At 43.5% G+C, this 288,358-nt stretch overlaps 4 protein-coding genes across 26 annotated transcripts; 3 read left to right on the top strand and 1 right to left on the bottom strand.

Moving 5' to 3' along the window:
* The first annotated feature begins 39,662 nt into the window (after positions 1–39,662).
* On the top strand, positions 39,663–102,894 carry HNF1B (HNF1 homeobox B). 6 transcript variants are annotated; one of them, XM_043902982.1, is made up of 10 exons: positions 39,685–40,200; positions 44,827–45,026; positions 49,796–49,982; positions 52,012–52,247; positions 77,871–78,031; positions 80,259–80,420; positions 83,776–83,911; positions 89,248–89,442; positions 92,873–92,991; positions 101,961–102,894. In XM_043902982.1, the coding sequence occupies exons 1-10, from the start codon at positions 39,857–39,859 to the stop codon at positions 101,979–101,981; spliced, it is 1,761 nt and encodes a 586-aa protein (XP_043758917.1). In that variant the 5' UTR covers positions 39,685–39,856; the 3' UTR covers positions 101,982–102,894. The 6 variants fall into 6 exon arrangements, with proteins under 6 accessions (XP_043758919.1, XP_043758921.1, XP_043758917.1 ...); XM_043902981.1 differs by having other exon boundaries at positions 49,718–49,982; XM_043902984.1 differs by lacking the exon at positions 80,259–80,420 and having other exon boundaries at positions 39,663–40,200; positions 49,718–49,982; positions 83,779–83,911.
* A 42,146-nt stretch (positions 102,895–145,040) lies between these two features.
* DDX52 (DExD-box helicase 52) lies at positions 145,041–166,959 on the top strand. Of its 2 annotated transcripts, XM_043902978.1 has the most exons (16): positions 145,041–145,147; positions 146,220–146,418; positions 149,793–149,923; positions 150,904–151,089; positions 153,351–153,494; positions 154,362–154,473; positions 155,455–155,527; positions 156,031–156,234; positions 159,184–159,274; positions 160,881–161,003; positions 161,124–161,274; positions 161,460–161,535; positions 162,867–162,938; positions 163,494–163,586; positions 165,523–165,744; positions 166,398–166,959. In XM_043902978.1, exons 1-16 carry the CDS (start codon positions 145,061–145,063, stop codon positions 166,453–166,455), a joined length of 2,022 nt encoding a protein of 673 aa, XP_043758913.1. In that variant the 5' UTR covers positions 145,041–145,060; the 3' UTR covers positions 166,456–166,959. The 2 variants fall into 2 exon arrangements, with proteins under 2 accessions (XP_043758913.1, XP_043758914.1); XM_043902979.1 differs by lacking the exon at positions 165,523–165,744.
* A 4,002-nt stretch (positions 166,960–170,961) lies between these two features.
* Positions 170,962–260,025, top strand: SYNRG (synergin gamma). Of its 15 annotated transcripts, XM_043902963.1 has the most exons (24): positions 171,067–171,138; positions 177,306–177,346; positions 178,617–178,719; positions 180,684–180,805; positions 196,278–196,408; positions 197,074–197,179; positions 197,918–198,029; positions 200,961–201,263; positions 205,175–205,408; positions 206,353–206,430; positions 207,990–208,186; positions 208,795–209,043; positions 210,250–210,383; positions 216,067–216,185; positions 216,321–216,383; positions 220,442–221,389; positions 230,236–230,829; positions 231,868–232,031; positions 233,030–233,083; positions 233,580–233,676; positions 238,924–239,072; positions 255,979–256,089; positions 256,450–256,485; positions 257,558–260,025. In XM_043902963.1, exons 4-24 carry the CDS (start codon positions 180,692–180,694, stop codon positions 257,687–257,689), a joined length of 4,125 nt encoding a protein of 1,374 aa, XP_043758898.1. In that variant the 5' UTR covers positions 171,067–171,138; positions 177,306–177,346; positions 178,617–178,719; positions 180,684–180,691; the 3' UTR covers positions 257,690–260,025. The 15 variants fall into 15 exon arrangements, with proteins under 15 accessions (XP_043758894.1, XP_043758902.1, XP_043758901.1 ...); XM_043902959.1 differs by lacking the exon at positions 178,617–178,719 and having other exon boundaries at positions 170,962–171,138; positions 180,687–180,805; XM_043902967.1 differs by lacking the exon at positions 178,617–178,719 and having other exon boundaries at positions 170,962–171,138; positions 230,374–230,829.
* Positions 260,026–261,660: 1,635 nt separating this feature from the next.
* Positions 261,661–287,719, bottom strand: DUSP14 (dual specificity phosphatase 14). Of its 3 annotated transcripts, none has more exons than XM_043902974.1 (3): positions 287,578–287,719; positions 264,002–264,086; positions 261,661–262,990 (listed from the first exon to the last, which is right to left on the bottom strand). In XM_043902974.1, the coding sequence occupies exon 3, from the start codon at positions 262,896–262,898 to the stop codon at positions 262,302–262,304; it is 597 nt and encodes a 198-aa protein (XP_043758909.1). In that variant the 5' UTR covers positions 262,899–262,990; positions 264,002–264,086; positions 287,578–287,719; the 3' UTR covers positions 261,661–262,301. The 3 variants fall into 3 exon arrangements, with proteins under 3 accessions (XP_043758909.1, XP_043758911.1, XP_043758912.1); XM_043902976.1 differs by lacking the exon at positions 287,578–287,719 and adding an exon at positions 286,350–287,003; XM_043902977.1 differs by lacking the exon at positions 287,578–287,719 and adding an exon at positions 285,867–286,313.
* Between the last annotated feature and the right edge of the window lie 639 nt (positions 287,720–288,358).

Genomic DNA, 288,358 nt, shown 5'->3' with positions numbered 1-288,358 from the left:
AAATCGAGTTAACAAGATGATAAGTAAACTCCAACAAAATGGAGAGGAACAGCAAAAACACTTATTCCTGAACCTGGAGTATAGACCCGTTCTGGGACAAAAGACCCGATTCTAAACTTGGTTCCTGGAACTTCCCTGGTGGTCCAGTGGATAAGACTCCATGCTCCCAATGCAGGGGGTCAAGGTTCAATCCCTGGTCAGGGAATTAACATCCCACATGCTGCAGCTAAGCCCTTGCACTGCAGCTATGGAGCCCATGCCTTCTAGAGCCCATGTGCCACAACTAGAGAAGGCCACCTGCCAACAGTTGTAGAAGCCTGTGCACCGAAACGAAGATCCAGTGCAGCCGAAAATTTAAAAAATAAATAAATAAACTTGAGTCCCTTCTCATCTCAAGAGCCATCTTTCTCTTAGCTCCCTGGAGACCCAGACTGCTCCCCAGGTCCTGTGCATTCCAGCTCCAGCCCTGTGAACTTGGAGCTAATGATTAAGCTGGGCATCGGTGCCACGGTTTCCTTGGGGTGAGCTGGACTGCTCAGCTCTGGAAACTGCCAAGTTCCTGGCTCTGCTCCAGCCCAGGATAAGCCAGAGACACAGCCAGCCCCCACACCCAGAGGCAGCTCTTTTTGCAAGTCGGCTGGAATCTCAACGACATGCAGTCGTCGAACCTCCTGCTGCACACCTAAGGCACTGTGGTACAGTAGAAAGGGGGTGTTCGAGGAGGTGGGAATCTTGGGTGCAAATCCTGGTTCTGTTCCTAATCAGATGGGTGACCTTGGGACAGTCTCCTTACCTGTTCTGAAGTTCAGGTTCCTCATCCATAACAAAAGAAGGTTGGACCAGAGCATTCCTTCTTCTCTCACACTTTCATGACTTGCACATGCTGTAACCTTTGCCTGGCACACCCTTCCTATCCCTTCTGCCTTCTTACTCATCCTCCGGGATGCAGCTGAAGGGACGCCATCTTCAGGAAGTCTTCCCCAGCCTTCTCCCTGCAGACTGAGCCAGGTGGCCCTCCTTTTACCCGATAGCATTCTGTATTCCCCTTTAGCCCATTGTTATCACTGTTTTATTTGCCCCTTTACCCCCACCCACTAGTCTGCAACAGAACAGTGCCTAGCGTCTAGTGTATGTGTGGTCAGAAATTTTAAGTTTCATCCAGTTAGAGTCGTCATGATTACTGATATTGATGAAATTATTTCCACCATTTTATTTTGTGTTTTCTTTTGATTGCTTCTTTTTATGCATTCTACCAAATTGACTGTATCTTCTTTTGTTTGGTTTGGAAGTTTCCTACTTTATTTCCATTCTTCTTGTAGGAATCCTTAAAATTTTAACATAAATACCTGTTTTAATGACTATAAAGTTAACCAGTATCTCTAACTTCTTATCCCCAAATAGAAAGACTAGAACATTTTAACTGTTCTTCCTAAATTCCTATTGTGTCTTAGTATTTTAGTTTTATTTTATTTTTAAACCTCTAAAATTACTTCAAAAAATTTTGTAGCTGATGCTTATTTAGATATAGCAATGGGCTTACATATATATTTTATTTTTGCTCATATTACTTCTTGCAAGGCACCTCCTTCTATCTGGGCTCAATTCACTTCTTGAAGCACATCCTTCAGTAGTCCCTTCAGTAAGAGTTTATGATGATAAACTCTGTCTTCGCTTGAAAATGTCATTATTTTGCCATCTCTCTTGAATAATAGTTCAGCTGGGTATAAATTTATACACCAATGACTTTTCTTCCTTTGCACTTTGAAGATTATTTCCACTGTGTTCTGACACATTTGGTGACTAATGAGTGATCTCGTTTCAGTCTGACATTGCTGTATAGGAAACATGTTTGTATTCACCTCTTTTCACACTTTTAGCATTTAACAAACATAGCTTTTAACATTTTTGTGTTTTGTTTTGTTCTATATTACTTCTGCAGCTTCATTATGCTGATGTGTCTACGTGTATAGTTGTTTTTATTTATCTTGCATGTGACTCAATACACTCCTTTAATCCAAGAACTCACTTATCTTTTTTCCAAATTTTGAACCCAGGATCCCTTTAAATATTGCCATTTCTAAATCTTCTCTAGACTCTCTTTTAGAATCTCTATTAAAAGTATGTTGGACCTTCTCATTCTATATTTCATGTCTTTTAACCTCCTTCCATAACACATTTCTCTTTACTTAACTATGTTTCATTTTGGGCGATTTCCTTAGTTCCACATTTCATATCACTAATTTTCTCTTCATTTGTAGCTTTTCTATCATCTAACCAGTTTATTAAGTTTTTGGTTCCAATGACTTATATTTTTCATTTTTAAAAAGTCCACATTTTCCAGACATCTTTATTCTAAATACTAAAAACTGTGTCCCTTTCTTAGCCTTTTACCTCTTTAAGTATTTTAAACACACACATTTTATAGTCGTTTACAGAATGTTCTATTATCAGTAGCTTTGTATTATAGATACATATGCTCCCATTTATTATCTCTGTTAACTCTCCCTCATGGTGCTTTGGTTCCTAATGTAGTTCGTAAGTTTTCATCATGGTCTCATCTTCAGCAGTGATTATCTTTGGTGTAGTTTCACATATGACTCTTCTAGGACCCTAGTGATTTTGCTGGTTCAGAGTGGTTCTTACACTGCCCCACCTGGATATTATAAATTCAAACTCCACCCTGACATATGACACTGGCTTGGGTTTACAATTTCTCATGAGCATCTATTCTTCCATCCAGAGTCCCAGGTGGGTATTAAGACTCCTGGTAAATTCCCTAAGTTGGTGAGCAGCTTTCTAGGTCCCATTCATATACAGAGGAACCCTCAGAACTCTCCCCATTTCCTCAGCTCTCCTTATCCTCAGTTTCTCTTCTGTGCCTTCACTTAGTACTGAAACAGCCTCCCTAGCCTGTCTCTGAATCGGAGACCCTGTCAGCCTTCATGATCTCAGTGCCCACTTACTATGCTAACTTTGAACCCTTCTCTTTAGTTCTTTCTTACAAGCGCAACAATGTATTTGGGGGGAAATTTTTGTTCTACTTAATCCAGATTTTCTATGAATTTGTAGAGGAACAAGCCCACGTCAGTCAATCTCATTAACCAGACATTTCCAGAAATTTCTTTCTGATGAATGATATGCAAGATTCCTCTAGCTCTAAAGTCTATGCTTTTTTAAAAATGTTTTTTATTGGGGGATAATTGCTTTACAATATTATGCTGGCTTCTGCCATACATCGACACTTATCAGCCATGGGTATACACACGTCCCCTCCCTCTAGAACCTCCCTCCCATCTCCCACCCCATCCCACCCCCTAGGTTGTCACAGAGCCCTGGGTTGAGCTTCCTGTGTCACACACCACGTTCCCACTGGCTACCTCTTTCACGTGTGGTAATGTATATGTTTCCATGCAATTCTCTCAATTCGTCCCACCCTCTTCTTCCCCTACTGGGCCCACAAGTCTGTTCCCTATGTGTGCATGTCCATTGTTTCCCTGCAAATAGCTTCATCAGTACCATCTTTCTAGATTCCATATGCATGAGTTATTTACACGTACTCGAAGGAGAAGCTTGACATCAGAAATAGAAATCCAAGAACCTTGTCCATTTCCTAGACATATGGAAATAAGACATAGTGTTCAATGACTCTAGCGGACGCGTCTTGGCACATGAACCAAGAAGGTTCTCTCGCAGTTACATTTGGTGACAATAGACAGAAAATATACTTTTTTGTGTTATTTAAATGGAAGTAATTCTATTGACCCAACTTATGGAATATTAGAAGACCTAAAGAATTGTTCTAAAGAGCTTTCTGTGTATTGTGATTTATTCCCAACAATGCTAGCAGTCCAATGTCAAGGCACATTACTGATGAGCTCTTCTTCATGGGTTTAGAAATGTGCAAGGCTTAGATGAGAGGGGAGTTTGGGGGAGAACAGATACATGTATAGGTGTGGCTGAGTCCCTTTGCTGTCTACCTGAAACTATCACAACATTGTTAATCAGCTATACTCCAATATAAAATACAAGGTTTTAAAAAATGCATATGTATTAAGCAGGATATAATATAGCCTTAATTTTAAAAAAAAGTGCAAGGCTGATAGGAGGAAGACTGGTCCTCTGAAAATTCCCATGCAAGCCTGAGCAACTGAAGGAAATAGTTTCTACAGTCTGTCTTTCTAGAATGAAGACATGATAATAATTTGTTATATTACAGAATTTTTACTTATACTGCCCTGAGAAGGCTATGTTTGTTTTGCCCATGAAAATCATTGCAGTTTGACTCAGCCCTGAAAAGTAAAGTGTGTTAGTTTTCTGTCTGACTCTTTGAGACCCAATGGACTGCATGTAGCCCACCAGGCTCCTCTGTCCATGGGATTCTCTAGGCAAGAAAACTGGCATGGGTTGCCATTCTCTTCTCCAGGGGATCTTCCCGATCCAGGGATTGAACCCGGGTCTCCTGCACTGCACGTGGATTCTTTACCATCTGAGCCACCAGGGGACACAGAGATGGATAGGATGAGGGCTCTCCAAACCCTCACAGTCTGGATGATACAAAACATGGATAAAAACGGAAACTTTTCTGTGATTTTTTTTTCATTTTATTTTCATTTATTTGCCTACTTAGAATCTTTGGCATTCCTCCTAAACAATTCCCCTTCTGGAACTTCCCTGGTGGTCCAGTGGGTAAGACTCTGCACTTTGACTGCAGGGGGCACAAGTTTGATCCCTGGTCAGGGAACTAAGATCCCACATGCCACATGGTGGCCAAAACAAACAAACAAAGAAACAAAAACGCTGATTCATACCAATGAGTCAGTCTATAGAATTACATCTAAAATAATAAACAATATTGTTCAAAATTCCCCTTTCTCCTGAACAGTGGGAGCAGCATTTTTGGACCTCACTTCATGGTAGCTTGTAAAGTATAAGGAATCTCAACAAGCCCTACCACATGAAATTCATTTTCCCCTTGAAGCCACAGAAGGGCAGAACTTAGAACAAGCCAGCAGGAGCCTCCTCTTTCTCTGAAGCCCAGAGTCCCTGCTCTGCACACCTCTTGGGATAGCTGCCACTTTTCACTCTGTATCATCACTGCTTGCATATTTTTCTCATCTTCATCACTGGAATCAAAACCCCTTGAAGTCAGGGCTCATGCCTGGTTCATCTTATAGTTCAGTAAGTGAAAGTGAAAGCCGCTCAGTCGTGTCCAACTCTTTGTGACCCCATGGACTTAACCTGCCAGGCTCCTCTATGTGTGGAATTCTCCAGGCAAGAATACCAGAGTGGGTAGTCATTCCCTTCTCCAGGGGCTCTTCCCAGCACAGGGGTCGAACCCAAGTTTCCCAGATTGAAGGCAGATTCTTTACTGTCTGAGCCAACAGAGAAGCCCATAGTTCTGTAAAGTACTGCTTAAAATTGCTTTTGTCCTATTTGATCTAGTCCAAAGGCAGTTGAGGCCCAAGATTGTTCAATTGCTTACTAAAAATTGCACACCAGTGAGGGAATTCCCTGGCAGGCCAGTAGTTAAGATTCCACCCTCCCAATGCAGGGGGGAGCTGGTTTGATCCCTGATCTGATCAGGGAGCTAGGATCCTGCATGCTGTGTGGCCATAAAAAAATTTTTTTTAATTAAAAAAAAATTGCACATCAAGACAGTGGCAAACAGTGTCAGCAACACTAGGACCATCATATACACTCAGCAAACACCTGTTCTCTACATCAGTACCTCTCAGACATTAACCAACCACAGATCACGCAGGGTGATTTTTTAAATGCAGATTCTGATTAAGAAGGTCTGGGATACGCCTGAGGTTCTGCATTTTTAACAAGCTCCCAGGGATTCCAGTGCCCCTGGTCCACAGACCACACTCCGACTAGCAAAGATCTAACACAAGACAGACCCTGAGCTGTGGACACACACCATGTGGGTTGGCATTGAGAGATCAGAAAAGAGCAACGATGTATAAGAGAAAAAGACCCAAACTCTCAAAGCTGAGAGTTCAAAGGCCACAGGAAAATGCAGACCGGAAACGTGTGCGGTTAGGGTGAAAGTCTGTTCCTAGTATCCTAGGTGACAGGAGAAGGAAGAACCAACTATTTCCCTGGGTTAACCACAGGAAACTTCAATGTATTTCCTTGCAGGGCAGTCATTTCCCTCTCTAGTGACTAACGCTAACACTTTTTTTTTTTTTTCTGAGTCTTCAAGCAGAAGTGTACCAAGGCAGCCTCCTTCAGGCCTGTGTACTCACAGGCCCAAGAACCCCATCGTCTCCCACACCCCGTGCCTCTGCAGTACTGGGGCCATTACTAGACTGATCGTCTAATCAGAAGATATTGACCCAGACTTCAGCCCCTCTGGTTCCTCTGAGTCCACCTGTTTTTTGAGACACCGTCCCAGACAGGGCGTGAATGCCTGACTTCTTAGTATGGTGCTGGGCGGAGGGGGAAGTTGTGATGAAAAGGGGTGGCCATCTGCCTATCAGTTATCATATAGCTGGGGTGCTTCTAGAGTGAGACCTCCTTAACTCTGCTACTCTGACTCTGGGATTTTTTTTCTTACAGAATGAAAAACACAAAAACAACAACAGCAATAAAAAAAAAAAACCCTTGTTTCAGTAATAATCTCATTTACATTTAATTACATCGCCCTGGGCATTTTTCTTTCACTGGCAATGATTGCGGCCTATAAACAGTTCTAGGGCCCTCAGGTCACAGTCACTTCCTGCAAGAGAAACTGAGGTGGGGTCCCCTGAGCCTGCCCGGAGCTGCTGGGTATCCGGAGTCTGCCCCGTTCCCCCTGGAGACTGGCATGCCAACTCTGACAGCAAGTTCTCCAAAGGGCTCTTTGAAATAGGCTGGGAAAGGGAACAAAGATGAGGAAGTAAGTTCCTTGAAGGGGCCACCCCAGTGTTGCTGCCAAGAAAGATACAAAACCCCAGCTCTCCAATTCTGTATATCTTATCCTTTCTTTCTTAAAAAAGATTCCTGGGAGAAGAAAATGGAAACACACTCCAATATTCTTGCCTGGAGAATCCCATGAACAGAGGAGCCTGGAGGGGTCGCAAAGAGTCAAACACGACTGAGTGGCTAATACTAGTTTCTTAAAGATTAACAGGGGGAAAGCAGCTAAGTTGAGAAGAGTGCCTCAAAGTCAACAGACCCCAAGTGCATGGTCAGAGGCAGAGCACAAGAGTGGTAGCATGGGAGTGGGAATGGAGGTATCTCTTCTGGGAACACTGGAATTTTGGAGAGAGAGGAGCCTGAGAGGTTGCCTAAATCAGTTTACAAATGGGAAACCAAGGCCCAGCCAGGGGAAGAGTTGACTCAAGTCTCTATGCAAATATTTCTAGTAGATTTTAAATGCATTTATGAAAATATAGGGATGAGGGGACTTCCCCCGCTGGCTCAGTGCTTAAGAATCTGCCTTCCAATGCAGCGGACAGGGGTTCGATCCCTGCTGGGGGAGCTAATATCCTACACGCTGCAAGGCAACAAGAGAAGCCCCCCGCCCCTGCTATGGATCATAACTAGAGAAAGCCAGCACACCTCAACGATGAGCCCTTGAGCCTCAATGAAGACCCAGTGTAGCCAAAATAAATCAATAAATAATAAAATAGAATATGGGCATATGTCCTTTCATTAAAATCCCCTTGGACTATTATCAAGGAGAACTTCAGAACTGATCTGTGAAGGCTCAAAAGCTGTAAAGCAAGCTCAATCATCCTTAACCTTCTCTTTGATACTATCAGGACTCCCTGGATTCACTTGGGACAAAAATATATCATCACATTCATGAAAGATGTATGTGAACACGTTAAGTCAGGGGCAGGAAAACTACAGCCCTCTGGTTTAGACACCTATGAGCTGAGAATGGTTTGTACATTTTTGGATGGTTGAAAAGAAAACAAACAAAAAATAATGTTTCATGATAAGAAAATTAGGTAAAATTAAAATTTCAATGTCTGTAAGTAAAGTCATGTTAGTACACAGCCACGTGAGTTTGTTTATAGATTAATGACGGCCACTTTTATACTACAATGGCCATCAGTTGGCCAGACTATCGCATGTTCAAAGCCAAAAATATTCACCATCTTGCCCTTTACAGAAAGAGCTTGCAGGCCCTTCATGTCGAGAATAAAGGTTTGGAGTAGGATGTTGGAAGTGATCCCAGGCTTTGCCATCTAAAGCTAGAAACTTCCAAGGTGGGGTAGGGGTGGGATACATCACTCAGGAAGAAAATCCTCTACAAGCTTACAGAGGACCGTGTATGGGGAGGGCAAGGATTAATCCCCTGTGCGGAGAGAGGGTCGTGTCCTTGTGAGCTGCCTCTCTCACTTCTGGGCCTTCCCTGCATTTGACAACCTACATTAGCCCTGAATGCCCCTCCATCAGAGCCTCCGGTGGTCCCTCCGCATGTTCCTTAGAGATCACAGCCTTTCCCGTGAAGGTATCACTGGTACACCTTCAATCTGAGTCCTTGTGTCTGCTATTGGTGTAGTCAGAGATTAGAAATAAAGGCATCCAAATCAGAAATATGTGCTCTGACCTTGTATTAACAGAGAGATTACCCTGGTCATCCAGTGGTTAAGAATCCTCCTTCCAATGCAGAGGATGAGAGTTCAGTCCCTGATTGGGGATCTAAGATCCTGCAGGCCACAGGGCAACTAAACCAGTGAGTCACAATGAGAAGAACCCTAGCACTGCAGCAAAGAGCCTGTGCAGCCAAAAAGGAAAACAATGTGTCGGAAAACAGAGTGAATGAAAAAGCCTCTAGAATTTCCTTCTCTGAGACACTGCCCCTCCTCCCTTGGGCAGACTTAGAGACACTTACCTTTGAGACCCTTTGAGCCTTAAACAGCATTCAGCATCATACTGCAATTAACACATTGCCTTGTAAATGATTATTTGTGTGTCTGTCTCCAGAAAGACAAGGACCTAATCTTTTCATCTCTGGACCACCACCCCCCTACCCCCCGCCCACCCCAGGATCTAGGACCACATGTGGCACACAGTGATGTATAAGTTTGCTAGAGTTTCTATAATAAAATATCACTGACTGAGTGTCTTAAGCAACAGAAATATTTTCTCACAGTTCTGGAGGCTGGGAATCCAAAGATCAAGATGTCAGCAGGTTTGATTTCTCTCAAGGCCTCTCTCCTTGATTTGTAGACAGCGTCCTCCTTCCTATGTCACCACAAGGCCTTTTCTCTCTGTGTTTATCCCTGGTTTCTCTTCATCTTCTTATAGGACAGCTCAAGCTCAGTCATGTCTGACTCTTTGCAACCCCATGGGACTGTAGCCTGCCAGGCTCCTCTGTCTATGGGATTCTTCAGGCAAAGAATACTAGAGTGGGTTGCCATTTCCTACTCCAGGAGATCTTCCCGACCCAGGGATCAAACCGGCATCTCTCGCGTCTCTTGCCTTGGCAGGTAGATTCTTTACCACTGCGCCACCTGAGAAGCCCTCATCTTCTTATAAGGACTCCAGTTATATTAGATTAGGGCTCTACTCTTCTGACTTCTTTTAATTTTCATTATCTCTTGAAAGTTCCTAAATCTCCAAATGTAGTCATATTGAGGGCTAGAGTTTCAACATGTATATTTGAGGGGCATGCAATTTAGGCCACATCACTGATGGCCTAATAAATTTCTTTTGGAAAGAAGGAAGGATGGATCATATGCGCAAAAACATTTACAAATGGCAGAGCAGGTTTACACACCTAAATATTTCACTACAGGCAGTAGAATAAACCCTCCCCCTCTTTAACTTCCCCTCTCCTCCTGAAACTAACTCACGAGCCACCAGACGTGGGTTCTGTTGAGTTTCATGAAGCAAACATGAGAAAGGGGCCTGTGCTATTCTGGTCTCCCCAAGGGCATTGACCTCAAAGCAGAAGACTCTCCAGCCCTCGCAGGCATCTCAGGTCCTCAGGGCAGTAAGATACATGTTTTACATCATAATCTGGTGTGAATACTTCACAAAAAATAACATTACTCTGCCATCCACTGGCATTTTCAAGCATATTCTTTGAAGAATAACTGATATCTGTCTGTGAACCAACAAATTGACTTTATATCTCATTGAATGGACCAGGACCCACGATTTGCAAACCCTTGCTATATTCCTTCAAAGGAAAGTGAAGAAGGGCCCCTTCCCTTTTTTTTCCCCTCCCCGCCCCCCCCCCCCCCCGTTATTAGCCTTCTTTATCAAACTTCACATTGTGCAGAAGAGTTCTACAGACATTATCTCATTTGATTTTACAACAATCCTGAGAGATACATTTTATAAATGAAGAAACTGACAGCTAGAAATATTAGTTAACTATGCTCAAGGTCATTCAGCCAGAATTCTACTGGGGTTTGAACCCATGTTCTCTGACTCAGACTCAAAATACTCTCAATATATCATGCCAAGTAGTTTTGTTTTTGTAAAAAGGGGAAAATTTTGCCCATTTTCCTCATCCACATATTTACTTTAATGTCATCATTGATTATTCTTATCTTACTTTCTAGCATTAGAAAAATTTTAAACTTTGGGGTAATCTGATTCCTGATTAGATTAGTCTCAAAATTTTTATAAAGCCTGAGTAAACTTTTTTCTGATTATTAAAAAATAGAAATAAATTATATAAAATTTGGTAAAATATAAAAAAGTTGAAAAAAAAAATCAACCAAAATCTGAATACCAGGACTTTCCTGAGGGTACAGTGGTTCGACTCCACACTTCCAATGCAAGGGTGTGGGTTTGATCCTTGGTTGGGGAATTATGATCCCACATGCCCCGTGGCCAAGAAAATTTAAAAAGAAATAAAAAGTAAAATCAAAATATGAATAACCAGACCCAGAAAAAAATAATCATTACAGGCATTTTGGATATTTCCTTCCAGCTTTCTTTTCTATACACAGGCATGTTTTTAGTACTTAATTGACGTCATACTTGATTTTATTGTCTGAACATTATCCCAGAAGTCTTTTTCCATGTTCTTTCAAACTCTTATGTTTTTAATGGCCCCCAAAATGTTTTATGATGTGAATGTGCCACAATTTACTTAACCATCCACTAGTGTTGGACACTGGTTTGTTTCTGGTTATCATTTTTGTAAATCAAACTTAAGAAATAATGATCTAACTACTTTTCAATGCCCAGGTGTTTTTCCTGGGTCAGTTCCAACATTCTCTAAATCTTTTTTGGAAATAAGACCTAGATGGAGACCTTCAATATTGTGTAGTTCAGTATCTTCGATTTAAAGGTGTGGATTCCTGCAGAAGTTCCCATGGGGCTGTGGAATAGTATAGGTGAACGATGTACAGGGCAGAGTCAAGAAGCCCATGCCCTTGAACTTGGAGATTCAGGTCATTTTAACAATTTAGATATGAAAAATAATTTTATTTATTTGTTTGTTTTTGGCTGTGCTGCTTGTCATGTGGAATTGTAGCTCCCCGAGCAGGGTTAGAACCCCCACCTCCTGCATTAGAAGAGCAGAATGTTAGCCATTGGACCACCCAGGTAGTCCCAGAAATGAAAAATAATTTAAGGAGACTCTGGTCCAAGGGCCATATTTCCATCAGTCACCTGTAGCACAACCCCTACAGACTTACATGAAGTGAGTCCTCATGGAGGGAAGCATCAGAATTTGGGAAAGGGGAAGTTGCCCCCAAATTACACTGTAAGGTAACTAGAGAATGGGGCCCTAAACCCAGATCAAGCAGTTCTCACCTCAGTGTTCTCTTTATCCCTCTGAACAGATATAGTGTAAGTCATAAAGCATCAGTGAAAATTTCACAGGACTGAATTTTCCATCCCCCAAACAGGCAAATGGTACTTATGCACTGAGGTTCACAGTCTGGCTGGGCAGAAATAAAAACTCAAAAATAAAACTCAAGTAAAAACTCAAAATAAAAACTAGAAAAGCAACAGCTTCAGTGTATTATAAAATCCAAGATTAGATCAATGGAACCACTTCCATGGAGCAGTTTAACTCCCCACAGAGGTTTAAGCAGAAATTTTATTTAGACTTTTTTTCCCCCCAATGCCAGAAATACATTGAGGGAAGAGACTCATTTTCTTTTTATTTTTAAACTGTTTATTTTGTATTGGGGTATAGCTGATTGACCATGTTGCGACAGTTTCAGCTGAACAGTGAAGGGACTCAGCCACACGTATACATTTATCCAGTCTCCCCCCAAACTCCCCTCCCATCCAGCCTACCACATAAGGAACTGAGTTCCTTGTGCTACATAACAGGTCTTTGTTAGTTATCCATTTTAAATATAGCAGTGTGTATATGGAGAAGAGACCCATTCTAATAGCAAGTACTTGAACCCTACTGGGACTGATGCTGAGGCTGAAGGTCCAGTACTTTGGCCACCTGATGTGAAGAGCCGACTCATTGGAAAAGACCCTGATCCTGGGAAAGAGTGAATACAAAAGGAGAAGAGGGTGACAGAGGATGGGATGGTTAGGTAGGATCACCGACCCAATGGACATGAATTTGGGCAAACTCCGGGAGAGAGTGAAGGACAGAGGAGCCTGGTGTGCTGCAGTCCATGGGGTCGCAAAGAGTCATACATGATTTAGCAACTCAACAGCAACTGGAGTACAGGTTTTAACAAACACCCAGATGGTAAATATCTGCCTTTGGTTGGTCTACAATTATGCCCTGTCTAACTTCCACAGCCTCTACATCGTCTTGCCAGTGGCTAGCTTCCAACATCAAAATTCCGCTAACTGCTGCATCTTGGCTCCTAAAGAACCTGCCTACTGCTGAACTGCATTAGTGACATTACTAGTCCCCGCACCTTCCTTTGCTGCTAACGTTGGATCAAATACAGGTTACACTGTCAACTCTGTGAATCGGTAGCAGCTTTCCAGAAGGCAAATTGACATGGCATATCAAAAGCCACAAAGAGGTCTATGCCCTTGGGCCAAATAATTAAAAGAAAAGTCAAAAGGAAAAGAAAATCTGTAGCAGATGTCCAACTTGGTGTCATGTAAAACTATCCCACAACAAGTTAACCACAGCACAACTCCCTTACTAGCTGTTGTTTCTTGAAGCGGTTCTCTTAAAGGTCTGGACATCCTTCTAAAGCCCACAACACCTCCGTCACAGATGTGGAAACCAAGGCTCCGAGCACTAAGCGGTCACCGAATGCCTAATAAATGGCAGGACCCAGGCTTGAACCAAAGACTTTGTTCCGCTCATCCCCAGGATTACTTGGGACCCAGACACCCGAGCGGTGAGTGCCAGGAGTGAAGCATGAGGCCATTATCTCCACGGTGAGCGTGAAGATGCTTCAGCCAGGTGGAAGAGGCCTTTCTGAAAGAACCTTATGCGACCAGAGAAGGACTCCAAATTAAACTCACAGTTTGATTATAATAGTCATAAAAATATGTGTAAAAACTGAAAACAGAGACTTCCCTGGTGATCCAGTGGCTAAGAATCTGCTTTTCAATGCATGCAACGTGGGTTTCTGGTTGGGGAACTAAGATCCCACATGCCATGGGCAACGGAGCCGGAGGGATACCACTGCTGAGGCCACTTGATCTAGAGCCTTCAGGACACAACGACTGAGCCCGCTGCACCTAGATCCCAGGCTCTGAAGCAAGAGAAGCTTATGCAACACAGCTAGAGAAAACCCAGCACAGCCAAAACAAAATAAATAAAAATGTTTGAAAACTTGAATGCAGTCACAGAGGGAAATAGTTGGCCTAGCATTTAGGGGAGGAAATGAGCGGATGTTTTGTTCTATTTATATGTTCTTAAATGTTGTCATGCCAAGGTCTTAACAGCAAGCCTCAAAAACAAACAAAAAAAAAACCTGCCTTGGTCACTGACTGGGGCTTTATAAATGTACGTAGCTGTTTGTCTCTGTCTCCTACCTTTGAGTAACTTCTCCGCCCCACCAGTTCTCTCTCGGTTTCATGATGCTTGCACCTTGTTGAAACCACAGCTTCCCCTCCGGGGATTGCTGAGTGCTCAGGAGGGAATCACGGGGAGGGCTTTTTCAGCAGAGGTGAGAGGATATTGGAATATGACATCACTATTCAAATGGCGAAGGAGAGAGGGAGAGCACCAAGAGCCAAGGAGAAAACCAGTGGGCTTTTATGGCTCTGTTTATGGGAAGCGCTCCACCGGCTGAAAGGTCAGGAGCTGACGTGTCCAATGGCGCTGGAGCGTCACATGAAAAAAAAGAACCTTATAAAAATTCATAAGCTCACCAAGCACCCACTTGACTCGGGTAAGGGGTATGGTGGCCAGAATGTTGTCAGGCCCCAGGAAAAAGGAAGCCAAGCAGCTAGCTGCATCCTGAGGACCTAGCACAGTGCTGGGTCCTTCTAGTAAAAGAACACTCATAGCACTTCTCGGGTGGTCCAGTGGTTAAGAATCTACCTGCCAAGGCAGGGGACACGGGTTCGATCCCTGGTCCGGGAAGATCCCACATATTGTGGGGCAGCAAGCCCATGCACCTCAAATACTGAGCCCATGAGCTGCAACTATGGAAACCTGCACGCCCTAGCACCCTCTCTTGAGCTCTGCAGCAAATGCGGCCACTGCAATGAGAAGCCCATGCACTGCAACTAGAAAAAGCTCACACGCAGCAACAAAGACTCTGTACAGATGAAAAATAAACAATAAACAAAAAAACTAAAAAAAAATGCTGATAACTAGTAATACACATTCGGTGCTTACCATATACATGCATTGCAGAAGCTCCTCTTGTAGTAACTGATTTAATCCTTCAATAAGTACCATGAGTTTACCTTCTACTTTACAGAGGAGGAAACTGAGGCTTAAAGAGGTTAAAAAAAACTGGCTCAACTGAGATTCAAGCCCAGGTCCACCTGATACCAACTGCTGTTCCCCATAACCTTTCACTATCCACACTGCCCAATGGCCTGGACCTCGTCCCATCAATGACCCTATGTGGTACCAAGCACTGCTTCCATCATATGAAAGACGTTGCCATTCCCTTAGGTCACAGGAAACACTGCCTCAGACCACCCCTCTCCCCTGGGGGATCAGATCTAAGGGAGGAAGTTCCCTGGGCTTCCTGCCTCTTCAGTAAAAGAAAGAGGCAACATGTTCCATGATGGAAAGAGTGTGGGTTTTGGAACAAAATGGATCCAGGTTTGCATGCTGACATCTGCATTCAGTAATTTGAGTAAGTCACTGAATGTCTGGGAGCCTCAATGTTCTCATCTGTGAAGTGGAGGCCCATTTGTGAGTGGTGAGGATTGGAGTCCAATCCAGTGCCTGGCATGAGATGGGAGTCTTTTCTCTTGGTTAGTAATCTGTCCCTTACTGATTCTGAAGGAACCTCTACAGTCCCAGTGACCCTCTTCAATGAACCTGCTATGGGAGAATAGGTTAGTACCCTCAAAGAGGCACTGGTCACCTGGCATGCGTCTCTGGGCTGCTACCTTTGGCCACTTCCTTTCGCTTGACAAGATTTGCCTGATCCATCCACCAATGGAATTTCTCTTTCCTTTGATGGGAGTTCTCTCCCTTTCAGCTCTCCATTCCCCAGTCTCCAAAGACGTTATTTGACCTGGCTTCCCTCATAGCTTGGGCTTCCCTCATAGCTCAGTTGGTAAAGACTCTGCCTGCAATGCAGGAGACCTGAAGAAAATGGCAACCCACTCCAGTATTCTCGCCTGGAGAATCCCATGGACAGAGGAGCCTGGCAGGTTATAGTCCATGGGGTTGCAAAGAGTCAGACACGACTTAGTGACTAAACCACCACCACCACCAATCTACTAGCTGCTCTGTGCCTTCCTGTCCACACTGGCCTTTGCAGACCCTGGAGCCTGCACACAGAAAATTCCACCAGGGCATGGTCTGCCAGGGCAGTGATCTTGTCTGCTTTCCTCACGTACTATCCCCCACGATCTGAGCACTGTGCGTGGCATACAGTAGGTACTCAATAATTGTGTGATAAGTGAGTGAACGAATGAATGATTAAAGCATACTTTGTATGGCCTGAGTGGAGAGTGAGTCATTCTGCAAACGTTTGCAGAGGACCTATTGTTGACTGTGGGCGGAGGGTCAGAGATAGAAGGTCTGCTAGGCTCCCGGGGAATCAGGTAGATTATGGGCAGCTTCTTTCTTACGTATTTTATATACATCCTCGCATTTATTCCTCGAAAGAACTCTATACATGTCAGGGAAACTCCCATTTACAGGGAAGACTCACTCGCCTGTTCCCCACCTAGGTGGGCTGTCTAACCCAGGTCTTCCTGACTCCAATGCTTGTGTTACCTCCTCACCCGGCAGACCACCGATCACAGGGATGCAGTGCGTGGGCTCCAAAAGTCAGACGATTCAGATTCAGACCCTGCCTCTTACCAGCAGTGGAAATTCTGACAACTCATGGGTCTTTTCAAGGCTTAGTTATCTTATCTGTAAAATAAGGATGGGGGTATTTCCTACCTCAAGGATTGTTGTGAGAATGGAATGAGACAATTTAAGTAAAATACCCTGAGTCAAGCACAGAAGTCTTTGGCGGCGGCAGCCAGCCATAACAGGGGCAGTAGTAGTAACTGTAATAGTAATGGAGGTACTAATGGTGGGCTTCCCTCATAGCTCAGTCAGTAAAGAATCTGCCTGCAATGCAGGAGACTTGGGTTTGACCCCTGGGTCAGGAAGAGCCCCTGGAGAAGGGAACGGTATTCTTGCCTGGAGAATCCCATGGACAGAGGAGCCTGGCGGGCTATACTCCATGGGCTTGCAGAGTCAGATACGATTTAGCAACTAAACCACCAACCAATTATTAATGATGGTAGGAATGGTGGTGATGATAGTAGAGGTAGGAGGAGGTCTGGTGGGGCTAGTTTTAATAGTGGTAGTAGCTATAGCTACCAGTAGTGATACCGGTACTAGTGGTAGAATAACAATGGTAGTAGCAGCCGTGGTGGTAGTAATAGTGAAAGTAGTGGTCATAACAGTAGAGGTAGTAGTCGTCGTTGTTGTTCAGTCGCTCAGTCGTGTCTGCCTCTTTGCCATTCCAAGCACTGCGGCACCCCAGGCTTCCTTGTCCTTCACCATCTCCCAGAGCTTGCTCAAACTCATGTCCATTGAGTCAGTGAGGCCACGCAACCATCTCATTCTCTGTCACCCCTTCTTTTCCTGCCTTCAATCTGTCCCAGAATCAGGCTCTTTTCTAATGAGCTGGCTCTTCGCATCAGGTGGCCACGGTATTGGAGCTTCAGCTTCAGTATCAGTCCTTCCAATGAATATTCAGGGTTGATTTCCTTTAGTAGTAGTAGTAGGGTGATTTTAATTTCAGTGTATCCAGAAGCCAGTGCAGTGATTTGAGGAGATCGAAAGGGTTTGTCCTCTCAGTGTCTGCCACATTAACCTGGAGACTGTGTGACCACAGGAGCAGGAGAGGGTGGAACTGAAATCCAGCACTCAGGGACCGCCCTAGTGGTCCGGTGGTGAGGACTCCGAGCTTCCACTGCAGGGGGCAGATACCTGGTCAGGGAACAAAATCCTGCAGGCCACGAAGCAGAGCCAAAAAATAAGAAGAAACAAAGTAATCCAGCACCTAAATGCCAGAGGCCCTGAGAGCAGAACAAGAGAGCTGCAGGTCCCAGGCACAGTCCTAGAGGGGAGAAGTTACTCGGCACCCATAGGACCCGAGCCCACCCCCAGGGAAACACACCTGGGTGAGGAACGGGGTGACAGGCGTACCCTAAGGTAAATCAGGGAGAGTTGGCTTTAGAGACAGTTTTATTCCTGGCATTTCAGGCAGACCTCATGAGAGCAAGTTTGCACAGAGGAAAACAGGAAGGTCAGGGGCACAGAGGGAGCAGAGCAGCAGGGGTGATGCTCCGCCCGACGGTGAGGCGGGACAGTGTCGGCTTGTGCTCCCCACTCTCAGATGGGGCGGAAGCAAAGGAGCCCAGGTTACAGCCAGTTCCCCTTCTTTTCTCACTCGTCTGGACCCTTTTGTGTGAGTTTGAGAGCCACTGGTCTGGAAAGACACGGTGGCCAGTCGATGGGGAGAGAGTTTAAAAGGTCTCAGAGTCATATTTAAAGAAGCACCCCCCCAGACACACACACACACACAGGCCTAGAGTAGGGCAGAAGGCTGAGTGCATGTTGTGGGTGTCAACACCCAGAACGTGGCTTTGGAGCAAGATGGACTTGGGTTCAAATTCTAGCTTCTGTGGCTATGAGACCTCAGACAAGGGGGTAATATTAGCCTGCTAGGGTCGTTAGGCAGATTAAATGAGACAACATCTGTAAAGTAATTAGCATGTGCTACTAAGTAGTGGGTACTTAGTAGTAGCTTCATTGACTGCTCGGAGAAAGGCAGCTATTATGATGATGATGATGATGATGATCTTTATTACTGACTGAAAGTCACTCAGTCGGGTCCAACTCTTTGCAACCCCATGCCTGCCAGGCTGGATTTGTTTTGCCCATGAAAATCATTGCAGTTTGACTCAGCCCTGAAAAGTAAAGTGTGTTAGTTTTCTGTCTGACTCTTTGAGACCCAGTGGACTGTAACCCACCAGGCTCCTCTGTCCATGGAATTCTCCAGGCAAGAATACTGGAGTGGGTAGCTGTTCCCTTCTCCAGGAGATCTTCCCAACTTAGGAATCAAATCCAGGTCTCCCCATTGTGGGCAGATTCTTTTTAACAGCTGAGCTACAAGGGAAACCCATCAGTATTACATCGGGATTCCCCAATGGCTCAAGCAGTAAAGAATTCATGTGCAGTGCAGAGACACAGGAGACTCGGGTTCGATTGCTGGTTTGGGATTGAAGAGGAAATGGCAACCCACTCCATTATTCTTGCCTGGGATATCCCACGGACAGGGGAGCCCAGAGGGCTATAATCCATGGTCACATGACTTAGCATGCATGCAGTGTTACGTCAGCACAACAATGTAGAGACATTGCTGAGACTTCTGTGGTGGTCCAGTGGTTAAGAATCTGCCTGCCAATGCAGGGGACACAGGTTTGATCCCTGGTCTGGGAAGATTCCTCATGCCACAGGGCAAATAAGACTATCTGACACAACTGTTGAAGCCCACACACCCTAGGGCGCATGCTCCACAACAAGAGAAGCCACCTCAATGAAAAGCCCACAAACCATAACTAGAGAGTAGCCCCTGCTCACTGCAACTAGAGAAAGCCTGTGCATAGTAATGAAAACCCAGCTCAGCCAAAAATAAATAATAATTAATTCTTAAAAAAATTGCTTTTATATCCACTCCCGCATTCCTCTCAGTTATATGGTCTTATGTGGGAACTGCCTCATATTTTGCTCAATTTGTGTCACGTGTGATGCAACTGACTTCTGAACAAGGTTTCCAGATGCATGAAGATAAGAATAAAAGCACACATATGTCTCTTGACTATTACACAATTCTGAGTATAATTCTGGACATAGAGTATTTGAGTGATGGGTAAATTCATCCATTGGCCAATGGTGAAATCGATAGCTTGCAAGTTTTCCAGCATGGTGTCTACTGGGGCAATTCAACAATCACCTGTTAAGCACCTGCTGTATGCCAAGAACACTGGGAGAGTCTGCTCTGGGGAGCCTGTCCTAGGTGATGCTCCCTCTGTGGGGGAGCCTGTCCTAGGTAATGCTCCCTCTGTGGCGGAGCATTACCGGGCCAAGATGGTGGTGGTCAGGCTCTCTCACCTCGTTGCCTGTAGACAATGACTTAGCATGATTAAATGATAAATGAGCTCATATAGGATATGGTACAGGTGCACCATTATACAACTCTTTGGAGAGTCACTGCTTCTGTTGGCAGTGCTAAATAAGGCCACTCGGAAAGTCCCTGGCTGCTGCATCGGCCACCCCAAAATAAAGCGTGTCTACAATTCCCACAGCTCCTTGGACCTTCTTCCAGCTCCCCAGCTTGCGCTTCACCTACCCAGAGTTCGTTGATCAGCAGGACATTTTCTTATTGTTAAGTGATGGCCCTGGGAGAGTCCCCTATACTTCTTCCGTCTGCTCTGACCAAACTGACCCCACTCCTGGGCAGAAACACTGGCATGGAACAGAAGGGACAGTATAAGAAACTAGCTTGCTCCAGTGAATTTAGGCATTTGATTTTCAAGTTCAAGATCATTTCCTCAGAGACTAGACAGAATTGATGGATCAGTTACTCTGACACCGAAGGACAGAAAGAACTGCAAGGCCTGCTTAAATAAACTCAAGAGAACCCGAAGGGGTGAAGGTCCATTTTAAATATCCTCCTCGGCCTCACTGCTCTTTCTGCCTTACTGGGCTCTGTTTCCTCATCTGGAAAATGAGGATATGAGGCCAGCTGGTCACCGAGGTCATTTAAGGAGACCCTGGACGTGGCTCCATGTGGCAGCTGACGATGGGAGAATTCTGGCTCTTCTCCAGTCGTGAACTCCCCATGTGACCAAGACCCAAAGTCATTATCCCCTCAGCCCTGCCCCCACGCGCCAGTGACCACTAAGGTTGCTCTCGACATCTCTAGGAACCATTCCAGCTATGTCTCTGATGCCACTTCTAAGGCTCTTCCCAGCCCTGCCTTCTCGGCCCCCAGCCATGACTCAACACTATGGCGGAGTTGGGGGACTTGAATAATGAGTTTCACTTCTTCCTCTCTCTCTCACTAATGGGTAATTTCATGATGACACACTCCTCCAGAGATGGTCAGGGACACTTCACGTAGATGAAGGCAAATACGACTGTCCCTTGATGTCTGTTTCCTCATTCACAAAAGTAAGTGCATGCTTTGTTTTTAATCGACAGCGTCACCCCTAAAGAAATTTTGAATGACAATCCTATCATTCGATATCTCAGGCAGAAACTGGGATCAGTGACTCCTTTTGCACAAATTACAAAATGAATAGCCTTGCCTCTCCTCCTGTGCTTCTGCCCTCTCTCTTCAATCCAGAAATGCAGTGGCTCTTTCGAGGGCATTTACCCCTTTAGAGAGGAGGGGAAATGATGGGTATTCATATGAGGTTTCTTTCTTGTCTGATTCACTCTCTGTCTTTGTGGCTGAACATTTCCCATATGACCAGGCGACATTTGAATAATTATCATTCAACAAGCAAAATGGTTGGCCTTCAGTGGCTGGGTGACTCCTAAAAATGAGAGTGTTGTAGGAGAAGAGAGCATCCAGAAGTCTAGGGCAGTGCCCGAGTCAATGTCCCTTGTTACAATCACAGAATGTGGGTTAGTCCGGAAGTTTCCAGGACTGCCACGCATCACCCAAGCCTCTTGGGAGAGCTTCTCGGGTAGGAGCTGGGTTCAGGTGAAGAGGCAGTGATAAATGAACCAGAAGAATGGCCATGTGACTGAGATAAAAATGATCTGCTCTGCAGATGGTGAAAAGATGAAACCAGGCAGGACTGAAATTCAAACACCAGGGGAGTTTTTCATTCATTCACTCATTCATTCAAAAAACACTTATTGGGGACCACTACATGCCAGGCATTGTTCTAGATTCTGAGGTTATACGGGCTGCCCAGGTGGCACTAGTAGATTCTACCAGCAGAGAATGAGCCAGACCTCGCTGCCCCCCACCCCACCAAAAAAAAAATGAATCCCTGCCTTCCTGGGGCTTAGTGTTGAGAAAGCAGACTATAAACTGAATTAAGTAGTTCAGCACATAATTTGTCAGATAATGATAAATGCTATGGAGAAGAAGAAAAAAAGGCCAGGAAATGGGGCTTGAGAATATCAAATAAGGGGTGGGCTACAGTTTTATTAAGGGTGAGCAGGAAAAGCCTCACAGAGAGATGGCAGATCAGTAGAGACCTGAGGGAGAGATCTTTGGGGAAAATCCCCCAGGGCAGGGAAAGATCAAGTGCAAAGGCCCTGGGGCAGGGACACGTCTGGCAGTTTCCAGGAACAGCAAGGAGACCCTGTGGCTGGAGTCAAGTACCTTCCATCAGGCTTTTGTTCTGAGTGAGACAGGAAGCCACTGTATATTTAGAAGCAGAGAACAGCATGATTTCTTTTTTAATTTTTATTTATTTTTTCATTTTGGCTGCACATAAGATTTCTCTAATTGCTGTGCACAGGCTTCTCTTGGCGGCGGCTTCTTTTGCTGCGGAGCTCAGGCTCTACGTGTGAGGCTTCAGCAATTGCAACGCGTGGGCTTCAGTGATGGTGATGCATGGTTTTACTTGCCCCACAGCATATGGAGTCTTCCAGGGATTGAACCCATGTCCCCCACATTGGCAGGTGAATTCTTAACCACTGGACCACAGGGGAAGTCCGAACATCACCTTCTGATTGAACGAAAACTCCTTGGCTGCTTTGTAGAGAACAAACTACAGGGGGCAAGAGCAGAAGCCGGGGGGACAAGATCAGACAACAGGAAAGATTCCTGGGATGATGGTGGGGGTGTTGATGGAGGTGCCAGGAAGGGACCAGATTCTGGGTTTACTCTGAAGGAAGATCCAACAGGGGTTGCTGAAGGTAAGATCCAGGTGTCAGGGACAGGGATGCCTTCTTGTTTGGAGGCACGAACCAGTAGAAAGATGAACATACCATTTATAGAATTGGGAGATTGCAGGAAAAGTAGGTTTGAGGAAGGAAATAGGAAGCCGTGTATAAACAGTAGGAGGGGGGAGATACATGTGGCATGCCGGCCCCACCTGCAAGTGGGCAGTTCAAAAAACCTTATAGATGGGGCAAGGAGGGGAATTTCTGGTTTTTTGAGTCAGAACACCTGGTTTGAAGTCCCACATTTGCCACTCTCTAGTCGAGGGATTTGGGGCACAACATTTAAGCTCTCTATGCTTTTCTAAAATTATTATTGTTTTATTTTTAATTGGATGGTAATTTCTTTACCATGTTGTATTGGTTTCTTCAACAGAGTGAATCAGCCATAAGTAAATATACGTATATTTCTTCCCTCTTGAACCTCCCTTCCCAAAAACCTCTGCCATCCCACCCCTCTAGGTTGTCACAGTGCACCAAATTGAAGCTCTCTTTGCTTAAATCTGCTTATCTTCAAAATCTGAAAACATATATATATACATACTTTGTAAAATGCAGAACATTACACCCAAAGCAAGAGGTTCAGGGCTAGGAGACCTGAGTCTGGAAACACAGAGAGCCAAACGTGAAGCCTCTTAATATAAATATGAGTTTGGGCTGGTTTCTTTCCCTCTTAAAAGTCTTGTTTTCCTTGTGTGTAAAGTGGAGATAACATGGCCTACCTTACAAGACTGTTGTGAGAATTCTTGAGCTAAAAATTTTAAAGTATCTAACAAAGAGCTTGGTACGTAGTAGGTGCTTAATAAATTATGGCCATTGTTACACATAAATGTAACTGTTATTACAGATTGATTTATTCATACATTGGCCTTCTGAGTGTGTGGTCACCTGTACAAAAATTCAGAGTGGACAGACAATATTATTTCAAGGAAACAGACAGTGTTATTTCAACATGCACTGAAATATATCAATAAATAATTTATTATGTGCCCATGCATACCCTCTGAGATTGTGAGCGTGTAGGGAACTGTTTGGAGCTGAGAAATAATAAAAGAGTTTAAACATTCAATCAAACGTTTTGAAGACAAAGAACCTATTTTTCTTTGTATCGTCCGCTGCTGACCTGGTTCAATGACTACACCCAAGAGGTACTTTATAGAGAGATTGTTGTTGTTTAGTCACTAAGTCTCATCTGACTCTTTGTGACCCCACAGACTGTAGCCTGCCAGGCTCCTCTGTCCAGGGAATTCTCCAGGCAAGAATACTGGAGTGGGTTGCCATTTCTTTCTCCAGGGAATCTTCCCGACCCAGGGACTGAACCCCAGTCTCCTGCATTGCTGGTAGATTCTTTACTGTCTGAGGCAGCAGGGAAGCCCTTATAGATAGGATTAAAGAAAGGGATCTTAGAACTTATTTTGTCCTGTCATCTCCTTTTAATGTTAAGAAAATCAGAGTCCAGAGAAGGCCAGTGACTTGTCAAAGTGGCCCAGCAAGTAAGTGGCCCAGCAGATGAAGGGCTGGTGCTCAGCTTGCGTGACTGTGAGGTCAACGGCTTTCCACCGTATCTCTCACAGATGAGGAATGATCGAATCCAGCAGTGGCTAAATCAGGAGACTCTCATGACGTGAACCCAAATAGGTCTCTTTAATGGGCTCGTTCTGTCTGACAGAGATTCAGAGGGTGTCCTTGTAGGGACAATACGACAGAGCATGGGTTCTGGAATGGTCCTCTGAGCCTCCTGGATTTCTCTGGGGCCGGCAGTGTTTGCACTGGCCTAGACATTTTCCACCAAACCTCCTGGCAAATATTTGAAGGCCTTGATACAATGCCACACAAATAACCGTATCTAAAGCTCTCCCGTGTAAACAGCCTGGAGTCCTTAGTCAGTCAGCAGTGATCAGAGGAAAAAAACAAAACCAAAACTTAGCTCCTTGAAATAGTTTTTGAAAGGTAAACCTCAAAGACCACCTAAAAGGTGGCACATTTTTGTTGTGGTTAAAGTCACAAATGTTGTTTACACTATTCATTGCAAACTGGGAGAGGTGTGTGTTTTCCATGACATAGAAGAAATTTCCTGTGATAGCAAAAGTGGTTTTAAAAAGTAACTTTCTTCCAAATATTTTAACCATTAAAAAAATTTTTTTTAACTTTTCATTTTATTTTTATTTTTTTAACTTTTTGTTTTATTTTATTTTAACTTTTTATTTTATTTTGGAGTATAGCTTACTCACAATGCTGTGATCATTTCAGGCAGACAGCAAAGGGACTCAGCCATATATCCATTCTCCCCTAAACTTGAAAAGTAACTTTAAAACTTCAAAAAACTGTCTCTCATTCTCTCCCAAGTTTTGCATGTACCATGCATTAACAACTCCTATCTGATAGGGACAGGGGAAAGACTGTAGAATTAGATTAAATGGAAGAAATTTTTTCTGCTCTGAATTATGAGATGGTTCCTATAATGTTTCCCATCTTTGGCAGAGGGGTAAAAAGTTCTATTTCTTCACATATTAGTAAGTCCGGCAGTAGCACTAAAGCAGCTTTGGACCGGAAGATAGGGAGAAAGTCACGTGAAATCTCAGTATAGTGGTTAAAGTTTAGACCAAAGAAGCCACAGTGGTAACCACCAGTTAGATGTCCCAGGACCATCACCCAGCCTGACTACCTGTCCGTTACCACCCACCACTCCTGACTTTTGAAGAGTCTTCATACAATCATCTCTTCCTCTGTTCTACCTTCAAATCTTGTAAATTGAGAATTCTACTACTTTACTTCAGGTGATCACAGATTAGTCGGATAAACTACCTAACTGTCGTCAGAAGTAGGGAACAAAATAACCTTAATATATTATTATTGACAATAGTAGCAACTAGCATTTATGAAGGCTCAGTTCGTGACAACACTGTGCATTCTCTAATCTAATCTGCACCAAAAACTATGAATTTACACCATGTTATATCCATTTTTACTCATGTTGAACTTAGGTCCTTACTAGTCCATTATTATAATTTAAATACATGAAACTTCTTTATAAATAATTGACAGAATTTCCAGATTATACAAACCTTAAAAGATCATATCATCTGATTTTTTAATGATTTTGTTTGCTTATTTACTTTACTTTTGGCTGTGCTGGGTCTTCACTGCTATATGGGCTTTTCTCTAGTTGCGGCAAGCAGGGGCTACTCTCCAGTTGTGGTGGGCAGGCTTCTCACTGCGGCGGCTTCTCTTGTAGAGCACCGGCTGAAACTTGCAGGCATCAGTAGTTGTGTTACATGAGCTTTGTTATTGCTCTGAGATGTGTGGGATCTTCCCAGACCAGGGATTGAACCCATGTCTCCTGCAGGCAGATTCCTATCCACTGTGCCACCGGGGAAGTCTCACATGATGTTAATTAGTAACTTGTATGTTTCCTTCTCATCACTAATACTTGATTGGGAATAATTCATAAGCTATTACTAGGGTCATACTATAAAAATGTTTGAAACTTTTTTCTCATTTAATCTATTGAAATCTCTCTAAATAAATAAGGACTTTAAAGTGTCAACAGCAGCTATGATTATTGAAACTTGTACTTTTTCCTTTTGCTTTAATTTTTTTACAATGATGATGTATTACCAAGAACACACAAAAAATATGAAAATTATGTTCATTCTTGAAAAATAAAAGAAAGATTCTGCTATTGCATGGCCTGTGGCAAAATATTGACATAAGTCCATTATCACAATAAGTCAGTAATAATTATTTATACTTGCTTGAGAGCTGTATGGTTTGCAAAGCACTTTTGCATACTATGGCAGTTTAATCCTCACAGTAATCCTATATAATACGAAATATGATGCCCTCTTTCTGGGCAAGGAAACTGAGGCTGGCAGCATTACAGTTTGTATGACTCAAGGTTATTCGTTTCTATGAGGTGGACCTTGAACTTGGGCATCTTGACTCCAAGTGCTTCACATAATCCACTACCCCAGTATCTTCCTAGTATTACCGATCCAAGTGCCTCGGGTCCCAGATATTTTCTGGATACTGCTCTGTCACCTCTTCTTAAAGTTTGCAATATGAGTTTTCCCTCCAAGGATCTACTGTTTTGGAAAGGATATCTCTATTGTAACAGCTGCTCTTGATTGCTGGAAAGATAAAGATATCTTGTTCTTAGCTAGACCGTCTGCGGAAAGATGAAACACATGTTGTAAATAGGCGTTTACCACCTCCAGTAAGGTCCTCCCCCACCTTCCTTTGTTGCAGACTTCCCTGAGCCCTGATTGCTCTCAGAGTCCAGGCCAAGGGAGAAACTTCCAGAGAACAAGGAATAATAGTGAACCCATTTTCAGATGCAGAAACCGAGCCCCAGAGAGGTTAAGTCCCTTGTCCCTTCTCACAGGATGGAATGGGAATTCAGACCCGGCAATCTGTCCCCGCGGCCCGTGGGCTTGAAGTCTCTCTGGACAGCCCAGGAGACTGGGAAGCTGGTAGTGAGCAGATACTTTTTACTTTATCCAGTTTTGATTGTTTTCTGTTTTGCAATGCCTGTTAGGTTCTTAAAAATTGTGGTAAAACAAACAAAACGTATCATCTTAATCATTCTTAAATGTACATTTCAGTGGTATCACCTGCGTCCATAGTGTTGTGTAACCACCACCATCTTTCTCTAGAACGTTTTTCATCTGGCCAGACTGAAACTCTGCACCCATTAAACAATAACTGCCCCTTCCCCACTTCCACCATCCCCACCCTGCCTTGAAACCGTCGCTATAGTTTCTCTCTCTATAAATTTGATTGTTCTGCATGTTTCCTCTGAGTGGAATCATACAGTATTTGTCCTCTTGGGACTGACTTCTTTCACTTAGCATAATGTTCTCAAGGTTCATCCATGTTGTATCATTTGCCAGAATCCCCTTCCTTTTTCAAAGCTGGAAAATATTCCACTATATGTGGACACCACATTTTGCTTATCCATCCATCTGCTCTGGCCACTTGGGTTACTTCCACACTTTAGCTGTTTTTGTTTTTGTTTTTTTTGCCATCCTGCATGGTTTGTGGGATCTTAGTTTCCCGACCAGCCAGTGAACCTGGGCCCTCAGCAGTGAAAGCGCTGAGTCCTAACCACTGGACTGCCAGGGAACTGCCCACACTGCAGCTGCTGTGAACTTTCGTGTGCGAATACCCCTGCTTTCAGTTCTTTGGGGTATATCCCCCCAAAAGTGGAATTGCTGGATCATTGAGTGACGTTTATTAGTTTCGTAGCTTAGAAAACAAAAGTTTTTTTTTTTCCTTAAGTGAATACTCACATAGATTAGAAAACATGTTTACTAATGAGCCATGGAGACCACAGTGAAAATGAAGAGCTTCAGGACCAGGGAGTGGGGCTGTTTGGACGCCAGGAGCAGCGGGTCGGGCCGTGCCATTCCTGAGAGCAGGGCTGGCTTGGCAGCCCCCTACTGCATTGCAACCCAGGCCCAACACCACACCTGTCTTCTTGTAGGTGCTCAGTACAGACCGTTGTCCTCACAGGATGACTTCATCAGAGCATCTTGGCAAGTGGTAGATCTCGGAGGAGACGAAAAGACAGTTTGGAAAAAGGTGACTGTGGAGGATGGGGCCTTGCCACCTGCTTCTGCACCGTGTGACCAGGCACTTCACTTCCTGAGACACCGTCCTCCTTGACTCATCACAGGACTGTCGTGAAAATACACCGTTCACTTATTCCTTCACCCAACAAGTATCTCATGCCTCCCCATGCCAGGGCTAGATCAAATTTGAAACAGAGACATTTCTTTCAATAGATAGTGCTTCTGGCTTCCTCTGGTGTAATTTTGTAAAGCAATTTTGTACTCTTTTTTTCTTTTTTTTGTTTTCTTTGATTCCAAAGAATATTCTTTTATTCCACATTGAAGTGTTCTCATCTCATTCCTCATTTTTTTTCCCTAAGTTTTCACTGGGGTAAAATATACATAACTTAAGAAAATACATAACTTTAGTTAATATACATAACTTAAAATATACATAAATTTATAGTATTAATCATTTTTTAAAGATTTTTTTTAATGTGGACCATTTTTAAAACTTTTATTGAATTTGTTACAGGACTGCTTCTGTTTTATGTTTTGGTTTTTTGGCTGCAAAGCATGTGGGATCTTAGCCCCCCGACGGGGGATCAAACCCACACCCCCTGCTTTGGAAAGCAAAGTCTTAACCACTGGACCACCAGGGAAGTCCCCTAATCATTTTAGTTATGACAAAATATATGCTAGATTCCCTATGTTGCACAGTATATATCCTTAGAGTTTAATTTATGTCTGATAGTTTCTGCCTCTTAATTCCCTGCCCCTTTATTGCTCCTTCGCTCTTCCATCTCTCCACTTGTAACCATTAGCTTGTTCTCTGTATCAGTGAATCTGACTCTTTTTTGTTACATTCACTAGTTTGTTTTTGTAAGTTTGAAATCTATTCCTCTGTTTTTAAAAGCAAATCTTTTATTTAAAAAAAAAAAGTGATTCTCTAAGAGCTGCGGACATGACTTTGTTCCGATGGCTCTATAACCCAGAAGGTCACCTCCCATGTCTTACGGGAGAGAACAGGTGGGTCAGGAACTTCTGGGAAACCGCGGGTCCCTCTGCTCTCTGAAGGGCCCGCCGGCTTTTCTAATCCGTAATGGTCACCTCCAGCTGCAAGGAGGAGTTAATGAGGTGTGTGGGACAGTGATGGGAAACGGTCAACCTCTATATCACTCCTGACACTGAGCGAGGCCCATGGAGGGGAACTAGCCATCGGGTGAGAGAGATGGACCAGAAAACAACATCCACTTCATTAGCCGGTGATTCTGAATGTGTGGAAAGAGGCCAAGGTCCAGCCCACAGACTGTGACGGAACATTCTTACCAGGCTGAGGTCTGGGCAAAGGCCGGGCGGGGAGAACGCACGCTGCCTTGGACCAGCAGGACCTTGGGGACATTCCCCCTCACTCTCTGTCTCCCTCTATCTGTCCCTCTCCCTCCCTGTTTATTTTTTATTTGCTATTTAATGCCTCATCCCCTGGGGGGATAGGGAAGATAACAGGTTACTGTCTGGGAACCCCGGCCTGTGACTCAGTTCACACCTGGGCACACAGCCCTCCAGCTGCCAGTTCCCCCTTGCCCAGCCACTGGACCAATGCATGCTGCCCCCTCTGAGGCCGTGGAAGTCAAGGCAAGCATCGCTTCCTCCTGGGGCCTCAGCTCCAACCCATGGCAGACAGACACCATCAGCCTGGGTCAGGGATGGCCATTATCATGTCCCTGCCATGCCATGGAGCTCCAGCATGCTCTCCCCACCTCTCTGTGCCCACACCAGGCTCCCTAAGGGTGTCGAGGATGGCGGTGTTTGCCGGGTGGGAGTTGGGAAGAAAGAAGATGGGTGGGGCCTGCAGCTAGAGCCCCAAACCCACCCCGGAAAGGATCTTCCCTGGGTCGGGAAGATCCCCTGAAATGGCAACCCACTCCAGTATGCTTGTCTGGAAAATTCCGCAGACAGAGGAGCCTGGCAGGCTACAGTCTGTACAGGCTATGGGCTCATGAAGAGTTGGACACGACTGAGCATGCACGCACACACGCACATTGCCTAAGGAGAGAGGTTCAGACCCCCGGTCATGGCATCCACTGTTTGCTCATATCAGCCCTCCCTAACTTCCCAGCATCATCATTAGCAAGATCCCTCCATGGTCCAGACAACTCAGCTTGCCCTCTGCCCTCATCACCTCCTCACCTACTTTCTTTCATGCCTGCAAGCCTTTGCTTAATGATTCTTTCTGCCTGAAATGTTCTCTGAGTTCTTGTCAAAATTCTACTTACCCTTCAAATGCTCTGAGTCCCCACAGAACTTGGCTGATTCCCCTAGTATTATTAGCATTTGCTTCTATTTACTCATTGTGCCAAGTGGTTTACATATTTATCTTTCCTGCCAAATTCTACACTGTTTTCCTTTTGACCGATGAAGAAACTGAGGCTCAGAGTGGCAGCTTGCGCAGGGTCACATCTGGGAAGCAGCAGAGACAGGTTGCAAACCCAGATCAGCCCGATTCCAAGCCTTACCCTGAGTCTCCTATCATTGCTGCCTCTCGGCAAGTACAGAAAATGTGTACTTGTGTTGCTAGGCAACACAAGATCTCAATGTAAATCTTGAGCTTTCTGAGCATAAATGGAGAAAACTAAAAGTAGAAGGAATAGTACTATCTCACAGGGCCGTCATGAAGAATAAATGCTTCGCTTTATGTGAAGCTATCAGCTCCATGCTTATTGTAAAGCCTGTTCCACCCTGTCTAGCAACAGGAGTGAGTTTATGGGACTTCCCTGGTGGTCTAGTGGCTAAGACTTTGCTTCCACTGCAGAGGACTCGGGTTAGATCACTGATCGGAAAACTAGGATCCCACATGTCACACGGTGTGACCAAAAACAACATCAAATAATTCAACAAAACATTTTTTAATCCAAAAAAGAGAAGTGAGTGTATATATGTCTATCTCTCCCATTATAAAAACAGCTCTTTCAGAGCAGCAATGGAATCACATTCATCTCAGCACTGCTAGACAGCTTCTGGAGTGCCCAGCATCCAGCAGGTGCTCAATAAATGTTTGCTGCATTGACTCAGCAGCCCTGTGCGCTCCTCACCCCCAGGCCTGGGAGCAGGGTCTGTGTCTAGTCACCTAGCATTAAATAAGACCTTGGTCATCCCTCAGCTGAGGCCCAGTGGCCACTCATGCCTGAGATCACGTCACCTACCTCCTGACCAGACACCATCCGGCAGAGCAGGGGTGTGCCCACCCCATATGGAAGGAGAGGAGACGCAGATGGGGAAGCACAGGGTGACACGCCAAGTGGGTAGTGGCTCCTGTCTCGTGGACTGGACCCAATATCTTTCCTGACACCGTTCCAGCATTCCCATCACTTGAGCATGACCTCAGGACTAGTCAGTCGGTTCAGTTCAGTCGCTCAGTAGTGTCTGACTCTTTGCGACTCCATGAACCACAGCACGCCAGGCCTCCCTGTCCATCACCAACTCCCGGAGTCCACCCAAACCCATGTCCATAGAGTCGGTGATGCCATCCAGCCATCTCATCCTCTGTCGTCCCCTTCTCCTCCTGCCCCCAATCCCTCCCAGCATCAGGGGCTTTTCCAATGAGTCAACTCTTCACATCAGGTGGCCAAAGTATTGGAGTTTCAGCTTCAGCATCAGTCCTTCCAATGAACACCCAGGACTAATCTCCTTTAGGATGGACTGTTTGGATCTCCTTGCAGTCCAAGGGACTCTCAAGACTCTTCTCCAACACCATAGTTCAAAAGCATCAGTTTTTCGGCACTCAGCCTTCTTCACAGTCCAACTCTCACATCCATACATGACCACTGGAAAAACCATAGCCTTGACTAGACAGACCTTTGTTGGCAAAGTAATGAATCTGCTTTTTAATATGCTGTCTAGGTTGGTCATAACTTTCCTTCCAAGGAGTAAGCATCTTTTAATTTCATGGCTACAATCACCATCTGCAGTGATTTTGGAGCCCCCAAAAATATAGTCTGACACTGTTTCCACTGTTTCCTCATCTATTTGCCATGAAGTGATGGGACCAGATGCCATGATCTTAGTTTCCTGAATGTTGAGCTTTAAGCCAACTTTTGAATGGGGGGTAACTCTTTTTACCTTATCGTTAAATCTTGTATCTGTTCTGGGCTGTGCCTTCTGCTAATCTCATCATTGCACAAACACAATATTGTGGAGAGGACTGTAGAGTCCAGTTTCAGAAGACTTGGGTCAATAGAGGGTGGTATTGGAATCTTCAGTGCATCTTTTTTCCTCTCTGAACCTAGGTTTCCTCGTCTGTGAATTGTGAACACTAATGACTGCCTTGTCTTCTTTGCGAGACTGTTTTGAGGACCAAATGAAAGGAGGAAGCTCCTTGCACATCATAAAACACTATACAAATGTTAGAGTTCTTTATGTGGCTGGAATCGCCTTAGACAGGAAAGACTTTGACCTCTCTCTCTCTAACACATCACAAGATTTCTCTGCCCTGAAACTGTTTAGGGTGCTTCTCTTTGCCCTGTCTCTCCCATCCCGTTTGGGTTTGGAAGATGCAAAGGAACCAGAAGGAAGGTACTTAATGGAGCACTAGGGAGTCCTCAGTTCAAGGCCAAGGTTCCACTCCTTAACCGTTTGTGGGTCCTTGGGCCAGTATTTATCCTTTTAGAGCCTCTATTTCTTTATCATTAAAGCAGGACTGATGCTGCCTAGCTCACAGATTTGTGGGAAGAATACAGAGGAGAGTACCACGAAGATCCCTCACTAACAATTCTTTGACTATTAATCTGAAAACAGATTCCAGGAAATCTTAGTAAAGAGAATTGCCTTTGTTTCTTTTCTGAACACTAGCCTGGCCCATATAGTTGATTCAATAAACACTTATACAGCCCCTGCTATGCGCTGGGCCCCCTGCCAACCTCACTTTTCATGGGTGTAGTAGAAGGGCTAGATTATTGCTCTGGAGTGAAGGCTGTCTATGCCAGGTGTAGTATTTATTAGTTTAATATCATACTAGGTCGCTCGTTTTTAATCTTTTACAAGTTCCTGGGAACACCCTATTTCTAAAAATGACCCGGCAAGACGGAGGTGGGTTGTTGAATCAAATGAGAGAAATCTCCTCTACCCTTAGGAGTTTTCCTGGCAAAGATCATCTGATAGCAGCTTGTTTGGGGAAATAAAAGTGCAGAGCTGGAAGGGATTTCTAGAAAGGAAGCTGAGGGCTGCGGTGGTAGGACCTGACATCCTTCTGGAGCCATTTGTCCCAAGCTTGCAGCTGTCCCCAGAGGACTTCACAGGTAGTAGACACTTGGTCGTGTTTGTCAATGAACTTACCCTAGAAGTTGTGCTCTAGGAAGAGGGAAGGAAGGGAGACAGGAAGGAGCCCTTGAGCTGTGTGCTATGATTGAGAAAGCACTTCATTGGAAACCAAATCCAAGCCCTGTACAAGGTGTTTCTCTGTGTTATCTAATTTAATCATTCCAATAACCCTGGGAGATAGAAATTCCACTATTATCACCATTGACATACGGTGCTAATATAAAGACTCAAATTAAGTAACTTTCCCAAAGCCACACCCACAAACAGCTGCTCTTATTCGACTCCAAATCCAGGATCTCCCAGGTGATCTGTGCTAATATCTCTTGGGAAAGTCATTTCTCCTCCCTGAATCTGTTTCCTCACCCCAAAGACAAAGGAATGAAGTGAGATGCCTCTCAGTTCTCTTTCAGATATAGTTTTATATATATAGTTTTATCCAAGGTTCGGCAAAACTGTAGCCCACAGGCTGAATCCAGCCAGCCAATTGTTTTTTGGTTTTGTTTTGCTGTGTCCTGCATTGCCAGGTGATTTTTAACCACTGGATCACCAGTGAAGTCCATCCTATTGCTTTTGTAAGTAGTTTTATTGGCACAGAGCCACACAATTCATTTGTGTATTGTCTATGACAGCAGAACTGAGCAGTTGTGTCAGAGACTATAAGCCTCAAAAGCCTAAAATACTTACTAACACACTGATGTGCTCAGTCGTGTCTGACTCTTTGTGAATCCACGGATGGTAGCCCACCTGGCTTCTCTGTCCATGGAATTTTCCAAGAAGGAATACTGGAGTGGGTCGCCATTTCCTACTCCAGGGGATCTTCCCAACCCAGGGATCGAACCCGAGTCTCCTGCATCTCCTGCACTGGCCAGGCGGATTCTTTACCAACTGAGCTACTAGGGAAGCCACTGGGGAAGCCCAAATGATAACTTAGTAAAAAGTATATAATTGCAAAGTGTAAAATGTAAACAGTGGCAGCCACCTCCTTACTGCCCCCCGTTTACAGTTGCTGCATGGCCCTATACATTCTTTCCCATTTGTCATATATAGTTTATCACCATTGAAACTTACAGAAACTTAGCATTAAAACTTAGCATATTTCAGGGGTGGGCAAACTTTTTCCATAAAGGGCTGGATTGTAACACACTGGTAAAGAATCCACCTGCCAGTGCAGGAGATGCAGGAGATTCGGGTTTGATCTCTGGGTCGGGAAGATCCCCTGAAGAAGGAAATGGCAACGCACCCCAGTACTCTTGCCTGGACAGAGGAGCCTGGTGGGCTAGAATCCATGGGATCGAGAAGAGTCGGACACGACTGTGTGACTAACTTTCACTTTCTGTGGCTCAGACAGTAAAGAGTCTGCTTGAAATGCAGGAGACCTAGGTTCAATTCTTGGATCAGGAAGATCACCTGGAGAAGGAAATGGCAACCCAATCCAGTATTCTTGCCTGGAAAAATCCCATGGGTGAAGGAGCCTGGTGGGCTACAGTCCATGGGGTTGCAAAGAGTCAGACATGACTGAGTAGCTAACATTAACAAATTTATAATTTATAGCAACATCCACAGATCCTAAGTGTGTAGCCTGGTGATGTATCCACCATCCTGATCAAGATAGAGAACTTTCCCAGCATCCCAGAAATCTTCCACATTACCCATCCCTGTGAATACATCCCCCAAAGTAACCTCAATTTTTTTTTTTAAGAGGACCATTTTAAAAGTTTTTATTGAATTTGTTACACTGTTGCTCTATTCTATGTTTAGGTTTTTTTGACCACCAGTCATGTGGGATCTTAGCTCTCCAACCAGGGATCAAACCTGCACCCCCTGCGTTGGAAGGCGAAGTCTTAACCACTGGACCACCAGGGAAGTCCCAAGTAGCCTCAACTTTAACCTCTATCACCATGGATTAGTTTTTCCTGCTTTTTAACTTTATATAAATGGAGTCACACATTACATACCTATTTGGGTCTGGGTAAGGTATTTAAGCTACAACTTCCTTGCTGACACCTTGAAAAATCAAGTATAAATAAGGACACAAAAATCACTCTTAATGGTATTGTGCAGGAATGATTACTTGTGCATTTATTCAACAAGGGTTTTGTTGAGCTTCTTTTATGAATCAGACACCTCTCCAGACATTGAAGAGTAAGTCATGAGACGGTCTCTGTCTTCCTGGAGTTTACTATCCATGGTGTCCCATGTCTAGTACTACTCAGAGTTCCAGCCTGAGCTCATGTACCATCTGCCCAAAAGTCTGGAAATGGACAACGTGGTCATTCTGGAATTTCAAATCATGGAAACAATAGGGAACTTAAACAAACATTCAGACCAAGTGGCCATCTTTCAAAAGCAGAGTCAGAGAAGGTGCCCAGCCAAGCCTTTTGGGGAGGTGAAGAGTTATCCAGAAAAGAGTGTTGTATCCAGAGATGGAAACTCAGGCTCTAATGCCACAGTCTAGAATGCTCTCTACACTGTAACGCTGCTCTCTTGACAATAAGGCTTCCAACCTCTTTCAGACTAGGATAGGGTGGTATTCATGCTTAACTCTAGAGATGCTTTCATTTTGAGACTTTCTGGAGACTCTCCGGAATCAATGTGGAGAGGGGAGCATCAGAGAAGAGAGAGGACTGGGTTCTCCCAGCTGTAAGCAAATCAGGGGAACTGTGGAAAGTAGGAGGAAGACTATGTGCACCAGTGCAAGAAGGCAGGGCCACTGAGGCTGTGACGTTACGGGGGAGACTGAGTCCACGGGAACCACAAGTGCCATTCTGTGAAATTTCCAAGATGGTGCCCAGAAAGCTTTCACAGACTAATGAGCCAACTGGATTTTAAATTATCTTGGATCAGGGACTACATTTCCCATAGAAAAATCTTGGGATGTGAATGAGGGGGTTCATTGTTTGAGTAGAAGAACCTAATCTGGTCTCCTTAAATTCAGTAACTCAAAAAAGAAAAAAAAAGCTGGGAATAAAAGAGCCCCCAGAAGATCAGCTGCCTTACTTCTTTGCATGTTTTCATGATGGGCTGTCTCTTTCTAAACATGTCAGACACTTGAACCTGCAGTTACTAACTCAATATTTTTTTACCTTCACAAAAACACAGTAGAGTATTAGGATCATTTTCCACCTAAGGAAACTGAGGCTCAGAAGCTTATGTAATGCAAGCTTATTCAAGTCACACAGCTGGTTAAGCAGATTGCAGAATCCACATTTAGGTCTGTTTGATGCCAACATCTGCTCTCTATTCTCTGCTGTGGAATCACAGCAGAATCCCCCCTTTCAACTTCCCATCTCCCAACGCCGTAAAACTGGAGCCCTTTCTCTTTCATCCTAAAGCCCTACTCAAAAATCCTGAGCCCCAGTCTCAACCCTTCTATTAACTTATTACAGTAGCTCCAAGCCACCTCTTTAAAATGCCCTACGCCTTCTTTTCCCAGTTCTTTAAAGTGGGGCTACTGTGTCAGTCCATCACTACTTTATCCTGTGTGAAGCATAAACAAGAGTATTTCAGTTATGTTCTGGCTTCCTCTGTTTGGAGGAAGCCTAACCAAAGTGTTTTATGAGATAATTCATTTGGTGAGTGTTTGTAACCAACATCCTGAAGGACCCTCTGCTGGGATCCTTACACTTTTTCTTTCTAAATTTCCATATGAAGAGATAGATGATGGGTTTGCCTACAGATCTGTAGTTGCAGTTACTTGGTGAGCACCCATATTGCATCAGGTGCTATATACCGATAGAGCAAGAGGGTTATAGGAAGCTGCTGGCTTTGAATAGCCAGATTACCTGGACACGCATAGGAAATTTCCCTGTACTCTGGGCATCGTTCTGTGTGTTTCCATCAGCTGGGGTTGGGGGGAGGAATGGGTTTGCTGACACCTGAATTTTGAGAGATAAGGAAGCTTGAGAGTCAGACTGGGCACACAGCAGTCAGAACTACAAATCAAAGCTTTGTTGTTAAAAGGGAAGTGATGGCTGGTTTTTTAATGGGTTTTCCCAGCTAAACACAGAAACTGATCTTCATTACACTTGACTGCTTCTATCATGATAGCAAGTGAGAGACAGAGAAAAAGCGATTGTTCTCCAGGGACATTTACTCTGAACACTTCATTATCCCTGCTGAGGGGAGCTAGGGAGGCAAAAAATATTCTCCCATTGGGCTGCACTGTGAGGGGCAAGGAGGTGCCATATGTCACAACAAACTCCAAGACAATAAGGTGAAATGAAGAGCCCTCGTTTCTATGAACTTATTACCCCTTTCTCGGGGAAAGACACTGAGTTGCTATAAAGGTCACCCAGAGCTCCATGCACACAACCACCCCTTTCTCGTGGGTGGTCCAGGAGTGCAGAGCAAACTCTGTATTTAAAAACGTCAGCCTAGCTCCTTCGCTGGGCTTGTCTGGTGGCTCAGTGGTAAAGAATCTGCCTGCCAATGCAGCAGACACGGGTTCCATCCCTGAGTCGGGAAAAATCCCCTGGAGAAGGAAATGGCTATCCACTCCAGTATTCTTACCTGGGAAATCCCATGGACAGAGGAGCCTGGCAGGGCTTCAGTCCATGGGGTCGCAAAAGAGTGGGACACAACTTAGGGACTGAACAACAACAAGCTCCTCAGCAGCCTGACTTGGATCAACCACATCTGGGTTTCAGCCCTGGCACCTGAACCAAGCAGACAGATCTGATGACCCTCCCCATGCCCACTCCTACTGCTGCTGAAATTTCCCTCTTCCTCCTAACTGTCTTTAAAAGATGGGAAAGGGGGGAGCTTTGCTTAGAAGCTCCTTTGCAAATCCCCTGCTCATTCTGAATGTTTGTCCCTAAGCTCCCAGTGCCTCCAAGCCCAGCACTGAATCTGCCTGCTTCTGAGAATCCTGAACCTCCCAAGGGGCCAGATTTTACTACTAGGAACCGGCTTCCTGCCTTCTCAGAGAAGTGTGAACACTGTTCCCGGGACACAGGGTTTCACAGGTGGGCTCATTCGATGTACACAATGCCGCATCCTCTGGGCTTTAGGTTTCAGTATTTCTTAGGTGATGAACCTGAGGCTTAGAGAGGGGAAGGAGGTGTCCTCTGCCCCCAGAAACTATGGGACTGTGAGCCATGGGTCCTAAAAAGCCCCTGCTGCCCTGGGTCTTATGCAAGTCCTGGGCAGCCTGGAGGTCGGGGCGCACCTCCTGCCTCCGTCCTTCCCCCTGAGCGCCTTGGGGAGATGCAGGTGAAACTCTGAGAGCGCTGAGAGGTTCCCGGCTTCCTCTCTGGGCCAGGCCGGCGTGAACAATCACTTCTGTCCCTCAGCTAGCTTGGTCGGCCCCTTCCCAACTTGGCGTGGGAGTCGCCAGCCACCGCCGCAGTGATCTCGGGTCCGCAGAGATCAGCCTCTGGCCCCGGGAACCGGTGTGTCCTGGAGCTGCAAAGAAGCCAGAAATCAGTGCGCACAAGACATGTGGCTTCAACTGTCCAGCCAGCTTTCACTGCCAGAAAGGAAGCCCCACAATCCTGGTTTTGCCCCGAAAGCGCGCTTTGATATTCTGGGTTTTAAGCCAGGGGCCCGGGCGCCCAGGTCCCCGCGGCTTGGCCGGGCTGGGTGCCGGTGCGGTCCCGTGGCACCCGGTTAGTCGGCGCCTCCTCTTTCCCAGGGTTCTCCCGGGCCTCCATCCCGCTGGCCTACGCTCTGGGGCCGACAGTTCTGCAAATCCAAGCCGCCAGCCCCGGCGCCCGAAGGCCTGGGGTCGGCAGAGCGGTAACCCAGGTAGAACTCAGTGCCTGCCACCCACCCCGCATTCCACACTCACCCCCGCCCAACACGCCCCTCTTTCCCCGGGTCTCCGCGTCCACTCCCCTGCGATCAGTTTCTTCCTCCGCCCGCCCGGCTCTCCGGGCCCACCGCTTGCAGGTCGGTCAGGACGCGTGCTAGGGCCCCCCTCCTCCGTCTGCTTCTCCCAAGAGCACCCCAGCTTCCTCCAGCCCTCACCTGACCCCCGAGCGCAGTTTCTCCTTCTCTCCGGACTTAAAGCCGAACCCACAGCGGGTGGAAAAGTCCCGGCGCCTCGCACACCAGGCTGCAAGCTACTTGTTTAACGAGTCCAAAGGTCAGCTGAAGTTTGACTGATACGCGGAAGCGGGACAAGAATCTCTTCAGCCCCCCGGCGTGAATACCCTGGACCCTAGCATCCCCGGCTCTCGGCTCGGGTCTCGGGCTCTCGGTCTGCCTCTCACACTCACTCTCTCGGTTCCCCTCCCCAACCCCCCCCCCCCCCCCATCCCCGCCGACTATTTGCATCTTGCCGAAAGCCGGGCCCTCCCCGCTAATTTGCATATCTTATATGGCCTAATGGTGGCGATCATGGCAAGTTAGAAGTTTTCTGACTCCTCTTGGAGGAGACTCCGGGACTCCGGGGAGTAACAGGTGTCTGGAGGCTGAAGGGTGGGGGGGGTTCCTGGACTTGGGGTTCGCTTGTGAAACTCCCCTCCACCCTCCTTTCTCGCACCCACCCTCCCGCCCCCTCACCCCCTTCTTTCTCTGTCCTTGGAAAATGGTGTCCAAGCTCACGTCGCTCCAGCAAGAACTCCTGAGCGCCCTGTTGAGCTCCGGGGTCACCAAGGAGGTGTTGATCCAGGCCTTGGAGGAGTTGCTGCCGTCCCCGAGTTTCGGGGTGAAGCTGGAGACGCTGCCCCTGTCCCCTGGGAGCGGGGCCGAGCCGGACACCAAGCCGGTCTTCCATACTCTCACGAACGGCCACGCCAAGGGCCGCCTGTCCGGAGACGAGGGCTCCGAAGACGGGGACGACTATGACACCCCTCCTATCCTCAAGGAGCTGCAAGCGCTCAACACCGAGGAGGCGGCGGAGCAGCGGGCGGAGGTGGACCGGATGCTCAGGTAGGCGCTGGCCGAGGTGCGGAGGGGTGCGCCCGAACACTCGGAGCCCCGGGCCCCGTGGCTGAGCCACACGGCCCCGACTGCTGTTGCCAAGCCTGGTTCCCACCAAAGAAGTCCCCCGGGGGGCGCTCCGCTTCTCTCCCAACACCTGGACCCCTCCCAGCCCCTCAATCGGACAGCCCGAGCCCCGAAACTTCATGAATTCCTGCCCAGCCCAGCGCCCGGGACCGGCGGGGCCCTCCCGGCTGGGTTAGAGTTCAGCCTGCGAGAACCGAGCTTGCAGAGCCCTTGCCCACGCGGCCGAAGGTGCGAGTGGGCGCAGTGAAACCTCGGCGATTCCCGGGTGCCGAGGCTCCGGGCCCGCAGCAACCCCAGGCCACAAGCACTCTTCCCGGGGTGCCGCCTCTGCGGAGCCGGCCTGGGGCACGGCGTCCTGAGGCTCTCGGCAGAGGGACCAGCGGCTCCGGGGCCGGGAAGTGGGGGGCGCCTTCTCCGATGGGCCTTCTCGTCTGCAGCGCCCGCGCAAGGCCCGGAGGTTATCCGGAATCCCTAAAGCCCCTTGAGATCTGCGAAAGGAAATGCTTGCACGTTGTCGGGTTGGAGTGGACTCGCAAGGGGCAATGAAACCGCGTCTTTAATAAGCGAGGGATCAGTGGGTCCAAGCCTCCAGTTCGCGGTGGATTTGGTGGGAGAAAGGAGGGCGTTCCCGGATCTCGCCGCTGACACCCCGGCGTCCCCGGGGAATCCAGGCAGGCAGACCGCCCGGCGGTCTGTCTCCGGGCCCCGGGTGGTTTGCTAAGACTTTCCGAGCTGCCTAGGACTTTGACAGCTTGTTACTAATTATCCAAGGAGCCGAGCGGTTCCCTTGGACCGCGCGTCGCTCCCAGCCAGGCTGCTCTGGGACCGAGACCCTCGCTTGGCCTCGGACCTTCCAGCGCCGCAGTCCCCAGGCAGGGCCAGGACCGGAGTCGCTCCCGGGACCGGGGCAACCCGGGTCACCCGCCCGCAGTGGCCGTTTGGGATGCGATATGACCTTGCATTTGAATTTGCTACCTGGGGACCCGGCGGCTTACTCTCTAGCAAAACAATCAGGGGAATTTCTAGATTTTTTTTTTTTTTCTAACTTCCCGAAAGTCTGTTGCTACAGTTAGTTCGTAGGGTTTGAGGTTCTTTCTTGCCTGGCGGTTGCCCCCTTGGCGGTGGTTTCTCCCCGGCCTGGGCTAGGGGTGCAGGAAGGTGAAAGGGGTCAGAGAGAGAGAGGCTGGGACGCCGGGGCGGCCCGGAGATTGACCCCGGGTCGGGAGGAATCGCCGATGTCCGGCCGCCCGGCACCGGGGCCCGCGGGGCCTAGGCCCATCCGCCTGGCCGCAGGCACTCGCCTTCCAGCGGGGTTTTGGAAGAAGAATCTGGGGCGTCCCTCGGTACCCAGCCCTGCGCCGGGTTAGACGTGGCAGAGATGTAATATAAACTGAAGCACGTGGAGTTAGGGTGTTATTAATTTATTTCTATAAATCATCAACAGAAAGATACACAAAAAGTCGTGATTAGGTTGAACGGAGAGGCGGGTTATTCATTGGTGAAGTTGTAAACGCGGCTTCGAGGGGGAAGGAAAGCAGAAAGCGGACGCGCGGGGCTGTTCGCGGCTCCCAGCACACACGCACGGGCCTGTCCGGCCTTCCCAGGAGAGCCCCCGCGGCGCCCCGAGCCCCCGCGCCGGACCCGGGCTTCCCCGGAGGTCGCCGACACCAAAGGCCGGGCGGGCAGAGAGCCAGGCTCGGCCCTGGGCCCCGGACCTAAGCGCTCTTCGCGACGCAGAGCTCCGGGCTCCAGGGGGCGGAGAGCCAGGCTAGGGGGCCCAAGACCCCCACTGGGAGCGGGAGTGGGGGACACACAGGACAGGCCCTAATGTTTCTCCTCCTTTCCCCCAGCGGCTGCTAACTTCCCTCCCCCACCTTCAGGAGTGGTCAGACTTGATTAAAGTAATTTTTCAAGAAATCGCTAGCGGTCCCCAGGTCACTGCGCAGTTGGCTGCTACACGCCAGACGCGCGCACTCCCCTTCTGGTCCACACCCTGCTCCGCTAAGGCGGAAAGAAAAGAACAGGACAAGTCGCTTTGGGGAGCGGCTGGCCGCTCTTTCCATCTCCAAGAAGAGCGAGGCCAGAAAAGCAGTTTGGGGCTGCGCGCTGCCGGTTCTGGCCCCGGCTCTAGGCTGGCGCGCGCGGTGAAAAGTTGCAACGTGGGTTGCTCCCCAAGAAGCCCGGGTGCAGGCTTCTTAACGAAGAATCGCGGCGATCGAAGCCGGAGTCCGGGGCCTCTCTGTTCGTGGCATTGTTTGGAAAGGAGCGTGCTGGGCCGATTAGGCGGGCGCCGAGGTCGGTCGCTTGACACCTGCGCCCTGAGGACAATGCCTGGCGCCCTTCTCCCGATCCGTGTGTTTATAGGGGTTGCGAACCCCAGATCACTGGCTGTATTTTTGAATTTCAAAACGTAACCGACTCTTGGGGCCCTTCCCGGTGAATCCATGAGAATTCTGTGGTCAGAGCTATAAAGGTGTGACTACGCCATTTTATCCCCAGCTCTGGTCTTTAATGCGGGCTGAAAGATTTGCTATCGTTTATGTGGTTTCCCCGGCCTTTTGTTTTTCGTTTCAAACCTTTCCAGTCGTTAAGCTAATTCACTTTTTCCGCGGAATTATTTACTCCCAGAACATTACACTATTTCAGTTTCTTAAACACACAAAATAAATACTAGTAAAAAATTTAAACAAAACCAAAAATGTTAAAGAATCTGTCCAAGCAGCATTACCTTTAAAAACCCAAATACTTATTCTAACTTTCGAAGCTGTTGTTGGTATCTGTGGAAGGTGTTTTTTACCCTAAAAATATCTGTGCAAGAATTTAGCAGAAAGAAACTTTTAAAATGAGTGTTTTAAAATGTTTACACGGGAATGTTCAAAATGTTACATTACTTTCCTCTTACTCAAGGTGAATTAGCCATGTTTGAAATGGAGGCAGTTTCTCATTTTTTGTTCCTGTTTTTACTTAAACATTGTTGTATTACTTGGAAGTACCTTTATAAATACTTGAGAAATATATTAAGCTATATGTAATTTTGAGTTTGTATTTATCAAAAACATCTCTATCAAAACTTGTGTTCTCATAAATTTAACATCAAAGACTTGCTAAAATAATCCCAACTTTTCAAATGCTTACAAAAATCTGTTTAATTACTAGGTTAAAAAAATTCATTATACAAATGTGATTTTAGTTGACATAGACATCATCTAGAAATAATCACTTATTTCATCTTCAACTGTAGCTGTTCTTTGGCCCTCTGTTCTGTCCTCTGAAATTGATTATTCCCTTCACTTTTTTTCATATTTTATCAGGCTATTATATACATCAACATACTGTAAGGGGATGCTGGGTTTTTTTAAGTTAATGATGTAGCTGCCTTAAACAAATAATATATATGGATATATTGTTCATGAATTTTTTTGTTCTATACTGTGCACTCTTCTCTTAATTTTTGTTTTCAATTAGATCACTCACTTCTAAGCCAACTATTCAATAAGCAAGAACAGATATTGGCAAAGTTGAAAATATTTGGAATAAATTCAGAGGCACTAATACACTGATCTTAAAGAGGTTTTTTTTTTTTCATTACCTGTGTTTATGAATGATATGAACTTAAATGAAAAGCTTAAATGAAAACACTTAAATGAAAAGTTTAAGTTCTTACCCCAAGCTTGAAATTTATGAGAAAGATTAACTTCCAAACACTCTTACCCTATCCGAGGAGAAATGTAAGAATATAGAAAGAAAGTGTCATTTGGAATCATTCACATCTTTTTCAGAAATTGAAATTATCCATCCGTCTGTGTGGTCTTATTTGGGAGGCGGGGCTGTGAAGAATTTTTGTTTTAACTTTATTTGCCTCACATCAGTGCAGTGATTCCTCAACCCCACCGGGGAGGGACATCATTTCTTAAAAGTTTTCTGAAACTCTGAAAACTTTAACATTTGGCTAAGACGTCCTCCTTGCTTCTCTGGAGGTGGTCACTTATGTTTTACTGCCTTTTGACACGCAAGAAGCGGAGATGCCCATCCCAAAGGGAGGTGATGTGGGAGATGTCCAGGTGAATTTAGAGATGCTACCTCCTATCGTGGGGATCAGCCAGCCTAGTCCCTAGCGAATGACACCTCTGCTCTCTGGTCTGCCTCTTCCTTTAAGATCTCTCACGTTCCAGGGAAGTGAAGGAAAGCAAAACAAACAAACAAAGAAAAATGTAAAACAAAAGCAAAAAGAAACACCCAGGAACTTTTCTTTCTGCTTCCAGAGAGTGCTGGGCTTGCTTTCCTATTACTGAAGCAAGGAAGTCATCTTCCTCTTTATCCTCCCAATCTCAGTTGAAAGGGATGGAGTACACTATATAGGAGCTTTCATCTCCTCTTTTGTCCAGGTCCTATTTCGGCTTCACCTCTCTCCCCAGGACGTAACTTGGGCAGGAGGAAAAATAGGGGAAGGTCAGTGTTTTGCACAGAGTTTAAGTAAAACCTCTAGAAAGAGGATATTTGTCCCCGACCTCTTCCACCAGCATCCTAACCCTCTGCTTGTCTGTCTAGCGAGGACCCGTGGAGGGCTGCCAAAATGATCAAGGGCTACATGCAACAGCACAACATCCCCCAAAGGGAAGTGGTGGATGTCACCGGCCTGAACCAATCACACCTCTCCCAGCATCTCAACAAAGGCACCCCCATGAAGACCCAGAAGCGCGCCGCCTTATACACCTGGTACGTCCGAAAGCAACGGGAGATCCTCAGACGTAAGTGCTTTCAACCTGCCTCTGCCCCACCAAGACTGACCTCTGCCCTCACTCTGACCCCTGTGGGGCGCCTCAGCTTCCTTCTCATCAACAAGGGCTGCGTGGCACTTGGCACATATAAGGAAGCTGTCAGGTGGATTTGGCTGCCCTGCAATGAGCTGGCTTATGTCGTTTTCTTCTCCCGAGATGCCCTAGTCCCCAGCCAGTTGATTTGCCAAGCCCATCGGTGTGTGGCACACCTTGAATATTTTGGTCCCTGCTTCCAACATCTTTCTCTTTTTTGAAACCAAGTAGGTGACAGCAGAATATTGAACCCGAAGTAAGCCAACCATCTTCTCCCCTTGATCCATGACCATGGATCAGACTTTCCAAGGAAGACATTTAGTAGCAATCAATAATATTGATCACTATTATTGTTATTTTCCTTCTCTCTCGAAGAGTATAAAAAATAGAAGGCACTCGTACATATAGATATGTTAGGAACTTGACCCTGTTGTTTGGGAGGATGGTGTGGGGGGTACAGCTGAGTTCTGAAGCAATTTAAGATGCTTATTCACATTTACCAAAATCGGGAGAGCTTTGAGACCCCAGCTGGTGAGCCTGTCAGAGGAAGAATCTGCTTCTGGCTAAGGCAGGACTCAGTAAAAGCATCTGCATTTGCAACTCTGAGTGATGAATTCTTATCCTTCGCATTGTCTTTCCCAAATTTCCTTTCTGTCCCAAGATTTCTTCAACGCAATAACCCTGAGAGATTTTTGTTTGGAAGGCTAGGGAAGTTTGAACTGCCTTTGAATGATAAGAGTATCAGTGATCTAGTGTTTTTATTTTAGGAAAAGTGTACTTTTACATTATATTTTGATTATTTCAATCCAGCCCTCTTTCTAGGAAAATTTTATGTAAGTTTTCACTCTTCCCACATACTCCCCTCTGGGCTGTGGGCTTCTCTGTCTTTGTTAAGACATGAGTTTCCACCACTTTCTGGGCTGCGTTTTTCCCATCTTGCTAGAGGACTATTTCAAAAATCACTCTTGTTTTCTGTCACACACTGCCCTGAAGTGATGGTTTCAGTACTTATTGTCTCAATGTCCATGGGCTGGAAAGGCCTTCAAGATGCAAGGATGTTAGGGGTTCACCTTATATTGCAGTGATTTGCTCTTTTGCTGGTAGCATTAGATAAGTTGGAGCTTCCTGGTGGTTATAAGGTTATAAGAAGTTTATAGGTTATGAGAAGCACAGTGAGAGCTCTTTGCTACTGAGAGGAAGAGGCCCCTTTTAAACTCAGGGATGATCCACCATCCATGGTGACTATGTCTTTAAGAAATTGTGTGTCTGACATGAAGCAACTCCCTGTAATTCCTGTAAAGCCCAAGAAAAAGTTTCAGGAACGGTAGTCTCCAAAGGCCAGAGAACCCTTGGGATGTGCTTTCACTCCAATCCAAGCCTCAGGCATCATCTCCCATTTGAGTCGCCTCTCTGTATTCTGTGGGACTTCCTTCAGAAAGATGGAGGCAGGAGAGGTCAACCCAAAGCTTCTAAAAGATAGAAGTCCCAGAAAGGTTCTCAAGATGCTTGAGAATGGCATTTTGCAAAAATGTATGACCATCTCTGCAAAGGATTTTTCAATTATTGTTATTATTGTTTTAAAGTCCCATAAGACAGAAAGCTTAAGAAGCATCCCTTCATTCTGTAAATATTATATGGGCACCTATGAGGTGCCAAGCACTTGCTGGGCTGTGAGATACACAGGTTCTTTTCTCCAGGGACTTACAACCTAATGAGGAAGATGAGATGTTTGAATAAATAATGACAGCTTTCTAAGAGCTGTTATAAAAGTATACACAAGGGACAGCCAGAGGAATTGCTAAATTGCCTAGAGACGTCATGGAGGGCTTCCTGGAGGAGGTGTCATTTGAACCAGTTTTTGAAGGTTGAATACAAGATATACTAGCACTGGATAAAAAATGGGAAGAGAGATGAATAAGAGAAGGACACAAGTGGACAAGTAACAAGTGGCAAGTAGTAAGAGAGAATCAGGAGAATAAAAAAGACATATGATGACAAATTTTCATAAGCTAAAAGTAATAAATGGTAATATTCATGAGCCTATCTTCACAGAAAGAATCTCCTTGTCCAGGCTGGCTCTTGAGCCTATAAAGAGGTTACTAATGCCATCTTCTCCAAGTTAATTTTTATGGGCAACAAACATTTTCTGTGCACCAACCCCCCCACCACCACCTTACATTAATCTGGAAAGAAGTAGGGGAGATTTGGTGGTGGGTGGAGAATGTGTGAGAGTCTGGTTCTTCAAAAAGGGCAGCCAACAGCCAGAGGTGGCCATTACTCTGTGGGCAGCTGCAAGTGTGTCTCGCACCCACCACAGATAGACCTTCAGGAGTCAGTTCTGTTACCTCCATCCAAGGCCCGTTGGAAGGTTTTGTGGGTGTGTGCTTTGGGTTTGTTTTTAGTGAGAGGTGATGCACATGGGGCATCACCATCAAGGGTTGTAAGTTCAGCGTCTACAGTCTAGGTTCACATCCTGGCTCCTGCCCCTGGCTCTAACTGGTCTGAACCTCAATTTCTTCATCTGTAAAACACAGATAACAATTCTTCCTAAGAGAGATGTGAGAGTTAGTTGAAGGGATACATTTGGCGGACTTTGTATAATAACCTCACTGTAGAAATGGTTCATTACATGTTTACTGTGATGACAGGTTGGTTTTCTCTTCACATCAAATGAGGAACCTTGTATTAGTCCTGGGTCCTCGCGATTATCCATAGTGACTTTGGCTGTTATTCACGACAACTCCACAGGACCACAGGGAGGAGAGGAGATGCTGAGACAGACACCCCCTGAGCAGGGGACGTCTTTCTCCCCCTCTGATTGTCCCAGACTCCCTGCACTTAGATGGCTGCCGTGAAGACCAAATAATACGGGAATTGTAAAAGTACTTTGTACAGTAGAACTTCCCTTGGAATTTGGGTGATCATCATTGTCATCACCATCATCCCGACCAGGGGTGCATGTTCTAAAAGACTCTTTAAGGCCTTCAAGTCTTCACCAGGCCCATTCCACAGGCAGAGAAGCCAAGGGACCAAGAATTACAGAACTTGGCTGGGACCCTACATTATCCCATGGAGTCAGTGACTTCCTGCTAGTAGATGTGGCAAAGACACTCTCAGGTATCTAAAGGAATTATTGGGAACCAGTGAAAACAGAGCCCAAAGTGGCCTGAGAATCTTCCAAAGTGGGTGGGGCTCCAACCAAAGGTTCCAGTGACATGTTCTGTCTGTTTACCAAGGATACAGCTCGTTAACTCATCTGATCAATGACTGGTTAAACAAAGGCCAGCACTACCTGCATCGGGGGTCTAGGCTTGTTAGGGACCCACCACTTCTTGATGGGCCAAAATGGAAATGGATCTTTAGATTGTTGCAAGTTCCCCATTGCTGGAGGTAGGTAGGTGGAAGGCCTCATGGTAGGGTGTCATGCAGAGCATTCAAGCTGTGGCCTGACTTTGGACCTTGAGAGTTTCTGAGACGTGCAGGGATGACTCCAGGAACCAAGAAAGAAAAACATCAAGGTCCAGAACACGGGCACTGGGAGTTAGGAAATGAATCTGTTATGGGTCCTCGCTCAGCAAGGTGCTTGGCCTCTCTGCTTGTTCATCTGTAAAATGGAGTTAATACTATGATGAACTCTGCTTCATGCAGATGTAAGGAAGAAAACAAGGAGGCTGCCTCTTCCTCGAGTAAATATCAAATCTCATGGCAGCCGCAGAGGCTAGGGGATCGCCACTGGGTGATTGTTGTCTTTCATTCATTCAATCAGAATATCTTGAGGGTCATGATATGCCAAGGTCCTGGGAACTGGACTTTTGGGGGCTCCATACTGTCTATATTTACTTGTCTCCAACTCTTAAAACACCATTCTTAGGAAAGTCCTGTGTTTGCTATCTCTTGCACTTCCCATCTTTCAAATGTGTGGGCAGGTGTGTAAGACCTTCCCCTCTTGGGCTGTTTCCCTCATAAACGGACCCCTGAACACACACACACACACACACACACACACACACACACACACACCCCATTGCCTTTGAGATGATTGAGCTCTAAAGAGCTGCTGCTTCTTTTTCCAATACAAAGATCCAGTTATATTTATTTCAAAGCAGTAGTCAAAGGGTTTGGGGCTTGGGGTTTTACAAAGAGCATAACATAATGTTGATCCCTAGGATCTATCGGTGGAGAGAGCTATTTTCAGCCTCTGAACATTTTGTCTAAGTGCAAATTGTACTTTTTAGCATTTTTCCCTCTAGACCTGAGACTTGGTGGAACTCATCTCCTTGACATCAAAACACAAGACTTCAGGAATCAGAGTGTTGCTTCATGTCTGAGATCCAGTGAGCCAATGAAATAATAATAATAATAAATTGTCCTGAGAACAATGGTCAGCCACGTTTGAGCTCCTCCAAAGAAAGGAAAGGGGTTGGCTTTGGTGGAGCCAACAGAAATGGGCAGTGAGGGGCCTGGTGAGCCTGCCCCCACCCCGGCATTCCCACCTATAGTTAACAGCAGACCCCAAAGCTCAGGGGAGAGACATAAAGGTATTTTTGTCCATTGATCTGTCTGTCTGTCTGTCTATCTGCTGAGTGAAGGCTGCAGACTCTATCAAATCTACTCCTTTCTCTTTTCAGAATTCAACCAGACAGTCCAGAGTTCTGGAAATTTGACAGACAAAAGCAGTCAGGATCAGCTGCTGTTTCTCTTTCCAGAGTTCAGTCAACAGAGCCAGGGGCCTGGGCAGTCCGATGACGCCTGCTCTGAGCCCACCAACAAGAAGATGCGTCGCAACCGGTTCAAATGGGGGCCCGCGTCCCAGCAAATCTTGTACCAGGCCTACGACCGGCAAAAGAACCCCAGCAAGGAAGAGAGGGAGGCCTTAGTGGAGGAGTGCAACAGGTAACCCCACCGGAAGCTCCCCCAGGGCAGGCGGGCAGGCACATGGACCTGAGCTCCATCCCCCCAGTCCTGGAGTGTTGAGACACTAGTGCTTAGTCACTCAGCCATGTCTGACTCTTTGCCACCCCATGGATGGTAGCCCGCCAGGCTCCTCTGTCCTTGGGGATTCTCCAGGCATGAATACTGGAGTCAGTTGCCATGCCCTCCTCCAGGGAATCTTCCCAACCCAGGGACTGAACCCAGGTCTCCCACATTGCAGGCAGATTCTTTACCATCTGAGCCACCGGGGAAGCCCACTTATCCAGATAACTGTGGCTAAATCAGTCTTTCCCAAAGTGTGTTCCGCAGAACCCTCATTTCAAGTCATTACTAAGTCAGCCTGAGAAACATCACCTGCATACTTTCTCTTAGGGAGTCACAACGGTACATTCTTAAAGGCTCTGAGAAGTCCTGCAGTCAAGAAACACACTTCATTTTGCTGAACTGGTTGTTAACCAGGGGATGTCTTTCTGTGGCATAGCCCTATGAACTATTATCCCAGGGAATGATGGAGAATGATCGTCTAAAATATGCCAGTGAAGGGAGAATCATGCGTTTGATCCCCCTACAGACCAAAGGAAAGGTATTCCTTAGCCACAGACTGGCTTTGGCCTAAACCAAATGTTGGTTCAAAGGGAAACTAAGCAGGAGAGCAAGAATTGGTCAGAATTCCCTCCACTCTGCCCATGCTGATTAGAGTTGTTTTTGTAGAGTTCATTTGTTTTTAATGACATGGAATTTTTTTTAAGCTTTTATTTTGTATTGGGGTATAGCCGACAGTGAAGGGACTCAGCCATACATATATATACGTGTATCCATTCTCCCCCACACTCCCCTCCCACCCAGGCTGTCACGTTTTAAAGAAAACTATTTGAAAATCCTCCAGATATCCTTTAGCTTCATTCCTGCCCCATCTGCTCTGATTCCAACCTTCACTTTTTAAAAAAATCTGCTCTTTGCTTTGGCTAAGATCTGTGGATTCTCTCTGTCTCTGGGCTAGACCGGCTCTGGCAGGGAGATGATGCAGCTAGGGAGGTCTGGCAGGGGCCTGGGGAGGTGAAACCCTCTGCCCAGACATGTCACAGAGTCCTCAGCTATGCTCTGGCCCCCACTGATGAGAGGGAAGCCCCCCAGTATCCAGTGGTGTCTAAGAATCTCTCTCACACCTGGCACTGGGGTTTCCTCAGCGATGATGACTGGAGACCAGCTATCTCTGCTGCTGTGTCCTCATTTATTCCTCACCCAGTTTGCCCTTTGGAAGTGATTCCTGTTGTGTGAATAAGGAATCTGGCTTCCATGGCATCTTTGCAGGGTGTCTAAACCCTGGAAGACCAGAAGTCGTTTCAGAGTGCTATGGAGGGGCTCAAACTAGGCTAGCAAAGGAAATTGTCTTTTGTAGGACAGGAAAAATAGTCACACACGGTGTCAAGAGGCTTCCGCCTGAGATGCCTGCCCCTCACCTTCCTCTCTTGTTCAGGAGCCACACCAAAGGCTAAGCCCAGGCTTCTGGGGCAGTGAACCTACTCAGGACCTGTGTTCCACCCTGCTCCAGCCATCCAGCCATCTCATCAGATAACCACACAGGCTGGCCATTTCTTAGGCTTCCCAAACTCTATCCTTGGCCGCTTCACACTTCTTGCCACTCTTCACACTCCTTACCAGCACCCTCCCTGCTCCATGATAGTATGAGTGTGTGCTCAATCACTCACTCATGTCCAACTCTTTCTGAGCCCATGGACTGTATGTACCTCGCCAGGCTCCTCTGTCCATGGGATTTCCCAGGTAAGAATACTGGAGTGACTTGTCATTCCCTTCTCCCAGGGATCTTCCTGACCCAGAGATCGAACCTGAGTCCCCTGTCTGATAGGTGGATTCTTTAACCACTGAGCCACCAGGGAAGCCCCCCGCTATCATGTACCTGGGGCCAAATGTCAGTGGGCCTTCCCCCAAACCACCCTCACTCACCATCTCCCCTCTCTCTTGTTCTCAGGGCGGAATGTTTGCAGCGAGGCGTCTCCCCTTCCAAAGCCCACGGCCTGGGCTCCAACCTGGTCACTGAGGTCCGCGTCTACAACTGGTTTGCAAACCGCAGGAAGGAGGAGGCGTTCCGGCAGAAGCTGGCCATGGACGCCTACAGCTCCAGCCAGACGCATGGCCTGAACACCCTGCTCTCCCACGGCTCCCCCCACCACCAGCCCAGTACCTCCCCTCCAAACAAACTGCCAGGTAAGTAGGGCCCAGCCCCACCACTTGGCAACCCGACCTTCCGGCTTCTCCCCTAAGGGTCTCATGATGTCTCAGAAGAGGAAGTGCTTTGGGACGGTCCTAGGGCTGACTTCCTTCTGCTGCTGAAATGTTCTCATGAGAGTAGCGTGCGGTCGTGGTCGGATTTCCTCTGCATCCTTGCTTAGCCTCCAGGGAGCCCTGCTCCCCATTCTTCTCCAGGCTCCTTTCTCCTGTGTGTGTGTGTGTGTGTGTGTGTTGTGTGCGTGTGTGTGTGTGTGTGTGTGTGTGTGTGTGTGTGGCTGCTGACTCAGCGGGTCACGGCCGCCACCAGATAAGACGGAGCAGCCTGTCTGTCTGTGTGCCAGGTCCACACCTCCGGCAGAGGGGTCGCCTCCTCCACCCCGTTCGCGTGCATCCCCAGGGCTCTGTCCATCTGCAGCAGGAGGAGTCCAGGGGCCACTGGGCAAGGACCCCTCTGCTTGGGGACGTTTGTGCGCTGCCAGAGTTAGGGTAGGGTTGGTCACATGAAACCTTGGCAGTAATGAGTTGGTCAAAATCGGCCGAGTACCTACTGTGCGCTGTGTGTGCCAGGCCCCGCCCGGCCTGGATGAGGATGCCCCTGTTCTGGGGCGTGGGCTTGTCGGGAGGAATCCCACACCTTCCTTCCTGGTGGGAGAGCACCCCCACATGCTGAGGGCTGTGTGGGTCCTTCCAGGAAAGCTGGCTTCCCAGCATGATGTGTTTGCTGAGGTTGGTGTGGTGCCCGTGTAGACAGAGCGTGGTACGGTCTACTGCCTGCTCCGGGAGGGGTTTGAAGAAGGAGCCAAGCGCCACTTCCAATGCTGGGGATGGCTCTGAAACCACTCTGTCCCCTCACCGGCTGGTTGCCCTTCTGCTGGGAGAGGCCTGAGACCTGGGAGCTGACCTGAGTGCCGGGGGTGCTGGCTCAGAGCCCCGACCTGGACGAGCTGCAAGCATCCACTCCTCACTGTGCCCCCACCTCCCGCACCATCGGCATGACCTCCTCGGGGGTCTCTGTCCAGCGTGAAGCCTGGGCCAGGGAGGGGCGCTTTTCTGGGTGCTGTTGCCAACTGAAGGGAAGGGCTCAGCCACATAGGAAGAAAGTTGGGGTCACTCCTGAGAGGCAGCGAAGCCTGCAGATGAACACTGGCCCAATGGCTAAGTAAGGCAGCCCCTCTGCGGTAATAATCCAGGGAGCTGGAGCTGAGAGCTGCGGGGGGCGTGGCTGGGGCAAGGGGCGTTATTGAGAAGACAATGGCCATTGTGCTGGGACCTGTGATCTCCACACCAAAGTCAGGGAGCCTGCAAGCCAAACAAAGGCCCAGTGGCTTTCTGACAAGCTGCGGTTGTGGTGAGGTCACCACAGGGTCGACAGCTTAGGCATTCTGTATAGTGACAGGAGACCCAGAGAGGCGGGGCTGGAGGGGCCAGAGCAGGTACCAGGGCCTGGGCGGGGGGCCGGGAAACACAGCCCAAGACACCACCGATCGATCCGTCTCAGAAGGCACGTCCCACTGGAAGTGGATTCTCCGGAGTCCCCGGAAGTTGAGACTGTGTTATGTATCAGGGAATGTTAAAACTGGGAGGTACTTGGAAGAAGGAAATTGAGGCCCAGAAAGAAGTAGTAACTTTGCAGAGTTCCCTAAAGCGATGGTAGCGGAACAAGGACTAGAACCCAGGGCTATAGAATCTCACCCTGTACCTTCCTACAGCACAGACACAGGCTGAGAGTGGACACCAAGCTAGTGATGAGTAAGACACGCATCTCTGCCCCTGGGGGCTTCTGGTCTAGTTGGGAGGCTGGCGTGGAGCCCCCAGAACTGCCAGGGATCAAGTTTATCTTTGAGAGTTTCGTGCCCCTTGGTAGGGAGGAGCTGCTATTTATGGAAGGATCCTTATGGGCCACTGTATATTTTTAGTGTCTACCTTTCTCTCTCCCTGAATTTTAACTCAGTTCATCAAGATGGTCCACACCCACCAGGGACTGATTCTCTGGACTTAGTTTTGAATCCTGGTTCTAACCCCCATAACCTGCAGCGCGGCCAATTCATAGAATTTCTCTGAGTCTGAGTTTCCTGTCTGTAAAATGGAGATAGGGTACCTCCCACCTGGGGTCCACGTGAGAATTCAGTGAGAGACTGTGTAAACATCGTCTTTCCCAGTAAACCATAACCGTTGTTTGTTGTTGTTTAGTCACTGTTGTGTCTGACTCTTTTGCAACCCCATGGACTGTAGCCCGCCAGGCTCCTTTGTTCATGGGATTTCCCAGGCAAAAATACTGGAGTGGGTTGCCATTTCCTTCTCCAAGGCATCTTCCCAACCCAGGGATCGAACACACGTCTCCTGCATTGGCAGGAGGGTTCTTTATCACTGAACCACCAGGAAAGCCCAAACCATGATTACTGTCACCATTATTATTACCACAGAAAGCTAAACAAATGGTCACGGCAACAGTGAGTTCACCTCAGTTCAGTCGCTCAGTCGTGTCCAACTCTTTGTGACCCCATGGACTGCAACACCCCAGGCTTCCCTGTCCATCACCAACTCCTGGAGCTTGCTCAGACTCATGTCCATTGAGTCAGTGATGCCATGCAACCATCTCATCCTCTGTTGTCCCCTTCTCCTCCTGCCTTCAATCTTTCCCAGCATCAGGGTCTTTTCAAATGAGTCAGTTCTTCACATCAGGTGGCCACAGTACTGGAGTTTCAGCTTCTGCGTCAGTCCTTCCAATGAATATTCAGGACTGATTTCCTTTAGGATGGACTGGTTGGACCTCCTTGCAGTCCAAGGGACTCTCAAGAGTCTTCTCCAACTCCACAATTCAAAAGCATCATTTCTTCAGCACTCAGCTTTCTTTATAGTCCAACTCTCACATCCATATATGACTACTGGAAAAACCATAGCTTTGACTAGATGGACTTTTGTCGGCAAAGTAGTGTCTCTGCTTTTTAACATGCTGTCTAGGTTGGTCGTAGCTTTTCTGCCAAGGAGCAAGCCTCTTTGGTGACAGGCAGCAGGAATCTATTTCCTTTTCAATTTCACACATTGGGGCCTTATTGCTAAAAGACAGTGAACTGTTCTGGCCCTGGGGCTGGGGTGCAGGATGCTACACCCCAGGAGGTGTCCCTGTCCTCAGCTCCCAGAGCGGGCAGCACAGGAGCGGTAACGGTCTCCAGGGAAGTGGGCCCAGGCCACCCAGAAGACAGGCTGAAGCCCAGAGCTCGGGGAGGGTCTGGTCTGCACTCCTCATGATATACTTACTTACCATCATGGTCCCTGCAACCAAGCTGTGGTCTCTAACCAAGCCCCAAACTTACCTGGATGCAGAAAAGAGCTCTACGGTGGCCGAGGAGAAAAGAACATCCAGACTCAAGACTCGCAATTTCTAGGGCTGAGCTGGGGAGAAAAAGTCCCCATCCCCAAGCCCCCACCCTGTCCCCTCTTTCCCCTCCAAACTCCAGTCCCCGAGCCAGGAGGGCAGGAGGCGCCTTGAGACGCATCTTCCCTTGACCCTTCTCCCTGGGGAGGAGAGCACCTCTTCTGTACCTAAGCCCCCACCCCTCCCCCGGCCACGCTGACAGTGCTGTGGCCCCACTTGCCCATGGTGACCACAGTGTGACCCTGGCCCTGGAATGTCCGGCACAATAGGAGTGGCAGGAGGAGCCCATTGCCTCTGTCAGCGGCTGATTGGTGACAAGGTGCCCTACAAACACATGGTCAGCAGAATCAGCTGTTTTCGGCGTTGCCCCTCCCGGCTTTACAATCACACGCCAGCATGCAGCCCGGGGTTGTCACGGCTTGTCTCCCTCATGCATGCTTAATTGACAATTAAGTTGGGGCTTTGAACAAGCCTGGCTGCCGCTGATGGGCCTTCATCTTTCCAGGGAGTGTCACAGGGGCACCCTTTGTTTGCTCTGCTTGGGGGCCTGGAGTTACTGTAGCCGGCTGCCAGCAGCCATTTATCTTCAGCCGGGAAGGCCTTTATCTGCAGCCCCCCATCCCAGCTCTCGCCAGCAGGAGCTGTCCCCAGTTATAGGCCCTGTGACAGCCCATTCTGAGGCCATTGAGCAGGCCCCGAGTGATGGCCCCAACCTCCATTCTGGAGCAGAATCAAGGGAAAGGCCCCCCAAAGGTCAGAGAGCAGGGCTGTGGCGAGGAAGCGGACTGGTTGGAGACTGGTGCCTGTATTGATCCGCCCAAGGAGGAGGAGGAAGTTGGCGTGGGATGGAAGCTGGGCCAGCCTTGGCTCAAGCCCTGGGATTGGCTACATCATCTCTGGTGGCCTTGCGTACTGTCCCCTTTGCTCCTGACTGTGGCAAACTCACCCAGCTGCCTCCAGCAAGGTCCCCTGGCCTCCTTGTGATAGCAAGGGAGAGGCAGAGGTCTCCATCAGCCTTCACTCACCCAACACCTGATCTCCTGTATCACCTTTCAAGGAGGTGGAGGCTCACTCTCCTTGAAATAAAGGGAGTCCAGAGGCGAGAAGAAGCCTCACAGGATAACCTTTGGATGCCCTGAGCCCCAAAGCCTCTTTACCCAAGAGGAGGTGTGTCTTTCTTTTTTGTTGTTGTTTTGTTACCATCTTACTTCTTTATTTTTGGCTGTGCTGGGTCTGTGTTGCTGCCTGGGTTTTCTCTGATTAAGGCAAGCAGGAGCTACTCTCTAGTTGTGGTGCGAGGACTTCTCTTGTTCCGGAGCAAGGATGCTCAGGCTTCAGTAGTTGCGACTCCCGGGCTTCAGAGCACAGGCTCAATAGTTCCCTGGTGGCCCAGTAGTAAAGAAGCCGCCTGCCAATGCAAGAGACACAGATTCAATCCCTGATCTGGGAAGATCCCACATGCCGCGCAGCCACTAAGCCTGTGTGCTACTACTAGAGACGTGTATTTCTGTGGCTGCTTGCTCCTCCCTCCCTTCAAATGCCATTTCCTCCCTCTCCTAGCCCAGGGGCTGTTCTTGCCCCGCCCCCGCCGTGGTCAGATCAGAGCTAGAGAACCAGAGAATCCTGCCTCCTGCCTCCCCCTCATCCCCTGTTACTTCTTCTAACTTGCCTGTAGAAATCTAACCCTGGGTCTTAGACTAATCAGACTCTGGGTCAGGACATCCATGTGGTCACTCTGACTTTACCTGACAGTGAAATCTACAGAATCCAAGGAAATCTCAAAAATGCCCAGGGTTGTGAGTAACTTTGAATAATCAGAACAGCTAATGCTGATAGAGCCCTTCCTGGATACCAGGTCCTGGGCTATATTTGCATCATCTTATTTAATCCTCACGACTTCATAGGGTGGACACTATCTATATCCTTACCCCATTTTATAATCAAGAAATGTGAGGTGTTTAGAATGCAAGTACTTTACCCAATTTCCCTGGTGGCTCAGTGGTAAAGAATCTGCCTGCAATTCAAGAGACGTAGGAGACACAGGTTCAATCCCTGGGTGGGGAAAAGTCTCCTGGAAGATGAAATGGCAACCCACTCCAGTATTGTTACCTGGAGAATCCCATGGACAGAGGGGGCCTGACAGGCTACAGTCCATGGGATCAGAGTCGAACACGGCTGAGTGAACGTACAGGCACATGGAGTTCATAAGCGGCAGAGACAGGTTTTGAACGGACTTTCTCTCTTCGCTTTCTGCAGATGCTAAGCGCTTTCAGGCATGGAAAGCAACACTCACAGGATCCTCCTACAGTTCCTTCTTCTCCCACATTCTTACTATTCCTCTTTGAATGACAAAGGGGCTTTAAGGGTGGGGTCTCCCGGGCTGGCTGTTTTGCAGCTTCCCCGCCTCATCCCACCCCCCACCCCCGCAACTGTTGCCCCTGACCAAGGTGGATTCTCTGCCCTGCCTAGGGAAGAAATCAAAGCCCCCTCTTTCACCACCCCATCCCCATCTGGGTGGAGATTTGAACTGCCCTTGCAGTCGGCACTGTCTGGGGCACTAAATGCCTTAACAACTTAATGGGGCTTCGGAGACAGTGCAAGCACCTCGGCTCACCTCTGGAGTCCCGCCCACTCCCTGGGCAGCAGACAAGCTGAGGGGGTTTATGAGGGCAGTTGTAAAAATATTCATCTCCACAGCAGCAAACCTCCCCATAGTAAAGAAGCCCCATTGTCCCTCAGTATAAGGTTCTTTTCGTTCAGAAGAGAAGCAAACCCTGCCTTGTGTCATCTGCTATTTTAGAAAACACGTTTATAGTGATGTGGAGTTCCGGGTGGCCAGGGCTCCACTGTTCTCCTTGTAGGGACTTTATCTGACTGCCATTTTATCTGTTGAATTCAAAGGTCATTTTATCTTGCGGGTACCACCCCATCGGCTGCCACTAGATTCGGGAAGACAATCAGGATATTAATGAGATTAAGAGGCCCAGCCTTCAGAGCATTCTGCTGGCAGCCTCCCCCTGATAGCGGGCCAACCCTGGTCTGCATACAAAGAAGCCTGGCTGCCCAGGTCAGTGGGGCTCCAGCCTGGCCACAAAGGGGCCGAGCAGATACTGGAGTCCTATCGCTGGAGCAGCCCTACCTGCCTGCCTAATCCCCCTGAAGGACCCTTAGGGAATTCAAGGACTCCTTGCTGCCTTCCGTGGGGTCCTGAGGTGGAAGGAAGCTGCCTGCAAGCACATTGCCCCCACCTGCAGGTTGTGGGAGAAGTGTCCTTGGAGTCTGTTTGTTGAAGGTTTGATGGAAACTGACAAGAACTGGGAGAGAATTAAGCGCCAAAGGTGCAGAGAGAGGCAGGGAGCTGTGCTAGGGTCTTTGAAGCTAACTGCTCGATAGGAAGCCACAATATCAAACATGAATGGGGAGGGGGCAAAAAGCGTATATATGTATATATCATAATGTATATATGCATATATACATATATGTATATTTGAAATCTAGCCCCCAAATAAAGTCAAACACATTCAGTCCTGGTTATCATCCTAGCTGTTCATAAGAACTCGGCTACAGAACTTCCCTGGTGGTCCAGTGGTTAAGAATCTGCCTGTCAATGCAGGGGACACAGGTTCGATCCCTGGTCGGGGTAGATCCCACATGCCTCGGAGCAACAAAGCCCATACAGCCCAACTACTGAGCTCACATGCTGCAGCTGCTGAAGCCCGTGTACCTAGAGCCCATGCACCACAATAAGAAAAGCCATTGCGATAAGAAGCCCATGTAACACAACTAGAGAGGAGCCCCACTCGCTGCAACTAGAGAAGGCCCACGTGTAGCAATGAAGACGCAGTGCAGCCCCTCAGAAAAGAACGCTAGTGTTGAGGTTGGCAAACTTTCTATGAAGAGCCAGATGGTGACTGTTTTAGGCTTCTCAGGCCATACTGTCTCAGTCACAGCTGCTCAGCTCTGCCTTTGGAGAGCAAAAGCAGCCATGGACCAGGTGTGAACAAATGGACATGGCTGTGGTGGGATTAAAATTTTAATTTCCTATGATTTTTGTGTATCACAGAATACCCTTTTTTCTTTTTAAAAACCACTTAAGGATAGAAAAAACATTCTGAGCTCATAGGTCGTTCAAAAACAGGCTGCTTTGGCCTGCAGACCACTGTTTACTGACCTTTGTTCTAGGACAATGGTTCCTAAATCTTACCGCACCTTAGAATCAACTGGAGGACTTCTGAAAATCCCAGTGCCTGGCCGTGCCATAGATGCCTGACCATCAACAACACTGACATTTAATATACGCTAAAGATATTCCTTGGAGGGAAAGTTATGACCAACCTGGATAGCATATTAAAAAGCAGAGACATTACTTTGCCAGCAAAGGTCCGTCTGGTCTGGTCAAGGCTATGGTTTTTCCAGTGGTCATGTATGAATGTGAGACTCGGACTGTGAAGAAGGCTGAGCACCGAAGAATTGATGCTTTTGAACTGTGGTGTTGGAGAAGACTCTTGAGAGTCCCTTGCACTGCAAGGAGATCCAACCAGTCCATCCTAAAGGAGATCAGTCCTGGGTGTTCATTGGAAGGACTGATGCTGAAGCTGAAACTCCAATACTTTGGCCACCTCATGCGAAGAGTTGACTCATTGGAAAAGACCCTGATGCTGGGAGGGATTGGGGGCAGGAGGAGAAGGGGATGACAGAGGATGAGATGGTTGGATGGCATCACCGACTCAATGGGCATGAGTTTGAGTAAACTCTGGGAGTTGGTGATGGACAGGGAGGCCTGGCATGCTGCGATTCATGGGGTCGCAAAGAGTCGGACACGACTGAGCAACTGAACTGAAAGATACTCCAAGCTATGGTTTTTCCAGTAGTCATGTACAGATATGAGAGTTGGGCAGTAAAGAAGGCTGAGTGCAGAAGAATTGATGCTTTCAAACTGTGGTGCTGGAGAAGACTCTTGAGAGTCCCTTGGACTGCAAAGAGATCTAACCAGTCCATCCTAAGGGAAATCAATCCTGAATATTCACTGGAAGGACTGATGTCGAAGCTGAAACTCTAATACTTTGGCCACCTGATGCTAAAAATGAACTCATTGGAAAAGACCCTGATGCTGGGAAAGATTGAAGGCAGGAGGAGAAGGGGACAACAGAGGATGGGATGATTGAATAGCATCATTGACTCAATGGACATGAGTTTGAGCAAACTCCAGGAGGTGGTGAAGGACAGGGGAGCCTGATGTGCTACAGTTCATGGGGTCGCAAAGGGTTAAACAGGACTGAGTGACTGAACAATAACAAAAAAGATACTCTAGGGAAATGCTGTTATAAATTCAGTGGGCGTAACAACAGAATCATGAGCTATGGAGGTCAACCTGGATTCCAACCTCAACTTGGCCACTCATCAGCTCTGTGACCCTGGGCAAGTATCTGGGATCTCTGAGTCTCAGTTTCTCAATGTGTAAAATGGGGGCGTCCACTCATGCAGATGCCAAAGGATTAAATGAGATAATATATGTAAAGCACCGAGGATATAGCAGGCTCTCATAAATGGTACCTATTAGCAGTCCTTGCAGAGCTTAGTGGTTTGGCTTATTCCTCTTTCCTTCTGTTCCTCTTATCTTTCGATCTTAACTTTGAGACAATTTGAGTAGTTCTACTAGATACTCATCTTGGTGTTTGCGGCAGACTCAGGCTTTCTTCTTGGAGTAATTGGGTCTGAGGAAGGCTTTCCTGCTTCCAGGAAGGACTGCTCTGTGATAGCCATAGGGCGTTTGCAGCACCATGGGCTTCTCCAATGGCTCAGCAGTAAAGCATCTACCTGCAATGCAGGAGACCCGGGTTCGATCCCTGGGTCAGGAAGATCCCCTGGAGGAGGAAATGACAACCCACTCCAATATTCTTGCCTGGAAAATCCCATGGACAGAGGAGCCTGGTGGGCTACAGTCCATGGGGTCCCAAAGAGTCAGATGTACATGACTGAGTGGCTGAGCACACATCCAGTGCCACAGGTTTCAGTGAATTGATGCTAAACAGTGAGAGAAAGCTGGGAAGAACCATGGATGGCCATGGGTACAGGCGGGGTCATGACCATGTAGCAAATGGTCAGGTACTTAAGATGACCCTGAGTTTCCTCCACCTAATAAGGCATTCCTCTCCTTTAATGAAGGTTGTGAGTACCCTTGCTTGTTGGTAATTAGCCCTGGGAACCTGCCACTTAGAGGGGGTGTGGTGCTTTACTGGTGGAGGCCAAATCTGAGAAGCTTCATGACCTTTGTTCTTAGGAAGGAAGCTCCCCAAACTTCAGGCAAAAGAGCAGTAAGAAGGGGTTGGGTGGACACAATTCCCACAGTGAACACCGAAAACCTCAGATACTCCTGAGGGCTGAATTTCTGGAAGCGACATTCCTCTACCTGAGCCATCTGCTTTAAGATACCTCCCTAGAACCCTCTGGTCTGGCTTCAGCAGCCCTGTCCAAACCACACCTGTGGGAGTTCAGCCACGGAGGAGCTTGACCAGCAAGGCTCAGTCTCTCCAGCCCTCTAGGATACTCAAGAGATTTCTCAGGACCTGTACACGGTGTGTCCCTCCCAAGCTGGAGACACACCGTGCATATAGACGCTCTTTAGTGTCTATTGACTTTCCTAAGGGAAGTCCACATCCCCTAGGCGAGCTGGTCACAGGCAGCCCCTTTTCAGGACCACGCTCAGAGGGGTGTCTCTGGGTAGCAAGGTGTAGCATCCCAAACAAGGTTGGGCTTGAATTGTGATTCTGTCACTCCGTGGCCATATGGCCTCAAATGAGTGACTTAGCCTCTCTGAGCCTTGGTTTCTTCATTTGTTAAACAGGGATCATAACATATATCTCCTTCAGGCTATCATGTGAGGCTTAAACATGATAAAATGCATCCAGCACCCCCACATGGTGCTTGACCCGGAAGGAGTTATTGGGTTGACTCAGGTACCCTCCCGGGCATCAAGAGAGAGGAAGAGCTTTGGTTCTGCCTGAGTTCTGGACAAGGCTGTGGTTTGCAGTTTCACCCTGGAAGAGTTTCCCTTTTCGTGAACCCTGCTAGTCATTTGAGACGTCGGGAAGAATGAAACTCAAGTATTAACAAGATCTGTGGTTCTCAGATCTGCTTCCCAGGCCACATCAAAGGTGTCTGGGGAGCTTATTATTATAAAAAGTACCTATGTCTTTGGGGTTTCCCAGATGGCCCAGTGGTAAAGAATCTGCCTGCCAATGCAGGAGATGCAGGAGACGCGGGTTCGATCCCTGGGTGAGCCCTGGAAGAGGAAAGCCATCTCATCCCACTCCAGCTTTCTTGCCTGGAAAATTCCATGAACAGAGGTATCTGGTGGGCTGCAGCCCATGAGGTCGCAAAGAGTTGGACATAACTAAGCAACTGAAAACATGCACAGACCCCCATCACACCTTTTAGAGTCAGAATATGGAATAAGTACTCAGGCAAGGGAAGTTTCAACGAATCCCTAAGAAATGTGGATGGATAGTCAGGGCTGGACATCACAGGCTAGATGGGGCAAGGCTGGAGTCTAAAGGGGTTGGCGGCAGTCCTGAAGGTCTCCTATCGAAGTAGAAGAGGTGAGAGAGCTGGTCTGAGGGCCCTAGACTAGGATCCAGGAGCCCCGAGGTGCTGAAGAGCAGGGGTGACCTTGGGCCGATCATTTAACATCTCAGGGATTCTGGCTGATGAGACCTTTCAGCTCTGACAGGTTATTTGGAGATTGGGGCTCCAGGGCTCTGCTGTTTGAAGCTGCAGAGGGAGTTTTGCCATTGTGATATTTTTTTGTTAAGCTCATATCTGCCTCTCTCCCTCCTGGTCACCCTCACTCCCTTTCTCCTTCCCCATTTCAGGAACTGTGTGCCTTCCACGTTTATTAGGGACCATTAGAGCTTTACAGCTCCAGCAGATTGGGTGGGGCCAGTCACAATAAACAGATTTATAATGGGTATAAACGAGACACCTATAACTGCTGAAAATTAACACTTTCAGGGCCTTTGAGTGGCAGCGTGCCTGCCCAAGCCTTCTGGCCCTGCCCACTACAGGGGGCATCTTCTCAGTCGGCACCTGTTGGATCGGGCTGGCCATGAGGCCCAGTGAGTCCTTGCTTAGCAAGGATGGAAAATCTCTGGACAGCATCTCCCATTTCTAAAACATCAGTTTACCTGGTGGATACAAAATAGGAGCTTAATTTATCTCAGGATGTCTTAGGGATGGAAACAGAAATGAGCCTTTTCCTCCTTCTTTTTGAGACTCGTATTTCCGGGTGGAGTGTAAGGTTTGCATTTCTACCTGTCAAAGACAGAGAAAGATGCTGAGTCAGTCTTACTTTCACCATGAAGAAGGTCATCCCCGAACACGCTAAAAATCCAGCTCACCCAGGAGGGAGAGAGACAGATGATGAGCTTAACATGTATTCCGAGTGAGAGAAACGTGGGCGGTACTGACATCTAAGCCCAAGTTGGCTTTTTTCACCATTGAGTTTCCAGCCCACAGCCCCGTGCCTGGCACCTGGTACACCTTCCATGTATTAGTGGACTGACAATATCTCTTATGGAGAGCTTCCTATCCAAAAGCTTCATGCGTAAATGCCTTGCTTTATAAGTCTCTTATTCACTTTCAAGCTGAACATGGAATTACTTTCATTCTATACATAACATATGTACATATTATTACGTAAAGCATATTCTCCCCTTTCTAGAAATGATGTCATTCAGCTCCATCTCCATAAATACTGCTTAACTTAAGTATGCTGCTGCTACTGCTAAGTCGCTTCAGTCATGTCCGACTCTGTGCGACCCCATAGATGGCAGCTCACTAGGCTTCTCTGTCCCTGGGATTCTCCAGGCAAGAATATGGGAGTGGGTTGCCATTTCCTTCTCCAATGCATGAAAGTGAAAAGTGAAAGTGAAGTCGCTCAGTCATGCCCGACTCTTAGCGACCCCCTGGACTGCAGCCTACCAGGCTCCTCATTCCATGGGATTTTCCAGGCAAGAGTACTGGAGTGGGGTGCCATTGCTAACTTAAGTATACGGTTCAACCAAAAAATCACTCAATATTAAACACTACCAGGAAGTTTTCAAAGAACTTGTTATTATTCTTTCTCCCTTAAGCTTCTCCTAGTTTGGTGTACTAGATTACTAGTTCAGTTTAGTTTTACTAGATGACTTCCGTTTTAAAAAAACTTGTATTGGAGTGTAGTTGATTTATAACGTTGTGTTAGTTTCACATGTACAGCAAAGTGAATCAGTTATACATACATGAAAAAGTGAAAGTGAAAGTCGCTCAGTCGTGTCGTGTCCAACTCTTTGCGACCCCGTGGACTATACAGTCCATGGAATTCTCCAGGCCAGAGTACTGGAGTGGGTAGCCGTTCCCTTCTCCAGGGGATCTTCCCAACCCAGGGATCGAACCCAGGTCTCCCGCGCTGCAGGCGGATACATATCTATTCATTTTTGTAGATTCTTTTCCCATTTAGCCCATTACAGAGTACTGAGTGGGGTTCCCTGTGCTAAGCAGTAGGTCCTTATTAGTTATCTGTTCTATATGTTCGTGTATCCGTCAGTCCCAATCTCCCAGTTTATCCCTCCCTCCCACCCCTGGTGACCATAAGTTTGTTGTCTACATCTGTAACTCTATTTCTGTTTTGTAGGTAAGTTCATTTGTACTCTTTTTTTTTTTTTTTTAAGATTCCCCATATAAGTGATATCACATGATATGTGTCTTTCTCTGTCCGACGTACTTCACTCTAGATTACTCCCCTTTATCATCTCTTACCAGCATCCCTTGGGGCAAGAAAGAGCAAGAATCATTCTTCCTAAGTTTCCATTGAGTAACTGAGGTCTAGAAAAGGGATTGGACTTACTGCCTAGCTGTCATCTGGAGAGACAGTAAGGAAACTAAGCAGCTATCAGGTCTCAGGGTGCTCCCTAAGCACATTACTGGTGCTCTGGGTCAGTGGAAGCCAGTGACCATCCACGTTCTGTGGTCTCAGGGCCCAACACCTGCTGGTGCCTGGTCCAGCATCCGCGAGCCTGCTGGGTGATCCAGGGCTGCCTGTCGCTGATGATGGTGATGATGGTGATGATGATGATGACAATGATTCTGGAGCTGCCCTCCACGACAGTGAGAAAGAGGCTGGGGTCTGGCCAGGCAAGCTTCCCATAATGAGGCAGTTCTGACACTTGCCAGGCCTCCAAGGATCTTCTTCTCGGGTATCACCTCCCAGTAGGGTCCTGCGTATGAATAGGTCACAGTGGAAAACCTCTCTCTTCTAAGGCAGTTTTATTAGCCCTTCAGTCACAATACAGATGTCTGTTTATGGGCCCTCACTTTTATGTGGACACCCAGTGGCTCAGTCTGCTGATGACTTTATGGCCCTCCCCATTCTCCAGCCCCACTAGGAGCATCATGATTCTCCCCGTCAGCCCAGCCGAGGGGGCCTTTGTTGCAGCCACATTACCCTGCCAGCAAAGGCAGCCTCTCAGAAAGGAAACCCCAGGAGCCAGACTGCGGCAGGCCTCTGTCTGCCCCCACAGCCTTTAAGCCTAACGATGTCCATCGTTAACCCTTCTTAGCTTTACCTTAGACTCCTCTGGAGAAAAAGCCGTTTGAGTTACCCAGGTTGCCATGGTAAATCCCCAGTAATTGATCCTCCTGACCCCCAAATTAACCCAAGGGGCCTAAAACTGGGTTCTAACATGGCAAGACTAAATTTGGGGCTCCTTCCAGCAGCCTAAACCCTTTAGAAATGGTCAGCCTATGTTAACGGAGGTGCCTATTCCCACCCTGTTTAAGGCCCCCTGTATAGGCTTGGGCCTCAAGAGATAGGGAAGGATGGGAAGGATGGGGGAGGGAGGGATAGTTAGGGAGGTCGGAATGAACATGGACACACTGCCATATCTGAAATGGATAACCAGCAAGGACCTACTGTCTAGCACCAGGAATGCTGCTTAATGTTATGTGGCAGCCTGGATGGGAGGGAGTCCAGGAGAGATGGATACACATATATGCATGGCTGATTCCATTCAGTGTCCACCTGAGACTGTCACAACATTGTTCATCAGCCATACTCCAATATAAAATAAAAAGTTTTTTTTAAAAAAAAAAAAAAAGGAAGTGGGGAATGGGTAGCCTCCCCACAGGCATCCCCCTGGCTCTTTCCACTCTGGATAAAGCACCGTCCAGGGTCTCTGGTGGGAAAGGAGAGACTTGCTGTGTCATACTTACTCCTAGGCACCCCCACTTCGCACCTTCCAGCATGAAGTTGTTGAAATGCATCAATGCTCTCTCTCCATTTTGATTATATTTTAATCTCTCTCTCTCTCACTCCCCCTTCTTCCTCCTTAAAAATACATGTGTCCCATCAACCTCAGAAAACCCAAGAGGTTCAGAGGATCAGTTATACCATTGGACTTCTCCACTGCTCGGTCAGGATTCAAGGGCGGGTCATGCATTCATTCATCATGTCCTCTTATTGAGGGCAGAGCATAGTCTGTGCAAGGTTCTGAGGCAAGAGATTGTGGAGAAGACAGACAAGGTCCTGCCTTCATTGGGTTTACGTTCCAATGAGAGATGCAGCCAAGAAACAAGAATTGAAACAAAGTCATTTCAAACTATTTGTGCATCATCATGGGAGGCTCAGCGTGTGTGTGTATCCTAGGTCGCTTCAGTTGTGTCCAACTCTTTGCCACCCCATGGATTGTAGTCCGCCAGGCTTCTCTGTCCATGGGATTCTCCAGGCAAGAATACTGGAGTGGGTTGCCATGCCCTCCTCCAGGGGATCATCCTGCCCCAGGGATCGAACCCGTGTCTCATGTCTCCTGCATTAGCAGGCAGGTTCTTTACCACTAGCGCCACCTGGGGAGCCCCGAGATTCAATCTGGGGTCAATGTGTATCTGGTGTCAATGTGTGGCTTTCAGGGAAGAAGGAGAGCGGGCAGCTTTAGAATAGGTCTTCTTTGCTGGGAGACCCTAGGTAAGAGGTGGTGAAAATGACTTCTTCCTCTTTGAACCTTGGCCTTCCACTCTGTCCAGTGGGCATCTGGAACCCACTGAGAAGCAGACCGTGTAAAACACTTAAGGTGTGAGGACCTCTCAGCTTCTCGAGGGTTAGCCCGGGTGGCTTCCACCTGCAATTACATCTCCAGGCCGCCGGGGTCACTGCAAATCCCCTGGCGTTTGCCGGCAGAAACCCGCTGTCTGCTAAGGGGCAGGCGTGGTGGCCAAGCTGGGCTTTGCTTGGACAGGCGGAGTTCCTGGCGCCCGGTCCACCTCCCCACCTGGGCCATTTCTCAGGTACACATTCGCTTCTTTTCTCAGCCAAGATGCTTTTGATAGAAGCCTTTTTCTTTCCTTGGTTACGTTTGCTTTGATTTTTATAAGAAAACCAGTTTGTGGGCTTCCCTGAAGTATCACTCAACTTTTACTCCTTGAGTTCAAGAATGTTTACCGTCCCCGCAGGTCTATCTGTGTTTCTCCTCTTTTGAATTGGATTCCTAACTAAGCCACCCTGGGGAGAAAGAGATCTGGAATTGAAGCCAGCCCCCTGTTTAAATTGCTTTCATCTTGCCTCGGATTTTTACTCCCAGGCTTTCAGATTTTTAATCTCCTCAACCCTTGGCAAACATCCATCTGTATCCTCGGAGAGAAGAAAATGTTAATAAGAACCGGCGATGGTCCTGTGTGACCAGTGAGGAAACTGAGGCAGTGATGCCAGCCTCTTGGAAAGTTTTCATTTTTTTGAGTTCTCAGTTTCAAGCCGGGGGAATTGTTGACATTCTTTCATCCCCAAGTGAGTGTCTTAGAAGTTCACCAGCCTGAATAATTTGTGTCTCTGCCTCTCTCCTCAAGAAAGGGAACTTCCCGGGACTTCCCTGGTGGTCCAGTGGCTAAGGCTGAGGTCCCAATGCAGGGGACCAGGATTTGATCCCTGGTCAGGGAACCAGATCCCACATGCCACTACTGAGTTCACTTACCTCAACTCAAGATCCCGCAGGCGGCAACTAAAAATAAAAAGTGACTCCTCTTTAGGAAAAGGGGGAGAGAGTTTATAAGGATGCGGTACTGGACCCGTCAAGACTGGCTTAATTCCTTTCTGTCGCAGCCACCACCCCCGCCTACCCAATGTGTTTTGACTTCACAGGGAAGACAGCTCTGTCTACTTATAATTGATGGACGTGGTTGTTTCCTTTTTGGAAGAGCTTTCTCCTCTGCACTCTCGCTCCTGCCTGATTTTTCGATCCCCATTTCCAGAGCCGACAGGGCCGGGCTGCGCTCTGCGTGAGGTTAGGAACACAGGGGAAGAATGTGTGTGACAGGGCCCTGGTCTGTTGAGTAATGTTTACTCTGTTGGTGGCTGGGACGAGCCCTTGAGCTGGCAGAGGTCCACCAGCCAGAGGAACATTCCTGCATTATCAGGGATGGGTGATTGGCTTGGAAATGTCAAGGGTGAAAGCCATCCCACCGGATTCTGGGTGCAGCTCACAGACCCCAGGGAATGGGACCCCCAGGCTTCAGGGTCAAAGGCCACATGGGGTCAAGCTGAGCCTCCCACTGCCCAGGAGACCCCACCTCTTTGCTTCTTTCTATAAAAGAACAATTCTGGTCATACTTTCTAGACTGACACTGCTCTTCTGTCTCCAGCATTTTCTTTTCCAGGAAAACCCAGAGATTCCCTAACTTTATTATTTTGTTTTTCTAACTTCATTTTATTCATTTATCATTCTGGCTTCTGAGGAAGGGAGATCTGTATGCCCAGGTTATAGACAAAAATGTTGAGGCCCAGAAATTGATGGGCCTGGAATCATCAGAAAGTCAGAGCAGAGAGATAGAGTATGAGTTTAAAGTGGCTGGACACTGGTGCCCAGTTGATTTCTAGACTTGTGGGGTTGGGGTCTCAACTGGTCTTTTTTTCACCACTTAAAAAAATTGAAGTGAGCTTCCCAGGTGTCTCGGTGGTAAAGAATCTGCATGCTAGTGCAGAAGCTGCAGGATACACAGATTTGATCTCCGGGTCAGGAAGATCCCCTGGAGGAGGAAATGGCAACCCATTCCAGTATTCTTGGAATACTGGAAAATCCCATGGACAGAGGAGCCTGGCAGGCTACAGTCCACGGTTTCACAAAGAGCTGAACAAGACTGAGTGACTCCGTACACATGTGCACACACACACACACAAACTGAAGTGTGAAGAACAAAGTTTTGACAAATGGGAGATGGTCAGGTTCGATCCTGCTGCTGAGTGGACTACACAAGACAGAAGATGGGGGGCCAAGAGCAGAGAAAGACGGCACTTTGCCCTCGCTCATTCTGAGGAGCATGGAGCACTGGCTGTCTGGAGCCACAAGACTCGGCTTTATGTATCCAGTCTGGACAAGTCCTGCCTACTCTCTTCCTCATAGAGTTGATGGGATGAAAAATGAATTGTGGAAGGACTTCATAAATAAAGGGTACGTGGGACAGACAAAAAAAACTTAAGGATAGTTAATTTACAATTTTGTGTTAGTTTCAGATGTACAGCAAAGTGATTCAGTAATACATATATATATATATTATTTATCAGTTTTTTCCCCTATAGGTTATTACAAAATATTGTGTATGGTTCCCTGCACTATTCAGCAGGTCCTTGTTGCTTATCTCGTTTGTATTTAGTAGTGTGTGTATGTTAATCCCAAACTCCTAAACTGTTTTCTGAAACTCGTCGAGAACTAGATTAGACACGGAGGGCTCTGTGGGGTGGTTCTAAGCTCCTGAAGCACTGGGATGGGAAGTTCCTGTGGTTAATTACACCCGAGGCAGCTCCTCCCCAGGGTCCTCCTGAAGGCCGTTGCATCCATCTTTGAACATAGGGGCACAGTCAGTCCTCTAGAACCCGACATACCCATCATAAAAACCACCATGCTTTGCAAGGTCACACAATAAAATCTGCAGTGCTTATGGGAAAAAAATGGGGTTAAGGGCACAATACTCAAAAACTTCGTCAGTGACACCTTTTAAAAAAGATAAGAGTCTAATAAAAAAAACATTAGCAGTTTTACACCTGTTAAATGCTTCGGAAATACATAAACACTGTACAACAGTAAATATGGCACTTTACCTTGAGAAAGTTCTGAAGTTTGCCTATTGAAGTGGGTGTCGGAAGCGGCGAAGCTGGTGAATTATTGAGGTGGTGGGCAGAGACTTATCTGAAATCGGAAGGAAAGTTGTAACTTCACATGATGTGGACGGATGTGGCTATGGCACATGCAGTGAACTGACGTGTTTGAAGGGTGTGAGAGTGTGTGTGTGTGTGCACGTGCATTTAGTGATTTCCTATGTGAATGGATAGACAAGCCCCTACTGTTTAGCACAGGAAACTCTATTCAATATCCTGGGATAACCCAGAATGGAAAATAATACAGAAAAGAATGTATATATGTATGTAATTAAGTCACTTGGCTGTACAGCAGAAGTTAACAGAACATTGTAAATCAATGACACTTCAATTAAAAAAAAGAAAAAAGCTTTAAAAAAAGACTGTAGGGTTTTTCTATTGTAGCTCCATTCAGCTGGGTGCAGATTTTTGAAACTGATGTTACTTACACTCAAGTTATTCCCTAATATATCAATAGAATTGAAGCCCATCCTTGTGTGTGTGTTAGTTATTCGGTCGTGTCCAACTCTTTATGACCCCATGGACTATAGCCCACCATCAGGTTCCTCTCTCCATGGGATTCTCCAGGCAAGAATACTGGAGTGGGTTGCCATTCCCTTCTCCAGGGGATCTTCCCAACCCAGAGACTGAACCTGGGTCTCCTGCATTGTAGGCAGATTCTTTACCATCTGAGCCGCCAGGGAAGCCCAGAGTCAATCCATGCTTCTGTTTAATTTGGCCTTGCCACAAAGCTTGCGAGATCTTAGTTCCCCAATCAAGGATTGAACCCACGCCCTGGGTAGTGAAAGCACAGCGTCCTAAGCACTGGACTGCCAGGGAATTCCCCCAACCCACACTTTTAGTACCAATACTAGCACTGTATTTTGTCCTGCCAGAAGGGATGCTCCCATGTTCTGGGGCTGGGATGCTCAAAGAACCTGAAAGCTTATTCTGTCATTCAGTGAATATTCACACATCAGCTGCTTTGCTAGGCTCTGAGGATGCACAAGTGAGTAAAAAGGCATCTCTTTCTTTAAGACAGAGAGAGAAGGAAACACATCATCCAAGCATTTCTGTGCAGGTGACCAGCCTCTGCAGTCAGAGTCACTACTGCGTGTAGAATACAAAGGATGAATCAAGGAGAGCTTCACATAAGAGGGGACATTTAGCCTGCTTAAAGGATGGGAGATGGAGAAGAAGGGAAGAGCGTTCCAGGCACCAGGAACAGCATAAGCAAAGGCATGGAGGCAGGAGATGGCAGGGTTCTGACATGACTGCCTGGGAAGTGGTGACAGATGATACAGATAAGGCAGAATGGAGTCGTAATGGCCCAATTCTGCCAGTCTCAGGTGTTGGGGCTTTTCCAGGAGGGAGTGAAGAGCAGTGGTAAGTGTCCAAACAGGGCAGTGAGATGGTGCGGTTTTGTTCTAGAAAGAAATCCCAACATGCAGCAATGTGAAGGGTGCCCTGGAGATGGGTGTGGGTGCAGGAATGCAGGGCATGGAGAGGCTGGCTTCTGGAACCATAAGCTTGCAGCCACACCGGATAGAAACCAAGTGATTTGTCTCTGTCCCACGTGCCATTGGCAATTCAGAAACAGCATCATCTCCCGTGATGCTGAGTGCCGGGAATAAGCAAGAGTAGACAACTCCTCACCAAGGCCTCAGGGATGTCTCTAGATACCAGCTTTTTGCTGCTCGACACACTTGCTGTGGTTCTTAGGGCCAGTGATGGGGATGTGGACAATTAACTAAATTGAAACCAGGAACTGAGTGGAAAATACATGGCCACTTTCTGGCCTTCTCATTGCTCCTGTGGGAGCTCTGTGGCTCTCTGCCTGGCACCTTTAGCCAGTCACTGTTAAACCAGAGCATCATATGTTCATTTTCAGAGAAGGAAAGATGCCATTCCACTTCTTACAGGCTTCCTGCCATGGTGCCTCGCACAGGATAGATGCTCAAAGAAGTTCTGAGTTCTGTAAACTCAATCTTCCTAAAAATATCTTTTAAACAAAGACCATCCCCCCACACGAGGAACAGATGTGTCTCGAGTAACTGTTATATGCCAAACATGATCTGGGTAATTTCATACCCATTTAACACATCCAGTCCTTTCCCCAGTGACTGAAGAGATGGTAATCGTTAACAATAAAGAAACTGAAGATCAGAGAGGTTAGTTAAGTAATTCCCCCAAGGTCACACAGCTATTATGTGGCAGAATCAGGATTTAAACCCGGTCACCTGGCACCAGACCTATTGTACTTCGGTTCTCCTTTTGAGCCCTCTTCTGAGTTTGTGAAATACACAAGGACCTGGCCTCTCCATCCTCTAAGAAGAACACATGGCTGGTGTTGCCGGGGTCAGAGACCTTGTGATATACCCTTCACCTCGGCATCCCCTTTTAAGGCTGCTGGCTCATTACGGCCTCCCTCTCAGGAGCCTGAGTGATTGCCAAATCCCTGGTGAGAGAAGCATCAGCAGGAAAGGTTACAGGTGCCCCTGGAGCAGGTTGTTGCAATATTTGATTATCCATTTGGCTGTTACAGAAAAATCCTTAACTGTAATTGATGTTTGTTGCTGTAATAGTATATTGCCTATATTTCTACCTCTAGTAATGGGCTTTATGTGCTAGATTTTAATATCCTTGAGCCTGGGCAAGTGAACGTGCATGCTAAGATGCTTTAGTCACGACTGATTCTTTGCAACCCTGTGGACTGTAGCCCACCAGGCTCCCCCTCTCTATGGGATTCTCCAGGCAAGAATACTGGTGGGTTGCCATGCCCTCCTCCAGGGGAACTTGCCGACCCAGGGATCAAGCCCTGGTCTCTTATGTTTCCTGCGTTGGCAGGTGGGTTCTTTACCACTGTGCTGTGCTTAGTCACTGAGTCATGTCTGACTCTTTGTGACCCCATAGACTGCAGCCCGCCAGGCTCCTCTGTCCGTGGGATTCTCCAGGCAAGAATACTGGAGTGAGTTGCCATGCCCTCCTCTGGGGTCTACCACTAGCGCCACTAGTGGTAGAGGTATTTCTACTTCTAGCAATGGGCTTTATGTGCTACATTCTAATATCCTTCAGCCTGGGCAAGTGCGCAAGTCTTTTTAAAAGAAACATGGTTTCCTTGCACAAAACTGATCAGTTTTGAGAGATCATAAATGCCCTTAAAGTGGTCTTTGTAGGTGTGAAACAAATGGTGAGTCTTTGAACTGGTCCCTCTTAGCAGTGGGTTTCCTTGTGGCTCAGATGGTAAAGAATCTGCCTGCAATGCAGAAGACCCAGGTTCAATCCTTAGGTCAGCAAGATCCCCTGGAGAAGGAAGTGGCAACCCACTCCAATACTCTTGCCCAGAGAGTCCCATGGACAGAGGAGCCTGGTGGCAGGCTACAGTCCATGGGGTTGCAAAGAGTTGGACACAACTGAGCGACTAACGCTTTCACTCTTAGTATACGGTATTGAAATAAGTCTGCTTAATTTATCAGGTCGTGTTCCTGCTCTGATTTTATATACTTGTGATACTTGAAAAAAAAGACACCTGCTTCCCACCCCACTTTGCAGTGATAAAAGCCCCTCCCCCCCTTACCAAAGCAGGCAGTCCTCTGACTGAGAGCTGAAGCAGAGCTGGAGCTCGCCCAATACACTGATGGCAGAGCTGAGCTCAAGACAGAGATCCCCTAGTCCCCAACCAGACACCGTCTCTTAACCGGAGGTCCTTCAAGGAGGGCGCGGAGGTCTAGGCCCATCTGCCTTTGGAGAGAGCATCTTCCTGTTACATTTCTGCCATAGTGAAGTTCTGCTAGGGGAGAAGACAAGGACGGCAGGGCGCCGCAGCCTTGGGCTCTGCCGCCTGGATTCTAACAAATAGCTCTCGCCTCCCTCCTGCCAGGCTCGCATGTAAAGCAGCCTTTTGTTTCCTGTGGATACCTTGGTTAATTATTTTTAAATAAATAATTATGTAGCCTGGGGGTAGGGGAGAAGTCTCCCCGAGACCCATATTTGATTGTCTGAGGACTGGCCCTCTGTCTTCAGCCAAATTAAATAGGGGGAAGCGAGCGTCTGTTTGACTTGAGACCCAATCGATGATGGGGACAAGCTGGGAGGTGAAAACACGCCTGACTCCCAGCGTTATCACCACACTCTCAGGAGCAGAGCATCTTGGGGAGGTAAATAGCTGGCCAGGGAGTCAGAGGAAGTGGGAGAAAAGCAGGCTGAAGTCCATTTTCTCTGAAAGGAAAGAACAAGAGGGCAGGGGCCAGGTCTCCCTCCCAAGTTGCTTCCAGGACCAAGCATCAGTGATTACAGCAGAGTCAGTTTCTTTGGGAATGATTCTCCGTGGAAAGGCAATTCCATTCAGGACTTAGAATCTACCCTCCATTGTCCAGAATTCTGGAGTCTTAGTACAAATATCTTGGAGTCCTCACCTACACCAGCTCCCTCCCTGCAGGATCCCGAGCTGTGGGTACTATTTATTTGACATTGTACGAGGCGTTTCCTAGAGGTTATTTCTGATCCAGACTAGCCATATTAAGGAAGCGATCTCTTCACTTTACAAGAGGAAACTGAACCACAGAGAGAGAAGTGATTTCCCCAAGATCACACATCTGTTAAGTGCAAAGTCAGGATTGAAACCCGAGTATGTCCTGCTGCAGAGCACATAATCTTCCCATTAGCCCCTCTCGTTAGAAAACCCTTCCTTTTACTGATTTGAAATCTGCCTCCCTGCTTTTCCGGTGGACCCCAAGGCCTTCTGAGCTCACAAAGTTTCAGATCTCTCTTCTCCTAGGTAAGCGTCCTGCTGGGAACCCAGGGGCAGATATGAGCGGAGCCAAAGGACCTAATTTAACCCAGTGGGATGGAGTAGGGGGTAGTGGCAATGAGACCTAGAAACTGCAGATGGATGCAGAGGAAGACAGACAGGACGGGACAGGCGATGTTGGTTTGGAGATGTGGAGGTCTTCCTTTATTCCTTTAAACTTCATGGCTCCTGTTCCCCCTAAAATATAGTGCCCCAGCCCTATAACTACTGAATTCCAGTGTTGTCCTGCTGCCGACACCACCCCATCAGCAGCCCCTTGAATCAAAGGAAACAACGAACAGAAGAAGCCCACACACGGAACACGCATCAAACCACTTTGTAGCCCAACAAGCTGCTCTTGAAGGTTAGACTCCTGCCCCAGCATGTGTTTGCTTTCTCCCCACCCTTCTTAAGCTCTAGGTCATTTCAGCCTTGGGGAACGTCCTTCGAACAATCCAAGGAAAACTGGCTTGGGTCTCCTCTTGGCAAGCTCCGTCTTGGTGAATTACAGGCTACTGGTTATGGCAGCCCTGCCTGGCTCCCAGGGGGACTTTTGTAGCCTCCTCGAGCAGGTGGGGCTCCCCTGGGGCGCAGGAGGCAGGGCAGGGGGTGTGTGGACCAACAGAACTTGGATGCCTGATGCAGTGATGTTTCATCCTGGGGAACTGGGCAGAAGGAGAAATGAAGGAGAAGTTGGCCCTCCACGCCAAATGATTCCTTAGGCATTTGGTCTCTGTCTCTTGCAGGTAGGACCTGGGTCCCCTAAACCTTTCTGTCAAATCCAAGGCAGAAAATAAGAACATGGTCTTTCTCAGCTTTGAGCTTAGGGCAGGATGGCCCAGCTTCCCCCTCGGCTTTGTCTCTGGCTGTTTCACAGGCACATCAAACAGGACTTGAACTCTGCACACTGGACCCAGGTTCTCTTCCTCCCTCAGCTTCCTCCTTTCGCCAGGTCTCTGTCTAGCACTGTCCCTTTCCTGAGCACAGACTCGCATTTTGGTTCCTGAGTGAGAGGGAGAGTCAGAGCAGCAAGGCTGTACATATGCTTGCTTCTCCGCTCCCTTGCAGTCCAAACAGCAGTGGTCTTCTAGGCATTCACTTCCTGCCTATGGGTGCCGCCTGCCCCACCTCCGGGCAGACACGCCTTCCCCTGGGCCCTGGAAGGCAGCCAAAAGGGACCCCATTGAAGGAATGTGAGTTCCGGGACCAGAGTCCTAGCTACAGCCCTGGCTCCATCCTGCTCTGCTGGTGTCCCCTCGGTCACTGGGGCTTGGCCAGAATGGTGGTACACAGAATGATGCATTTTGTTGTGGCTCTTACAAGGGTCCCGGCTTCCCTGATAGCTCGGTTGGTAAAGAATCCGCCTACAATTCAAGGGACTCCAATATTCTTGGGCTTCCCTTGTGGCTCAGCTGGTAAAGAATCTGCCTGCAACGCAGGAGACCTGGGTTCGATCCCTGATTTGGGAAGATCTCCTGGAAAAGGGAAAAGGCTACCCACTCAGGTATTCTAGCCTGGAGAATTCCATGGACTACAGTCCATGGGGTCACAAAGAGTTGGACACGACTGAGCCACTTTCAATTTCAAGGGTCACTGGGCCAGTGCCTCTCTGTAAAACCTGTCAGCTCATACTCTGCAGCCCTACATAGCCAAGCAATGCCAGGGAAACATTTCTAGAAGGCATTTTGAAGAGCAAAAGAAATACTCCAGCTGGGAAGGGAAAGCCCCTAAAACCTAAAAGCACTATGTAGAAGCAACAAGAAGTAGAATCCATTCATTTGTTCGTTCATTCATTTGACATATTTATCAAGTGGCTATCAAGAGGAGGGGCTTCCCAGGTGGCTCAGTGGTAAAGAATCTGCCAGCCAGTGCAGGAGACACAGGTTCAATCCTTGGATTGGGAAGATCCCCTGGAGAAGAAAAGGGCAACCCACTCCAGTATACTTGCTTGGAAAATTCCACAGATAGTGGAGCCCGGCAGGCTATAGTCCGTGGAGTCGCAAAAGAATCAGAAACGACCTAGGAACTAAACAACAACAACCAAGAGAATACAGCAAGGAACAAAACAATACAGGTTAAAAACATGCTGCCCCCATGGAGCTTCCATTCCAGACTTCAAGCAGAGGCCGGGCAACCTCTGCCCTAGAGAACGACAGCTGATGTGTCTCATAGACAGACAGGGGAAAGAAGGCAGTGTTTTCCCTCGTCGTCTACCCTAGAAAACAAGTGACCCCGGGTCAGGTGGCACTAATACTCCGCTGTTGGGTCTGCCTTGTTTTGCAGGAGTGCGCTACAGCCAGCAGGGAAGCAATGAGGTCACTTCCTCGTCAACAATCAGTCACCATGGCAACAGCGCCATGGTGACTAGCCAGTCTGTTTTACAGCAAGTCTCTCCAGCCAGCCTGGACCCGGGCCACAATCTCCTCTCACCTGATGGTAAAATGGTGAGTACACCTGGGCCATTGTAGCTCTGGAGCTGATAAGATAAGAGGCAAAACAAACACAACTTCTCACAAGGCCTGCCTGAAACAATGAACCATTGTAGCCCCACAGGGGAAAATGGGGGCCGTCCAGAGTTGGAACGGAAAGGTAGAGCCAGTGACCCAGCCTCCGGCGGGTGGAAGAGGTGTTCGGTTTGAACCCAGCCAATAAATCTGACAGAGCCCTGCTCTCATTTTATTGATTGAATGCCTCATAAAGGAGCAAGCCGGGTGGGACCCTGTTTGTTTTGGGGCTGCCAGTGACATTTAAGTTGATAAAATGTTCATTCATCCCCAACCAGCCCCCAACCAACCCAGGGCCTCCAAAGCCAGATTTTTTAACCCAGAGAGCACCTCACTTTGAAACAAGCCCCCCCCCCCCCTTCTCTTCAGCACTCCCCTGATGCTGCCCAAAAGGGTGAATGAAGTCAGGATTGAGTGGATGGCGGGAGGTGGCGAAGCTTCTGGCCCTGGGGTTTTGAAGGACCCTGGGCGGCAGTGAAGATCATAGCACAAAACGGTGGGTAGGGTGGGGCAGTGCTTGTTGGGGCGGGGGGGGGGGGGGGGGGGGGGTGGGAAACACCGACTTTGAAGTTTGCAATGACCAGGTTCCAATCCCAGCTCCGGCACTTAATAGCTGTGTAGCCTTGGCCAGGTTCTAAGCTCTTTCTTTCTTGTCTATAAAACGTGGGTAATAACACTAGGGTTGTTGGCGGAACAAATATGATAACATGAGAGGTACTCAGCACTGCGTTTGGGACGGTAAATATTCAGTGAATGACAGCATGCTGGTTCTTAGGTGAATATCAGTATTATTTTTCCCTCAATGACGTGTCCCCTAGCGGTCACCACAGCCCACCCTCAGATGTCAGCTGAACACCCCGGTGAGGAAGAGTCTAGTTGATGCTGAGTTTTCAAGGTTCTAAGCCACAAGGGACAGCAGCGCACCCTGGGGAGGGTGGCTTCCGAGACAACACGAGCGTGACGACACTGGGAAGGGTAGGACGTGGAAAACTTGATTCTTCGGGTCATGCTCTGTGTTCCAGGGGAGGGAGGAGCTGCGGATTCCTGGCTCCCAAGCCCGAGGTGGAGCCCTGTACCCTCAAGGTGTCTGACCCAGAGGCAGGTGGGGGCCGGGGTGGGGGGCGGGGTAGGGAGCCGATGCCATTTTAGACCTTGACGTGTGCACCGTGTAGGCAACACAGGAATGGTGAGTCACAGGTGATTGAGTCCCCAGCTCCCTGGAGGAAAAACAAAGTGTAGTTTCCGAGGGGAGTGCCAACTCTAGTCTGGGGACCTGAACCCATGGCTTCCTGGTCCTGGGCTCTGCAACAGGAGAGACAAAAGATGCTCCCATGGGAGGCATTTTGCAGCCCCCTTGCCCACCCCTCATCCCTTAAGCTTCTTTGGCCGCCTCGTGAGACCCAAGGATTGCCCAGACTTCCCCGGAGGAGAGGTGGGGCCTTGAGGAAGAGATCATGGCTTCGCAGTGGAGGACATCTGGAGGGAGACCTCTCCTGTTGCTTGAAGGCCCTTGGTGTTTCCCTGTGAGCGCTTCTTTCCTTCCTCCTGAGAAGCAAACGGCCTCACCCAGGCTGGGGCGCTCCACAGGCAGCCTCAGGACACGCTCCTTTCTTCCTCTTCTGCTCGACAGCACCCTGATGGGCAGTCTGTTATTGGATTGATGATTGACCAGGACAGCACACCTCACCGTTAGCAAACACCTGGAAGCTTGTTTGCAGCGACCAGCTTTTCACTAGTTTCCAACACCCTGGCTCGTATGTTATGTCACTATCGCTGGATGCCCAAATTCAGGAGTCTGTTTTTGGTTAATATGTAACAAGCCCATCACAGATCTTGGTCCACCAAAGACAGAAGTGGAGAGTATGGTTAAAAATAACCCCGGCATGGGAACCAGTGTGCCCACGTCTTGGGCTGTGTTGTTTATCAGCCGAAGGATGGACGTTGCCTAATTTCAGTTTCCTCATCTGGAAAATGGGGGCTAACCATGCCTGCGTCACCAGGGTGATGCGAGGATCACCTGTAATTTTGCTGTTTGGGGGCTGAGCCCCAGCCAGGGAATGATAGTCCCTGTGTGCTGACTTCAAGTAGAATGTGCATTTGAAATCATCCCCCAGGGATTGGTTTTGGAAACAAGGGTGACCCATTTGAGCTTTCTTTCGCACTCCAGGGACCCCATCCCATTCCGGAGTGGTACACATCCGCAAAGCGCTGGCCAGCTTTCAGGTTGCAGTCTGTGCGTGTCGAAACTTGCGTTTTAGAAAAGCCCACGCTGGATGCTCTCACGGCATCAAAGCAACAGACCCCCATGGTGAAAAGCTCAGCCCGAGAGGTAGATCACCCGCTCTTCATGGCCACTCTGCCACTTGCGCACATTTCTTAATTTCTCCAAACTTCCGTTCCCTTGTCTGCAAAGGAGGGGTAACAGTATCAACCTCGTAGGCAGTAGGCATGTGAAGCACATAGCAAAGGACAGCAGAAGGCAACGCTGATGCCATCCAAACTCTCCAGATCACCCTGTGAGGATGGTGACTGATACTCTTGGCAGCTCTCTGTCTTCCATCAGTCCTGGAGGCAAAGAGGTGATGGTTGCATTTTATTCACTTTTTTAATCTTTTTTTTTGATATGGATCATTTTTAAAGTTTTTATTGAATTTGTTACCTTATCAATTTTTTTTTTTTTTTTTTTGGCCTCGAGGCATGTGGGATCTTAGTTCCCCGACCAGGGATGGAACCTGCAACCCCTGCATTAGAAGGTTTAGTCTTAACCACTGGACCACCAAGGAAGTCCCAATGGTTGCATTTTAGAGTAGGAAGAAACTTGACCAAGGTGACCCAAATAGGAAGGAGATAGAATTTGGGGTTGAGCAAAACTGGGTTTGAATTCTTGCTTCCTTGCTTACTAGTCAGGTGACACAGAGCTACTCTCTCGACTCTTTTGAGGCTCAGTTTACTTAATCTGTGGCAGTGGTTTAGTTGCTCAGTTATGTCCAACTCTTGCCACACCATGGACCGTAGCCTGCCGGGCTCCTCAGTCCATGGGATTCTCCAGGCCAGAATACTGGAGTGGGTTGCCATTCCCTTCTCAGGGGATCTTCCCGACCCAGAGATTGAACCCTGGTCTCCTGCATTGCAGGCAGATTCTTAACAGACTGAGCCACACGGGAAGCCCTTCTTAATCTGTAAAACAGGGCGATAATCATAATGCCTTCCTACATGTGTCCTTATCTGTTGAGGACAACCAGTGAAGCCCTTTAGAAACCTTAAAGCTGGGGGCGGGGCTGAGAGGCCCAAGAAGGAGGCGCTGTGTGAGTACTTCTAGCTGAATCACGCTGCTGTGCAGCAGAAACCAACACACCATAGTAAAGCAATTATCCTCCAATTGAAAATAAAATTCTGCTTTACGTGAATGATTTAAAGAAAAGAAACACTAAAGCCATACACGCTCTAAGTTGTTTTTATTATTGGCACCCACTTTTCTCTTTCACCATTGAAACCAAACATTGAAATGGCAGAGATTACTGTCACTCCATTGACTTTCTGCAAAGGACTGCATTACTCAAGAGAGTCTGAAGGCAGGTCACTGATTTTTTTTTTTTTTTTTTATGACTCTGACATTTTGAAAAACAAGTCCGGCAAACAAGCTGGTTCTCTCTTGTTTGATGTGGTCAGAATTCCTTCTTGGTCACATGACCCCTAACTCACAACGTGATGCTCATTTTAAAAACACAAACAAATCTGTTTGGGTTTTTTTCTTTCTTTCTTTTTCAAATTCACTTGGAAGCTATGGGATTGATCAGAAGGGCAGGCAGGAGATAGTGTCTTCCAGGGGTACTGGTGCGAGAGCTATAATCTGAGGCGCTCTGGGTCACAAGGAAAAGGCAACTCAAAGATCTGATGTATGTATCCCAACCCTAAGCCACCTGTGAGCATTCCTGGTGCCATCAAGAATGTCTGGGTTAGTTCAGAGTGAGGGGGGAACAGTCCTTTCTTAGTAATAATTTTTAAAATTATGTTAAAACCACAAAAAGTAAGCTACTTAATCATGAATAAAAGTATGTTGTGTGTATGTGTGTGTTGTGTGTGTGTAAAACTGAAAGCTCCTTATAATTCATGGGGAAATAGTGGAAGTGTTTCTAATAACATAGAATCAAATTAAGCATGTCTGTTACATCTGTTACTGGTTAATACTATTCAGAAAGTTCTAACCCATGCAATATGACACATAGACGTATTACCACTAGCAAGGAGGAGAGACCTTTTTAGCATTATGTGCTTATAATGCCATTATATATACACTTGGGAAAATGACAGTCATTAAGGAAAAGACAGTATTAGGAATAAATGAAAGGATTCAATCCTTAATAAAAGGAAGCAGAGTGGCCTTGGATAAAATACACAAAACTCAGTAGCTTTCTCTTACTAATCTGTCATTAAAATATAATAATGAAACAGTGTGGGAGTACCTGGGACCAAGCCTTATTTAGTAGCTTTGTCATTACAATAGTGGCTCCTTGAAAGAAAAAAAAGGGGGGGGTTTTGTTTGTTTGTTTTTAATGTATAGTAGAGATTTGGGAAGAGTAGAGAAGCCCAATAATGGATAATGACTGATCTCCCCCAGACAGACCTTAGTAATAATTGCAGGGAAAAAGCCCTCTATAAAAAGTAAGAACTTGAATTTTAGAGTCAGACAGACCTAGGTTTGAATACCAGAGGTATCATTTATTAGGTTGTTGGTTGTTGGTTCTCAGGCAATATGCATCTTTACTCTGAGCCTGTTTTTTCATTCGTGAAATGGGAGTGGCAGAAGCATCTGCCTCATGGGTATAGTGAGGTTTGTGAGTTAATACATGAGTAGTGTTTCCCAGATCCTATACTCAGTGAAAGCTTCCATGCACTCTGGGCCCTAGACCTGGGCCCTAATCTGCTACACTTGGGAATCCCAGGACATTTCTCCAGTTATTATTTGTAGCAATCACATATTTTTAGCACCAATCGTATAGACAGCATAGAGCGGAACAGAGGATGCTTTTTTTTCCCTTTTTTATCCATTTTTAATTTTACTTTTTAAACTTTTTTATTTTACATTGAAGTATAGCCAGTTAACAATGTTGTAACAGTTTCAGGTGGATAGCAAAGGGGCTCAGCCATACATATCCATGTATCCATTCTCCCCCAAACTCCCCTCCCATTCAGACTGACCTGTGACATTGAGCAGAGATCCCTGTGCTACACAGTAGGACTTTGCTGGTTATCCATTTTAAATAGAGCAGTGTGTGCATGTCCATCCCCAACTCCGTAACTGTCCCTTCCCAGCATCCTCCCCTCCTGAAAACCATAAGCTCATTCTCTAAATCTGTGAGTCTGTTTCCAGAACCATTTCCAACATGAACCAGTGACAATCATATCACGTGGGCTGAAGAATCTCTAAGGCAGGCTAGTGACTCAAAGGAAGTCAACAAAAATGCACATGAGGGAAGGGATTATGGTCAATATTACTTACCTCTCTCTCCTCTGTATCTAGAACAGTGCCTGTCCCTCAGTTGGTGCTTAATAATTGTTACTGAATGAATGCATGAATGCACCAGTGAGTTAGCTGTGCCAAGGAATCGCTAAGTGATGTCATTTTGGACGCTGCTCTTCGCAACCTGGGTTCCACTCACGCTGCTCTTGTTTTTTCTCTCCAGCAGATCTCAGTCTCAGGAGGAGGTTTGCCCCCTGTCAGCACCTTGACGAATATCCACAGCCTGTCCCACCACAATCCCCAGCAATCTCAAAACCTCATCATGACCCCCCTCTCTGGAGTCATGGCCATTGCACAAAGTAAGCTCTGTTCTTGGTCAGAAAACTTGGGGGCAGGGAGGAGTGCTTTGGGAAATGAGTCAACCTGATTAAAAAAAACAAAAACAGTAAAGAAGATATTCTTCCAACTCATCCACCACTTATAGATTTGATTCAACTCATTTCGTTCCTTATCTCTCTCTTCAAGATTTGGATTGTTCAGCCTGAAATTAGAAGAAATTAGGGAATGGAGTTGAATCTGGGTCATAGCTCACCAGCTGTGTGTCTTGGGTCAAATCATTGCATCTTTATGAGGGTCAGTCTTCTCATCTGTAAAATGGGTTGTTGGGACAATCCAATGACTGGGTATGTAGACATGCTTGTACGTTGATAAAGTATGAATATGTATAATATTGTAGCTTATATTTCTGTCCAGTGTTCGTTCCTATCCCTGAGTATGTGGTGGGTTTTCCAGGAGGTTGGGTTGTGCTGATTTTTCTTTGTGTTGTTTGAGGTAGGGTAAGACATGAGGTGGAGTAAGACTTGATGAAAGTGAAAGAGGAGAGTGAAAAAGTTGGCTTAAAACTCAACATTCAGAAAACTAAGATCATGGCACCTGGTCCTATCACTTCATGGGAAATAGACGGGGAAACAGTGGAAGCAGTGTCAGACTTTATTTTTTGGGGCTCCAAAATCATTGCAGATGGTGACCGCAGCCATGAAATTAAAAGACGCTTACTCCTTGGAAGGAAAGTTATGACCAACCTAGATAGCATATTAAAAAACAGAGACATTACTTTGCCAACAAAGGTCTGCCTAGTCAAGGCTATGGTTTTTCCAGTGGTCGTGTATGGATGTGAGAGTTGGACGGTGAAGAAAGCTGGGCGCCGAAAAATTGATGCTTTTGAACTGTGGTGTTGGAGAAGACTCTTGAGAGTCCCTTGGACTGCAAGGAGATCCAACCAGTCCATCCTAGAGGAGATCAGTCCTGGGTGTTCATTGGAAGGACTGATGCTGAGGCTGAAACTCCAATACTTTGGCCACCTGATGTGAAGAGTTGACTCATTGGAAAAGACCCTGATGCTGGGAGGGATTGGGGGCAGGATGAGAAGGGGACGACAGAGGATGAGATGGCTGGATGGCATCACCGACTCGATGGACATGAGTTCGATTAAACTCTGGGAGTTGGTGATGGACAGGGAGGCCTGGCGTGCCGCGATTCATGGGGTCGCAAAGAGTCGGACACGACTGAGCGACTGAACTAAACTGAACTGAAGACATGAGGGGCTCCCTTCTTTTTTTTTAAATATAAGATTTAGTAATTGATTGATCTTATTTTGGACATGCCCCCATGACATGGCATGTGGGATCTTAGTTCCCCAACTAGGGATTGAACCTGTACCCCCTGCAGTGGAAGTGCAGAGTCTTAACTATGGGACCACCTGGAAAGTCCATGGGCTTCCTTCTTAATGGGGAATTCTGTATGGTCAAATGAGACCTCTTTGGCAGGTGGTGAAAACATACTGAGAAGGAACTCTGCAGGAAACTGTCTAGCATCTCTGAGCCTTGACAGATTTAAAGAGAAATAGATTGTTTATGCCCAGGCCTGAAGATAGAGCGAGGCATCAGGTCCTTCCCACCCTGGGGGCTCACCTCCCACAGCCAACCTGTCCCTATCCATCACAGATGGGCCCTTTCAGCGCAAGAAGGCTGCCATGGGTGTGCCTGTGGGTGCCACTCTCAGAGTCATGATGTTGATGCGTATTCAGTGTATTTTCTGCCTTGTGTTGACAGCTCAGGCCAAGTCTTCCCTGTGATCCAGGGAGCATCCATGAGAGGTTTTGGGGGAGAGCTATGGGAGGTACATTTCCCATCTTTCTTCTACCCTGGGGATCACCCGCTGTCTTCATGGCCTCCCTGTGTCCAGTGCCCACATGAACCACTTATTAATTTGTTCCTGCCTTTTTCGCTTCTCTATCCACTCTCCCTAAACCTTATCTAGCCTCAGATCACTTCTGAAGGAATGGACTTATGTGCTCCTTGAGGGCAAAACAGAGCCAGGCCCATAGGAGTCACCTGAATTTATTGAATGAGTATATTTGGCCCCCTGTCTGTCCTCAGCTGCTGGGAAACTGATGCCCTCCCCACTTAGCTTTATAAAAGGAACCTTTAGAGGTCTCACAAAATAAAAAAGGTATTTTAAATTTGCTGCCTTTTCATGGGGCCGTCTCCAGGAATATGGTAACCGCACTAAAACCAGGGTTTGAGAATGAGATCAGATTCCTGAAATCAGCTTGCTTGACTTCTAGGAGATTTTATTAAAAGGCCCATGGATAAGATATTGCATCTCTATTTCTACAACCAAAACTATACACAAACTGTCCCACTTACCGTCTTTCTTTGCACCTCCAGCTTTGGCTGACACACACGGTTCTATATTTTCTTAAGCACTATGTGAATTAAAATTTTCCCTGGAGCTGTTACACATTTTTTTTTCATTTTGCTCCTCCTAATTTTTCGCACCTATAATTCTCTACCTTCTCACAATAATCTTATTCTCCTATTGCAGACAGCCAATACCAGAGTGCACTGATCTTAGATGGGTGTGTGTGTGTGTGTGTGTACTTGGAGTGGGGAAAGCACGAAGCATGATGAGAGGGTCACCAGCAAACATTGTTGAGACACACAGTCCTACCCCAGGGAGTGTCAGGATGAAGAATCGGTTATGGAGTCCAAGCTTGTTCTGCTGTCTGCACCACAGGCCAGTAAATCGAGAGACGAGTTGTTGAGTAATAAATAGCCAACTCCTGTCCTGTTGAGTGGGGCTTCCCAGGTGGTGCTAGTGGTAAAAGAGCCTGCCTGCCAATGCAAGAGACATGAGACAAGGGTTCGATCCCTGGGTTGGGAAGATGCCCTGGAGGAGGGCATGGCAACACGCTCCAGTATTCTTGCCTGGAGAATCCCTTGGACAGAGGGGCCGGGCGGTGGGCTGCATTCCATAGGGTCGCAAAGAATCAGACACGACTGAAGTGACTTAGCACGCACATCCTGTTGAGTATGTGGGCCCTGCTTGGTCACTGCAGAGGCCCAAGGAGAACATGATAACAGACTCCCCAGCAGTGCCAATTCATCATTCCCTACTCACCTGTTGGACTGGATAACATGCTTCTTAAGCAGGAACCAGTGCCCAGAAAACAGATGGGGAAGCCAAGAGTCACACTCCGCAGGAGCTCGAATGACATCAGTGGCTTTCAATCCTGGAACTGAGGCGCGTTAGGGGCACAGCCTGTGTTGAAAATAAAATTCCTGGGCCTCACCTCCAAAGGGTCTGACTCATTCTGTCTTGGGTGGGGCCAAGGAATGTGTATTTCTTAAAGGGCTCCTCAGGACAACTCAAAAACAATAGGCTGGTTGCAGAACTAGGTCCTCCAATGTCATCCACTCTAGATGGCATTGTTTGCTTTTCTAGGCAGAGACTTCCTGAAAAGAGCAGTGGCGATGGTCTTGGGGAGAAAACAGCAAATCCATGGGGCTCCCTTGGAGTCTGAGACCTTGTGGGAAAGTTAGGAAACAGGAGATCAAGGTGTCAGGTGAGACAGTGCCTAGAGGGGAAGCTGAGCCCCTGGGGAGTTAGAGATAAGTTGTAGATCAGAGGACCCCTCCTTCCCAGCCCCACCCAGGAGAGCCAGGAGGGGGCTTATTCCCCTTCCCTTCTCTGCTCACCTTTTAGGTTTCTGATAACAGTATCAGCTAAAGCTCTGCACAGGCCATTGTTGAGGCCTCTGTGCTATCCCCACAGAGCATTTCCACCTCCTGTGAACCTGCTTATGGAACCCTCTCCATCTCAGGAAAGGCTCTTAGGTGTCTTTTCCCGCATCTGCCTAGGAAAGAGATCTTTTTTCTGGGTTTCCATCTTCAGCTTGTTCTACCCCTCCCCCCACCATTTCCCAGAAAAAAGTGAAACAAAGTGGAGTCACTCAGTCATGTCTGACTCTTTGCGTCCCCATGGACTGTAGCCCACCAGGCTCTTCTGTCCATGGGATTTTCCAGGCAAGACTACTGGAGTGGGCTGCCATTTCCTTCTCCAGGGGATCTTCCCAACCCAGGGATTGAACCTGGGTCTCCCTCATTGCAGACAGGCGCTTTACCATCTGAGCCACCAGGGAAGCACCCCCCCCCCCAAATGAGGTCAAATCAAAGGAACCTTGGCAATGCCAAGAAAGAAGTTGGGAGTATCTTTCCCCTCATCCTCCCATCCCCAGCCCCACCCCACTTCAGCTACCTGCCCCAGAATCCCACCCATGGAGCCAACAGAGGGTGGGTACCAGGGACCTTATCTTGGCAGCACTGGCTCCAGTTCTAAAGAGACCTCAGGATACAGACACAATACAGAACCACAGAGGTCCCCGTCCTCCAGAACAGAAAGATGGCAACACCTACTGTAACCACCAGCCTTCAACTTATTACTTCCTCCTTCCAGTAACGTGGTCTTTCCATTGCCATCAGCCCTGTGCTGCCAGATGAGACACACTTACTTCACAGACTGGCTGAGTCGCTGTGTTTTATCCCCTGTCTGCTCTGGTTAAGAGAATGAGCATCTGACCTCTCTCAGGTCATTGCACAGCCAGCCGAAGGAGGGTCTTCAAGCTGCACACCTCTAGGACTGTGGAGGAGATTTTGTTTTTTATCAAAACATGGGCCTCTGCACACTCCTGCCCCCTGCTGGACAGACGTATCTGGGCGGTAATCTGTACCTTAGAGTGGACGCCTTTAACTCAGTCCTGAGTGCACCAGGGCAAGCCTCCCTCAGAGCCAGGCATGGATGAAGTGGGCAGATATGCTGCTGTGGTTGTTCAGTCGCTCAGTCGTGTCCGACTCTGCAGCCCCTTGGACTGCAGCATGCCAGGCTTACCTGTCCTTCACTGTCTCCCAGAGTTTGCCCAAGTTCATGTCCACTGAGTCAGTGATGCCATCCAACCATCTCATCTTCTGTCATCCCCTTCTCCTGCCTCCAGTCTTTCCCATCATGAAGGTCTTTTCCAGTGAGTGGGCAGACACAGAACGCTGCAACCCTGAGGGGGCTAAATTTGGGAGTTCAGAGGACAACTCCGGGGAAGCTTCAGACCTCAGTCAGGTCGTTGAAACCCCATTTCCATCTACAGCTGTCTGTGGAATGTGGGCGAGTCACCTTATCTCTCTAAGCCTCAATTTTTCGGTCTATAAAATGGGTCTATAAAAATCACTTCCTGGGCAATCGCTTATGTAATGGTCTCAACCCAGTGCTGGCAAACAGCCGGGGCTTGGTTGCTGACCGTTCAAGTCTGTTCGCCTTTGCTCACCCCTGAAGCCATCTCTGATCCTTCCTCTCGTTCCCACAGGCCTCAACTCCTCCCAAGCTCAGAGCGTCCCCGTCATCAACAGCGTGGCCGGCAGCCTGGCAGCCCTGCAGCCCGTCCAGTTCTCCCAGCAGCTGCACAGCCCCCACCAGCAGCCCCTGATGCAGCAGAGCCCCGGCAGCCACATGGCCCAGCAGCCCTTCATGGCTGCGGTGACGCAGCTGCAGAACTCACACAGTAAGGACCCGGGCACGTCGGGGAGGGAGCGCCAAGGGGCCTCAGCAGCCAGCATCTTCACTCTCTGGGTCTGAATCATCTTGGAAACTTCCTGATTTGGTCACTTTTCCCTACCTGTGACCAATCAAGACACTTTCTTTCTTTCATTTTTTAAAAAATGTGTTTGGCTGCAATGAGTCTTCGTTGCGGTACATGGGCCCTTCAATCTTCGTTACAGTACATGGGATCTTTAGTTGCAGTGTGTGGGGGGATCTAGTTCCCAGACCAGGGATTGAACGTGGGACCCCTGCATTGGGAGCACGGAGTCTTAGCCACTGGGTCACCTGGGAAGTCCCAAGACAATCTCTTTTTTTTTTTTTTTTTTAGTTCTACCACTTTATTGCTACCAACCCATCTCCCTCCACCCTCATGCACACATGCTCAGTCATGTAACCCCACGGACTGCAGCCCGCCAGGCTCCTCTGTCCCTGGACTTTTCCAGGCAAGAATACTGGAGTGGGCCAAAACAATCTCTTAAGCACAACTCTTACGCGATGCTGTGCCTTTTCTGGTCCTCTTCTCTACCCCTGGAATTCCCAGGGGAGATTTTGCAGAGGACAGTTAAGGCCGAAATGGGAAGAGAAGCTAGAGATAGCGATCTGGGGAGGTAAGGTAAATGTGGGACGAACCCATGCCCCCTTTCCCACCCTGGTTCCCATGAAAGAGATCCTCAGGCAAGCATACCCCTTTTCCCAACGAGCCTCAACTTAGCCTTTTCAGTCCAAAATTCCAGGCAGCTGTTATCAGATGATCAGACTTGGCATATAACTTGCCTCCTAACTGTCTTCTCTGAATTTGAAAAATCTTCCGGAGTCCCCACACTCTCTGATTTCCACATCCTAAACATGTCTAATCGAGAACCATCAACATGGGTGGAAAAAACCACCTGCACACAGAACATTAGCGTTTCTGCCCCACACAGAGAGGCTGCTTCCCACCCCCGGTGTTTTCACCTCCCCTAAGACTACCTTTCAACCATTTAGCTTTGGGGGTGCTTTTGCCATACTGAGCAGCATGTGAGATCTTAGTTCCCCAACTAGGGATCGATCCTGTGCCCCCTACCTTGGAAACATAGGATCCTAACCACTGGACCCCCTGGGAAGTCCCCCTTTCAACCATTTACTTCCCACCCACCCCTAGCCCCCATTTCTCCACTCCTGAGCCCCAGAGCCCCAGCCCTCTGGCTATGTCAGGCTATAGGCCCTTGCCTCCGAGTCTGGGGAGCGAGCATGGGGAGGATGGTTTTCTGTCTTCCAGCACAACCCCATGGACACTCTTGGGCTGCCTCTGGAATAGAGCAATAGTCTTGCATCAGACAGGCCTAGGTTTAAATCCTGGCTCTGAGCCTTAGCAGCTATGTAGCCGGTGGTAATTTCCTCAGCCACTCTCAACTTCAGTTTTTTCATCTTAAAATGGAAATAGTGTGCATGTGGAGTCACTATGAAAGTGAAACAAAAGGAGGTATGAACTGTGTTTGGTAAGCATTAAGAGTTATTAAAATGTGGACTTCCCTGGTGGTCCAGTGGTTGAGACTTCATGCTTCCAGTGCAAGGGGCGTGGGTTTGATCCCTGGTTGGGGAACTAAGATCCCACATGCCATGTGGCCAAAAATTTTGAAAAATAAATATTTAAAAAGAGTTATAAAAATGCAAATAGTTATTTATTAATGGTGTCTAATAGGAGGAGGCAGGGGTAGGAAAGAGGATTTCAGTTTCTCTTCTGGCTGCGAGTCTGAGGGGCAGCAGCTAAGTTCAGCCTCCTTTTACGCTCGGGGCTCCATCCCGCCCCAGGCCTGCAGAGCTGGTTTCTGTGTACCATCTCACATTCCAATCACATTTCCGTGGCTTTTAAAAAATCTGCCACAGCCTGCAGCAGAGCCTGGGACCACATGTGTTACACTGTCCTTCCTTCCTGGTCCTGACAGCGTGCTCCCCCCGCCTCACCTGGGCAGGATTCCTCAGCGGCGAGGCTCGGGTAGGACAGTCAGAGAGGGGTCATCAGCGACCTGTGGGCTGCCGAGGCCCCGCTGTCCTGGCTGGCTCTGAAGAGAGAGCTCGTGGGGCCCCAGACCAGGAAATAACCAGCCTCCCACCAAGGGAAGGACAGGCTGAGACAGCAGGCTGTGACCTTCACCCCCATTCCCTACTGGAGGACTCCTTGGTAGAACAAGCTGGTCCCTCCCTTAAGGCCAAACATCCACATGCTTTCTGGGCTGGTCATGTGACCTGGAATTTACATGAATCTTATGGATGAACTCACATGAGTCAAAGGTTCCAGATCTGGTGGACACATACTGGAAAAACAAAAAGTGAAAACCACATGCTTCTGGAGCTTTTATTGGAATCTAGGCTCAGGGAGCTTCCCTAGTGGCTCAGATGGTAAAGAATCCACCTGCAATGTAGGAGATGTGGGTTCAATCCCTGCGTCAGGAAGATCCCCTGGAGAAGGGAATGGCAACCCACTCCAGTATGGAGAATCCAATGGACAGGGGAGCCTACCTAGAGGGCTACAGTCCGTAGGGTCATAAAGAGTCGGACACGACTGAGCAACTAACACTTTTGTCCATCGTACTTCATTTGTGTGATGTCATAAGGCATTTTAGTGCAAACTGGGACAGCCCAAAATCATACAAGTAATGACACCCATGTCTACTTAACAATTATTAATCAATCTACAATTGCTAGCATGAGACCTGGGACTTGAATCAGTACAGGAATAGTAAGCAAACAGGCCAGCTCCTTCATTTTGCCAGCTACTAAGAACTTTTTCATACTTAAATTCTCAGCTGCACCACATATGCCCCAGGATCAGTTGTGTTTTGGGGTTTTGTTTGTTTGTTTGTTTGTTTTTGAATATTTATTTATTTATTTGGCTGTGCCAATCTTAGTTGCAGCATGTGGGACCTAGTTCCCTGACCAGGGATCGAACCCTAGCCCCATGCATTGGGAGCATGGAGTCTTAGTCACTGAACCACCAGGAAAGTCCCAGGATTACTTGCTGTAACCAGGCATCCAATACTTTGAAAGTCAGGGGGAAAGAAGTGCTCCCACCACAGAAGCACTGTCCACCTCTATGTACCAGGCACTGTGGAAACCTATTTATCTATTTGGTAAAGTGCTTTAAACATGATCTCTTTTAATCCTACAACAGGTATCATTCCCATTTTACAGAGGAGGAAACTGAGGCTAACTGAGTTGATTAAGGAGCCAGGATTTAAACACATGGCCATTCTTTTTGATCACATCACACTGCCTTGCCCAAACATAACTACCGCCCACCACCACCCCCTTTTATCTGCCTGGGGAGAAAGGAACAGTAGTGTGGGATGAGGGATGGTCTGTAGCTGTGCCTACAGTCTTGCTCCTTGATCTTGTCTTCACTCTCTCTGCAGTGTACACACATAAGCAGGAGCCTCCCCAGTATTCCCACACCTCCCGGTTTCCATCTGCGATGGTGGTCACAGATACCAGCAGCATCAGTACGCTCACCAGCATGTCTTCCAGTAAACAGGTAATGCCGGCAAGAAGGTAGGGGCGGGGAAGGGATGACTATGACTACTGATGTGCAGAGAGCGTGACGAGTGTGGACTCAGCCTCAGTGTGGTCCTTCTGAGGCTCCCCTGGTACTTTCTAAAAGAATTCCTGAGGTCACAAGGCAAAGAAGATGGGCCACAGGCTGAAGGGGCTTATTGCTCCCCTAGCATCCCTAACAAGAGCACAAGAGTAGCGAGTGCAATCAGCTGCTGGAGACTGGATTATACAGAGCCTGTAGGCACTGAGGTTGAGGATCCCCAGTGGATTGGTCATGATCCACGGACAGGGTGTTTCCAAGGAGGACTCAGAAAGTCAGACCCTCTGGAGTCTCATGCTTTCTTTGCAAGAGGGATCCCTGAGGATTTCCCATCAGTTAACGAATAGAGAAAACGAACAGTGAGTCAGAGGTCCCAAGTCTGATTCACCCAGTTCAGAACTCATCCTGAACCCCCAATGCTGTAAGCTCCAGAAAATGACCCAATTCTGCCAACCCATGGGGACTCCCCAGTAGACAGCCTGGCCTTATCAGGGGCCCGTGTTCACTTGGTGTTTTATAGAGAAGCTCAGAATCAGCTTCCTGGTGCATTGAAAGTGGGGAATCCAGAGGCTTAGTCACCATTTCAGTTGATGACTAATTCCCACCTCCACATACCTAGAGGGAGGGGATGAGGGTTAAGATGACCCGTGGTGAAGCCACAGCTTGGGCAGCTGGACTCAAACGAGACGCTGAGAGTTAGGAAACAGGACAAGACGTCTGAACACAGGTTGAAATTCCAGAGTAACACAATAGGACCTTTTAGTAGCTGGGGTCTGTGCAGTGTGGGAACTGTTTGGCCTTTATTGATTGCTAGATAAGTAGGTGACAACCTTGAACTTCATGTCAGAGGCTCTCGGCAGCATTTGGTCCTGTGGATGGTCTTTTTTTTTTTCCCCATCAAATCACACTTCATCCAATGCCATGTGCTCCTGAGCAAGTTCTTTCATGGGCTCAGCCTTCTCTGTTCTTCCTTTGCCCCATCTCTTCCTGGTCCTGCAGTGTCATGAAATAGGTGGATTCAGTTCCTGGCTTTGCCACTTGCTCGGTGACCTTGACCTCCCTGACCCTTCACTTTCCTCATCTCTAAAACAAGTCGTGGCATCTGCTTGTTCTGCGGATTTGATGATGCTGTGTAGATTAAGTGCCTGGCACATCTTGGGTGCTGAAACACACATGACCTAGTTCTTCGGGCTGTAGAATGAGGTGGGGTAGGGAGGGAGAGGTGTGTGAGACCCACTTTGCTACCCTTCTCTCACCCATTGGAAGATGAAAGGACAGCCCCTGTTGCCCTGCCCTTCGACTCCCATGCGATTTCCCACTCTTTGTAGTGAGCAGGGAAAACATTTATCTGTGCTCACCAATCTCAATCAGGGGGGCAGCCAGGCGCAGCAGCCCTGCTTGGGAATACCTTCCCCTTTGAAAGGTTTATCAATCCATCTGCCACTTGGGCAGCCCTGGATGGGGCTGTGATTAATGATTCCTGTCTTTCCCAAGTTGGCTTTGATGCTTACTTGTTGAAACAAGTCCTCTGCATTCAGGAAATAGCCTCTTAATCAAAACGCTTCGAGATGCTCTCTGAGATGCTGTACCAGCCCCCAAACGGGACCAAGTGGCCAGCCGACCTTGATGCCACATGAACGACCCTCTAGAACTACTGTGAAGTCATCTCGAAACCCCCAGACATTTCAGGAGTCTGACGATAGACTCACAGTTCTATAGGATGATGACAATGACATTCAGTAAGGCTGACACTCTTCATGTAGTGCCGTATGGTTTACGCCTCTCGTGAACATTATATTGTTTTCTTTTTGCCAAAACCTCCTAAGAAGTACAAAGAAATAAACCAAGGCTCAGAGATGCAGGGTAACCTGCCCAAAGTCACAAGAGATAATATGCTTGGACTGAGCTTCCAGACTTTTGTCCTTAGATTCTAAATCCTGGACTTTTCCCACTTAAACAGTACTTGTCTTCCAATACCGATCTTTCTTTATTTTTCACTGCACTGGGTCTTCATTGCTGTGCGCAGGCTTTCTCTAGTTGCAGAGAGCAGGGACTAGTCTTCCTTACAGGACAGAGGCTTCTCGTTGAGGTGGCTTCTCTTGTTGCAGAACATGGGCTCTAGGGCTCATGGGCTCCGTAGTTGAGGCACAGGGACTTAGTTGAGACAAGGCTTGTGGGACCTTATTTCCCAGACCAGGAATCAACCCTGTGGCCCCTGCATTGGCAGGCGGATTCTTAACCACCGGACCGCCGGGGAAGTCCTGGCAATACCCGTCTTTAAAATGCCCATGGTAATCACTGCTCTTGTGGTATGTAACAGTCAGGAACAAGAGTAAAAATTAAACCTACATAACTATATTCCAGTCAGGAAACTTTCTTGCTTCAAACAGCAGGAGAAGAGAGGCTAGGAAAGATGGAATGAAATGAGGAGGGTGAAGATGCTGCCTCCTGGCAGCAGGAGGAACCCAAGGTGATGAAAAGTTGTACAGGCTCTGTTCTGAAGGTAAAGGGTCAGAAGTGAGTTTCAGAAGGGAATTGGTGGCAATTCTGCTTTTTTGTTGTTTGAAAGTGTTCTTTTCCAAAAAGAATTTCAAGACTATTGCTAGGAATCAGGGGCCCATGACGTAAGGAGAGGAAGATTCCTTGGCCAAATGTGTTGGGGGAACAGCTGGGTTTAACAGAAACCCCACAGGACAGGGCTTCTCAGAATCTCTCCTGTGCCAATGTGGGCATTGAACCGGGACCCATCCTGGGCAGGGCTGCTTTAGAGGCATCATAGAATGCTAGGAAAAGCCAACGGGTCTGAGCCAATCCTGGCTCCTTCACACCTGCTCCGTGACCTTGGGCAGTTAATTCAGGGCTGTGAGTCTGTTTCTTCATCTCTGAAGGGGAAGCTCCCCCCTCCCTCATACAGAATATTCAAAGTGCCTGAAGATCATGCCTGGTACTGAGTCATGTGCTCGAAGTGACAGCTTCCTCCCTCTTCCTACCCCTTTCTGTCTGTAATCCCTTAGAAGGCACCTTCCATTAGCTCCTTCAGTATTGAACTCACTGCTTGGTCTGCACGTGGCCAAAGGAGGTTCTGACAATAACATGTCTCAGGGTTAGGACCATCTCTCTGGCACATCCTGCCTCCTGGGCTGGGGCTCCAGATCCCTGCTTCCCACTCTCCTGCTGCACAAGGATGCCCTTTCACCCACCTCCCAGGAAAAAAAGCCAATAGTTCAGGGCCTTTCAAAGCACCCAAGCCCTTCGTGTATGGCCAAATGCCTGGGCTTTAGTAAATGTTCAGTAACTATGAATGAGTGAAAGAATGAGTGAATGAATGAATGAATTCAAATCTAGCGTTTTTTTTTTTTTTTAGTACCTCCCATTTGCCATGTAGCACTCCAGGTGCTTTTCCATCTTACCTTTAATGGCTAACCCTCCTGCAAGGTAGAAATTTTTACGCCTAATTTACAGAGCCAAAAACGGAGGTTCAAAGATGGGGCAGAATCTGGCTAAGCATACAGGATGGTAAATCTGGAGCTAGAGTTCCAGTCTTTGGTTCTTCTCACTCCAAATCCACTCAACAACACTCACCTTCTAAGATCCATTTTTGAAGTGCTCATAAAAATGACTCAAGGTTATGCTGACCTGAGAGTAAAGCCAGGATTTGACCTGGTCTCCCAGTGTTTTCCATCGTCAAGACAGGCATGCCGCAAGACCTTGTGGATCATGTTTCAGAAATCTCAGGCTGGAACTTTCTTGCTGGGAATCCTTGGCAGCTACTGCCCTCTGTCCTTTCCAGAGCCTGTCTCCCGCCCCCACCCCCACCCCCAATGAGTCCTGGCGAGTTACCATCTGAGTGGGTCTCTGCCTGAGCCTCCTGCAAAAACAACAGCCCTCCAGCCTGGAAACCAGACCACAGCAAGCACCAGCCTTAGCTAGAACAAGTGTGGGCAGGCTGTGAGCAGACTCCTGTTTCCACAACTCTACCCACCGCTCCACTTCCTAGTTTATATAGAGGGAGGTCAGGAGAGGACCACCCCCTCACCCCACCCTCTGCCCAGAGCAGTCACCCATCAGGGGTGCTGATGAGAAGGAGGTGGGCAGCTTCATCATAAGTCCCTGAAGCTGCACCCACCCTGCCACCCCCTCCTACCCCTTCCCCACCCACTCCCGACTTTCCCCACTGGTGTGAGGCAGTGTGGGCTTGATGGTGAAGAGTCATTAGACAGACCCCATTCCCAGCTTCTGCCACTTTCTACCCATGTGACCAAAGGCGAAGGTCCAGCCTCTCTGAACTTCAGTTTCCTTACCTGTAATATGAAGATAACGATTCCTCCTTTGTGGGATCATTGAAAGGGCAAAATGCAATAAAACTTGTAAAACACTCAGCTCAGTGCTTGGCTGGGAACACCCAGTCTGTGGCAGCTGGGTCAACCTTGGCTTTCCCTAGGGTAACCTTGGGTGTCTTTCGAGCTTAGGAAGGAGGATTTTAAATGGCAAAGGGCATTTATTTCCCCCTGGTGTCCCACTCAGAAGATAAAAGGCAGTAATCTTACATAGTGGGTTTTCTGTTGAGACATCCTGGGCAAGTCACTTAAAATCTCTCTAAGCCTCAGTTCCCTAATCTAAAACACTGGAAGTATAGTCATTACTTGTAATGAACAGAACTATCATTAATCTAACTTAATAGATTATTAATAATCATCTGTATTCACTGTCTCCACTTCCTCACCCCCAATTCTTCTTATTTTTATTGAGGTATAGTTGCTTTATTCTCAGAGTTTCAACATAGCAATTCACAATTTTTAAAGGTTGTACTTCATTTACAGTTATTATAAAATATTGGCTGTATTCCAGTATCCATGCTGCACATTAGATCCTTGTGGGTTATTTATTTTATTCATAGTAGTTTGTACCTCTTAATCTCCTCTCTTGTCCCACCCCTCTTCCCTCTCCCCACTGGTAACCACTGGTCTCTTCTCCATATCTGTGAGTTTGTCTCTTTTTTATTATATTCACTAGTTTGTTGTATGTTTTAGATTCCACATGTAGTGACACCATACAGTATTTGTCTTTCACTGTCTGACTTATTTCACTAAAACATGATGCCCTCCAAATCCATCTATGTTGCTGCAAATGGTGAAATTTCATTCTTTTTTATGGCTGCATAGTATTCTATTGTATATACCCAGGGTGGGGGGCTGGTGTACAGAGACCTGTACACCCCCACAGTTCTCTCTTGAGAGCATTCCAGGCTGGCTTTTGTCCCCACATTCCTGAAACCCCTCTTGTCCAGCTCATTAATATCTCCACGTTGCCAGATCCAGTGGCTACTTCTCAATCTCTATCTTTGACATAGCCAATCACTTCCTCTTTTTCTCTCTTGAGTCTTAGGACATTACCCATTCCTGGTTCTCCTCCTGTGGCACTGGCCACTCCTCATTTCCTTGGCTGCCAGCTCATCTTTGCAATATTTACTCGTTGAGGGGCCCTGGGACTCATTCTTTGGCCTCTTCTCCTCCATGTTTATTCCTGGGTGATCTCCAGTCCCATGACTTTGGATCAGATGTACACGACCATGGGTCTTATCATTCTATCTCCAGTACTGACCTCTCCCTTCAGGGCGGATTCACAAACCCAGTGCCTCTTTGGCATGTACAGGTGCATGCCTAATATACCTCACCAGCATCTCGGATCGAATCTGCCTAACACAGCAGCTCTTCATTTTGCCCCAGTTTCTCCTGACCCAAATTGCTTTCTGCTTGGACTTGTCCATTTCCAAAAATGCCATCAGTTGTTCAGGTGAGACTCCTGAGAGTACCCACGATCATTTCACAGCCCGCATCCCACATCCCGTCCATCAACAAGTTCTGCTAAGGGTCCTTTGAGATGCATCCTCCATCTGACTGCTTCTCACCCACCCCATTAGTCTTGTGCTCCTGCAGGAACTCCCCATTCCTGCCCCAATGGAGTGGGTATGCTCTGTTCTCCGCTCAGCAGCCAGAGTGGTCTCTGAGAAAGGAAAATCCATCATGTCACCCCCACCTCCCCGCCCCTGTCAAAAGTCTCCATTAGCATCTGTTTGTAACCAGACTGAAGCAGAGACTTCCAAGACCCTATGCGGTCAGACTGAAGCCTCTCCTTCCTCTGTCCCTCGGCTTCAGCCAAGCCAGAGCTGAAGGGCTCCCACCACAGGACTTGTGCCCCTGCGGTACCTTCTGCTGGAATATACGTTAGTGTGCATCTTTGCATATGCTTGTTGCATTCAGCTCAAATCTCAAAGAGTGGGGGAATCACCTCCCGACCCCCCCTACATAATTTCTTCCCTCTTTCCTCTAGTCTTTGTGACCTTTTACCTTGCTTCTTTTTCGAGAGTATTCATCTCCTCCTAAACTTTTATGTTATGCATTTCTTAACTCATTCATTGTTCGAAACTCTCACTAAAATGTCAGCTCAGTGGGGGTGGGGACAGAGTCCTGTTCACAGCTGCATGCCCAGCGCCTGCGAAAGTGCTGAGCATAGGGAAGGCCCACAAAACCGTGTTAAATGAATGAATGACGATTACCTGCCTCAAAGGCATGATGTGAGAATTCTATGGAATGATGCATGTCAAGGCATTCCTTAGCAATGCAGCCTGACACACAGTAGGACCTTGGTAAATGTCAGCTCTTCCCATTATGGATCAGATCTTCTTAGGGTGAGGATATCCTTAAGAATCCGCCAGCCGCCCCACCCTCCAGACGGAGAGCTCTGTAGTCACTCAGGGACCCCCAGGCAGGGTCCCCACGGGGCTGGCTGAGCCGGGCCTCTGTTCTGAGGGAGCCCAGCGTGCCCCTTATCAGATGTTTGTGTTTAGACTCTGAAGGGGGCAAATAACTCTCGTTCCTTTGACAACATTTAGGGCTCTGCCACCATTTTATTATGTGAGCAAACATTTGATAGCTGGGAAGCCCATCCCTAATGACAGGTCATAGAATCTCGCTGGCGTCTGCTTATCTGTTCTTGGTGTTTGCTCTTCCATTGAAACCTGTAAGGTCACAAGCCGTTTTCTCTCTCCTCCACCTGAAATCTGAAAATTGGAAAAAGCTTGATAGGGAGGAATAAAGAGACTGGAGAGAGCAGGGGTGGGTGGAGGGAGGAAGAGGAGGCAAAGGATATCAGAGGACCCTGCCCAGGAGCTCAAGAATGCAGAAGGGCCAGAAACCTGTCTCTGCACATGGACGCAGCACTCAGCCCCATTCTGAGGAGCACTGGGGGGGTCAGGGGGTGGGGTGGGGGACGGGGAGCAGCTCAGACCGGGGCACCCCAGGCAGCTTAACAAGGACCAGGTGTTGTACCAGCACCATGGGGAGGACAGCATTACTAGCAGCCCATCTAATCCCTCAATGACCTTCATTATAAAGGTGGGGAAACCAAGGCCCAGAGAAAGGAGTTTGGACAAAAGCAAAGCTCGTAGGGACTTTTCCCTAGAGGTCCAGTGGCTAAGACTCCACACCCCAAGGCCAAGCGCCCGGGTTTATCCCTGGTCAGGGAACTAGATCCCACATGCTGCAACTAAGAGTTCGCATAATGGAAAAAAAAAAAAGAGTTCACATGCCATAGCTGAGATCTGGTGCAACCAAATAAATAAATATTAAAAAAAAAAAAAAGCTAATAGAAGGCTCTTAACCTTGGTGTAATGTAAAGAACACCAGCTGGGAGGTCTCCCAGAATTGGTTTGAAACTCTGGCCCCACACTCTCCTAATTCCAAAACCTTGGGCAATTCCTGGACTCTCTTTGACCTTGCTTTCCTAATCTGTAAAATGGACATAATAGCAGCCCCATACAAGGCTATGGCTGGGAGAACTGGTTAATGGGATAATAGTGGGATAAAAGGCCTTTAACAGTGTGATAGATATGTGAACGTGTTGTGTGGGTGTGTGTGTCTGTGTGTGGAGGGGGGAGTGACTGAGGGGGGGAGTCTTGAGAAAATGAACCATTAAGTCAAAGGGCAGAACCTTCCTCTGAGGTGACAACAAAGGGGAAAGGGAAGAAAGAGAAGCAAAGAGGGGGGAAAGGGACTCCCCGGAAGGAAAACGCGAGCTCTAATCTTCCATGATAGTTGAGATGAGCAAGGCCCATGGCTCTGGGAGTGGAGGCTGCCCCACATGGGGGTCTGGCTCTTCTCAGGGACTCCTCCATACTGGGTCTCCTGCCCCAACCCACCCAGAAGCCTGGTCTCAAAGGCCTTTAGCCCTTGGATCCCAGTCCTCTGATTTCTTGTCTTGCTAGTAGCAAGCATTATAGAAAGCACTTTGCCATTTCCCACACTCCTTCCGGGTGGAGTGTTAGCACGTGGTGATTCTCTCTTGTGCTCTGTGGCCTTGGGGCTGATCATAGACCGGCGGCATCAGCCCAGCCTGGGAGTTGATTAGAAATGCAGGTTCTTAGGCCCACCCCCTGCCCACTGAGTCAGAATCTACCTTTTAACAGGATCTCTGCTACTCCATTTGGGAAGGGATCTGGGGGACCCCTGCTCTTAGAGGTCTTAGGAAGAAACCCTTACTTCCTTCAAAAGCAAAAGCTCCCCATCCAGCTGTCATTGCCACCAAACTGAGCAATTTATAAAAAGCACTCTCACAGGAAGAGGAGTCCCATTTCAGGATAAAGGTCAGCAAGTTATGACTCTTTCAAGGCCATTGGCAATTCACTTCTCTCTTCTGAGGTGGCCAAGGAATCCGGCTCCCAGATGTTCCTAAAGGGTGTGTGTTTCAGAACCAGCCCTGCAGGACTCTGAGGGCACAGGGTCCCCACACCTCCAGCCTCCAGCTCTCTGCTGGTTGAGTTGGGTCTCAGCTCCCCCAGACAAGCCAGACGCTAGGGGCCTAGGTCCCCGCCAGAGGCACACAGCTGAGCTGTCTCTCCTCTCTCTCTGCAGTGTCCTCTCCAAGCCTGGTGATGCCCACACATCACTTGCTTTGTGCACAGCGACAAAGACCCTTCTTTTCCACACCATCACCCTCCGGGCAGCTGTCACGGAGAAGCGCAGCGACCCAACACGCAGCATCTGCTGGAGGTCCCTGCTCACCTGCTGTCCTGCCGGCGCCTCGGACACTCGCTCTGAGAGGCGCAGCCCCTTCTATGCAGTATTGTCATGATGCCTCTCCCAAGAAGTCGGGTCTGTCCTAGAGGCAGGAGACAGAAGCGGCGGAAGAGGAAGAGAGAAAGCCGTAGCGTCTGCATCACTCTCTTTCATCGAACAAACTGAAGTGAAAACTTGAATCTGTTACTGAAATGAGAAGAGGAGGACACGTGCTATTGAACTGAGCCAAACACTGTAAATATCAGCCACCTCCCCCTGTCCCGCCCCCCCAATCCCGGCTGATCTGGAGATTTCTTTTAAAGAAGTAAATTTGTCCAATGGGTGTAAACTATAAACTACTGTAATTAAGTGCAATTTCCACCCTCTACTTCCTCTCCCCTCTGCCCTGAATATAATACTAAAGCGTCTATCGATTTTCTCTGTAAAGGTCAGAGTTGAATTCTCAAAGTGATTTGCCCCCTCTCTCGTCCCCCACGGAGAAATACCTAAGGCAGAAGTGAAGCCCTTGACCCACTTCCTCGGCCCTGGACACACACAGAGACTGTGTATTTTGGACTGACTGCCAGCTCACTCTGATCTCCTGATACCAAGACACACCTCTGGGTCCCTGGAATGGCTGAACAGAGTGTCAGAGTAGTGTCTTAGCTTCCGGAAGAGTTGGGGGACCAGCCAGGACAGTCCCAGGAAACCCCAAGGCTGGCTGTTTGATAGCACAAAAAAAAGTTGCCCTTTCAGAAAACCTCCCATTAAAACAATTTATTTTATCATGGCCCGGAGTCTCGTATTTCTGCCTCTGATGCTTTCCCTGCCTTGGTTTCTCCAAGAATCCCTGTCCCCTTGTCTTCTTGGAATTTTCCACTTACTCCATGGGGCTTGCTGCTGCATGTCCCATTGTCTTTAGGCCGGCCTTATTGCTGAGGTAAGAAAAGTTTTTTCCCCCAGTCAGACTCCAGTACTTTGTCTTTCTATGACTCATCGGAGTAGACATGGAGCCAGCTCTCGGTGACTGTTGGTCACAGGAACAGAGGAAAAAGTAGGAAGTGTGGAATCACCATGGGTAACATTGTCAGCTTCATTTTAAGCATGAACTCCAACCTTTCTTCCCTCCCATAGGGCTGTTAGTCAGGAGAATGGCTCCTGTGGGTATCACCTCCTGCCTGGGTAATTGCCTCCAGTGAGGATGCTAATGAAGACAAACAGTCCAAAAGGTGAAAAGCCAGAGGACTAAACACTCTCCAGCAGGGGCTTTGCCACAAATAATCCCGCGTTGACTCTAGGAAGAAGGAGGCTGGACCTTTCCTCCTTGCCGTCTCCAGCATAGACCTACCAGTGTGTTGTTTCTGGCTTCTAGACAGAGCAGTTCCCAAGCTGGCTATAAGTGAGGGCATCATGCTAAAGAAGTCCCGAGCAACAGGTTTTTCAAAATCTCAAAGTAGTAGAAGATGCAGTTCTTAGTGAGCCAGGCAAAGGTACTGAGAGCCCAGGGCAGGGAAGGAGACTGTTAGAAATGATGACCTCTTTTGGCTCCTGGCTCCCCTCCAGACAATGTTATTTGGGCTAAAGTGGTCAAGAGAAAATTCATGGATGGGTTGAAAAGGACCGGGGCCAAAGCCGAGCACCTTGTGTCAAGAGAAGCCAGGATTTGCTGACTCTGGTGGAGATGTCTTATTGGTTGGCCCCTGTGAGTTCAGGAAGAGGAAGGGAATATAGGTCTTGAACTCCAGCCTCGTGGATTGGAGCCCTATGTTTGAATTCACATTGTTTCTGGAGCAATAAGTATCTGCATTTGATAGATTTTATATCTTGTGTTATTATAATAATCCTGAAAACCCAGGAGATCTTAATCACTCAAGAAGCCTTCTGGGAGTGTAGAGGACTTAGGGAGGGAAGGAAATCGCTAGGAATTTTTCTTAACTAGACCCTATGTGGACCAATACTCATACGAGGTGACTCTGGTAGCTGAGAGCACCTCCCTCCTAAATCAGATCTCTCTTCTCACTGACTCTAAGAAGGGCAAGGAGGCCCACTGTGCATGGATTCAGGTGGGCATTACCCACTCCAAAGATTCATCTGCAACTAAAGGCCCCCATACCTTCTTCCCTTATGGACCAGTCCCTTGGGAATTCCTACCCCAAGCAACAGGTTTTTCAAAATCCTGGTGTAGTGGGAGTTGAAGTTCTTAGTGATGCAGGAGTCTCAAATGCTGTCTCAACCAGAGACAGCAAATCTTGGCCCCTTTTGACACATGGTACTTGGCCTTGGCCCCAACCCTTTTCAACTCAACCATGCATTATCTCTTGAATGCTTTAGCCTCAATAATATTGTCTGGGGGAGCCAGGAGCCAAAAGATCAGTTCTTTATGGACTAACATTTCCAGAAGATCTCTTTACACCCTGAGCTCAGGCTAATAGACAATTCTGTTTTCACCATGACCTGCTGTGGTTTCTTGGGTGAGCTCTGGGGAAGGCAGATTTAATTTTCACATTGTGGATAAGAAATGAAATCAGTCATGGAAACCTGTCTTAAAATGGATTTGAATTGTCCATGCCAAACAGTGAATTATTCCCCCCAAAGGCAGAGAGAACTGGAGTGTTAACTACTGGATTCAAGTGGATAAGAACACAGTGTAGACAGCCAGGGAATCTGAGCTCTTGGGTTGGGGGAAAGGTCTTTGATGTTCTTTTTGGAGCCAGAATGCCTTGATTAGAATCTCCAACATCACCGCGTAACCCTGTCCTCATTGTCCTCCTACGGAAAATTGGTTGATTGTAGTAGTACCTACTGTATAGGATTGTTGAGTAAATGAGTTCATACTTTGTTAAGTGCTTGGACGTGGGCCTGGTACATGATGAATACTGTGTGTTAACTATTCTCTCATCCCAGAGTGAGTGATAGTTGCTCAGTTCTCTCCAACTCTTTGTGACCCCATGCGATGACAGCCTCCTCTGTCCGTGGAATTCTCCAGGCAAGGATAGTGGAATAGGTTGCCATTTCCTTCTCCAGGGGATCTTTCCGACCAGAGATCAAATACAGGTCTCCTGCATGCAGGCAGATTCTTTACCATCTGAGCCACCAGGGAAGCCTATTATTAAGAGACATTTTTAAGTGTAAAGACAGGTCAACTTAAAAAGTATCATCAGAGACATGCTTGACTTTTTCTTATAATCTATAGACAATACATCAGAATATGTAATGAATCCATACACCTTTTCTAAAGGAATACCTGAGATAGAAGTAGCAAGAAGGTTATAAATGACAATTCCAGAGTGCCTTCTCATATATTCTCTGGACCTGGTTGATCTTTCCAGATACCCTCATCACAAATGTGATGTTTGGTAAAGAAAACTGCCAATAATTGGTGAAATGATTTTGCTCATGTCTATGGAACATGACCAACCAAGCAGTGAACCAAGGATGAGTCAGGTAGAAGAGGTCTGAGGAGAGAGAGGGCAGGCTTGACTGGGGAGTCTGTCTCTTTAGGGGAAGAAGAAGGTAAAAGGTGGGGATGATCAGGAGGAGATGACAGAGAGCCAGGAGGCTAGGACTAAAGCCAGCTACCAGCTCCTAAAGGTTGAGGGTGTTGGTGGTGGTGGGGTGGTCATGGAGGGGAAATACAGGGATCTAGGAGCAGTGGGTCAGGAAGAGGCAGGGGTGAACTTCCTCCCAAGGACAGAGCTGAGGTGTCCCCTTTGAATGAGGAAGTAATTCAAATAAATGCCACTGAAATCTGTTCTGAACAGATTGCCAATAATGGACCACACAGTGGATTTGCTACACAGTGACAAATCCATGTTTTTTAAAATACTTTAAACACTTCCCAGTTGTTTCAAACAGACTGAATATTTACAAGAAGTTGCAATCAGCTAAATAAAATGTCTATAAAGCCCCTCCCTGTCTCCCTCCTTCCCTCCTTCTCTCTGCCTCTCTGTCTCTCTCTTTCATACAGAGGTCATTCCAGCTGGGCAAATACTAGATTGTCAGATAAGATTTATAACATGACAGTATTTTATTAATGAATCTTTGGGGTATGCAGACCTTCACACAGGCCTGGATGACCAGTTTTTTCCCTTTCTTTTCAAAGTCGCTCAGTCGTGTCTGACTCTTTGCAACCCCATGGACTATACTGTCCATGGAATTCTCCAGGCCAGAATACTGGAGCAGGTAGCCTTTCCCTTCTCCAGGGGATCTTCCCAACCCAGGTCTCCCTCATTGCAGGCGGATTCCCACTTTCTAAGGAAGACTGAGCAGAGCAAACATGAGGGGGATGGCATCAAAAGCAAAAATCATCAAAGCAGGTTTTTTGCAGCCTGCATATGTATGTGTATGCCAACAGACCACCCAAAATTTCTTTGCAGTTTCCACACACTTAATTTTCTCACTAGATACACACTGGGATATCCTCCAAAGGCTGGTTTCCTTCCTGTGCTCTATTGTTCAGACATCCTTAATAAATCAGTTATATTAAATGATTTCCAATTAATTATGAAAGGGATAAAAAGATAAAGTTGGTTTTTTAAAAGACAAAAAAAAAAATCACACTCGAAGGAAAGCATGACTGATTTCCTAAGCCATTATAAAGCCTCTGTGTAACCCTTTGCATTTGGAAACATCATCTAATCCAAAATAATATTTCTCATTTATTTATTCAAGAAATACTTACTGGGACTTCCCTGATAGTCCAGTGGTTAATGCTCTGCAGTTGCAATGCAGAGAATGGGGGTTTAGTCCCTGGTTGGGGAATTAAGATCCCACATGCTGCATGGCCAAAAAATTAAAAAATTTAAAAACAGAAAAGAAATACTGACATCTACTGTGTGTGTGCCAGGCACCATTGTTCTAGACACCAAGGATACATCAATGAATCAAATAGAAGTTCATTTCCCCTTGTGAACTTTACATTCTGGTTAAGGAGACAGGCACTAAGTATGTGAATGTGAGTATGGTCATGTCAGGTGATTTTTTAAAATCTATGAAAAATGCAGCAGGGAGACTAGATTAGCTACAGAGCTGAGTGAGAGGGAGCATGGGGGTCAGGGTGTGAGCAGAGTGCTGGGTGGGGGTGATGACCAATGACAAGGTGTTTGTCACCTTTGTAAGGACTGCTATAAGCTACTGGAAGGACTTCTGTTCTGACGGAGCTGGAGGCCAGCTCACTACTACTCCGTCACAACATCAGGAAGTTGTGAGCAGAGCAGGGGCAAGATCTATCTTAGGCTGTTTTGCTTTTTTTTTTTTGACTGTGCTGTATCTTCATTGCCATGTGTGGGCTCTTAGTTGGAACATGCAGAATCTAGTTTTCTGACTAGGGATCAAGCTCCTGGCCCCCTGCATTGGAAGTGCAGCATCTTAACCACTGGGCCACCAGAGAAGTCCCTGGCTTATGCTTTAAAAGGATCCCTCTGGCTGCTGAGTTGTAGAGAAGGCCCAAGAGTGACAGCAAGGGGACCGTCAGGAAGTTGTTGCCTCACTGGAGCCTGGTACCAGGGGCTGGTGATGGAGGTGAGGAGAGCCTGTCTGATTGTGGATATGGTTTTAAAGGGAGAGGATCTGCAGACACTAGGATTTTCTGATAGTTTATATATGGCATCAAAGAGGATTCCAAGGTCAGGGGCCTGAACAAAGCAGGAAATAGAAATTGATGCTACAGAAAACAGTGTTACCTGGACAAAGACTCTGTGCCAGGCGTTTTGTAAACTGGCACTTCAGGAAGCATCTGGGGAGTGTGTCATGCTGCGATGCCAGGGCTCTCCAGGTGACAGTAACCTGACATCTGATATTCACCCAACAAACGTTTACCGAGTGCTTACTACGTGCTCTGCTGGGTATGGAGAGAAAAGCAGTTTAGAAAATGTTACTCTTCCCATGGGGCTTACAGTCTACTAGGAGGGAGCCAACAGTAACAAAATAAGCAAATTATACAATATGCCAGATATTGATTGATAGGGAATGAAAAAAACACAAAGCTGAGAGAAGGAGGTGGAGGTGGGGAAGGAGGTGGAGTCCTTTTGGTGGGGGGAGTCCCCTTGCTTTCCAAGACAGGGATTTCTTGGAGGCATCTTGGCTAGAAACAGAATGTATGTTTTTTTTTAATTGAAATGTAGTTGATTTACAATGTTCTGTTCATGTCTATTGTATAGCCCAGTGATTCAGTTTTTGTATTCTTTTCCATGATAGTCTATCACAGAATATTGACTATAGTTCCCTGTGCTACACAGCAGGGTCTTGTTGTCTATTCCATATATAGTAGCTTCCATCTGCTAGCTCTAACCTTCCACGCCACCACTCCCCCAGCCCCGGCCCCTGGGCAACCACAAGCCTGTTCTCTGTGTCCATGAGTCCGTTTCATTTGCGTCATATTGAAATCACTTATTTATTTATTTTTGACGGCACTGGGTCTTCGTTGCCGTGTGCAGGCTTCCTCCAGTTGCAGAGACTGGGGGCTCCCCTCTATTCGCAGTGTGCAGGCTTCTCACTGTGGTAGCTTCTCTTGTTGTGGACCCCAGGCTCTAGAGTATGCAGGCTTCAGTAGTTGCTGCACACTAGCTCAGCAGTTGTGGCTCCCAGGCTCCAGAACACAGGCTCAACAGTTCTGGCACGTGGCGTTAATTCCTCCACGGCATGTGGCATCTTCCCGGACCAGGGATCAAACCCATGTCTCCTGCATTGACAGGCAGATTGTTTATCACTGAGCCATCAGGGAAGCACTGTGTCGTATTTTAGATTCCACATACAAGTCATGTCATGTAGTATTTGTCTTTCTCTTTCTAACTTACTTCATTTAGCTTGATACCTCTAGTGGCATCCATGTTGCTGCAAATGGCATTATTTCATCCTTCTTTCTGGCTGAGTAGGATTCCATCATACATAGGTACCACATCTTCTTTATCCATTCATCTGTTGATAGACATTTAGGTAGCTTCCCTGTCTTGGCTATTGTGAATAGTGCTTCTATGAGCATAGGGGTTCATGGATCTATTTGGATTAGAGTTTCATCTAGATATATGCCCAGGAGTGGGATTGCTGGATCATATGGTAATTCTATTGGGTTGACCAAATAGTGACTTGAGTTTTTCCATAAGATGTTATGAAAAAGCCAAACGAATTTTTTGGCCAACCTCAAATTTTTAATTTTAAAAGAGAGCGTAATTCTGAATCACCTACACTGGTTGTCAAAAATTTGTTCTCCCTGCTGTCTCCTTCTCTAGAAGAACTGTATTAGTTTCCTGTGGCTGCTCTAACAAATGACCACACGCTCAGACACATATACTCTGACAGTCTGGGGCTAGAAGTGTCAAAATCAGCGTCATTGCACCCAAGCCAGGTGTTGGCAGGGCCATCTCCCTCCAGAGGTTATAGAGGAGAATCTGTCCCTTGCCTCCTGCAGCTCTAGCAGCCTCCTGGTTCCCTGGCTTAATGGCCACGTCACTCCAGTCCCTGCCTCTCCGATCACATTGTCTTCTCTCCTGCGGTCAAATCTCCCTCTTCCTCCTCCCTCGAAGGATGCATGTCATCACGTGTAGGGCCCACCCAGACTATCCAGGATATTCTTCCTTCATCACATCTGCCAAGACTCTTTCATTTTAAGGTGAAGAGTCCTTGACAGTCCTTGACAGCTCCCAAAGATTCAGACCTGATGTTTTGGGGGAGTTGTTATATAGCCTAATGGGCTGCCCAGGTGGCTCATGGCTTAGAGAATCTGCCTGCCAATGCAGGAAATACAGGTTCGATCCCTGGGTCAGGAAGATCCCCTGGAGTAGGAAATGGCAACCCACCCCAATGTTCTTGAATGAAAATTCCATGGACAGAGAAGCCTGGCAGGCTGCGGTCCATGAGGGGCCACAAAGAGTCGGACACAGCTGAGCCACCGGACACATGACATGCACGCACGCGTGCGCGCGCGCACACACACACACACACAGTCTAATACAGACTTTACCACAAACCCAGGAAAAGAAACTGAAGGTGCTAGTTTCTTTGGCACAGCTTTATCAATGATAATTCATGATTATGTTTGTAAAATACCTTGCCTTGCCCAGGAAACATAGGTGGTGAGGAGAAAGATACTTCTTTCTTCATCTTTATGAAATCTGCTTTCTATGGAGTCACACTTTGGAAAAGCTTGACACAATTAGTAAATGAAAAATAAACATGGTGCTCACGTTTGTATCATGGAAGCAAAACAACAGGCTGCCACTGTAGTGATGGTTAACCATTCATCCAACCCTTTGTTCAGCTGGTAAATATTTACTTCTGCCATACAGAGTCGTGATGAGGAGCTCAGACTGGGCGAGTCAGGCAAATTGAATTTCAAATCCTGGCTCTACCACTTACCAGCTGTGTAATCTTGGGAAAGGTGCTTAACTTCTCTGAGCCTGTTGTATTATCTGAAAATGGGGTTGTTGTAGGGATTAAATGAGATACCAGGTGGGTCAAGTCCTTCACCTGACACATGAGAAAGTCTGCAGTAAATGTTAGTTATTTGCATCCAGTTTTTCTGGACCATGTAAGAGAGAACACGATGTCCCCCATCCCCACTGTCAGTGAATGCCTGCCCCTAACAAAGTGTAAGTTCTGTGAGACTGGGGACTTAAAGTTTTATTCACTGTTTTGTCCCCAACATCTAATACCTGATATGCATTAGGTGCTCAGTAAACACTTTTTGAGTAAATGCATGTGTGTATCTATGTCATAGAGTTTACTAGTTGTATGCCTGGAAAATGACCCCAGTGTATACCTACCACCACCTCTGTCTGGGCCTCCCAAGCTTCAAAAGAAGGAGCAAGTTCATTGTTATTACTGTTATAAATGGGGGCCACAAAAAAGGAAAGAGATGGAAACAGAGGTCCTAGGTAATGTCTTATGGCCAGTTCAGTATTAGGGTTAGTTAGACCAGCTTGGAACCCATTCTGGCTTCTGAGCTGACACTCAAAAAGGAAAACCAACAACAAAAACAAACCACTTCTGTCTACGTGTGAGTCTGATCTCTCTACACTCATGTGTGCCAAGTCGCTTCAGTCATGTCCATTTCTGACCCTTTGGACTATACCCTGCCGGGCTCCTCTGTCCATGGGATTCTCCAAGCAAGAATACTGGAGTGGGTTGCCATGCCCTGCTTCTCTTGCATTAGCAGGTGAGTTCTTTACCACTAGCACCACCTGGGAAGCCCTCTGATCTCTATACCTTTGGCAAATATTCCTATCACCCAAAGAAATATAACCAGATTGCAAACTTCTCAAGGACAGAAGATTATGCCTCTCTTTACTAGCTTAACCCAGAGTTTCATACCTTTGACTATATTCTTTATACATGTTCCATATACAAAGCCTCTTAAGTGTGGCAGAGAGATACACAATAGATACCCATTCGCTCATTCATCCAACAAATGTCTTTTGCACATTGACTTAAGCTGGGCACAGTGGTGGGTACTGCAGATTCCAAGATGTCTTGAAGGAGTTGCCTGCCTGGCTGGGGAGACAGAAAAATTAGCAAGTTATCATGACCAATGTCAGTGTCAGCTATGTCAGTGTTAGAAGATAGAGTGGTAGGACAGTGAAAGAAATCTTGTTTGGGTGGAAATCAGAGAAGTTTCCCTGGAGAACACTTGAACTGCGTCATGAGTGAATGTCAGTTCACCAGGCAGATGGTGGAGGGGGCGGGAAGACACCTCAGACCGACAGCCCTCAAAATGCAAAAAGAAAGTCCAGATCTGTTTCAGTATGGTCTCAGCGCAAAACTTCTGTCTTCCATGTGCCCAAGACCCCCCTGCCTGAAATTCTCTTGCCCTGGCTCTGCAAATCATGATCTGACACAGTGAACTATGTTCTCCAGGTTGCAGGTCCTTGGGTCAAGGTAATGGGTCACTAGCCAGCCAGTGCCTCTGAGAAATGAACTAAGGCCTAAGAATCAGATACGTGGGCCCCACATCTCAGATGAGCAGAGCTGAGGCATGGGGTAAGGCATGTGATGTTTACGTTCAGAAACTGCAAAGCCACTAGCTTGTAGAGTGTCATTACGTCTGCAGGTGGAGGGTAATTTTCCTGTTACTCAAGGACTCCTGATCAGGCTCTGATTGGTCTCTGGGGAATTGTTTTATGACCCAGAGCCAGGCAGCGCTAGATAGGAGATGTGGTTTGCTGGGCAGAAATTTACAAGGCAGGAAATTGCTTCACTGGGCACAACCATTCATAAGAAACACCTCTGGGAAAAGGAGCCCGGCTCCTGGCAGGTCTGTCCCAGGCCATTTGTTTACATCAGCAACAACCCGTGTTCCTGGTTACACAATGTGGCAGCGTCACTTTGAGTGGGGGATCTTTGCCCCTTGGAAGAATAAACACATTCCTCACTCGCAGGGGAATTAGCAGACCTCACAAAACTTTTCAGTGGCTCCCCTGGAGGTCTTAATGTCATAAGAAGGTGACTCTACACATGATTAGCTGTACAACCTAACTGACTCTGGATTCGGTTGAATTGTCCTTTACGGGGCAGTGCAGGCTAAGATGCAGAGAATCTGGTGTTGAAGGGTGAAAAGGGTGGCAATCCAAGCAGCTGCCAAGGCCACAATAGATTTCTTATGAACAATCCAGAGGTTTAGGGGTCATTGGTCAGTCTTCAGGGAGGAGGGGACAGACTGTGGGGTTGTTTAGATGTATTCCAAAGCCCAGGTTTCTGTTGTCCACCAGCTCTTGGCCAAGTTCTGGAGCTTAGAGCTTTTAGGATGAGAGCCATCAGACCTGAACAGGTCCTTGGGAGAAAAGATAAGGGTCTGTGGTTAGAGTCTCCATAACTATGGGCATCTGTCTGGCGAGTTATGGGAGGTTCCAGTCCCGTGCTGTTCAGTACAGTCAAGAGTCATGATTAGGCCCCACTCACCTCCCCATGTAAACCCCATCCCAGGCCTGGCCTGGTCAAGGGGGCTTCCACAGGCTGCATCCCTTCTCCAAGGCCTTGGGGTCTGTGTCTGTGACATGGAGGAGAGCCTGGTGCCACTTCACGTGGCTGCTCTAATGAGAGGATTATACGAAACCATGAGTTTCCTCACTCTAGGGCGTGTTTCACACTTAGGGTTGGGTGCATTGTCTCTGGGGCAGTGGGCAGGTCAGGAGACTTGGAGGGAAATTTCATTTTATGTTTTTTTAACCTTCCTAGGAAAAGTTGCAGGCAATTCACTCTTACTCCGACTTAGTTCTGGACCGTCTCACTGTATCCTTATGCTATTAGTGTGACATCCAAAGCCAGTGGCAGAAAGCCCTGGGCTTGGTCCATCTGAGCTCGTTCTATTTGCTTCCTGGAGACCGTTTTGTTCTGTCTACCACCAACAAGTTCTAAGAGGGCCCAGACCATGTTGTTCCTATTTACCACCGCACCTCCAGTACCTTGTGTGGTGACTGGCACACAGTAGATTCTCTATAAAGGCTTGTTGAATGAATAGCAACTTCATGAATGAATAAATGAATTAGTGGCACTTCTTTTGAAAGTTGAAATCCATTGATATAGTGAATCAATGATAAGTCTGCTCTGACCTTGAGATCTCCTAACTTCTGCATCGTCACGTAAGCAGGCAGCCTTGATTCCTAGTTTCCTTGTACAGTGGAGCAGTTGTGTCAGGGTAAGCAAAGCCTACCAAGGCCATTGCAAGGACAGTCCCTAGCCAAGGACCTTTTAAATAATGAGTTCATTAAGGATCCATTTTAGTAGTTATTTTCAACCCCGCTCAGGATCTCATATATACTGCCCTGCTCTTGCTCTGTAAAGGAGATTGCAAAAAAGTTTAGAGCCATTGCCTCTAGACATCTGAAGAATGGGGTTACTGGCCACCATATCTCCAAATTCTGCTAGAAGGACCAGGATAAATCCAGAGGTGAAGGGATGATCCCCCAGGGTCAGACTGGAGGAGTGTGTGAATGGGGCAGCATAGGATAAACCCAGGATAGTGGTTTGGGATCAAGGCTGTAGGCCATCCCAGTGGGTTAGAGGTCCACTTTGGGTTGGAACAGGTGTCTGGGTCTGATGACCTGAAAGGCATCCTTCTTCTCAAACTGGGAGACAGGCCAGTGAGTCAGGGAGTCCAAGAAACAATAGGAAAAATAGCTCATCTTGGAGCATTCATTTTTTTATTCAGAGATAAGTAATCTTAACCTCAAAGGTCATGGTAGAAAATACAAAAGTTACATGCATTTTTAAGATCAAATATGGGGCATCAAAAAAATTTCCTCTTTCAGTGACCTAAAGCCCCAGGCCCAATAAGAAGTGTGAGGTTCACTCTTCTCTGACACTAATGTTACTTGAGTTGAACAGTTTCAGAAACACTAACCTAAAAGAGTCACACAGAAAATGCCACCCACTGTCCCTGCACACTGCTAGACCTTCAGTCCATGCAGTGAAGATGCCCTTGACGAGACAATGGCATCAGTCCAGCTATGGGCCCTCACATTATCTGGCCCCTCTGGGACCCCAAGAGATTAACTTGTCCTCCCAGGCTCTTGGAGATATAAAGTCCTCTGTCCGAGAGGAGGAGTCATAACCCAACTATTGTTTTCTCTTTTGTTGGTGGCCAGCACAGACGTGTTGTGTTGTGTTGGGATAGCCTGAACTCCAGACTGGTGCCTCCATCTCCTCCTTCCTTTCTCCAGAGGGTGGTGGCAGCTCTGGCCTCAAAATCCCTGGGGAGCTCAAACCAAACAACACAGGCACAGCTCACAAGTGTGGCTGTGGGTGGGGCCCCTCAGGGACAAGTTTCACTTCCTTGGTTCTCAGGACTAAATGGTTGAGAAATTCTTCCCAAGTAGAGACTCTACTTTTTAGGTTTTATTCACTTTTTTGAGACAAAGTCACAGAATCACATAGGGGAAAGTCAGACATATAGCTCATCAGTAAGTGAAGAGCTCCACTTTGAAATATACAGAGATGCGCAGTGAATGGTTATCTGGGTCTGGGGGCATCCACAGTAAGTTTACGTTTTGGCAAACTTTGGTGACCAGATTCCCTGGGGTCCCCAGTTCCAGCCCCTGCCCCTTCCTCTGACCTCCTAGCAAGTGAAGCTTCTCTGGGTCTCCCTGACTCTAGCATAAATCCTGGGAGTGGGAATGAGGTCTCATTCATCTTTATACCCACTACTGCTTAGCGGAATCACTGCACAGAAGTCGTCCTCAATAAATATTTGCTGGTGATGAGTTTGACAAGCATTAGGCTAAGTCATTTACTAAATATTTATGTTCCGCACAGTCTGCTGGGCATAGGGATTTGGTGATGAGTAAGAAACCATCTCTTCCCTCAAGGGGCTAGTGACTTAGTAGGGAAGGCTAATATCAAAAACGATGACTGTGCGACAGAGCAAACCCGAGCGGCAGCATCAGAGTCCCCTCTCCACATCCCCAGACAACGAGGGTGCTGTGCGCTCTCTAGCCAGTGGGCTCAGCGGCTGAAGGGAGGTCTTCTAAGTCCACTGAGGTGGGCTCGGCCTCCTGCAGCTGAGGTCTGCGGGGGGACTAAAGGGAGGGTCACATCCGAAGGTGGGCTTTTGCAATCACAGGAATGCCCGGGGTGGGGGGGCCCGGAGGTGACCTCTCCATCACCCTGTAGAAAAGTGAGGCCAGGCTAACACCTGTTGAGACAGGTAACTCCCATTTGCTCATTGTCCCGTGTTTGCAGAAGAGGAGCAGGGGGCTCTGGGGAGTGAGAGGGGATGGGTCACAACCGGGTGAGCCTCTTTTGGGCGGCACCACCAGCATTAGCACGGAGATAGAGTGGCCATCCTGGAAGGATTTATAACTCCAGATCTCCAGGTCTTATCATAAACAAGCTTTTTCTCAATCTCAACATGTCAGGGGTTGGCGGGGGCCGGGGGAGAGGCGGGGCGGGGCAAGCAGGTAGGGATGGACCTGAGAGCAGTGTTGGAGGTGAAACTCCAGCAGACGGGACCCTTTGGCTGTAGCAGAACAGGGGCATTCAGAAGGAAAGAAAGAGAGACAGAAATGGAGCTGTTCGTGACTAATGGTGTATTGGTCACTGAACTGGTTAATAATAATGCTTAATTTCTTGTCTCATTCCCTGTGGCTCAGGCCTGAAAGGTCACAAACATGCTTTGGAAATCCTAAGGCAAGCCCTGAGAGTCAGCCCAGTGGGAGCATTGTGTTGCCCAGGCTTCTAGAAGCTTCTCCCCCTCCTCCCACTGGAGTTCCTCACCCAGTGCATTTCGTTGTTTGCAGGAGGAGCTGGGGGGCAGCGTCTCTGGTCATACCTAGAGTTTCTGAGGCAGGAACACAGCAGTGCTGTCCCTGGGGGGAGGGCAAATTGACCCCCTGTGCTGTTTTGGGTGGTGGGGGGGAGAAAAGGTGGGGTGTGGTAGGGGGAGTCAAGGAGGCAATTGGTGAAGGATGAAGATGGGAAGGAGGAGACTGACTGCAAGTGGGACCCTCAGGTCTACGGCTACTGAAGGTACCAGTGCTGCCTCTGTCGTCTCTTTCTGCAAGTCTCCCCTGGCCATTCATTCTCACCTCCCGCCACCTAAAGAGAAGTATATGGGCTTCCCAGCTGGCTCAGTGGTAAAGAACCCGCCTGCCAATGCAGGAGACAGGAGTTCAATCCCTGGATCAGGAAGATCCCTTGGAGGAGGGAAATGGTAACCCACTCCAGTATTCTGGCCTAGAGAATCTCATGGACAGAGGCACCTGGCAGGCTACAGTCCATGAGTGTCGCAAAGAGTCAGACACAACGACTGAGGGACTGAACAACAACGTAAATAGATACAGCACCCAAGGGAAGCATCATCCTCTGCCTTCCGCCCTGGACCACACCCTGGCAGCCCACCTTGAAGGGAAGGGCCTGGGTGTTCCCCTCCATCACAGGCCTTCCCCTGTGATGGCTCTTCTGAACTCAGGCCTGGTCTGCATTCGGCTCGCAGGCAGGACCGCAGACTCAGCAGGAGTTGAAAGCTGTCCCTCAGAGGATGCCTCTGCATGCCTCCCTCCTCCTGCTTCCCCTGAGACATCAAACACCCCAGGCCTGGGCGGCCGGGCAGAGTTAACAAACACAGCCAGGCTCAGGGGAGGCTTGAAAACCTCTCCTTCAAGCTCCCCACTCCAGCCTAAGCAAATCCCCCGCTGAGACTTCAAAGCCAGCTGCTTGTTTGCCCGGCCACAGGGCAGCGACAATGCTTTCCCTTTTGACCTAAGACAGCATCACTGCCGGAGGAAGGCTGGCTAGGCGCCGACCTAGAACACAGGACCCTGCTTAAGGGCTGTGATGTGGGTACTCAGCAACCCGACCTGCCAGTCCAAGAACAAGGGATAGGAACTGTCCCCAGACCCCTGGATGAGCCTCTGGGAAGACTGTCCCAGCCAGGACTCAGTTCCAAAAAGGCAGACTCCACCCCACTACAGCAGGGAGTAATAGGCCACATCAACGAACTGGGAATGGGGACCACAGAACCCATGAACTTGCGGCTCCCCAAACGCCCGCCTTGTCTCCCGGGTCTGCGCATCATAAATGTGGTGGTGTGACGTGTGTGCTTGTCTGGGCCATGTGTGCACAGAAATGTACACGTCTTTGTTCCCAGGCACCAGCCCACAGTTCTCCAGGAAGCATGCCCCTGACTCGAATTCTGAAAACAAATTCTTATGCTTGATCTAAAAGCAAGAGCAGAGAACAGTGTATAAGAAACAGTAAAATTTTTATAGCAAAAATTATGAAACTTTATTCAAAGATGTATGCATATATTTTTGAAGTCTAACTGATGTACAGTGTGGTGTTAGTTTCAGATATACAGCAAAGTGATTCAGAATGTATATATATATATATATATATATATATATTATATATATATTTTATATATAATATATATATCATTTTTCTCATTCTTTTCCCTTATGTGTGTATGTGTTAGTTGCTCAGTTGTGTCCAACTCTTTGCAACCCTATGGACTGTATAGCCCACCAGACTCCTCTGTCCATGGGATTCTCCAGGCAAGAATACTGGAGTGGGTTGCCATTTCCCTTGTGGGTTATTGCAAACTATTGAGTAGAGTTCTCTGTGCTATGCAGTAGATCATTATTGGTCATGTATTTTATGGATGTGCCATACCGTGCTTAGTTGCTAAGTCATGTCAGACTCTTTGCGACCCCATGGACTATAGCCCTCCAGGCTCCTCTGTCCACGGGGATTCTCCAGGCAAGAATACTGGAGTGGGTTGCCATGCCCTCCTCCATTCTACATATAGTAGTGTGTATATGTTCATCTCAACCTCCTATTTATCCTTCCCCCCACTTTCCCCTTTGGTAACCATAAGTTTGCTTTCTATGTCTGTGGATCTAAGAGAAGTAAATTGATTCAACCCATCAGCTCCAGAGATGAAGAAACCTATCTTAGGACTTATTTACTTACTTGGGCTTTATTTACCCTTCAGCTTACTTCGGCCAGGTCAATGATGAAACACTCCCATTTTCATGGACCCTCACTTTCGAGGCCTGAAAAGTGATCCCAGATTGTCAGGTTCAGCACACAGCTGGACCTTTAACAGGATTTTTTATAATAATGATGATGATGATGATTTTTCCCTGAAGACTGTCCCCCACATATTGCCCATCCCATGCAAAAGAGGGAATTGAGAGTGTGTAGGCTCTTTCTGAAGATCTGGCTCCACGACAGAGATGGCGTAGGGTAGGGGACATGTGTGGACACTAAAGGCACCCAGAGGAAATTCCTTGGCAGTTCAGTGGTTAGGACACTGCATGGGTTCAATCCTAAGATCCTGCAAGCCGCATGGCCAATAAATAAATAAAGCCACACAGAGCGGGGTTCACATTCTAGTTCTGCCTCTTACTCCCTACGTGATATTAAGAACATTATTATTCTGATACTCTGAACCTATGTTTCTTCAGCTGTAAAGGGGCTAAAACCTACTGGAAGATTCTACCCTAAGAACATTCTTAGGGATTATAATAAGAGGAAATCATTTGCCAAAGAATAGCATTGGGGCAGAAATCCAAACTTGGGGCTGCAGACCCCACACATACCATATCCACTGCAGCTCCCTTCACAGTTCATAGGAACAGCATCCATGGTGGTTTAGAACCCAGACACTAAATAAAGCCTGACTGCCTGGAGTCCAGTCCCACCTGCCAATTTTAGCTGCGTGACCTTGAACAAGCTCAGTGTCCTCATCTATAAAATAAGGATAACTGTCTCTACCACAAGAGACAGTTTGCCTTTGTTGTTAAGGCAAAATGCCACTGCTGCTGCTAAGTCACTTCAGTCATGTCCAACTCTGTGTGACCCCATAGACGGCAGCCCACCAGGCTCCACCATCCCTGGGATTCTCCAGGCAAGAACACTGGAGTGGGTTGCCACTTCCTTCTCCAATGCATGAAAGTGAAAAGTGAAAGTGAAGTCGCTCAGTCGTGTCCAACTCTTCACAACCCCATGGACTGCAGCCTACCAGGCTCCTCCGTCCATGGGATTTTCCAAGCGAGAGAACTGGAGTGGGTTGCAAAATGAGTTAACATAAATAAAGTGCTTAGAAGAATGGGTGTCATGTAGTAAGTGGCACTGAATATTTAAAATTTTTATGATTGCATTGTCAGTGCTACAGTCACGAGGACAAGGAGGATTTGGGTAGCTAGAATTTCAGTAATACAGTTCAGATGGCAAATGTATAGATTTAGCAGCTTGGAGGCTCCAACAGACTGCAGGGAAACACCTGGTTGGTCAGGGGTAGGTGAAGTCACTTTGGGCTGCTGTCCCATGACAGGCTAAAACTCAAATTTCAGAGTTTCTTATCTCATCCAACCCCGTTTTTAATGTAGTTACATTTATGCTACATCCCTGAGAGAGCATTCTCCAGGCTTTACCAACTCCCAGGGTGGGTTTACCTCACTGTCAAACAGTTGAATGATTCTCACATGGATCCGCAACCTGCCCACTGGTCCAGAGGGCACCGTCCTTTCTCCTCTCCATAACACCTTTCCATGTGTCTATTCTCCTTAGGCCTTCCCTTTGAGACTACTAATTTCTGGGATATTTGCTATTGTCTTCATAGAGAATCCAAGAGAATATGCAGATAAATTATCAAAACTATTAAAAGAATTGTGCAAGGTGGCTGAACTCAGGATCAGCATGCCAAAAAAATAAAAAATCATTCCTATATACCTGGACAAAACTAAGTAGAAAATGTAATCTTTAAGAGTTTCTGTCGCCATGTCCACAAAACTAAAAGGTATTAGTAAAGGCTCTACTGAAAGAAGTCTTAATCAATGGGGAGAAAAATAAAACTTTATTGACAGACAGAAGGTCTAAATAAATAGAGCAATATACCGTGTTCATGGATGGAAAACCCAATAATTTTTTTTTATCCCAAATTATAGATTCAATGCAATTCCAATAAAAATACCAACTTGATGGTATCTACGTATAGGAAACTTACAAGCTAACTGTAAAGTATCAGACAAAAGCTAAGAATAATTAAGACAATCTTGAAAAAGAAGGAGGAGGCATTTGCCTTACTATATGTAAAACGTTTTAATAAAGCTGTACTAGCCTAAACTGTATCATTTTGACACACGGAAAGATAAATAGCTCCAATGGAATAGAATAGAGAGCTCAGAAACAGACCTGTGAATATAAGAACTTGGTATATTATAGAAATGACATCATAGATCACTAAGTAAATGGTGCTAGAATGACTGATTATCAATATGGAAAAATAAAATTAGCTTCCTACTTCATACTGTATATAAAGAGCAACTTAATGGCTTTGATTCAAAAAAGGCAAATTTTTAAAGCTCTTAGAAGAAAATACTGGAGAATAGTTTTGTGCCCTTGGGATAGGACGGGATTTCTTCGGTAAGACCCTCAAAACACAATACCATAATGGATAAATTTGAATTAAAATGAAGATTTGATATATTAAATAGATTTAATGTTTATTTTATTGAAATGGAAAAAACACTATAAATAAAGTTAAAAGTCAAACCACAGAGTGGGAGGAAATCTTTACAATGAATGCTACTGACAAAGGATGAGTTCCAGATTATATAAGGAATTCTAACAAATCAGTAAGAAAGAGACCAACAACCAAAGAGAAAAATCTTCACAGAATATAAACAAACAAGTCACAGAAATGGAAACCTAACAGGTGAAAAGTATATGCAAAGCTAATAAACCTCAGTCATATTTTGAGAAATTTAACTTGAAATCACAATGAGAGAGACTTCCATCATCACTAAGGTGACAGTAAAGATTCTTTTTACAAAAGGCATAAACTCACAAGGATGAAGAGAATGGGAAAGGCGATTGCAACAAATTTTGGAAATTTTGGAAGCTAGAAAGCAAATAAATGAGAGATAACTGACTCAGTAAACCTAAGAAAGCTGAATCCCAATCTAGAAGTGGAGAAAGTAGGAAGTGTTTCTACCAAGTACTTCAGGCAATGAGGATGAGTGAAGATGGAGTGAAACATACCAAGATTGGGTGGAAATCTTTAAAAAGCCAATGTGTGTGCTTAGTCACTCAGTCATGTCTGACTCTTTGCGACCCCATGGACTGCCTCCCACCAGGCTCCTCTGTCCATAGGAATTCTCCAGGCAAGTATACTGGAGTGGGTTGCCATGCCTTCCTCCAGAGGATCTTCCCAACCTGGGGATCAAACCCAGGTCTCCTGCATTGCAGGCAGATTCTTCACCATCTGAGCCACCAGGGAAGCCCAGGAATACTGGAGTGGGTAGCCTTTCCCTTCCCCAGGGGATCTTCCCAACCCAGGAATTGAACCAGGGTCTCCTGCACTGCAGGTGGATTCTTTACCAGCTGAGCTACCAGAGAAGCCCCTTTAAAAGCCAATAGGGTCACATATTTGTTTTCCCTTGCTTCATGCAGCCAAGACTTTGAAGAGAGTCTCTGGAAAGAAAACAACAGACAAAGCTGAGGGCAGGTTATTATATGGAGAACAGGAGGATCAAGTGAATGTTCATGTGCCAAAATGTTGAAGTGAAGGAAGCTTTCATTCTCTAGGATGGAGAATGAGCAATGCTTCCCTAGGGATTCTCACTAGTCCACAAGAAAAAGCTTAACACTTCTGACATCAGGGGTTCCCCCAAGAAAATGGAACAGCCAGGTAAATCTACAGTGAGCCCCATAATTGATAAGCCCTACTCTCAAATTCAGAGCTTTCAATCAGTTTTTAAGTTCCCCATGCTCTCTTAGAGAGCATCTAAGAACCACCAGACTCCTCAAGAAGAACTCCAACATCAAAAATAGAGACCAAAACAAACAGGAAATTACAACCTGGAGAAAACCAATTCTATGCAGGAAAAGGAAACTAAAAGCAAATAAACAAAATAAAGGCAAATAAAAAAAGACTATAATTATTATTCCTTATCAGGTAAGAGTAGATATCACATCCATAAAACAAGAGCAGGAAACGAAAAAACAAACATTTAGACAATTAAAATATAAAAAATTAGAAATTTTAAATATATATGACAACATCAGTGGAAAACTTAATGAATGAGTTGGAAGATAAAGTTGAGAAAATTCCCAGAAAGTTTAAGTAAAATGCAAAAAAAAAAAAAAATAGAAGAAACCAGAAGGGAAATTCTCAGATAAATAATGAAAGAAAATTTTCTTAGAAGTAAGTATCTAGCATGTTAATGAAAACATCCTTTCATACAGATATGTTATCAAACATGTAAAAACTCTGAATGGATTCAAATGAACTTCAGAAAAGTGGTTACTTCTGAAGGATCAGAGGTGAAGAATAGGTGTGAGGAGGGATACAGAGTGAGTTTCAACTAAATCTATAAACTTTCTTTTGAAAGAACTGAACATGGCAAAATTTTAGCATTTATTAAATATTAATGGTGATATATGAATATAATAACCTCTGAACTGTTTGCATACATTTTATAATTAAAATATAAATGCAATGGGGCTCAGAAAAATATACAAGAACAATCATAACAACTTTATTCATAACAGCCAAAAACTGGAAAAAAATAAAATGCCCATCACAAGAAAATGAATAAGTTGTGGTATATTTATACAATGGAGTAGTATTCAATATAGAGAAATGAATTATTGGTACATGAACAATGTGAATGAATCCCAAAAAATATGCTTAAGAAAAGGAGGCAGATAAAAAATTGCATAGCATCCGACCACAGGCAAAATGAATCTAGGGTGATAGAAGTCAGAATTGCCTAGAGGAGGAGTTGCCTGGTAGTCCAGTGGCTAAGAATCTACTGGTCAATGCAAGGGACATGGGTTCGATCCCTGGTTCAGGAAGATTCCACATGCCTCAGAGCAACTAAACCCATGTGCCACAGCTAATGAGCCAGCGACATGGAGCCCACACTCTGCAACAAGAGAAGCCACCGCAATGAGAACCTAAGAGAAATCACTGCAATGAGAAGTCAAGAGAAGCCACTGCAATAAGCAGCCCGAGCACTGCAGCAAGGGAGCAGCCTTTGCTCATTGCCATTAAAGAAAGCACGCAACAAAGACCCGACATAGCCAAAAATAAATAAACAAACAAAATAGTTTTAAAGAAAAAAAAGAATTCCTAGAGAGGGGAAGAGGAAGACTGGGAGGTTGAATGGGAAGGAGCAAGAGGAAACTTTCTGGGGTGATAGAATTGTTCCTTACCTTGTTTTGAGTGCAGGTTACAAGAGTATACACCATTATCAAAATTCATTGAACTGAACATTAAGATCTGCATTTTATTGTCTGTAAATTACACTTCAGTATGAATGAACAATGAAATGGAAAGAGCATGTGGCATAAAGGAGCTTCAAAATTAAGTTTTGGATAGAAACTTGTATCACTCTGTGACCCTATTGTGTCCATAATATAAAGCTCCACTGTGGGTTGGAGAGCCAGTGTTCGTAGATGGTCTATGTGTCTAGTGTATTTTCATCCTTTTATCTGCTTCCGAGTCCATGTGCAATGGTACTGGAGTGATGGTCTGTTTCAGAACTCTGGGCAGAGCTCAACAACTGATTCTATTAAACTACAAAAAAGTTAGAAAGAAAATTCGCAGAACTCAGACCTCATCTTGGCCAACTACCAACTGATTCATGAATGTCCCTCCGAATATTCCTGATGAAGGGTAAACCAGCCTAATGCCTGAGCCCCTGCACCGACAAAGCACTCTCTCCTTCCCAGGAATAATAATAATAATGACAACTGGCATTTCCTGAGTAGTAACACTACCCTGCAACTGCTTTAAGACTTTTGCATATATTGACACGAGTCAGCTCCTTCCAAATTTGGAGAGCCTTTCAGTAGAAGCTTCAGACAGGACTCCGAAATTTCCCTCCGACCCTCACAGCTTTCTTAACTAAGAGGGAAAGAGAATTTTCATCTTGGAATGGGTTGCCCATGGAGATTATAGAAGAAGAAAGAGTCGATACTCATTGCGTTATGTGTTTATCACCATAAGCGCAGTCTATGCTGGGCTCTGAAGAAATAACAATAGTAATAGTTAACATTTATTGAAGCATATGCTCACCTTACATGCATTTAGCTCACTTAATCCCCATAACAACCCTGTTTTTCTACAGATGAGCAACTTGCTGCCTTGAAAGTTTAAGTAAGGATTGTAAGGTCCCAAAACTAGCAGCCAGCATTCTAGCTCAGGCTGTCTGGCCCAGAGGCTGAGCTGTTAACCAGTCTTCTCAGGTTTTCAAAGTTAATAGGTTTCTGAGAAGAATGTCATGGAAAAAAATCTCCAGCCCAGGAGGGAGAAGGCCTGAGCTCTGCTTCCTCTTCTACTCCTTTCTCTTCGAGTTTGAGCAAATTGCTTTCCTCACTTCCATGAGTCTGAAACGAGAGAGTTGGACTAGGTGATCCCTGAAGCCCAGACCTAATTAATTGTCTGTGATCCAAGCTCAGGGTGGATCCTTTCTCATCTTATGAACATGCCCAACATAACATTTCCTAGGGCATCCAATTAACATATGGAGATAATGATGACAATGATGATGAAGGAGGAGGAGGAGAGGAAAGAGAAGGAGAAGGGGAAGAAGAAATGCAGGCATGCATGAATGAGTAAAGTGGAACCTTCAGCATTTTCCTTTGCAGAAGGAAAAAGTGTTCCTGGAAAAGCAAAGAAGGTCCTTATCTCAGGCTTGCTTTTCATCGGCCTGGAATCTCGGGACATAAAAAAAATACAGCCAGCTTCCACCCTATCGCTTTGCCTCCAGGCCCAGCTGTAGGCTAGAAGCAGAAAGTGAATATGCACAGAGTGGCCAATTAGTTCCCTGAGTGCCCTCCTGACCTCTGACCCCCGCTGGGCCACCCCATCCATTAGCTGTCCTCTTCCCCCCTCCACCCTCCTCTCTCTCAGTTTGAATCACTGTCCGGCCATTCTCTTCCAGCAAAGAAACATGCTCAGGCATTCAGCCAGCCGCTGCCACTTTCTGTTCTTTTGTCTCCTCCCCCTGTTGCCCTTGTTGCTAACCTGGTCACCACTCCTTGACCCTAGGCTGGGCTCTCTCCCCTCCTGGGATGGGGAGCGGGCAGTAACTGGAGGCAGAGCTGGCTGGGAAGAAGAAGGTGAGCTCAGGCTTTTCCTTTTCACCGAGGCTTCATTCCACAAACTTGAATTTTAGTCCAAACCTCATCATAAGAAAGTCCCTGTAATACTTTCTCCAGGATGATGATCTCTTTCAAAGGCAAGCACTTGGAAAAGTTCATGTGGGTGAAGGCGGTATTCTGTTCCTTTGAGATGTTAGCTATTCCTCTATGAGGTTGGAAGATCACAAATATTTATATTCCACTGATGAGGAAGGGAAAGGGTAGTTCAAGATTATGGGTGTGTGAGTACATATTTGTGAAAAAAATACAAAGCGATCATCAGAAGAGGAAAATAAAGAACTTTTATTGCACAGAAAAGGGGCTTCCCCGGTGGCACTAGCGGTAAAAGAACCTGCCTGCCAATGCAGGAGACATAAGAGATGCGGGTTCGATTCCTGGGGTGGGAAGATCCCCTGGAGGAGGGCATGGAAACCCACTCCAGTATTCTTACCTGGAGAATCCTATGGACAGAGGAGCCTAGCGGGCTACAGTCCCTGGAGTCACAAAGTGTTGGACACGACTGAAGAGACTTAGCACACACACACACACACACATTGCAACAGAAACAACCTTCCAAGTGTTGATTACATCTACTAATTCCTTAGAATTCTAGCTCAGAGAGCAAAGGAGCTGGTGAGTGAGTTTAGCAGAAAAGGGTAAGCACTTAGGATTCAGAGCCATTGAATCCAGGTCTTGTCACTTGTCGATTGGGTGACTTTTGGTAACAAGAGTGACTCCTGTTTTCTGAGTGCATTCCTTGTGCCAAGCATTTTACACACATCATCTCATTTAATCCTCATAATAAGCGTGAAGCAGAAATTATTAGCAATCATCATCTCCATTTTACAAATAGAGAAATGAAGGCTAAGAGAAATCAAATTATGTGCTCAGGGTTGTATACATGATAAATGGCAGAGAAGGAATGTGAATGAGGTCTATTTGACTCTAGAGTTTTTAAACACACTGCCATACTTCCTCCAAGTTATAATGTACCTAAGTTATTAAATCTTGAGCTTTGGTTTCCTCACCTATAAAGCAATCATCTGTGAAGCACCTAATAGTGATGAGTAACAACTCCTGAATGCTGACTATATAGCCAGGCAATTTCTAAATGCCAACATACCTCATCTCATTTAATTCTCCCAGTGTCCTAAAGAATAGGAACTATTTTTATCCCCATTTTACAGAAGAAACTGAGGTTTAGCTGTGTTAAGAAACTAGCCAGGTCACACATGGCTATTGAGTAGCAGAGCTAGGATTCTGATTTGAGCCTGGTTGGTTCCAGAGCCCAGATTTTTTTCATGTCCCACTCTACGTCAGCTGCATCAAAAAGGCCTATCAAGGGACTTCCCTGGTGATCCAGTGACTGAGACTTCATGTTCCCAATGCAGGGGGCCCAGTCAGTGATCCCTGGTCAGGGAACTAGACCCCACATGCTACAACTAAAGATACTGCATGCTGCAACCACAACTAAGATCCAGCACAGCTAAATAAATAAATCAGATAAACATTTAAAAGATGGGTGAAAGGCCTACCAAGAAAGACACACAGTGCATGCACAAAGAGAGGGCTCCAGGAATGTAGGGAGAGCTGAGGATGTCAGGGTTGGCTTTATGGAGAATGTAGAGGAGACTGACTTGATAGAAATTTATTTGCATGCCAGAAAGGCTCAGAAGTATTTCTCTTTCACAAAGTGAAGCACACACCTAATTATGTACCAGCATTTATGCTGAAGAAGGGAGCAGAGTCCTTGTCATAACCGTGTCCAATAAATAGTAAGGCAGGGACTCATCCTGGTCCTGCTTCCCCGCTCCCCTCTCCTCCTAGCCTGATAGCATCTAGAATGGCGCCTTGCACACAGAGGGCACTCACTTGATGGATATTTCTTAATGAAGAGTGGATGATACCTCAAGAAGGATTTGGCTGGAGATAAATGGCTTTCCCAGGTCCACAGGCTGCCGTAAGCCTACTGCTGGAAGGCTCTACTCCCGCTCATCTTTCTCCTTGCAGCTCCCCTGACAAGCCCACAGGCTGAGGGATAAGGGGGCCCACTGTACCAGAGATGATTTATGGTTCTTTGTTATACAAATTCTTTCACATTCCTCCCCCATCTACTTGTTGTAACCAATTCATCATGATATTTATTTTTTTTTTTTCATCATGATATTTAAATGAAACTTTAGATAGTGAACTATGGCTCACAGTCATGAAGACAATTGTTCAGGACACTCAGACGATAGACCTAGTATTCAGATCTATAAAAAGACCACTTCGCCATGGGCAATTATCTTAGATTTCCCTGCTTTTCCCAAGGACCCAGGGAAATGCCTTTATTTCTATCTTAAAGAATCCCAGATAAAACAGATAACTAGGGAGCACCTACTGTATAGCGCAGGAAACTCTACTCAGGGCTCTCTGGTGACCTTAAATGGGAAGGAAATCTAAAAAAGAGGGGATGTATGTATATGTATAACTGATTCACTTTGCTGTACAGTGGAAACTAATACAACATTGTAAAGCGATTACACTCCAATTAAAATATTAAAATAAATAAATAGACAAAGTAAAGTAGCAGAGGCCCCAAAGAAGATATTTCAGTATGGGCTGCAGAATAACTTTGCAGAGACACCTCAGTGTTATTTCCCTCAATGCTCCAGGAACCCCAGATTTGTTGAGTCAATCTGCCATTGAAATGAAGATGACAAAGTGAAATGAAACTTTCTTTGATTCTTTAAGCTGTAACAATGAGCTGAAGTTACACTAATCAAAATGAACCCATTATCGTGGCCACTGGAATAAAACAGGAGTAAGCATTTCCTTCCATTGGTTATTAAGCCTATTTTCATCATATCACTCATGGGATACACTGGCATTATCTTAACTATGAACTTCCCCTGTGGTTCAGCAGTAAAGAATCTCCCTGCAATACAGGAGACCCAAGAGACGTGGGTTCAACCCCTGGGTCGAAAAGATCCCCTGTAGTAGAAAATGGCAACCCACTGCAGTATTCTTGCCTGGGAAATCCTGTGGACAGAGGAGACTGGTTGGCCCCAGTCCATGGGGTGAAAAAGAGTCAGATATGACTTGGCGACTAAACAACATCTTCACTAGGTCAGTACAGTCAATAGAATCGAGACTTAAATTCTTGGGCAACAATCACACACACTAACTCTAATACAAAACCTCGTGGAACTGGGCACTTTAGAATTTTACTTATTGATTGTTATATATCGTCACCTTATTGTGAAAAGAACTATAGTTGTTAGGTAATAAAATGCCAGATGCGATTTTTAACACGATTTTTTTTACAACCCAAATGAGTAGGAGACGCCTTTTCATTCCTGAATCAGTTCAGTTCAGTTCAGTTCAGTCGCTCAGTCGTGTCTGACTCTCTGTGACCCCATGAATCGCAGCACACCAGGCCTCCCTGTCCATCACCAACTCCTGGAGTTTACTCAAACTCATGTCCATTGAGTCGGTGATGCCATCCAGCCATCTCATCCTCTGTCATCCCCTTCTCCTCCTGCCCCCAATCCCTCCCAGCATCAGGGTCTTTTCCAATGAGTCAACTCTTCTCATGAGGTGGCTTGAATACATGATGCTAAATAAACTCACTGCTTCTCTCTGTATGTTGTTTCCCTCTGTTGACAATTAGGAGATGAATTTTTACTTCCTATCCTCCTTAAAAGACAGAAAATTCAAAATGCAGGCTTTCTCCGGTGGTCCAGTGGTTAAAAGTCTGCCTGCCAATGCAGAGGACATGGGTTCGATCCTTGGTCCAGGAGGATTCCACATGCCCCCAAAGCTACTAAGCCCATGTGCCACAACTACTGAAGCCTGTGGGGCCTGGAGCCCCTGCTCCACAGCAAGAGAAGCTACCGCGATGAGAAGCCCACACATGCCAACTAGAGAGTAGCCCCTGCTCGCCACAACTAGAGAAAGCCCGTGTGCAGCAATGAAGAGCCAGCACAGCCAAAAATAACCAAATAAATAAAAATTTTTGAAAAGAAACTCAAAATGCAACATAAACAGCAGAGATATTTTATCAACTAATATGCTAAAAAAATTCAGCATTCATTTTAATATCAGTGAACCACATCATACTTTAGATATACCAAGGAATCTTAAATAATACTCTTTTGTAAAATAATCAAGCCCCTGTATAATGGTTTAAAACATTCAGGTTTTTAAGTAACAAATTTGCTTAAAAGAGAGGTTCAGTTAAACTTGCAAACTTCCTTGAGTTCACTCTCTGTGCTTGGTAGCATAAAATATTTTTATTACATATATTATCAGCTAAACCATTTATCATGCACTGTCCTTGCTCCCCACTCCTTAAATGCCAGCATTTACCTTTGACCTATATGATGTGAACATTTTATTGTTCATTCCAGATGATTCTGTTTCTGTTTTGTTATCTGCAAAGTAGAAGTTTATGCCGTATAATCTATAAAAGTATTGAATCACTATATTGTATGCCTGAATCTAATAAAATATTGTAATCAACTATGTTTCAATAAAATTCTTTTTAAACAATCTATCCTAAAGCAGTCAGATATAAACAAAATAAAAAACACACATTGAAGAGATACATGGAGAACAAGATTTGTAAAATATTAACTCATTCTTCAATTTGTTAATGTTCACACCACTCTGATTTTGATTTTCCCCTAAGAATTTTTGTCCGCCAAACTGAGTAATAATTCTGTGTTAGATCCACAGTTCTCAAAATATGCCCCAAAGCACTGTAGAGTACCATAGCAGCAAGTTAATGCGGCAACATAGAATATTTTAGTTTAAAGGGCAACACAGTGCTACTCAACATCTGTTTGAAACCACGTGAACTTCTAGTACACCAAGATAGATCATGGTTCCAGCATTAGACTATTATCCTTTTGATAAAAGGCATGTCTTTTCTTTTTTATATAATTTTGTTTATTTATTTTTGGCTGTGCTAGGGCTTCGATGACCACAGGCTTCTGCAGTTGTGGTGTGTGGGCTCGGTAGTTATGACATGTGAAATCTGGGATCTTAGTTCCCCAACCAGGGATGCAACCTCGGCCCCCCGCCCCCACCCCCCCACAGTGGGACTGAGGAGTCTTAACTATTGGACCACCAGGGAAGTCCCAGTGATGTCAATGTCTTTGAGAAGTTGGATTTTCTGCAGTTGTGATGAAAAGCAAGTACTGCATGAATATCAGTGTGGAACAGGAAATGAGTGTGGCAGTGTCTGATCTGAGCTCAAAGTTTTCAAAGCTGGTCAGAATCTGCCTGCCAATGCAGGACACCCAAGAGATGTGGGTTCAATCCCTAGGTCAGGAAGATCCCTTGGAGTAGGGCATGGCAACGCATTCCAATATTCTTGCCTGGAAGAAGTTGGACATGACTGAGTGACTGAACACACCCACCCACACACACACACACACACACACACACACACACACACACACACAGCACTCAATAGGCTCATCCATCCCATTAGCAATGGACATGAGTTTGAGTAAGCTCCGGGAGTTGGTGATGGACAGGGAAGCCTGGCGTGCTGCAGTCCATGGGGTCACAGAGTCAGACACGCCTAAGCGACTGAACTGAACTGATGATTATTTAACAATAGAATAAGAATATATTTTCTCTTTCAGCTTATATGTATTTTTAATGGCTACTAAGTTGTGAAATCACAGAGAGATGTTAAGATAGTGCTAGTGGACAGTGAGTTGCTCAGTGGAGTGCGACTGTTTGCGACCCCCTGGACCATACAGTTCATGGGATTCTCCAGGCCAGAATACTGGAGTGGGTAGCATTTCCCTTCTCCAGGGGATCTTCCCAACCTAGGGATCAAACCCAGGTCTCCCACATTGCAGGCAGATTCTTTACAGGCTGAGCCACAAGGGAAGCCCTTGTGTTCAAGGGAAGATGTTAAGATAGTTGACCCTAACAACTCTGTTAATGGAATTATTAGGTATTGGCCTGAGTTGCCATGAAAAAACTACTGAGACACTAAGAGCACAGTTAATCAAGAAAGTTTGAGAACCTTGATTTTCTCAATTGTAAACTGAGTCTAATAATAGTGTTCACTGCTCTATTAGACACTATTAGACAGGGTTGCAGTGACATTAAATGGATTATTAACACATGAACAATATTTAGAACAGTGTCTAACAAGTCATTGCAGTAGTAGTATTTGTTACCTAGGACAGTTCTTTTCAATGATCTTCGACTTATCTCTATGTGATAGAAAAAAAAACAGTTTTGGAGTATGTCTCTACATCAGTTACATCAAAGCTTTATAAGTGCCATCGTAATCAGAAATCTCTATTAAATTTACTATCTGGGAAGAGAACAGAAATTACTTCATTCTAAATGCCTTAAAATCTCTTTGACTTTTATGTTTACTGGAATTTAAATCTGCATCTAGTTATTTAAAGACTAGAAAAAGGATTTGTCTCTGGTACATAGTAGAGAGTTTTAAATTTTATTTATTTAATTTTTTGAACATCACATTGATTTTTATTTCAGTTAATTACCAGCATTTTAGTGTGCTTTTCTTTTTATACAGTATTTTGCATAGTAGTCTTTAAATGGTTATAGAATTCTCTTGCTTAGATTTTAAGTACAGAAAAGCTTCATTTTTAATTAGTTATATATTTGTTATTTTATTTTATTTTTATTGAAGTATAGTTGACTTACAATGGTGTGTTAGTTTTGGGTGTACAACAAAATGATTCAGCTATATATACATATTTTTAATGGCTATCAGAAACTCTTTTTCAACAGGTTATATTATTTCAAAAAGAATTTTTAAAATATCATTCAAGGGAACATCTAATAAAATTTTTGCCCTCCTGCCACACCCTACTCCCCAACAATGACTTTCCATAAACTAATCTGCCAAGGAGGCAAGCAGAATTAACTTCCTATATATTGATTATTACCTATGTCTTGCTATAGCCTAGCAAACACCTCAAAAGTGCTGTAATTACCTGTTCTAACCTTTTATTTTTACATAATCTCAGACTTACAGAAAAGTTGTAAAAATAGTACCCAAAATTCCTGTGTATGTCTCACCAAGATTTCCCAAATATTGTTATTTTATTAATTTGCATTATCATTTACTTTGATCATTTTGTTAACATGGCGTCTGGCAATTTCTCCACTCTAAATTCACTACTTTTCTCTTTGTAATTAATAATATCTTGTGAGAACATACTTTGACATGTCCTGTTTCTCATCCAAATTTCACCCACTCCAAATCTTACCATCCATCAATGATTCAATTATTACAGTGACAGTTGCCAAATAGTGATTTTTTTTCTTTTGTGTATGTGTGATTTTTTAAATTCCATCATTCCTTCTATGTTTATTAGCTGACATTCTACTGGGACTCACTTTATCTTCTTCCACATTATTTACTCTTTTCATTTATTTATATGTTGATATATTCTTATTTTACTCAGTGGGTTATAATACCTGACTTTCATTGTTTATTTTATGTTTAATTGTCCCAGATTTGGCTCGTACTAGTCCCCTTTGGTATAGCTCTTTTTTTTTCTTTTGCCTTGAGGCATGCAGCATTTTGGTTTCCTGACCAGGGATCTAATCTGAGCTCTCTACATTGGAAGCCTAGAGTTAACCATCATACTGCCAGGGAAGTCTCTCTGTGTAGCCTTTTTTGTCATTCTGATATGCCCCACCATTTTTTGAGCATTTCCTAATTTACTCATTTAATACAATGAGTTTAAGGTTCATCTTGTTCTTCGAAATTTGAAATTCATTGTCCATAAATATTTACCTAATCTCAAATACACCAAAGGTAGTTTTAGAATTACTACCAAAAAAACCCCAAACAAACCCAACCCCCAACCACTGCAAAAACCCAAGCAAATTACAGTTTAATATTTAGTTACAGTTCATTTTGTCTTTAGTCTGAGAGCATGTAGCAAAAAAATGTATTCTAAATTCCTTGGGTTCAGTTAATTTTCTGTCTCATATTCATACACCTGCTTTTCCAAGTGATTGTATTATTCATTTAAAACCATTAGGTTGATTTGTTTGCATTCCATTTTAGACTTTTCCTATATTTGTGTGTGTGTTCTTTCCCAGATCTAGCTCTAGAATCAGCCAATCCTTTAAGGAGCCGTGGATCTATTTATTAGCAAACAGAATTTAGAAGCCCAGTTGCTCCTACGGTGACACTGCTTCTGGACTTTCTCACTGGAAGGATTGTCATGTTCAGTTCTGATCCAATACTATAGAATTCATTCTACTCTTCTTTCTTTCCATATTTGTAAAGCTCTTTTCTCTCAGTGAGAAACTTGAACTCATTGTCCATAAAATATTTGTATGTTTATTTATTTACCCAATCTCGGAATACACAGAAAGTAGTTTTAGAATTCCTACCAAAAAACCCCCAACTGTTGCAAAAAACCAAGCCAATTACAGTTTAATATTCATTTACAGTTCACTTTTTCTTTAGTCTGAGAGTATATAGCAAAAAAAAATTATATTCTAAAGTTCCTTGGGTTCAGTTAATTCTCTGTCCCACATATATACACATGTTCTTCCATGTGATTATTTATTTAAAACCTAGGCTGAATTATCTGTATTCCATTTTTAAGCTTTTCCTCTTTTTGTGTGTATATGTGTTCTGCTTAATATATGAATCATTAACATGGCTCCAAAAGACAGAACTATACAAAGGGGAATATTCAAGAGAAATATCACTTTCTGTCTTCTACTCACTGTTTCAACCTCATTCCCAACCACTTCCTATAAGTAACAGTAATCTCATTAATTTCTGGTTTATCCTTCCTGGTTTGCTTTTTGGTCAAAAAAGTCACCTGTATATTTTCTCACTTCCCTTTTTTTCTTACACAAAAGGTAGCATATTATAGATACTCTTTTGTCCTTTGCTTTTTTTCACTGAATTATATATCCTTGCAATTATTCCTTGTCAGTTTATAGACATCATCTTCAGTCTTTCTCACAGATACATAACATTAAATTTTGTGTTCGTGCCAATAGTTCATTCAATCTCTGTCCTCTAATGGGCACTTACAGTGTCCCATATTTTGCAAATACAAACAGTACTGCAATGATTAACGCTGTACATTTGTATTTTCATATTGTTAGAGGTGTATATTTAGGATAACTTTTTAGAAGGAGAGTTATTGGACCCAAAGTAGACGCCTTTTAAGTGTTTTAGGTGCCTAGCAAGGTTTGAATATAGACATTTAAAATAGTTTTTGTGGTGATATTTATTACGCATTTGTTAGAATAGGTGTTTTGTTTTAGATTTTGAGTTACAGACTTTTATATCTCAACAAATATGTACTAGTAACTATAAGCAATCAAATAGCAAAATTCTTCCTAAGTATTATTAGATTTTGCATGTAATTACTTAATTACATTTTAGCTCTGAGAGTAAAGATGGGCAAAAATAATGGGGTAGGGGAGGAATCCCTTAGGTCTGAAAAACAATACTAATACAAAGATGGGTCACATTCCGCCTGTGGGAATGATTAGGGAAACAATATTTTTACATCTCTAAGGAGGAGGTATTTCCTACCAGCAGAGCTGATGATCTGAAATCACTGAAAACATGATGAATAGTGAAAGAAGCTGGTAGGCTGGTGCTACAGGGCTGGTTAATTACACTGTAAATCATGCAAACACCGACACGTTGAACAAAAAGCTTCTCTGAACATCTTTTCCTTCTCACTAGAAGAACAGCTCTTTAAAGGAAAAAAAAAAGCAAAAAAAAAAAAAACAAGCAAATTGGTCATTCTATTAGGATGACGATGTACAAAATGCTCACATTAACCCCTAGAGAGGCAGAGAAGCTTTTTGGCTTTGATGTCCGTAAGGCATTTAAAAAATGCTGTATAAATATGATTGGACACTCTTGATTAAGCATTGTAGGAGTAAGGACAACTAACTCCCACCTCTGCTGTCTATGGTCAGTACAATAATATTATCCTGGAGTTTTATTATTTGTGTCTTTCACTTGGGAGTCTTCCTTTATATAGCCTAGGATTCACCAATAATTCTCTACCCCTTAGAAAGGTAAATATTTCATTTGGAAACTTTCGTGGGATTTGGGCTTTCACAGATGAAGATCAAAGATAGAAATCAGTCCTCTGCTCCACTGCTGGCCAATCAGGTCAACAGCTCCTCCCGGTACCCTAGTTTCTGCCCCTGTGAAAGGAAAAGAATCTCTCTATGGCACAAATACTGGTATTTTACTGCATGTGCTTTCTCATTTTTACTTCACCGTCTCAACATACCAGCTAGACTTCTCCACTGTAAATTTGCTATTTTTTGGTTTATAATTAATAAATTTCCCATGGGACATATTTCATGACTATGTAAATATCTCTTTCTTATAGGTGGTGAAGAGTTTCAGGAAGAGGCCTCAAATTAACAGTAGGGGTCCTCACTGTGTGTGAATGCTCAGTTGCTTCAGCCATGTCTGACCTATGCAAACCCATGGACTGTAGCCCTCCAGGCTGCTCTGTCCATGGGATTCTCCAGGCAAGAATCCTGGAGTGGGTTGCCATGCCCTCCTCTAGGAGATCGTCCTGACCCAGGGATCAAACCTGTGTCTCTTGAGTCTCCAGCATTGGCAGGTGGATTTTTCACCGACTGAGCCACCAGGGAAGCCCACCAATACATGTAGCTATTTATTATCAATTATTATTACATAATAATGAAGATATTATTTTGGTTAATTGTGAACCCTGGTGAAATTTCTTTTTTGGATGGAGACCTTCTACCATATTATACCTTATGTGCTGATCCAGCCTTAGATCAGAGTGGATTAAAACACACACACATCCTTCCCTGTAAATTCTCCCAGAAAGTTTAACTTTGAGGTCTGTGGACACAGAATTTATGCCAGCTCTTTACTTCAGTGTGGCCCGTCCACTTAGAGGTGAATAGGATGATGCCAGAGCCCTTTATTCCAGTAAGACTGGAGTGCCACCATGAGGTCAGCTTTGGTCCCGGCAACACCTACTTGAATTCTAGTCTGATTACAAGCATATTTGAGTGCTCATATTTACACTGCATTTACTGTCATTAAGGGGCTTCCCGGTAGTCCAGCTAGTAAAGAATTTGCCTGCAATGCAGGAGATCCTGGTTCGATTCCTGGGTCGGGAAGATCCCCTGGAGGAGGGCATGATAACCCACTCCAGTATTCTTGCCTGGAGAATCCCCATGGACAGAGGAGCCTGGAGGGCTGCAGTCCATGGGCTCACAAAGAGTTGGACATGACTGAGTGACTAAGCACACACATTACTGTCATTAAAACCTGAAAAGTACATTCCATTCTTTTGACTCTTAACATTTTGTACATTCAACTCAATGGCTAAACAGAAATGTACAAAAAGTGTAAGAATCTGGATCTCTTAAGCCCTCGATTTGGATTTCTAAAGGACTAGAGTATTGGTCAGTCTTGAGAATTTGATACTGAAAAATTAGCCCCGGGGAAAGTGAGATTTTTGTCTGAGTCTGAATGGCTGCAGTTTTGTTACCTTAAGACCCTGAAGTTGTGATCTAGAAGTTTCTAACTCACTTTGCAAAGAACTAGTAATTCCTATTTCCAAATGATCATTAGAAACTCCACTTAGGTGTTTCAGACAAATCTCAAACTCAATTGTTCTCTAAACTTTAGGACTTCCCTGGTGATACAGTGGATAGGAGTCAGCCTGCCAATGAAGGAGACACATATTTGATCCCTGGTCCAGGAAGATTCCATGTGCCTCAGGGCAACTAAGCTCATGCGCCAGAACTATTTAAGCCCATGTGCCTAGAGTCCGTACTCAGCAAGAACAGAAGCCACTGCAGTGAGAAGCCCAAGCACCTTAACTAGAGGGTAGCCCTGACTCTCTACAACTAGAGAAACCCCGGGCACAGCAACAAAGACCCAGCACAGCCAAAAATAAAAATAAATAATAAAATAAAACTTTATTTCTCTAGTTGTGACAAATGGGGCCTACTCTCTAGTTGCTATGCACAGGCTTCTCATTGCAGTGCCTTTTCTTTTTTTTTCTTTTTTTTTGCAGTGCCTTTTCTTGCAGGCTTCTCATTGCAAGGCTCTTGGGTGCACGGGTTTCAGGAGTTTCAGCACATGGGCTCGATAGTTGTGGCACATGGGCTTGACTGCTCTGCAGCATGTGGGACCTTCCCAGATCAAGAATCAAATCTGTGTCTCTTGCACTGGCAGGCAGATTTTCTACCACCAGGCCACCAGGGAAGCCCTACAATAATTTTTTAAAACATTAAACTTTACACTCTACCATGTGTGAATAGACAGTGGGAAGCTGCCATATAGTCCAGGGAGCTCAGTTCGGGGCTCTTTGATGACTTAGATGGGTGGGATGGGGGCAGGGAGGTCTGAGAGGGAGGGGATATATGTGTACATGTAGCTGATTCACTTCATTGTGCAGCAGAGACTAACACAACATTGTAAAGCAATAAAATAATTAAATGTAATTAAATTTTCTAAAATTAAACTTTACTATATTGCTCTTACACTATCCTAGCCCTCCACTATTTCCCATCCCCGTAAACAGAGACCCCCTCACCCCGTCACCAAAGTTCGAGACCTGGGAGCTACTTCTCTTTCCCTGTCTTCCTACATCCAGTCACTAAGGCAGTACGATCAACATCACAACCTTCACGTCCTTTTGATCTGCTTTCTCCTCTTCCCTTTTACTACAGCCTTCTTCCCTCACTCGACTATTACTGCGATGTTCTGATCTCCCTGACTCCAGACTTGCCTCCCTTCCATGTTGCTGCTAGCGTGATCTTTTCAAATGAAAACACTGTTTATATCACTGATTTGACATCCTTTAAGGACTCTCAGTGCCTACAAGATCAAGTCCAAGCTCTTTGGCGTGCTCATGAGGAATACAGGAGCTAGTCCTTACCCACCTGCTCGGCTCCATCTCTTACGGCGTCATCCACTTCTGGTTTGGTGAACCACTAGTAGATCCCCAATTTTAGTAGATCCTAAAATTAAACTTTACTATATTGCTCTTACACTATCCTAGATAGTGTATCTAGTGGAGCTAGATCTACTAGTAGATCCCCAAACACAACAGGGATCATCATAACCCCTTACATTTGTTGCTACTGTTCCCTTTATTCAGAAGAGCTTTGCCTGTCGTCTAACTCATCAACATCCATTTTTTAAAGGGTTTGCAAGCTTTATCTCCTCTACAAACCTTTCCTAGTTTCCTATGAAGTCCACCCCATTCTGATACCACAGCCCAAACACTCCCTTACCTCCTATAACTCATATTACAGTGCTTGCTCTGTTTGAAAACAGGTTCTAACAGACTTTAGTCACTATCCTTAGGAGACTTTAAGCTACTTGAAAACAAGAACTATATCTATCTCTGCATCTCCAGACCCAAGTCCATGCCAAGCACACTGTGAAAACAATAACAAAGTTTGTTGAATGAGAAGCAGGGAGTGGAGGAGAAAGACTTTCAAAAACATACTTTTAGGGCAGGCAGTGGTCACTCTGTCCATAACAACAAGATATCCCAACCAAATCCACTGCAGTGTTATACAAAGTTTGTGTACTCACTTGCTACAGCTGAGAAACCATGTGTGTCTACCAGTCAGACCATACTGGTTTTTGGAGAAATTCCAGTTATACAAAACCATGATTCAAAGTCCTTACCACTTTTATTGACGATGGTTTTTAATTGTTTTGTTTTTTCTTAAGAGGAAATGGTCCTTTAATGAGTCAGCTGGACATTGTCACAGTAGAAAATGGTATCAGTCTGACAGTTTTCATTTGACGTTATTCACTCACTCAGTCACAATTTATTACAAACCACCAAGCAAAAGATATAGGCTCTTTGCTGAATCCACAAGATTGGCAGTTTCAGGAATCTTTGTCTATTTTATTTCACTTCATTCATTCAACAAAATTTATTGATCACTTCAGGATGAAACAGTATCCATGGTAGGCCAACATAATATGAAGATAAATAAGATACAGGCTCAGCCCTCAAAAAGCTTACAGTCTGGTATGTGATGATGTGGAAAACATCTACAAAGTGGCATAAGAACTCATAGAAAGAAGATGGACTATGTCAAGAAGGGGACATTCAAGGTAAGCTTCTTAGCCGAGAACACAAAAACTGATTTTTTAATTCACGAATAGTTGACTTACAGTGTTTCGGGTATACAGCAAAGTGATTCAGTTTTACATGTATACACACACACACACACACACACACACACACATATTCTTTTTCGGAATCTTTTTTTTTTAAGTTGTTTTTTACATGGGTCATTATAAGTCTTCATTGAATTTATTACAATGTTGCTTCTGTTTTATGTTTTTTGGTTTTTTGGCCAGGAGGCATGTGGAATCTTAGCTCCCCAACAAGGGATGGATCATGCACCTCCTGCATTAGAAGGTGAAGTTTTTTTTTATTTCTTCTAGGTCTTTGTTAAACATTTCTTGCATCTTCTCAATCCTTGTCTCCAGGCTATTTATCTGTAACTCCATTTTGTTTTCAAGATTTTGGATCATTGTAAGGTGAACTTTTAACCACTGGATCACCAGGGAAGTCCCAGATTCTTTTTTATTATGGGTTATTACAGGACATTGAATATAGTTCCCTGAGCTATTGTATATATATATATACAGTATATATATGTATGTAAACTGGATAAACAACAAGGGTCTATATATATACATATATATATATATATATAACATGTTAATCCCAAATTCCCAATTTATCCCTTCATGCCTCCCCACCCCTCTGGTAATCATGAAAGTGAAAGTGAAGTCACTCAGTTGTGTCAGACTCTTTGCGACCCCATGGACTGTAGCCTACCAGGCTCTTCCGTCCAAGGGATTTTCCAGGCAAGAATACTGGTGTGGGTTGCCATTTCCTTATCCAGGAGATCTTCCCAACCCAGGGTTTGAACCCAGGTCTCTCACACTGTAGGCAGACACTTTACCGTCTGAGCCACCAGGGAAGTCCTGGTAATCATAAGTCATAAAACTGAATTTTGAAGATAAGGTGTTCACCATAGTTCAAAAAGAGAGAGGACATTCCAAGAAGAAAGCAAAATAGGTACAAAGGTTCAGAGTTAGAAGAAGCATAGCTGAAATTAGATGATAAAATTAAAGCTTAGAGAGGATAAGTAACTTGCCTAAGATCACACAACTAGCAAGTTAAAGAACTGGAGGCAGTTGAACCCAAGCCAAAGTTATTTATGGGAGTGTGTCATGTGTCCTGAGAGTGTTGAGAATCACTGCTCGGGGTCTAGCATACATGCCACACGAGCTCAGACCACATTCAGTAGATGACAGGAAATCATGAGAAATCTTTAAAAATGGGTTTATTTATTTTTGGCTGTGCTGGTTAGCATTGCCATGCTCGGGGTTTCTCTAGTTGCACCGAGTGGGGGTACTCTTTGCTGCAGTGTGCGGGCTATTCTTTGCGGCGCTGAGCAGCTTCTCCGTGCTGTGGCTTCTCTTGTGAAGCACGGGCTCTAGTCTAGGTATGCAGGCTTCAGTAGTTGAAGCAAGGAGGCTCAGGAGTTGTGGCACACAGCCCAGATCAAACCCATGTGTGATTGGCAGGCAGATTCCTATCCACTAGACCACCGCAGAAGTCACGAGAAATTTTTAAGCAGAGAAGTAACATAGTCTCATTTGGGCTTTAGAAAGATGACTCTAGCAATGATTCTTAATCCTGACAGCAATTAGATTCACTTCAGAAGCTTTCAAAAATTACAGGCCAAAGAGCTACTCCAGAACACTTAAACCAGTATTTCTGGGGATGGGACCCAGTTTTTTTTTTTTGTTTTGTTTTTTAAGTTCCTCAGGGTATTCTCCTGTGCTGTTAAGGTCAAGAACTATTGCTTTAAAAAAAAAGAAAAAGAAAAAAAGAACTATTGCGTTAGGAGAATGGACTGCAAAAAAGATAAGGACTAATATTTATTAAGCATCTACTGTGTTTGAAATTTTGTTCCAAAAGCTTTATATAATAAGACACACATATATGTAATATATATTCCTAATATAGACAAATATAGATACATAAGATAGATAAATAGACAGGTATATAGAAAGATAAATGATAGAGATTGACAGATACATAGATAAGAGAATCCTGAGCCAGTTCTTACCATTTGAGCTCTGTGTGGTGAACCAATATTACTCCTAGCTTTCAAGGTAGGTATTATAATCCTATAATCCTCATTTTACCAGTGATGAAATTGAGGCACAGAGCACTGAAATAACCTACCTAAGAAGATCAAATTATTAAATGATTCACACAGTCTTTCTGACACCCAAAACCCATGCTCCTTCCACTATATACCATTGCCTTATGAGTGTTGCTTAATCCTCATAGCAATTCTGTCATAGGTTTCATGATCCTCATTTTACAAATGAGGAAATTAGACAAAGAGAGGTTAATTTGATCAGGTCACAGCTAACAGGCAGAGAGGCTGGGAGGAATTTAAACTTAGACTTAACTCCAACTACGTGCTTATGAAAGTAAAATACATATACTCAACACTCAATACAACTCTTTCCTCTGAAAGAAGGGAAGCAAGTTAGTTTGTTAATATAATGCAGAGTATTATTCTTAATAAAAGAGACCCATGCCTATGCACTTCCCCTTCCTTCTTGGTTCTCAGGAGGTCAAACCTTTGTTGACTATCAATCCCAAGGGACTTTTGTTGGCAGAGAGGGAGTACAGGGTTCTGCCATAATCTTCTACCACATACACCTGAAAAACTTTAGTCCTGGCTAAAGCCAGCAATATAACTTCTTCACACTTTCATCTAAGCAGCTATATCATGCTGATTAGTCTCTTTTTTTTAATTCATTGTCTCCAACTTAAATGGGCATTCTCTGCCCAGAGGTACTATGCTTTTCCCCAGTAGAGAAATTTTCCCATTCTTAGAGAATGGTGCTGCTGTTGTTCAGTCACTTAGTCGTGTCCAATTCTTTGTAACCCCATGGACTGCAGCATGCCAGGTTTCCCTGTCCTTCACCATCTCCTGGAGCTTTCTCAAACTCACGTCCATTGAGTTGTTGATGCCATCCAACCTTGTCCTCTGTAGTTCCCTTCTCCTCCTGCCTTAAATCTTTACCAGCATCAGGGTCTTTTCCATTAGTCAGCTCTTCACATCAGATAGCCAAAGTATTGGAGCTTCAGCTTCAACAGCAGCCCTTCCAATAAATATTCAGGACTGATTTCCTCTAGGATTGGCTGGTTTGATCTCCTTGCAGTTCAAGGGACTCTCAAGTCTTCTCCAGCACCACATTTCAAAAGCATCAATTCTTCTGTGCTCAGCTTTCTTTATGGTTCAACTCTCAACATGCATACTCTCACATTCATTCATACATTCAAAAACCATAGCTTTGACTACATGGAATGTTATTTCATATCACTTCCTCCTCCTCAGCCCTTCTATACTGCCTGAAAAAATCACATCCCATGTCCATCCCATTATTCTCCCCTTCTCTGTTCCATCAATAATTTCCATCTTTTCACTGCATCATTCCTTGCAATTTACAAATTTCCTTTAACACCCATCTTTAAAAATACTGAACACAAAAAGCAAAACTTGCTTTTGAACCCCTATCTGCCTCTAGTTACTACTCTACTTCTCTGCTTTCCTTCTCAGTTAAACCTTTGGAAAGAGTTGGTTTCATCACAGTCTCCAGTTCTCCACCTCTAGCCACTCATTCATTTCCATCCTCCCTGCCACTGAAATTATCAGGTCACTAGGGACTGCCATGTTGCCAAATGCAGTGATCTTTTTTGTTCATGCTCAGCCTCTCAACAGTTTTTTAAACAGCTGATCACTACCTTCTTTCTGAAACTTTTGTCTAGCTGCCAGAATACCACATTCCTTGTCTTCCTACGTCACTGACTGCCTCTCAAATTTTTATAGTTACATTCTCCTCTACCTGATCTCTAAATGCTGGAGTACACTAAAGGTCAGTTCTGGGTTCTCTTCTCTTCCCTAGTCACAGAATCTAAGTGATTACATTTATGATCACGCTTTTACATATAGGTTTGTCACCACTTACACAAGGATTGGGTTGTAAAGTCAGCTCATAAAGAAAAAACTCATTAAGTGTAACTATTCTTGGAAATTTCTTAAATCACACATAAACTACAGCAGTTGTGGTTTCATACAACTTGATTTTACATATGATTGTGGCCATATTTATGTGCCAAATTGAAGACCAATACTCCATTTCCTAAAAACTCAGTCAATTTGTTTCCCCTCCTGTGCTGAGATAAATTGTTTTCATTGAGCAACAGATGAAAAAAGTACTTGAACTTTCACATTTCACGAAAAATACTTATTTTTAAAGAGCAGACACAACTGGAACAACAAGCTGCTCCTGCTATGAGAGAATTAGGGACCAACTCCATCAGAGGGTACAGCAGACTCTCAGCCCTCATCTCCTCCTTACTCCACATTTGCTTTTCTTGAATGTAAAGGAGCCACACAATTTAAAATATTTCTCACACTCTATGGTTGAATATGTATACCTCAATTAATAAGTTAAATGCTTGTTTGATATGATCCCATTGTACCATTTACATTTTGATGACTCCTAAATTTATTGTTCTACCCTGACCTTTTCCCCTGAGCTTCAGACTCATGGAATCAACTACCCACTTGGACTTAACCGCCACTTGAAATCTATGAGGCATCTTAACATACCCAAAACATAACAATTAATTTCCACCTTCCAGGCCTCATCCTCACACAAAATAGTTGTTCTTTCTTCAGTCCTTCCTAGCTCAGTAATCGGCATGTCACTTACCCCAGATTTTAAAACAAAAACCTAGGAGTGATTCCTTCCTTTCACTCACATGAAATTCATCAGGTGCACTTAGATCTGCCTCCAAAACATATCTCAAATTTACCCATTTACTTCCATCAGCTCAGATACCACCCTAGTCCAAGCCACCACTATCATTTCTACTTTGACTGACCTCCCTGTTTCCATTCTTACCCTTGTCTCATATCATTCTTCTGATTCAGGAATTATTTTGCTTGTTTGTTAACATCTTCTATCTCCACCAAAATGTAAGTTTCCTGAGGTGAGATTCGTGGAGTGTTGTTTACCAAACTATCCCTAAAAGTCTAGAACAGTGAGTGCCTGGCATAAGAAGATGTGGATAAATATTTTTTTAATCAAACAAATAACATCACACCGTAAGTCAGTAAACCCTCCCGACTTCTCACAGCCAGGAGGCCCCGCCCTCTCCCCGAGCCACTTCCGCTCGCCCTAGGCCTTCTGGGAGAGGAAGTCCTCTGCGCAGGCGCTGTGAGACCGCGGAGCTTTCTGGGTAAAAATGGATGCTCACGATCTGTTTCGCCGGCTCGGCGCGGGTGCCAAATTCGACTTGAGACGCTTCTCGGCGGACGCAGCTCGATTCCAGGTATTGTGGGCAGAAGCGCGAGTAACTGAGTAAGGAGTGGGAGCCGGAGAAATTGCCGAATGCTGGGGGAGTCCGCACTCGGAGACCCCGAGGCCTGGTTGCGGGGCATTTCCCCTCCTTTGGCGTTCAGCTTACCGCAGCCTTCTGAATGAACCGTTTACCTGTCCTAGACTTGGTTGGGTCTAGTCGGGAAACGTTTCACCTCCACTCTACCGCCCTGGCTGTTCTTCTGAGTTTATTCAAAGCACCGTTTAGAATCTTACTCTCAAAAGTTATCTTTTTCCAAAACTTATGGAAAAGAATTTGAAAAACAGCAACAACCCCAAACGGAGAGAACAGATTATTTCTTGGTGATCTTCCCGTTTGCTTTGGCTTGCGTGGGCATGGTTCTTTTTATTCCCGCTACTCCACGGCGTATTAAGTAATGAGACGAACGATTTGAAATGGGCGCTCTTACAGAGGGAAGTAGTGAGTGATCAATCGAGAGAAGTTGGGGCCCAGTTGTGGAAAATCTTGTATATCAACTTTGGTATTGGGACTAGAGACATTTTTGTGTGTGTGCCTCACCTGTGTTTCTTCTTTCTCTGACGGTATAGTGTAGTTGTTAAGAGTTTGAACTCTGGAACCAGATGATTCAAGTTCAAATCCTGGGCCTTCCAGTTACCAGTTTTGAGACCGTGGTGAAGTTACTTAACGTGTTAATGCCTCGATTTTTCTCATCTGTTTTGCTGTTTACCTTGTTAGGGTTGTTGAAGGAAGGAGGAATTTAATATATCTAAACATGCTTAGAAATCTGTCTGATTATGCAGTGTTATGATTATGCAGATTAAGCATAAGTGTTATGCTTATCAGTGTTAGTTGCTGTTATGATTATTATTATTACTATTAGAAGGTCAGAAAAGGTATCATCTTGGATTCCATTTGCCCGAACTCTTGTCAGCTCAACAGATATTTGGTGAAAGACAAAAAAGATTGGGAGTCATTGTACCCACATCCTTACTGTCAATGCTGCTAGAGTGATAACAATGCCAAATCTGTCCATAGATTTCATTTAAAATTTTTTGGGTTTTAGATAGGAAAAAGGAAATATGACTTTGATTCCTCGGAGGTGCTGCAGGGACTGGACTTTTTTGGAAACAAAAAGTCTGTCCCAGGTGATTGTGGAGCATTAAGAACTCATCAGGAGCTACAAGATGAAGAGAAAAAAGAAGAGAGCCAAATTGAAAGGAAGAGGGAGCAAAACAGGAAAAAGAAGAAGAAGATGACTTCAGGTTAGGGCTTGATTTATGGTTTTTGTCTCTAATTTTTTTTTCATTTACAGAAATAGTAGAAGCTTATGGTTATATGTCAGACAATATATTGCTGTTTGTCATTTGATAGCATTTAAGTTGTTTCAAGGTATTTGTGATTACAAATATTGTTACAGTAAAGATACTTGTAAGCATATCTTTTTATACAGGTGCTGTAACTTCTGTAATTAGCATCCCCAAAGTGGATTCAGTGGGTCAAAGGGCACACACACTTCTTCCTTTGAACAGATAACTGCAAAATGACTTCCCACAGCCGTGACAATGCTGAATACTGTTGGTCTTTTTTTTTCCTCCCCATTCTAATGAGTGAAACGTTTTTATTTATATTTTCTTGATAACTGGTGAGATTGAGCATCTTCTCATAGGCTTTTCTGGATGTTTACCTTTCACGTTTTGTGGCTTGTTTGTACTCTCTGGCTATTTTTCACAAGGTGGTCTTTTTTTCTTGTACTCAACTGTGGGAATATTTGTCTTTTTCCTTGTTCATCTATTAAGTTTCCCAGCCATTTTACCTTTTTGGTAAAATAAATACTTACACATGATTTTTAAAAATTATTCAATCAGTTTATCTTAGATGTTTTTGTAGAGATAGTCTATTGATATGTATTTATACCTCACTTAAAAAGCATGAATGATTGCATACTCTAGATGCTGTTTTGTTCTGAACCTTCCTTCCCTCTACCCCCTTTATAACAAGATATAACAGTATTATCTTGGAATTTGTTATGAATGAGTAGGAAATGTGCTGCCTTGTTCGTTTTAATATAGCATCTTATCCCATTATACATTCCATTATTGATTTAACAAGTTCCTGAGTGGTGGGCCTTTAACTTGTTTCTCCACTTTTGCTTTTACAGTGTTGCAGTAAATGTTATTCTACTTTGGGTGTATGTGTGGGTATATCTGTCTGATAAATTCTTAAAAGTGGGATTTCGCAGTTAACAGATTTTAAATTCAGATATTTGGGAATTGTCCACCAGAAATGTGGTATCATTAGGAAGTCTACTGCTTTGTTCATTGAACCATAGCATAGTATCCCGTTATATGTTGTAGGGATGTTCCATAATTGATTTGACAAGTTTCTGTGTTAGGAACATTTACTTTGTTTCCACACTTTTGGTGACAGTGTTGCAGTAAAAGTCATTTTACTTTCCTGGCTACAAGCAAGTTTAATAAAGCTTTCCATCAAGATGAATTCTAAAAAGACCTGACACCAGCTTAGGAAAAAGATTCAAATATTTGGCAACCAGAGACACACAGATATGTCCTGTAAGCATTTAGTAGCAAGTGTGGATAGGCATAAAGAGTTTTAATTGGACAATTCAAGGTCTTGTGGATTAGTAATAATTCAGGTCTGTTAATGCCAACTGTCTCCTCATAAAAGTGAGCATAATTTTTTATATTTTTTAAAAATCATTCCAATTGGTGATGCCCACCAGCAGTGTATGAGTTTTCTTTTTCTATTTTTATAGTTTACCTCCTCATGTAGTATTGCACTTTTTTCTATTATACTGTTCATCTGTTTCTTCTTAATTTGTTAGAGAAATTAGCTCTAGTCTAGCATACTGTGTTTACACGTATTTTTTAGTTTATCCTGTCATAATCTTATTTATTTTTGCCATTTTATGTGTTAACTGTATCTTTTCCTTTGTAATTTGCTTTTGCTTTTGTGTCCTAAGCATTAAACTTAATTTTTTTTTTTTATTCTCCCATACTTTCTTATTTGTAGTTTCATTTTGTTATATTGAAATCTCTGGCCCTCTGGGATTTTATTTGGTGTAAGGAGTGAATAAGGAACAAATTTAATTTTTTTTTCAGATGTCTAGCCGATTGTCTTAATATATTGATAATCCATCTTCTCCCCATTGGATTTAGATACAGCTTTTATTGTAACTTATTTCCCATATATATTTGGGTCTTTGGGTTCTGTTCTATTTCATTTACTTCTGATTCTGTATTCATAGACCAGTACAAGCTTGCTTCAATTAACGTGGCCTTATGTTGTAAATGGGCTTCCCTGGTGGCTTAGACAGTAAAGAATCTGCCTGCAAATTCAGGAGACCCGGGTTCAATCCCTGGGTTGAGAAGATCCCCTGGAGAAGGGAATGGCAACCCACACCAGTATTCTTGCCTGGAAAGTCCCATGGACAAAGGAGCCTGGGGGACCAGAGTCGTACACAGCTGAGCGACTAATACTGTGTTATAAATCCCAACAGAGTAGTGCGGCATACCATGTTTATTGATTGAGCAACTGGATACTTTCTCCCTAAAGTGAGCTATAGGATCAGTGCAAATCCAATTAAAATTCTAGTAGGCTTTTTTGGTAGAAATGGAAAAGAATTAAAAATAATAATAATAAACATACACTTACCATGTGATCCACCTGTTCTGCTCCTAGAATTTACCCAACAGAAAGGAAAACCTGTGTTCTCACAAAGACTTGTATACTTGTGTTCATAGCAGCTTTGTTTGTAATAGCCAAAACTATGAAATGACCCAAATGTCCTTGGACAGTGGAGGATAGACAGATTGCATATCCAATACAGTAGGATACTCCCTGTAAATAAAAGGTTTAAAATTATCGACACATGCTCCAACATAGATTGGATGGATGAATCTCAGGATAACTATACTAAGTGAAAGAAGCCAGACTAAATTTAGTACGTACTATATGATTCCATTTATATAAGATTCCAGGAAAAAAATTAATCAACGAGAGAAAAAGGTAGTTGCCTAGGAATGGAGTAATGCACTATAAGGAGCTACAAGGAGTTTTGGGAACTGATGAAAATGGCCTTAAATGTGTTGATGGTTTAACAGGTGTATTGTTGCTGTTTAGCCACTCAGTTGTGTCCAGCTCTTTTGCAACCGCATGGACTGTAGTCCGCCAGGCTCCTCTTGTCCAGGGGATTTCCCAGGCAAGAATACTGGAGTGGTTGCCATTTCCTTTGCCAGGGGATCTTTGCAGGTCAGGGACCAAACCCATGTCTACTGCATTGCAGGTGGATTCTTTACCACTGAGCCACCAGGGAAGTATGCAAATTGCATACTTTAAATATATGCAGTTTATTGTGTCTGTTGTGCCTCAGTGAAGTTGAAAAAATTTTCAAAAAATTCCAGAAGTAGTCTTTACTAATTAATATTCTTAGAATTTTTTAGCTATTCTTACATATTTATTTTCCCAGGTAAACTTCAAAGTCAGCTAGGCCAGTTACCAAAACTGTCTAGTTGTATCAACTGTTACATTTTCTTTCAGTGTGAAGGTGTGGCCTATTTGTGCCACCTAAGAATGTTGCAGTTAAAATCTTTTAATTTTTTAAAAAAATATATTTTAGAAATTACTTCTCAAGAAGAAGTTTCTACTATACAGTGGATATCATCTGTGGAAGCAAAGATTGAAGATAAAAATGTTAAAAGAGAAAATAAACTAACTTCAAGAAAGTTAGAGCAGCTAAGAAAAGAAAAGGTGAGAAAAATATTTTTGCCCTAATAGTTTTTCTGGCCTTGTGCCTTTTTCACTGTGCTTGGGTTTTTCTGTTCATCAAAGTGAGTATGATTTTGTTAAGATAGAAGGTTATTTATAGTAGTCTAGATTTCACTTTAATGAAAATTTAAAGTAGCCTTTGTGCTGTGGCTGAAATTTTTAAAGTTTAAAATTCTTGAAAGTATCTTGAAATCTTGAAACTTAAACAGGGTCAAATTTGATAATGTGTTTAGAATTAAGTTTTTTAAATTTCTCATTTCCCTTTGATAAACATAAAATTGGCCCACTTTATCCTTTATGTTAAACTCCCTGGTTTTGAAGAATTTCACGTGACAGGGATTTGAGAGTTGGAATTCTTAAGAAACCTGTTTGGTAACTTGGGATCAGGAGGAGGGGAATTCAGAAGGGACAACAAATACGCCGTTGTTGAGTTTGCTGCACTCCCACCGTATTGCAGATGGAGTACCGTTCAGCTCCTTTGGTAATCCCGCATCCAGAATTTGGCTGTCTGGATCAGAGAGTGGGAAAAACCAAAAAAATAAAAAAATCAACATCACTTGACTTTTTTAGTGGCATTCAGTCTTAATAAATAGAGTTTAGGGTAGATCGTTAAAAAGCATTGGCTCTTGTGCCAAGTGCCATATAAAGCAAATAGATTGATTCAGTGCCTGTCTTCTAGCAGTTTCTATAAGATTGTGACTGTGACAGTAGCACATGTATATGAATAATGTTATTCATGGCATTGACACATTAAGTGTGGAAAGTGTGGATAGATAGGTTTCATCGTTAGGAAGGTCATCCTTCTGTGAAAGGGTGGAAATTGTTCGTAGTATCTGTCTCTTTTAGGGCCTGGAATTTAACTAGATGGCTTCATATGCTACTAAAGCTTATTTGAGAAACTTATTACTGCTTTACAACTTCTGACAATGTATTTTACCAAATCCCTTTGTTTTACTTTTCAGCTAAACTTCTTCCGGAATAAACATAAAATTCATGTCCAAGGAACTGATCTTCCTGACCCAATTGCTACATTTCAGCAACTTGACCAGGAATATAAAATCAATTCTCGACTGCTTCAGAACATTCTGGATGCAGGCTTCCAGATCCCTACACCAATCCAAATGCAAGCCATTCCAGTTATGCTGCATGTGAGTGTGAAGGCCTTGAAGTGTGTGTGTGTGTGTGTATTCATTCTCTTTCCTCTGTCTTTGAGATCTTCCCATCTGCCTTATTTCCCCTTGTTGAAATCCTTGCCATCCTCTAAACTCCATCTCTAATGCCTGTGCCTCCATACAGTTTGTCTTGATCACTACTGCTTTATGTGATCTTTTTCATTTACCAACAAACACTCTTTCCCCTAACACCCAATTCTCCATGTGTTTTCTTTTTCTTGCAACATTTATCTTACACTGTATACTACTGTGTCTTTGCACTAACTAACATTTTCCATTTAACGAAAAGCATTCATCTTCTGAGGATAGGGACTATGTTCTGTTTATTCATCAGTGATTTGGTTTATAATATCTAAGAAGTATTTCAGAGGTACTGAATTATTGTATATAACTTGACTTTGTTTTTAATCCCAGTGCTTTAAAAGTTTTTTGTCACGCCATGCAGCTTGTGGGATCTTAGTTCCCCAACCAGGTATTGAACCCAGGCCCTCAGCAGTGAAAGCAGAGAGTCCTAACCACTGAACTGCCAGGGAATTCCCATATCCCAGTACTTTTTATTATTGAACTATATTTAAATACTAAAAAAATACATAGATGTCAAGTGCACAGTTTAGTGAATTTCAGCAATTTCATACCCTTTCCCTTCGGTCCCCACCCGACCCTCACCCAGAGGTGAGCACTCTTCTGCTTCCTTGTGTTGTTTAATCTCTCAGTCCTGTCCAACTCTTTGCAGCCCCATGGACTGTAGCCCACCAGGCTCCTCTGTCCGTGGGATTTCTCAGACAAGAATACTGGATTGGGTTGCCATTTCCTTCTCCAGGGGATCTTCTCGACTTAGGGATCAAACCCACGTCTCCTACATTCCAGGTGGATTCTTTACCGCTAGCCACCAGGGAAGCCCTGTTCTGGTTCTTACCGCCATGTATTATAGAATTATTATATAAGTGGAATCATTCATTATGTATTCTTTTATCTCTGGTTTCTTTCTTTCACTCTATGTACCTTTTTTGAGATCCTCCATGTTGCATATATCAATTTGTTACTGATATATGATAGGCTGAGTAGTATTTTCTTATATGAGTATACCATTATTTGTTTATGCAGTGTTGACAGAAGTATGAGTTAACTTAGATTTTTGAAATTAAGTTTTTCTGAGTTTCTTTTTGTAGTGGTGAGAGCTGCTTTTTTGTCACCACATAACCAAGACGGCCTCCCAGTTCTAGTAGCCAAAGGGTATGAGTTACCTCCTATCTCATCCATATTAATCCTTTTCATTTTCTTTGGGAACTGAAATAAGAATATATTTGAAGGATGTTTTTGACTGACGTTATAGCAAATTTGCTTTTAATTTTCATTAAAATGTTGTATGTGTAGTGATCTTAGCTGAAAGCTTTAAAAAGCACAGTGACTTTTTGAAGATTGTCACCTATAAATGATTGTCATTGGTGTTATCACCACTTTTTATTTTACTTTTAGTTCTTTAGTTATTTATTAAAATTTTCCATGAGGATGGAGCAATGCAGATATCAGGACCAAAAGTTGGTTTTCTGATTTTGTTTTGATAAAGAGGTTTAGGGAAAAGGAAAATAGAAATAATGGGAATATGGTTGTGAATTACCTGGATTTTAGTTATCTGTTTTCTTTACCCAGTTCAAATTAACTTTAGTGATAATGCTCAGAAACTCCATTGGGGTGGTAGTAGCAGAGGTGGGTGATGTTAGAAAAGCAAATACGTGCAAAACAGAAAAAGAGACACAGATGTACAGAACAGACTTTGGGACTCTGTGGGAGAAGGCGAGGGTGGGATGTTCAGAGAGAATAGCACTGAAACAAGTAAACTATCAAGGGTGAAACAGATCACCAGCCCAGGTGGGATGCATGAGACAAGTGCTCAGGGCTGGTGCACTGGGAAGACCCAGAGGGATCGGATGGGGAGGGAGGTGGGAGGGGGGATCGGGGTGGGGAACACATGTAAATCCATGGCTGATTCATGTCAATGTATGGCAAAAACCACTACAATACTGTAAAGTAATTAGCCTCCAACTAAAAAAATAAAATGAAAAAAAAAAAAACTAAAAAGAAAAGAAAAACAAATATTGGAGAAGTTAGAGGAATGATGGGAATGTGAGTGTCTGGACTTATTATATATGATTTTATTTTTATGGCTGGTAGCGTTATTTGACTGGCACTGAAAAATGTATGTACTCTTCCTTGTACTTAATATACTCTGTTTTTAGGGTCGAGAACTGCTGGCTTCTGCTCCTACTGGATCTGGAAAGACTTTGGCTTTTAGCATTCCTATTTTAATGCACCTGAAACAACCCACAAATAAAGGCTTCAGAGCCCTGGTTATATCACCAACACGAGAACTTGCCAGCCAGGTATAACCTGTAGTTTCTGAAGAGAATATGTTTGTGTTTGCCAGTCATCTTTCTTATTAGAGGGTAATAGAAAGGTCCAGAAGAGTAAGGCCCGTGTCTTTATCATGGTCAAGTATTGTGTACAAAGCACACTTCTTGGTATCTTACTGCATAAAGTCTTACAGTTTCCTAAAATATGATGATCTTAGCATTTATACTTTGGTATATGCTCTAAGATCCTTGTAGTTGGAAGGCTACTGTAACATATGTGTGTTAGTCACTTAGTTAAGTCCAACTCGGCAAGTCCGTGGTCTGTAGTCCACCAGGCTCCCCTGTCCATGGATTCTCCAGGCAAGAATCCTGGAGTGGGTTGCCATTCTCTTTTCCAGGGGGTCTTCCCGATCCAGGGATCGAACCTGGGTCATATACATTGCAGGCAGATTCTTCACTGTCTGAACCGCCAGGGAAGTGGTCTGTAATATACAGTTCCTCTTTAAAACTTTTTCTTCTCACCTATAAAAAGGAAACCTCATCTCAGTTTTTGAGAAAGTAAAACTATACTGTGATCCATTCGACTGTCTCAGTGTGAGAGTGGGATGTAAATACATGTAAATACATGCCATGTATGAAACTGTTTTGAAACTGTACTCTATTCTTAAAAATAATACAGAGTTCAAGAGTTTTGATTTTTTTCTTTTGGAACTGGTTTACTAGATCTGAAGAAACTATGAATCTTATTTGGCATTGGAGTTCCAAAATGCCAAGATTCCAGGTTACTTTCAGGTATTCATGGATTGATACTAGATTTATTTTATAAATACTAAAAAAGTGAGTATACATCTTATCCAAGTATTTCAGCAGCTGATGTTTTTATCATTTCTGTTTTAGATTCACCGAGAGTTAGTAAAACTATCCGAGGGAACAGGATTCAGGATACACATGATCCACAAAGCAGCAGTTGCAGCCAAGAAATTTGGACCTAAATCATCTAAGAAATTTGGTAAGGGATTACCAGGTGGCACCAATTGTAAAGAATCCACCTGCCAGTGCAGGAGACTCGGGCTCGATCCCTGGGTTGGGAAGATCCCCTGGAGGAGGAAATGGCAACTGACTCTAGTATTCTTGTCTGGAAAATTCCATGGACAAGTCCCTGGGGTCAGCGAGCCTGACACAACTGAGCATGCATGCCAGAGGATGGAAGTTGTAAATTCAGTTCAGTTCATGCTTGAAATGTAAGGGATTTGGAAATTACAAATATCCGAATTGCCACCTAAAAATTCTTAAAAGTGTAGTTTGATTTTTAGAAAAGCTGAAAGAGATCTCCTCTCACTCAGTAGTTACATAAATAGATACCAGGGGTTCTCTACCTCACCCTCCACCCCAAGGATATTTGGCAGTATATGGAGATACTTTGTCACAGCTGGGGAGAGGTGCTACTGTTAGAGGGATAGAAGCCAGTGACGCTGTTACACGTGCTGCGATGCACAGAATAGCCTCCTACAGCGAGGAGTTGTCTGAATCAAATGTAGTACTGAGGCTGAGAATCCCTGCTTTATTCTATTGATGGTTAACCTGCCATGGGAATATTCTGCAGATCAGACTGGCTTACATCTCTACTCTTAACGTCCACCAGAGAAACTTTTACTTGGCTTTTATCTTGAGCTTCTGAATAAAGTTCCATTTAAGGAAAGTATTTTCCTGAAAAACAAATGAATGTTTGAAAAGCAGAGTGTTGGATTATTGTATTCCTGCCTCTTAGAGACCAAGAAGGCAGGTCAAATAAATGGAGAGTAAGGACTTAGTAGTTTGTGCTATGATGTATTAAAAAAATATGTACATTAGTTTGTTGTGTTATTGGTATAGTGCATATCAGCACTTCTCCCCACTTGAGGTTATTAACTGAAATACAGGGGGCTTAATCCTCTAGTTTAAGACGGATGAATGTTGTTTTGCAATTTGTACCATTTGTTTTTCCTTACAGATATCCTTGTGACTACTCCAAATCGACTAATCTATTTATTAAAACAAGATCCTCCAGGAATAGACTTAACAAAGTATGTTACTTTAATAATGTCTTTTATGTGTGTTTTTCATTAACTTGATTATATTTTGTCTTCAACTATAATATAATACTTGTATTATTGCCCTTTGGAGCTTGCTATCTGCCAGCTTTCAGTCAGTGTTGGTGCTGAGAAAAAAGTAACTATCTGGTCTGGAATAAAGTTAACAGATTGTGATAAGCAATTAGTACAGAGTTCCCCTAGAAATTTTCACATCTTTCAGCAGTGGTGATGGAACTCCATCACCAATGCCAGTGGAACTTCTGTCATTGTCAGTGGAACTTCATATCCTTTGGGGTAATGGAATAGGTACATTAATTTATGTTGATCTTCTTTTACCTTTTTATTGCTTATTTTTCTTGTACCTTTTTCTGGTACAGTATGTGGATCTGAGAAGCATCATTGTGGTTTGACTTCTTCATGTGTCCCCGCAGTTTAGTGACATGTCCTGGATCTTTCAGGTCAATAAACCACAAATTTTTGTTGTTATTTCTTAGTGTTGAATGGCTGGTAGTAGATGAATCAGATAAACTGTTTGAAGATGGCAAAACTGGGTTCAGAGACCAGCTGGCTTCCATTTTCTTGGCCTGTACATCCCACAAGGTGAAGAGAGCTATGTTCAGTGCAACTTTTGCCTATGATGTTGAACAGTGGTGCAAACTGAACTTGGACAACGTCATTACTGTATCCATTGGAGCAAGGTAATTCCTCTTCCATTATCACACTGATTAAAAAAAAGTCATTATTTTACACTAAAGGAGACAGGTTGTGTGGCCTAAGATTAATAAAAAGAGTTTTACTGAAAGAAACATATTCTTTAAAGTCAAGTTTGATTAAGGATATTCTATGTTAGAATAATCTAAAGGGACATTCTCATATCGTCATGCGGATATTACTATCATCATGCATTTAGTTGATTTTTCCCTTCCATAAAGTATTACCATGAGTTCTGTGGCCACCCAGAGGATTTAATCTCTTTGATGGCTTAACTCAGTTGGGCTGAGAGAAGGAAGCTGATGTTACTGAGCCACTTGATTTGTAATTCCTTTTTAAAAATATTTTGGGGTGCATTTATGCTAAATGATAGAAAAAAAGTTTTATGAAATTATAATACTGCCCCTTGATATACTGTAGTGCAACCCATGAAATGGAATGGAGCTTCCCTGGTGCCTCAGCAGTAAGGCAGGAGACCTGTGTTCAGTTGCTGGGTTGGGAAGATTCCCTGGAGAAGGGAGTAGCAACCCAGTATTGTTGCCAGGAGAATAGAAATAGTAAAAGTGAAGATAATAGCTATAGAAGAAGTGCTTATAATACCATGTTAAGTAAAAAGCCAAATGAAGTGATAAAGAATATCCTATCTACTTCCAACTTAAAACTCCTGTGTGTAAAAAGAAAAATAGAACAGGTTCACCATGAATATAATTTTGAAGGAAGATAGCAGAACGGAAAAAGTATTTATACATAGTGTAGTATATTACACTGGCTTATACAGTGTTAATAAAACCTTTAGATACCTCACTCCCAACTGTCTGTCTATAAATAAGCCTTTGCTAACATTATGAAAAAAATTTAGCCATATGAAGCAACCTTTAAAATGTTCTCATTTTACCCAGTAATTTTACTTTTAGAAAGATTTTGTAAGGAATTGGAAACATGAAAATATATGACTGGAACACAATAAAATATCAAAGTTTATTGTAAAATGGTAGAATTGTGGGCAGCTTATTGTTTATGTCCTTATTTTTTAAATTGAAATAACATTTTAATAATCGGAACAGAACATTTAAAGACTTAAATAGACATTTCTCTGAAGAAGGCATCCAGATATCCAGTAGGCACATGAGAAGATGCTCAACATTACTAATTATTAGAGAAATGCAAATGAAAGCTACAATGAGGTACCACCTCACACCAGTCAGAATGGCCATCATCAAAAAGGCTACAAAGAATAAGTGCTGGAGAGGGTGTGGAGAAAAGGGAGCCCTCCTGCACTGTTGGTGGGAATGCAGATTGGTACAGCCACTACTGAGAACAGTGTGGAGTTCCTTAAAAACTAAAATTAGAGTTGCCATATGATACATCAGTCTTACTCCTGGGCATATATCCAGAGGAAACTAATTTGAAAAGATACATGCACCCCAGTGTTCATAGCAGCACTATTTATAAAAGCCAAGATGTGGAAATAGCCTAAATGTCCACTGACAGAGAAACGGATAGAGATGTGATGTGTGTGTGTGTATATACACACACATGGAATGCTACTCAGCCATAAAAAAGAATGAAATAATGCCATTTGCAGCAACATGGATGGACCTAGAGATTATACTAAGTGAAGTAAGTCAGAGTAATAAATATGATATCGCTTATGTGTAGAATCTAAAGATGATACAAGTGAACTTATTTACAAAACAGAAACAGACTTATGGACATAGAAAACAAAGTTACGAATACCAAAGAGGAAATTAGGGGGGAGGGATAAAGTAGGAGTTTGGGATTAGCAGATGCAAACTTCTAAAGGGAAAATACATAAACCACATATAATTACCTATAATGGAAAAGAATTTGAAAAAGTGTGTGTGTGTGTATGTGTATATGTATATATATATGAAACTGAATCACCAGAGACTTTGGCTTAAAGCTCAACATTCAGAAAACTAAGATCATGGCATCTGGTCCCATCACTTCATGGAAAATAGATGGGGAGACAGTGGAAACAGTGTCAGACTTTATTTTTTTGGGCTCCAAAATCACTGCAGATGGTGATTGCAGCCATGAAATTAAAAGATGCTTACCCCTTGGAAGGAAAGTTACGACCAACCTAGATAGCATATTAAAAAGCAGAGACATTACTTTGCCAACAAAGGTCCATCTGGTCAAGGTTATGGTTTTTCCAGTGGTCATGTATGGATGTGAGAGTTGGACTGTGAGGAAAGCTGAGTGCCGAAAAATTGATGCCTTTGAACCATCGTGTTGGAGAATACTCTTGAGAGTCCCTTGGACCGCAGGGAGATCCAACCAGTCCATCCTGAAGGAGATCAGTCCTGGGTGTTCATTGGAAGGACTGATGCCGAAGCTGAAACTCCAATACTTTGGCCACCTCATGTGAAGAGCTGACTCATTGGAAAAGACCCTGATGCTGGGAGGGATTGGGGGCAGGATGAGAAGGGGACGACAGAGGATGAGATGGCTGGATGGCATCACCGACTCAATGGGCATAAGTTTGAGTAAACTCTGGGAGTTGGTGATGGACAGGGAGGCCTGGCGTGCTACGATTCATGGGGTCGCAAAGAGTTGGACACGAATGAGCGACTGAACTGAACCGAACTGAACTAAAATTTAAAAACTTTGGTATAACACAGGGAGTTCTATGACAACCAAGAGGGGTAGGATAGGGAGGGAGGGGACATATGTATACTTGACTGATTCACGTTGTTAAATGGCCGAAACCAACACAACATTGTAAAGCAATTATTCTCTAGATAAAAGTAAATTTCAAAAAACTTTGTCTTTATAAATAATTAGGTACTTATATTGACAATGGAAAAAGTCATTCTGTTGGAGTTATGTGTAAATTTTTTCATTTATTTAAAATTTATGGGGAAAAACAAAGATTGGCTCTCACAAACTGCAAGGTATGTTTTTTTCCTCAGGAATTCTGCAGTAGAGACGGTAGAACAAGAGCTTCTCTTTGTTGGTTCAGAGACTGGAAAACTACTGGCCATGAGAGAACTTGTTAAAAAGGTATATTTGGGCTGCATTTTCAAATTTTGATGAAGTTCACCAAGCCTTCTATTACTAACGGGAGGCTGAGCACGTTTTCCTGCATCGTGTTTAGTAATCCAGTGGCAAATCAGTAAGAAGCACGTTGGAGCAACTCATCCCAAGTGGGAGAGGCTCACCTCTTAGAATAAAATTAAGTTTCTGTTCCCAGCTCAGGGTAGGCTAGGAAAAGACCTAACTGATGTCCTGAAAGCCTCCTTTTTCCACATCTGTGAACTGGCAGACCTTAAAGATACTGGGCATTCAGTTCCAGACCAACACAGTAAAGCCAATATCATAATTAAGTGAGTCACAGGAATTTGGGGGACTTCCCAGTGCATAGGAAAGTTGCATTTACACTATGCTGTAGTCAAGTGTGCAGTGGCATTGTCTGGAAAAAAGTAAACAATGTACACACCTTAATTAAAAATACTTCATTGCTAAACCTACTAACCATCACCTTCATTGTGCCATATTAGTAACATCAAAGAGGACTGATCACAGCTCACCAGGGCAAATATAATAATTATGAAAAAGTTGGAAATATTGCAAGAATTACCAAAATGTGCTACAGAGACAAGAAGTAGGCAAATGGTGTTGGGGAAAAAATGGTGTCGATAGACTTGCTTGAACATAGGGTTAGCCACACACCTTTGATTTATGAAAAACCCATTATCTGCAAAGTGCAATAAAGTAAGAGTATGCCTACATATTGAAATCTCCCCCCACCACTCTGCTGCTTTCATGTAGAACTGGGGCCTTACATGAGTAGGACACTAGAGTGGGGTTTTTTGTTTAATTACTGAATTAATACAAATATAGTACTTAGAGTAGTGCTTGGCACATTGTGCTGTATTTGTTAGTTTTGCTAATAATGATATCACTTGGCAATAGGAAATGGAAGGTTTTCACAGATACTTACGTAGGATTATACTCCAGGGATTTTTAGCCATGTATGAACTTGAGTTTTGTGAACCTTCTGAAATTGTGTGAATGTCTGGTTGCCTATTAGACAGCTTCATATCTTTCATTAGATTCTGAAAGGATGTGTGGACCATAATAACAAGGTCAAGTCCTAATGCTGACAGTTGAAAATATAGAAAGCTGGTTTGAGAGAGAAACAGGGTTTGATGATACAAAATGTAAAAATCATTTGCTTAGAGCTGGTAGTTATAACTTAAATTTTGTCTAACTTGATAAGATTATTTTGAGAGAACTGAGAACCAGGGACTAGGCTTTGGGGAATACCCACAGTCAGGATAAATAATGGATTAAAGTGACAATTATTATATTTTAAGAAGGAACAAAAATGTTCTGAGGCACAGAAGCAAACATGATTATTTCAAGGAGTGGACATCCATTGCTGTAGAAAGGTGAAGGAGGATTAATTAGACAGTGAACAAAATGGAGAGTACTGCTCACATTGAGTAGGAAAAGCCCATTGTAGAGAATGGATGCTGAGGAAGATGGAGGCAGACTTAGACCACAGGTCTGAGAAATCTGGCAATTTCTAAATTGAAATGAATTAAAATCTTATGAAATGATGCAGTTATACTCTTAGTTATGGGTTATGTGTGCTTTCTTTTAGGGTTTCAATCCACCTGTTCTTGTTTTTGTTCAGTCCATTGAAAGGGCTAAAGAACTTTTTCATGAGCTCATATATGAAGGTATTAACGTGGATGTTATTCATGCAGACAGAACACAGCAACAGGTAAAGTCAAATGTAAACTTTCAAAGCAACAAAGAACAACTAAGCACTGGCATTTATGAAGCACTTGTTTTTCATTCCCAGACTGGTGCTAAAACATTTGTTGTATGTTCTGTTGACCAGAGAGATAACACAGTCCACAGCTTCAGAGCAGGAAAAATCTGGGTTCTTATTTGTACAGCCTTGCTGGCCAGAGGGATCGATTTTAAAGGTGTGAACTTGGTTATCAACTATGACTTTCCAACCAGCTCAGTGGAATATATTCACAGGATAGGTGAGTCATGTGTCCCCACCCCCACGCCCCACTCATCTGTCTTAGCACGTCTACCAGAGTCCCTTCAGCATGTTCATTTTCAGTACTGTAAAAGTCCAGTGACTTGTATATTTGAATCTTGAAAGTCCCATTCCCCTCAAAAATGAGTTTTTTTGTTTGTTTTTTAATGGTCTGATTTCTCTTAGGTCGAACTGGGAGAGCTGGGCATAAAGGAAAAGCTGTTACATTTTTCACTGAAGATGATAAACCATTATTAAGAAGGTAAATTAGGAGAAATAGCTTAGCACTAAGCTGGCAAAATTGGTTCATTATTCTTATACACAATTAATAGATAATTACAAAATGGCTGTGTCCCAAATTCTGTTATTTACATAATGGCTGTGTCCCAAATTCTGTTATGGTATTAGTCAACCAAATGTTAGCCATGAAAGAAAAATGATCAAAAGGCTTCGTTTTTGTCCTTCCATTGTTAGATTTTGGAAGTATTCACAAGAGAATATTTGTTTAAGTTTCAGACTCACAGAATTGTCCCAATAACATCACTTTATATTAATCACAAGGTTATATTAAGGTTTTTGGATTAGTGAATAGTTAAAGTTAATCCCTGAATCTCTTCCGTTACAGCCTAATCAAAATGATCTCTTAGCATGGTGCATTCTCCCATTACTCTTAGGAGCAGATGGAGTTTTATCTTTAGTCCCAGGTCACCTGTTGTAGAGGAAAAACTGTTTTAGTAACACACTCCAATATTATTCAGTTGTAGCCCCTTGAAGCTGGGTAACCTATGATAGATGCATTTTTAGAATCTCATCTTAATATAGCCCATCATCATAGATGTTAATGTAAAGGCTGAGTTATATTTCCTACACTTGGGCTGCCTACAGAAATGTTAGGCTGATGATAACTGACAGCAGTTCATATTTCTAACAGATGAAATCAAGCTGTGGATGGAGGTGGTTTGTACATTGACCTGTTTCTCGGTTGTGACAGATTTTGATTTGTGCCTTCTGAGCCTTGGCTCTGTCAATCTTGGTTTTGTTGTGAGCAGACTCTGATGTGATACATAGGGGACTATTCCAGCAGCCTTGATTCACCTGAGTTTCCTCAGCAACTCTAAGCATGTGACTCTGATGACCCGCCATGTCAGTGTGTGCACTTCAGTTTTCTTTTCCATCTGGGAAATGTGGATAATGATGATATTTACTACAAAAGCTTGTAAGGATTGAATAAGTGACTGTACATGAGAAGTTCAAGTCAGCCAAGCCCTGTGATTTAATAAATTAAAGTGTGACTCTGACTTCAATGTTTCCTCCAAGACTGGGCTGTGCTGGCTAGGGCTTGGGGCATGTTGCGTAGAAGCAGCTGCTATTAAAATTATTCAGCAGTATGTTGGTTTCAGTCCAGCAGACTGTTCTCTCAGTAGTCTGATATGATTGCTCCTGGTAATAATTGGTAATAATTTACCAGAATACTTCACTGGATTACTTTCTTGTTTGTGTACTCGTAGTTCCTCTTCTGTTGTGCAGAGGGTTTAAGTACATAAACAACAGTTTGACAAGATACAAATTTATGTTTACCGGTACCTTTTTCAGTGTTGCCAATGTCATCCAGCAGGCTGGATGTCCTGTCCCAGAATACATAAAAGGTTTCCAGAAACTGCTAAGGTACAGTCTTAAATTTACTTGGGAGTTTTTCTCTCTTTGCATGTACATTCTTACTTTCACACTCGTACATTATAGTTCTATCAATGCTACTATTTTAGAACATTTTAAAGTAAAAACTTTCCTCTTAAATATTTGTGAATACGGTGTGTTCTTTCCCTGTCAGTTTTTCATCCTTGAAATTTTAAGTACTCAGATTTTTAAAATATTATTAAATGTGAGTGAAATATGCTTAGATTTTAATTCATAAAGCTAGTAAAAAGTAGTTAATTGGCCAGAATGAGACTCTAGTGCTTATTGGCAGAGACAATATGAGAGTGACACATATTTTAATCATAATCAGTGCCTTTTTAAAAATTGGTTGAATTATCATCTCTCTGGATTAATGCTCTGGATACTATTAGGTAAACTAGTATATTAAAGTGGATACAGTGTTGTCACTGTAAACCAGTAAATAGTTAAACAAATTTTGTGACCAAGAACCAAAACGAGTTTTAGTTTTAGCTCTCTAAAGTAAGTTGCACTTAATCAGTTCTTTCTTCTCTTTGTAACTTCCAGTAAACAAAAGAAAAAGATGATTAAGAAGCCCTTGGAAAGGGAGAGCATTAGTACAACTCCAAAATATTTTTTAGAAAAAGCTAAGGATAAACGGTAAGTATATGGTAAAAGTTAGTTTGACTCTGTCATATTCATATAACTTGGGCATTATTTTTCCTTAGGATAGATTTTTAGAAATAAAATTTGATAGGTCTACAGTCCATTATGGAGAAGGAAATGGCAACCCACTCCAGTATTCTTGCCTGGAAAATTCCATGGACAGAGGAGCCTGAGGGGCTACAGTCCATGGGATCACAAAGAGTCGGACATGACTGAAGTGACTTAAGACACATGCATGCACTGTCTCCACACAGCCTGCATCTGGACACACTACTGAGGCCACTTGTTAGGACTGTCAGCTCACATCAATGGAATCTTTCTTGAAGCTTTGTATTCTGGGCAGGATTTCAGTAGGATTTACACTGAAGCATGTTGAAACATCTCTGAAAAGTATGATTTGGGTAAATTATAAATTTATTTATATGTAAATTATAAACTTATGATTTACATATTTATATGAAATTATATGCAGATTTATTTATATTTCTTTTTTTTACAATGTACACAGGACTACCCTTTTTGCCTGTCACTACTGGGAAACCATGATCTCATAGGGGTAGACTGAAATATTCTCCATAGTACTATTCTTTCCACTGTTTAAGGAAAAATGACACTTTAAATTCTGTCAGTACCAGTTAAGATATAACATACATAAAATATGGGAATTTACCAAGTACTTACTGTCCATCTTTAGCCTTACTGCATATATCTGTATTATATATGTACTGCATACATAATATGTAGTAAGGTGTACAAAGGATGCAAAATGAGACCCCTTTCCTGAAGTTGGTGGCTCAGAGGATAAAGCATCTGCCTGCAATGCGGGAGACCTGGGTTCGATCCCTGGGTTGGGAAGATCCCCTGGAGAAGGAAATGACAACCCACTCCAGTATTCTTGCCTGGAGAATCCCATGGACAGAGGAGCCTGGCGGGCTACAGTTCATGGGGTCGCAAAGAGTCGGAGACGACTGGGCGACTTCACTTTCACTTTCCTGAAGTTAGGGAAAGGAGATTAATATACATGAAAAAAATAGAGAATATTTTTAAGTAAAATAGAAGCTAGAGAAGGGAAAAATCATTATGAATTGGTCGTTTACAAAAAAATTTTACAGAAGCAGAATTATCTTCAGGGATAGGTAAAATTTAGGCACGTAGAAGGAACAAGGTGAACCCAGGTGAGAAGACTGGCCTGCACTTTCCTTCTGAGTGAAAGAGTCAGCCTGACATTTTGTATTAATTATGGGAAGTCATGTTCAACCCCAGTACATGGCATGTAAAGAGTGTCCCAAGGGTTTAGTGGTTTTAAGCTTTAGTAACTTGGGAGGAATAAATGTTACAACCTTACGAAAATACATCACTGGAAAGATTAATTTGTACCTAGTCAGTTTTGTGCCTTCTTGATGCATTTTTTATTTTTCGTCTTTGTGGCAACAGTTCCTGGGTGGATTGGTAGAGGATTAATAGACCAGTGCATTGCTACAGGAGGTTGCCCTGCTTTGTCACCTTATCTGTCTGACTAGACTTTTTCTTGCAATGAGCTGCTTCTGAATTGTTACATGTACATCAGAACCTCATTCGTGGGTGATCGTAAAGCTAGGATTGAAAGTGCAATCCTTTCAGGTACTGACTAGCAGCTGAGGAAAGTTTTTACAAAGACGGAAAATCAACTAGAACATAAGATTGTGGCTCTGTTGAACTGTAATAAATATTGATATTTTAAATTATATTTTAATTGTTAATTTTTTTATGCCTCAAAGTTATTAAAACTTATGGCTGCACTAAGACTTTGAGGACACTTGGTATAAATCTGTCCCTAGCCCCTGCTTAAGATGCTTTGGTTGTCTTATTTTCTTCACATTTAAAAACCATACTTCTTAACATAGCATACACACAAGAGCTGATCTGACACCAGCTTACCTTTCCACTACAGATGTTGCAATAATGATCCTACCCACACCTGTGGCCTCAGCTCTATGCTGATTACTCTTAAGTCCATATCGTCAGACCCTGCTTCCCAACTGAGTAATAAACCTAAATCCTGTTGCCTAGTGGACCTCACTTCAGGCACTGCAAACTCACCCTGGTGTAGTAGAGGGTGGAGGAGACTGGATTTGGAGCAAGAAGAACTGGCTCTAATATCACCTCTTCCTGTGTGAGTTTAAACAAATCACATCTTTAAGCCTCTTTCCTCCTATATATAATGGAAATGGGTATATAAATAATAACTCTGCCACTCACTGTTGGTGAAGGATTAAGTGAGTTGATTTGCATTACTCTTCTGTAGTATGCAAATGTTGTTTCTCAAAAGTTTTTTTGTTTTTCTCAAAAGTTTTTTCTTGTGTTAAGAGTTAGTTGATGGCATTCACCATTCGCCAAGCTCTAAAATCAGAATATCAGAGTTCAGTCCTAATATTATCAGTGTGTGATGATCTGCAAGTTACTCAACCACTCTACCTCATTTTCCACATCTGTATAATGAGGATACTAATAGAATCTTCTTCATAAGTTAGAAGATCTGAGTTGATACATATAAAGTATTTGTAACAATGTCTAGCACTTAATCAATGTGAACTCTTTTTATTGGGTCAGAATCTGTCTTTTATGCCATGTTGTAATGTAGTTTATTGTGGTATTTCTGTCTCACTTAGGCGGATATGTTTTTCTAAAGGGCAGACACAATTTTGTGTTCCTAATGTCTCACATACTTGATCGTGAAGGTTTCAGTAAATGTTTATTAAACTGGTAGAGTTTTGGAAAGTACATATATCTAAAATTTCTAATTCAGCTTTCCTTTCATTGTCACAGGAAAAAGGTCACTGGTCAGAACAGCAAGAAGAAAGAAGCTCCTGAGGACAAAAGTTAAAAACAGACTTTTAAAAGAACTATATCACAAATGTGATTTTATAATTTCAGCATGAATTTTTTTTTCATGGAATATATTGTCTTATAATCACCCATACCAAACATTTGAAGTCAACCATAAGAACGTGGGACTAATGAAAAATGATCCTAAATTCTCAGTGTATCATGTCAAGTTTTAATTCATAGGTGATTTTTAAATGATTATACAATGGAAAAAACATTCATTGACATCTGTGTGGTTTGAATCCAGAGTGATACTTCTTATAGAAGAACCAAAGCTTATACTAAAAGTAACAACACCCAAATGTGGTGAGCTGGATTTTTCCCTTCAAGTATGAAGGAACGTGTTGCATATGCTGTGGAGAGGCATTTGGAACCACATTGCGAAGTAAAGTCTTGAGATTGAATTCCCCTTCCTACCCACTTTTTTTGGGGTGTGGTGGGAGGGAAATGGACAAGAGGCAACACAAGCTGTCTACCAAGAATAAACCTACTCATCTCTCTATTTCGCTGTTTCTAAATTTGTTGATGGCTTTTTGTAGTAGGAGCCATAACAACGAGATTCCTTTTTTCCTCCCATATAGCAAATTCCCACTGGCTATCTATTTTACATGTGGTAATATAAATTTCCATGATACTCTCTCTGTACATCTCACAAGCTCCTCCCCTCTCCTCATGTCTGTAAGTCTATTCTCTATGTCTGTTTCTCCATTGCTGCCCTGCAAATAAATTCTTCAGTACCATTTTTCTAGATTCTGTATATGTGTTGATATATGATATTTATGTTTCTCTTTCTGACTTACTTTACTCTGTATGATAGGCTCTAGGTTCATCCACCTCATTAGAACTGACTCAAATGTGTGCCTTCTTATGGCTGAGTAATATTCCATTACTCAGAACTGGACATGGAACAAAAGGCTAGTTCCAAATAGGGAAAGGAGTATGTCAAGACTGTATATTGTCACCCTGCTTATTTAACTTATGCAGAGTACATCATGAGAAATGCTGGACTGGATGAAGCAGAGCTGGAATCAAGATTGCCGGGAGAAACATCAATAACCTCAGATACGCAGGTGACACCACCCTTATGGCAGAAAGTGAAGAACTAAAGAGTCTGTTGATGAAAGTGAAAGAGGAGAGTGAAAAAGTTGGCTTAAAGCCCAACATTCAGGAAACTAAGATCATGGCAACTGGTCCCATCACCTCATGGCAAATAGATGAGGAAACAATGGAAACAGTGTCAGACTTTATTTTTCTGGGCCCCAAAATCACTGCAGATGGTGATTGCAGCCATGAAATTAAAAGACTCCTTGGAAGGAAAGTTATGACCAACCTAGACAGCATATTAAAATGCAAAGACATTGCCAACAAAGGTCCGTCTAGTCAAAGCTATGGTTTTTCCAGTAGTCATGTATGGATGTGACAGTTGGACTATAAAGAAAGCTGAGTGCTGAAGAATTGATGCTTTTGAACTGTGGTGCTGGAGAAGACTCTTGAGAGAGTCCCTTGGACAGCAAGGAGATCCAACCAGTCCATCCTAAAGGAAATCAGTCCTGAGTGTTCATTGGAAGGACTGATGCTGAAGCTGAAACTTCAATACTTTGGCCACCTGCTGTGAAGAACTGACTCATTTGCAAAGACCCTGATGCTGGGAAAGATTGAAGGCAGGAGGAGAAGGGGATGACAGAGGATGAGATGGCTGGATGGCATCACTGACTCAATGAACACGAGTCTGAGTAAGCTCCGGGAGTTGGGGATGGACAGGGAGGCCTGGCGTGCTGCAGGCCATGGGGTCGCAAAGAGTTGGACACGACTGAGTGACTGAACTGAGTTTTGTACAGTGGAATAAAAAATTGACTTCATACATATAAGGTACTTGGAATGGCATCTGACATGAATGTTGGTTATTGTCATCAATACTATAATAAACTTTGCTCGGCAACATTTGAATTAAACATTTATTTCCTTTATTCAGTCGGACAAAAATTGTTCATCTTCAGAATTTATGTAAGTGGAGACCTATTGCTGCAAGGTCAAGAAATACTTCAACAAGCCTATGATGTTTTTGTTTGTTCCTGCAAACAGATCCTTGACTCACAATATATTCTGGAAGTGGATGTACTGGTGCCACCTACTTGCCAATCTTTTTTTTTTTTTATTACTGAAATCGAGGGTAATACCAACTATGTCTCAAGATTAGAAACATTTAGCACTGTGCCTGACATGTCATCATGTCACAAAAAAGTATTCTTTAAATAAACATTATGTGTTTGGTTAGGAATACAAAGCTTCATAACACAGTCCCTGCCCTAACAGTGTAGTGGTGGGGATAAAGTAAAGAAACAGTGTGGTAAATGCCATGTTAGATATAAGGCCACAGTGCTGAAGCATCACATGAGAGCACCTAACCTGAACTGGAAATGTCAGGCGAGGCTGACAGCCAGAGTCTTGTAGCACCCAGCATGCAAAAGAGAACAAAGTGTTCCCAGAAGAAACAGAAATTATGTCTTGTATGATCCTTGAAATACTCCCTTCATTTGACTTTCTTTTAAGTAGTTTCTCCTGTGTAATCACCCATCTTTTAAAGTGGCTACATAAGCCTACATCAACTTGATTTGTCAATGGATTTATATGGAGTTCGGTTGTATGTATCAGTTTATATCAAATGGACCATCTGCTACACAGTTCCATCTAAAGAAGGGGAGGAATGAAATTTGTGGACATGCGGGAAGAAACAAATAGCACACTGTAGTTGAAATGAGCAAGGACTTTGAGGTTAAACACTTGACTTGGATCCTGGTCCTGGTGTTTTGCAGCTGTGTGGTCTGAATTACAACTTCTTTTAACCTTGGTTTTCTTACCTGTGAAATGCCAATAGTAACTCTTAGGGACACTGAGGATTTGAAACAATACAGTAACGTTTCTAACCAGTGGTTTGTGCCCAATAAACGATAACTATTATTACAAACTGTTTCCCTGTAAAAGCCCTGAGGCAAGAATAAAAGATAAAGCTAACTATAATGTTACTTGTTCAGTGGCTAAGTGCCTCTGACTCTGCATTCCCAAGGACTGCAGCATGCCAGGCTCCCCTGTCCTCCAGTGTTTCCCAGAGTGTGCTCAGATTCATGTCCATTGAGTGGGTGATGCTGTCTAACGATCTCATCCTTGGCTGCCCCCGTCTCCCTTTGCCTTTACTCTTTCCCAGCACCAGAGCCTTTGGCAATGACTCAGCTCTTCACATCAGGGAGCCAAAGTATTGGAGCTTCAGCATCAGTCTTTCCAATGAATATTCAGGATTGATTTTCTTGGGGATTGGCTAGTTTGATCTCCTTACAGCCCAAGGGACTCTAAAGAGTCTTCTCCAGCACCACAATTCCAACTAATTACTTCCGTGCTCAGCCTTTATGGTCCAACTCTCACACCCATACATGACTATTGGAAAAACCATAGCTTTGACTACACGAACCTTTGTCAGCAAAGTGAATGAAGTCTCTGCTTTTTAATACACTGCCTAGGTTTGTCATAGATTTCCTTTCAAGGAGCAAGCGTCCTTTAGTTTCACGGCTGCCACCACCTTCTGCACTGTCTGCGGTGATTTTGGAGTCCAAGAAAATAAAATGTGGCGCTTTCCCCTTTTTCCCTTTCTATTTGCCATGAAGTGATGGGGCTGGATGTCCTGACTTTAGTTGTTTTCATGTTGAGTTTTAAGCCAGCTTTTTCACTCCTCTTTCACCCTCATCAAGAGGCTCTTTAGTTTTTCTTCACTTTCTGTCAATCATTTGCGTTTCTGAGGTTGTCGATATTCCCCCCAACCCCCCGCAATCTTGATTCCAACTTGTGATTCCTTCAACCCAACAAACCAGTTACTTGCTAATAAGCAAACGCTACCTCAAGGCTTCAAAAAGTTTACATTCAACTTTTACAGTAGTTTGACTAGGAAAAAAATCACAGTAAAAATATGCCCAGATAGGTTAGGTGCGATAAACCTTCCCATGCACCACCGTTTTGGCCCTGATGGTAAGTAAAAGAAAAACGCGGATTACCAGGTGACTAAACAGCTTCTGCTTTTAGGACAGGTACCAAAAAAAAATCTTCCAAGTTCCAGGGAAAAGGTAGAGCTCATCACTAATGGACGTTGTGATGCTATCAAAGGGGCATTCAGGCTCCATCTATCCTTTGTGTAAAAAGTAGCTATAAAAGAACACCGTGTACCCACCATCCAGTTTTTCAAACTGGACTCGCTCTATTCTTTCCATTAACCAAGATGATGGTTTTTCAAACGCAGGAACGACGACGACTCCCTGCCGCTCGGCCAGCTGTGCCTTACACAAAGCCTTCCCAAAGAACGAATCAGCTCCCCTGGAACCGCGCCCAGACCGCCCCGCCCATCTCCCCGAACCAGAATTACACCCGGAGTCCCCTCTTCGGCGGCCGGGTCACGTGACGGGGTGGCGCGGCCCCTCCCCCAGGCGCTGAGGGTCACGTGGGCCCGCGGCCCCGCCCCGTCGCCCCTGGCCGCGGCAAGGTGGGGCCCGGCGCTCGCCCCGGAAGTGGCTGTCGGGAGCTGACAGCTGCTGGGAAGGTGGCGGCGGCGGGCCCGGAGCAAGATGGCGCTACGGCCGGGAAGCGGAGCTGGCGGCGGCGGGGCCGCGGGAGCCGGCGCGGGGGCCGCCGGGGGAGGCAGGTGGGTGTGAGGAGCTGGGCCAGGACGCGCCCCGCCGACGCAGGGGCCCCGTACCGGCCACGGGTGGTCGGCGGTTATGGCGGTTTTCGCCCGCGCCGACCCCTGTTCCCTCGAAATTAGGGCTGCGGGAGAAGGGTCGTCCTCCGGTAACCTAGGCCGGAGGGGCGGATGGAGCCTGGGCGCCGGACTCCTGTCCTCTACGCTCGGGGGCTCTGGCAGGAGGCTAGGGTCCCTTTGGCGCGGCTGGCAGCCGGCCGGGTGGGTCAAGGAGGGACCCCGACGCCTCGCTTCTAGCCCGGCTGGATCTGAAGCTGCCAGACTTCCCTTTCCCAGGGCTTCACCAGGGGCCCGGAAAGATCTTTTTCACAGAGCTGGACAGGTGTTTCCAAGATATATGTGTGTATGTGTCCGCACACTGTTCGCCTTTCACCGTCTCGTCCTTCCTTAACATACCAGAAACAGGAAAACCTGAAGACCTTTGCATTTGTTAAAGAGCTCTTGTAGAGGTAATTCTTAACACCTGTCTCCTCAATAAACACCAATTCACTGTTGAACAGCACGTAGGCAGTTATAAGGACAAAGCTTCCAGACTTTTACTTAATCCTTAAACAAATTTGCTTTCTCTGTCATATTTCAGCTGCTAATCGCCAGTGTTTCTTATATCCAGAACGATAAAAGAAATGAATGAGTGCAACCTGGCAAGTTTACCGTTTAAGGAAATGCTTGATTCTGGGACGTTTTCATCCCATTTCTGTTAATGACCTAGTCTGACTTTGTTTTGCTAGCCAACCCGAGGTTCATACACATTTGGAGATAAATTTAGTTTTTTATCTTCAGCATCCCAAATTATTTTTGGAAAGCCAAGTGTTAGTTTTTTGATATGCAGGGTTTTAATTTTGGAGTCATGAATACCACAGTGTGAAGCCTTTAAAGTCATCACCTCCTGCAGGTGCTTGTAATATATATATATATATATATATATGCCAGGAAAAAAAAAAAGCAGTTGCTGTTAAATAAACCACCTGTGTGCGACTCCATCTTTCATTTTCTCTACACGTCTTTAGATTTAAGACTGCTTTTCCCCCCCTTCTGTTTTCAGATTTTCACTGTTGCATTAGTTTTTCAGCATATTTGTTAATTTTTTTTAGCATAATTCATTACTGGCTGGAGAAGACAAATATATAAATCTCTTTTCTGAACGTCAGGACTGTTTCTAAAATGTTTGTGAGTGGCATTAATTTAATCAAGTATATGATAAATCATGGCACCAAGTTCTAGGGAAATAAAAAAGAATTTGGCATTTTACACACAGATTTGGGGTTTTTTTGTTGTCATTTTGTTTTTCATGTGGGATTTTTGTTTTTTTCAGAGAAGATGAAGGCATCTTCGGTGTAGAAAGTTGAGTGGATCATTTCCTTTAGTCGGTAGTTTAACATGAGTACAATTCTTTTTTCCTAAATATGGCCTGAATTGTGATAGAAGTTAGAACTTTAAAATTTTTGTTTCCTATTTAAAATTTGGTTGTAGTAATGTTGTGTTATTAAACTAGAGACTATATGAGAGAATAACTCAATTTTATATTGAAAAATGTGTGGTAAGTATTACTGTATTGGAGATTTTCTGAGGCTGAGAAACTATGCTTAATTTTAAAAGTGTACGGCTTTTAGAGACCAGTGGTGAGGGCTGAAGAAGCTAATGTTATGGTTGCAACCTAAGTATATTTTAGGGAAAAAGAAAAAGAACCAGGCAGTCTCTGTCAGCTTTTAATAGAGGAAATCCATTAACCATAATTTACTATATTTCTTAGGTACTTGTCTGTTTGCTAAGAGGCTAAGCAAAAAGCACTGGTATTTTCCAACTTTATTGATGTTATCCTACTTTTGACTGGTATCCTGAATGGGCTACTTGGAATAAATTGTAGAGTTGTATAAAGGGCAAAATTTACCCAAGAGATGAGAAGTAAAAGAGCATTTTTAAAGTCAAGTATATTAGGGGAAAAAAAGTTGAAAAATCTTGGTTAGTCTGTATGCTTCTGGGATATCATTTGTAAGCCTATCCATTTCCTGCTTTTGTAAGCTCCTTAATGGCCCCCTCATCTTATCTTCAACTGCTGTAGCACATTCTACACACAGAAAACATTCTATAAATATTTGTGGATTCAAGCATCATTGGAGGCAAAGAAGAGCTGTTTCAGCTGGGCCTCATTTTGAGGAAGAGGAAAGGGTCAAGAGATTGTCACGGCGATGGGAAGGCCTAGTGAACAGAGAGTCTTATGAGTAGTACATAGGTCAGTAGGTAGTTTGGGTTGTTGTATAATTATTGGAGTAAGTCATGTTTGTCAGTAATACTCTTATTTTTATTAATTTTTGTTAAAATGTAGTTGCTTTACAGTGTTATGTCAGTTTCTACTTGTACAGCAAAGTGAATCAGCTATACGTATACATGTGTCCCCTCTTTCTTGGATTTCTTTCCTATTTAGGTCACCACAGAGCACTGAATAGGGTTCCCTGAATCATACAGTAGGTTCTATAGTTATATATATAGTATCAGTAGTGTATATATGTCAATCCCTGTCTCTCAGTTCCTCCCACCCCTTCCCTTCTCCCCCTTGGTGTTCATACCTGTGTTCTCTATGCCAGGATCTCTATTTCTGTTTTGCAGATAAGTTCATCTGTATCATTTTTCTAGATTCCACATGTATGCATTAATATATGGTATTTGTTTTTCTCTTTTTGACTTACTTTATGCTGTGTGACAGTCTCTGGGTCCATCCAGGTCTCTATAAATGACCCAGTTCTCTTCCTTTTTATTGCTGAGTGATAGTCCATTGTATGTATGTACTACATCTTCTTTATCTAGTAATAGCCTTCATTTAGTTTTTGTAGATGTTTTCAAAGTAACCTTTATAGGTCTATAATCTTTGTAATCTTTAAAACAACTGATTTGAAGTCTCAACATGTTGACTTCTTAAATGCATTGCTCATCAGTTTATAAATCTTAGTGTATGATTAACTTTAAAAAAAAAAACAGTCCTACCAACTTTCAACTTGCAGTTTAAACATTTTATCCAGTTAACACATTACTTAGCTAATACATTTTGTGTGCCGTTCAGAAGAGCTGTTCACTCTTCGTTCAAGCCTCTCTTTGGGTGCAGGCCCACTTGTCAGCAGAATTTGTGGGTGTTCCAGATCCTCTACAAGGCTGTAAATGACACGTAACCAGGTAGATGTCCAACTAGAAATTTGTAAACCACCTTACCAAAAAAGTTCTTGATCAAAGTATTTTAAAGTTAGAAGACTCTGCAGTTTGGGTTTTAGCCCTTCTCCTGGGTCGAGGAGGGTGTCATGCAATAAAAAAATGCAAAGACACCTAAATTTGGCATACTATTCCTGGATCTCACTATGTGCCTATAAAGACTCTCAGAAATCCCCTTCAGATTCTTATCTTCCAGATTTAAGGACTTTTCCCACTCTGATTTTTTCTTCCTCTGTATTTGTCCCATTTTCTTTCTCTCTGGTCTCAGAGAAAGAAGTCCTTCATCCTTTTGCTGTGTTAATCCTTTCCTCTCAAAGACCTTGTTTCTCAGTCTCTTTATCTTTTGTATCCTAAATCTTTATCTCTGAAGGTCCTGTCTCCTGTAATGAAACTGTTCACTCAAAGATCATCATTTTTTAAAACAGTATTATTTATTTATTAACCCCCATTCTTATCAACTTCTCGATAGCATTAGACACTGGTGACTCCTTCCTTAAATGTGGTTCTACCCCAGTTATAACTTTCAGTTATAGTCAGTTTCCTTCGTTGTCAGTGACCATTCCCTACACAGTTTTCACTAAGAATTCTCCAAGGTTGTCTTTTGTTGTCTTCTCACTATGTATATACATCCCTTTGACTCCTTCATCCACAACCAGACCTTAATTTTTTTTCTCTTTTTACCTTTATTTAAAGGAGCCTAGGGGACTTCCTACTTAATCACTCGTGGCCCAGTGATTAAGACTATGTACTTACACTTCAGGGGGCCTGGATTTGATCCCTAGTCAGAGAACTAAGATCCCACATGCCACAAAGTGTGGCCAAAGAATAAATAAAAGAGCCTAGCTAGGTTGATGCAGACCCTTCTCTTGATCTGGATCTCTGGTGGCCTGTTAGATTGCTCCTCTTGGACACCTTCCTAGCACCTTACTCCTCACACCGCTGACATTGGGTTCCTGTCTGCAGTGAACAGCATCTTCGTCCTTGTAGTCACTCAGGCCCCGAATTTCAGAGGCATCTTCAGTTCTTTCAGCTTCTTCAATACTGTTGTCCACCCAGGTAGTTGCTAAGTCCTGTTGATTCTTCCTTTTAAATAACTTTCATTCACCTCTTCTTTTCCATTCCTACTACGCTGGTTATTGCCCTTTTCTTATTAAGATTATTTTAAGTTTCTTTAGCTGATTCTTGTTACTTCAAGTCTTCCTCTGCATGCCTCATTGCCAGAGAAACGTACAGCACATTTCTGATCATTTCCCTGCTGAGAACCTCTGACATCAGGGAAATGTACATCCAAATCACAGTGAGGTAGTCCTTCACACTCATTAGGATAGCTATCATTATAAACAAACAAAAATCCAGAAAATAAGTGTTGGTGGAGGATGTGGAAAAATTGGAACTCTGGTCCTTTGGGAATGTAAAATGGCACAGCTTCTGTGGATAACAGGCAGTTTTTCAAAAAGTAACCAGAGAATTACTATATGACCCAGCAACTCCACTTCTAGGTAGAGACCCAAAAGAATTGAAAGAGGGACTCTCAAGAAATACTTGTACATCAATGTTCATAACAGCATTATTCACAACAGCCAACCCAGCTGTCCATCAACAGATGAGTTGGATAAGCAAAATGTGGTAAGTACGAACAATGGAATATTATCCAGCCATAAAAGGGAATGAAATTCTGACACATATCACAACTTGATGAACCTTGAAAATGTTATGCTAAGTGAAACAAGCCAGATGCAGAAGGACCAATATTGTATGATTCTATCTAAGGTAGCTAGAATAGACATACTCATCAAACCAAAAAGTAGAATAGTGGTTACCAGGGGTTGAGAGGGGAGAAAGTAATGGGGAGTTATTGTTTAATGACTACAGAATTTCTGTTTATGATGGTGAAAAAGTTGTGGAAATGGATCTTGGTGGTGGTTGTACAACATCATAATGCCACTGAACTTCACACTTAATGGTTAAAATGGTAAAATTTTATATTATGTATATTTTACCACAATTTTTAAAAATCTGACTTTATGTACTATTCAGAATCAAACATTTTAAAGGCCTTCTCCAGTCTGCTTTCTTTTTCAATCCTGTGTCTTGTGTTGAGCCTAAATCATTTTGCTGAACACGCCTAGAGCTTCAGCCTCTGAGCTTCTGTTCAAACTATTGCTGTATAGCGTGCCTTTCTTTTAAGATACAGCTCAAGAGGTACCTCCAGAAACCTTCTGAAGGTTTCACCCATCAAATTAGTCTGTTTTCTTCTCATTTCTGTTAGTATTCTGGCCCTCTCACAGCCCTTAGTACGGTCTGTCCTATGTTAAAATTTACTTGCCTGCGTCTGTGTCTTCAGCAAGCCTGAGCTCATTCAGGCCTTTCACGTAATTGGCACCCAATAAGTGTTCACTGAATTGAATCTAAGCCAGCCCTCTCATTTTATGGATGGGGGGATCGGAATCCAGGGGAGTCGCACAGTGACGGAACCAGGGTCAGTTTCAAAGTCTTCCCTCTTCTGGTTCAAAATTCTCCCCCTTGGCTGACCTGCTGACTGTCATGCATACTGTGGATGCTCAACCTGTTTTGATGGTGGATAATTCAATATTTTATTATACCATGGAACAGATACCAGGGCCCTGGCTACAGTTTTACTTATGTAAAATATTATATGTTTTATCTGAAATCTTTGCACTTTGAAGATCTCATATATTTTTTAAAAATAATATTCATTTAGCTGCATCGGGTCTCGGTTGCGACATGCTGCTTCAGTAGTTGGGACAGACAGGCTTAGTTGCCCCTAGGCATGTGGGGTCTCGGTTCTGCAGCAGGGATCAAACCCGCATCCCCTGCATTGCAAGGCAGGTTCTCAGCCACTGGGCCTCCAGGGAAGTCCCAGTTCTGATGTATCTTTGTTCTGTTTTCAGCTTCATGTTTCCGGTTGCCAGTGGATTAAGACCCCCTCAAGGTATGTGAAAGTGTGTGTTGTCAGCTTTCATTTTTCACTATTTGTTTCTGAACCTGGGCACCAAATGAGTAAAAAAAAGTTCTGTTGCTGCCAAAGAGAGTAAAACTTTCTTGTTGTCTTGAACCTGATCGCTTACTCCTAAAATTTCTCAAAAATTGGGTAATCTGGGAAATAAGAAAAATTATTCCTCATTTCTCCCAAACTTACTTAGTTATCAAATCAACAGGTTGTTATTTAACCTCAGAGATGAAGGAGACTTTTAAGACAAGAGTATTAAACAAGGGACAAAAATGAAATGAATTGTAGTTCTCTGAATGCCAACTTTCTCCTGTCTTCTAGATTGTTAGCTCTGTGGGGCAAGGGCTGTGTCTGCCTTATGCTCATGAGTATCTCCAGCACCCACATGCTGATAGAAAATAGTCAGGCCTTTATAGATGCTTATGGAATGAATAAATGAACCTCTTTAGTTGTTTTATCCCATGTTTTCTGTACATGAATTTGATCTTACTATAATCATGTACATAAGTGATCACATATTCTGCTTCTGTTTAAACTATTTTAAGTCTCAGTTGTGTTTCTAGCAGTTTGTCTGCTAGGTATACTCCTTCCGTTTTAGTTTCAGACACGGGCCCACCAGTATCTATTCTAGCTTTGTCTTCAAGCATACAGTAGTGAAGGGGTATAATCTCAGCTCGTGTTGCTGTACCACTGGGACAGAACATTGACAGAAGAATATGGTTGTCTGTCTTCTCACTTCTCCCACTCCTGTATACCCACTTCCTCTCCACAGTCCAAGCCTCTCTGGAAACTGGCCCTTCTCACAAAGCCAGTGTTGACCGGTTATGGTAGGCCTGCTACAGAAACAGAGACTCCCAGGTCACCAGTAGAGATCAGTGATAAAGAGCAGCTCAGTAGCAGGTAGTCAGTGTCTCCATTCATAATCAGTGATAGAGGCTGAGTTTCAGGTAAATTTTTCCAAGGGTCAGTTGTATTCTTTTCACTGGACTCACGCTTATTCATTATTTAAGCTCTCTGTAATTAGATGTGTCCTAGATTTGGATCAAGTGGTAGGAGGTATGCTGTTGTTTAGGAAGACATCACAGCATTTTGTGTTTATTTTTGTGGCTCATTTTGCATTTTTATAAACTTTCAAGTAAAAATCTACATATGAAGCAGAGGAACAGGACAAGGATAGAGCCCAGAAGGTTGCCTGATATTTTTTTCTTCTAGAATTTGCAGCTGTTTTCGAGGTTTTTTTTTTTTTTTACAGAGTGTGTTAGAGTGGACTTTTTGATCTTTTGAAGACTTTAAATTACACATGGGTTATTTCTGAAAGTCTGTACAAGGAACTGACAAGAAGAGTGGCCACCAAGGTGAATGGGAGACAGGAGAGAAATAAGACTTGTTTTTCAACTGTATGTACTTCTGTGCCTTTAAATGTTATGCCATATCTTTGACTTACCTGTTCAGGACTTAAATAAAATTATGAAAATAAAACTGTAGGTCCAAAGGCATCAGAGGGGTAACATCCTCCTGTGCTATATCCAGTCTCTGCATTCTCATTGTCTGTGATGCCTCAAGGCCTTCGCATTTGGCGTTCCTTGTCTAGAATGCTCCTCCCTGGTAACCGTGCGGCTCACTCCCTACTCTTCCAAGTCTTTGCTTAAATGCCATCCATTTGGTGAAACTTTTCTGACTGTGAAATAGCAACCACTTTTCTCCCTGACTTTCTTACCCCTTACCCTCACCTGATGTCCACTTATTTTTTTTTTTTTTTATCTACCCCAGTTACATGAGAGTAAAGACCTGGCTTTGTCCAATGCTACATAGCTAGAATGGTATCTGACATGGAGTAGGGCTTCAAATATTTGAATAAATGATTAATATAAATGAATAATGCCACTGATCAGTGTTACCTCAAATGTAATATGCATGCTTCTGATATTAAACTAAATATCCTTGAAGGTACACACAACCCACTAGATAAACATGGTAGACTTTACCAGACCTTTAATTTGTTTTAATCAAAATTTGATTCTTTTAATCTTTATACTAGAACTAGCATGGATGTGATCTGTAGTACAGTGTAAAATTAGGATGAAATCTGTGTTCAGGTTATGTAGGGATTTTGTTTTATTCTCTGTTGCATACCAAGTATTTAGAACGGTGCCTAAAATATAGTAGGCATTTAGTATTTATTAAATCCCTGGAGGAATGTACTTTTCATTCTCCTCTTGGGATTATTACTTTGGAAAAATTTGGGAGGTACTATACTATAAATCATATTTTCATCCATTATATACTTTGCATGCCGATAGCTGTTTTGTGGTATTAACTATGTAAGGAAAGAAAAGAGAAGTACCATTTCTTTAAGCATATTAGGTATTAAACAGTCTTGTGAATGTGAAATCAAGGTACAGAAAGAAGTTAAGCAAGTTTGCCCAAGGTCCCAAACCTAGCAAGTGATATTTTTAGTCGGCTTCAAGAGTTCATGCTCTTAACCTACTTTTGTATTAAAAGTGGCTTAATTAGTGTTAACTCTTAACTAGTTATTTGCTGCTGCATGGAAAATTACCCCAAAACTTAAACAGTTTACTATTAAAATAGTAAACCACACTGTGTCTGGGAGTCAGGTATCTGGGAGTAAGCTCCCTGGGTGGTTTTGGCTCAGGACCAAGGAGATTGCAGTAAAGATGTCAGCTAGGACTGTAGTCATCTAAAGGTTTGATGGGGCTGGAAGATCTATTTCTGAGATGGCTCATTCACATAGATGGCAAATTTGTGCTGCCTTTTGGCAGTAGGTTTCAGTTCTTGCCACATGGATTCTCCATCCTCCCAAGGACTGCTTGAGTATTCTCGTGATGTGGCAGTGGCTTTCCCAACAGCTGATCCTAGAGAACAAGGATGAAGCTGTACAGTTACTGAGAACAAGCCTGGTTTCCACAGTGTCCCATTGGTTATACTGGTCAACCCTATTCAGTGTGGGAGGGAAGGACAAGGACATGAATGCCAAGAGACAGAGATCCCGGGGGGTCATCTTGAAGGCCAGATAGGTCATATTGTGTGTTTTTTAAGTATGCGCAAAAATTCTGTACAACAAGTATTATTATCTTCATTTTACAGATGAAGTTTTGTTAGCTTGCCCAAGACCACAAAGCTAAGTAATTCAAAGCAAGTCTGTCTCACGCCAGAGCCTGTGCCTCTTCCTCTTTACTCTGCCACCTCTCAACAAACAAGTCCATTAGGTACTTAGGGTTTTAAGAAAGTAGACTAAAAAAACAAAGAAAGTAAACTGTAAATAAAACACATTGACCTTAACGATACCTTTGTTTTTCAGCAGGGCTGATGCCGATGCAGCAGCAAGGATTTCCTATGGTCTCGGTCATGCAGCCTAACATGCAAGGCATGATAGGGATGAATTACAGCTCTCAGATGTCCCAGGGACCTATTGCTATGCAGGTACTTGCCTCTTTTTAGCCAGTGTTTACAAAATTATTGTCAATTGTCTACATACCAAGCTACATACTCAGAGCTTAATGTTATATTTAGAAATAAGTGTGGTCTGCATCTTAGGTGGCTTCCTTGAAATAAAGTGAGTATATGCCCCTGCCAGCCCACGCCTCCACGGGAGACCCTCGCTGGCTCCCAGGCAGGTCTGGCTCAGCCTGTGGGTCACTGCTCCTTTCCCCTGGGTCCTGGTGTGCACAAGGTTTTGTTCGTGCCCTCCAAGAACCTCTGTTTCGCCGAGTCCTGTGGAGGTTCTGTAATCAAATCCCACTGTCCAGAGTCAGATTCCTTGGGGGTTCCCTGTCCCTTTGCTGGATCCTCAGGTTGGAAAGTCTGATGTGGGGCCTAGAAGCTTTGCAACAGTACGGTACCTTCTTTGGCATCATTGTTCTCCAGTTTGTGGGTCGCCCACCTGGCAGGTATGGGATTTGATTTTCACGTGATTGCACCCCTCCTACTTGCGGCTTTTCCTTTGTCCTCGGCCACGGGGTGTTCTTTTTTGGTGGGTTACAACATCCTCCTGTCAACGGTGGTTCAGCAGCTAGGTGTGTTTTTGGTGCTCTTGCAGGAGAAGATGAGCACATGTCCTTCTACTCTATTGTTTTGATTACAGGAGAGGGCTTTTTTTTTTGTCATGTGTTATTTAATTAACATTTTTAATTGATTATGTTTTTAAACAATTCTTAAAGGAGTCTTTTCTTGTTAAGTAAATAGAAAACCTCATTTGTTATAAACAGAGGATAACCAAAAAATAAATATGGTGAATCAAGACAGTATTACCAAATTCTAGCTAGATGCTATTACTCATTGGAGTTGATAAACTTCATGTTTACTTTCTCTTCATTTAGAAAAAAAGGAAATTATGTCTACAATTTACCTGTAAATGGCTCGACCAAAAAAAAAGTAAAGATGTATAGAAACAGAGCAAAATGTTAATTTTATACTGTTCTTTCAAATTTTCTGTTTTCAATTTAAAAAAAACGAAGTGTTAGGTGAAAGTAACACTTAAGATGAGACATAAATGGGAATCTGATTGAGAGTTGCGACGGAATTAAAGAGAATTTTCCTGCTGTCATGCTGAACATGTGTTCCTGTATAAACTGGTCATGATCACAGATAGTGTAGATTAAAGGAAATAATTCTGGTTTGTAAATGATTCTGTTTTGTTTTGGTTTAGAATCGGTGAGTGGAATTGATAATATCATGATATAATTAGTGCACCCTAAGAAATGGGCTTTATCCATATCCATTTAGATTTCCATATCTTTGTAAATTATCTTCTTCAGCCATGGTATCCATTTAAACCAAGGAAACTGAATCCGGAAGTCAAATCTTTGGTGAAATTCAAAGTGTTAATATTATTTTTTAAAAAGGGAGAAGGAGAAAGAAAAAAGGGGGAAAAAATCATTCACAAATAAACCAGAGTGAAAGAATTTTGTATTACTAATATTTTAAGTGCCATATATATCATTTTTACCTAATATTTTCTATTTCTGCATGTTTTATATATATATTTGTACAAGAGCACATGTATATAACTTATAAATAATGTTGAGTTAATCAGAATTTAAGTTTAAACCATTGTCACGTTGAAGTCATTTAAGCAAATAAAGTTTCTATGTTTGTAAAGATTTAGGAAAACTTTCAAATCATTTTTTTTTTAAATTTTATTTGCTTTTGTAAAATTTTTGTCTGTGCTGGGTTTTCGTTGCTGCGTGCGGGCTTTTCCCGGTTACGTCTGGTGGGGGCTCTTCTCCAGTTGCGGTGCATGGGCTTCTCACTACAGTGGCTTCTCTTGTTGCAGAGCACGGGCTCTACACACGTGTGCTCAGTAGTTGGGGCACAGGGGCTTAGTTGCCCCATGGCATGTGGGATCTTCTTGGACCAGGGATTAAATCTGTGTCCTCTGCATTGGCAGGTGTAGTCTTAACCTCTGCACCATCTGGGGAAATCCCCAAATCATTCTTTATTCATCTCCAGTAGGAAGAAAATAGGAATAAATTAAGCTTTTGTAGGGTTTAAGTTCAAGTTACTCAGCTTTCACTAGGTTATGCTGCAGAAACAAAAATCCCTAAGTCTCAGTGACTTACAGAAACAGATGTCTCATTTGAGATACATGTCCGTTGATGAGTTGGCTCTGACTCAGCTCCGTGTTCTTTATCATGAGACCTTTACCTAGGACATCCCTGACTCCTGGCATAAATGAAGAGATGACCAAACCCTGTGATGTCTTTTAAAGCTTTCTCTCAAAGGTAGGAGTTACCAGTCACTTCTGCTTACAAAGGTAACGTGGCCCAAACAAGAATCAGTGGGGACTCTACCAGGAGGAATGCACACCACATAGGGATGTGCCAACTTCTTATAGTAAGGGCAGCAAGTCATTGTAAACAGTCCACCCAAGAATACCGTGTGTTTCTCATTAAGATTTTGTAAGCTTCCTGTTGAAATCTTAACAATTGATACAATTTTAAAATCAATTTCACACTAAATATTGTTTTCTGACTTGCCTGTGTGTGCTCAGTTGTGACCCCATGACTATGGCTCTCCATTCTTTCTGTCCATGAAATTTCTCCAGGCAAGAATACTGGAGTAGGCTGCCATTTCCTTCTCCAGGGGATCTTCATGTGTCCAGGAATTGAACATGCACCTCCTGAATTGGCAGGTGGATTCTTTACCAGTGCACCACCTGGGAAGCCCCTTCTGACTTATGTAATTATCTGAAAAATGTGTTAAAGAGTTTGAAATAACCAAAAACAGTAAGGATCTCTAATACACAGAGCAACAGTAAATAAGTGAACTACTAGGTTTGATACCACTGAAATAATTTCCCTCAGTATCAGGAGCTTCTAAATGATTCTAAAGTAGAGAGACTTCCCTGGTGGTCCAGTGGTTAAGAATCCACCTGCCAATACAGGGAACATGGGTTTAATCCCTGCTCCAGGAATATCCCGCAAAGAGGAGTGGACCTTACTTGCTGCAACTAGAGACAGCCCGCGTGCAACAATGATGACCCAATGTGGCCTAAGTAAATAAATGTAAAAAATTAATGAAGAATCCAAAATCTTTTTCCTTAACCTTTAGTCTTTTTTTTTTTTTTTTTTTAACCTTTAGTCTTGTTGGCAGGTATTATATGCTACTTGGAAGCTGTTCACTATTCTTAAAGGAGAAACTCACAGAAATCTTACCTTTTCCCTCCAAACTTCATAGCCTTAACCAACCACAGATGTGTATGAAGAATACCTCTTATTCTTTGCTGCTGCTAAGTCGCTTCAGTCGTGTCCTACTCTGTACGACCCCATAGACGGCAGCCCACCAGGCTCCCCTGTCCGTGGGATTCTCCAGGCCAGAACACTGGAGTGGGTTGCCATTTCCTTCTCCAATGCATGAAAGTGAAAAGTGAAATTGAAGTCGCTCAGTTGTGTCCTACTCCTAGCGACCCCATGGACTGCAGCCTACCAGTCTCCTCCATCCATGGGATTTTCCAGGCAAGAGGACTGGAGTAGGTTGCCATTGCCTTCTCCGTCTTATTCTTTAGTCATCCCTTAAATCTTTGAAGGATACACAGGTAAAAGTCAAAGATGAAAATTAGTCTTGGTTGCCTCATAGCCCTCTACTCCCCAGGACTCATAAAAAGAACACACTTAACAAGATTTTGAATACGTTTTGAGGTTAATATTCAAATTATTTCCAGTGTAGAGGTAAGAATGAAATATATGATGAACAATTTGTGAGCCAGTAAACCATTTTTAGTTAAATTTTAATTTTGAGGTAAAATATGTACATGTGTATATAAGAAATAATACAGAGTCCCCCAGTGGTAACTACTTGGAGAATGACAGTATACTATCACAGCTGGGTGTTGGCATTGATAGTATCAAGATGTAGAACATTCCCAGCACCCCAGGGATCTCCTCATGTTGCCATTTTGTAACCAAATTCATCTCCCTCCCACTTCATGCACCCCAGCCCTGGTCGATCACTAATATATATGTTCCCCATTTCTGTAATTATATGATTTCAGCTTTACCTAAATTGAATCCGTAATCTTTTGAGATTGGCTTTTTTTGCTCTGCATAATTCTCTTTAAATTCATCCAAGTTGCTATATGCATCAGTATTTCCCTTCATTTTTATTATTGAGTAATATTCCATTATTGGATATACTATTGTCTGCTTAACCATTCACCCACTGAAGGACATCTGGACTCTTTTTACTTTTTAGCTGTGATAGAGATTTTTGAACATAAGGCTTCATTTCTCTGGGATTAATGCCCAGATGGCATGGTATTTGGAAGTTTAGTTTTTAAAGAAATTGTTAAACTATTTTCTAGAGTGGTTGTACTCTTTTACATTCTCACAGGCAATATAGGAGTGATCCAGTTTCTCTGCATCCTTGCTAGCATTTGGTGTTATTTTGTGTTTTAGCCATTTGATAGGTGTGTTGTGATATCTCATGATTTTAATTTGCATTTACCTTGTGACTAATGTCAAAAGAAAATTCAGGGAGCTTTACTTGATATGGATATTTTATTGGGCAAGGAACAAATTATTTCTGAACAGGGAGACCTCAAACCACAAGTGATTCCAGCAGTTCGTTATAAACATGAATGAATTCATTGTTTTCTACTGTGATTAGTTTCTAGAAATTTACTTTCCTTTTCATTGCTAAGCTTACTTTTTTGTAGCTTATTAGCTAGAATACTGTGAGGTCACATTGACATGAAGAAAGGTTTTGTTTAAGGTCAGGCAGCATTTCAGGGAAATCAGAACAGTGTTACAATTTGGTTATGTGACTGTGAGCCTGTGGTCTAGAGATACATTCAGAGTGCAGCCTCCATTATTGGTTTTTCTTTAATGATGCTAGACATATTTTCATGTGCTTACTTGCTGTCCTTATATTCTCTTCAAAGAAGTGTCTGTTCCTATCCGGTCCATTTTCTTGTTGGATTTTTGTTGTTGTTGTTGTTTTACTGTGAGAAGTTAAAGCTTACGCAGTCCAGGGCCCTTTAAGGAGGAGGTGAACTTTCTCCCTCTTGCTTTCCTTAAGCCTTGTGCAGCTGTGTATCTTGCCTAAGAGCTGGCCTTTCTTTAGGAGCTAAGGATCACACAGCACAATGTCTTATTGGTGGAAATGCTTTTCTTAGACTCTATGTTAATAATTAAAATTGTAACAAATCTTGCCTGGGAGCCTATTTCTCAGCAACAATATGTCTCGCCCAGAAACACCTTGCCTGGAACAGGTTCCTTCTGGCTAAACTGGTACTGAAGTTATCTCAAGGATGTATGCCTTGGGAAAGGGTCTAATGGAACTTGTACAGCCTTGAAGTCTTGTTTTCATCTATTCTCAGCAGCCAGTTGAAAAGTATGTAAAGCACTGTTTCAACTAGTGAGGCAGGTACTCTGCTACCCGCTTCTAGTGTCTTTTGGTGGAGGCTTACTGTATCCTTTCACTATAATAAAACTTTGTTACACAAAGCTCTTGAGTGACTGAGACTGTGTCTTTTGGGTCCCAGAGTGTAATTTTCTCCTTCACAGATCACAAATACTGACACCATTCACCATAAGCTATCAACTGTTGAGTGTCAAGAGACCTTTATATATTCTGCATAACTAGTCCTTTGTTGGATGTGTGGTTTGCAGATATTTTCTGTCAGTTTTTGTCTTGTTTTTTAGTCTGTTCAGGCTACTGTAGCAAAATATGAGAGATTGGATAGCTTATAAACAACAGAAATTTATTTTTCCCAGTTCTAGAGGCTGGAAGTCTGAGGTCAGAGTGGCAGCATAGCCGACCATGGCACTTAGGCGTATTTATCTGGGTGTTTTTCTAGGTTCTCTGTTCCAGTCCATTGATGATAGCTGTGTAATATGCTTCCTCCCATGTTTTCTCCAACATTGTTACAGTAAAATACACATAAAGTTTACCATGTTAACTATTTTTAAGTGTACAGTTTAGTGGTATTAAATATATTCACATTGTTATGCAGCCATTACCACCATCCATTCTTGTAACTCTTTTCATTTTGTAAATCTAAAACTATACTTATTGTACGATAACTCCCCATTCTTCCCTCCCTCCAACCCCATGCATCCACCCTTATACTTTAGGTCTTTGTGATTTTGACTACTCTAAGTACCTCATGTAAGTAGAAGCATACAGTCTTTGTCTTTTTGTGACTGGTTTATTTTCACTAATATAATGCTTCAGCAATACGTGAACGAAGAACTTCCAGATGTTCAAGCTGGTTTTAGAAAAGGCGCAGGAACCAGAGATCAAATTGCCAATATCCGCTGGATCATCGAAAAAGCAGGAGAGTTCCAGAAAAACATCTATTTCTGCTTTATTGACTACGCCAAAGCCTTCGACTGTGTGGCTCGCAATAAACTGTGGATAATTCTGAAAGAGATGGGAATACCAGACCACCTGACCTGCCTCTTAAGAAACCTGTATGCAGGTCAGGAAGCAACAGTTAGAACTGGACATGGAACAACAGACTGGTTCCAAATAGGAAAAGGAGTACGTCAAGGCAGTATATTGTCACCCTGCTTATTTAACTTATATGCAGAGTACATCATGAGAAAAGTTGGGCTGGAAGAAGCACAAGCTGGAGTCAAGATTGCCGGGAGAAATATCAATAACCTCAGATATGCAGATGACACCACCCTTATGGCAGAAAGTGAAGAGGAACTAAAAAGCTTCTTGATGAAAGTGAAAGAGGAGAGTGAAAAAGCTGGCTTAAAGCTCAACATTCAGAAAACTAAGATCATGGCATCCGGTCCCATCACTTCATGGGAAATAGCTGGGGAGACAGTGGAAACAGTGTCAGACTTTATTATTTTGGGCTCCAGAATCACTGCAGATGGTGATTACAGCTATGAAATTAAAAGACGCTTACTCCTTGGAAGGAAAGTTGTGACCAACCTGGACAGCATATTAAAAAGCAGAGACTTTACTTTGTCAACAAAGGTCTGTCTGGTCAAGGCTATGGTTTTTCCAGTGGTCATGTGTGGATGTGAGAGTTGGACTGTGAAGAAAGCTGAGCGCCGAAAAATTGCTGCTTTTGAACTGTGGTGTTGGAGAAGACGCTTGACAGTCCCTTGGACAGCAAGGAGATCCAACCAGTCCATCCTAAAGGAGATCAGTCCTGGGTGATCATTGGAAGGACTGATGCTGAAGCTGAAACTCCAGTACTTTGGCCACCTCATGTGAAGAGCTGACTCATTGGAAAAGACCCTGATGCTGGGAAAGATTGAGGGCAGGAGGAGGAGGGGACGACAGAGGATGAGATGGCTGGATGGCATCACCGACTCGATGGGCATGAGTTTGAGTCAACTCCGGGAGTTGATGATGGACAGGGAGGCCTGGCGTGCTGCAATTCATGGGGTCGCAAAGAGTCAGACATGACTGAGCAACTGAACTGAATGCTCAAGGTTTATCTGTGTTGTAACATATTGCAGAATTTGCTTCGTTTTTAAGGCTAACGTCCATTGTGTACACATACCACATTTTGCTTATCCTTTCATTGGTCTGTGGACACTTGGGTTGCTTCTATGTTTTAGCTACTGTGAATGAAGTTGCTATGAATATGGATGTACCAGTATCTCTTCTAGACTCTGTTCTCAATTCTTTGGGGTATATACTCAGAAATGGAATTGCTGAGTCATATGGTAATTCTATTTTGATTTTTTGAGGAACCTCCATACTATTTTCCACAGAAGCCATACCATTTTATTCCCACCAACAATACAAAAGAGTTTCAGTTTTTCCACATCCTTGCAACACTTGTTTTTTGTTGTTGTTTTTAATTATTTGACTGTGGAGTTTTATAAAAAAGTTGACTGGAAAGCACAGAAATTTCCAATATGCCTCCTTCCCTCCTCCAGTATACAGTTTCCTCAACATCCTATATTAGCGTGGTACATTTGTTGTAATTAGTGAAGTTGGTGAGCCAATATTGATACATTTTGATGAACTAAAGTTCATAGTCTACATTAGGATTCAATCTTTTAAGTTGCATATCCTGTGTTTTTCCATAGGATCCATGGTAATGAGTGTGAGGTGAAATCTCATAGTTTTGACTTGCATTTCCCATGATTAGTGATGTTGAGTATCTTTTCATGGGCTTCTTGGCCGTTTGAAAATCTTTGGAGAAATGTCTGTTCAAATTCTTTGCCCATTTTTGAATTGAGTTTTTTGTTGTTGAGTTTTAGGAGTTTTCTGTTTATTTTGGACATGAATCCCTTATCATATATGTGATTTGCAAATATTAACTCCCATTCTGTGGGTTACCTTTTTACTGTGTGGGTTGTGTCTCTTAATGTACACATTTTAAAAATTTTCTTGAAGTCCAAGTTGTCTATTCATTCTTTTGTTAACTGTGCCTGAAATCAAGAAATCATTGTGAAATCCAGTGTTATGAAGTTTCTGTTCTATGTTTTCTACTAAGAGTTTTATTGTTATCCCATCCTCGTTGCCCCCCCCCCAAAAAAAAGTTTTATTGTTGTAGGTCTTACATTTTGGTTCTTGATCCATTTGGAGTTAATTTTTGTATATGGTGTTGGCTAAGGGCCCAGTTTTGTTGATGACCACCATTTGTTGGGAAAGACTGTCGTTTACCCAGAGAATGGTCATAGCACCTTAATCAAAAATCATTTGACCCATATGTACAAGAGTTTATTTCTGACTTTCTGTTCTTTTCCACTGGTCTATATGCCTTACTTTATGCCAGTGAAAGTGGAGTGCAAGCCGCTCAGTTGTGTCTGACTCTTCGCGAGCCCATGGATTCTACAGACCATGGAATTTTCCAGGTAGAATACTGGAGTGGGTAGTTCTGCAGGGGGTTTTCCCATCCCAGGGATCAAACCCAGGTCTGCATTGCAGGCGGATTCTTCACCAGCTGAGCCGCCAGGGAAGCCCGCTTTATGGCAGTGCCATTACTGTTTTGAAGCTGTAGCTTGGCAGGAGGTTTCCAAATCAGGAAGCTTGAGTCCTCCAGGTTTGTTGTTCTTTTCCAAGATTGTTTGGCTATTCGGGGTCCCTTGAGATTGTGTATGAATTTTAGGATGGGTTTTTTATTGCTGCAAAAATCTCATTGGAATTTTTATCGGGATTTCTTTTGTAGATTGCTTTGGGCAATATTAACATTTTAACAATATTAAGTCTTCCAATCCATGAAATATGGATTATGTTTCTATTTATTTATGACTTCTTTAATTTCTTTCAGCACCATTTTGTATTTTTCATCAGTATCATTCCATAACTGGGATAAATCTTTGGAGAAAACCATTGTTAAATGAAAAAAGTCAAATATAGAAGGAAACATACTTACATAAAATCTTAAAACCTAGAGAATAGAGATTATGACATTCATGAATTGTATAAACATATACAGAAATAAAAGGAAACAAGTGAATTTGTGACAGTGATAATCTCTGGGGAAATAGAGGAAGAAAATTATAACTGTATTATTAAAGTTTTTTTTTTTAAGTGTTCACATAGCTGCTGGGGCTTCCCAGGTGGCATAGTGGTAAAGAATCTGCCTGCCAGTGCAGGAAACACAAGAGACATGGATTTGATCCCTAGGTTGGAAAGATCCCCTAGAGAAACAAATGGCAACCAACTCCAGTATTCTTGCCTGGAAAATTCCAGAGGAGCTGGCGGGCTACTGTCTGTGGGGTCGCAGAGAGTCAGACATGACCGAGTGCACACACACACACACAGCTGCTATGTAGTATTATGTTGCATGAAAATATGTATATATTCTTCTGTTGATGGACATTTAAGTTGCTCCCAATTTTTTCCTGTTTTGAGTTTATTGATTTTTTTTTAATTTATTTATTTTAATTGGAGGCTAATTACTTTACAATATTGTAGTGGTTTTGCCATACATTGACATGAATCAGCCATGGGTGTACATGTGTTCCCCATCCTGAACCCCCCTCCCACCTCACTCCCCATCCCATCCCTCAGGGTCATCCCAGTGCACCAGCCCGGAGCACCCTGTCTCATGCATCGAACCTGGACTGGCGATCTATTCCATATATGATAATACACATGTTGCAATGCTATTCTCTCAAATCATCCCACCCTCACCTTCTCCCACAGAGTCCAAAAGACTGTTCTATACATCTGTGTCTTTTCTGCTGTCTCACATATAGGGTCATCGTTACCATCTTTCTAAATTCCATGTATATGCGTTAGTATACTGTATTGATGTTTTTCTTTCTGACTTAACTTCACTCTGTATAAGTGTTCATTATGTATTCTGGATTCTAACCTTTGTGGTTATTTGTGCTGTCAGTATGTCCTTCTAGACTTTGGCTTGTTTATTAACTTTGTTAATGGTGTCATGTTTTGTAGAAGTTAAGTCTGATGGATAAATCATTTATTTTATGGTTTGAGCTTTTTGTGTCTCATCTAAGACATAATCCAACCCAGAGGTAATACTGATTTTCTCCTGTATTTTCTAATTAAAAAATTAAAAATTTTAAATATAGGTCTTTAACCTACCTGGAACTGTTCTTTGGGTATCAGTATGATGCTGAAGGGCCTAATTTTATTATTTTCTATTTGAATAGATGGTTGTCCCCCAAATCATTTATCAGTAGCCCATTCTGCACCTGTTGATTTCTAAGATTACTCCTGTAATGCCTAATTTCTTCATATGCTTTGATTTAGTTTTTAAACTCTTTCGTTTGTCTCATTACTATATGTGTCTATACCTGCATCAGTAAATGTCTTACTGTCTTAAGTGTTCTAACCCAAGATAAGCCTTTATCTGGTGGAGTGGAGCCTCTGTTGTTGTTTTAAAGAATTATGGCTATTCATGGCCACACCACATCCCCTTCAGTATGAATTTTTGAGGTCAGTTGGTCAAATTCCATGTAAAACCTGTAGGGATTTTGATCGAAATTAACATTTTCACTCATTTAGTCTTGCTGTCGCATCTCTCCACTTGCTCAGGTCTTCAGTAGCCTTGAGTATCTTTCAACTTGGGGGTTAACTTATTTATGTTTTAGTCTTTTTAATAGTTTATTGAATGTATCTCAGATTTCTAAGTGGGTTTTTTTTTTCTTTTTGCTGTGTTATTCATTCACTGTATAGATAAGGATGGTATCTCTTAACCTTTCAGTTTATCTAGATTTCAAAATAAAGCATAAAATTAGGCTGTATGACATGTATAAAGTTACTTTTAAGGAGTAGGAGAAACACACAATGCCATTTAGGAAGTTTGAATTTTCTCGAAGAACAGAATTGTGTAACTAGAAAGGCAATGCGGATAATAACATCTTTTTTCATTCTTTATTATTATTGTGGAATATCTCATTTTGTCTTTCAGCCTGTTTGATTTGAGTGATTTCTTCTGTGGTCTATGTTATTGAACATAACTAAGAACAAGTTTTGATTTGGGTAAACTAAGTCAAAATTTAAAAAGAAATTTTAATCCCTTACCACAAAAAAGAAATGGTAATGATGTGACATGACAGAGGTGTTAGTTAATGCTATGGTGGTAATCATTTTGCGATACATAAACAAGTGTATCAAATAAGCATGTTACCCACCTTAAACTTATACAATATTACATGTCAGATTATCTCAGTGAAACTGGAAAAAAACCAAGGAACTGATTACATTACACTGAGAGAAGGAGACATATAATACTAGGACCATGGCACTAATTTTTAACAGCGAGAGAACCACACTGTTATTAAAAACGAGTGTGCCTGGCCGCCACCATCCAGAACTTAGAGAGTGTTAACTTGTAACACAAGTTACAGTGTCACTTGTAACTTCAGTTGTAAAGTGCTGGAAACCATAAACTTGCCAGGTTGCTAGTATTCATTGAACAGGTATGTGTCTGAGCATATGAATAGACAGAAAAAAACATTTAAAACAATTTTAAGTCTGAATTTGGTTTTGGTTGTTGGTAACTGGACAGGCAGCATAGCATAGTAATGGAGAAAATGGATTTTGGAACCAGAAGCTGCCTGGTTCTAATCCTGGCTCTGTCATTTCCAGTAATGAGTTAGATACTTAACTATTTTCTACTTCAGTTTCCTCATCTGTAAAATGATAATAATAGGAGCACCTACTGCATAGGTTTATTGTAAGGGTTCAATTAATTGATACATGTAAAGCACTTAGAAAAGTCCCTGGAACTGAGTACAGACTTCATAAGTATTTGTTCTTATTAAGGTCATCTTAGTAATCATTATTAGAATTATCTCTAATTCTGATGATCTTACATATATTGAGAATTATGTATACAAATGACTAGTTCTATGGCTGACATACAGCAGGAACACAATAAAGTGATATCTGTATTACAACTATTGTGTTTTTTTTCTTATCTAGTTGTTTAATTCTGTATTTGAAGAATCTTGTTTCAGAAAAAAATGAAATCATTACTGTTTTTGAAAGTATTCTATTCTGTCATCAGTATTACTTCTAATGTTAAAGATAATTATTTTATAATAGCTGCTGTTTGTTTACTCATAATGTGCTAAACAGTGTTCCAGGTACTTTACACATATTGTATTACTTCTGGACCTTAAAACAGTCTTCCACGGTCTCAGTAAAGGTTCAGAACAAGAAGGTATTTTGGAAAAGTTCAAAAGAAATACTTTTTTTTTTTTTTAATTTGAGGGAAATACATGATTTCTATTAAAGGAAAATCAGACAAAATATACTTTTAAGGCAAAAAGCCTTACAAACCTGGAGGTAAAGAGGGCATTTCATTTTGATAGATTTAATTCGTCAGAAAGATATTAGTTTGTATGCACCTAATAACCTGGCCCCAAAATGTGTAAGATAGAAACTAATGGAAAAATAAGGAGAAACAGACAAGTTCACAATCAGTAAAGATACACATTTAAACAAGGTTCTTAACAAACTTGATTAGTCGATAATAGGATACTGTGTCCAACAATTGCAAGACACTTTTTTTGGCCACACAGTGTGGCATGCAGGACCCTAGTTCCCTGACCAGGGATCGAACTCATGCCCCTGCTTTGGGAGCATGGAGCGTTAATCACTGGACCACCAAGGAAGTCCGCAAAACTACCTTCTTTTTAAGCAAACATGGAATATTGAAATTGAAATATGCTGGGCCATAGCAAATCTCAAGCAACTCAAACGATTGAAATCTTACAAGGTAGGAGTCTCTAAGACTCCTGTGTTGGGAAACCGTTTGAGATTTGTAGGCAGAAATTTAAGATGGGGCTTTCCTGGCGGCTCAGCAGCAAAGAATCCACCTACCAGTGCAGGCGATGTGGATTCAGTCCCTAGTCTGGGAAGACCCCACATGCCTCGGAGCACCCAGGTCCAGGTGCCACAGCTACTGCGCCTTGCTCTGGAGCCTGGGAGCTGCAGATACTGTGCTCCACAACGGGAGAAGCCACCTCGGCGAGAAGTGTGTGCACTGCCTCTAGAGAGTAGCCCCTGCTCGCCACAACTAGAGAAAAGCCCTCACAGCAGCAAAGACCCAGCACAGCCAAAAATAAACATTTTTTAAAAAGACTTTAAGGTGACTCTTCAAGGTTTTTCTCTCCAGTAAGATTAAGTGGTTTGGGTATAAGGATAAGAGAAAGTGATTAGTTGACTAACAAGAATGAAGTCCCAGGTGACCATACCAAGGAAGCCAGAGGTAGGGGAGCTAAAGAAGTTTACAGGGATGTTTAATATTGAATCCTGGAGTCTAAGCTGAGCAGGAAGAGAAGTGAGGATATGATGAGCATGATGGGGATGGTGGGAAAGTGGAAAGATTAATGGATGGGAGGGAAGTATTAATGAAATGAATTGCTGGAGAGCGTGAACTGGAAGAGTAGAAAGTGGTGGTCAATTATTGGCATGCTTAAAATCAAGATTTTGGAGATGATGCAGCTGCTGGGCCAGATGAGCAGAGCAGTGACCACGGAATGGGAAACTAGAGTGGTATGTTGAACATGATTGTGACGAGAGACCTGAAACGCCAATGTTAGAGTCACCCACATGATTACTGACTGTAACCAGGAGCAGCTTGAGAGTAGAATGGACCATAGCAAGGTTTTGAAGTTGAAGAGTGAGGGAGTAGATGGCATAAACAGGGTAGGAGAGTAAATGATGAAGTCTGATTGCAAGAAATTAGAATATGTTCAGGTTTTTGAAGGAAAAGAGAAAAGGGGCTTAGAACCAAAGAGAATATTGTCCATTTACAGGAAATGTTGGAAGAAAAGTAGCAATCTCCAAGTGAGAGGGCTTCCAGGGACAGCCAAGTTTCAAGTTAGGGAACTGAAGGGGAACCTTTCAGGGAGAAGGTTGAAGAATAGAGACATTTTCACTCGGTAAAAATTAGCCGTTACCGTCATTTACATCGTCACCATCATCACTATTCATATTCAGTTTTGTGTTTAGCTCTTGTGCAGTGCTGTTCTTCTAGACACTTCAGTAAACTTTATACTATGATATTGATATGTCATTTAGTATTCATTAAATTTATTTTTTTCTGTAAGAGTTTGGATACCAAGGGTATAAAATGAATATCAAAATATTCATTATCCTATCACACATATTGGAAATACGTGTTTAATTTCATTTGTGGAATAACTGCCATATGCCAGCTCTTACCTATTGCTAGAAATAAAAAGACATGTAAGATATGACACCTCAAAGATTATGGATCAGTGAGCTCACCAGATATAACGTGTGTGTGTGTGCGCTCTTTCTTAGACATCCAGTCTGAAAGATTTTATACACACATCCTCAGACTGTTAGCAGTGATGGTCGTCTCGAAGACAAGAAGGCAGTGGAAGAGGCAAGATATTAAGGGGAGCTTTTCATTTCTAGCCTGTGTCCTTTGACTCTTCTTTTAAAATTAATCGATGCAGGACTTCCCTTGTGGTCCAGTGGTTAAGAATCTGCCTGCCAAAGCAGGGGACACAGGTTCCATCTTCCCTGGTCCAGGAAGATTCCGTGTGGCGCTGGGCAGTTGAGCCCGTCGGCATGACTGCTGAGGCCCAAGCACCCTAGAGCCTGTGCTCTGCGAGGGAAGCTTCCACGGTGAGGAGCGCACGCACCACCGACTGAAGGAGCCCTGCTTGCCTCAACTCGAGAAAGTCCTCACACAGCAATGAAGACCCAGAGCAATCACAAATAAATAAGATTTAAAAACAGAAGAAGCTGTGCTTTATTAAAAATGCATTTATATAGTTTGTTAATTAAAAATAAGAAGAGTTATAGAAGCTACAGTTTTTCTTTGTAGTAGTTAAAAGAAAAAGTTGTGGGGACTTCCCTGGCGATCCAGTGGTTAAGACACCATGCTTCCACTGCAGGGGGCACAGGTTCCATCCCTGGCCAGGGAACTGATCCCACATGCTGTGTAGCACAGCCAAAAAAAAAAAAGCGGAGAAATTGTATTTTTTAAGCCTAAGTCTTTGTCTGTTGTTTCTAGGCAGGGATCCCAATGGGACCAATACCAGCAGGAGGAATGCCTTACCTGGGGCAAGCACCATTCCTGGGAATGCGTCCTCCAGGCCCACAGTACACTCCAGACATGCAGAAGCAGTTTGCCGAGGAGCAGCAGTAAGAAACCTCAGGATGCAAGGATAAAGATGCATGATAGCAATTAAGTTTAAAATGGTCAAATAATGTGTAGTGCAGATTTGAAGAGGAAACAATCACAGTGCCCTTAAAGCTCTTTAAAATGCTCTTATTATGTAAAAGTTGAAAGCCAGAAGGGACCTTAGAGATCCTAGAATTCAATCCACTGACGTTACATATGGGGAAGATGAAGTCCAAAGAAATAAGCAACTTGTCAGCCCAGGCTACACAGTTACTGGAAAAATCTGGACCCAAGTGCAGGCCTCCTGATTGCCAGAGCCATTGCTCTTTCTCATGTACGATACTGCCTCCCCAAGTAGAAGTTCCTTTTTTGTATGCAGAGCAAGGAGTGTGTTTACTTTGTCTACCTCCCTGCTTGTTTATATATACTTTGAATGTAGAATGTTGTCTCCTACCGTTGCAAATTAGACAAGAAATAAGTTCACGTCTATAATTTAGACTTATTTCATATATTTGGAAATTAATATAGTGGAGACAGGATTATCTTTAGAAAATTAGATATCAATCATCAGTGAAGTTTTTAGTTCTAGAAATGCAAGATGACATTGCTGAAACTGTTAGTATAAGAAGCGTGAATCTAACAATAATCCCCGAAGCTGGCTCTTTACTGGTGGTTTTTCCTTCAGAAAACGATTTGAACAGCAGCAAAAGCTCTTAGAAGAAGAAAGAAAAAGACGCCAGTTTGAAGAGCAGAAGCAAAAGCTCAGACTTCTGAGTAGCGTGAAACCCAAGGTAACGTACTCCACCCCACAGCACAGCCCCTGCGCGCGCCTCTTCTCACTCATTCAGTGGGTTTTGTCACCGGGACACCAGCCCAGGCTGTAGGTGTGTTTGATTGATTTTCCTTTTGTCTTAAGCCCAAAAGTGAAGGACTTTTCTTTTTCTGTGAAGAAACTTTATTGTTGAAGGGAATGAGATGTCAGTCATTATCTTCTCCACCCGTGTGTACTCCCTTTGGAGTGCTTATAACCTTTTCTTGGGAAGCATTAACACTGGAGACTTAATGTCGAACACCTATACCCTAAAGCAGGGGTCCCCAGCCTTTGGGATCTAATTCCTGATGATCTGAAGTGGAGCTGATGTACTAGAAATAAATTGCATAATAAGTGTCACTTGCTTGAATTATCTTAAAACAATCTCCGCCTTCCCCATCACCCCACCCCTCACACCTCCCGTCCCCTTCCCCGTCTGTGGAGAAATTGTCTTCCACAAACCGGCCCCTGGTGCCAAAAAGGTTGGGGACCCCTGCCCTAAAGTATTTTTAAATGGACCTCTTAATAATATTCTATGGAATATTGTTTTATTTTGCTGTGTGTCAATGTCTTTCTGACTTGGAGAATTCACTGCCTGACGTATGTGGTAAAAGTATTGGAAATAGTTGAATATCCACAGTTCTCTTTCAGCTTGTGTGGATTTAGGACAAAGTGTGGGGGTAAGTGAAGAAATACATATACATTTATTGTCTCTCAGACAGGAGAGAAGAGTAGAGATGATGCTTTGGAAGCCATAAAAGGAAACTTAGATGGGTTTTCCAGAGATGCTAAAATGCACCCTACTCCAGCATCACACCCTAAGAAACCAGGTAGTTTTAATTTTAATTTTCTTTTGATGGAAGATGATTGAAGTCCCTGTGGTTTTGATTGACCGGTGTGTGTGTGTGGAGAGTGAGTGTTAAATTCTTCCTTCAAGCTAAGTACAGATTTAGATGTTTTAAAATTTATAGTGGATTAAGAGCTCTGGTCTCGATGAATGTCTTGGGAGGGAAAAATCTCTTGTTTTCTAGTAAATGTCAGTATGTCAATTTTACTTGTAAATCTTCTGTATGAATGAGTATGTTAACATTAGTAAAGTTCATTCAGTCAAAACAAATGTAGTAAATGAGTTTACTATTGCATTCTTATTATTTTAAACTAATTTTACTTTTTATGAACTAGTGAACTAGTTTAGGTTTTACTCAATGTGATTAAACTTAGAAATTTTATCAATGATTCTTTTAAAAAGTCATGGATTTAATAATTTTCTTGTGAAATTTTAGTTTTTTCTTTGTAGAAATGAAAATACATTTCTCTGTAGTTTTTATTTTTATTTCATTATGTTTTCTATTCCTTTGATTTTGTCATCCTCAAACAAGCAAAGGAAAAGTGCCTGATAAAGCAGAGTGAAGGAAATTCGCGGAGGGCGGGATTGCACGGGTGTTAAACATGTAGCAGTTGAAATGAATCTTATCTTCACATAGCTGTTACCACATCCTTTTTTAAAATTTGATATTTTGACATTTTATTCTCAGCTAATTTCAAGATTAACATACCATTAATGGGTGAATAGTTTTCATAAATAATTCAGCTAAATACTATTTTTTCCTAGCATATATCACATTGACAAATTTTATCTTAAACCTTTATAGTGTCTTTTATAGGTGATATCAGGAAGAAATAATCTAATGTTGGCACAGTAATGAGTTCTTGACTTTCTGGGACAGCTTTGCCTCTCTCCATTAATTTCACTTGTTAGATTATATACTCAGGTTATCATTACAAAAAATGTGCCCCAAAGTAAAATATATACTGAGATTGAAAAGGGAATGGATATTAGTGATGAGAATGAGTTCAGAAAGGAAAAGCATACCTCAAGGTGAAAATTATAAGCTGAATAAGCTAGTCAGTAAATCACTGAAGTCTAGTCACTGGAATGGTAAAACTGGACCCAGCGTGGAGCGTAGAAAAAGGAGAAGAAAGCAGAGAAGGGATGGTCATTGTCAGGTCACATACTGTTCTAGCCATATAGAATGCCTCATTTGGGCAACCAAGTATAGTTTAACAACCTCACAGGTTAAATAATAAATTGGGGTTTGGATGTTCAGTTAATCTCTTGAGTTCATTCAGCATGCATGCAGTTAGCTGTTTCTAGTTAACTGCTTCATGCTTAGCTAGAAAAATATTTTTTTCTGAAGCAAACCCAAGGAATTACCAGAGCTTCTCCAGCTAGAATCTTAAACCTAGGCCTAAAGCACCTAAAGAGTTTCTGGCCTTTTTCCACCAAAGACATCTTTTAATTTTCACCATAGACTGTTTATCTTAAAGTAGTGGATATACAAACTGTATCACATAATTTTTATACTTCTTATTAATCATATATATATATATATAGATAGCTATGAGTTTTTAAGCCAAAATATATACCACATAGAATTAAAATAATTCCAGTCAAATGCAAAGAAATATTGGTATAGCCTAAAAAAAAAAATTGGTTTAGCCCAAATAGGATCCATCTAAAAATATTCATAGTAGCTCTCAGTTTTCCATTATTGCTGTTTTCTACTAGTAATGGTCAGAGAACCGAAACTGAGAACTGAAGTACACACTCTCAGACATTCTCAGTAACCATTATTGGGAGGGTTGGGATTCATTATGACATGCCTTTTTTTCTTTTTTATTCATTTTTTTATAGTTATGTTGCATTTTTCATAGAACTTTAAGGCTTCCAAGTTTTATTTCATGGATCCAAAAGAGAAACACATAGTGTCCCCATTTTTCAAATGAGGGCTTTATTTAAAAAAAAAGACTGCTCTTTGTGACATTAGACTTTAGTATTAATAAATTTTATAGCAATTCAAAGTTTGCAGTGTGAAGAAGCAACAGTAATAGTATTGTGAATGAGCCTTGCATTAAACCTAATCCCTGTAGAGAGGTTTATTACATAAGTGAATCTCATATTTGACAGTAAAAAGCCATGGTGGCGTTTGTATCTTTTAGAGGCAGAGTTCTTTTGAACATAGCTCTTAGCTAGGGTTTATTTTTTTAAATTGGCTGCTAAGTTGTTTGACTTAACGCTTGATGGTGTCTTAATTTTGGTGCTTCTCACAAGAAAGTATCACTTTGGTAATGTGTTTGATGTTCTTGTTGCCCCTGTAATTTTCATTCCCTGTTCATTCCCTATATAGTAGCTTTCATCCTCATATGAAATATGAACTATGGTAACTCTATCAATTAGGCATGATTTATCAAAAATTATAAGTATGTGTCATGCATTGTTTTTTACTGGCCTAATGAAGTTTAGTCATCAACATATACCTCTAAAATGTATTCAGCAGCATATAGGTAGATTTTCTTATCTCTATTAGTTTGAGAAAATATTATCCAGATAAACAGATGAGTTGAGTTTCAAAAGTAATCACCACTTTGATGTAAATTACTCGTGGTCTCAAGGAAAAAAAATTAGTGCTAATCTAATGAAGGAAAGAAACTTTGAATTTTACAGTTTTCTGCTTTTGAACCAAGTGCAAAATAGTTATAAAACCTCATTTTTAAAAAGACCAAAAAGTTTTTTATAGATAGACATCAAAGTGTTTTGCGTTCATTGTATGATTCCGTTTGACAGTTGTTACATGTTATTTCTTAGTCACAGCCACTGTTCATGTTTCAGTATATTCTTTTGGAGCTGTACTGCATCTCAGTTTCTTTTCCCCTGTTAATTTTCATTTCTGTGTGTTTCATTGCCATTTTCCGTTTTGCAGATTATCCCACATCATCTCATTCTACTAAAACTGTCTCCCCGTCACCTGCCTTTCTTGATGAAGAAGAGTTCAGTGACTTTATGCAGGGGCCTGTAGAAGTTCCCTCATGTGGGCCTCCGTCCACTCCCCAGCCTTTCCAGTCTTTCCATCCCACCACCCCACCTGGCCAGGTGCATGCACAGAAGGCTGGCGCACGGCCTCTCCCTCCAGCTCAGAGTCCGCTGTCTGGTGCCTTACACGGCGTCCCTGGGCAAATCCCTTGTCTCTTTACTGCTTCGGCCTCACACAGTGTGCAGGAAACAGGTAACTCCTAAGCTCTTAATGAGAGTATTTTGAAAAATCTAGGAAAATTTATTTCACTTACATAAGTAGAATAATACAGTGATGTTGGCAAAGAAACATGGGCCTGAATATGTGAGTACTATTGAAATTCACCAAAATAAGACTCTAGATAAGAATCTAGTTTTTTTTTTTTTAAATCTGGGGACCTCACATTCTGAAAAAGTGATTTGAAACTTCTATTGCTAAATTTGGGACCTATTTTTTATTATTATTTTTTAAATTACGATAGTAAGCTAACAGATTTACAGGAGACTTGGAAGTATAGAAAAAAAGTTACATACATTTCCGCTAAATATTACAATTATTTTTAAGTAAATTTTTTGTTAAAGTTTCAGTATCAAGCTCTCAAAAATTAATAGAATGAATAGACAGAAAAATAGAGGTATATAGTAGACCTGAAAAGCACTGTGAACCAATTCAACAATTAAGATTTATACGGTTTTCATACAACAGCAGGATACAAACTCTGCTCGTATTTCCTGAACTGTAAATCAGGAGACATTGGGACATATCCAGGAATATAAAGCAAGGTGAAAAAAAACAAGGTGCAAAAATTTCATGGTCTAAAGGTATTGAAAGGATACAGAGTCTGTTCTCTTATCACTGTGAAATTATATTAGAAATCGATATCAAAAGTTATTTGAAAATAACCCACGTATTTTCAAGTGCACTGTGACATTTACCAAAACTTAGCCTTTGAAAGCCTCAATCAAGTTAAAGACTGAAAAAACACAGAGACTGATTGCGGAGAAGAAACATTTAAATGAGAAATTAATATCAAAATGAGAATATCAAAGATTACTTTAAAAACCCCATGGGCCTTAGGAAACATCACTACGAACAAAGCTAGTGGAGGTGATGGAATTCCAGTTGAGCTATTTCAAATCCTGAAAGATGATGCTGTGAAAGTGCTGCACTCAATATGCCAGCAAATTTGGAAAACTCAGCAGTGGCCACAGGACTGGAAAAGGTCAGTTTTCATTCCAATCCCAAAGAAAGGCAATGCCTAAGAATGCTCAAACTACCACACAATTGCACTTATCTTACACACTTATAAAGTAATGCTTAAAATTCTCCAAGCCAGGCTTCAGCAATACGTGAACTGTGAACTTCCAGATGTTCAAGCTGGTTTTAGAAAAGGCAGAGGAACCAAATTGCCAACATCTGCTGGATCATCGAAAAAGCAAGAGAGTTCCAGAAAAACATCTATTTCTGCTTTATTGACTATGCCAAAGCCTTTGACTGTGTGGATCACAATAAACTGTAGATAATTCTGAAAGAGATGGGCATACCAGGCCACTGACCTGCCTCTTGAGAAACCTGTATGCAGGTCAGGAAGCAACAGTTAGAACTGGACATGGCAGGATGGCTGCTATCCAAAAGTCTACAAACAATAAATGCTGGAGAGGGTGTGGAGAAAAGGGAACCCTCTTACACTGTTGGTGGGAATGCAAACTAGTACAGCCACTATGGAGAACAGTGTGGAGATTCCTTAAAAAACTGGAAATAGAACTGCCATATGACCCAGCAATCCCACTCCTGGGCATACACACCGAGGAAACCAGATCTGAAAGAGACACGTGTACCCCAATGTTCATCGCAGCACTGCTTATAATTGCCAGGACATGGAAGCAACCTAGATGCCCATCAGCAGATGAATGGATAAGGAAGCTGTGGTACATATACACCATGGAATATTACTCAGCCATTAAAAAGAATTCATTTGAATCAGTTCTAATGAGATGGATGAAACTGGAGCCCATTATACAGAGTGAAGTAAGCCAGAAAGATAAACACCAATACAGTATACTAACGCATATGTATGGAATTTAAAAAGATGGTAATGATAACCCAATATGCAAAACAGAAAAAGAGACACAGATGTACAGAAGAGACTTTCGGACTCAGTGGGAGAAGACGAGGGTGGGATGTTCAGAGAGAATAGCGTTGAAACAAGTATACTGTTAAGGGTGAAACAGACCACCATCCCAGGTTGGATGCATGAGACAAGTGCTCAGGGCTGGTGCACTGGGAAGACCCAGAGGGATGGGATGGGGAGGGAGGTGGGAGGGGGGATCGGGATGGGGAACACATGTAAATCCATGGCTGATTCATGTCAATATATGGCAAAAACCACTACAATATTGTAAAGTAATTAGCCTCCAACTAATAAAAATAAATGGAAAAAAAAAAAAAAGAACTGGACATGGAACAATAGCCTGGTTCCAAATAGGAAAAGGAGTACGTCAAGGCTGTATATTGTCACGCTGCTTTTTTAACTTATATGCAGAGTACATCATGAGAAACGCTGGGCTGGAGGAAGCACAAGCTGGAATCAAGATTGCTGGAATCAAGATTGCTGGGAGAAATATCAATAACCTCAGATATGCAGATGACACCACCCTTATGGCAGAAAGTGAAGAAGAACTAAAGAGCCTCTTGATGAAAGTGAAAGAGGAGAGTGAAAAAGTTGGCTTAAAGCTCAACGTTCAGAAAACTAAAATCATGGCATCTGGTCCCATCACTTCATGGAAAATAGATGGGAGAAGAGTGGCTGACTTTATTTTTCTGGGCTCCAAAATCACTGCAGATGGTGATTGCAGCCATGAAATTAAAAGACACTTACTCCTTGGAAGGAAAGTTATGACCAACCTAGACAGCACATTAAAAAGCAGAGACATTACTTTGCCAGCAAAGATCCGTCTAGTCAAGGTTTTGGTTTTTCCAGTGGTCATGTATGGATGTGAGAGTTGGACTATAAAGAAAGCTGAGCGCCAAAGAATTGATGCTTTTGAACTGTGGTGTTGGAGAAGACTCTTTGAGAGTCCCTTGGACTGCAAGGAGATCCAACCGGTCCATCCTGAAGGAGATCAGTCCTGGGTGTTCATTGGAAGGACTGATGTTGAAGCTGAAACTCCATTACTTTGGCCACCTGATGCGAAGAGCTGACTCATTGGAAAAGACCCTGATGCTGGGAAAGATTGAGGGCAGGAGGAGAAGGGGACGACAGAGGATGAAATGGTTGGATGGCATCACCAACTCGATGGACATGGGTTTGGGTGAACTCCGGGAGTCGGTGATGGACAGGGAGGCCTGGTGTACTGTGGTTCATGGGGTCACAGAGTCGGACACGACTGAGTAACTGAACTATATTTAGAAATTAAATGCCCACTTTTAAATGATAGGTTTATCTAAGAAGTTAGAATCCATTTAAGCCACCTTAGAATTTTAAGAACAAACTGATTTCTTCAGAAGGTGACTCTTGTTTGGGGAAGTACCTACGATCATTTTCTTAAGAGTGATGAGCCAGGAAAAGCTGCTTTAGAAAGTGCTCTCTGGTTCAGTGATAAAGCACATGGGGGTTCAGAAGCCCAGGGTCTCCATTTACTATCAGTTTGTCCTTGGACAAATCTTGGAACGTTTCTGTACCTCGGTTTTAATAACATGTGTGGACGAGGGGTGAAGTGGGCAGTTACTCTGTCTTGAGATTTAGAATAGTGCTGAGAGGGCTCTTAGCTGACATGTTCTTGTCCACACTTTCTCAATTGACAGATGCAGAAATAGGCAATAGTCTATAGAAGTGTCTGTATCTTGCATAGGTCACCAAATTTCTAAAGTAATACATCTTCCACTATGCTATTCTACCTACTGTCTCACAGAATTCCTGAGAATCGAAGAAGGTAATGATGGTAAAGTTCTCTAAAATCACTGAAGTATCTCAGGTCCTGGACAAACGTGTGGGCTTGAAATATTTCAAAATTTACATTATATGTGGCAGGGCCTTCCCTTTAGAATCTGGGGGTGGAAATAGATGGTTGAAAAATTAGAAGCTTGCAATAATATACAAATAATCCTTCATGCTGTTTGTTTAGGCTCTTCCTTGGAGGAGAAGCTCCTAGTATCTTGTGATTTAAGTACATCTGGGCAGGAACAAATTAAATTAAATACCTCTGAAGTTGGGCACAAAGCCCTAGGCCGAGGTTCCAGAAAGAACCGTCCCAGTTTAATGGCCAATAATGGGGGTGCTGTAGATGGACGTGTAAGTGGTACCACTACCGCAGAGGCAGAAAAGACTTCAGACCAAAACCTGTCCATTGAAGAGAGTGGTGAGCTCATGAAATTTTCAGCAAAAAGTTCATTTAACCAAATGTCGCTCAAATGCTAACACCTTAAGCCTTAATCTTAAAATGAATGCTGCTTGATTTTGCTAATTGAAATTTTGCTTAAAATATATGTAATGCATTCTTTTCTGTAATTAACCCCTACGATTTTGCTCTGAATTCTTTCAAGACACTGTTAACTCCTTTTGAAAAAATTTTTGATAACCAGTTTTTTAATCAAAAGCATTCCTGGTTTAAAATTTCTTCTTTTACTTTATAAAAACTTTTTCCCCTCCTAACTTTTCTGTTCTTCCTTAAGGTTGAAAAGTTAAAATTTAACTGGAAAAGTCACCAATGAAAATATAGTTTTGCTTCTTTGAAATAAACCATACACACTGCTGCCTGAAGATCCACATTTTTGTAAACTCAACTTGCAGAGATGAATGTGGACAACCCGGGAGGCAAACATTTGGAGGCTGTTTAAAGGACAAAGTGAAAAACAAAAAATTTAAATAAAAATGTTTTACATCTGAGGCAGCAGTGTCATATTCGAGATTTTAAAACATAAGACTTTGCAAAGAAACGTTATTAAAAGCTGCAAGTGAAGCTTGGGCGATTTTTTTCTTGTACACGTAATTTTTAAACCATTGCCTGTCATGTTTTTGCCTTTAATTTGTAATATATGTGAATGGCACAAGCCTCATATGATCCAGAGTATTGATTTGGTACATTTAGGGTTTTTTGTTTTGTTTGTTTTATGTTTTTAGTTTATGCCTTAGGACATGGTTAATGTACAAGAGTTGCTTAGAAACCAAATTTTAGTTGAATTGGTGACTTTTTTTTAGTGTCTCCAGCCAGCGCTCTTCTCATAAAAAGCCATGACTCAGTGTGATTTCCGCTTTTGTTGCATGGACCATTACATATATTAGGTGATGTTCTTTATCTCCTAGGTGTAGGGGTATTTCCGTCACAGGATCCTGTTCAGCCCAGAATGCCTCCTTGGATTTACAATGAGAGTTTGGTTCCAGGTAAAAAGAGCTTTTTTGCCCAAGATTCCTATCTAGATATTTTACTTCAAATGTTGTAATGTAGTTGTAAGTGTTTACTATTTAGTGGCTATAGAATATGCAGAAGAAATTACAACTATTTTTTCTGAAAGAGTACAGAAAATTAAATACAGCTAGTGTTTATGACTGCCTCATATATGAAATAACTACATAAATGAAGGAAAAGTCTTTTGCTGTAAGGTTTTAATGACCATCATATAACTTTTGTTTCTAAAAGGTTGTCTTAGATTTACTATGTCTTAAAAGACACTATCAAAATATAGCATCACCAACTCAGTGGACATGGATTAGAGCAAACTCTGGGAGATAGTGAAGAACAGGGAATCCTGGCGTGCTGCAGTCCACAAGGTCGCAAAGAGTCAGACATGACTTAGCAACTGAAGCTTTTAAACACATGCATAATTTCCTAGCCAAAATATGTGTTCGTGGACTTCCCTGGTGATCCAGGGGTTAAGAATCTGCCTGCCAATGCAGGGGACATGGGTTCCATCCCTGGTCTGGGAGGATCCCACATGCCGCGGAGCAGCTAAGCCTGTGAGCCACAGCTGCTGAAGCCCGCATGCCCTAGAGCCCATGTTCCTCAGCAGCAGCAGCCACCGCAGTAAGAAACCCGCATGCAGGAGTGAAAACCTGGCAGAGCCAAATAAATCAAATTTAAAAAGCATATGTTCATGTGGTACGCCTGCTGACCTTTAATCCGTATGTAATGCTATATGTAAAATTTCTTTTTAAACATTTTTCTCTGTCTACCTTAACCCTACTTTCATCCATCAACTCCTCTAACTAGGGTCGCCAGATTCAGCAAATTTGCATACAGAACATCCAGTTAAATTTGAATTTTATATAAACAGCAAATGATTGTTTAGAATAAGTATACCCCATGCAATATTGGCATCCTGTATTTTATACAGCAACCCTACCCCTAACAGCTTCTCCCATTTTGTCTTTTGGAAAGTCCGTTTTATTGTGAAAGCCTCCCCAGTGAACCCTTCCTTTTTTCAAACACTTACTCTCCTCTCTCACTTCAACTGTAACTGTGTCTTCCTCTGAAGGCTCTTTTCCCAAACACCTTACCCAATGATGTTTTCTCTAATAGCCTCTGATTCACTGGGACAAAAGAAAGGTGATATGGGTATAATTTGTGCTTCCCAGTGCTATTAATATTTGCAGATTAGTTCCACCATCATTACAACTTCTTTTTTAAAATCCAAAGCATCTGCTTATACCACCTCTGTCTTACTGCTGTTACTGTCTCCTAGTGAGAAGACTCCCTCTTACCTTTAACCCAGCATCTTCATCTGTAGAACCAAGCTCCAGCCTCTCTTCTAAGCTCCAGACCCTAATTGTCTGCTGGACATTTCCACTTGAATATCTTTATAGCAACTCAAGCCCTTGATGTGGCTTCAGTTCTGTTAAAGCAGTTTGACTTAGGATTATTCATGTATAAGCATCAATGACAACAAAAAAGGTGAATTATTTGCAATATGTTTACATTTGTAATCTGGTCTTTCCTTTAATAGATGCCTATAAGAAAATTTTAGAAACCACAATGACTCCAACTGGAATAGACACTGCTAAACTTTATCCCATCCTGATGTCATCTGGACTTCCCAGGGAAACTCTTGGACAGATATGGGCCTTAGCTAATCGAACCACACCTGGAAAACTGACTAAAGAAGAACTTTATACCGTTCTTGCCATGATAGCAGTAACACAGGTAGACATTCTTTTGAAGGTTAGGTTTATACTTTCAATATAAACTGAGAGAATATAAATCCTTTTTTCTACAACTTATAGAACTCTTTGGACATTAAAATTTAGGTTATTTTCAGGATGGAGTTCTTCAGAATGTACAGTTTATATAATATGCATGCTAGCACAATACTCTCTTGTTTAAAGACTTTAATATATTAAAATTCTCTGACCTAACTGTAATCCTTTTGAGATTGAAAGTTAGTAATAGATGAAGTTACTCTCTCTGTCCTTTGAAGTCCTTGTCTAAACTTCCTTAAAGTGTATTCAGTCTGGCAGCCGTTTTTCTCATATTACAAAATCATTGTAAAGGATTTGATTAGAGTGAATTAACCAAACTTGTCAGAGAGTGAAAATGTCAGAATGAGTGTGTGTTGGCCATTTCTTTGCTAAATATTAGATTTACATTAACCTTATAACTTATTTTCTTGTGTCAAATTCCTGAGTTTGGGGAGAGTCAAGAGTAGAACACCCCAGGCCACAGATTTTACATTTAGGTCTCTGTGTCAGATTTGAGCTGTATGTCATTTGCAGTTTCCTGAATTGTTCCCATTTTCCTCGTGTTCTGTGTAGAGGGGTGTTCCTGCCATGAGTCCCGATGCTTTAAATCAGTTTCCAGCGGCTCCTGTTCCAACGTTAAGTGGCTTTCCTGTGACTTTGCCAGCTGCTGTGAGTCAGCCCACAGGGATGCCATCCGGCCCTGGAGGCTCCATGCCCCTCACCCTCGGGCAGCCAGTCATGGGCATTAACCTTGTTGGGCCAGTCGGGGGAGCTGCAGCCCAGACTTCCAGCGGCTTCATGTCAGCTTACCCTGCAAATCAGGTAGATGCAGAGGCTGTGTGTATTCCAAGTTATCTCTGAAAGTGAATCTGAGCAAGTGTGTTTTCCAAGAAATGTAGAAAAGATTGCTGGATTATGATGGACACTGGCAGTGGAAATTAAGCATTGTTAAAATTGTTAAAACAATACAACATTGAATTTTTCATTATTTAAAAAGCAAAAGAATTTCTGAAGCCTTCAGATACTTGAATTTTGGCTAAAAATGTGTAGTTCTTTATCATATATATTTTAAACATCAAGTTTAATAAAGCTAGTTAAATCCTTAAGCTGTTTTTTTGAAAAAGCTGCTAAGCCTGATTAAGATGTTTCAGTTTATTTTTCATTTCTCAGTTTAGCAAAAAAAATTTTTAAACATATATTTAGTGTTAGTAAAAATGTGGGATAAAGGATTTTTTGGTACAGCCTTTTTGGAAGGCACGTTTGGCAATAGCTATCAAAATTCTAAATATTCATGTCTTCTGACCCAGCAGTCATGCTATTAGGAATCCATCTCATAGAGCTAGTAACTCAAATGAGCAAAAATATATAAGAATACTTGTTGTAGCATTGTTTGTTAGAGTGAAAATTACGAATAGCTGCATATCTATCAATCAGAAGAAAAATGTTAAATAAGTTTTGGCTTATCTATACAGTGGTAAACTATTGGATTATTCAGATAAATGTGGTGGATGCACATATACTGCATGAAAAAGATGTCCATGTTAAATAATTTCATTTACGTGCAAAACAACATAGTACAAGCTTGTTTTTCAATAAAACAAATGAACTGTTAACAGTGTTCACTTCCTAGAGCATGGGATTACGAGTCAGTGTTCACAGTTTATACGTGTATGTGATAGATTAAAACAGGCTTGTATCACTGTATCATATACAAATGTGATTAAACTGTTTCGTAAAGATGGCAGTTTCTCAATCTATTAAATGTGATTCAGCTATTTAAAAATTATATAAATTAAGTTTAAACCAGCCTTTTACCATTTTTACAAGAGTGTTTATAAGTACTAAGCAGCATTCCTGCCTTAAGCAGTTGAGCAGATGTTATGTCTAAAGGGTATTTTTCTGAAATTAGATATTTGTACTGAAATGGGAGCATTTTAAAAGGTTGTCTTTGAGGTTGATGGTTAAAGATTTGTTATTTAGCTTTTTATTATTGGATGTTTTCTGTTTCAATGTCCTCTGTAAACCTAGGTGGTCAAACCAGAAGATGACGACTTTCAGGATTTTCAAGATGCTTCCAAGTCGGGGTCACTTGATGACTCATTCAGTGATTTCCAAGAGTTGCCAGCTTCTTCAAAATCAAGTAATTCTCAGCATGGAAGCAGGTAGAAAAGAGTTGCATATCGCTAATATAGTATTTAATAATTGAGAAAGAGGCAGTCCACAATAAGAAGCCTAAGTATAAATAAAAGAATTAAGACTCCTTAGTCTCATGATTCCTAGATGATCCCCACTTTTATTCATACTTTTGTTCTCCAAACTTCTCTCCCCCTCGTCCACCTCCAAGTTCTCCCGTTCCTCCCAGTATACACCTACTTGACAGTATTTCTTTCTACTTGTGCTAAACCTGATTTATTACAACTGAGTGTATTTGTGCAAGGATGACTTTGTATTCTTATATTAGATTCAGGTCTTCAGCTGCTGAAATGCTTTATAGACAGGGTACATATTTTAACATGTTGCAATGTAGTATATATTATTGCTAATCTATACTATATACTAATACAGTATTGCATACTATCCACAGAAATCATTTAGAAATTGAAATGAATATATATTTCAAAATGAAATATGAGTAGACATGAAATATAAAAATTCATGTCTCTCTTATGTTTAAGTTGAAATCAATGGCTTTTAGGCCTTGAGACTTCTGTTTGCATGAAAATGTTAGTTGCTCAATTGTGTCTGACTCTTTGTGACCCCGTAGACTGTAGCCTGCCATGCTCCAGGCAAGAATACTGGAGTGGGTAGCCATTCACTTCTTCAGGGGATCTTTCTGACCCAGGGATCGAACCCAGGTCTCCTGCATTGTAGGCAGATTCTTTACCATCTGAGCCACAGTTGCGTAAATGTTTTTCTGATGTTTTACGTACTAGTTTAACTTTTAGGCATAGTAACTGATTCAGGATGTGGTCGACACCTTTCCATCTTTTTTTAAGACTTTTTTTGTTTGTTTGTTATAGACCATTCTTAAAGTCTTTATTCCGTTTGTTAAAACATTTCTTCTGTTTTATGCCTTTGTTTTTCGGCCACAAGGCACATAGGATCTTGGCTCCCTGACCAGGAATTGAGCCCCACCTCCTGCATTGGAGGGCAAAGTCTTAAACCACTGACAGGCCAAGGAGGTCCCTCCATTATTTTTTAAAAATTCATTTACTTATTTTTGGCTTTGCTGGATCTTCATTGCTTCATGTGGGCTTTCTCTAGTTGCAGTGCTTGAGCTTCTTGTGGTGGTGGCTTCTCTTGTGGAGCACGGGCTCTCGGGCACATGGGCTTCAGTAGTTGTGATGCATGGGCTTAGTTGCCCAGAGACATAGGGTCTTGGTTTCCTGACAAGGGATCGAACCCATGTCCTCTGCATTGGCAGGCAGATTCTTAACCACTGGACCACCAGGGAAGTCCCTCCATCATCTTTTAAAAGTATTCATTAATAAATACTTCTTCCACCGAGTAGCACATATGAGGCTTTGAGTAAGCAGTGTGAATTTCTTTGGTTGTTTGGGAACTTGTTTTTGTCAGGATACATATTCCCTTTCTCTTATATTCCTGTTTGTGCAATTTCACTTATCTTTTCTGTTTTAACCAATTGATTATCTCTTAGCACTTCCTGCAGACACTAAAAGAAGAACTTAGGGATAGGCATTGTAGAGAATTACAAATTAGGGAAAGAATTATTTTCCTAATTTTAAAACTACATCAAACACTTGTAAATGACACGTAGAAGAAACATATGAGTGATGTGACTGTAAAGTACTGGGAGTTCCAAGCCACACACGTATTATTAACGTGGTAAACACATAATCCTTCTTTCTCAGGTCTCTTCCTGTGCACAAATTGATATATATATATATATATATATATATATATATATATATATATATATGTATTTGGCTCTGCCAGATCTTAGTTGTGACACGTGGAATCTTTAGTTGTAACTTTTGGGATCTAGTTCCCTGACCAGGGATCAAACCCGGGCCCTCTGCATTGGGAACTTGGAATCCTAGCCACTGGACCACCAGAGAAATCCCACAGATTTGATCTGTTCTGCTCTTGTCTAACATGTCTGAACACCCAAGGCATCTCAAATTACCTGCATAAAACAATTCATTATAAAGCTAAATAAAAATGTGTTAAATCACATATCCAGTCACCTCATCAGAAACATGTTGTTTTTGACCCCCTCCTCGCTCCTGCTCAGTGTGGGAAAGGCCCTGTGTGATCTGGCTTCTGCCAGCCGTCTTGACTGTTGCTGTTTCCCCACAGCGTATCTCCAGCCACACCTGAACCGCCGAACTAACCATGCTCTCTCAAGCTTCTGGCCTCTTACATCCTGTTTTCTTCCATCTGAAGCTCCCTCTAAAGTTAATTCTAGTTCCATGTCAAAAATCGATTTAATACAGGAAGGTTTTACAAACCCTTCTTCGTCAGTCCCCACCTCCAAGATGAGTTCAGGGTGTCTCCTCCTCTATTGCCATGGCAGCTTGTGAATATCTGTTCCCTAACTGCCATTACTGGTTTACCTGACTGTTCCCCCTCCCTCAGCTGTAGGTGCCTGACGACAGGATTTCATGTGTCTGTGTGTATTACTTAGCCCACTATATGTAGTTCATAAAGGTTTGTTGGATGAATATATTGTAGTATGGAGGTTACAAACTGAATTTATCTAATTGATGATTCATTCCTCTGGGAGAAAACTCTTCAGCAGATGAAATTTGAGCATAGAAAGTTTTAAGATGGTACCCTGACTTGAACTGTTTAGTAGGGTATTAGCAGTTTTGTGTGGCATTATCTCCATGTAATAGTTTACTGTCATGTATAGTCATACTTTGCAGGTTTTTCTTCTTCAATTCTGGCTTGACTACTACTATGCTTTTCTTGCATGAAAACATTTGTTTATGTCTAAGAATTCACACTCAGTGTTTGTTTATTCATTCAGACACATTTACATAGCATCTGCTGTGTGCCAGACATTGGGATAGTCACTGGAAATACCGAAGCAAAAGGCACAGTTCCTGCTCTAAAGATGCTTAGCTTTATCTGGGTATTTATATTGTCTAATAAAACTCTCTTAGAATTGCTCCTTCAGTCGTGTGTATGTTCATGTGTAATGAATTCCCTATCTTAACGATGATCTGTATTCCATATTGTGAATTATTTTAAAAGGATATTTGTTAAGTAATGAATAAATAGTTAAGCCTAGGTAAGACCACTTTGGGCAGTATTTATAACCAAAAAATAGGCATTGTTGGTCTGAGCAGATGAAAAGGCAAATAGTGTTAGAAATAGGCTGGAGCGGAGAGTATCGTTAGTCTGTGGGGGAAAAAATGACATTAGTTAAGAGCAGGCACTGGTTATGGACTGCCTTATGATCTGTGACATAATCTGTAAAGCGTTTTAGAAATAAGTGGCATGGTGAAAGTGATTCTTGCTACTGTGTATGGGATAAATGCAGCTTCCATGGTAATCCTGTTGTGAGATGATGAGAGATGCTCTCAGTTTAGAGTTACAGGTTTTGAGAAGGGTTTATCTGAGAAATTGGTTGGACTCAATGTTGAACTGGATGTCAGAGTCCTGGAGAGCTGGCACGAAAGGGCATCTGGAAGGGAAAAACATCATTCATTTATCCATTTGGAAAATACTTGCCGTGTGCCAGGCACTGGGGAACCCACATATGGTAAAACAAAGCAGACATGAGGTGCTGATGCTAGAATAGTTCAGAAGGATTAAGGCACATTGGGGTTTTCAGTTGGCTTATTTTCTTTTGCTTTTAATTTTTATTTATTTTAAAAATGTATATATCTTTGGCTGCGATGGGTCTTGGTTGCTGTGCATGGCCTTCTCTGTTTGTGGCGAGTGGGGTCTACTCACTGGGTTCGGAGTGCAGCCTTCTTACTGCTATGGCTTCTCGTTGAGGAGCACAGACTCAGTAATTGTGGTGCAGAGGCTTAGTTGCCTGATGGCATGTGGGGTCTTCCCAGATCAGGAACTGAACCCGTGTCCCCTGCATTGGCAGGGGCAGGCAGATTCTTAACCCCTGGACCACCAGGGAAGTCCTTCTTTTGCTTTTGAAATGGGTTTATTTAGCATGGTGAGCACCTAGGTAAAATCATCTACCACAGCTGCCTGGAGTAATTGTAAAACCTAAATGATAACTAGAGAAAAAGCAGAAAACTTTGGCGACTAAATCATTTAAAGTCTCATCTTTCAATAGAATGCAGGTTCTTAAATTTTAAAAAAATAGGCTGCTCTCACTGAGTGCCTTTTGTTAGTATTAAACAATACTAATAACCATTTCCATGTTTGGAACATGAAACATGTTACATGACTGGCATAAACACTTTCATGATGATTACAGATTTGGCTGGATCAAATATGTAGCAGGTGTCTGGTAGTGGAATGAAATGACAGTATTTGGTAGCACTAACTCCTCCAGCACTGTGGGTGCCCATTAGCACACCTGTGTATGAGCTGGGTTTTCACCTTGCTTGTAGGCCACTGATAAGAAGATTTAAATGACTGTGGAAAGATTTTTGCTCCAGGGCAAAGAACTCAATAGAAATCCATTTATATAACTTGCCATGTATGGTGGTATTGAATGACACAAAATAGTAGTGGAATGTAGTCATTCATATGTAAAGGTGGTTCTTCCAGGGAGCTGCCAGGGTCTGATAAGGAAAATAAAAAAAGCAAAGCTTTTGTAGTCTGTCTTTAAGCCATCCAAGAATTACCCACACAGATACTACTCATTATACTGTTTTTCCATTCAGCAGGGAAATGTGTCCACAGGCAAAAGTATCTTTATCTAATTTTGAAGTGATTGTTGTTTTGCTGCAAAGATAGCTTCTGGAACTTCTTGATGTGATCCTTGTAATAATGCAGATTGAATTTATTAACTCTTACTGCTGCTTATCAGAGGTGGGAACTCCTGCCAGTAAGCTATGTAGTGTGATCAAGAGGGACAGTTTGCATCTTGGTTGAACAGCATTTCAGAAATAGATTTTTATCTTAACTATTCCGCCTCTGCATTCTGAACCCATTTGAGAGAATAATTTACATGAAGGTTAACATAATTTAAACTACTGGGTTTACATACTTGGAGCAGTTCACTTTCTCAGATTTATGGATCTAAATCTAAAATTGCAGGTGGTCATTGTTGTATAATAATTATTTCTAATGCCACTCCAGTGGGTTTTTTCTTTAATTAATTAATTACTTTTTGGGCTATGCTGGGTCTTCCTTGCTGCACACGGGCTTTGTCTAGTAGCGGAGAGCGGAGGGGACCCTTGGTCGCAGCGCACAGGCTTCTCACCGCGGTGGCGTCTCGTTGCAGAGCGCAGGCTCCAGGAGTGCGGGCTTCAGCAGTTGCAGCACTCAGGCTCTAGAGCGCGGGCCCAGGAGTTGAGGCACACAAGCTTTGCTGCCTTGCGGCATGTGTGGAACCTGTGTCCCCTGCATTGGCAGGCGGATTCTTAACCACTGGACCACCAGAGAGTCCCATTCCAGTGGATCTGATGGCTTAAAGATGATTTAGATGGTCAGCATGGATCTGACCCCTCTTCACATAATCAAGGAAAGAATTACTGCTTGAATGCTGTTTCAGTCTATTTTTTTCAAGGAAAAAAAAAAGTCTTTGGTCATATGTGGTGTACATATATAGTTTCTTTAAAGCAGGGAGCCACAGGTTCTTACTAGGTATCTGTGTACCATTTTAACTCTAAGTTCTTCCTTGATGACATGATAGGGAGACAATGTTCTAGTCATTAAGAAATATTTCTTTTTCCCTTTTAGTGCCCCTTCTTTGTTGATGCCTCTTCCTGGAACTAAAGCATCAGCTTCAACAGATAAATATGCTGTGTTTAAAGGAATTGCAGCTGACAAGTCCTCTGAAAATACTGTTCCCTTTGGAGGTAAAAGCAGTTCACAGATTCATGAACCTGTGAATGTAAATCTTAGTTTTTAGTGGTGACCTTTTATGATAAATGTCCTTGAGTTGTGATCTCAAGGTTCCTAACCTTAATTGAGCTTCTGTCTTTTCATCATAGAGCCTGGTGATAAATATAGTGCTTTCAGAGAGCTCGAACAGACAGCAGAGAGTAAATCTTTGGGTAAGTTTTTGATTCCTTAAATGGATGAATTATTTCATTGTTTAATATGAGATTTTTACGACTCTTTCAGTAACATCCCAAACGTTCTTTTATTTTACTGTTTGTGGCTGTGTTTTTGTTTTGTTTTGTGGCTCTGGAAATTACAAGAAAGCAAAATGTGGTTCAGTTATTGGAAATCATTTTCTAAAAATTAGGGCAGACCCCAAATTGATGCAATTTCCTTTGAAGACAGTGCATTCCCTTTCACTGGAAGCCTTCAAGTCATGTTAGGCTCCTGTGGCCACTTTCAGTTATTTTAACATTCGATAAGACTGGAGCTGTTGGCAGTGCGGCAATCTGTGGACTGTGCAAAAGACAGCAGCAACCAGTCTATATGTCTCAAGGTTTTCAAAATTAGCTGTCATTTAATGAAAAGAGTGAGAGGGGTTTGTGTGCCTATGTGGTTCCCATCTCTAGTAGAAGGACTTAAATAGAGTGGAAGGGAATTTAGAGTGATAATTTGAGAGCCATATATGTAAAGACTGAAAGTTTTATTTGTGGCAAAATGATAGAAACTTCATGTGTAGGATTTAGATAATCTATAGGTCAAATGATATCCTTCAAAGCTTAACCCACGCATGCTGTGAAATTCATATCCTCTACTGAGGAGTTCTTCCTGGGGACAGTACCACATTCTACCGTTTTGTATTGGACACTCAAACTTGGAACATCTTTCCACAGTCATTTGTTCTAATTATCTCTCCAAGTAACGGGGTGGGTTCGGGGAGGTGAAGGGAATTACAAGAAGGATAAGGTGTACATGTGAAATTTAAACTATCGATAGAAAGTATACTGCTTAAATATCTCAAAAATTTTCAATATTTTACAGCTCTTAGGTTCTAGAACTGTTTCCTTGGGTTTCATTCAAGCCTTTAGAATGTAATAGCTTTCTTCCTCGGTGCTAGTATTAGGTACTAGGAGTCCAAAGATAAACCCCAGAGGAACCGTAGGTTTGTTGATGTGGCATTTACTCCTAGTGTTGCTGTCATCAACTCATGGGCCAAGGCAAGTTTGGAGTACAGAGCCGTGGGTTAACATCATGGTTCTCTCTATACTCTGGTGTTAGGGTTGTGTGATGTCTGTCGTTCCTGGGGAACGCCGCGGGCCCCACTGCTTTCTCAGTACCTTCCTGACAGACTCCCAGACGGCTGTCGTCATGCTTGCGTTCCCGTCTTATCTTTAAGGCTCTCCATGTAGTGGTGCCAACTTTGTTCATTTTGGGAGAATATATTTTAATTCTACTCTTGTTAAGAATACATTGGACTGCAAAAATTTGAAGTAAAACAGGAAGATGATTGTGTGACGTTTAATTAACCCTCCTTGAAGGTCATCTGACTCTCATGGAATGAAACTTTGTTGGCTTATAATACTTTTGCAGTTGACTAGGGCTCTTGTGTTAAAGGCGAACTTTGTACAAAACTGATTAGGTGGATTGATTTTTTAAAATACTTAATACAGAAGGTAGTAACACAAAGGGTTGAAGGTAGTAACACAAAGGGTTAAAATATTATTATCAGTCAGGTAATCAGTTTTGTGTAGAATTTAGCAATTTTATGTCAGTAGTTCTTTGTCATTCGATTATATAACCACTAAAAAAAGAGTTGGACTGGCTTCATTACTGCAGAGGTGTAGTTTCTTAAGGCCAAATGACTGAGTTTAATAATATTTCCTTTTTACCGCCCCTATAGTTTAAACCATAAACTTAAAGTAGGTGCAGAAAATACACTATATAGAGAAGTGACACTTTTTGTTTAAATTTTAGCAAAAAATGATATCTTTTGAAATGTCTTTAGCGCCTAGAAAGTAGTGGTTAGGGAAACTTAATGAGGATTCAGAAGTGGACTGAAAAGGTAGCCACGAAGTCATATGCTTTATGCACCTCCTGATAAGTAGGCGTCCAATGACTGTGACTGATTCATTTGCCCAAAAATCTCCTGTGTTTTTGAACATGTAAACCCACCCATGTTTATTTCTTTTTAACCCTTTCACCCAGCTTACATTTCTAGTGGAAACATTTACAATTCATCAGTAAGTTTAGTTTGCTGTGGTGATTTCTTTTACAAAATAACCAAGCAAAACTTGTCAATTTCACAAATATTTTAAAGCAGCACGTCAAAAATTTAGGCTGTGACAAAACTGGCTGCTTGTTACCTTTTTATTTTACAGAAATAAATATTATCAGTGATACACTTGCCTAAAATTGTAGGGCAGTTTTTTAAGTTTTATATCTGCTGCTCCTGTCAGTTTGTGAAATTGACTTTAGTTTTATTAATGGTATGTATGAAAACATAAACTACAGAAACTCTGAATGCTCTTCCTCTCTTTCTAAAATTTCCCTAGTAATAGTAAACAGATTTCTCTGTGTTGATAAATTATGCTGGTGGATTGGTTAAGTATCTCAGATTAGGAGAAAAAATAAGCTTCCATTATTTTCCATGCTTTTTTTCATATGATATATCAAAGTATATATCATGTTACAAGCACAGAATATTTAAAGCCTGTATTATTTTCATGATAATTTTCAGAACTATATTTTGATTTTATATACATTTTTCTAGTTTATATGCTTCTTTATCTCATTTTTAGGGAAAAATATGATTTTAAAAAACAAGTGATGTTACTATAGCTATATTTATAATTGGTTTACCTCTGGTTTTCATTACCTGGTATAACCTGATGGATGTTACGGGAGATCTTCAGGTGCTATTAGAAAATGGAAATTGTTTGAACGTCCTGATGTCACGCCTGAGTGATTACATGCTCTCCTGTGCTTTATTGCTGAGTCGTGTCCGACTCTTTGTGACCCCGTGGACTGTGGCCCACCAGGCTCCTCTGTCCATGAGGATTCTTCAGGCAAGCATACTGGAGTGGGTTGCCATGTCCTCCTCCAGGGGATCTTCCCAACCCAGGGATTGAACCCAGGTCTCCTGCACTGCAGGTGGAGTCTTTACCATCTGAGCCACCAGGGAAGCCCGAGGGATAACATGACTGTGATAATAAAGAATAGAAACCCTACTAAGAACCATGACCCAGATTTTTACCAGTATCTTAACTGTATCTGTTTAATTATTTCTGAGAAATACCTTAGTACCTATTTTCTCTAACTAAAAAAATAAATTCTGTCAGTAACTCTATCTCCAGAGTAGCCCAGTATAAAATAAAGTTTAAATCCAACCCTCAAAATTTTTAATAACAGAATTGGTGTTCAGATCCCTTTGAATTTTAATAAGAACAAGAGCTGATTGGTACCGTGAGATGGCTGATTTCAAGAAAAGCCCAAGTACTCATAGATTTTTTTTTTTTGTTAGATTCAGTTTATTTGTTGCATGGCGTGGGGAGAAGCTATCAATACCTTATAATATGCCCTGAGAAAAAATGCTTTGCAAGTAAATAGATGCCTTTTCAACCTTTTCGGGGAATATTCTAGTCCAGTCACCAAATTTCCTTCAAATTAATGCCTCTGTATACTTCAGCAAAACCACATAGTATCTAACCATAAGCTTTATGTGCCTAACTGAGTAGAGTCTTGTACATCCTAAATATTTGACGCAAGATTCTTTGTAATATTTCATAGGTACCGTGATTTTTTTTCCCCTGATTGATCACTGTGTTACACATTTTATCTTTGAAGGGCCATGATTTTAATATACCCCTCTTCAGTAACCTCCAGCTCCCATTTCTTATTCTCCTGGAGGCTTGGCTGGGTAGCCATAGTGAGGAAACATCCTGAGAGCAATGCTTTTGGCCAGTTGAAGGCCCTGGTACAGACTTAACACACTGAAATGAGAAAATGAAAATGATATGATACGTGTGTTCAGTTTGATTTTTATTTATTTCTCTATCACTAGCCTTCAGTGTGGATACAAAAGGGATACATGGTGTAGGGTACTATCAAACTAATGATTAAATAATGTGAAGCCCGTGAGACAAACATCTGTAATGTGCTTGTTCTTAACATATTTTGCATCGTGTGCCTTTCAGCTCGGCATTCTTCTGTATTTGATTGTTTTTTCTTTCAGGAGAAAACTTTGCAGAATTCAGATCTGCAGGGGCTGACGATGGCTTCACTGATTTTAAAACCGCCGATAGTATCTCACCACTAGAGCCACCAGCAAAAGACAAGCCTTTTCCAGCCACCTTCCCCTCAGGAGCTACCCAACAGAAACCACAAACACAAGTGAAAAATCCTCTGAACTTAGCAGATCTAGATATGTTTTCCTCAGTTACTTGCAGCAGTGAGAAACCATTGCCCTTTTCAGCTGCATTCAGCGTATCCAAATCCGTTTCCACACGACCCCAGCCAGCAGGGTCTGCGGCACCCAGTACAGCATTGGTGTCAACTAAGACTGCTAGTTTGGCTGATGATTTTGGAGAATTCAACCTTTTCGGGGAATATTCTAGTCCAGCCTCTGTTGGGGAACAGGATGACTTTGCAGATTTTATGGCCTTCAGTAATAGTTCTGTTTCGTCAGAGCAAAAGGCAGATGACAAATATGAGGCCCTTAAAGAGGAAGCTAGTCCTGGTCCTCTGACCAGCAGCACAGGCATCGCAGGGAAGAGTGGACAAAACTCTGCTGCCTCATCCACGAAATACGACGTCTTCAAACAGCTCTCTCTGGAGGGATCTGGACTAGGTGGTGAAGAGCTGAAAGACAGCACTTCTTCGGGCAAGAGCGATGATGATTTTGCTGACTTCCACTCCAGTAAATTTTCCTCCATGAACTCGGACAAATCCCTGGGAGAGAAAGCGGTGGCTTTCAGACACACCAAAGAAGACTCTGCTTCGGTGAAGTCCCTCGATCTCCCTTCCATCGGGGGCAGCAGTGTCGGCAAGGAGGACTCAGAAGACGCACTCTCTGTTCAGTTTGACATGAAACTGGCTGATGTGGGAGGAGAGCTTAAGCATGTCATGTCTGATAGCTCTTTGGATTTACCGACAGTTAGTGGCCAGCATCCTCCTGCCGCAGGTGAGGAATTGGTGAGATTGCTCTGGTGATGGTGACGCAGATGTCAGAGGTGGTTCTGTGGGTGTTCATTTACAGAAGAGGAAGGCTCTGGCTCTTAACCTTTATGAATGTCTGATAATTAACCTCTTCATTGCCGGTCCCCTTAAAGCAGTGTTGCTTTTGATTCTCTGGCTACTCGGATATGTGGTTACCGTGAATACAGTGAAACTTGGATAGCTAAAATAGTTTGACGTTTGAAACCTGACACCAGCTTGGTGTTCGAGGCACATCAAAATCCACTGCTAAACGAGCCACACATTGCCAGAAATGTTATAAAGACGTTGGCGGTGTCAGTCATGTCCCTCTGTTTCTGTGAGTGAGGTCAGGGTTTCCTCCTTTTTTGTTCTCCGGGGTATGTTTGTCAGCTGCCCATAGAGTATCCTTTTTGGTTTGCAGAAACCAACTCGTGTTAGGCCAAGTAAGTAAAAATGTCTAGCCAGTGATCCTGCAGTTTGCCACATCCCTACCAGAGAAGAAGAGGGCAAGAACTTGTGTGTGGGCACCCTGCGTGCCAGGGCCTGGCAAGGAGAAGGGCACCAGGTGTTAGTGGAATTCAGGTAAGGTTTTCAGTGCTAATGCTGTGACTATAAGTATTAAATTGTAACAGACCTTAGACGGTAGGATGGGGTAACTACTAACTTCCTCAGAAAACGTTTGAGAACATCTTAGAAGGGAACCCTGTTTAAATTCCATGTGGATTTACGTGTAGCAGTTGATTCTCTAGTCCAACTTCCTGTCAGAAAAGCTAGATTCCCAAGTGTCCTAGTCTTTATTTTGTTTTGTTCTTTGATGTATATATAGAAAGATACACCTATTTTGTGGCCTTTAATAATGAGAAATATCTCAGCATTACTGTATTATTCCAGAAAAATGCATACATGTGTGAAGGGTTCATTGTTGTTTAACCAGAGAGAGACACACAAGACACTTCCAAGTTTACAGATTCAGGCAGAAGTTGTAAAGTATGACGGCTTTTGCATACATCAAATTGGTCAAGTCAGAAAACAAAATTACATCCATCCTTTGGCTATTGAGAGGTTGGAAATGGTCTTAAACAGGGTGCTGAATCGGGAGCAAGGTATTGGAGGAGTGCTGTGTTCCACGGGCTCTTTGCTGAGGCCTTTGCCAAGTGCAGTGGGCTGTCTGCAGGGCAACTTGTGCCCCTGCCTGTCTACTTGTTTTTTTAATGTACTTTTCTTCAGATGTTTTTCTTTTCTTTTTTCTTTTTTGCTGCTCTTTGTTTGCTGGAGAGATTCTGTTTCTCTTTTTTGTATGAGCTGCTTAAGTTACAGCAGTCGGTTGCAAAGCGCTTTGTTTTCTGAACAATAATAGTGACTTTTTATTTTAAAATCTCATAACATGTACACTAGCCTTTTGGACTCTGAAGTTATGAATTAGAAGCTATTTTTCTGAAAGTGAGTCTCTATTCTTTCACAGTGCCAAACTAGATGTCGTTATGAGATGAGTCTAATCTGGGCTTGGGATGTCTTTTTTTTTTTTATTTCCCATTTTGGGAGGGGAGATTGGTTTCGTGACTGAGCTTGTTCTGATTGACCTGTTAAAATAATCTTCTGTGCTCATGTCCTTTTATGTATGTTTGGAACATTCCCAGCTTGGAACCTGTAATGTTCAAGCCAAGTTTCTTCAATTTGAGGATATTCTTAAAAGCGGATTGTTCTCTCCTTTTGATCTGTAAACCTCCTGTCCAAAAGGAGCAGTATCCCTTTAGAGTGGTTGTAAAAGGGGTTGATGTCTGACCAATGAGCTGTATTGTTCTTGACCAGAACTGCTGCGTGAATGTATTGGAGAAGGTAAATGACAGACTTCTCCAGTGCAGTTTGGTTTTACATTATCCTCATCTTGACCACAGTAGCTCTTGCTCTCTCAGATTGTGGATTAAAAGGTACATTTTGTTGGAGAAATAAGAAGTGAGCGGACGAAGAGAGAATGAGACCTAGTAGTTTATCTCTGGACCTTAATCCTGTTTGGAAACCCTAACTTAACTCTGAAGGGGATACTGTCTCTTTTAACTCCTGCTATGATTCTTTGTATGGAAGGTAGATAATACTAATAACATTGCCTGATTTCTCTGCGTATTATTACATTTAACCCTTTGAGCCCTTGCTGCATATAATTTCAACTAGGCTGCTTTTGTCCCCACCCCCCACCCCACCCCCAACTAAATTGAATCTCTCAGCACTAAAGCAGCTTGATGTGCAGTCATTGAGATCATCTGGTTTCTCTGGCAGCAAGAGCTGACCCTCTTTATGACACTGTCAAAGGGTTAGCAAGATTTCTGTAGCTCCCTACTTACCTACCTGTAAAGTAGCTCTTCTTTGACATTGAAAATCTTTGTATTTTAATCAGCGCCTTATTATTATTTTTTGGCTGCTTTTCTGATGTCTTTTTTTTTCAATTGGGACATTTTCTGTGTGAATGTGCCTTTTTGAACTTGCTTTGGTATATTCCTCTGCAAATACTGATCTGCATGCTTATTCTGATGACTTTTTTTCCAGCTCCTCTGTATCACTCTCTTTTGTGATCTGTAAGTCCTACGTTAATAAATAATTCTTTGGCATATTTTGAAAGTGTGGGGATGTGTGTAATTTATACTTCTCCAGGGTTAGACCAAAGTAAAATACCTGGTCCATGTCAAATTTAAACCCTCCTGTGGTTAGAGGGTTTTTTCCTTTTTGTTTATTTTGTTTCCTCAAACACCTTTTTCCTAAGAAAGTATTGGTACATTTTAGCCTTCTCTTATTATAATTCCACTGATATAACTGTTTAACATGGCACTGGATTAAAATATAACTTAAAACATTTAAAAAGTATAAACCTTACATTATTACATGTTAGAAATTTTATTCCTTACCTCTAGTGACAAAACTGAGTAGATTTATTGCTTTGTAAACATCTTGGTGGCTGCCTCAACTAGGAGTTAAACTGAGAAGAGAAAGGAAAGACCTCAGTTTAGTGTTGGGGAAAGAGGGCCACATCTGTCAATAACTGCTGCTGCAGCTGCTAAGTACTTCAGTCGTGTCTGACTCTGTGCGACCCCATAGACGGCAGCCCACCAGGCTCCCCCGTCCCTGGGATTCTCCAGGCAAGAACACTGGAGGGGGTTGCCATTTCCTTCTCCAGTGAATGAAAGTGAAAAGGGAAAGTGAAGTCGCTCAGTCATGTCTGACTCTTCGTGACCCCATGGACTGCAGCCTACCAGGCTCCTCCGTCCATGGGATTTTCCAGGCAAGAGTACTGGAGTGGTTTGCCATTGCCTTCTCTGAGTATCTATAAATTAAATTATCAAATGATATTGAGATGGACTTCTGAACAGAGTATATGTGAACCAAATTTAGATTGATGATCTCTGCAACAGAAAGTGTTCTTGTTAATACTAGGGAGTCTCCAGGACTGGATTTGATTTGAGTTTGAAGTTGGGTACTTCATCCTCTAACTGTAGAGTGCATTACCTTTCCAGCTTCAGAATGTATTATGAAGCCACCTTCCTTTGGTCTTTTTTAACTTAGTCCATGAGGCGAGTTCTTAGCTCTTTGCATTTTTAAGAAAAGAATTTCTTTTTTTGGAAAGACCCATGAAAGTCAGCCACAAGAGTAAGCCAAATTTGGTTGTTTTCTTTTTTTTACCATTTTGGAGTATAATAGTAGGGAAAAACTTTGGGGAAAACGAGTTATTTGCATGGTTTTATTTTTTTTTTCTTATGTTTTGACTCTTCCTTTTAAAAAATTGAGTCAGAAAGGAAATTAAACCATTGAAGGTGAAGATTTTGAATAGAATCTCTGAGATTACTTTCAGTACCTGAAGTATGCCATGTGGGGGGGGAGGCACAGAGATTGCATATTGAGACTAAGAAAATGTGGGTCTACACTTCAAAATATCATGTTTTCCAGAGCATAATGCTTTAGCAAGTTGAATAATACTTGGTTTGCAAAACCTTGTGTAATCATATTATGTTTTAATTATAATATGTGCTAACTAATTTGGAAGAAAGATTTTGGTGTAGTTTCTATCTAGCAATATCTGTTGCCTTTTGTTTAGAATTTTCTTGTGCCAGTCTTTTGGCTTTGGTGAAGGAATTCTTTTGTCAGTGGAGTTTAGTGGTATAATGGTCCATCTGGGGCTGCTTTAACTCCTTTCTCCTTTAAATCAGGCTGTAGAAAATGAACATAACTGTGCATAAAACATAATCACATTCATAAATGGAGCCAATTAATAAAAGTAACACTACTTTTTAGGGAGAAAGTTTTTATAATACATATAACAATATAAACTCACAAAGATTTGAAGGACTGTATTCTCTTCTGTAAGTTCCAGCAAACCAAAAAATACTATTTTGTTTACCCCCATGCCAGGTAAAGTGAGATATGATTAGTGCTTGACTTCACACCTCGGTATCTGAGAAATTATTCAGGTGTATTTATATTTTACAATTGCTCTGTTTTTCTCATTAAAATCCCTACTGATTTTTTTAAAAGTAGCTGATGAACATGGTGATAATTTTGTCAATATCAAAGAAGCTGGGCTAAATCCTAAAGTAACTGAAAAAAATCAAGCCATTTTATTTTTAAAGAGCTTCCAGCTTCGTTTTTCCATCAGTTGAATGAATGCTATTCGTAAGTTGTTTTGGAAAATGTTGGCCCATTGGCTGTATAGGGTCACTGTATATGGGGTGATATACTTAAGAGGTTCTCCTGGGTGCTGCTCTCTCCCTTGCGTGGCCAAAAGGCTCCAGTTGTAATTGCCATCTTCTGTGCTCATTTAATGTTTTTTTAATGATGACCATGTTCCACTGTTTGTCTTGGCACTGTTCCATGGACTTCTGCCTCCTCCAACTGAAAATATCCATAGGATTACCTTTTTTTTTTTTTTAATTGAACTTAAAACACCGACCCAGAAGCCTGCAGGTGCTTACTGATAGCCTGACAGCGCTTGAACCTTAGATTTACATGGGTCCGTACAGATGAAGAATGGTAGGTTTCTATGCAGGTTAGAAAATACTGGAAGGCGATTATACAGCAGCATTTTATGGATCACTTTCATTCCTGTTTTCTTTAACAACACCATCTGGGTGTGTGATACTTAAGACAATACAGTCAGACCAGGTTCTACAAGTAACAGAGAATGTGAATATGACTGATCTCAGAAGGAAGAGTAAGACCAGAAATGGACAGAAGTTTAAGTGTATAAATATTTCATGATTTGCTTTGGTAAAATGGAGTTTGGACTAAATCAGTATTGGAAATTCCTTACTCCAATCAATGAACATTTTTATTGCTGGTTAAACACTGAGGAGTGGCGGAATTTGCACATATCTCTCTCTTTTTTTTTTTTTCTTTTTCTAAATGCTTTTCTCAGAAGCTAATAACTCTTAATCACCTGGGCACATGCTTACAGCTTTAGAAAAGATCCATGGAAAACAGTGAGGCCTTCTGCATTCTATAGTGGCAGCTCACATTCTTTGTTCCAGGAAATACCTTGTTCTCATGTACAACATCCGTTCAGATGGGATTTGAATAGAGGTTATGGGAGAGACTGATGGGGTTACTTGCCAACATAAGCAGGAAATCCATGTCTTGATTTGAGACCCATGATGGAAAGCAGATTGTGTAGTTTATTCCTCTGGCTTGGTAATAGGACATTGCTGGTTGCAAACAAATACGTATATTAAAGCACACAATTTGGTGCATTATCTGTGTGCAGTTGCAGTTCAATCCAGCACAGCCGAAGAGTTTTCCAGTAGAATTGAAAATACAGTAGTGATTCTCTATTCCTTTTATTGCATCCATTCTGTTTTCTTTTCCTTTTTCTCTTGCAGTTTTCAGAATTCAGCTGTCAAATTGAAAACTCACCTACAGTAACTTCAGTGGTTACAATATCACTCATGTTGTAGGTTTTGCAGAATCTTTAATGTTTTTAAGACCAACATACAGTAATACATATCATTTGATTGCTTAGAAAACAGAACTGTTAATGTGGGAAACGAAGAATTTTCTTGGTTTAAACTATGCTTAGTGAACTGATTTACCACATTTAAAAAAAATGGTTTACTAATATTCACCATGCCAGGAAATACAACTCATTTTTATATTGCTTATAAAGTGCTATGGTTTAGGAATTCAGTGTTCTCATGTTCCTTATGTAATAGCAGCACTTCCTTTTGTGTCCAAATGAATTACACTTTAGTAACTTATTTTTTTTTTTACACTGTCTAGCCAGTAAATAAGCAAAAGTAAAATTTAAAAATCAGCCTTGAGGTTTAACTTTCATATATCCTGTATAATTACTCTTCATTATTTTTTAGAATACAAAATATTTCCATTTTAGTCTTTTGTTTGGTCATTTCTGTGAGTTGTTCCAAAAGGCAAAATGTTGTGTTTATCATTCATAATAAAAATAAGATTTGTTGAAGACCTTAAGTATTACACAAAATACTTGAAAGCTCTTCAACTAAGGTATTCCCTTAGTGTTTATAATGCCTTTTACCTGATTATATTACAATAATTTCTGTTTTTTTTTTTAACTTTTTTTTTCTTGTTGCATAATTACACAAAAGGATCTTTTTTATTACCATAGCAACTTAGTTGTGGTTGAACAAGAGCTTAACTTTTTATTAAATGTATCTTTGGTCTCTATGAAAATAGCTACCAATTTAGTAGATGAGATTCTAGGAGTAGTTCATAACATAGCTTCTTCAAAGAGCTTTCTGGTAGGATCTAATAAAATTTTATGTTGTGACACATTCTTCTGAATGAACCCTTTGCAGACTCACTCATCTTGTGTTTAACTGCATCTGCCTTCTGATTGAATTTCACTTAATTTGAGTCAGGGAACCCTCTGATCCCTTTCAGTAGTGGGCAAAACAAACACTACAGCCAGAGACTAAGAAGGCATTCTGTCTAAAGTCTTGTTTCATTCATTCTGAACTGTACGTTTTCACCTAAATCTTTCTTCCCCCTCCTGTTTATATTAAGTTAGTGCCCTTTTCCTAATAGGACTGAGAGAGAAACTTGGGGTGCACTGTTAGAGGAGCAATGTCAGGAATCCCTTCCCTCTCATACACCAGGCAGCATCACTGTGTAAGAGAAACGAAGAGGCCCAGTGTTGGCTCACCTGTTAACTGAGCTATTAGAATCTGGGTCACAGAACTTTTCAAGCGTTTTCCTCATAAGCCCTGCTTTTGGTTGTTGGAGAGGGAGTCTTGCATTTGGCCTTCTCACCTGGTAGACAGTGACCAAAATGAGACCAAATGCATCTTAGACAGATTGAATGGACCCTAGTGCTGGAAAGGTGGCTTCTCCACACCAATGTGACTCAGCCCCAGCTGGTTTGGCTTCAAGAAAATGGGCAAGAAATTTTCCCTACTAAGACAACCAAAGTGATGGGTTGACTTGTCGCATTTTACTTTGAAACGATTCTATTTAAGCCCTAAGGCAGGCAGCTAAATTTCACATTGAGGCTGGTGGCAACTGTGCTGTATCATAATTGCTATTCTGCTCACTAGGCTCTGTGAGACTGCCCTGGTGGCTCAGACAGTAAAGCGTCTGCCTACCATGCAGGAGACCCGGGTTCAGTCCCCGGGTCGGGAAGATCCCCTGGAGAAGGAAATGGCAACCCACTCCACTATTCTCGCCTGGTGAATTCCATGCCGGAGGAGCCTGGTGGGCTACAAGTCCAAGGGGTCGCAAAGAGTTGGACATGACTGAGCGACTTCACTTTCACTAGGCTCTGGGCTGGTCCCTTTACACACGCCATCATTAATGTCACAGCACAGCCCTGCCACGTGCCTGGTCTTTTTCTTTTTTTGCATATAAACAAGCCAAAGTTGAGATATTAAATAGCTCGCCTAGGGTCACACAAGTGGTAGGTGGCGCAGCTGGGAGTTGAATGCAGGTCTGTCTGAACTAAAAACCTATATTCTTTTTGCTGTTTGGTGCCACCTCTTAAATTATTTAAATATATATTAAGCATGTAAAATGAGTCTTCTGCCCCAGCGTTTCTTTCTTTTCCTTTTTTAATGAGGCGGTTACACATAGCTGAAAGAGAAACAAGAGCCCAAGAGGACCCAGACCTTTGATTCTGTTTGTTTAGAGACAAAAGTTAGCTTAGATTGATTTTTTTTTCCCCTCATACTCCATAGCTTAGATTGATTTTTTTCCCCTCATACTCCATCACAGCAGTATGACGTCCATAGTGACCAAAATAACAACTGGGTAAGTAACTACTTAATTAAAATCTCATATTTGGCCTTGCCTAGACAGAAACCCCTAGTAATTGATTAAAAGTTAGCTATAACATTTTTTTTTAACTTTAGTTTCAAGATAGTCAATTTTTAATTAGTGTGTCATATACATGTCATGTGAGCATGTTATAAATGAACATGTTCTGGTGAAGTCAAAATGTAAGAGACTTGTTTGGGTAGGGAGTATTGTAAATACATTTTCAAGTTTACAAGTGAATGGACATTTTGTTAAATGACCCTATCCTTCTATCAAACAGTATATACATTGGTGGACGAACCTCCTGTCTTTTTTTTTTTAGAAACTGTCGTATCGGAGGAAAAGGACTCCTTATTACTAAATATAAGTGCCAGCTCGAGGCTAATGTGGGTTTTTAAAGATCAGATTTTACAGCCCAGCTCCTTTAATTTTAGTACAAGCTCTAAATTTAGTCAATTCCAATATCACATGAAACTAATCAAAGACTCTAGATATTTTGCTTCGGCAGAGTTTAGGGCATTTTGCCTACATGGTGAGCTTGCCTCTAATTGTGGGGTCTTATTTCCCTTTCAGATATAGAGGACTTAAAATATGCTGCTTTTGGAACCTACAGTAGCAATTTTGCAGTGAGCACACTTACGAGCTATGACTGGTCAGACAGGGATGATGCCTCTCAGGGCAGAAAACTGTCCCCATTTGTCCTCTCAGCAGGAAGCGGAGCCTCGTCAGCCGCCTCAGTTCTTCAAAAGAAAGAGACTTCATTCGGCAGTTCCGAAAACCTCACCGTGACATCTCTCTCCAAAGTCACAACCTTCGCCAGCGAGGATCCCCTTCCAGAGACCACCTTTCCAGCTTTCGCCAATTTTAAGGACGTGATCCCACAGGCCAGCGAGCCAAAGGAATATGAAAGCGGGGACTTCAGGGATTTCGCCAGACAGGACCTGCCTGTAGGCGAGCGGAGCCAAGAGGCCGCATGCCTGAGCCCGGCCTCCAGCAGCACTTCTCACGACACCCCCAAGGAATGCGCAGATGACTTCGGAGAGTTTCAGAGTGAGAAGCCCAAAATCAGCAAATTTGACTTTTTAGTGGCCAATTCACAAGGCAAAATGAAATCCAGCGAAGAAATGATCAAAAGTGAGCTAGCAACCTTTGACCTTTCTGTTCAAGGTGAGTAGCTTTCAACACAGATTTTACATCATGGTTTCTTCCACTGCGTTTAAGTGTTAGTTCTTTCTTAGAATAAGAAGTTGGTCCCTAGGTTAGCAGGAAATCTGTTTTCCAGTGTTTAAAATGAGAGTCTGTGACAAAGGACTATTAAAGGGTTTCCCTGAGACTGAACTGAAACCAGTATTCATCAGATGACAGCTTTGGGGGTTAAAATTAAGTGCAGCACATGGTCAGTTTGTTGGCTTGTTTTGGGGAGAAGTGTGCTGTGTTAGAAGAGCCAGAGAAATGGTTTGACGCCGTGTGGGCCAGTGAGTTCTGCTCTTGATCCCTGGGTCCAGTTTGCAGACCTGTTTTGATTGACCCACACTGAAGGATTTCTAATGTGTGAAGCAATTGCCGGTGCATAAAAACCGTGACACTTCACAACCTGGATTTCTGGCTTTTCTTGGAAAGGCATAATATCTGACAGTCCTAGGCCTGCTTTCCCACGTCTTGATGACCAGCAGGAGCTGAGTCACATCATCCCCTCCAGCAGACGATGTGATTCCTACCACGTTTCCCTCCAGCTAACCTGCTTCAGTCACTTCCTCTGCCCGCCTGCCCTTTGAAGGCATTTGAGTTTGCCCCTTTGGTTTTAATCTCACCCTGACAGAAGGGCTCATTGATTTCTGTTCATTGAGAAGGATGGAGGAAGTCAGTACCAATCCACAGGTGATGATTGGAAAAGCAGCCACACTCTTGCACACTGATAGTTAGAAAGACCCTAGTCCTCCAGACTCCAGTGATCCCACACTCAGAATTATGGAAGTATTGTGACAGATTAAAGAAGCGTAATGGAGAAAATTAAAGGCAGGGGACTCAGGCATGAGAGAACAAGGGAAAGGGTTCAACGTGTCGCTTGCCGGACAGGCCAGATGAGAAGTGATTCTGACCCCCTCCTGACACCAGGATCTAGAGAGGAGCGTTGTGTTAGCAGGAAGAGCCTCTGCTTGGATTAAGCTGAGTAATCAGCACCTTTGTGCCATCCATCTCCCCCAGGATCACACAAGAGGAGCCTAAGCCTTGGTGATAAAGACATAAGCCGCTCTTCTCCTTCTCCGGCTTTGGAGCAGCCTTTCAGGGACCGCTCCAACACGCTGAGTGAGAAGCCTGCCCTGCCCGTCATCCGTGACAAGTACAAAGACCTGACGGGAGAGGTGGAGGTGAGCGGGCTCCTTGTCCCCGGGGGCTGAGCACCCAGGGCCCCGAGAGAAATCCTTGCCTCAGTCACCTGGGGGAACGCAGGGCAGACCATCCCAAGGCCTCGGGCATGAGATGTGTCACTAAAGCGAGAGCACAGTGATCTTAGCCCTGGGTGAAGATTCCTCCTAGATGTGACATCACTGCGAGTAGTTAGTGACCCTAAAAGTGGAATTATTCCTGAGACCTCACAAGGAGGGAAGTGTTTCTTCAGGGAATTCTTTTTGAGCATGTGGACTTTATCATCTTAGTGGTAAAACCTCAAAAGGCGGTGCTGGGGGTGGGGGCATGGAGGACTTCCTGGAAGCCCAGTGGTTAAGACTTTACCATTCAGCGCAGGGGATATGGATTCAGTTGCTGGTCAGGGAGCTAAGATTGCACATGACTCATGGCCAAAAAACCAAGACATTAAAAAAAAAAAAAGAAAAAATCAGAAGCAATATTGTAGGTAATTTAAAAATTGGCCCACATTAAAAAAAAAGAGAGGGCAGATGTGCTGGATCCTCTCACGGTTAACGTTCGTCCCATGCTGCTTCCTCCTCCAGCCAACACTCTTAGCATCCTCCTCCCCATCCTTGTCAGACCCGCGCTCACTCACACATATAGCTTCCTGACTGTGGAGCAGGAAGCTGTGGTTTGATACTGGCTCTCGTGTGAGACTCCTATGTGGTACATACCTTTAAAGAAGCTTTCACTGTTAATGGAACGAATGAGGCAGCGTTTACGAAGGGAATCCACTAAAAACCATTTCCCTCTGATTTACAAGAAGTGTGTTTAGAAGTTATAGTTATCAGGAACTATCAATAAAAATCATCATTAGTGGGTTCAGAAGATCAACTGCACTTGGATTAGTGGTTTTCATAGACACGGAAGTAAGTCTTCAGGACTCTGACCTGACAGAAGTCACAAGTAGGACTCCAGGCTTGCCCGCTTGACGCAGTTCTTTTTATAAATTTCACAGGAGAATGAGAGGTATGCCTATGAATGGCAGCGGTGTCTGGGGAGTGCTCTGGAGGTGAGTCTGTCTCTTCCATGTGTTCACACGTCCGCATATGCCTCTTGTGTCATCTTGCCTTCTGGGTTCCTTTGGATGGACTCGGGGCGAGCTCTGCCTCAATGGCCTTGCTCTCGGGGGACCTGTGTGGAAAGTCACACGTCTTCAGTGAGGCTTCTTTCCCACCTATTGTGGCAGACACCGCTCACTTGACTTACGGTGCCCTCTCTGTCACTGAGTTAAAGATGTAACAAAATGATACCATTATCTCTGCCCAAGTTAAAATAATATTTAAGCTTAAGAACCTTTGTCTTTCCACTTCCAAAAAAACGGAGGCTTGGTTCGTCAATGTCAGAATTAAATTCTCAGATCTGTTTCAGCATAGTCATCTACATACATCAATCAGTCATGTGTTTTCACACTTCCCAGCTTTCCGTTGGGTTTTCTACTATTAGTAAGCTGCTTTGTAATGACTTTTTCTGGTTATGTAAGGTGATGTGATTTCATTTCTTTGTAGGTCATTAAGAAGGCCAATGATACCTTAAATGGAATCAGTAGTAGCTCTGTATGCACAGAAGTAATTCAGTCAGCTCAAGGCATGGAATACTTATTAGGTATGTGCTTTCGTATTTTACTTCTTCAAAATCATGACACTTTGGAGGCTTTTCAGTTGTCCCTATGTCAAGTAGGTTAATCTAGATCTCTCAAGCCTCATAGGACTTCACTAAGTAGCTTCTGCTTTTATAGATAAGACACTTAAATCCTACCCAGGAACAACTATTTGACTTAAGGTCTCTGTGGCCAGGTTTCCCAGTCCTTGTTATATACAATGTAAAGTCACATGTTAATGGTTTATCAAAGAGTCTGAACTAGACGAGGCATTAAAATTAAATCATTGGTTTAAAAAAGAAAATTGAATTATTGGGGCCCCAATCAGTTCTACCATGCTCTGTTGAATTCTGCCTTTCTACCCCTTACCAGCCTCACAGATTCCTTAACTTCCTGGCCGGCTTCAGCTCTCACACATCCCAGTCCAACGTGAAATCTCAGTCCCTGTCCTCCTCAGTGGTCGTCTCCTGCTCAGGGTTTGCCTGTAGCCAGAACCACAGGCACTAGACTGTCCCTAACCTTCAGACCTTTGCTCAGATGTCACCTTCTAAGGTCTTATTGCCCCTCTTACTCAAAACCCTGTTCCCTCTCCCCACCCTGTCACTTGCTGTCCGTCTCCCCACTTGGTTTTCTCCCTAGCCCTGTTACATTTACTATCTTAAATGTTTTACTTTCTATTATTTGTGTCTATTATCTGTCTCCACTAAAATCCACCTCCACGAAGGGGGAGATTTGGGTGTGTTTTGCTGCCAGCTGGGTTTCCGGCACCTCACCTAGTGCTGGGCACACAGTGGTCACTCGCGTACACTCTCTGGGTGAGTGCCTCTGAAGGGCTGTGAGCTCTCCTTATTCCTGCCTCCTGGTCTTGTTCCTCTTTCCTGCTCAGACAGGCATAATTCTGCTTCATAAACAAATGCTCATCAGCTCATGGGGTGCCTGTCTTTCCCTCTAGTAGTTTCCTGGTATGAAAGATTGACTCAGAAGCCCCCTCACTTGGCTCAGAGTGGGCCGCAATTCCTAACCTTCCCCTGGGGAAGGAAAGAAGGAAGGACAAGCTGCAGTGGTGTGTATAGGCTGAGCGCGTACCACTGAAGACCCCCTGGCATTCTTCTAGTTCTCTCTGGAACAGGCTGGGGGAGGGGTTTGGTTATGCCTGGCAGCTGTCCTTAGTCTTTGGAGACCTTGGCATCTCTCATCCTTGCTGGAAGAATTCAGCCGTAATTCAGAGACCACAGGAAAAGAAACATCCTGTGTCGTTAAGTGTATAAAAGATACACATGAAGCCACAAACTTTGTAAATCTTTGGGCATTCAGAAGAGTGAAGTATTTCCTAATTACAGGCAGACCTGGGAGATATTGGGGCTTCCCTGATAGCTCAGTTGGTAAAGAATCGGCCTGCAATGCAGGAGACGCCAGTTCGATTCCTGGGTCAGGAAGATTCCCTGGAGAAGGGACAGGCTACACACTCCAGTATTCTTGAGCTTCCCTTATGGCTCAGCTGGTAAAGAATCCACCTGCAGTGTGGGAGACCTGGGTTTGATCCCTAGGTTGGGAAGATTCCCCTGGAGAAGGGAACGGCTACCCACTCCAGCATTCTGGCCTGGAGAATTCCACGGACTGTAAAGTCCATGGGGTCGCAAAGAGTTGGACACAACTGAGCGACTTTCACTTTCACTTCACTGGGAGATATTGCAGGTTTGATTCCAGACCACTGCAGTAAAGCTTATAGCTCAGTGAAGCGAGTTGCATGAATATTTTGGTTCCCCAGTTCATAGAAAAGTTACATTTACCTTATGACTGTAGTCCATTAAGTGTGCAGTAGCATTATGTCTGAAAAACCTTAAATTAAAAATATTGATAAAAAAAGGCTAGCCATCACCTATCTGAGTCTTTAGCAAGCCATAATTTTTGCTGGTAGAGGCTCTTGCCTTGAAGTTGATGGCTGCTGGCAGATCAGGGTGGTAGTTGCTGAAAGTTGAGGTGGCTGTGGCCATTTCTTAAAATAAGGCAATGAAGTTTGCTTCACCAATGGACTCTCTCATTGATGAACAATTTCTCTATATAGTATGCAATACTGTTTGATAGCATTTTACCCACAGGAGAACTTTTTTCAGAATTGGTGTCAATCTTCTTGAAATCTGCGTTGCTTTATCAGCTAAGTTTATATAATATTCTAAGTTCTTTGCTGTCATTTTAACAGTCATCACCAGGAGTGGATTCCACCCCAAGAAACCACTTTCTTTGCTCATTGTTAAAGATTTATCATGAGATTGTAGCAAATTAGTCACATCTAAAGGGTCCACTTCTAATTCTAATTCCCTTGCTACTCCCATCATGTCTGTGGTTACTTCCTCCACTGAAGTCTTGGAGGAAGACTTCATGAGGATTAGAATCAAATTCTTCCAAATTCCTCTTGTTGATATTGTGACCTCTTCCCATGAATCCTAGATGTTCTTAATGACATCTAGAATGGTGAATCCTTTCCAAGAGGTTTTCAATTTACTTTCCCCAGATCTACCAGAGGAATTACTATCTGTGGCAGCTATAACCTCTCAAAATGTATTTCCTAAAGACTAAGACTTGAAAATCGAAATTATTACTTGACCCATGAGCTGCAGGATGGATGTTCTATTACTAGCAGGCATGAAAACATTAATCTTGTTGTATGTCTTTATCAGAGATCTTGGGTGACCAGATGTATTGTCACTGAGCAGTCATATTTTAATCTTTTTCTTTTTTTCTTTTTCCTGAGCAGTAGGCCTCAACAGTGAGCTTACAATATTCTGTAAACCATGTTGTGAACAGATGTGTTATCATCCAGGCTTTGTTGTTCCACTTATAAAGAGATCACAGGCAAAGTAGATGTAGCGTAATTCTTCAGGCCCCTAAGGATTTCTGAAATAGTAAATGAGCATTGGCTTCAGCTTAAAGTCCCCAACTGCATTAGCTCCTAACAGGAAAGTCAGCCTGTTCTTGAAAGCTTTGAAGGCAGGCATTGACTTCTCCTCTCTAGCTATGAAGGTTTCTGGATGGCATCTTCTTCCAATAAGAAAGCGATTTCGTCTACATTGAAAATCTGTTGGTTAGTATAGCCACCTTCGTTAATTATCTGAGCTAGATCTTCTGGGTAACTTGCTGCAGCTTCTGTATCAACACTTGCTGCTTTACCTTGCCCCTTTATGTTATGGAGATGGCTTCTTTCCTTAAGCTTCATGAGCAACCTCTGCTGGCTTTAAACTTTTCTTCTGCAGGTTCCTTACGTCTCAGCCCTCATAGAACTGAAGAGTCAGGGCCTTGTTTGGGATGAGGCTTTGGCTTAAGGGAATGTTGTAGCTGGTGTGATCATCTCTCGAGAGCACTCAGACTTTCTGCGTATCAGCAACATAAGGCTGTTTTCCTTTCTTATCATTTGTGTGTTCCCTAGAGTAGCCCTTTTGATTTCTTTCAAGAACTTTTCCTTTCTTTCGAAAGTTGGTTAGGTGGCACAAGAGACCTAGCTTCTGGCCTATCTTGGCTTTCAACATGCCTTCCTCACTAAGCTTAATCATTTCTAGTTTTTGGTTTGAAGTGAGAGACATAAGACTCCTCTTGGCCTTGAACACTTAGAGGCTATCATTGGGTTGTTAATTGACCTAATTTCAATGTTGTTGTGTCTCAGGGAATAGGGAGGCCGGAGGAGGAGATGGGTGGGTGGAGCAGGTCAGTGGAGCAGTCAGAACATCTGCTGCGTGTTTCATGGTGCCCCCAGACAACTACAGCAGTGACATCATAGATCACAGATCACCATAGCGAATATGATGATAATGGGAACGTTTGAACTACTGTGAGAATTACCAAATGTGACAGAGAAGCAAAGTGAACAGATGCTGTCAGGAAAATGGTGCTTATCGACCTGCTTGATGCACAGTTACCACAAACTTTCAGTTTGTAAAAAAAAAATTCATGTATTTGTATCTAGAAGCCACAACAGAGGGAAGTGCAGTAAAGCAAGGTGTGCCTTTGCGTTATAGTGATCCTGACATTGTGATTCTTTGAAACTGTTAATGTCCCCATTTTCAGTGAGTATAACTGTATTTCCCGAATTCAAACAGATGGACTCCTAAAGAAGCCAGAAAAAAAATAGCTAACATTTGGTTAATGTCTGCTGTTCTAAGCCTTTTACAGTTTTAACCAGTTTAACCTCTTCAACCACCCTTTGAGGAGGTACTGTTATCCCAGTGTTACAGATGAGGAAACTGCAGTCCTGAGAGGTTTGCTTTCTGCCTGAGGTTACACAGCTAGTAAGTGGCAGAGCTTGGGCTTGAATCCACGAGGTGTAGTCTAGAGTCTGTGCTCTTACCAGGGAGTTTGTCCTGCAGCGTTAACAGCTGATGGTTCCTGGGCTTCCCTGGAGATCCAGTGGTTAAGACGCCACGCTTCCCAACCTAGATGTCTATCGGCAGATGAATGCATAAGAAAGCTGTGGTACATATACACAGTGGAATATTCAGCAATTAAAAAGAATGCATTTGAATCAGTTCTAATGAGGTGAATGAAACTGGAGCCTACTATACAGAGTGAAGTAAGTCAGAAAGAAAAACACCAATACAGTATATTAATGCATATATGTGGAATTTAGAAAGATGGTAATGATGACCCTATATGTGAGATAGCAAAAGAGACACAGGTATAAATAACAGACTTTTGGACTCTGTGGGAGAAGGCGAGGGTGGGATGATCTGAGAGAATAGCATTGAAACATGTATGTTACCATGTGTGAAACAGATCACCAGTCCAGTCGATGCATGAGACAGGGTGCTCGGGGCTGGTGCACTGGGATGACCCTGAGGGGTGGGATGGGGAGGGAGGTGAGAGGGGGGTTCAGGATGTACACCCATGTACACACATGTACACACATGTACACCCATGGCTGATTCATGTCAATGTATGGCAAAAACCACTATAATATTGTAAAGTAATTAGCCGCCAATTAAATAAATTAATTTTTTAAAAAATAAATAAATGAATACAAAGACTCCACGCTTCCAATGCAGGGGGCGCAGGTTCAATCCCTGGTAAAGGAAGTAAGATCCCACATGCCGGGGGTTGTGGGCCAAAAAAAAGTTGATTGATCCCAAGGAATAATAAGCTCACATCTGTCCCGATGCAGCCCCTTCTCACCTAGGATGTCAGCCAGCAAGAAGGCCACTGTGTCTTGTCGATCTCTTTCTCTTGACTCCAGCACCTAACCCTGTCCTCTCTCACCCTGTCAGGTGTTGTGGAGGTGTACAGGGTGACGAAACGTGTGGAGCTGGGGATAAAAGCCACTGCGGTGTGCAGCGAGAAACTCCAGCAGTTGCTAAAGGACATTGATAAAGTATGGAATAACCTAATTGGCTTCATGTCACTTGCCACACTCACGGTAAGCCCACGAGACAATTCAGCAGTTGCTTTCCTTGCAAAAACCTAAACCATAAAGCTGACTGTATGTTCCTTTGATTGGAGGATTACAGTCCCTACTGGACCCGGTTATGTTATAAAGGAAGGAGATCTTAATGACATTTGTGCTGTTAGTTGAATAGCACCAGGTTGGTTTCCAGGCCCGTTGTACCTAAATGAGAGTGTAGGAAAATATTCTCTATCTATATCCTTAAGTCACTGTTTTGCAAAGCATTGATTTGAGTTTCTCCCTTTGTGTTTCTAGTTTTTTCCCCATTAGTGTCCTTTTAAAAAAAATGTTAATATTAATTCAAAAAGGTACATGCACCTCAATGTTCCTACCAGCACTATTTACAGCAGCTAAGACACAGAAGCAACCTAAGTGTCCATCAACAGATAAATGGATGAAGAAGATGGAATACTACTTAGCTGTGAAATTTAACCATCTGCAGCAATGTGGGTGGACTGAAAGGGCATTATGCTAAGTGAAAGAAGTCAGAGAAAGACTGAGACAGAATAACGTCACTTATATGTGGAATCAAAAAAAAAAAATACAATGAACTAGTGAATATCCCACAAAAGAAGCAGACTCACAGATATAGAGAACAAACTAGTGGTTACCAGTGAGGAGAGGGAAGCAGGGAGGGGCAACATAGGAGTAGGGGATTAATAGGTACAAACTACTATGTATAAAATAAATAAGCTCCTAGGATATATGGTACAGCATAGGGAATATAGGCAATATTTTATAGTAACTATAACTGGAATATAACCTTTAAAATTGTGAATCACTGTTATATAGATGAAACTAATATAATATTCTACATCAGCTATACTGCAAAAAAAATTTTTTTTAGACCAAGTAAAACAGAAGACTGTATGAGACATCTTGTTGCTATCCTGTGGTTCATTGAGCCATTTTACTTTCTTAAGGTCTTAATTTGTTTTCATTTTTTCCCACTGTGAATAGTTTTACTCTGAATATCGTTAAACAAATGACTGTTTCCCCTTTTGATGGTACAGTTTCTGCCAGTGGACTTAAGAAATCAGAGTGCATGGTTGCACATGCATGCCTGCCTGCGTATAGCCGTTGTTCCGTGTGTTATATGGATTTCCAGGTAGCTTAGAGGCCAGTTGACAGCAGTACATAAAAGTATACATTTCCTTACATTGTATTCTAGCTTTGTCCATTTCTTAGTTTAAAAAGTGTGTAAGCAATTCCCTGAAAGTGCTTTTTAAATTTCTTTCATTTCCCAAGGGACCATCCAAGTGTCTCAAATGATTATTTACTATTTTTATTTCCATTGTGTGTAAGCTGATCATCTCTCTCTTTTGACCATTTGGCCATATATTCAGTGAAATATTGTTATTGACCATACACATTTCATATTTGTAATAGATTTTTTTTTTATTATTATTTTTTTTCCAGTGGGTTTTGTCATACATTGATATGAATCAGCCATGGATTTACATGTATTCCCAATCCCTATCCCCCCTCCCACCTCCCTCTCCACCCGATTCCTCTGGGTCTTCCCAGTGCACCAGGCCGGAGCACATGTCTCATGCATCCCACCTGGGCTGGTGATCTGTTTCACCATAGATAGTATACATGCTGTTCTTTTGAAATATCCCACCCTCACATTCTCCCACAAAGTTCAAAAGTCTGTTCTGTATTTCTGTGTCTCTTTTTCTGTTTTGCATATAGGGTTATCGTTATCACCTTTCTAAATTCCATATATATGTGTTAGTATGCTGTAATGTTCTTTATCTTTCTGGCTTACTTCACTCTGTATAATGGGCTCCAGCTTCATCCATCTCATTAGGACTGGTTCAAATGAATTCTTTTTAATGGCTGAGTAATATTCCATGGTGTATATGTACCACAGCTTCCTTATCCATTCATCTGCTGCTGGGCATCTAGGTTGCTTCCATGTCCTGGCTATTATAAACAGTGCTGCGATGAACATTGGGGTGCACGTGTCTCTTTCAGATCTGGTTTCCTCAGTGTGTATGCCCAGAAGTGGGATTGCTGGGTCATATGGCAGTTCTATTTCCAGTTTTTTAAGAAATCTCCACACTGTTTTCCATATCGGCTGTACTAGTTTGCATTCCCACCAACAGTGTAAGAGGGTTCCCTTTTCTCCACACCCTCTCCAGCATTTATTGCTTGTAGACTTTTGGATAGCAGCCATCCTGACTGGCGTGTAATGGTACCTCATTGTGGTTTTGATTTGCATTTCTCTGATAATGAGTGATGTTGAGCATCTTTTCATGTGTTTGTTAGCCATCTGTATGTCTTCTTTGGAGAAATGTCTGTTTAGTTCTTTGGCCCATTTTTTGATTGGGTCATTTATTTTTCTGGAATTGAGCTTCAGGAGTTGCTTGTATATTTTTGAGATTAATCCTTTGTCTGTTTCTTCATTTGCTATTATTTTCTCCCAATCTGAGGGCTGTCTTTTCACCTTACTTATAGTTTCCTTTGTAGTGCAAAAGCTTTTAAGTTTCATTAGGTCCCATTTGTTTAGTTTTGCTTTTATTTCCAATATTCTGGGAGGTGGGTCATAGAGGATCTTGCTGTGATTTATGTCGGAGAGTGTTTTGCCTATGTTCTCCTCTAGGAGTTTTATAGTTTCTGGTCTTACATTTAGATCTTTAATCCATTTTGAGTTTATTTTTGTGTATGGTGTTAGAAAGTGTTCTAGTTTCATTCTTTTACAAGTGGTTGACCAGTTTTCCCAGCACCACTTGTTAAAGAGGTTGTCTTTTTTCCATTGTATATCCTTGCCTCCTTTGTCAAAGATAAGGTGTCCATAGGTTCGTGGATTTATCTCTGGGCTTTCTATTCTGTTCCATTGATCTATATTTCTGTCTTTGTGCCAGTACCATACTGTCTTGATGACTGTGGCTTTGTAGTAGAGTCTGAAGTCAGGCAGGTTGATTCCTCCAGTTCCATTCTTCTTTCTCAAGATTATTTTGGCTATTCGAGGTTTTTTGTATTTCCATACAAATTGTGAAATTCTTTGGTCTAGTTCTGTGAAAAATACCGTTGGTAGCTTGATAGGGATTGCATTGAATCTGTAGACTGCTTTGGGTAGAATAGCCATTTTGACAATATTGATTCTTCCAATCCATGAACACGGTATGTTTCTCCATCTATTTGTGTCCTCTTTGATTTCTTTCATCAGTGTTTTATAGTTTTCTATGTATAGGTCCTTTGTTTCTTTAGGTAGATATACTCCTAAGTATTTTATTCTTTTTGTTGCAATGGTGAATGGTATTGTTTCCTTAATTTCTCTTTCTGTTTTTTCATTGTTAGTATATAGGAAAGCACGGGATTTCTGTGTGTTAATTTTATATCCTGCAACTTTACTATATTCATTGATTAGCTCTAGTAATTTTCTGGTAGAGTCTTTAGGGTTTTCTATATAGAGGATCATGTCATCTGCAAACAGTGAGAGTTTTACTTCTTTTCCTATCTGGATTCCTTTTACTTCATATTTGTAATAGATTTATTCACACATACGCATATGTGCATAAGATGATATCAGTTAATTTTTGCCTCTTCTGTTTCTTCCACCTTTTTTTTTTAATATTTCACTGGGCAAAGCTATTTTATTTTTATATATTCATGCAAATTCAGTTTGTCTCAGATAATATCCTTTATTTCACAATAGTCAAATTTATCTTCCTTCCACAGCTGGAATAAATGCGTAATTCCATTTTCTTTCCTTCTTTCCTCACACTGAACCAGGTGCCCCATTTCTAGGAGCAACCAGCTCTCTTTGTGCCGCGCTGCTGGGCGGGAGGACTCCACGTAGCCCAGCAGCCCGTCTGTCATCAGCGGCACATCCTCGCCATTGTTACGTTGCTTCTGGTTTGTAATATTAAGTTCCAAAAGCATTTGAATCATTTCGGAAATCTCTCATTTTATTCCCTTGGGCCATTTTTTGATTTATAACTTAAAATCATACTGTTTGGATAATTATTTTTTAAAAATACTATTGTGGCCAATACAATAAGAATTGAAGTATGCATATTTGAAAAGAAGAGATAGAATTGTTTATTTGATGATAAGAAATGCCTCCAGAAAACTGAATTCAAGAGGTTAAATGTAATGAGTTTGGCAAAACTTCACCACATTCTCATATGTTAACAATAGGAATAAAATATAATAAAAATGGAAACCTCTTTTTTTTAATGTGGTAAATCATTCAGGCCCTTACCACTTCTGACTGCATAGCTGCAGTTACCGGCTCATTTTTTAATCCACAGTCAGTGTGTTCTAGACACCACTATCAGACAGGTCTTTCTAAAATGCTAATCTGATTGTGGCATTTATATCCCATTTGAAATCCTGCAGTGACTCTCCGTGGTCTTCAGGGTCAAGTTTAAACTCCTTAGCTCAGTGTGTAAGGTCTTTTCCATCACTTGGGCTGCCCTGGCCTGTCTTTCTCTGTTAGGTCGCTTTTCCCTCGGAACTCTGCGTCATCTCCCCAGCAGTCATCCCAAGAGGCCTTCAGTCTGCGCTGGATGCCCCCTTCCTGTGTGTCCATGGCACCTTCTGGTCAGGGAGGCACTTCCCATGCTTCTTGGTAATTGTGTCTCCTTATTTCTTGTCCACTAGCTTCTCAGCTCCTTAAGATCAGGACTGTGTCCCTTTTTTCTTCCTGTTGGCTTAACTGAGATGTAGTTGATCTGGGGCTTCCCTGGCACTTCCAGTGCAGTGGACGTGGGTTCAATCCCTTGTCAGGGAACCGAGATCCCGTATGCACAGTTCAGCCAGAAATGAAAAATATAGTTGATTTTACAGTATTGTGTTAGTTTCAGGTATGTAGCATAGTGATTCGTTTTGTTTTTGTTTTTTTTTACACTTTATATTCCATTTTAGGTTATTACCCAACATTGGGTATCCTTCCCTGTGCTATACAGTAAATCCTGTCACTTAACTATTTTATGTAGCTCTCAGTGGTTTGTGTCTGTTAGTTTCCTGTTCCTCTGATTTGTCCATCCCCCCTCCCTCTTTCCTCTGGTAACCATAAGTTTGTTTTCTATGTCTTTGGGTCCATTTTGTGTGTACATTCATTCATATTTTTTAGATTCCATATGTAAGTGATATCATGTATAAAGTATATGTCCTTATGTAGCGATTAGTGGGACTTCATATCTTTTGTTTTATATTTTGAACCTTACCTTTATTTTCAAACAAGATAAGCATTTTAAACCTCATTATTTTAATAACTGGTTTAAATTTTTTTAATAGATGGGTAAGGAAAATAAAGGGAAAATGAAGGCAGGAAATGTTAAATAAAGCCAGGGATGAAGTTGTGTGCAAAAATGTGTGCTTTTAAAGTGTTGGCGTTTGCTAGTGGTGAGCTGTACCATTGACCCTTTCCAGGCACTGATGTACAGAAGACGTGATCAGTTCCGTGACTCACTGTGTTCATAACAGAAAAATAAACCCGCTACTCAGGAAGCGTAACTATTCCTGGTACTCATACCTGAAAGAAACTTCTTTTGTGGGTTCTCGTAGAGAGGAAACTAACATCATCTACATTATCTTCAAAAATCATCCTTTCAGTAAAGGAAATAATAGGTTTCATTGAGTAGTTGCTTAGGAAATCTTTCCTTTTAGATCAAATGGCTTAGCTGCAGTAAGTGAAAGTCATTCCAAGTGGGGAGCAAAATAGATGAAATGGTAAAGGAGAAAAAAAAAGTGTGGCAGTCCTTACTGACAGTGGCCTCAAGTCTTTGTTCAGTAAAGAAAATATATAAATCAGTGCGAAATACACCAGCTTCCAGTAAAGTCAGAGCAAAAACATGAAGTGATTCATAAAAGAGGAGGCACAGCTAATCAGTAGACAATAATTCAAGTTAAAACAAGGTGTGTGTTTTTTTACCTCCTAATAAACCCAGTTTGGGATTCAGTTTATTTATTTGAGCCATAAGCATGTTGATGTGGTAAAATTGGACTGCTTCTTAGAGAATTTATTAGGAATTAATTCATTAAGAAGTTGGTGCCACCCAATGGGAAAGGTGTCTGGCAGCGCGATTTCCCTCCCACCTGGGGATGCATGGAGGACAAGGACCAGGACCGCATGTTCTCATCTGTCTGCCCTGAGCACGTGCCAGGCACTGTGTCAATACCCAGTAAACGCTGAATGAATGAAAAGATTTACATACCTCCAGAGCAGTTGATTAAGTAATTCCACTTTTTGGAAAACTCCCTAAGGTAGAGGGTTCTACATACAAACTCACAAAAAGAAACAGCTCAAATGTACAAGTTGTTCTTTGTAAAAGTGAAAAATTGAAAATAACCTAAAAATCCAAGTCTGGAGAATGTAATTGTGTGAATCTTCATAGTAGGATGTTACATAGCCATTTTTTACAGGATTGCAAAGTTTGAAATAACACAGAACTATTATTACAGTGCTGGAAGGGAATATGCCAGAATGGTAATAGGTTTGTGTGTGGGTCATAAAACCCTGGCGGTTTTTGTTTGTTTTTTTTTTGCTGTGCTGGGTTATATTTGTGGCACCCGGAATCTTTGATCTTTGTTGCAGCATGCGAGATCCAGTTCCCTGACAGGGATCAAACCCTGGCCCCCTGAATTAGTAGCTCAGAGTCTTAGCCCTTGGACCACCAGGAAGTCCCAACCCTGGCGTTTTAAAAAAGTATTTCCAAACTCCAGTCACAAATGAAGTTGATTGGCTAGTGATGCACGTGGGTGCCCGTGAGGCTGTGAGATGGAGAGGGATGTCATAAAATCCAGTGTGTCTCCTTTGCGCTGTTAGCATCAAAGTTCATCAGAGCCTCTGTATTCAGTCTCACAAAGGTCTCACCTCAACACCCATTTGTTCCATGTTTTTATAACAGCAAGATCTACAGCCACACATTAGGAATGTGTGGGTCTGGGTGTCTCCTAATTCACCCATCTTCTGCTCCTAACTCTCTACTCCTGTGGACCATAATAAGTCTAAACATCGTCAGCATCATTAGCCAACATTTACTGAGTGCTTACTGTGTACCAGACCCTATTCATGACTCTTTACATGGATATAATGAATACAGCAGTCTTGAGGGTAGATGATAATATTCTCCCCTGATTAAATGAAGATACTGAAGCACAGAGATATTGATGAGACCTGGACTCAGTTTGAAAGAGTCCTAAGCCTGCTTTTTCAACCACAGTGCTCTCTTGCCTCCTTGAAATGGGCAAATTGGACGGGTGAAAGCAGAAAGGCAAAAGCCTTCTTGTGGAAGATGAGTTGTTCCTTAGCTTCGGGGTTAAAGAGATGAAACACCAGAAGTCTGTTTTGGCAGTGACTTGATGTAAACAGTCAAGTTATTTCCTGTGTACTTTTTCCCCGGTTAATATCTCAGGACTGCAGAGGAGCTTAAAGGAGTGCCCCTGCCACTTAGATTTTAAGCTTCTTTGTTTTGATGGCAGTTGGTTTCTCATTGTAAGTGACGCTGAAGACCAGACTGCCGTACAAATCTCTCTTCTGGTACTGCTGGAAAAAGGTGGCTGTGATTGCAGGACTTGTTTTTTGTTTTTTTGCTGTGAATTCTTTAAAGAAAGATATCACAAAAGACCAAGTGTGTTAAGCAGGTTCATTATGTATTAGCCCTTTTCCGTTTGGAGCAAAGGATATTTGGGGAGAATCTTAGCCTTGATTACGGCTCTGAGGGAGCTGCTGTCCGGGTGACTTGGAAGCCAGTTTCATCCTTGTACATCTTGCTCATGAGAAAGGCTTGCCTTCAAGATTCTGATTGCCCCTCCTGGGTTTCTTTAATTTTTTTCTTTTTTCCTTCTTTAATAAAATATATACTTAGTAAAATGCAAAATCTTAGTTATACCACTCAGTGGTTTTGACAGATGCATGGCACACATAACCCATGCCTGGTCGAGATCCAAGATAGCCCATCTTCCCAGAAGCTTTCCTTACGCTCCGTTGTTGTCTTCGCCCCACTCAGAGATAAGCCATGTTCTGATTTTTTACATGAAGGATGAGTTTTGCCCAGACCTATTTGAAGGAGCCATAGACTTTGGTTTTGTGATTTTGTGAATTAGTCACCCGCCTAGCCCGGGAGTGTTGCCTTCTCACTTACGGTGGCTCTAAATCCCTCCACATGGCGAAAGAGGAGGTGAAGGGGAAGAGTGGCCAGGCATTCATGCCCTCGCCTTCAGACTCCCACTAGGAACATCCGTTTCTAGCATCCATGTCTGGATCTGGATGCGTGAGTGAGTTTACCTGGCTTTATTTTAGGCCCCAGGAGGATGGCTGTCTGCCACCAGACGGCACAGAAGTACACGCACATCGTGGCTGTGCTGAGTATGTTTCCACAGTCAGCCGTGCTCTTCCAGTTACAATTGCTTTTTCCACTAGGTTAGCTGTGAAAAGTAATCATTCCCCACTCATATTTCTCCTGACTATATACACCATGTCATTTGCTCTTGATAACTGGTAGGTCTTTGGTCCTTAAAACTTCCCTGAGAGACTTCCCTGGAGGTCCCAGTGCTCTGTGCTTTATTTAATGAGCTGAATCACTACAGCCAGGTTCTTTGGTTCCAATAACACTGATACAGTAGTTACTATTTCTTTTGCACCTAGAACCTGCTGGACATTGTGCTGTATTCCTTCTCATTCAATCCTGGTAATAATCCCATCAAGTCAGCATAATCTCCAGTTTTCCAAGTGCAGAAATGGGAGCTCAGAAAAGATGAAACTTGCCTGAAACTCACAAACCTGGGATTTGAATGTAAATCATTGCCTAAAACCACTTTTCCTACTGTGTTAGTCCCAGCTTCCAAAGTATTAAAAAATGACTTGTTTCTTCCCACAAAGACTCTATGGGACTCTCTGCATCAAAAGGAAACTGCATTACTTTTGCCAGGTGAAAAAGTTCTGGGTGCAGCAGTGATGCTTGGGCTAAGGGAAGCAGAGCACAAGTCTCAACCTCCAAATTGCGGCTCCTTGTTATTTCTTTAAGCGGGAAGTTACGCTAGCGGCAGAGTTTTACATGTCCCTTTCTGTTTAATGCTCCCGTAATCCATGGACTAAAACTCCCTCTTGTGGCAAAAGCGTACTTCTGAGCACTGATTGAAGAAACTTTTCTCAGAGAAAAATCCTCTATTGTAGTGAGGTGACCACTTTCTTTTTTTTTGGTTGCTGTGGCTCTTTGTGCTGCACGAGAGCTTTTCTCTAGTTGCTGAGAGCGGGGGCTCCGCTCTAGTTGTGGTGCGTGGGCTTCTCAGTATGCTGGCGGAGAAGCCCACCATTCTCTTGTTGCTGAGCACAGGCTCTGAAACGCTCGGGCTTCAGTAGTTGCAGCACGCAGCTTGGTAGTTGTGACACATGGGCTTATTTGCTCTGCAGCATGTGGAGTCTTCCTGGATCAGGGATCGAACCCATGTCCCCTGCACTGGCAGGTGGATTCCTATCCACTGTGCCACGGGGACGTCTGATGAGTGAATTATTGAGGTTTTATCTCATGGTTGTGGATTGAAGTTCAGTAGGTTTGTAACCAAGACTTCAGCCCTGGAAAACAAAACTAATGTATTTTGCCATATGAAATCTATGAGAAGAGACAGGACTGTTAGTCTCCTGACCTCTAGTCAACTGAAAGTCACCCAGTCTCTGTGATTCCACTGTTACCCTCAGTCTAATAAAATTCTTGCCTGCTTCCTTTTCATGTGAAATAAGCAATGAATTTCAGAGTCCTTCCTGTTGCTGTGGTAGGTCAGGCGAACAGTTTATTTTTTTTTTAATAATGATAGCATTTTTATCATCTTGCCAATCTGCACAGTGTTTTATTTTTTAATTTTTTTTTTTGCATAGTGTTTTAGAGACAGAATTTTCATCATGTCTCCACAAGATTATCTTTATTTGACTGAAGGTGGACATGGTAGACAGGATAACGCCTCCCCACACCCAAGATGTTCATGTTCTAAGCCCTAGAACCTGTGAATGTTTTACCTTAGGTGGTAGAAGGGACTTTGCAGATGTGATTACATTAAGGGTCTTTGAATGGGAAACTCAGCCTGGATTATCTCGGCAGGCCCAGAGGCATGACAAGGATCCTTATAAGAGGAAGACAAGAGGACTTTGCTGGTGGTCCCCTTCTCCTCCTGCCTTCAGTCTTTCCTAGCATCAGGGTCTTTTCCAATGAGTTAACTCTTTGCATCAGGTGGCCAAAGTATTGGAGTTTCAGAATCAGTCCTTCCAGTGAATATTCATGGTTGATTTTCTTTAGGATTGACTTGTTTGTTCTCCTTGCTGTCCAAGGGACTCTGAAGAGTCTTCTCCAACACCACAGTTTGAAAACATCAATTCTTCAGCACTCAGCCTTCTTTATGATCCAACTCTCACATCCATACATGACCACTGGAAAAACCTTGCTTTGACTATACGGACCTTACTAGCAAAATGGTATCTCTCCATTTTAATATGCTGTCTAGGCTTGTCATAGCTTTTCTTCCATTAACAAGCATCTTTTAATTTCGTGGCTATAAATCTATGTCACAATCAAAAGAGAGACTGGCGGATGCTGCACTCTTGGCTTTGCAGGTGGAACGGTGATCCACAGAGTGTGCAGGCAGTCTCTAGACACTGGAAAAGACTAAGATGTGTGTCCTCCCCTAGAATTCCCATAAGAAAGGCAGTCTTGCCAACTCATTTTAGACTTCTGACCTCCAGAACTATAAGAGAATAGATTTTATTTCAGTCAGATTAAGTTTGGTGGTAACAAACACCACCACCACCCTCTCTAGCAGTGTGAAGCAACAGAGCTTCATTCCCGGCTCCTGTCCCATCTCCGTCCCAGGTTGGAGGGGCTCTATGCCATGTCCTCCTCACTCCAGCATCTGGGCTGAGAGAGCTTCACCAAGTGGAACATAGCTGGTCGCCAGGAGAGGATCAAGGGAACAGGACAAATAGGACATTGGTCTTAAAGACTTCCTTCCAAAAGTGAGCATATTACTTATCCTCAGCCTCTTAACACCATGACAAGTCACACAGCCGTGTCTAATTCAGTGGGACAGAGAAGGAGAATAAGGCTGTTGGTAAGGAATGCTAATTGCTACCAAACTCTTCTTCCTTAATAGTGATTTTCTTGGATACCGTTTTAGTAGTTTATTATTGGCTAAAGATTCAGGATTATATCAATGTATCCCAACCTGCCTCTGGGACTTGTCAGTGCATACAGGTCAAGTATAATATCGCTGGTTTTTAATCTTTACTAAATACACGACACTCTTGCCAATTAAAGTAGATGACACGCAATTCAAGGTGGCCTGTAGAGGGCTTGCCTCCTTTCAGAATTAGGGCTTTTGATTGCTGTCACACTGTTACTGCAGACTACAGTAATCCCCTTGCTAACAGATGTGTATTTATAAAGGTTAATTTTGTCATTTGAAAGATTAATTTGACTACAAAGTAATTTATGCAGAGCCTTATGATTTTCGCTAGAGTTTACAATATGACCTTTTCATTTGCTTCTTTTATTCCTTTGGTAAACATATATTAAAGGGCTTTTATTAACTTTTTTTTTTTTTTCAGGATTTAGTTTCCTTCGGTTCTAATTATTTCTCAAACAGGCCTTCTTCAGTAACATGATAAATGTCTATAATGTAGATTACAGACATGCCACTGTGTTTTCAACCAGTTCAAAGAGCATGTTAGATTTTATTTATCAAAGTGAATAATTGTGATAATCATTTAGAGTATTCGATCCTTTCCAACGCCCTTTTTGTGTATCTGTGAGGATCCTTACACCAGTGGAAGGAGAGAGGGAGGGCATGTGAAATTGTTGCCATCTTACAAAGGACAGAATTGGACGACAGACAAGGGACAGTGCCACCTGCTTCTCGGTTTGACCAAATAGGTCATGATCGCACTAAGAAAGAAAAAGAGTTATCCTCTGACTTGGCCAAAGTGGAGTAGGTTCATACAGTTGAACCTTCCACCTCCCTTTCTCTTCTTTGAGACCTGTCTATCATACTTCCCTCCCTAAGTGTGATCTGAATGGATTTAACTCAGGTTAGCTTGAGATGTTTGTGGAACCTGGCACATTCGAAAGGAATGGGGAACTATCATATATAATCTACACATTTTCCTGGTGAGAGAAGCCCTTTTTTTTCTCCTGGGAAAAAATAATATAGTTATGCAAATACAAAGACAGTATGGTGACTCCTCCGTGGTTCAGCCTAAAGAAACTATGGAACATGTAGCCATTACTTTATCATCAAATTTGCCGTTATCCTGGTCATCTCAGTATTCTTGAAGAAAAACCAAAGCCAACTCGCCAGGCTCCAGATCCATCACTACCTGGACTAAGCCCTTGTCTCTCTTTCACTGAAGCCACCCCTTGCGTGATCACTCCGGACTGTTATCAAGCATCCAGCTGCAGAGCCTGGGCAGTCTAAACTCAGACATGTTTCTGAGCCCAGCTTGGTGACTTAAGACCTTTCTCACTCTTGATTTGTTTCTGGTTCTCAAGACAGGACAGATGACCCTTTTACTTTGTTCCTATTGCCTCGCTTCATCCTCACTTCCTTTCCCATGTGACAAAGCATGTTCCTTAGCATTTGAGATTATTCCTGTCTGTCCAAGGACGATCAACTGTCCTGGTTTGCTCAGGACCAAGGGATTTCCTCAGAGCTAAGATGGGAACAGTCATTTTTTAGAAGTCATTTATTTATTTTTGGCTGTGCTGGGTCTTCGTTGCAGCGAGTGGGGGCTACTCTCTCTTGTCTGGGTGGCGTCTCTTGTCGCGGAGCACGGGCTCCGCGGGGTGCAGGCCTCAGTAGTTGTGGCACATGGGCCTCATTGCCTTTTGGCCTGTGGGATCTTCCCAGACCAGGAATCGAATCCATGTCCCCCACGTTGCAGGTGGATTCTTATCCACTGGACCACCAGGAAGTCCATACAATGGGGAGAGTCTTGCACAGACCAGGAAGTTGGTCACCCTAGCCCACCGTTTTCTTACGTGGAAATACTATATGATGGTGCTGCACACGTCTCTTCCCACCCCTGTGTTCAGTGACACTGCACTGGTAGCTCAGAATCAGCTGTGGAGGAGTACTTATACCATGGAAATCCACAGATGCTTCAAACCAGGGCTTGACATGTTGATTTTCTAGATTTAAAGTGATACAGAGAAAATATTAATGTAGGTTAAACTTTACAAGTATGCTCTTTGTGTAGCCCTTATGTTGTGAGTAGAACCAAAAGTTGGGTAAAGATTCTGCAGCATTCAAAAACTATTATCTGATTCAGCAAAGAAGTCACTCACGTATTTGACAGACACATGAAGTTCCAAAGTGTGTCTGAGTGGTGACACTCTAGCTCCTGTCCTTCACATCAGACATGACCATTTACATCAGAGGTAACACTCTTCCAGGAGAGCAGGCAGAGATTGACTGTTGCTCTAAGAGTTGGGCAAAAACCCAAGAACGCATTTTGTGAGAATAAGATAGTAAGGGGGCGGGCGGGTGGGGGAAGAACTTCCCTGGCAGTCCAGTGGTTAAGACTCTACTCTTTCACTGTCAGGGCAACTAAGATCCCACGTGCTGTGTGGTGCAGTTAAAAAAAAAAAAAGATACTATATGAAATTTGCAATAAAAGGATGGTATATTTTATTATTTGTAAAATGTGTGCTACACATTCTTCATATCAGTAGAGTTTATAATAAGCTTACATACGTGTATGGGTTTGTGTGTATGTATATATTTACGTGCATGCATACCTCTTCCTCTTTGGAAAGACAGTTCTTAATTGAGCAGGGAAGGAGGCAGTTTTGTCCCCAAATTAGCCAGGGATTCTGCTAAACATCCTGCCTGCAGAGGACAGGCCCCGCAGCAAAGATTTAACCAGCTTAAAATGTCAGTAGTGCCAAGTTTAAGAAACTCTGCTCTAGGGCATATATAAGAAATATAAATTAGTTCAGGTATACCTAACTTTCACCCATTAACAATCCAAAATCTTGTTTTCTTGATTAGATTTTTATATTGAAATATAATTGATTTATAATATATTGATTTCTGCTGTACAGCAGAGTGGCTCACTTATATATATATATATATACATTCTTGTTTAATATTCTTTTCCATTATGGTTTCTCATAGGATATTGAATATAGTTCTCTGGGCTGTACAGAAAGACCCTGTTTATCCGTTCTAGGTATAAAAACTTATGTCTGCTAACCTCAGCCTCCCACTCTGTCACTTCCTCAGTCCCCCCTCTCCTGGCAACCGCCAGACTATTCTGTCTGTGTTTCTGTTTCATAGAGAGGCTCATCTGTGTCATATTTTAGATTCCACATGTAAGTGATATCATGGTATTTGTCTCTTTCCTTTATGATTTCACTGAGTACAATAGTCTCTAGGTCCATCCATGTTGCTACAGTGGGCATTATTTTGTTCTTTTCTTAGTGTTCTTTTTTATTGCCTTGTATATATGTGCCACATCTTCTTTACCCATTCATCTGTCAGTGGGAGTTTCCATGTCTTGGCTATTCCACATAGCGCTGCTATGAACGTAGGGGTGCATGTATCTTCCAGTTATAGTTTTGTCTGGGTGTAAGGCCAGGAGTGGGATTGCTGGGTCATATGGCAGCTCTCTTTTCAGCTTTTTGAGGAACACCCACACTGTTCTCCATAGTGGCCACACCAGTTTACATTCCTGCCAATGGCGCAGGAAGCTTCACTTCTCTTCACAGTCTCTCCAGTGTTTGTTATTTGTAGACTTTTTAATAATGGGCATTCTGACTGGTGGGAGGTGGGACTTCACTGTGGTTTTGATTTGCATTTATCTAATAACTAGTGACGTTGAGCATCTTTTCATGTGCCTGCTGGCCATCTGTATATCTAGTTTAAAGAAGTGTCTATTTAGGTCCTCTGCCCATTTTTTGATTTGGTTGATTCGTTGTTGAGTTGTGTGAGCTGTTGATATATTTTGGATATTAAGCCCCTGTCAGTCACATTGTTTGCAAATATTTTCTCCCATTCTGGCTTTTTGTTTCATTTTTCTGCTTTGTCTTTTTGGTTGTTTTTGTCTTGTTTTATTATTCAGTGTATTTCATAATTGCAGAGTAACTTAGACACAATGAAATGCTCCTATCTTAAATGTATGGTTGGGTCAGGTTTGACAAATGCACATGACCATGTAGCCCACACCTGATCGATACATGGAGTGCTTTGTCACCCGCTGAAGTTCCCTTTGCCCCTTCCCAGTCCTCTGATCTGAGTCCCAAAACAACCATCTATTTTCTATAACTTTCCATTATCCTAGATTTGCCTGTTCTGGAACCTAATATAAATGAAATTATGCACTGTATATGTTCTTACTGTATATGTTCAGCTTCTTTTACATTGCGTGTTGTAAAAATTCATCTGTGTTGTGTGTATCAGTTTGATCCCCTTTTATCATTGTATTTCATTGTATTAATATGCTGTGTTCTTTTAAAATCCATTTTCTTGTTTATCAATACAAGCTGTTTCCAGTTTGGGCTAATATGAATAGAGCTGCTATGAACATTTGTCATACAAGATTTTTGTTAACGTGTTTGCATTTCTCTTAAATAAATAGGAATTAAAAGCTTCATATGATAGATATGTATTATAACTTCTAAGATATTAACAGCTTTAATCTTTAGTCTACACATTCCATATTTCATACTTTTTTTTGGTAAGGAATAAAAATAACGCATATAAAGAGCCTAGCTTCCTACTTAGGATAGGTAGGGGCTTGACTTATTAGCTGTTATTATCTTGGGTTGGCATACGAGGTCGTTCGGGTTTTCCTATAACATTTTATGGAAAAACTCTTAATGAACTTTTTGGCCAGGGCAATATTTACTCTCTCTAGCCAGTAATGTCCAGTTCCCTCTTTCTGGAGCGCTAGACCTGTACATCCATCTGCCTGCTCATGTAGCGTCAGAGCTCCGCTGTCCCGCAGGCAGCTTTGGCTTGGCTTGTACCAACCTGGACTCTTCTCCCCCGTCTCCACCCCCGAACTCGTTCTCCTCTCACACGCCTCGTTAGGGTGGATCCTATCAGATGCCCAGTCCTCCAGGCCTGTTGATTCTGTGGCCTTAACAGCTCCCCGTGTGTCCATTTCTCTCCACTGCTGCTCCCTCCGTTCTGACCTTCAGGACCTGTCTCCCCGTTCTGACCTTCAGGACCTGTCTCCTGGCTCACTACAGCAGCCTCGGAATGAGACCCAGTCCCCCAGCTCATCGCCTGCACTGCAGCCAGAGGGGTCTGTCCCGAGCGCAGACCGCATCCTGTCAGCATCCAGTGACAACCCTTAAGGCTTTCAAGGATGAAGTCTCAGCCCCTCATATTCCTTTCAAGGCCTTCGTGCTTCAGCTTCCTCTCCTCCCTCTGTCCACAAGCTCGGCTCCCACCCCTAGGTTTCTCCTCCTACCCTCTCTGCTTAGAGGCCTTAGAGGCCCATGCTGCTTATTCTACATAAATACCGCCCCCCATCCTGCCCCACCCCTCCCCCAGCAGACCCCCCTCAGGACTCAGCCCCGATGACTCTGAGTTCTCGGACGTGTTCTCTGCCACCCCACTCCTTTCCCCTTGAGTTGGGTCAGTGCCCCAGCCCCTCCACGCTCTGCTCTGGCCCTCGGTTCTTACCCCTAGTCTGGCTCTCATCACACAGTGTTGCCCAATACCCACCTCGCCCCAACCCTGAACTGAGCTCTGAGGGTAGGGACTGTTTTTCGCACATCCTGACATCCCCAGGGAAATGGAATGATCGTGCTGGCGGAGGTAGAGCGCTCACTGAACTTGCTGCTGGACCTGCTGGGAGGCGGGGTCAGAGAGCCGAGCAGAGCAGCGTGGGAAACTGCTGTCTCCTTACCCGTTTGTCTTGTCCTCGCAGCCTGATGAAAATTCACTGGATTTTTCCTCTTGTATGCTCCGGCCTGGGATTAAAAACGCTCAGGAGCTGGCTTGCGGGGTGTGCCTCTTGAACGTGGACTCCAGGAGCCGGGTAAGTCACCACCTCCCCCCACACCACTTCCAAGGCAGAGCACGTCCCCGACAGGACCCGGGGCACAACCCCACCTGGCCCAGTTCTCCACGTGGTCTGTGACCAGAGGCGGGGAGCTGATCAGGTCCCGAAGTGGGACCACAGAAGCAGAGACTTCCTCCCAGGGGCGGTGCGGGGAGCTGTTGCAGGAGTGGATCAGGTCTTGCCTCTCTGTGGAGCGGGCTCGTTTGCCTTCTGCCTGCAGCCCCGTGTGCATGCAAGGTGGCACGGGGGAAAGGGTCGACCTGTAAGGACTTGTCTGCAGGCCAGAGGCCCTGTGCTGGGAATGTTGTTGACCTTATGGTTTCAACATTATTTCAGAAAGAAGAGAAGCCTGCAGAAGAGCGTCCTAAAAAAGTATGAACCACTTACTCGTTACCTTAGTGTCTCCCATCTTAATTTTGAATGTGGAGGGCAAATTCAATGATTCCACTGTCATCCTGAGCTGTTCCAATCACGGATGCTTTGCTGAGTCCTTTCCATTCCCACAGTGTCTGATTCAGTCAACTAACGTGTCCACACGGGTCACTTCCGTCTTGTGTGCATGCTTTGTGGCTCAGTATCGGCTTCTGGTGTGGGGGTTATTTTCCTCTGGGAAGAACAGGGTAACAGAAAGGGCAGCTTCTGGAAGACCAGGTCATCGTGACACAGGAGGAGGTTAGAGAGCTTCAGCACTTGGCTGTTAGCAGACGGAAACAAATTTGGGGAGCCAGGGAGGTTAGAGTTTTGTTTATTTGTAGACGTTTAGAAAACACCCCAGGTGTAAAGTAATTAGCCTCCAACTAATAAAAATAAATGGGGAAAAAAAAAAAAGAAAACACCCCAGGAAGTGGTTGAGGTTAGGCCTGCCTGGCTGTAATTTACCTGCAAGCATTATTCATTTGGAAAGCATTCTTCGGTGTTTGGTATCTTTTTTACAAGACCTGTACCTATTTGGACATTCTAATGATGTCAGTTCTGCTCTCAGCTCCCAGTGACATTAGACCCATTTTAATCTGAGTTTTCTCTATGATAGGGCTATATGAGCCTCCAAGACCTCAGGGATGGCATGTAACAGTCAAATGCCAGCCTCAGGGAAGGGCTTCCTTCTTCACAAAGAGATCAAAATGATCGGCGCTTGGCTATTTTCGTTCCCGTTTCATGACCCCTGCCAGCCCCCCACAGCCTCTGTGTGCCTTTTCTAGGAAAGATTTGGCCTCCTTTTGCTGAAACTGGGTTTAACAGTAAAGATTTTTTTTTTATGCCTTTAATTAGCAGCACAAAACTTTTCTCGCTTGAATTCCTGTAGCCACCTGCTCAGCTTTCGTGTGTGTGCCAGTCTGGCCTCAGCCTCTGTGTCCTGGAGCGGGGTCCCTGCCGGCTGCCGGTCAGCACCCGGGCGTGGAGGGAGCCTCACCACTCCCCCTCCGTGTCTGTTTCTTCCTGGCAGGCGTTCAACTCGGAAACCGACAGCTTCAAGCTGGCGTACGGGGGACACCAGTATCACGCCAGCTGTGCCAACTTCTGGATCAACTGTGTGGAGCCGAAACCTCCCGGCCTGATCCTGCCTGATTTGCTCTGAGAGCTCCTGACAGCGCCTCTGTGACGGACCCAGCTGGGTTGGTTTTTTCCACCACACCCCCCGGGGTGACCGGGACCAATAAAGGGAATGTGAGTGCTGTGGAGCCCCACCCCCCCATCAGGAGGAAAGCCTCAAGAGGTGGGGGGAGGGCTGTGCAGCGTCTGTCTTTCCCACAGACGACCTTTGCCCCCAAGTTCCCAGGGCCAGTCTTTGGAATTTCAGGCCAAACCGCCCTACCCAAACTGCACGTGGCACTGGAAGTTTGCTAATTTATCTCTAGTTCTCTTAAGATGTTTTAAAATATGGACCACAATTGCCTTTATCTAAGGAATAATTTGCTGCTGCAGCATTGAAACTGTGAAGAATTGACATTTGAAGAAAAATAAATTCTTGCTCTAGGACTGGAGTCAGAAGGATTTTGAGCCAGTGTTTGTGTATCTGGAACACTTTCTGTTCTGTGAAGTAGAATGCATTTAGCCACATTTTGAGTGTTAATATCTAGGATGAATAGAAAGGGAGAAATTGTGATTAAACAGATGTTCTTTTTATAGAAAAATTTCTGCTCTCCAGTGGACAACAAAAATTTCTGCTTCAGCCTCCACTGGGTGAGGGCTGATTTACCAACTTTAGTGTCGCGACAGAACCAGTTCTCCACTCTGTTGGTGCATTTGTAAGCCTGTCAGCTTTCAAGAAAACTTTCAAAGCACACCTGGGGACTTTGCCGTGGAGAACGTTCATTTGGACCAAGACCTGAATCTTGGTCTATCTGGATGAATATCATTGCCCTTGGGGGTCTTCACTGAAAGCCTTGTGTCCCTCACACACAGACTGTGAACGTGGTATTTTTTTTCAAACAAGGTTTGGAAAGGCAGCTGAATGAAATCTCTTTGCAAAGGCCTCTGTCCAGATTTCCAAAAACGCCTGCACAGGGACCAGTCCGTTTCTCTGTGAGAGACCTAGAAATTGGACTGTGAGAGACCGGGGTTGGACAGTGGAGCTCATGGCCCAGCAAGGAGAAGAGTAAGGTGTGTCTTTGTGGTGGAGGCACGTGACTTAGAAGCAATGGCAGGAAATTGTTCAGAACCAGCACTGAATTTTAGGAGGAAAAGGCTCATGCTGTCTGTTGTGTGGTGTGTTTTTTTTTTTGCCTCACTGTGTAGCTTGTGGGATCGCAGCTTCCCTACCAGGGATTGAACATGAGTCTTCAGCAGTGAAAGCATGGAGTCCACACCACTGGGTCACCGGGAACTCCGTCATGCTCTCTGGTATAGGGAATTTTCTTTGCCGCTTAAACTGAATGCATAAAATCAGGGGGGAAAAAGTCAAGTAGTAAGGACTGTGTTGTTCCTGGGAAGAACACATCAATCTAGGACACACATTTTGGTTGTGAATTACATGCTTATGAAGCAATTTTGAACCTTGTGTGGTTCACTTTGTGTGGCTTAAGCTCTCTGACATAGACTTAGTTTTTGTTTGTAAACTGGAAAAGTTGGTTTTGTCTGTATAATTGCTGCTTCACATAATTAATTAGATCATTTTTCCCGCCACAGGACAAAACTTGGGGCAATTCGATTTTGCTCCATCTTACATCTTTTACTTCCACCCTCCCCAAGAAAGGTAGAGAACGTTTTCATTCCCGAGCTGTTGAGGCTTCTGCTTTGCCTGGCTGCATGCCAGGATGCACAGACAAGTGTTGATGAGGTAAATCTGTTTTTTCTCATCTGTTGCGGATGATACCGTCTCCAGCTGCTAATAACCAGAACAGCTGTCTGAGTTGTGACCTTTGCCCGCCACAGGGCCAGTGGGTGTTAGTGACGACACTAGTGGGCCGGTTTCTAGTAAACTTTGCCTGGGGCCCCCGGGCTCCGCTTCAGCCTGAGCAGCGCCTCGCGTCTCGACATGGCACCACAATTCAAGCAGCCTTCTCGTTGGTCTTATACATTCCATGATAGACCATGGTCACCAAGCTACCTTTGCAACAAGAAACGTCTCCCAGTTTGACAGAATTTCCACGGCAGAGACATTTTTGGAAATGCTATGTGGACTATTATTCTGTCACAGTGGTCCATATTGATGACAGTGCTCACCTGTTAACCAGATAGGTTTCCATTTCTAGATGTATTCCAGAACGCCTCAGATAAAACTCGTAAGTATAGTTACTGCTGACCTTAGCAAGTACGATAGGTTTAGTCACTTCATGGGAGGTGCCAGAGGAAAAATACAGCAGGCATCAACGAAAAGCCTTTGCTGCAAAGAGTATTCACTACTTTCAGTATCTTGTTTAGTATTGGAAATGCTTTATTAGATCTGCCAATAAAGATGTGGGGAGTGTGGAATACTGTCGCGTTGATTTTCTTTACGCAGGTTTATTAAAATGAGTCAACACTGCATTCAGCTTCACCTCAATGCTTGTTAGCCGAGAGCCCAGTGTCCTTGGAAACAGTAACCAAGGTTACTCACTTCCATACAATGCACTGTGCAGGCCGCTGCTCCCCCTGCTTGAGTGGCAATTAGCAAGCTCTGTTCTGGTGGTTTGTTTTGCCTTTAAATGTCTAAGGCTCACTGTGCGGTTTTTGTCTGGACATGCTTGAGACAGCAGCAGCAGAGGGTGTACCAGGGTATTATCTATGCTTTGTTTTTCCTGCGGCTCCTGGTTAGCAGTTCATACAGGTTGCTTATTTTCAATTATCTGAACATATTTGGTGTGCATCTACGTAATTTATTTACAGGTGCCTTCTAGTTGCTTTTTATTTAATGACTAGTGTGTTCTTAAGCTTAGAAAAAATGATAGGGCCTTTATAAGGATCACTACAAAAATTCCCCTCACACCTTGGAGGCCACACACCTTCCTTTGTGACTTTTAGCTAATAAACTCTGACATTTAGATTAGAAAGGTGTTAGACTGCCTAAGTGTTAAGAATTCTCTGAGCTGCGTCCCAGCATTGGTGTTTGCCAGGATTTCTGCAGAGAAATTTTCTTAATTATAAAGAACATCTGTCACCAGGTGTATTCCTCCTATGTACAGAGGTAATTTTTGGATGTTTCTCCAGAGACCACCAGACCTAGAGTGCCTTCATATTGTCGGAGCCCAGCCTCCACAACCGCAGATTGTTTTGTCTTCTGATTGATTTTTGATCATCTGCTGCCAAGGCATTTATGGGTTGCTCTGATTTCCTACAGAAACTATTAATTTCATTTTAATTTTCCCATGCAGACAATAATGGCACATGTTTTTAAAGTGGGCAAATTTTAAAATTAGAATGCAGAGGGAGACCACTGCCACAAACCAGGTAAAATCTGAAGAATATGATTTATATAAATATGCAGCTACTGGCATTATATGTAGGGCTTCTTGCCACACAAACCCAAAAGCTAGGAAATTTTTCTATGGATAAGCAGGCTACAGCCTACCTGGCAAATGAAGTAAAAGCAAGCTGTTGCTGGGACAAGTGGCTCTCCTAGAAAAGGAAGGGGCAACCTGGGAACTCCCAGCGGCTTCCCGGGGGCATGGAATAGAGACACTAGCAGAAACGTGTACCTATTCCCTGTTGTCTTGTCAGACTTAACGAGGAGCAGTGACATTTCCAAGTTTCAACAAAGGAAGCCATTGTGTTAGTTTATCATTGTGCTGAGGTTTGGTTTAGGGCATTTTTGTGTAAGTCAGTAGGCAGGCAAAGGGGCATACCTTTTGTTAAAAAACACTTTCTTTCATGGAGGACTCACCGCATTGGTGCCCTCCGGTTACCAAGAGATGCTGTTTCTCTACTGTCCCAGCATGGTGAATGATGTTAATATCCGCCCATCTGCAAGGATGGGAAATGCTGACATGACTCAAGGGGATGTCTGTTTTAAGTAGCGTTCATAATTATCACAGGAGCCATACCCTTAATGGTTACTCAAGAGCTGTCTTTTGTCCATCAACACACACACACACACACACCCTGAAATTCTCATTAGTAAAAATTCCAATATGTTAAGCAGATGTATTTATTAAAAATAATGCTAATATACTCCTGGGGCACATTGATTCCAAGAGGGTGTTTGCAGCAGATTGCATTATAATTATTTAACAGCTAAATAATAAAGGCTCTTTTTTTTTTTTTAAACTTACAGAGTCACTAAAGAATAGAAGGAAAGGAAAGAGTAGGGCTGACCCAGTGGAGACTGACGCTGGTATCAGTGTTCCCTAAGCATTTGTTTGGTCGGCAGCCTGGGCAAAGCCTGTATCTAAAGGGTTAATGGGGGTCCAAAGTGATTTTTGCACTGAGCTCCTCCCATGATGCCAAGAGGCAGGGGGTTGAGAGCACAGCAGAACCAAACAGTTTATTAAACTGTTGAAACTGTTAAAAATGATTAAAAGCCGGTTCAAGATTTTCATAAACGCTATTCCAAAATGTTAGTTTTAAAAATGTTAGTAGCAATGTGAGCATTCCCCGTGTCTTCCTCCCCTCCGCTCCCTCTCTCAGAATAAAACATGAACACCCAGTGTAAAAAAAACACTTCAGGGAGGAGCATTTGTCCACCACTTGGAAAGAAAGGGGAGGAGGGGAGCAGACGGCGTGCAGCAGGTGCTGGTACTGCTCGAGGGGCGGCTGCTGCGGGCTCTGGTGGCTCAGATCCCCCAATAAGGCATCAGGTGTCGGGACTCCTTCTCGTAAACGTCTGGCACTATGCCGTAAGGTGTCTGTACCATTTTAACTGTCGACTTTCCAAAGAGCTGGCGCTCGTAGTCTATCAGCTGCCTCCAGAAGCCAACGTTGGGCCTGATGACGGGCCTCCGGGCTTTGACCCAGCTGTAGGCCTCCAGCAGGCACACGTTGTGAAATTTCATCAGGTACGCGATGCAGAGCGTGGCCGAGCGGCTGACCCCCGCAGCACAGTGCACCAGGGTGGCCCCGTGTTTCCGGCTCACGCTGTGGATCTTGTCGGCCACGGTGTCAAAGTACAGTCCAATGGGGGCGTGAGGCATGTCAGCCAGAGGCACTTTAACGTATTCAAACTGGGGCCAGTTGAAATTGGGGATCTCGATGGTAGCGTTCACAATGCAGGTGATGCCGCGCGCCTGGAGGAGGTGCCGGTTGGAGGCTACGCTGCCTCTGCCCAGGAAGAGCGAGGAGGTGATCTGCGCGATGCCTCCTAGGTCTCCCTCGGAAATCATCCGGGGGGCCATGAGAGTCCGGGGGAGCGTGCTGTGACCTCTGGAGCTCATGAAGACGCCAGCAATCACACTTGCATCATTGGAAGCAAGACCGGAGTGTGTTGTTTTCCTCCACCAAGGAATCGGAAGTTACAGTCGCCTTCCTGCAAGATACAGGTATCCATCAGTACTCTAAATGCTACTGATTCATCGCAGCCTTCTACAGTGTCTGCGGAATGGGATGGTGAGAGGATTGGAGATGGTCATTTTCTATAATAGCATGTTCTTCCCAGGATGGAGACAAATCATTTTCATTGATTAACAGGAAAGGTAGTCAAAGATGCCAACGTGCAAAATCAATGTAAAATTCAGTACACTGGTGATTTTTTTTTTTAAAGGCACTAAAGAGAAAGTCTTTCTATTTTAGGGAATGTTAAAGACAGAAACAAGTGCAGCTAATCCCTGAATAACAGCTTTGTGGGGTCCTGCTCTTTACTGAGGGGAGTGGTGTTAGGTGGTAATTAGGAAGAGATCAGAATTTCCGATCCCACCTAAGGCTGTGCTCTATCATATATTCCTGCCTACCTCCCACGGCTATGATGGCCATATTTTCATAAGCCTAACTCTAGACATAGAGATCTTACAAAGGTGTAAAAATGATACTGCTTTAGGTATTATATTCCAATGAATGGGCTTTGTGGACTAAAGAGATACTGAATTGGATCAGTTATAGAAAAGCCCGGAACATTGATCACCTTAGCTCTTTATAATTTAAAAGAGCTAACTCTATCATATTTATTATTTGTGACATCTGAATACCTGTACTATGACATTTCCATGGAAACAATCACAGGTAACTTCAAGGCCATGGTAGCAAAAATTCACTCATCTAAGTTAATGAACATTTTAGCTGACCTGACCCTGGATGTGGCCAAATACACTTTCCTCAGCCCAAGATTTTTCTAATCTCCGAGATGTATCGCCTCCCCCTGGCTTAAGATGTGTGTTGGAAATAAAGTTTAACAGAATGTCTATGCAGTCTTTCACACCACTTTAGTCTGTGCCCTGAGAAGTGTGCGTATCCCCCACCCAGGGACCCGTAGGGCTGCCCAGCGTGATTCCAGTCAGAAGAGCATCCCCGGTCCACAGACAGAGGTGGTGCTGGGGCTACTCACTTGTGAGGTGTCTGGTTCCTCTGGAGTCCTGGGTCTGGAAAGTCTTAAGTGAGGGAGTGCTGATCACACTGGATACAAATCAGATCTGTAGAAAGACAAGGAGGTGGGAATGTGGTCAATCAGGAACATCAAAAGAAATCCTCCAGGTTTTTTTTTTACTATGAAACTGGGTTTGACTGGAATAAAGCTAGGAAGTGGAAAGCATGTTAAATACATCTCCATGTGTATTTAAAGAATGTGCCAGTGAGCCCTATCAACCTGGGACTTCCCTGGTGGTCCAGTGTCTCAGACGCTGTGATCCCAATGCAGGGGACCTGGGTTCGATCCCCAGTCAGGGAACTTGATCCCACATGCTGCAACTTAAAGAATTGAGTTCATATGCTCATGTGCCGCAGCTGAGACCCAACACAGCCAGGTAAACATTTTGAAGAAGAAAAACTATCAACCCAAGTCTCAGCTTTTTGTTGATATTTTTCACACCACGGGTTATGTGTCGTTAAGTGCACTTTTGGCCATGGTAAAGATGAAGTTTTGAGAGGAGGATTCAGAGACAGCACATTGAAACGTAAGGCTCTGCTCACGGGGCCTGCAAGAAATGCACAGGAAGCTCAAGTCTCTTCCCTGTGCCAGCAGCCAAGCCGGCAGTGTGGGGCTGGGTGCAGCAACCAAGCCGGGTGCCAGGAGCCAGCCAGCTCCACAAGGAGCAGTGCTGCAGAGGTGGCCTCAGCCGTGAACGTCAGCCCCAGAGGTGCTGGTGCTGGAGAGCGATCTGAAATTGCTTTCATTTTGTTTTCTTGTCCATGTTGGCCCTCTGACTTACTCATTTATGCAACCATCTGAACACCAATCAGCATTATTAAAAATGTAATCCTCCCCGAGTCACATGCAAATCAATGAAGTGAGAACACCACACACAAAAATAAACTCAAAATGGCTTAAAGACCTAAATAGAAGACATAACACCATAAAACTCCTAGAACACAGGGAAAACAGTCTCTGACATAAACAGTACCAATGTTTTCTTAGGTCAGTCTCCCAAGGCAATAGAAATAAAAGCAAAAATAAACAAATGGGACCTAATCAAACTTACAAGCTTTTGCACAGCAAGGGAAACCATAAAACGAGAAGACAGCCTACAGACTGGGAGAAAACATTTGCAAATGATGCAACAGACAAGGGCTTAATTTTCAAAATATATAAACAGCTCATACAACTCGTAACAAAACAAACCCAACCCAAAAATGGGCAGAAGACTTTAATACCAGATACCACACGGCATACGGATGACCAACAGGCACATGAAGAGATGCTTATTGCTAATTATTAGAGAAATGCAAATCAAAACTACAATGAGGTACCACCTCACACCAGTCAGAATGTACATAATTTAAAAGTTTACAAATAAATGCAGAAGGGGGTGTGGAGAAAAGGGAGCCCTCCTACACTGCTGGGGGGATGTAAACTGGTATGGTCCCGACGGAGAACAGTAGGGAGGTTCCTCAAAGCACTAGGCTGAGTTACCGTGTGCGCTTAGTCACTCAGTCCTGTCCGACTCTGTGACCCCACAGACTGTAGCCCGCCAGGCGCCTCTGTCCATGGGGTTTTTCAGGCAAGAATACGGGAGTGGGTTGCCGTTTCCTCCTCCGGGGGATCTTCCCCACCCAGGGATCAAATCCAGGTCTCCTGTGTATCTTCTTTACCTGCTGAGCTATCAGGGAAGCCCAAGAGTTACCACCTGGTGTGTGGTTCAGTCACTAAGGCATGTCTGACTCCAGCAATCCCACTCCTGGACATATATCCAGACAAAACTAATTTGAAAAGATACATACACCCCAGTGTTCACAGCACTGTTAACAATAGCCAAAACATGGGAGACAACCAAGGCTGTTGAATGGATAAAGATGTGGTAAACACGCTATGGAATATTACTCAACCATAAAAAAGAAATAACAAAATAATGCCATTTGCAGCCATGTGGATGGACCTAGATATCATCACATTAAGTGAAGTCAGAAAAACAGATACCATATGGTATAACTCATATGTGGAATCTAAAATAGGACACAAATATATCTACAAAACAGAAACAGACTCAGATACAGAGAACAGACTTGTCACAAAGGCCGGGGTGTGGGGGAGGGAAGGACTGAGAGTTTAGGATTAGCAGATGCAAGCTATCAATATTATATATAGGCTGGATAAACAACGTGGTGCTACTGCATATGCACAAGGAACTATATTCCTGTGATAAACCATAATGGAGAAGAATATGCGTATAATGGAAAAGAGTTTGTTCCTCTCCTATTTGTCCCTCTGCCTTTCCCAGGTAACCATCACATGATTTTTTTTTTTTTTATAGCTCTGTGGAGCTATAACTGACATACAATTTGATGTAAAATGATGAGTTTTGACACACGTACTCAAGACACCATGACCTCAAAATAATAAACATACCCATCACCCCCCAGAATGTCCTCATGCTCCTTTATAATTCCTCCCTCCCTCACCCTCCAGCCCCAGTCCCAAGCAACCACTGATGCACTTTCTGTCACTATAGTTTACATTTTCTAGACTTATACAGTGGACTCATTCCATATAGGGATTTTCTGTTTGGCCTGGCTTTCACTCAGCATAATTATTTTCACATTCACCCATGAAACTGTCTATTAATAGGTCATTCCTTTCTTTTTATTGCTGAGTAGTATTCCATTGTGCAGACATAGTTCTTTCATCTATTGACACTAATTTTAGACTAGCACAAGTGAAGTTGATGTCAGCATTAACAAACAGGTATTTGTGTGGATATACACCTTCCTTTCTCCTGGTTAACTACCTAGGAATGGAAAGAGAAAGTCTCTCAGTTGTGTCCGAGGCTTTTTGCGACCCCATGGACGGTATAGCCCACGGAATTCTCCAGGCCAGAATACTGGAGTGGGTAGCCTTTCCCTTCTCCAGGGGATATTCCCAACCCGGGGATTGAACCCAGGTCTCCCGCGTTGCAGGCGGATTCTTTACCAGCTGAGGCACCAGGGAGTGGAAGGGCTGAGTCATATGACATGTGCATATTTTACATTTTAAAACAGTTTCTAAACAATAATTATAGCTTGCAACCTGTGGGGCAGGCTACCGTAATCCACCCCAAAGACCTCAGAGGGTGAGCACCATCTTCGCCATTCCCCTCTGCTGCGTGCCAGAGCACCCGTGTGTGCGCTGCCCTGGACGCTGCGGCTGCCACCCACCCAGGGGACACTCCTTGCCCACCTACTCTGAGGGCAAACACGACTAGGCCGGCTCCAGCCCCGGGCACTGCTCAGCTATCAACACACCCAGTCTCTCTGTGAGGCCTGTCTGCTTGTCTGGGAGCTTCGACCTAAGGGGCGCTTCTGCTTCGGCACGCACTGGGGACGGGAGCAGAGGTCGGCAGACACCGTCTTTTGTTCTCCCTCGGTCTCACTCCAACTCTCTGGTATCTTCTAGAAAGAGACTTGTATACTCATCTGGTACCCCAATTTCTGTGACTGTGGCCCAGGGAACACCTCTAGATCGCCTGGCTCTGGTGGACAGTGGGACTTAATGCCAGTGGTCACACAAGCCTGTGAATTTACTCACTTTAAAAGCTGGTGACTGAGACCTTTCCTGATAGAACTCTTGACAGTTTGGGGCCCACCTGCAACTACTGAGAGTCACTAAAAATAGGCTACTCAGACAATCACAAAGATTTTAGAGACAACCAAAACGTCACTCCTCCAAAACTGGGAGAGGTGGCTGTTTTATCCAATGGCCAGAAAGGAAGGGCTACGTAGCAGAGGGCTACGTTCCAAATGAAAGAACAAGATAAAACCTCAGAAAATGTGCTTACAGAAATGGAGATAAATGATTTACCTCTTAAAGAGTTCAAAATCATGGTCATAATGATGCTCACTTGAGAAAAGAATGAATGAACTTCAACAAAGAGAAAATATAAGAAAGTACCAAGAAGAAATCACAGTTGAAGGATACAATAATTTAACTGAAAAATACACTCGAGGAGTTCAACAGCAGACTAGATGACATTAAAAAGGATTAATGAACTCAAACACAGGGCAGTGAAACTCAAGCCAACAGAGCAGTAAAAAGAAAAGAGAATGGAAAAAGTGAAGACTGCTTAAGGGACTTGTGCGATAACATCAAGCAGACAAACATTGACATTACGGGAGTCCCGGGCTTCCCTGGCGGCTCAGACAGTTAAGAATCTGCCTGCAATGTGGGAGACCTGGGTTCAATCCCTGGGCTGCAAAGATCCCCTGGAGGAGGGCATAGCAACCCACTCCAGTATTCTGGCCTGGAGAATCCCCACGGACAGAGGAGCCTGGTGGGCCATAGTCCATGGGGTAGCAAGGAGCTGGACACGACAGGGCAAATAAGCACAGCATGAGAAGAAAGAAAAAGTGCTGAAAAATTCCCTAACCTAGGAACAAAAACACATTCAGATCCAGGAAGCTTGGAAAGTTCCAAACAAACCTCAAAGGGACCCATACCAAGACATATTATAATTAAACTGTTAAAAGTGAAAACACAAGAAAACCTTAATAAAAGCAGAAGAAAACAACGAGGTACATACAAGGGAACCACCAGAAGACTACCAGCAAGTTTTTCAGCAGAAACTTTCCAGGTCAGAAGGGAGTGGCATGATACATTCAAGATGTTGAAAGAAAACACTTCCAGACAAGAACACTCAGCAAAATTGTCATTCAGAATTTAAAGAACAAGCTTTCCAGACTAGCAAAAACTAAACCGGCCTTACAAGAATTAAGGCAACTTTCTTAAGCTGAAAAATAAAGGCCACTAAGCAGTAGTGGGGAAATATATGAAAATATAAATCTCACTGGTAGAGGTAAATATAGTACAATTTAGAAAAATAAAACATAAAGGTAGTATGGATGAGTTACTCATGAAGCCAGTATGAAGAATAAAAAAATACACTAGCAAAAATATAATAGTTAAGGGATATACAAGATAAAATGGTTTAAAACGTAACAAAAAAAAAAATGGGGGGAATGGAGTAAAATGTAGAGTTTTAGAATGACTGAAACTTAGACTGTTAATAAGTTATGTGTAACCCTCACGGTAATCATAAAGCAAAAACCTGTTCATGGGAGATTCACAAAAGATCTGAGAAATAAAGAATCTAAACATACCCCTAAAGAAAATCATCAGGACTTCCCTGGTGGTCCAGGGGTTAAGAATCCACCTGCCAACGCAGGAGACATGGCTTCAAGCCTGCTCCAGGAAGATCCCACACGCCACGGGCCAGCTATGCCCGTGGGCCACAACTACTGAGCCCACCCAGCAACTACTGACGCCTGAGCGCCAGAGCTGGTGCTCCACACGAAGAGCCGCCACAACGAGAAGCCGCACGCTCAACTGAGAGCAGCCCCTGCTCCACAGCCAGAGAGAGCCCTCCGGCAGCAATGGAGGCCCAGTGCAGCCATAAATAAATAGATAAAATCATCAAACCACAAAGAAGGACAGCAAGAGAACAGAGAAACTACAGAACAGTCAGAAAACAATTAACCAAATAGCAGTAAGAACATACTTATCAATAATTACTTTAAATGTAAATGGACTAAATTCTACAATCAGAAGATAGAAAGTGGCTGAATGGATTTTTTTTTTTTTTTAAACAGACACGCTGCCTACCTCTGATGTAAGGATACACACTGAAAGTGAGGCTGGGAAAAGATATTCCACACAAATGGAAACCAAAAGAAAGCTGGGGTAGCTATACTTAGACAAAACAAGACTTTAAAATAAAGAGATAACGAAGAGCATTACATAATGATAAAGGGGGGGTGTCAACAAAAGGATAAAACATTTGTAAATATTTCTGCACTCAGTATAGGAATATCTAAATATATAAAGCAATATTAACAGACCTCAAGGGAGAAATAGACAGTAATGTAATAATACGGGACTTTATACTCCATTTTCATCAATAAACAGATCATCCAGACAGAATATCAGTAAGGACACATCAGCTTTAAACAAACCCATTAGACCAGGTAACCTTAACACATATATACAGAACATTTCATCCAAAAGCAGCAGAATACATATTTTTGTCAAGTGCACATGCAACAATCTCCAAGACAGATCATGTATTTAGGCCACAAAACAACTCTTAATAAACTTAAGACTGAAATCACATCAAGCATCTTTTCCAATCACACCAGTCTGAAACTAGAAATCATCACAAGAAGAAAACTGGAAAATTCACAAATAAGTGGAGAATACACAACATGTTACTGAACAACCAATGGGTCATAGAAGAAAACAAAAGAGAAATAAAAGCATACCCGTGACAAGTGAAAGTGGAAATACAGCATACTAAAACTTAGGGGAGACAGCAAAAGCAGTCCTAAGAAGTTCGTAACGATAAATGCCTGCACGTCAAGAAACAAGATCTCAGAGAGTCGAACTTGACACTTCAAGGGACTAGAAAAAGAACAAAGTCCCAAGTTTGTAAAAGGAAAGAAGTAACAAAGACCAGAGTGGAAATAAACAGAGACTATGGAAGATAAGAGAGACTTCCTTGGTGGCTGAGTGACTAAGACTCCGAGCTCCCTCCTGCTGCAGGGGGCTTGGCTGTGATCCCTGGTCAGGGAACTTGATCCCACATGCGATCCCACAGGCAGCAACAGGGGTCCAGATGCTGCCACGAAGACCAAAGATCGGGTGCTGCAACTAAGCCCCAAAGCAACCAAATACACATTTTTAAAAAGACAATAGAAAAGATCAAAAAAAAAAAAAAAAAAAAAACCAAAAAAGACAATAGAAAAGATCAATGAAACTAAGAGGCCACTCCTTGAATAGAAAAACAAAATTGGCAAATCTTTAGCTAGACTCACACAAAGGACTCAAAATCAGACATGAAGGAATAAGTTTCACAACTGATACACAACAGAAATACAGAGGATCATTAAGAGACTACTAGTCATTATACACTAAGGCTGAGTCATGAAGAAATAAAAAAGCTGAACAGAGCAGTAACGAGGAAGAAGACTGAATCCCTAATCGACACCCCCCCCCCACACACAACCCCGTGCCACCAATGAACAAAAGTTTAAGATACAGACAGCTTTTCCGGTAAATTCTACCAAACATCTACAGAATATGTACCAATCCTCAAACGCTTCTAAAACACAGAAGAGGAGCAAACACTTCCAAACTCATCCTACAAGGCCAGCATAACATTAAGACCAAAACCAAATAAGGACACCACAAGAAAGTTACAGACCAGTATCTCTGATAAACCTAATATGAAAACTCCTCAACAAAATATCAGCAAACTATATGGCTGAATACATTAAAAGGATCATACACAATGATCTGGTGGAATTTATCCCAGGAATTCAAGGATGGTACAACATCTGCAAATCGATCAGTGTGACACACAATAGTAAAAGGATAGAACCATAAAACTCTGAGAAGAAAACCTCGGAGGTAAGCTCCTTGACGTTGGTCTTCGTAGTTATTTTCTGGATTTGGCAACAAAAGCAAAAATAAACAAGGCGGACAACAAAGTAAAAAGCTCTTGCACAGCAAAGGAAACTAAACAAACAAAAATGCAGCATATGGAATGGGAGAAAACCTTTGCAAATGATATGACCAATAAGGGGTTACGATCCAAATTATAAAAAGTGCATGCAATTCAACAGAAAAAAAAAATCAAATTTTAAAATGGGCAGAGGGTTGAGTAGACATTTTCCCACAGAAGAAATACAGATGCTCAGCAGGTACATGAAAAGGTTCAACATCACTAATTATCAGGGAAATACAAACCAAAATCTCACGTCACACTTTTTATAATGGCTGTTATCAAAAAGACAAGAAATAACAAGTATTGGCAAGGATGTGGAGAAAAAGAAACCCCTGTGCACTATTTATGCAAATGTAAGTTGGTGCAACCACTACAGAAAACCATATGGAGGGTCCCTAGAAAGTTAAAAACAGGATTACCACATGAACTAGCAATTCCATTTCTGGGTATTTATCCAACAAAAATAAAAACACTAACTCAAGAAGATAGATGCATCCCCATGTTCACTGCCAAGACATGGAAACAATCTGATGTGTCCATGCATGGCTGAATGGATAAAGAAAACGCGGTATTATATACAAATACCATGGAATATTAATGAACCATAAAGAAAGAGGAGATCTTGCCATTTACAACAACATAGATGGATCTTGAGGGCATTATGCTAAGTGAAGTCAGTCAAATTTATTGCAGAGCAGCAGTTACACATGGAATCTTAGAAAAAAAGAGCTCAAAGCCACAGAGAACAGATTGCTGGTTCTCAGAAGTGGGGATTAAATGGATGAAGAGGGTGAAGAGAGACAAACTTCCGGTTTTTACAGTCAGTCTTGGGGATGTGACATATAGCATGGTGACCATCATCAGGGTGTACTACATATTTGAAAGCTGCTAAAAGAATAATCTTAGAAGTTCTTGCCACAAGGAAACTTTGTTCCCTATGGTGACAGACTTACCGTGGTGACCCCTGTGCAGTATGTACAGACATGGAATCGTTACGTGGTCTACCTGAAGCTGACGTGACGTTCTGCAGAGGTTCTCACACGTGGCGAGCATCAGAATCACCTGGAGGGCTTGCTGAAACAGCCTGCCAAGCCCCGGCCCCAGAGTCCCTGACCTAGTGGTTCTGGACAGGGGGCCCGAGAGCTGGCATTTACTTCCCAGGTGAGGCCACAGCTGCTGCTCGGGGACACTGGGCACCCCCGCAGAGGTGATGCGGCGGTGCGCCGCCCCGACTCCCCTTCCAGACTGCGGCACTCAGAGTGCCGCTGCTGACCCCTCAGCATCTCCCCAGAAACGGCCCTTGCTCGCTCCAAGGGAGTGCCTCCCCCAAGCTAACCAGCCCTCGTGTGGGGCCCACATCGGCCAACCAGCGACACAGGGGTCGTGTGTAGGTGAAATCACATCAAGAAGACAAACAAGGAAGCAGTTGTGTGAGGAAACGAGTGTGGACGTGAGTCTTAGATGTACATGGAAACGGGCAGAACTTGGGGAGAACAGCCTGTCCTGCAGCGAGCGCAGTCTCATGCAGCTTCCAAGTCTCTCCCTGGCAGAATCCTAATAGTTTAAAAAGCAAAGTCACCACGCGACTATAAACACACCAAGGAAGGCTTCTGAACTGCCGGTGATAACTCCATCCTCAATGTGGAAGACGCTGATCAAATTTCCAACCAGGTCATCCAGTTACTGTCTGATTAAGAGGGACTCATGTCCTGCTGTCTCCCAAATAATCACCCTGTTTGGGAAGCCACTTGCCCTCCTGAGGCTGGGGTCCCAGGCTCACTGGCCCTTTCAGCAGAAAGGTCTTCATCAAGGGCCGTGGGTAAGGGATGGGTGGGCTGAAAGCCTAGCTCACTCAGTTAGCTCCTCCTTCGCTGGGCAGTGAGAGGGTAGTTGGTGCTGCAGGGAAAAGCAAGCAGATTGTGAATCCTCAGGGCAGAATCCAAGCGAGACAGACAGGATGCTCCCTCCCCGCTGCTGCGAGTCAGCCTCATGCCAAAAACCTGCTTAAAATGCCAAAGCTGAGTCCAAGGTTCAGAAAAACAACTTCTGCCAGAGATCACTCAGAGGGCACGGGTATTCAGATGCTCCCCCGACCGAGCCTCCCAAGCCCTTCTCGCTGAAGAGCCCAAGGTTCGGAAACGGTGAGGTGATTTCAGCTGGGAGGGCACAAGGCGCAGGGCTCTTCACAAGAAAAGACCCCAGGTGTCTGGGCTCCTGGCTCAAGCCCACAGACCGCTTCCCGGTGCCCGCGGGGGTGGCTGCGGTCTCCTCGCCCGTCCTTCCAGCGCCCCACACCACCAGTGCCTTCGGGGCATGAGAGGGGCCTCAGCTCAGCCTAAGCAGACCAAAGGCTCCATGCAGAAAAGACTGACCCAGACAGGCAGAGCTGCTCCAGCTTCTCCTCCTGCCCAGGAGACGGAAACAGGGCCACAGACAGCGCACCCTCCAGGTCCCAGAGAGCCCTCCTGATGGCAGAGGCGGGGACCCCCGCAAGGAGCAGGCCCTGGGAAGGCAGAGCAAGAAGCCCTGGTCTGCTTCATGTCTAAGATGAGCAGATTCTGATCAAAATGAATAAAAGAAAACATGGGTGTGACATCACAGGTGTGTCAAAATCAACTCAGTGAATGTGTGCAGGGAGAACAGGATATCTACTGGGAGAGTACCAGACTGACCACGTTTGCAGGATCAGGGAGTCCAAGGTGCCCGCTGAGGGGCAGCACCGCTCCCACTGCAGCGCCCGGGTCTCTGGGACAAGGATGACCAGAGAGAACGCCGAAGAATGTCCACGTCGCTGTCCATGGTGTTCAACTCATTCACTGATGTTCACAGCGCTCAGCTAGCTGCATCTACTTCTGAGAGGGAACAATGCTTTCTGGGCCAGGAGAGTGGGGGTGAGGGGAAGGACAAAAAGGAGGAGCTGCCCTAAACCAACCCCAGAGAGTTGTTTTTTCTTAACAAGTTATAAGAAATGTCAGGGATGATGCTGCTCTCTGAATAATGAACATCAAAGGGCTAAGTGCTAAACAAAATGCAGAATTAGTGTCTGCCTAGGGGGCCGGTAATCTCAGTAAAGCATAAGCTGGTAACAACTGCCTGGTCCCTGTACTGGAGCACTCCTGGAGGTGGACGCCAGGATCTAAACCTGGAGCGGGTGCAGACTGGCGACCTGGAGTCAGTATTCACAGTACCCATCCCACTGCCACAGAGCTACCTTTAAAAAAAAATCAGGACAAGACGACCTCTAGAATCAGGATCTATCTACAGCTTTTTCTTCTTCTTTTGAACAAACAGAAAAAAATGGCCACAATAGTGCCAGTGATGACCCTTTAAAATGATCTAAGATATTTTTAGCTTTAGGAATTTCAGAGGTTTGTAATATATACTGGAGGCCTATACTTTTTATTTTTTTAATACATGAAAAGCCTCTGTAATAACATTTTCTTCTCCCATTAAATGTCTACTTTCAAAAAAAACAAACAAACCCTTAAAGTCATCAACCCCTGGAGAAGGAAATGGCAACCCACTCCAGTATTCTTGCCTGGGAAATCCCATGGATGGAGGAGCTTGGTGACCTACAACCCACAGGTTCGCAAAGAGTCGGACACGACTGAGCTACTTCACTTCACTTCAAAGTCATCAAAATAGAGGCATTAGCCTACATTGCTGTAAGTAAATAAATACTACTTTTCTCATTATATTTCATTATTAAATCAGAAATGTGTTCCATTGGGGGGACTTCCCTAGTGGTCCAGGGGCTAAGACTCTGTGCTCTGATGCAGGGGGCCTGGGTTTGATCCCTGGTCGGAGATCTAGATCCCCCTTGCCACAGCTGAGAGTTCGCATGCCACAACTAAAGATCCCATGTGTGATAACGAAGACCTGGTGGAGCTAAATAAATATAAATATTCAAAAAACATTAAATAAAAGAAGTGTGTTCCACTGCGGGGGGGGGGGGGGGGGGGGAGGGGAGTGAACTCTTACAAATAAAAATCACAGTGTGGCAAAATTTAAGGGGAAAAAATTTTTTCTGATAAAACATTGAGAATAAAATTCAAATAAATACTGAGCTGCATTCATGTTAAAATGAAATAAAAGATATTCACAAATTGTTCTCACTTATCTGGAGAGCTAAATTTGGAAAGCTAATTTGCCAAAACATCTTAGATTGGGAGGAGGGGTTGTTTTTGCTTTTCCTGCCATATAATTTAACTGATGCGATGGCTGGGAAGAGGACAGATATACATAACACACAGAGAAGTAAGGAATCTGAGGATCAGCATTTTGATAGTTTGGCCACAGATATTCCCCTAGAGTGTAGCTATAGGGCAACTGCCTGTGTAGTCGTGGCCTGGCTGACATCTCGATATCCTCCAGTGGACCACCAACCAGCCCGTGAACCGAGCCTAACAAAAGCTTATCATTTTAAGACACTAGCCAGCTGCTGGGTAAGGAACAGACCACAGTCCAAAGGAAGACATAAGCAGTCCACTCAATGAGAGCAGGGAAAAAGCATGCCGATGGTGACAGAGACACACAGACTTAAGAAGTTTAGCTCCACCGATTAACTCACAGATTCTCATGTTGGAAACAGAATAAGAAGAGACTATAAATACCTACCTATAAAAGGTGAAAGTATGCATGTATGTGGACCAGGGACAACCTGTTCCCATTTGGAACTGAGTTTTTTAATCTGGTCCTCATCCCCCTGGATGTTTAAGCTATTTGTCACTCATTCACACAACAGTATTTACTGAGTTCATGCCACGTGTTCCACACTATTCCAAGTGCTGTTGGGGACTGTGGCAGAATGCATTTGCCAAAAATGGCCACATAACACCCTGCATCCCATGTGACCAACTCAACCAAAATAGTACAGTGGAAATGACGCTTCTGAGGCTAGATCGTGAACAAGCCACACACGTCTCCTCGGTCTCCTAAGACGTGCTCTGGGAACCCAGCTGCCATGCTGTGAGGCAGCGCAAAGAAGCCAGAGTCACCATGTGGAGAGGTCACTTGTGGGAGTTCCAGCCAGCGGCCGAGCGGACATTCCAGCTGACAGCCAGGATCGACTACTAAAGATGTGAGTCAAGACACTTCAGTGATTCTCGGGACTTTCCTGGAGGTCTAGTGGCCAAGACTTCACACTCCCAATGCACGGGGCCTGGGTTCCATCTCTGGTCAGGAAACTAGATCCCACATGCTACAGCCAAGACCCAGCAAAGCCAAAGAAATAAATAAAAAAAAAATTTTTTTTAAAAGACACCCCAGTGAATCTAGCTCCCAATCATCAAGTCACCTCCAGACACTGTGGAGCAAAGACAAGTTGTCCTCACTACATGAGGTTCAAATTCTTGACCTACATGAATCTGTGAGCAAAATAAAAATGACTTTTACACCAGAGTTTTGGAAAGGTGTGTTATGCACCAAGAGTCACCAGAACAGGGATATAAGGGAACAAGAGACATCACCCTGTGCAAGGATTTTATCATCTTCAAGAGCTGACACAAGATACACACATAAAACAGGTGAGTATCAATAAGAGATAGGCTAACATTAAGTGAATTTAATGAGTGGTGCAAACAGTGGATGCTGCAGCAATGCAGAGAAGGCACAGGGTCAAGACAAAGTAAAACAGTCAGTGGTGCTGAAAGCCTGAGCTGTTTCTCGGGCAAGTGTCTCAGAGATTACACCATCAGGCTTTTTCTCCAACCCATTTAAAGCAGGCGCCGTTCCGTTCTTGCTTTGCAAGAAGTCTCCGTATTTGGAGATTCCAAATGAAGAACACCAGCCCTTTTCTATAGCCCATCAGTGCTCACAAAATGTGGTCCAGGGCCCAGGAGCCATCAACCTGGAGCGTGAATGCAGAATCTCGGGCCCCATCCCACACCTGCGGAATCCGATTCTGCAGCTTAACAAGATCCCAGGTAAGCTGTACACACACTCAAGGGCCAGAAGCACAGGTCTCATCAACCTGACTCCATGGACTTGCTGAGGCAAACTCGAGCGCGTTTTGTGGAAGCCACATGCGCACGCTCAGCCTCTCGGGATCAGTATCACTGTGCTGCCACGGTTCCCAGATGAGGAATCAGAGGTGAACGGACGCCAAGAGGCTTCCCCAGACTCTGCACAGAGAGTGAGTACCCCCACTGGAACCAGAGCCCCTTCTCCATGAGTGGTTCATCTGTTGATGAGTCATACAATCTGACCACAACAGACTGACTGACCTAAAGATTACCAAAATGTACATCTCACCAGGGAAGAAAGCAAAAACTACAGAAAGACAGAAATTATGGGATGTAAGGTCGGTCTGATTGTGCTTTATCTATAACATGGATATTCATCTAAAATATCCCAAACCGCTAAGTGGTATGAGACGGTCTTTGGGTGTGAAAAATCTGATCAACTTGAACCAAGAAAATGGGTGCAATATTTCCACAATCACATTTAAGCTTGCTTGGTAATAACTGGAAACCAATTTATGCCACAGCCTATACAAATAATACTTTTAAATCTTCAAAGAGTAAGGGGTAAAAAGTAAACATGAATCATAGATTCCTGGTTAACTGGTAAACTCTGATTTCCAAAGGTTAGAACATCTGCACCCACAGTGTTCAGCTAGGCTGTTCAGTGGCTGAGTTGTGTCCAACTCTTTGCCTGTCAGGCTCCTCTGTCCACAGGGATTCTCCAGGCAAGAATGTTGGAGTGGGTTGCCATGCCCTCCTCCAGGGGATCTTCCAGGTCTCCCAGATTGTAGGTGGATTCTTTACTGTCTGAGCCACCAGGAAAGCCTGACCCACAGTATTGAAAAGAGAAAAACCACAACCAGCAACTACACCCAAGGTAAGTATAAGTTTGCCTCAAAATTCCTTGAAAAGCAGAATCATGAAATCTCAGGTCCATTCACAAATACGATTTCAGCACTTAGAAGTTCATTATTAATTTAAAGAAGACAAAAATGAATTTAAAAATTAGAACAAAGTTCACAGGACTAAGAGCTCAAGAGGGAAGAGTTGAGCACTCTGATCATCTCACCATTTGACGTCTCACTGGATATATCAACATCTTTAAAACTCAGGCTGTGAGCCTCAACTTTCTCCCCACAGGGAGTTCTTTTTCATACTCCTGGCCAAATTCCACATTTTTAGTACTTTTTTTTTTTTTTGCTGTATTTTTAAAATTTATTCATTCAACAATTATATTTTTTAATATATGCCAAGAACTATTACCATGTTATCCTTACCCAAAGGCTTTCACAAACATTTACTGAGCAGCTACTTTGTGATATTGGTGTTTGTTAACCACCAAACCCTTTGATAGCCTATACAGTTCTCCAGAGCCAAGGACTGGTTCCAAAACTCCCCATAGACACCAAAATTCCTTAGGCACCTAGTACCTAAGCCATCAACTCCATAATAAATTACTGATATTTGAACTCTTATAACTTAAGTTTTTAAGATTCATGGATAAAAAAGTAAAATTTTTAAAGAAAATTAATTTTCAATTGTTTATTTTACTGCTGTTTTCCTTGATACTCCTGCCACAAAATAAAAAGCATTGTTGACTTGATTGGGTTACCAGTTTACCTTGAAAAGTGATTTCTAAACTCAAGGCAGTATCTTCGCTCCTTCTCATGAGTATCAAAACGGCTAACGTTAATCATGAAGTATTAGCCTTTTAGCTAGGTTTTCGGATCTGAGATAATTTCCCCCTCAAATGAATAACCAAGCAAGCTTTCTACTTTGGTTTTTAAAAATAATAAAGGGGAGAAGGAGATAATTCCTGCCTCCGTCCTCCCATCTCAAAGAGCTTGGGAGTTAAAAATGTTTTCTTTTACACAAACCTCTGCCTACCCAGGACAAAGCCACCAAGCATGCCAAGGCAAACCCTGAGATTCCCAAATCTCCAGCAGATCGTAATCAGGAAAACCAAGATTTGACAAAATTCTTCCTTCGCTTCCACTGTTTCTGCAAAGGCCATCCACGTTCTAGCTTTTAAACAAACAAACAAAAAAAAACCCGCTGCAGGAGTACCGGCTGTACACTAATGAATGAAACTGCCCTAACGCAGAACCTGGGGCTCACGGCTTCCAAAGGATGGTCTTAGAGGTTAAGCAAAACACATGAGTAGTCACTCCCTCGCAAACGACAGAAAACGAAGACGTCTCTTTCGACTTGTAAAGATAGTCGTATCTCCCTCTCTCCTCTTCCATTACCAGTCTTGTTCCTTTCTCCATCAGACAACCCTCCTTGTCAGTATAGAGGGATGATGGTCAGAATCTTTCGCAGACAACGATTACTAGACTAGTTCCCTGGAACCCAAGGGATCACCGTTAAAGCATCAGAGTCCACGCCAAGCCCTGACAATAACAAACCAAAGCCTGTGTGTGATCCTAATCACCTCCATCATTTCTCTCTCTTTCCAGCCAGGGCTGAGACTCAGACCAGAAAAACTTTTCCCTTTCAGGGAGGTAAGAAGCTTCCAGGTCTGTTTCCTCAGGCCCCTTCTTTCCTCCACTGCTTCTTCAGGACATCTCTATAGCTTGAGTCGCTAAGGAAGGTTCCAAAGGCCCAGCGGCCCAGTCCCAGCCACACACAAGATGGCAGCCAAGCACCTACCACATTTTTAGTACTTTTATACCAAATTAACTTCATTTGTAAACTACTGATGAATTAACCTCCCATTTTTCTTTATAAACCAAAAGTGAAAGTCGCTCAGTAGTGTCCGACTCTTTGCGACTATACAGTCCATGGGATTCTCCAGGCCAGATGACTGGAGTGGGTAGCCTTTCCCTTCTCCAGGGAATCTTCCCAACCCAGGGATCAAACCCAGGTCTCCTGCCTTGCAGACGGATTCTTTACCAGCTGAGCCACTAGGGAAGCTGCATCTATGAGAGTTCCTGAGCTGAACAAGATAACCAGGTTAGGTCTCTCGCATTAGCTGGAGGGAGGGAACCTGATAATGCCACATACACCCCTATATCCCTGCCAAAGGACAGCAGGCTTCCCGAATTCTGAGAGTAACTGTGTGTCTGAGCCTTTCTGGAGCAAAGGGAGAAATCAAATGTTTAGTTAAACAGGAGTCAAAGAACACAGTGTCCTGAAGTTATTCCCTTGGCTTATCCTGTCTCCTAAAGAAATAATCTTGGGCTTCCCTTCTGGCTCCATGATAAAGAATCCTCCTGCCAGTGCAGGAGACATGGGTTCAATCCCTGGTCCAGGAAGATGCCACATGACGCAGAGCAACAAAGCCCAAGCGCCACAACCACGGAGCCTGTGCCCCCTGGAGCCCGTGCTCTGCCACCGAAACAGAGGAAGCCCACGCACAGCAACCAAGACCCTGTGCAGCCAGAGCTAAACAAAAAATAGTCTTATACAAAAAGATAATACACACAGTTCTTTGCAGATTATACTACTAACTACTAGTCACATGCTAAATGAGAATCCAATGGCCTATGAGCCTCATTCTGTGTGCATGCTCAGTCGTGTCTGATTCTTGGTGACCCCATGAACTGTAGCCTGCCAGGCTCCTCTGTCCATGGGATTATCCCAGCAATACTGGAGTGGGTTGCCGTCTCCTTCTCCAGGGCATCTTCCCAACCCAGGGATCGAACCTGCGTCTCTTGCATTGCCAGGCTGATTCTTTACCACTAGCGCCACCTGGGAAGCCCCCCGAACCTAAACTCTACTCTTGTTCAAATCAGGGGCCGGCAAACTGTAGCAGGCGGGCCATGTCTGGTCAGCCATCTCTTTCTCTACCGCCCATGAGCTAAGAATGGTTAATACATTTCTAAACCGTGAACAGAGAACTCAAAAGAACCGCATTCCATGGCCCACAAAAACTGTATGAGATTAAAACTTCAGTGTTCATGAGTCAAGTTTTTACTGGAGCACAGCCACACTCATTCGTTACCTATTAACTACGGCTTTTTTGCATCACAAGGTAAGTTTAAAACAGCAAGTTAAATAGTTGCAACAGAAACTGTATGACCCGCAAGCCTAAAATACGTACTATCTGACCCTTCATAGAAAAAAAAAAACTGCCTACCCCTGAAATTATGTTATAAAGCCATCACAGTAGATGGCAAAGAAATCTTTTTCCAAGTGGCCCTAAGGAGCCTGCATGAGAATCCTGCAGGAGACTCATGGGCTGCTGGCTGGAAGGCTCCTGTGGTGCTCTATCCGCTAGGTCACTGTTTACTAGTCAACAGAAGCAACACCCTCTTGTTATAGAGTTTTTTCCTACCACTCCACAAACTCGAAGACCTAAGGAGTCAAAAAGACCTGCCACGGTCCACTGACGATGGAACTGTTCTGGGACAAGGCACCAGTGGGCCCATCAGCTGCATGTGAATTTCAAAAGGGCCCTTCTGTCCACGGAGGCCTCCAGATGGTAGCGGAAAGCTGACCAAACTGGATGGGAGGTCACTCTCTTAAACATAAGGGCAGGAATGGGAAGTGATGAGGTGAGCGGGGAGGGCCCTGACCTCAGCACCAGAGTTCCTCCTCCTCCCTGCAACAGGGGAACACGCAGTTCCTCTGTAAATTACATCCTTTGGAAAAGGGTATCAAAAAACACAAATAAGATATCTCCTCCATCACTAAAGACTAAGAGGTTCTGACTCTACTTTTCATCTTCCCCCTATGGTATCTTTTCTTAAAAAATTCTAATTTATATATAAGTAGTTTTTTAAAATTATGGTTATTTTAGAGAATCTCCGGGGGGAGGGAAACCCTTTATTTAGTATATGAGTGAAAAAGTATGCATGATTTGTAAAGACTGAAAATGGACCAACTTAGCCATTTCCCAAGATGCCTTACAGAAGAAATAAAAAAGTACTACAAATCTTACATTCTTGTGTGTGTGTGTGCTTAGTCACTCAGTTGTGTCTGACTCTTTGTGATCCCATGGACTGGGATACTTTCCCAGGAAAATACTGGAGTGGGTTGCCATTTCCTCCTCCAGGGGATCTTCCTGACCCAGGGATCAAACCCAGGTCTCCTGCACGGCAGGCGGAGTCTTTACTGCTGAGCCATCGGGGAAGCCCTGTTTTCTTTCTTTTTTTTCCAGATGCTAGTTTATCAGTTAATTTCATGGTGACAGTTGAAGGGTGTTTTCTAAACCCACAAAACTGTAAGTCTGCCCCTAGGGCAGAAACAGACTGTTAGCAGATAATACCAGGTAAGCTAGATGCTCCACACACACCTGGACTTAATAATTTAATAACTGTCCTGCCATGACCTCCCTATCCTTCCTCTTTCTCTCCCCTCCTCTCTCTCTCACACACACACCAGTTTTAAATCCAGCTAGCAACACCAAACACAAGTGATCCAAGTTAACCCAGCAACTGGTTACTCAGAGAGCAGGAACTATCAAACCCAGCTGTGAACTACCACTACCGTCCAGTACAAAGGGAGACCTCGAGAAACGGACGTTTCAAAGATGGTAAAAGCATCTCTTCTCGTAGCAAAGCAGCTGTGGTTCCTTTGGTATTGCCAGGGCACTCCCGCGTTGGTGCCTCTCCGCACGTGTACACAAGCATGTGAGTACCAAGCCTCCCTCAGACGGTATTTTCACAAGGACTAGCCTGGGCTCCTGCGCACGTCACACGCTAAGCCTGCAGGTTCAGGGCCGGGCGCCAAGCAAGTCCTCTCCAGCACGACGCACCTCACCACCGCAAGGCATCTCGTGGCCCAAGCGCTAAGTCTTCCAAAACCTTTAGAAGACTACTAGACACCTCAATTTCTAATGCTTCCTTTTGCAATATTTAAATTGCCCTATAACTACACATCTATCTGAGAAAAAAAGATCTTTAGAAGGATTCTATTGTGTATTTCTCAGCCACACAGAGTGGAAAACCATCTCTGGCGCTGGGTGTTATGTGAGTTCAAATCATACAATTAAACGCAAGTATATAAAAATACAGTGGTGCAGGAAGGGCCAGGGATCAAATCAAACCACCTCTGTGACACTTATTCATTCAATCAGGAAATATCCAAACATACTGTGGTTAAACAGCAAGCACAGTGGGTTATAAATTCAAGGCTGACACCACTGGAGGAATGTAAATTGGTACAACCACTTTGGAAAATTGGCCTCACCTAGTAAAGCTGAGGATGCACGCGTCTGACACAGCAGTACTCAAACTGCCCTGCACAGAAATAACCCAGATGTCCATCAACAGCAGATGACAAACAGATACCTGTGGGGGAGTTATACAAACATGAACCAATTACAGTCACAGGTGACAACACGGACGAATCTTAAAAAACTGTAATGCAGCAAGAATTTAAACCAAAAAATCATATACGTGTGTACATACATATATGAATGTATATATACACACACTTACATATATACATATATACGACATTGACTGCCACCCCCAACAAAAGGATTTACAAGAATACCTACTTTGAGTCTACTTGCATAAAGATGACAACCAGGCAAAATGAAACTGTATTGTCTAGAGATGAATATTTAAGTGATAGGACCTCCCTAGCAGTACAGTGGATAAGAATATCCACCTGCCAACACACAGGACCCAGTTCAAACCCTGGTCTGGAAGATTCTACATGCCTCAGGGCAACTAAGCTCGTGTGCCACAACTACCAAAGCCTGCGTACCGTGAGTCCACGTTCTGAAACGAGAAGCCGCAACAAGCAGCTTGCACAACGCAACGAAGAAGGCAGCCCCTGCTGGCTGCAGCTAAGGAAAGACTACACAGGGACAAAGGCCCAGAGCAGCCAAAAATGAAATAAACTAATTAAAATACACATATATTCAGGTGATAAAAACTATACAAAAGAAAGGAAATGATTCTCACAAAAATGAAGCTAGTTACTGGCTAGGTTACCTCTAGAGCAAGGAGAGAGGTGGTCACTGGAAGAGTGTAGTTCCTGACCTGCAAGATGGTTACAGCTGTGTTTTCCTTAAAATAACTAAGTTATCCATTTATGTTTTATACCCTTTTGTGTGTTACTATTCACAACTTAAGAAAGGTTAAATAAATACAGTGTTGGTTTTCAGGAATTCAGAAGCCTTACAATTCTGGCCAATCTGGGGACAGACTCCTTCTGCTTGGAATATCACTACTGCCCTGTCAGTTTCATGAGGTCAGCGACCTTATTTGCCTTCTAACCCAGTATTCAGCACTTAACTTTTCATATAGCAGAAGTCTCAATAAATGTCTAACACATAAACCCATAAACTCTTTTTTTTTTTTTGGCCATGCCCAACTACTTGTGAAATCTTAGTTCCTTGATCAGGGACTGGACCCAGGACTCGGCAGGAAAATTGCAGGGTCCTAACTACTGGACCACCAGGAAGCCATAGACTCTGACATGAATTTTGTTTTAGCTCAAATATCTTCTGAAATTACTGATTTGAACGGTTTTCACGGAAAACATTAACGTTTTCCTTTCTCTGTCTTCACCCCAGTGAGGCTTTCATAAATAACTAAAGCTATCATCTTAAACACTCGCTAAGTTTACACCCAGGACTGTTGCTTCAGCAACTCCCTTCGCCTTCCACTCCCTTTTACGCCTCCTCATAAGCAAAGACAAATACATGAAGTTTTTTTTTTTAATGGCAAAGTTTTCCTTTGCAACCAAGAGTAGCACCAAGGATCTTAATGATTTAACTGTTTTGAAGTTCATTTGCCTATTGTCTGGAGAAAATACTACCAGTGCTATCAGGGTTAGTAAAACTTAACAACCAGCTGGACTAAAAACACATAGCTACCTGTTCTAGACAGAAACCAAGTATCTATAAACAGGACAGTTTTAAAGTTAATACTTACAAATAATAAAATAAAATAGTTAAAAATGTCACTCAGAAAAAAAAATAGAAAAGCTAGAAGCTTTCATACTATGCAAACCAGAAAAAAGAATCATTCTGTACAAACATTCAAGAAAATGCTTAGCAAAGTCTGAAAGAACACACATAAACCAATAAAAATATACACAGTGATTACTTTGGGGACAGATGCTGGAAAGAAAGTTTTAATCTTATCTGTAAAGTTTTAATTTTTTAGAACAGAATGTTTAATTCTTGTGGTATTGGGAAAAAGTCTTTGTAACCCACCTTGCCTTAAGATAAAATCCCAATCGCAAAAGAATCTAGCACAGATTCCTCCTTAAGAACCAATATTTTAAAATGCTAAAGTTTTAAAGGATTTCTTGGACTTACACACCTGGCCAGTTGTTTTTTGGTTTTTTTTGTTTTTTAAATAATAAGAATATACATTTATACCATTGTATTAAAGAATATTGCAGTAATCATACGTACATTCAACCACTGTGAGAGTTCAACTGAGACCTCAGCATAGACACGTTGGACACTGACGTTTAAAAACCTTGGAATGAAGGAAACTGTCTCCCGTTTTATGGGGGGAAAGCCAAAAATATCAAGCATCTACCTCTCCTCCCCCAAGCGTCAGAAGATGAGTCAGAGCTGGAGGCAGGAATAGGGCCCATGTGTCAAGCCACCGGTGCAGGGCGCCTTCCTGCCTCCACCAGGCAACCCTCTGCCCCCACCCAGGTCAGGGTCCCTGCCTCAGCCTGCACCTGGTGTGAAGGCTCAGGGGTCCCTAGTGAAGAAGAGGCAGCTATTCCTTCTGAGGGGTGCCTCCTTCCCTGCATTTGTAAAGGCAACCCGAGAATGGCGGCCTTTAGGAGTCCACAACAAGGAACAATCACGGAACACCAAATGCAGCTCAAGAAAAGCGGAGCTTCCAGACACGTTCAGGTAACTTTGGAAAGAATACAGCACCTTTGTTCCTCTGGCTGTAAAGAGCAGGAAACACGGAGAGCAGCTATGACTTGTCTGGTATCACTTCACTTTGTGACACCGCTGAGTCCCAAGCCTGGAGATGCTGACAGTTCCAGCCTCTGTGGCTTTTAACTGCTCTGTACAATCTCAGGGAGTCTGTTCCAACATTCCATGACACTTCTGACTAAGAATCCCTCATGGACTAGGAATTCCAGGAACTCTGGTCTATATTCCTTTCAGATGAGTAAAGAATCAGGACTTGACTTTTTGCCTCCATGTTCACATCTGTAAAATAGGATGGTACTGCTTTTTACCTACCTCCCTCATAAAACTACACAGAACAGCTAGTTCACACATGCTAAATGCCCTGAGGTCTTCCTGGATGAAAAGAACAAGGTACTTAAAAAAAAAAAAAAAATTCCTACACAGTAGAACTGCATTTTAAAGTCCCACCTCCTTCCCTTGCCTCTGGGATGCCCAGTTACCGTAACACTAGCTGGTACCATAGGCAACATCCACCTAAATAAAATATAGTTATACAATCCAGCGAAGGCAGCTACATACAACATGCAACTAACTCCTCTCGCACACAAACAAGAACTCAACTTCGCTTTGGAGCAAGGGTACTTAAGAGAAATAAAAAGATAACGCTGGCACTGCGCACACCAATCCACCACCGTAGAGAAACCCTCAAGTTGAATACTCGGCATTGCTCAAAGTCAAGTTGCTTCTATCACTGCACCAGAAACCTTCGGAAGAGGCAAGAAGCCGCTGACGCTCCCGAGGCTCGGAGCGGGCGAACGGTGGCGGCGGGGCGAGGAGGCAGAGAGAGGCCATGGCTGGACCGGGGAGCAGAGGGGTCAGGGAGGGGGAGGGGAGCAGAGAGGATGCTCGCGAGGAGCCGAGGGCCGGGACCCGGGCCCTGGCGCCGCCGCAGCAGGAGAGCAGCCCGGGTGGGCGGCCGGGGTGGGGGGTGCTCCGAGCGCCCGCGAGGCGGGGCCGGGCGGGGAGGAGGGGTCGCGGCGGAGGGCGCCGGGCCTCTCCTCTCCCCGCCGACCAGAAGATGCGAGAAGCGCCCAGGAGCAGGTGGGGTACGCAGGCACAAAGTTTCTGGAGAACCGGCTCGCGCGGGCCCATGGCCGTCCGCTCCGGCCAGGGCCCCCGGGGCCCGCTCGGCGCCAAGTCCCGCCCGCCCGCTGTCCCCCGCCCGAGCCCGCGGGCCCCGTACCGGCTCGCCCAGGCTCGCGGCCAGCGCTCTTCTCTGCTGCGCGGCTCCCGGCGTCTGCAGGCTGGCCGCCGCGCGCGCCCCTCCTTCTCTCCTCCGCCCGCGCCCGGGGCGGGCCGCGCGCACGCTCGCTGCGCCCCACCGCCCTCTCCCGGGGGCGGGGCGGGCGCTCGGGGCGGGGGCGGGGCCTCGGCGCTCGGGGCGGGGCCTCGGCGCTCGGGGCGGGAGCGGGGCCTCCGCGCGAGAGGCGCGCGGCGGGCGCCGGGCCCGCAGACCCCGGGGCGCGCGGAGCCTCAGGCGGCGCGCGTGCGCACTGTGCGCTCCGCCGCGGAGTCTGGCATCCCGCGCGCGCATCCCTGGTACCCTGGCAGACCTCTGCTCAGAGGACCCCAGCGGTGTCCCCGTCTGTGTCACAACATACGACCCTGCTGTTTCCCCACTTGAGCGTCTTCCTCAAACTAGGTTTCGGCGAGGGCCCAGGGATGGCGAACTAGGGTACTTTGTGGATGTGAGAGAGTTAAAGGCAAGAAAACGATACAAATATAAAAGGTGTTAAGATTGCAGTTAGTGACTAATCTCCTACCCCCACATTCCATCCTGCAAGGGGGAGCCCGGAGTTGGGACCAAAGAGTGAAGAGAAAATAAATCTCATGGCAACTGTTGGCTGAATTTTGCTTGGGCAGGTATGGGCAGTTTCCAGCGACTGTGGGAGGCTATGTTGTCAGAGACTCAGGGGCTATGTGCTGTGCTGAGCTTAGCCGCTCAGTCGTGTCCGACTCTTTGC

Source organism: Cervus elaphus, chromosome 5, assembly GCF_910594005.1.
Source record: "Cervus elaphus chromosome 5, mCerEla1.1, whole genome shotgun sequence".
Lineage (NCBI taxonomy): Eukaryota > Metazoa > Chordata > Mammalia > Artiodactyla > Cervidae > Cervus > Cervus elaphus.
The sequence above is the reverse complement of the archived record's forward strand: the minus strand, read 5'-3'. Positions and strand labels throughout refer to the sequence as shown.

What these genes read in the sequence shown, in the direction of transcription:
- DDX52 (XM_043902978.1), top strand. Translation starts at nt 145,061, where the DNA reads ATGGATGCTCACGATCTGTTTCGCCGGCTCGGCGCGGGTGCCAAATTC. An exon ending in GAAGAAGAAGATGACTTCAG is followed by an intron (nt 146,419 to 149,792) that starts GTTAGGGCTTGA and finishes AATATATTTTAG; the next exon opens with AAATTACTTCTCAAGAAGAA. An exon ending in TAAATCATCTAAGAAATTTG is followed by an intron (nt 154,474 to 155,454) that starts GTAAGGGATTAC and finishes TTTTCCTTACAG; the next exon opens with ATATCCTTGTGACTACTCCA.
- SYNRG (XM_043902958.1), top strand. Translation starts at nt 171,062, where the DNA reads ATGGCGCTACGGCCGGGAAGCGGAGCTGGCGGCGGCGGGGCCGCGGGA. An exon ending in AATTCTCAGCATGGAAGCAG is followed by an intron (nt 210,384 to 216,066) that starts GTAGAAAAGAGT and finishes TTTCCCTTTTAG; the next exon opens with TGCCCCTTCTTTGTTGATGC. An exon ending in ACGTGGACTCCAGGAGCCGG is followed by an intron (nt 256,090 to 256,449) that starts GTAAGTCACCAC and finishes ACATTATTTCAG; the next exon opens with AAAGAAGAGAAGCCTGCAGA.
- HNF1B (XM_043902981.1), top strand. Translation starts at nt 39,857, where the DNA reads ATGGTGTCCAAGCTCACGTCGCTCCAGCAAGAACTCCTGAGCGCCCTG. An exon ending in TTAGTGGAGGAGTGCAACAG is followed by an intron (nt 49,983 to 52,011) that starts GTAACCCCACCG and finishes TCTTGTTCTCAG; the next exon opens with GGCGGAATGTTTGCAGCGAG. An exon ending in GCAGCTGCAGAACTCACACA is followed by an intron (nt 89,443 to 92,872) that starts GTAAGGACCCGG and finishes CTCTCTCTGCAG; the next exon opens with TGTACACACATAAGCAGGAG.
- DUSP14 (XM_043902974.1), bottom strand. Translation starts at nt 262,898, where the DNA reads ATGAGCTCCAGAGGTCACAGCACGCTCCCCCGGACTCTCATGGCCCCC.